At 36.2% G+C, this 244,175-nt stretch overlaps 1 protein-coding gene and 7 long non-coding RNA genes across 29 annotated transcripts; 7 read left to right on the top strand and 1 right to left on the bottom strand.

The window, feature by feature from the left end:
• Positions 1-20,543: 20,543 nt before the first annotated feature.
• LOC149782298 (uncharacterized) lies at positions 20,544-63,836 on the bottom strand. Of its 2 annotated transcripts, none has more exons than XM_089933685.1 (3): positions 63,650-63,836; positions 36,510-36,596; positions 20,544-24,848 (listed from the first exon to the last, which is right to left on the bottom strand). In XM_089933685.1, the coding sequence occupies exons 2-3, from the start codon at positions 36,525-36,527 to the stop codon at positions 24,453-24,455; spliced, it is 414 nt and encodes a 137-aa protein (XP_089789811.1). In that variant the 5' UTR covers positions 36,528-36,596; positions 63,650-63,836; the 3' UTR covers positions 20,544-24,452. The 2 variants fall into 2 exon arrangements, with proteins under 2 accessions (XP_089789811.1, XP_089789812.1); XM_089933686.1 differs by lacking the exon at positions 63,650-63,836 and adding an exon at positions 63,164-63,408.
• A 2,801-nt stretch (positions 63,837-66,637) lies between these two features.
• LOC149782299 (uncharacterized) lies at positions 66,638-79,015 on the top strand. 3 transcript variants are annotated; one of them, XR_016414301.1, is made up of 5 exons: positions 66,638-66,745; positions 69,107-69,372; positions 70,742-70,901; positions 72,595-72,687; positions 76,713-79,015. It is a non-coding gene; the product is annotated as an uncharacterized LOC149782299 (long non-coding RNA). The 3 variants fall into 3 exon arrangements; XR_016414302.1 differs by lacking the exon at positions 66,638-66,745 and adding an exon at positions 66,748-66,803; XR_016414303.1 differs by lacking the exon at positions 69,107-69,372 and having other exon boundaries at positions 66,654-66,745.
• Positions 79,016-81,778: 2,763 nt separating this feature from the next.
• Positions 81,779-93,696, top strand: LOC149782300 (uncharacterized). Of its 4 annotated transcripts, XR_016414305.1 has the most exons (5): positions 81,854-81,904; positions 84,111-84,376; positions 85,440-85,599; positions 87,292-87,384; positions 91,393-93,696. It is a non-coding gene; the product is annotated as an uncharacterized LOC149782300 (long non-coding RNA). The 4 variants fall into 4 exon arrangements; XR_016414307.1 differs by lacking the exons at positions 81,854-81,904; positions 84,111-84,376 and adding an exon at positions 81,779-81,846; XR_016414306.1 differs by lacking the exon at positions 84,111-84,376 and having other exon boundaries at positions 81,809-81,904.
• A 2,761-nt stretch (positions 93,697-96,457) lies between these two features.
• Positions 96,458-108,666, top strand: LOC149782301 (uncharacterized). Of its 2 annotated transcripts, XR_016414309.1 has the most exons (4): positions 96,458-96,525; positions 100,423-100,582; positions 102,276-102,368; positions 106,363-108,666. It is a non-coding gene; the product is annotated as an uncharacterized LOC149782301 (long non-coding RNA). The 2 variants fall into 2 exon arrangements; XR_016414308.1 differs by lacking the exon at positions 96,458-96,525 and having other exon boundaries at positions 98,391-100,582.
• Positions 108,667-111,423: 2,757 nt separating this feature from the next.
• On the top strand, positions 111,424-123,639 carry LOC149782302 (uncharacterized). Of its 2 annotated transcripts, XR_016414311.1 has the most exons (4): positions 111,424-111,491; positions 115,389-115,548; positions 117,242-117,334; positions 121,336-123,639. It is a non-coding gene; the product is annotated as an uncharacterized LOC149782302 (long non-coding RNA). The 2 variants fall into 2 exon arrangements; XR_016414310.1 differs by lacking the exon at positions 111,424-111,491 and having other exon boundaries at positions 114,260-115,548.
• A 2,782-nt stretch (positions 123,640-126,421) lies between these two features.
• Positions 126,422-138,635, top strand: LOC149782303 (uncharacterized). Of its 7 annotated transcripts, XR_016414313.1 has the most exons (6): positions 126,497-126,547; positions 128,739-129,004; positions 130,373-130,532; positions 132,225-132,273; positions 133,343-133,501; positions 136,332-138,635. It is a non-coding gene; the product is annotated as an uncharacterized LOC149782303 (long non-coding RNA). The 7 variants fall into 7 exon arrangements; XR_016414315.1 differs by lacking the exons at positions 126,497-126,547; positions 128,739-129,004 and adding an exon at positions 126,422-126,489; XR_016414314.1 differs by lacking the exon at positions 128,739-129,004 and having other exon boundaries at positions 126,463-126,547.
• A 2,738-nt stretch (positions 138,636-141,373) lies between these two features.
• Positions 141,374-153,587, top strand: LOC149782304 (uncharacterized). 7 transcript variants are annotated; one of them, XR_016414320.1, is made up of 6 exons: positions 141,449-141,499; positions 143,691-143,956; positions 145,325-145,484; positions 147,177-147,225; positions 148,295-148,453; positions 151,284-153,587. It is a non-coding gene; the product is annotated as an uncharacterized LOC149782304 (long non-coding RNA). The 7 variants fall into 7 exon arrangements; XR_016414322.1 differs by lacking the exons at positions 141,449-141,499; positions 143,691-143,956 and adding an exon at positions 141,374-141,441; XR_016414321.1 differs by lacking the exon at positions 143,691-143,956 and having other exon boundaries at positions 141,415-141,499.
• Positions 153,588-156,320: 2,733 nt separating this feature from the next.
• On the top strand, positions 156,321-163,260 carry LOC149782305 (uncharacterized). Of its 2 annotated transcripts, none has more exons than XR_016414580.1 (3): positions 156,321-156,391; positions 160,284-160,443; positions 162,168-163,260. It is a non-coding gene; the product is annotated as an uncharacterized LOC149782305 (long non-coding RNA). The 2 variants fall into 2 exon arrangements; XR_016414579.1 differs by having other exon boundaries at positions 156,359-156,449.
• The last annotated feature ends 80,915 nt before the right edge of the window (positions 163,261-244,175 follow it).

Genomic DNA, 244,175 nt, shown 5'->3' on the forward strand with positions numbered 1-244,175 from the left:
ATGAGAATTCTTTCATTTTACCAAACATTGCTTGTACTGTCAATCTCTTCGTGACGACAGAATTTATGGTTTCAGAAAACCGAGGATCCAGATCTAATTATTGAATGTCCCGATTGTGCTGAAAGCACATGTATAGTGTTCTGATATTTGCTTTATTCCCTTTAGCTGTGTAAAGTGATATTGTGTTAGACATCTATAGTGTTATGTTAACACAGTATAACTAGCCAAAGAACTTAGCACAGCATATATATATTTAGAAGTTTCAATAACCCAAATTTCCGTGTTAAATACATATGAACTTGAGAGAGGATATGAATATGTTCTATTTCTTTCATCCAGTGAATCATCTCAGATTACCCGTAACAGATCCTTTTTGATGGAATCTGTACGACAATCAAATAACAACTCTGCTCTATAGCTGCCCTGCTTATTAAAGTAAACAAACATGCAGCAGTGTGACTGAAAATCTGCTCACTCGAATAATAAGTTATGGAAAGTTGATCTGTCAGATATAGTCGGTGTCGTATTGTAGAAGGCATATGTTCACTCGTGCAAGATAGACAACTAACTTGCTTAATACTTGTTAATCTATGACAGTTCAATTTCGAGCCTTGTTACCGACGTTCGTATCTTGGATATTTAAATCATTTAAATATTCTAAAGATATCGTTTCCTCGAGATTTTCTATGTCGAATGAAACATAAATTAGGAGGTAGAATGATGATGATGATTTAATGTTAAGACGGGAATTATGCACGATTCTTATTTGTTTTAAAATAACTTCTTGTCAAGCCTACACTATGGCAGTACTACATTGCCGTCTTCCCCTTATTGTGCTGAAAGAGAACTATTGGTGAATAATGATCTAACAAAACTGAATAAATGGTCCAGGTAAGAACCTTTAAGATTAATCCAGAGACAAACATTGGCTATAATTTGTACTAAAATATAAAGTAGCAAATACTCCCTAACTTGTTTTGAAAATACTGTTCTGAAGGATATGAATTTGCATCGTCACCCTGGCTTTTTAACAATTTTCATCAAATAACAAATGGATTTGTCATATTGACAACATTAAAAAACTGTAGCGTCTTGACTAGCCAACCTTTGAAAGCTAAAACAAAAACATAGCTAGCAAATTTTTATCTAAACTGTATATTAAATATATCAGTCCTATGACAGAATATGCCTATGTAGTCTGGGATGGATGTTTTTGACAACCTACGTCTTGTAAAGGTACAAGTAGTTAGAGGACTTCTAGAATACACGAGTAGGCAGTCTCTCTGTTTTGAAACATGGTGGGAAAGTCTCCATTCGAGCCAAAAAAGACAAACTTTATTAACTCTCCATAAAATTTAAATGAAGCAAACTCAATACTATCTCAATGAATTAATCCCTCCTTGTATCCGATCAAACAAATTATAACCTTTGACAATCAAATGTTATAGTCACTTGCAATTTCAGGCTACGTTCTACTAAATCATCTTTTGCACCTTGAACAGAGGTCGTGTGGAACAATCTTTAACATGATATACAATGCATGTATTACAGTGCTTTGAACAGGTGTTTATATCAAAATATAGAATCCAGTAAAGTGCCAACATTTAGTCATCAAGCCTTATTATCCATACTAGAATGTGGCATAATGTAAGCTAATTGGAAGTCGATCTATACCTTGCTGACAAATATTTTTGTCCCTGCGTTGGGTTACAAACCGTGCTGGCTTTCGTCATGTTCTGTCACTAGTCAACAACAAAAGCCTCAGTGGAAGTGGTGACAATCTGATGTACAAAATGACCAACACACAGCAGCCATCTTGTAACGAAATTATTTCTCCTGAATGGAAAGTCATACTGGCATAGAATTTTCAACAAAAAATCTTGTTAAGATGTTTATTTAGTCCATCCTAACAATGGTAAAGATCTAATGTCTTAGATGGGCTGCCACAGTGGCCATCTTGAAAATCTTTTAATCACTACCTCTCCTGCATGAATGGTCATATTAGTATGGAGTTTTATTTTTAAAAAATCATTATAATAGTCTGTTGATCCTAAATGAAATGGTGCAGCACTCACATCCTGTATGTGGTTATCTTGAGAACTTTATTTTCGCTTCTCCTTTCATTTTGACATAGGGTTTTCATTAGAAGAGTTCTTATGATGTATATTTGGTCCTAAATGAAAACGACGAAGCCTCAATATAGCCACCATGGTGTTTATCTTAAATACATTGTTGTCTACTCCTGCCAAATGGATGGATATGATACCTAGTTGGCTCTGAATGAAATTGGTGAAAGTTATACATCCAGTATGGCTACCGTTACGGCCATTTTGAAAAACGTGTTGTCACTGCTCCCCCTGAAAATATGATCAATTTCCAATATGATTTCACCGAAAGTCATCCGGTGATGTCTACTTTGTCCTCACTGAAAATGGCACCAATCTGATATCCATTATGTCCACCGAAGCAGCGTGTTTGAAATTCTTATCGCTGAAAAATATCACAGATGACTCCAATACTCAAAAATTAAAAAGAAGAAATGGTCTTAAATTGAATTCCTGGAAATTCATTTTGCCCAGTACAGCATCAGTCTCTTGAAGGGGATCTTCTCTTTATACTTTTATACTAATAAGTTTGCAGTGAGAATATACATATTTACCAACACAAATCTAGTATTAAGTTCAACAACGATATGGCATCAAGCAGTTTTTCAAAAGTTACATTCACGAATGGTGATAGTTTACGGAAAGGTCATTGTTTCATTGCTCATTTTTGTGGGTTTTTTCAGGGAATATGAATCCATAATTCTACCGAACAGCCGCAGGAAACCCTGTGTTATTTTTGCATTTACTGATTGTTGTTGTGGCTGTAACACAACTGAGCGTACCTACAGAAACTCAAATTGTATGGTAAGATTTACTTTGAAAAGAATTCAGTTATACAATTTTTATCCTTGATTTTACCATGATGACTAGAGAACTCTTTTCTGGCAAGTGAAAGAGTTTCGTTTCATTAGACATCGTCTCTCGGGCCGTAACACATTGTTTTAGAGAAAGTGTCAATATAATTCCCTTGTTGATGTAAATTTAAGTGATATTACAGTTTTACTAATCACCCAAAGGCTTTTCATACATAGAATTAATATAATTCTCAGCTCGACGAGTACGTGAATCCTGTAAAATATGATATTCAATTCTTACCATTATAAAAAGATATAACAATAATAACAAATCTTAAGACGTAACAGAATGTATTTTAACCATATGTTTACAAATATGTTCAAAAGCACACAAGAATGGTGCATAAATACACAAGTTGCACTTGTCATTTTGGTTTTATGAACTAATAACTTTTCGTTTAATTTCTCACAAATTGCGATTGTAAATGGCTACTTGTCACAATGGCTTAGTAAAATTTAGCAAGTATATACTTATAATACGGTTAATTCTAGATCAAGATGATATACTCTACAAAGCTGTATTATATGGGAGTATGGTATAATTGAGGTTTGCTGTGTAAAGCTTCCTTGTTAATTTTGCAACGTATTTTATGTTCACTAGAATTTTGTGATATTTTATACTGTGAGAGTCTTTATATTTGATTTGAAGGACTTTGTGCTGCCTCCTTCAATGTAGAAAAATCGAGTGATTTGAGGAGTTACTTTGGTATTGACACGGTCCCTAACCTAATTGTTGTCTGTGCTGGAAGATACCACTATTTCAATCATAGCGTTACCATACAGACCCTCCAAAACGCCACTAATACTCTCCTTTCATTATTTCTATTTCCCAGATTTAATAAATCTCCATTGGGTACTTTGAGTTTCCCATTACAACAAATATAGTATAATGTTCATGCAAATATTTTTCCTCATTCCATATTATTTAGAGGAAAAGAAATTATGTTGGAAATCTTATTTAACCAGGCTTCTCACATTCTCGACGTGATCTCTGTAGTCATAAAACGAATCTTTTCCAAAATTTGGAAACATGAGTTCGTCAGCTTAGCAGTTAAGATGATTTAGGACATCATTGTGAAGAAGAAATATTATTATGCTTCACATTGACTGTTATGGTCCTCTGCTGTATGTCTTTGCATCATTAATATTCATTGGATCAATGAATTTTGAACGACTCAATTGAGGGAACACAATTTCGTAAGAAGAATCCAATCTCTCATCAAATTCGCATCATCTGTCAACATTTGATAGATTTATGACTCCATTTCCACATAAAGTCATGCCTTGCATCAAGCATTTTATTTCACTTTTGACATGCTTTTTAGAGCAAACTGTGCTAGCTTAGTGATGACACATTTTAGCTTTACTAGTCTGGGCCAAAAATATAAAGTGTTGGGCAAGTCAAATGTCATGAGAGTAGCCCCAACTTCTATATTTGGTATAGGTAAAGAGGAAGAACTTAAGATTTGAGACCATTTTGATTTGCATATTTCTTGCTGGGCTTGTATATCAATATTGTTATTTTCACCCCTTGTGTTTGTCACATGAAACCAGTTACTGCATGATCTTTACCTACCGTTGACTTTGTGCAGTAAGTTTTAAATAAATACAGTAAAAGTTATCACTGGTGTTAAGGAACATTTTATAGCTGTTTGCAAAAGTTCTTCACAGAACATAAAATCAGTAACAATTATGTGGTATTTCGTTCCATGCGGCAGCTGATGCCAACTATACTATAATCACATTAGATATTTGAACCCCATTCAGAAGAATGACACATGCTCAGTTTTGGATTGACAACATGTAAATGGTTTGGTACCTATCTGGTTTAAAGTTTTCTCCTTGCGTAGAAACCAATGTTCTTCCCTGCATTCCATTTTGATGAGAATGTCCATGACGGTATTAACATATGGGTATTATACTTTGAAATTACTGATTGTTCTTATCATTGTATTTGAGAAAGTGGGGATTTGCTTCAGTATTATAGACTGATATATCATTTTGAAGGCGAAATAACTACTGTATGAAGATTATGTACATTATACAACTGCTGTTGAAAACTATTGTTACAGTGGACTACAACTTTAAAGAGAGGGCTTGTTGTAGGAAACGTTAAAATTTGATTCCATATCGGATAAAATTAATACTGCCGTAGATTTAGTAGCATTAACACAACATCTATCAATATTATCTTGCACTTACCTATTCCAGGATGTACGTACCCGCTTCCAAACTCGAAATTACCCCCTCCCAATTAGATGGAAAGTTCGAGAACATCACGAACAAAACTAGAAGAGAAAACAAACATTCCTACCATAAGAGTGGGTTTATCAATTTTTTGAGGCCATAAGCATTCCTGAGAACTGGCAAATTGAGCGAGGCAATAGTGACAAGTAACTATTACTGCCATTAAAATGTATTTTTTATAAGGCGGTAAAATTAATTTCAAATATCAAACAGTTATCTGTCACTATTGTAAGAATCTCTCCTCCCCCAGCGCACACTTATTTTTCCAAATTTGTATGTACTTATTGATGTTGATCACAATGGACATTCATGTAGCAAAGAAGTTTTACCATCCGCTAAAAGTGTCAACACATATATACATGTACCAGCTAGTGAATTGTAGAAATTATTTATATATGAAGACATCTCCATTTTCTAACGTGATGACTAGTCAGTTAGTCATTTACGTATTTGTATGTAAAGCAATTGTCAATATTCATCTTGTTTTCTTACTCTGACACGTTCTGCTGATATGTTTTAACGGTCATACATATGTTTATACTGAATATCATATGTGTAACGCTGAGCTTGCAGGTAAAGTCTAACGTCTGCAACTATATTCAGAACCTCGCTAGCCTAGGGTACAATGACTGGTACTGAGTCACTGTCATACCCACACTTCCTATAGCCGAAACATCGGATGATTCCTGGCTGTCACTAATTTCAGTCATTGGTATGGCAGATGTGACAGAGTCACTAGCGAAATTAACACATTGTCAGACACAAGTGGGCTTGCTGATATTCCTACTTTGAGGTTTCATAAAATGTGTAATCATCAGCATTAAACAAATTTCTCGACTCCTATAGTTTCATTAGTTCTTGTGGAAATTTTACGCCTCTCAGCTCTTCTCATTATAGTATGTCTTTGTGTAGATTTGTGAAACCAAAGCTAGTCTGCATTAACACTTTTTGTTTCATTCTTACTGACTTTCATTTAACCGATCGGTCTGTTTACTGGAATATATTCATATCTTATTGATCTAAACCAAGTTAGAAGGCCATTATTGATTTAGCGATTAGTACATGTTTTAATTTTTCGGCTGGACTCATCTCACTAAAAAATGTTACATGTGACTTTTATCTCTAATTTTCATAGGACAGAACAGCTTATGAGAAGGCTTGTTGGCTGTCATCAATCATCCAATATATGTCTATCCGTTAATCTTCCTTAACTACTAGGCAGCTTACCATGAAAACTTTACATACACATTCACCCCAATGTCTAGATAGCCATAAATGAATCTTGTGCTGATCTGACGTCCAATAGTGCTCTACAACAGACATCATGAAAATCTTATTATTGCTAGTCGTCATGAATGTTCGGTCAGCATGGTGTTTACTTCGAAGACATCCTATTTTGTCTAGTTGGTCTTGGATACAAATTTATAGTGATAAGGCATCAAAATATGGCTGACACAGTAGCAAATAAAGACCAAATTGTATTGGTAAATTACAATAAACACATTCATTCCCCAAAATATACCCTTCTAGACAATATTTCACAGTTAATACATTTATCACCCACCACGAATTGTTATCAAGTGGTAGTAAAGGCTAATCCTGACCATGTGAAACAATGAAGTTCTGCTCCTATTTAAGAATAAATATACGTATTCTTCAATGCTTTTCAGAACATCATGATGGATAACTTTCAAGTCTAGGCTCCGGTATGACTCATAATCTGTCTGACGGATTGATCATCAAGGGAAGTGGTTCTGTAGAGAAAGCCGTTTTCAACTACAAGGCGGTTCCATTCGCGGATAAACTTTCTGCACAGACGCATTTTTTCTCTGGAAATCCTCCTCCATATGCCGAAAATCGTTACTCTTGAGGACAATAACTTTTGTTAGTATTTTATCGGTCAACTGTTCCTTGTCTCACTTAATGTTATTAAAATTTTTAGACGAAAACCTAATTGGCCGAACGAGGCGCCAAATCTTCCAAAACACAGTCAATCAAGAATACAGAGACGGTGGCTGAATGGAAAATTGCATCCAGCGTCCTTCGGCAAGTTCACCTGCTTGTCGACCATCCTCATCTCTCGCAGCGACTCATCAAAGTTAGTGATGGTGTCGAACATATGGCTCTTTAGGAGCTTACTCCTCAGTGATGTACTTATCCTCTTCTCTGATGTGGCCTGCTTCGGTCTCAGTTTGGAGAAGTGTTTCCAGTGTGCACCCGAAGGTAGTCATCGATTCCCCTTTGTTTTGGAAAGAGTTGAAAATTATTGTATGATTATGCCTTGAGTTGACATATCTACAAAGGCAGTATCGAAGCGCCTCAGTATAGTTTCAGTGGATGCTTTCTTGCCCAATGCAATGACGGTGTGTCTCGCCCTGCCTCGTTGAGATCGTTGAGAGCCTGGATCTTAATTGTTGGGGGATATTCACGTAGAAGACATTATACCTCGAATCTCCACTTGTAGTATGTATCATCACATTTCTGTATGGGGTCGTCCCCCGAAAAGAATGGGATCTTTGGTACTATGGTTTAAATGAGTGGGGTAGGGGTAGCATTTGCAGCGGATTAAGTACCCTGGGAATTATCAAATAGTGCTGAAGCACCTATGCAAACTTTTTGATTCCAAACGTATGTCACTTAACAATATTTTATGTCACTGACTTTAGTTAAACTGTGTGCTTAAAGTTTGTATAGATCTTTTCATGGAAGAATCATCAAACTAGAATATCGTATGCATCTATATTAGTGCCACACATTGGCTACAAACAAACTTCACCGTGACCTATATTTAAAATTATCCTTGCTTAGAGCATCTTGTGGGGTTTAGCCCGCAACCAAATAATGTTTTAGCATTTTGTATGCATACTCTCGTGCAAAGAGTCTTGAAAGTTGGCGAGATCATGTATCTTAATTAGTACAGTACTCTTATCATAAAAGCAGGTCACTTTGAGCATATTTCATGCTTCGCTAAGATTAGTTTAGGTTTCAAAATTGGTTTATACCAGAATTATACAATTATGTGATTGTATCATCACTATTAGTACCAAACCCTTACAACAAAAGAAAGTCATTGTGACCATCATTTAAAATTGGACTGGATTATTCGTTTGCATTCAGCACATGACCAGACTTGTGTTTTATCTACTGTTTAATACTGCTGTACCTGGATTTAAGACAAAAATAGAGAGGATGAATCAGATTAGTATATCACCTCATCTTAAAAGTGAGTTACTGTGACCCATTTTCCCATTTTACTGACGGGTTAAAATTAAAATGTTTGTTGCTCATACTGTACTTTTTAAGCATCGGTGATTGTATAAATCTCTCATAGTACCACAACCAAACTCTAAAAAGTCAACAAAAATTGTATTTTACATTTTACCATCTAAGGTTGAGATGTTGTATTTAGTTTACGACCATACATATCTTTTACATTATCTACGTATACGGTCCCCTCTAGAATCATGAAACTTGGAGATGCATGTTTAAGATCACTGATGTAAGTGGTAGATCAATATGGGTCATGTTTTATGCTTTACTGACCTGTGATAAAGATTAATTCTATGTTCGTTTCTCAAGCACTGTTCATACTAGAAGCATGCAATTGTCGCTGTTATTCATCCCTGTTATGGACGGAATCACAACCCATAATTGTATGTATGTATTTTCTATTAATGTATAATGTATAAGTTCTATTTTATATTATTATGTTTTGTATTTTGTTTTGTAGGATGTACATTCTTGGTTCCATCTTTTACTATTTTACTACTGTCAATATTTCTTTGATTGTAGGCTGGATGGGCTGAAGTGGGGCGCATTACATATAATTAAGATAAATACTGTTTATGTTATCTTACATTTGAAAAACATAACTTGTCATTCTTGTAACAATAAATGAGATATGTGGTGAATTTGATTTCAAGTAGGATTTGATTTTTCCATTTGCAATGAATATCAATTAAATTAAATCCACATTCAACATAGTATTGTTGTTTGGATATTACACTTTAGTGTGTACCCAAGAAATGTATCCCCACAGAAATGTCAATTTACTCCCAAACGACGCAATTGTTTACCAACAAGATTTACTGTAATTCTGTTTGTAATTGTATCTAGCTATTGTCATTTGGTTATATCACCACATTAGTGATAATTCCTTTCTTCTTTATCAGTTCCTTTTAGAAAAGATTGGCCACACTCTACTAATTTGGTCGGACGGGATATTATCATGTTTAACAAGGTAGGCATCAGGTTATATGCTCTGACGTTGTTTGAAAATGAATTCATATTAACTGCGATCAATGTGAATATTTGTGACAATAGGTTTGTTTAGTCGTTAATTGATTTGTAGGTTCTTTAATAAGAAATGCTTGATTATTTAGCTCTTCCTCAAAGACGCCAGCTATCAAGATTGTGTGGAATTATGACATATCTTCAGTGAAAATATTGCCTTCCAAATCAGGTTGACAAAATTCTCAAAAGTCTTGATTATCCATGATAAAATTTTGAAAACGCATTTTCAGCTGACCTGGCCATTGGCGTATGTGTGCGGTCCTGTACGGCTCTGTGTCCATCATCAGTCATTTATTCATCAACATTTATTTCATACTACTCTGGAGGCTATGCTTATAATTTTCAGTGTTGATCAAACTTGAAGAAAAAAATGTATTATCAGTATCTCGGACAAGTTTGAATAAGAGTAATATATATGCATTGCAATGAAGTGATGTTGCATCTGATTAACAGAGCTCATTTCAGATCTGATTTTAATCCGCTTTTGGTCTACATATATCATCAACCTCCTTTACAAGTTTAATGATGAGTGTGAACCTTACACATTAAAGAAGTGATCTTGCATCAGAATGAATCATGTATGCACTCCTCGCTAATGTCTTGTACATAGGTTATAGTAGTAAAATATCAATTATCTAAGTTTCAGTAGTTTTGTTTTCTAAGCCACCGCAATTGGTAAAATGTACACATCATATACATGTATATGTAATTGCGGGAGGTCGCAGTGAAGAATGTGTTGACCAAATCAGCTTCTTAAAACGTCATCATCATCATCATTATTATTATGATTAGTAGTAGTAGTAGTAGTAGTAGTAGTTATAGTAGTAGTAGTAGTATATCCAATGAAGCTTTTTATTTGCAAGATCTGTTTAAATTAAAAAAAAGTTCAGAACATTTGGAAATAATTTCGAATTGTATGCAATTTAATCGTTTTGTAAATGCCTGCCATAAGGAATATGATTTTGAGGAAAATAAGTCATGTTCTCAGTTATGTACAGTTATTTCACTTTGTGCAATGCTTGTTCTTGTGGCAAGGAAATATTCGTTTTTGGAATCAGTCATTCAGTATTGTCACTGTGCCTGAAGGAAGATAATGAGTTTCAGCAGAATAACTCGAAATGTACGAAATCTACAATTACTGATCATTGTGGATAGTTTGTAATTCAGGTTTGGGAAATTTCAGAGTATGAAGGTCAAAGATCAAGGTCATTGTGACAGAAAAAGAATAGTTTTATTCATAAATAACTCGATTTGTCCAAAGTCGACATTTACTAAACTTTGTGGATGGTTTGCACATAAGGATTGGAAGTACAATATCGATTTCAGGGTAGAAAGGTCAAAGGTCAGATCGCTTTGACTGAAACAAAATATTAAGATTAGTTTTACATCGTATATATGGAACAAGCCTGTGGATTGCATGCAGATGGGGTGAGAAAACAGCTATGGGACTTTGGGTCATGCGGTAGAGGTCACTCTTACTGAAAGAACATAACTGTTTTTATAATACTTTTAGTTCTTGACCACTTGCATTATGAAACTTTTGTGGAGTACATAATCTTAAGGTATTGAAGAGCATTGTTCATTTGTGATCAAGGATAAGAGTCAGTGTGGCTCAAAGGGTTTGTCATAATAACTTTTGTATCAGAGTGAGTTCCTTGATCTAAACGTGTCATTAGTTTGTACTTAGATTAAGGGATCCAGAGGTCAGAGGTCTTGGTCACGGTAATCTAATAAAAATAATGATTAATGCAGACTAAGTTTCTTATATGCATTGACCAAGATTGAGATATGTTGTTCAGTAATCTTCCAAGTCAACCATCAATATGAAAGTGTCTTGTTCTATATGACAGTGCTTTATGCTGTGGTACATTATTTATAGTATTTATGTTGCATAATCAAATGGGATGCAACAATGTAGCCACCTAATAGGAGGGAAGAGGGACTTTGTTCTAGAGAAGTGGTTTACATATTGCAAAATAAGTTCAATTCTTAATTTGTATGTATCTACAATAACGTAAATTTCACTCTTTATGGTTTGCAGCTATACAGTTTTCGTATATTTGGAAATACTCTTGACCACAATGTTATGTTTACTTATACATCGTGTGGAAAGCTTATGAAGATCGGTTCTTGCAGCGGCAACCTCGTCCACCTTCAAGGTTAGTGTTTCTTAAAAATTATTTTCTTCGCATTATAATTCTTGCACCAGGTAATAAAAACATTTTTTGCGTGCAATCCACTTACGATTTATACCTGCCAGTTTCCATAAACAAACATGTCTCTTGATAAAGAAACAAATATATGGGAAGGTGAAAAAGATTATGAACTGTTCAACACATTTTTCTTGAACGTGTCATGAATTAAGATAAGAGCAATTTAACATTGGATAGTTAGCGATTCAGGCTAAATTATACACCAAAAATGTTATTCTAGTATCACTGAGAAAAGTATTTCTTTTACTCAAAATCAGTATAAAGTAAGTAAAAATGTTTGTCAAATGAATGAATAATTACTAGTCATTGCAAACAAAGTTAGCTAAAATAGAATTAAACGTTTGTCAAATGAATAAGTAATTACTAGCCATTGCATGCAAAGTTAGCCAAATTGACTAATGTAATTAGAAGTAGAAGACGATAAGTACTATTTTACTCTGAAATGTTTTCCATAGGAAAAGTATTTCCATTTAGCAATAATTTAAGTAAAAAAAATATTAGTATCAAAATAATTTAACTGAAGACGGATTGGGTAATTTTGAGTAACTAAAGCTATGTAAATTTAAGTAAATGTTATGTTTATGCACAACAAAATTCTGATCTAGTTCACATTTTATTTACAAACATGTATATTTGGCTGAAGTGGCATTGAGTTTCCATTACTGGTCCATGAATTTGGTGCTTACCCCCTCTACCTCCATATCTATGATTGTTAATTCAGACGTACATAGAAAGTCATCCAGTACTCGTCAGACTAGAATGTCGGTTTGCATTGGCATTATTCACTACATGACGTTCCGTTTTAACCTTTGGAATGTTACGATACCACTTTCTATAAAAGGAATTGTCCAATGTCATCATTGCACCATGGCCATTACAAAATAATGGCCAATACTCTTCCTTTAGACACTCCAAGAGGGATGAGATACACGAAGGGCTTCCGGACAACCCTATTCTCACATTCAACACGTGCATGATCCTGTTTTCCTGTTTTCTAATGTGCAAGACTGGTGCAGGATAGCCCTGTTCTGCCTCACAGGTGACATATAACCCTGACTTTCTGACTAGTTTTACCTTCTACTGAGTGCGTTGTGTACATAAACCTCCAAATTTCAGTTACATACTGAACATTCTTTCACAATAATTAAGACAAGCATTAAATGTGAAACAGTTCAGATGCTGTGTATAACCATTACCGTATCAATTTCAACCGTTGTTTTTGAGATATTTTTGAACGTACTTTAAAGAGGACACTTTAAAGATTTCAGCTAAATTCACTTTTTAAGCTCTTCCTTAGGGTAAGCAAACTTTAAAAGATAAAACCCTATTCACAATTTGCCAACTTTATCTCGGCCCTCATTTCAGACATAAAATAATAAAAAAAAAACTGACATTATGATCCAGTGTAAGATAAGAAACTTCCACCCTCGGGATTATATTAACTCTACACAGCCCCGTGTCTAACAAATAATTCTGGTCATCGAGTGGAACTTACCTATTCCACTCCATGTGACAGATTATATCATTCCAACATTTGTCTCCCCAGAGAAACACAAAGAAAGAATGTTCTTTTTCTAGACTTAGGATCAAACACTGTATGACGAAATTATTTACGTAATTGTTGACTCAAACGAATTCACCGAGGAACTGGTGGCAACGGTTCCTTTTCTTTCATTATGGTCCCAAGCCTCCTTCCAACTGTAACACTAAATGTCATAAAGGAAAAAGTTACAACCTCATTTCCACAGAAATGTATCGAAAGCCTTCTCTATAGTCTGGAGAAATGCTTAGGGACAGCAGCACGTTCAGGACTTTGAGGTCGTCCTGGAGCTTACAAAACAATGTTTGCCGGGGACAAGAGTTCGCGAGGCAAAACAAGTCATCTATACCCCTCCATGTTTCATCCTGTAATTGTTATCATCTAGCATGCTTCATTTAGCGGCCTCCTTCAGTCTTTTAAAAGGGGGTTCTTTGTATCCATTTGCGCTTCTCTATTGTTTGACTCGTCTGTGGCCCCAATGATTGTGGTTCAGGGACCTACTTCATCTGTTGGTGGATGAAGTCAGGATATTAATCGAGAGAACGAAGTTTCTTAGCCCACATTTCCTTTGCCTTCAAACTTGAATAGTCTCAAGTAATCGGTCATGACGAGTTTTCGAGCAATGTTGCTAGCTACATCATCCAGGCTAGGAGTGCAAATGCAAATTGTAGAATTTTTTGTGATTGATACAGTAGGCAAATGCATTGCTCCTGGCTATTCCCCCTTGAGCCTAGTTGCAGTATTTTGCTTTCCTTTCTAGGCTTCAGAACGGTCATGTCCACTATTAAAGGATAAAGGGAATAGTCTTTCTGGTCCATACTGGTATTTTGAACATCAGAGACCAGTATATTGCTCGATGATGTCCAGGTCAACCTCTTGCGTTATTGGGGACTGTCAAAATCACCTTATGAACAACCGAGTGAAGTTTCCTTCCAGACACTTTCCCTTTAGAATGTTTTCTTTGGCACCTGTGAGGAGAATGAGCGATCGTCATTCACTGTCTATGGAAATGGCTTGTTTTGGTTCATCAATAATTCCGAATTCTTTCTCTTCTTTACCAACCAGGGTTTCTGAATGAGAATCACTCACTTGCCTTCAGTAGTTATAGAGATTCCAGTCTAGTTTGTATATGTGCATTGGATAACCGAGATAGGCTCTTGTGTTCAGTTAGGGCCTCGAGGTTTCATTTGGCTTCCTCAAAAGGAAGAAGGAAGTGTCAGATGCCTGTCTTCCTATCAATTATGAATTCCTCACTGAAAGGGACATTACTTGCATGAAAATTAAAGTCTATGAGTTAGATCTGTTGGTACATCTTGGATCTATTTTGAATCACAACTCTTTGGGTAATGCTTTTTGCAGTCTCACAATACCTTCGTTTACCGTTAACAATTGGTGGATAAAAGTGATGGTTCTTTTGGAACTGAAAATAACAGCGCACCAAGACCACTTTTACCGTACGTACACTTACTTTATACTAGTGTTGTAAAGACCATATGCCTCAGTCCTAACTAGCGAATTACGCAATGCAATATTATTAGGCTATGTTTTACTTCTATTAAAATGTGAATCGGTTCTAGAGCTACCAGTTTTAATAAGAAGATTGAATAATTGAGGTTCAACAAGGAGTATTAGTCTCGAAAAAGGAAAGTAATGCAAAAGTACCCGGTATATATCCATACTTAAACTAGTTTTACCCCTACAAGAATAAATTGTTCTTGAAAAAGACACATTAACTACAGAATGAAAAGATAACAAACTTCATTAATCAGTAATGATTCACAAATTATTACAACAATATAAATAATTAAGTTTCGAATAGCTTAAACAATGTTTTTGATTTGTTACGTTAGATCCAAGAAATCTTTTGAATAGGGAATTATAAAGGGTTAGCATATCTAGACATAACATATTTTTATTTTTAGAAAATTTAATAAGTGAAGTGTTTTGACTATTTATTTCTTTCTCAGGTCTTCGAACGGAACGTTAATGATGTATGAAGTGAACAGCAGTATTTACAAGGTTCTTGTGCAGGATGCAGACACTGGATTAACTATAGTGGTCCTTTTGTAGATATAAAGTCCAAAGAAAAAAGTATTAACGAGTTCAGTAAAATTGTTTTTCCTTTTGTCATTTATGACATTTTAAATTTTGAGCTAGAGCAATGTGATTGCTATCTCTATTTTGACTTGTCTCTTATTTGTTATGTTATGCAGATTGTATGTCAATATTAGCTCAGTTGTAGATCATCCAGCTCACAATCTATCAGGCGCAGGCAGTTTCCATAGCTGACCAGCCAGACAAGGTCGCCTGCCTCAATAGATTATATTGGGTATAACATGAAAACAAGGTTCTACACCCAAGTACAATATTCTTCTGAGCCTTCTTGCCCAAATGCCAAGAACCTTTTTTGACAACCAGCAGGAACATCGTCCTTCGGGTGAGAAACCAAACCTCCACTGAGACGATAGGAATTAGAGAATCAAATCTGCCAATCCCCACAAATTAACAATGGTATCCTTTGTACTTAAGGAATAATAGCATATATTACACAAATATGCTCGCCGTGATCAAATCCGACTATCGGGTTGGCCTGTCACGAGGTTTTCCTATTATTATCAGTGGATTTGGTCAAAAACTAGGCTAGCTTTACCTTAGAAACCCAATGCTTTCATCTACCCAAGTTTTCCAAGCAAGGCACAAGCATGATAAACGTTTGCTTATATCTAGAAATGTGTCTAACATACAAAAGTGCATTGATGATGGAAACGAAAGGTGGCCTCTTAAAATGTTTAAATAGTAAGTACAGACGTACAACAAAGAACTATGTAGATCATTATAAGAAAGTCAGGAAAGGTCATTTCCTATGAAAATTTATTAGATATAAGGGATTGGTTTCATTTCTGTTGGTATCCATGGTTACAAAGTTATTTTGCAGCAAATATGTCACTCAGTGGTGCAGATGATTATAAAGTATCGGTTGTTTTCTGGAAGCAGGAACAGTCTTTGCAAGAAGAAAGAATGATAGTATGTTCCGAAAGCACGAAAGGTATATAAACATATACCGTCTGCTTGCTAATATACAGTCAGCATACAGCTTGTCAATATAACTTCAATTAAAGAACCCACTAAAATATCGAACTTGACAAATCAGGGTTTCAAAAGTCATCTAAATCTCAAACATTTAAAGTAGAGACATGCAATGTTATATCCTTTACTTTAAAATGTAATATTAATACTTCAAGAGAACTAAAATTCATGTGCCATCATTATGTCTATAGCACAGGAATAATATGAAGGCGTCGTAGACGTATAAAGCAATTTAAGGCATTATTATTATCATTATTATTATTATTAGTAGTAGTAGTAGTAGTATCTTTATTTGGTATCAGGGCTAGAGACCATTTGTCCTTTACACATTTACTTTACATTTGGGTGATTAAAATGCTAAATTATGTATGAAACTAACAAGGAGAGAATTATCGAAACATGAAAATGTGTTATGTGACCTATTTAGTTACTTATGCTTTGTTGTTGGGGAAAGGGTTAATTTTCAAACTGTTCTTAAAATGGGCCACACTAATTCATATCTACTTACAATGGACAGTAGTAATTCAGACAACCATGATCTACTATTTCACAGGTAATCATCATGTCATCTTTCTTTGGAAATGTAATGTAGTTCAGGTTGTTTGGCATACATTGTTTAATTTATAACAGACAAGGGATTCAGTTTTATTTTAATACACTTTAATTGTCAGCCATATTAGTTCAACGTGAGACAGCAAAACAAAAAGGATTATGAAAACAACATGGATTATGTCAACTTTTAATATCTAGCAGGAACTCATTGACCTCTATGGGGTTCGTAACTGCCGTTTCCAAAACAGAACTAATGTCCCAAAGGTATAAGTGTGCATTATTAAGTTTTGAGTTATATCGCCTGTGCTTACAGTTCATCATATTATACTTCTGAATTATTAAAATCTGCGTTTCCCATGTTCACAGTAGGATTGCATAATGCTCTTTTACACCGTACTTCAAATTGGTCTAACTTACATAAAAATACATATATTGACTGCACTGCTGTACGGACGAGAGGTCTAGATAAGAACGAAGATGGCAGAACATTTGAAACGTTGATCTATCATGCATTTTGTGTCCCAAGATCAATTCATGTTGTGAAGGCTTGCATACTAAGAAACAACCACGAACCAACGGCAACATATATAGGAGTGAAATCATTAATAGCTAGCATGCACAAAAGCCTTCTCCACCACATGACCTTACACATAAATCATGTGCGAATGTAATATTTAAGTATGAATATGAACTTTTTCACTCCCCCTTGTGGTGACAAAAAGTGGAAATACTATATCAGATCAATGTACTGCTATAGCTTCTTATCTTTATGCTTATTGATCACAATAAGCTTTGTGAAATACATTATACGGACATTGTTCTCTTTGTATAATAACATATTGCTTACAGAATGTATTTCAAGAGTGCTTTTGTGTGTAACAGTATATATATATATATATATATATATATATATATATATATATATATATATATATATATATATATATATATATATATATATACATAGAGATATATAGATATATTTATATATAAATAAATAAATAAATAAAATATATATATATATATATATATATATATATATATATATATATATATATATATATATATATATATATATATATATATATATATATATATATATATATGAAATAATAGCCAGGATTGAATCGATTTCAGTTTCTGTATCTGATAAGGTAAAACCACTGAAATACTTGACTGACAAAATTTGCAATTGACAATGTTTTCACATATATTTGTATGTCTGCCGTCAGTCAACTGAAGCAACTCGCTCGAGAGCGTGTAATATGAATACTAAGTGGTATCCGAAAAGTTAACATACGTGAGTCATTAGGCCCCATAAATGAATCACAGCCACTTCCCCAGATGAATCCCAGCCCCTTGTTATGGAAACGTTAACAGTGCATCAACTGAAACAATCCGCACGAGCATAAAACATCAATTCCAAAAGGCACGAGAAAGGCCGGCCTAGTAGCGCTGTGTGTTTTTACAGTTGCACTGCGTCTGACCGTGAAAGAGCTTCGTGCAACAGCAATGAGATTAAATATCAAAATTCCTCCACAAGACGGGCGGGCATTGTATGCATAGTTGAGGATGAGCAAAACCAACAACGTATCACAGCCGATTATCGCCGTCGAGTCAGTTGACTTTGCTCATTAACAAAAATATCCAAACTTTAAGCTGCATAAGATCCCTCGTGATCTTCAGGATTACCGGGTGATTATTTCAGCTGAATAGAACCAACACAAATGCGCAGTAAAACCTCTATCAAATATGCGTCCAGGAATTGCATCAGCTATACAGCACGTGTGTCAGACAGTGTTGCCTTCAAGATTTAAGACTCACATTTTTCACAATGTCGATTTCACATTGCCTTGCCCTGTAACCAGAGAGCATTGCACTATCGTTAACGTCAAGGCTATGGTTTCATAGTGATGCCTTTGTCATCTTGAACCATAAATACAAGGAGATCATTAATGGTAAAACTTGTAAAAGTTATGTAAAGGGTCCTAGAGAAATTTGAAAAATACTCTAGAGGAGGTACTTATTGGATGCTTCCCAGATGCCCAGATTTATCCATAGACACTTTTGAACGGCTTGAGTTACTTACCACCACCAAAGTGTGTACAATCACAGTAAGTGACAAACATAAAAAATGATGAAAACCCGGTGTTCTAAAGGGCAACCGCAAAATTATATACAATACCTGGCAGATCGTAATTTGGTAACAATGAATTTCCTGTACAGGTATTTGACAATACTTTAAAAAGTTTGAACAACTCAGCCTTGCTATTTAACGTGTTCGTCTGGAACAAAGGTATTTATGCGAAACGAGTATTTACCAAGAACAGCTATCGTTGCTGAGCGCCCTGGTTGGCTCAGAGGCAAAGCATCGTTAGGGGTGGATAAAAAATATTTTCAGATTTTCGGACCGACAATATGAGTATAAGGGGACAATATTCCTTATCGACGCTGCATGTGTGTATTTTGCACGTATGGGCTGCTTGACATCCACACCATTTACAATGGTGGAAACGGTGAAAATCTTCTGCGGACAATAATACCAGAACCGGGAAAAACATTTTGAAATTTAATGCGGTGTAACGTAAAATGGAAGTTCCGTAAGTTCCAGCTATGTTCAGTTAAACACAAATCAGACTGTTGAACAAGTCCCGTGAAATGTGACGGCGCGACTGAGCAAGCAATGTTGTGTCGTAGCCATGACTCGTTTAAGATGTCTATAAAAATGCCCGAATTTACCGCGAGTTGGATCCGACAACAGCGCTCCTTGCCCACATAGATGATCATGAATAAGGATGATATTCATCAGCTTTCAGTAGCCTATCTTTGTTGGATCTGCTACGAACCTTTCAGCGTCCCGTCAGAGATTTACAGTAGGGTTTCAGTCGTCACCAAGAAACAAAAACTGTTGATTTTTTCCAAAGTCAATGAATCTCCTACTATTGACGTGCATTATCTGAATGATCAAGAGAAACGAGAATATTGTTCCTAGGTCACACAAAAACAGGCGTGATCTATGTAACACGGCGACATGCGCACATGTTTAAATTACTCAAAGACAACTGCAGAATTATGATATTTCGTGGCTTTGATGTTCACGGCCTCGCAATTATTCATTGGACTTGGCGTGACACCGACTACTTGTGGGATGAGGATGGAAATGTGTTCGCGGCGGTAACCTAGGACCAGTATTGTTTCTCCGCTACTGATTGGACCGGAACTTCAGTCGCGAAGAAAATATTGCGTAGGCCTGGATGATGAAATCGGCTAGCGATGCCATAGCAGAGGCTGCTGACTGACGTCGCAAAGCCACGCTCGATCAACTGAGTAAATGGATGCAGGCCAAAGTAAAGGTATTAAAGATATCTTACAGTCGCAACATTACGCACAGGAAGACATGACAGAGGGCTTCGAACAAGCATTTGCAGCGCTGATCAAACCAATAAAAGAAAGACCTCATAGGCTGCGGAATAAGTAAACAGAGTCCCAATTACAGCTGTCTGAACAAGGGAACAGAAAGACATGCTGATCCGATCAGGCATGCGCCAGAACAATTAGCGCAAATTAAAAATAAAAGGTCAGAGGACATGCAGGAGAATGGTGAAGAGGGACTTGCGAATGGTCTACAACAAGAACCAACTGAGTACCAAAAAAAGGTTTGATTTTTTTTATTAAATCAAGATTTTTTTAGCAATTGACATTTTTCAGTTGTAAGTTGTTTAATTGAAATATGAATTGCAGTGAAAAATATTTTATTTTAATGCAATTAAAACTCATTTATGTAATTTGAATTTTAAACTTAAATGTACCTCTTCAGGCTCAGCTAAGCTGATCTCTTTTTTGCCTGCTTGTACTTACAATATGCTATGGAAATTCACATAAATCGGATTCATGAATTTTATACTGGCATTATCTAGATCTCAGAGCTGACGGGAACAGATTTAAATTGATTTTATGCAAAGAATTTTTAGTCTTCCACCACAATACAAAGGCAAGTGTCATTTTAAAGATACTTTGAGTATTCTGCAATTCATTAAGCACACACTTAGTGTATTCTTTTTTCAACTTTCTCTTGGAGAGAGATTTTCTACACCTTTTGTACAGTAGTATTATATCTGTAAAGGAAAGTTACCAGATATTTGGAATCAAATATTCAATGTTATATAAATGTTTTAACAACACATATGGATGTGCTGTTTTTACTATTATCCAGTTTTTATGACCAGATCCTTGGTGATATTTGATTATACACGTGTAAGTTATTTGAAAGTTTGCGAGAGTATTTCGTGTCGTGAGTCATCGTTTGGTTATGATGTTGCTACACTTCATCCATTTGTCTATCCGTCTATACATTCCATTTTCATATTTGCTCAAAAAACGAAATGTAATGTACAGATTGAGCTTTAAAATATCTTGATCACGTACAATTATCAACTGTCTTTTTAATTTTTAGTCTGTCAGTATTTGATATGCTTGCCCCTGTTCAACTGAGATTTTGTACCAAATTGTCCTTTTCTGTTCAGCAAGTCCATCCATGCAACCTTCTATCATGCTCCTGTTAGCAAAACTGGTGTACATGTTTTATTTATTACCATGAATTTATTAAATATTCTGGTCATCGCCGGAAGATATGCATACAGCCAAATCACTTTACTTCTGCCATATCTGCTAGAGTAATTTCGATTTTTGTCTGGCAACTGAATTTATTATTGGAGGGAATCTTGTGGAGTCAAAGGTGAAGCTCACAGTGACTAAAGATGAAAATTTGTTTCCACATAATAACATTAATTCCAGATGCAGGAAGTTATGGTTGTTCAGTTGGTAGACCATCATACACGTAATTCAAGTTTTACTGGTTTAATACTCGGCAAGGCCGACTATGGTTATCTGTCTTTAGTGTTTTTGGGAAAGGCTTTTAGCCCCAAATTTATCTTCATCATATAGTTAAAAACTAACTGCAAGTACAATTAAAAACTAGCCAACCATGAAATATCACATACCTGGACCAGTTGATGCATTTATTTTATTTTCTCTATGTGTATCCATCTTTGGGTCATGTGAGGCATCCCTGTATTTATTTGCTTACTGCTTTTGAGGGAATTTCTACACTGATGAATAGGTATTCTAGTTTATTTCCAACCACCACCCCACACCTAGTTTAGTTTTATGCATGTAGTTTCAAGATCCCTTAAAATGGTATTATGATATTTGGTGTGTGGTTTATGGTTATATAGCACATATTATTTCATACCATCGGGTTCTATATTGGCATGTGATTTGATTACCGGTTGTTTTGCAAGTGATCTACATGGTCATATTTGTTCATATACACACTATATATAGGTCAAATTGCATTTACGCACCTCATGCACACACAACTTGGCAGAGGTAGCTGCTTTTAAAGCACCTTTTGAGGCTGTGCAGAAATAAATGGGGAAAATGAGAGTCCCGGCTGAAAAATCCATTCCCATGGAGAAAGAACAAAAAGACACAAAAAATGGTTGAGGAGTTTTTGCTTATAGTCCGAGACAGAAAAGTACACAAAATTTATAGGAGACCTGCTAAAGAGTAAGACGCTACAATTGACAAATGTATTGAAGATATACAGCAGCATTTGAACTACATTGATGGATATGAGGCTGGGATAGAATTCATCTATGATTATTTGTTGACACAAGCCACAGTTGAAGTCAGGATTCGACCTACAAGTGAGAAAAATACTTCTGCAAGGATATTGCGAGGTTTGTACGACATGTTTCGTGATGCAGATACTATAGCACATTTACAACGGTCTTTTTATCAACTGGGTGAGAAATTCAACATTCTCTGCAGATAGTTTATCTTGTTCTGATGACAGTGGTTGACAGAGTCACGACGAATAATCGAAAATACAGACCTAATGCTTAAAGAAAACTTTATTCATGGAGTGAAGGATTTTCAGTTTCGCAGAGACATGAGGCGATATACCTTGGAACATCCAAGTTTAACGTTTTTGAGTTCAGAGAGATTATGCTACGATGAACAGAAGATGAAAAAATGGAGCTGAATCTCGCTATTCGCTGCAATAAACATATGTTATGAATGGCCCAGTCGCCTGGAAAGAATCTACCTTTCAAGAGGATATTCTCCAAATGCTCACGAGTCAGCAAGAACTACTGCATATGCAACAACAACTTGATACTTTGTCAAAAGTTTTAAGTGAAGACTATAAAAATAAAAAATAAATCAGTAAAAGTGAACAGGAACGGATAAGAAAGGTTCTTAATTTTGGCTGTGGCGGAAGCAGTCACAAGATTAAGGAATGTGCTTCCAAGCAAAGCAAACCTCCACGGATAGGGTACATTAGAGACAAAAATCTCTTGAAATCTATGCCACTGAAGCAGAAGCCCATGAATCATGAAGGGAATTCGTTACATGGATACCTCCTGCAGCGTGAAGTCAAGCATCAGGAGAAACATACGAAGAATCACCTTATCAGCGGCATAAACGCATATAAAAAGCTATCGGAAAATGTCGGGAGATATAAATAATGGTAGAAGCCCAAGCTATTGTGTATTTGATAGATACTGAATCTCAAGTCTCAGAAGTGGCTCTGAGTTTCTTCAGAAAGCTTTGAAGAAAGAAACCTAAATTAATAAACGTAACAAAGTGGATGAGAATCACAGCAGCAAGCAGTCCGGAAATTCCTTTTATGATACATCTAAAGGGAGCTACAAGTCTTTGACCAATAACTTCCAGGGACAGTTGTGTTCAGTTTTAATACTTTTCTGGAATTTTATACATCGAATATTCATTATTTATGAAGATAAACATGGTAGAAAGGTACATATAAAATATATAGGTATGGCATATATCTTGTTGTTATGAATGATTTTCAGTAAGAATGTTTTCCACTCATGTTTGGAAAGAACTGTCACTGTAGCGTTATCAATTTCTTCAGGCTATTGGGCGGAGCACATGGAGTCGCTACCGCATAATGCCAACTACTTTACGTATATTTATTTATAACCGTCAGAATAGAAGTAGAATTGAAGCTGAGAAATATTTTGACTCGCCTTGTTTCTTTATGGTTTCGACCTGCTACATTAGGTAGAAAATCATAATAATATACAATATTAAGGTTACTTCATTTTTATGAGAAAGTGTGAACTTTTTCCTGAGCAATACTACACTCTTAAAGTCGTGCAATATCGATCGTTTCCATACAAATGCAGTGAAGTATAAAAATAGCTCGTTTTGTTTGGAAATATGAATATTTTTAAGGTCGTATTATGATATATAATCGTTTATTAAAATAAAATGTCATATATGAACTGTTGATGCATGTTTGATAACCATCAATGTTCGCTCCGTGACAAAATGTTCAGCTCCCTGACAAAAACTTACTTCTTCTTCTGCTCTTCCTCCGTCTATTAATAAACTCAAACTATCAATAATGGCGATGAAATTTATTTTTCATATGCAACAGTACATTGATGTTCTTTTCTTTTCTTCCAGTTCACTTTCATTATAGCATATTTTCATCCATAGTCTGCTATCTATTCTTATAATATACAACATTTCATTCACACACTGCATTACCTCCTCTCTCATTGTATCTTGGCCATTTGTTTTGTTTATTGCTAATGCACTGAATAAAATCATGTTCCACACAGGATGGATTTGCAACTTCCACGTATGATATGGTATACTTTTGCAATATTCTGTCATCGTCAGGCAGATATCTGAAATGATCGTCAATCGCTTGAGTTCCCCTAAAATTAAGATGTGTCATAAGTCGCTCCCTTATGTTTTCGTTAGATTTGCCAATATATATTGCTTCATTGCCATGGAAGATGGCATATATACCTCCAGTCCCTGGTGGGGGTAGATTTATTATGTTCAGCTCTCCGGCGTCATTTCTACGGAATACATCTCTTCTTTGTTCAAATAGATCGTTACAAAGGTTGCGACGGCACTGGAATGAAAGATAATATTTTCAAAGCTTTAAAGGTGCAGCCTGTTAAATTATATATGCATTCATTCTTCCTTCGTTTTATTATACTACGCTGTATTTATTCTTTTTTTTCTACTGGTTCTCATGGTAGGTTGTATTTTATATGGTATGCTTTTTCAAATGTGTTCTTTTGTAGAATTATTGCACGAGACAAAGTCAAGTTTATCATTTACACAACTATTAATGAACATGATGGCTTGCTCAATTGTTTCACACACGATAGCTTTGGACTTTCTCTCAAAAGCGCTAGAATTGTACCTAGTAAGAAAATGGTGACTTGTAATGATGCTGTTTTTATTGCTCTCCTTATGACAGTGGGTACATTATTTTATAATAATGTTTAGTTGGCTTTTGCTTTTACCTTTCATATGATGTTAAATTACGAATCTAGTGTTCACAATGTATTGTAAATGCTTATAGTCTTTATATTATCGGAGACATTAAGCTGAATCCAAGCCAAATGTCATTATCTCTTTAGATGTGTGTTTTCCGTAGGACTTTCAAGACTGGACAATTCTACATCATTTTTGTCGAGTTAATCTCATTATCTTCTACAGAACCTTCACAAAGTTCAAAACACTCGGATCATCCTTAGAATACGAAGAACTGGGAACACCCCCCCCCCTGCTCGGCAGCATTCACTGGCTATCCATTTGATTCAGAATCCAACACAAAATCTGTTGATCATGCTACATTTCGTTGACTGGCACCAGTCCAATATACCTATCGGACCTCACCAATATGTGCACTCCATCAAGCAATTTGCGCTCATCTTCCAATACTCGTATTCTCATTGTTCCCACTGTTAAAATGTAATCATAAGGACAGGGCCCAGCTATGTGGAATGAACTGGCCATTGATCTTCAATAAACTGATCTCATTCAAACGTTTTGTAATTTCATGGTGTTTCTCTTTGTAATCTTGTTGTTGTATATATGTTTTGTGTGTTATCTAAGCGCTAAGAGCTTTCAAAAAATAGGAGTTTTACTATGTCCACATTATTATTATTATTATTATTATTATTATTATTATTATTATTATTATTATTATTATTGCACTGTTATTGCCGAGTGGAATGAAAGACTCAAAATCTTTATCACACTACGTATGGATGAAGGATCTTGGTCGGCGACTTAACCGGCACAACAAATACAAGGGCAAAATATTTCCGTGCAGACGTTCTATGCATGTCTTTAACCCTCTAGAACTGCTCATCGGTCACGACTTTTACTTCGGCCGTATTAGTGAACAACCACAGTACACAATCATGCCAGAGCATAGACAAAACAATGTCAAATTTACAGCATTGCAAGAACAAAATCCATGCGGATTATTTTATTTTGTGGTTCAATGTGATAGTAAAACAGAGCCGCCAGTCCTTTATTGTGTTCAGAGTGCGATTGCACTAAACACAGTGGAGGTATTCCTCAGATCGATCGGAGTCACATAATAGATTTGACAGCTGCTAGAATCTTCAGTAGGCGCAATTTTGACGGATGATACTATTCGCAAGTTTTTCCGCAGCTACTCACTGCCTGATTTGTGTAAAAACGCTTACTGAAGTAAAAGTCCTGGTTCCAACATTTTTGATTACAGTCAACTATCACATTACTGGCCCGTACAGAGGTACCGCACACAATGCGTGTCATTTATAGTTGAGAAATTACTCCAACAAAACCATAATTCCTGTGGCGCTTACATTGGCCCCTTGATCATATAAGCTGCAGCCATGGCATGCCGACTGACCAGTTAGGGTGATCCACAACAAGATGACGTTTCGGCTAGGACAAATGAATTCGTCCCGGGACAAGTTAGAGAGCAATTTAACGGCGGAGAATTTCAAAATCACTCGTCCATACTGTCCCACCAACACAGACCTGATCACGACAACATGGTTTTATCCATACAAGTACATGAACGACTAGAGCACATTTTCCGAAACTAGGCTGCCATCATTCAGAGTGTTTTATTCATCCTTATTATGTGAAGATAATTTTTCCGCCGACTACGAACATGCAAAGAAAGTTTGGTTACACAATTTGCATGGTCACGAAGCACAATAATATGGTGTTTGGTTAACAACGGAACCACAGATCTGAGAAATTCTTTGCCAGGATTTACTTGCAACAGTCGTGGCCATGTGATCGGGTCGCTTCCATAAAAGCACTCGAGTGAATCTGCGACACTGGCCGGATATATGGACGTTAAAAGCTCAGCTTCTTTGTATCGGCTGGCCACATTGTCTGTGCTGAGCGCGTATTTGTAGGTGCATAACTTGTGTGGAAGAAACAACAAATCAGCTGCACGAACCTCGTTAGGTATCTGCACATTAAACAACCCCGTAAAACCTTTCTTGGTACTAGCAAATAAATTTACCACAGCGCTTTTATCGCCGACTATGTTCGAGCAATTCCATTAGTGACCTTGGTCGCAGTGGATAGCTGTCCCACTTAAGCTTCACCTCTCCAATAAACATGTGGGCTGTAGTATATTTTGGACAGTGTGCGCTCTTTGGATCCATTGTTTATACTGGTTTAATTTTGTCTGCATCCAAGTGGACACGAACAAGTGCAATCTTGGTTTTCATGCCTCCTTTGACGACCGATGGTGAGATTCGTTATCCCAATGTTGGATTAATCGCATTCAAGACATGAAAGAGATCCACGTCGGCAGGTTGACGTCGCCGGGCCTTGGTTGGTTGTGAATATCGAGTCGTAGATCCAGGTCCACCGTAACTGTAGCCAGGGATGTGCTTCTCACCTGGATATTTACTCCATAGTGTCCCTGGTAACTTTATTAATGAAACCGCTATATCACCGCTGCTTGCAACTTTTTAAAACTGGACCATAGGCGTGAGACGCGTTTGTATCTCCGATGTACGTGAAATTATTTGCTGCACATCGAGCACAATTCCCAAAAACCGCTGCTAGTCCATTACGTGTTTGAACTCGAGTCGGATGTCTGGTGCATGTTTTGGCGCATCTCACGCAATATGAAGCCAGTATCGTATTATAACGACAGAGAAATATTCAATGGCGTAACGCAAAAGAATATTTGCAGATGACTTTGCAAAACTCAAAGATTTTCTGTTATCGATTTCTCCACATTAAACCGTTCAAAGATGGTAACGGAACCGTGTTTCCAAACTCACTTCGTGAACTGACCATTGGCCCTGCCGAATCCATCAAAACTCAACTGTTGTCGAATATGGTTTAATACTGGTTAACCTGGAATAAGTTATAAATGATCGCACCATCAGCCGATGATCAACCGTGTGCTCAAAGATTTTGCAAAGCGCTGAGAAGACGTAACAACACCAAGACGATTTTGTTGTTCTCCATAGATTACTTTTCTACAATCGACGACGCAAATGCTATAGACGATTTGGACGCCATCAACACAATACAGCGGTGTGCCACGATGTTATGCTCAACAAACAATTCAATCGTCGCAAATATTTTCACCAGGCCGGCATAAAAAAATCCCTCAGAACCCTGATATAGCGCACTGAACCAATCGCTAATCAAGTGCTCATGCGAGTCTTGGATAGTGTCAAAAGTGGTTCAATTAGAACAACTGGACTCGGAGGCGGCTCGGGCGATTCGAGATAAGCTATGTAGATTTTTAACACGAGCACCAGCGACTGATCCAGTTACATTGCCATCGACTGAAACAATGCCTACAGTAGTGATTAAAGTCGTTAATGAGGCCTCTCAACAGCGATTGTCAGATTCAGTGATTGTAAATCTGACAATGTGGGAGTAGCTTTGCATGGTATTAAAGAAAATCAATAAGCTATGATTTTACAATGGCCCAGTTCAAAAAGTATTTAACATGGGAGCGCCCGTCTTAGTGGATAGAAACAAGAGAGATTTTCAGTATTACTAACATCCGGCCGAAAATCCACAATATGAGTTTTTCCTCCTGTGTGAGGCGTTTTCGGAAGTTATGAAAACTGGTGCGCGCGAACAATGCTAATTACGACGCCAATGCCCAAGTAGGACTTTTTAACTATAGCATCATGGCGTTGTTTAACAGTGCAAGTTACTCCATCGATAGAAAGAAAATCGAATCAGTTCTGGACAACGTTGACGTGGCTACGACGATTCTCTGATGCGCTAGATACAACGATGATTACAAGAGAACATATGGTTCATCCATGATGTGTGTCAAGTATGTAGCTAATCGCTCAGATCATAGAACAAATATAATCAAACGGCCTCGAAATAGTGCAGCTAATGCAAACGCAGATATAGAAAATTTCGCATTTACTAACCCACAATTAAATTTGGATTTGCACAGCATCGAGCACAACTTCGTGAAGCCTTCTTACGATGTTCATGTGCCATTCCCCTCAGTCACATCCTTGGGTTTTGCAGAGATGTTCGCAAGGTCGTATCTAGAGCAAAACAAACAGTCATCTTATTTCTTACAAATATCTCCATTTGGCGTGATGCAGATGCTCCTGCCGATAAAGTTGCATTAGCTTTATTAACTTTGTCGATGCCCGTGTTCTCCTCCTGAGCACGCATGTAATCGTTTATGCACTCGGAAACCACATTAACGCTGTTGATTCTCCCACATACCACAGATGCACACAAACCCAATTGTGTGGCAGTTTTCTTGGTAAATAAGTGTTCAGCATGGTCTATCTGCGCCAAAACACGTATGTATTCTTGGCGTTTCAACCTGCGGTGCGAGATAATGACCAGGAAAGTAATAATATCGTATTTTACAACTTAGAAGTGACTGAAGTCTCGTTATAGTTAAACTAGCATTAGGAACCTTTGGAAGAAATTCGGCTTGACTACACACAAGCCAATCATACTTTCCGTGCATATCTCAATCTGTGGTCGTACATGGACCGGCATCAAAATGTTGACACGTGCCTGCACATTTCTCAACAAGATTTTTGCGCATTGTACACAATTTATTACTTTCCACTGGAACATCAGGAGCTTTTCTGGCAGTCAGTAGTCGACGTGTATTTTCATGCGCGTGTCGGTAACGCTGGCGGTTCTAATTACAAATTCTATGCTGTGATACCTTCCAGCAAGACGCTGTTGTTGGAGAGTGGTGATGGCCAAAAGAGGGAAATCCATGCACCTATGAAAAATTTATAATTGATTGTGTTACAGACTTGAATAATAACGTTATATCACTAAGTAAAGGTCGGTCTCACTGAAAGTCAACTAAAAAAATATTATAAACCTAATCAAAAACAATTTTGGGGTCACACTAAAACTGTTGGTAGCACAATATACTGGAAATGTCCCAGTGAGTTTGACCCAAACGCAGCTTGCACAACTTAATGCGGACAAACACAAATACACTTCAGTAACATTAAATTTGATCAAGTCAGAGGTGTCAAAAATGCAAAAGTCCGGTTGGACAGTTCCATTCCATGCGGCCATTCCAACGTTGCTGGTTTCAGCAGCTGCAGCGGTTGCAAAAGCTGCGGCGTTATTAGCTGTCGAAACTGCATCACAAACGACACTGAAAAAAGCGGTTGGAGGCCGCACACAAAGGAAGGGTCTCTCGATTACCAGGGACTAGTCGTCTAATACCTTCAGGCAGAGGTCTTCGGTTACTCTGTCGTAAAAGACCACGCCGTTGATTGAATCGAAGAAGCCATTGACCAATCTTAGTTTACTCGCGATGGTAAACGGATTAAACAAATTCGTGGTGTGTTTACGAGAGATGAACTTGTGTCGATGGTACCAAACACACGTGAAGCTAGCATCGTCAATCTGAATTTATCAACATACCCTGGTCCTCACTGGGTCGCATATGTGGTAACACCTCAGCATGGTTTATATTTTTGCTCATCAGGCGCATATCCACCAATTGATTTTGTTACTTATTTACAAATACACTGGTGGACGAGAATGACAGAATCGTCTGTCGCTGTTTCATTCGACAATGCCACACGGTTAGATGGTACCATGTGCGGTTATTTTATCGTCGAGGTGCTGCGTGCACTGCAGCACTCACCGACCCCGCATGCACTTGCTGATTTCTCATTAAAGTATGTGTGATAGTATTATACAACAATGAATTTATTAAGTCGTGTTGTCGTTAGTGTCGATCCAGGTAAGCTCTTGATTTCTGAAAATCAATATGGCAAACTGAATATGTCTAACGTAGACATTCACTATGTCATTGTCAAGCTGAAAGGCAATTTTATGGTTTAGAATCTAGTTGAGTTCACTGACAAAGATGGAATCAAAGACAGCGGCGTGTTGCTTTGCTCATATCAAAAAGCATGTTGATACCAAAGTTGCAACAAAACAATATGAGCAACTTGAGTTTTAAAAAAAAAAACACCACGTGGATCAGCCCATTGACGATATGGCCGAACTACCACGCTTAGCAACCGTTTTGGAGCTCAATAATTTATTGGATATTTGTCGAAGAAGAGAACCCATTTAAAACGGAAACTTTAGCAAATGGCCGACTTGTTTTCCGTGCTGAAACAAATGGTTTTAATAGACCTAAACCTCACATTTTAAAGGTGTGCCAATCCGGTAGACCTATTTATCATTACCGGAAGTAAAACTGCGTTTTCGAATGTGAATCTCGATATCCTGGACATGGTTTAATTTGTTACGAGGCCTGACAGTGAATTAATAAGTCGGTATCAGTAGTTGTCGGAGTTGAAATTGAGTTTGAAGTACTCAACGTTTATCCAGACGGATAGTGAACTCTTATCCAGACGGATGGTTAACCGTCTTTGGTGTTTGTGTTCAAGATTAGATTTTATCATTATTATGTAAGTAATAATATCTAATTCTGGTGATAAAGTTGCGGAATTAACCACAGCGAGGTGCTGAACCAGCGGACAGCGACTGTTAACAAATTTGCTCATATAATTTTCTTAAGGTCGAAGTAGAAATTGGTATCTGGAATCACCCTGATGAGTACAACCAACCCGAGGCCAGACTGAAATAATCGTTCGTGAACGCCCAAGCGATACCTGTAGCCACAGATGCAAAACCTCTTTATGATTGTTTCTATAATGGCGAATGATCATTCACCGATATATCCACCCCAGTTAAGTTCACGATCTAATATTTTAAACCAACACTGACACAACTTAGAAAAGAAAGGTTTCGACTTTTACTCAACAAGGATGCACCTGTTCGGACAACCATTATGGGGCAAAGTTGATTGTTAGTTGTCAAAGTAACTGACGTAATCAGTGTGTTTTTGTATGACAGGTGTGCCAAACAATCAGAACGAGCAATCGCCGGAAATTTAAGTATTCCCGAGGCGGGGGGTATAACTGTATCACAATTAAACCAGTTAAAAAGGGTAATAGGCTAGAAGTGTGCGTGCATATTACGCCTGCGCGTGATGATGAGACTCAACAAGGTCTGGCTGTCGTGCAATTAAAATACTCGATTGTATTATTGATAGAAGAACTAAATTTTGACGGTATTTTGCAATAAACCCCACGTGACAGATTACACTACTCATGTTGCGACAAAACTGCCTATGCATGCAACCTAACCCGACCAATGGGAAGTTACTGAATCCTTCTAGAAACGCAGAAACTCCACCATCAAACAAAAAATTAAGCCAAAGGCGCTTTATAAGTCTTATCATTAAAATTATTATTATCAATTGTCAAAACATACGTAAGCATCTATTTGTATATCCTATGCAATTATATGATTTTAACAGATTCAGGTCACGTAGGCTAAACTAACTAAATGTATTCAGTCATTACAACCATGAATAACAATTATAAAATTTAGATAAAATGATGTACCAGGAGTTACAAAAAGATAGAGATGCATAACAATGTTATTTATAACAGGTTTAGTAATAGACCCTATAGTCGACAACTTTGATTGTTCTATAAATGAATTTTTGACCCTCGTGTGGTTCTATTATTGTGTTTTAGTATTTTGTATAATATTGTCTACTTGAAACATTATTCATTCTGGCTATAACATCTGAAGGGGAATCATCTGTATTATTGTATTCATTTCTTTTCGTGTGGACTTATTCAAATTATTATTTACTGAAATTCCAAAGTGCTCAATAATATTCTTGGACAGAAAGATTTATATGGAGTTATATCGAATTCAGAGGAGAACAACTTAAATTATATTATAGTCTACAATAAAGTATTGCTGACACATCGCCACACTTCAGGCCACTAGCACATTTCCACATTCGAGTCTACAGGCACATCAATAGCTTCAGCGTTGGAACTTATTTGGAACGCCAAAGGAATATAATTAGAACTTATCCATTGGGACTGGTGGTAGAATGTTTTGGACTATTTGGGTTTAAATCGAATTACTATAAGCTCTGATAACATTTTAACTTGTTTTAGGTATATAAATTATTTTTTAATTTGACAAAACTTGATGGTTTTCACACTTTATGCAATTAATGTAAGACCATAGAGTCATAACAGAAAATTAAAGGCTCGTCCTATGATTCGATTTTTTCCTAAAATATTTCAGAGTCTTTCTGTTTGAAATTTAAATTCATCTTATTTCAAAATTTTCTAACTCTCATGTATTTTAAGTTTATATGTTTGAGAAATCTATAGTGAAACCAAAAAGCTTTCAAAAGGTCACATAAGTGGAGACCCTTAGTTTGAATCCTACCCGGGGGGGGGGATAGAGTCTTTGACACTGCAATCACAGCTAAAAACAAGAAAAAGATGGAATTAGATTTAGGACAGGTTCAGTTTCAGATACAAATGATGCAAATGCAAAGGGAGAGGAACGAGTGTGTAACATTATACATGTGTAACTGACAATCAGAACCCTCTGTGCATGAGTCATAGTTCCACTGGTACTATCTACAGGCGTCTGTCTCTTTGATACTACTCAGTGTTAAGACCTCACAGTAGTCGTTTGTATATAATAAAGTATTGATAGTTAGAACACGGCCTCTCATCTTATGTTTCAACGCAATAACACAACATGGTGTCAGAAGTGCAGATGTGATCATAATTGGATTAGCACATGGATCGTAAATGGATATTTTAAAACAATAACTTTACAAACCACGGAATATTTTGCGCTAATTCAAAACCTTAAACACGTTGAAAATTCGGCATACGAACTTAATAACTTCGACATGGATCTTTCCGGCGTGCCAAACCCTACCATGGACTGGGACAATTCCAACCTCACCAAAGCATGGGCTAAATTCCAACAACACTGTGGATCAATATTTAACGGACCGATGAGTAGAAGAAGTGATGTGGTCAAAGGCAACTACGTTCTATTTTCGATAGGCGACTAAGGCAGATATATTTTCAACACATGGACTCTGACGGATGAAGATAAAAAGGACCCATCAACGCTCTTTACACAATTCAAACATCACATGCAACCAAAATTAAATCTGGTCTTTGCCAGATTCAAGTTTAACAATGATATTCGAGGCTCCAGGACAATAGATCAATATGTGACTTCTTTGAAACTCTTGGCTAAGGACTGTCTCTTCAAAGACGAAGAGTACATGATTCATAATATTTTTCGGGGTATCGTCATCAATGATACAAGAAAAACGTATCAGCGAAGGTGAAAAGTTGACCTTGGAAAGGGCTATTAACATCAGTCAAAGCCATGAATATGCCCAGGAGCAGCTCCAGACCATGTCTGCATTAGCCAGACCGGAAGTTGATGCGACAATTCAACGACAGGCCAAGACAAAAGAACTACAGCTGAAGAAGAAATGGACCACGTTTTCCAGACGAAGCTTTAACGCGACCTGTAGATACAAATCACATTCAAACCACGACAAGTGCCCCGCAATAGGAAAGACGTGCAATAAGTGTCATAAACTCAATCACTTTGAGAAAGTCTGTAGATTACAAACGGTCAGTGTGATTACCAATGAACGTCAAAAATGAGGATTTATATATTAAGAATGTAAAAAGGGATATAATTGCCAATGGCCAGGCATATGCGGTGATAGAGATAGGACCTGGTTTCTATTGATTTTAAATTGGATACTGGCTCTCAAGTTAACATCACACCCTCGCATATATTCAAAACGCTAGGCATAAAGTATCCCCTTCAACCTACATTAAACACATTATCCGCATATGACGGCAAATTATTGAATACAATGGGTACAGTCAATCTCACATGTAAACGCACTGAACGTACACATGAACTCGAGTTATACATTGTTAAAACAAAAGCACCACCTGTACATCGTTTACATTCTTGTATGGAGTTAGGCTTAGTTTAATTTACATACACTGTTCAGACACATATGTGAAATGTACAATGTAACAATAGGACGCCCCTCACTAAGGCAGTTGTTCTCAAGGAATATGACGAAGTCTTCAATGTAGTGTAGTGCACCCTCCGCGGCGAGTACCTGTCGCACTTCAAGACAGACTCAAAACAGAACTTGATTGCATGGAAAATGAAATATCATTATCCCGGTTACATCACCTACAGCATAGGTAAATTATATGCGTGTAAAAAAGTAAACTAAGGGTATGTCTCCACCCACAAGATCTAAATAGAGCAATTTTGCGTCCCCATTACCATATACGCACATTAGACGATATCCTACCCCAATTATCGGGTGACTCTTCTTACCTCACAACTTTCAACAGCCCTTACGGCCGTGGCCGTTTCCTGCGTCTCCCATTTGGTTTGAAATCATCTCAAGATGAATTCCAGAAAGAGGAGATGGAGATATACAATACAAGTTGAAAGTAACTATTCTGTCTTCAGAAATAAAATAGTGGCTAAAACAAGACTAGTGTCAATCAATGTGTTCTTAGCTGGCGGCAGGAATGATCTATTCTGCATACTAGAATTAGAAATATTTGTCGTGATTTACATAATAATCGTCTGATAGATAATCCATGAGATGCTTTTAGTGATGATGTAGAAAATTCGTGCCATTACATATTTACTTGCAAGTATTATACAGAACAGAGGCTGAAAATTAGTTCAAAATCTAAAACACTTTTTTATACCACAGACTTAAAGTAATTGTTTTACAGATCATTAGATTTTATAGCTATTTGATTTGTTCCAAATATATTAATGATACAAAAAGGAGTATTTAAAATTTAATTTCTCTGCTTAATTATTGCTACTTGTGTAAAGGAAGACACAACGTTCTTAAATCTGAGTTATTGTATTCAGTTTGGTTTGTGAATCCTTGTCCAGTTTCCAGTTCTGCCATGATCCTTAATTTATTCATCTCTCTCTCTCTCTCTCTCTCTCTCTCTCTCTCTCTCTCTCTCTCTCTCTCTCTCTCTCTCTTCTATCGTTTTCCTTTAATCGTGTAAGCTTACCTCGATGAATAATATCGTAGTGCCACTATTCATGCAAATTTCTTATGGATTATAGGGGAAATATTATTCTAAGTTGGAACAACTTGTAGCCTTACCCCATCTGTTAATATTTAGGGCAATGAAACGAGAACAAAGAGAGTCATATGGTCAAAGTGCATGTTGTAATTACCGGAAAGGGCGAATAATTCATGAATAGATATTGCCTTTTCTTCAAATATTTGGTATAAGACACCCTGTAAATCACAAGAAAACTGTGTCAAATCCCTGAACTTTAAACACTTGATGTGCATGTGCCATATTGAAGTCGATACTCAGAAACTTACTTGCTGTGCTTGTGCCATATTGAACTCGATACTCAGAAACAAACGTGCTGTCTACTACACTTCTGCAACACCCTCGGTTAGTGGAATCTATAAAATACCAAAACCTTACTGTCAAAGATATTGTATTTCTTCATGTATGAGTGAAAAGGCTCGAACTTGACAAAATAAGGTTGTGTGATTCAAGGACAGTTTCAAGTATTCACGGAATATTTGATAAACGTTGTCATCAACCATATGGAACGGACTGGTGCTCACGGCAGCCCGTCCTGTTCATCTGGAAACGATAGTTCATCATAATGTAAATACCAGAAGACACCCTTGCATAAATCAAGCTTCTTTTTAAATCATGCAAAAATGATGTGATCAAACAAAAGAAAGAAATAAAACAAGACATGCAACATGTCCAACTAGTGCTTCTTAAAAGATGCATTTATTTTAAACAGGAGAAATATCACACCTCCCCGCCCAGATGATAGGATGCAAATTGTTATTTTTATTGCACTCCGCAAGTCACTTTGCTAAGAAAATGACACTATCAAACAGTGCGTTAGCAGAAATACAAATTTATCTGATTTAAAGGTTTTTATATATTCTTAAATTTTACAAAGTTTGGAAATTAACAATAATTTTCATTCACTTTTGCAACACCCTCTGTTAGTGGAATCTACAAAATACCAGAACCTTACTGTCAAAGATATTACATTTTTTCATTTATGAGTGAAAAGGTTTGAACCTGACAAAATAAGGTTGTGTGATTCAAGGACAGTTTCAAGTATTCACGTAGTATTTGATAAACGTGGTCATCAACCACATGAAACGGACTGGTGCTCGATTAAAATGAAAATATTCTTTTTATGAATATAGGTCAAACCTCCCACTTTCAGTTCCCACAAAATGAAATACCCACCAATCATTTTCCATGTTAGAAAAACAGATAGTTTAAAGCTATAGCGGCTGATCAAAGAGTTACTTGGCTTGGATTCTATTCATTTTATAAATGATATAAACGTAATAAATTCAGAAACTGTACAGCGACATTCATTATAAATCATTTGTGGAAAATAATTTTCAATATGCATGATCTCATATTAGGCAATGTAAATTAAGACCAACACGTTTAAGACATTATACAAATGGAAGAAGAAACAGCTTTATTTATGCCTTTTAGAACAGGTCCTACTAGTTGCAGGAAACACACTCATGGGCGCCCGCACATAATTGGATCCCTCCAATCATGCTTTAGCCTACATTCCTAAAACTTAACAGCTGTCTACGACATATTTTCTCACCACCCACCACCAACCACAATACTTCTGAAGAGACTTGAGGATACAATTATCCCGAAAAAGGGATAAGCACGCAGATTGTATTACGTTTTGCAAGTGTTATACAAGTACAGACGCAAACAAACAAAACCAATCAGGACAAACGTAATCAATCAATTTGCCGATTCATTGTTTTTATAGTGAAGTGGGGTGGGGATGCCATTATTGATGATTGCAAATGTTAAAGGTCACGATATACTTGGGTTAGGCGCACCATTTAAAACCACGTTTATATTTACCTAAATCTTTAACTGATTGAAGAAGGACAGGTCGGTGGTCAGAGTGAATAATGGCCAATAACTTATTTGTCAAAAATAATCGGGGTGGTAATAATATAGTTATTGTAGAAACTTTAACACATATACGGGCACAATAACTACTTTGTCTTTCATCCTAGTTAAAAGGATTTACTCGATTTATTGATCATGCGTGTGTGTGTGTGTGTGTGTGTGTGTGTGTGTGTGTGTGTGTGTGTGTGTGTGAATCTTGTAATAAATTTATTGTTAGGTCAATAGTTATAAATAAATTACAACGACGAAAACAAAAGAAAATAAAAGTTATATAGTAATTACATTATTATTTTACGGGGTGGATTGGCGAAATGCCATTTTTTGTGTAAGAAAAGAACAGGGAGGGAACCATTTTCACGAAATGGTTCAACATACCTTTTAACCGTAAGCGTCCAAAAGTCAATTTTACGCATCCACTTAAATAAGTATCGTACAAAATGCAACGTAATGATGTTATTAAGAAATACTGACACGTGTCTCTATATCCAAATGCAGCTTTTCCACTACCTTTTAATGCTCTTTGTCAAATATTATAACATTGGTGGTCGCAGCTTCGACAGATTCCACTTGCTTATCAAACAAGCAGATTCTATATTGCATTATTAACATAATCAATCAATATTCTTTCCCTAATGGTATGTCGTGTAATCTGTAGGAACGTTCAATAATAATTTTATCATATATTTTTTAATGTTCATTTAAAGATAAAAACACACCATGAATGCGAACAAGATCTTACGTCTAACATTCGGGAAACACGACATTTATTAAGTTCCTCATTTCCGATAATTACAACGATTTCATAAGAACGGTAAACATATGATTATTATTACAATTTTAGCACACAATGCTTTCATTTGGAAAACAATACAAGAAATATGAGTAAAGAAAATTTAACAAAATGACACTGACACATACTGAATATTTATTAATATCTTCTTTCAAATTATAATGTAGGATATATTCTAGATATTGCAATATGCTACAATTATTCATAACCATTCCACTTGATATAGATTATACACATTACATCTAGATATCCGTTACATATGAGGATGATGTGTAGTTTATTTGCTCTCGATCATATATTGCTCGATGACTCGGACATAGTGAGTGTTAGGTTAATTAATTTCGCCTTTTCAAACATCACACATGGAAATATAGTTTAATAATGTGAACGTGATGGTATCTTCGGGCTAAGGATACTATTTACCAGAAACGCTTTGATATCGGTGACTACATTTGTGAGATAAAAACCAAGAAAATAAATCGGACTGTATTACAAATGTATAAGCTTGCATATTAACGCAATTTCCACTTGACTTTTACTGCCTGTAAATCAGTTACCTGTTTTGGGCAGCAAGCGCCCGGGTTTCTTATATACGCTCGAAATCGTCGGCGGTTTCCATTTCAGCTAACACCATTTCAAACTCAGCTATTCTGTTTTATCTGCTATGACCACCAAGTACAGCTTGGCAATTGTGCTGATACTAAATCGTGCTTCCATGAGAACTTCTGAATAGAGAGTTATTCGCGAATGTTGCCGTAACTAAATTATTTTATCAGCGCCACCAGTTACTCTCGTTATAGCCCAGACAGCAAATCAAACGGGTGTCCCTATGATGGGTGCTGTAATCACAACTACACCAACCAACGCCAAGGCAAATGGAGCTTGTAACGATGATTCCTCAAATAGCACATACAATCACACACATACGCATTTGTATTTCGCAAGTAAAACGCTTTTATCTATGATATCGTCTCACTGCTGTTGCTTCACTTCGATTATTTTTTCACGACGGTACATTTGAGTGTCCATCATAGTTATTTTATTAATAATGTAATCAAGAAGCATAATTGTACGACCGGCAGAACTTATCCAGCTGTACCGCAGCCAGGTGTAACACGCACAGGTACTTCCAACGATTTATTTTTCCTTTACTTGCACAGGTGCCATATAGTTATAGATAATGTGTTTCTGGAGAATGCTTATACCTCCTTCAACTAGTTACACAATTCGAGGTTTACCTAGAAACAAATTTGCCTTGTAGATTCAACCGTCCCCCTTGTGAACTGTTGCTTTGTTGAAATTCGGTCTGGGGTTTTCTTACACCGGTCGTGTTATTGTTGGATCGATATAATTGACGAGAAATGTTATCTCTGTGTCTTATTTCAATGTTGTAGAAACAATATTTTGTGTTAAACCTGTTATCTATTTTATGGGTGATTTGGCTAATGCAATGATTCCGAGCTGACCTCGAATTGGAATTTTCACACCAGGAAGTGGTCCCAACGATTTATTTCTAGTTGGCCCTTGATAAGCCTATATTTGACTATATACGAGGGTCATTTAGTGCCATAATTCTGAACATGTTATTCGTCGACAAGAGGTACACAATCATTCACAATCGTTAGCATTACCTGTCAACTGATCAACACCCCGTCGATATCTTCCGCAACATCTACATCATATTAAAGTATAAGTAATGATAAATCTTCATCATAAACACAAAATACATTTAAACACCCGTATAGGTAGATGTGGAATGCTTAAAACTGAATTTCGCCTCTGGAGACCAACGATATTGATATCGTATATATGAAAGGTTTTTAGAAGACCGGTATCGGGTTCGTTACCCATTTTACTCGTGTACCTGACTGATTCTGTATCAATACTTCAATCGACTCCACTCACTTCAATGACCGGATACAATAAATAAATACGATCCGGACTAGCCAGATGTTAAGCTGTGAGGTTTATATTTATCAATGCCATTCACATCGGTAATAAAAGTAGGCCATTTGTCATTATGCTCTCAGTTTGTCATCCCATTCAATGGTCAGTAGTCATATTATTGTGCAAATGAAGTTACTAAAAAGTCTAGCTGTGATAGCACCTGGGTGACCTTTGCATCCAAGTATACTTTCATAAAACTAACCGACAAACCAGAGTTTCTTATTCCTTGCTTCTCAGTGATTTCAGCCAGGCTTTCGCTATGGGTCATTGCGACTTTAAAACAATTACATCTCCACGCGAATGTCTAATGAGTGCCCGTTCTGATCGACGTGGGTGAAACGAACGTTCGTCAGGCGGTAATTACTGCATGGAAGGTACACGGGCATTGCGGGAGTAATATATATCTGATCACGCATAGTCACGTTCAGGATAAATCCGAACAATACGTCAACCTGCGACATTTGCGTTGTCGGTGCAGAGGCGAAGTAACAATGGCTGATGAAGTTACAGGTTAAATTAACTTCAATCAGGGTAATGACAATAATAATTGCTGGCACGATATTGTGCCTGGAACCGTCGGGTTCTACAAGCATAATTCGTTTCTCCACGGGAATCTTATTAACATCTTCAGGCCAACTAAGAACTGTTCTCAACGATGACTGTCCAATTTTAACCGCTTACGGTGGAGATTCAATTGAACTGTCTGAGCTGAGTTTGAAGTCGTATACAGCTGTGTAGAATTTAGAGTCTTTTCCGGTCTACAATGTGATCTTCTGACGGATCTCACTGAACAAATTTCAAAGTCAAATTGCATTGTAGGTTCCTTCTCGACCGCTCTTTGCTGAGTACACAAGTGAGTTATTCACTTCAAGACCCCCAAAAGCACGCTATCGTACATTAGGCCAAATATGATAAACACACAAAGAGACTAGTGCTACTTCGATTGTACATGATTTTCGGCAGTTTTCGGCGTCATAAAAACCAATTAGAATTATGGCTTTGTTGATGAGATCGTGATTATTAAGCTGACGTTACCGGAAGTACTTGCAACTCCTCGCTGCGTCACAGCATTTATTTCGTAACGAATTGATAGCGCCTCACACATTTCATTGGTGCACGCGCGTTCGTTATAAATAGCATCGATGTCTTCAAGGAGTTCTTGCGTTAACCAGCGAAACGAACCCGGATCCATTATATCGTCTGTGATAATCTGCAAACGTATCGATACGGTCTCATTTATGACCACTGGCACATTATTATTGGCGCGAACTGATCCCATGAGTGTTTACATGCAGTCCACGAGTCCAGTGACCTTTTTCTGGTCTACACATACGCATTTCACCCGTGTGTGTCTTTGTCGTCAACGATGTGGTTCTGCCTCCAAAATCATTTCCAACAGGTTGTTGCTACGGTTGGGTTATATATTATTGTTCAGGGTCCCAGGTGATATGTTCTATATATGTGTGTTTCGCTTATTACCGGTGAGCTTGGTTTTCCCCATTAAACTCCTTAAATACCACTTGAGGCTATTTAACGTCCACTATTGCATTCTTTGTTTTAGCAGGTACTTTCAGAAGGAATTCTTTCCAATTGGCGGGTCTGTAAAGAGTGACTCGCATAGGATTTTCAAGGATCGACTGGCGAGCATCTTCGATAAAGAAAAAACCGGTGTTTCAATGGTGGTCCTGGCTTTCGAAAAGTTATAATTGCCCCCGTGACTCTTTCGTCCAGAACATGGGTACTTGTTGCAACCATACCAACAACTTACACACGGATTTCATAGATGTACCCTCTGGTTGTATCTAGGCCTTCTTGGAATTTTTCAATCACGCCTGACAAGCGTTCGTTACTCTCTGAAGTTGCCTAATGGCTTTCTTGATAGCCTTCGCGTTTGGGAATTGTAATCGGTTCCTCATTTTTTTCCATCATCTCGGAGGTAGTTTTCGTGACTTTCATCACATGTGCCGCAGGCTCCGCGGTCGTGGCTGAAACTTCTTTAGTTGGTCTGATCGATGGCCAGAGCTAGAAAAAGACTTTGGATCGTGGGGGTATTTAAGATATGTGTACCTTTATATGTCCTCAAATACACGCTGAAAGCAATCCTTAAACTGTCCATTATATGTGAATATTTATTATAGCTATATTAGTCTAAGTATTAGAAAGTCTAGACCTATATATGGTTTATTTAAACACGTGTGCACGTGCCCCCTGTGCCCTCCTTTTAGTCTGGTCCTGTCAGTGGGGCTATTATTCAACGCCTGCTATGAATTAGTCCCGTGTGATTTGTTGAAACAGAAGGTAATTTTTGAGACGTTCGAGAACATCAGTGTAATACCGGAGAAGTTCCAAATCGATCCTTGTCAGCTTAGATGTGTCGGTCAGCATAATTTGCTATGACATCACTGCCATGAAGAGGACTTTTCTTAGGTTTCATCATTTTCCCCACACCACTTAAGTCAATCATATACCAAAATTCATCACGCGAATGGTAAACACCAAACCAGGTCCAATGAATATTTGCAAGGCCTTACGCGTCAATCGTACGAAATATTATCAACATGTTGCAGAAATCCTGGATCACTTTAGGCACGTGTGCGTATCGTTGTGTCATATAAATCACGTATGTGTGTATTTTTGTGCTGGCTTTCCGAACATACTCTCGCGGTGTATTCTAGCTGATCACTCATCACATCGCCGTATACCACAAGATTATTCTCGCCCAGGTCAGGGTCTGCAACAGCGGAGGTTTCATCAGTATTGGAAAATATCTCAATGGTTGACGATGAACACGTCTTTCACTACGCATGTGCTTTCGTGAAATCCTAAAGAAACTCATAGCACTTTTGATCGTCCGCTTATGGCACAATCACATTCAACCGATCCAATGTTAACCATCCTATGATCAGATTCAGCAACAGCTGCATTTTCCTGAACTGGGCGGGCCAATGATTAACGTGTGAACCAGACTTGGAAACATGTTACCGTGCTTAGGGGGACGAACCTTCACCGGCGCAAAGTTAATGATGGTGATATAGCGCTGAATCTTAATTGACACGGCTTCGGTCAGTCGCAGCAGCGTTGACTAATGAAACCACACGTATGACTGGGTTGAAACACACTTACTCGATTCGGCAAAAGGCTGTCGCGGCCCACCAGCTTTAGACTTACTCGGAAACAATTTTGTTTGGTATATGTGTTCTTTGTATGAGCTCCAAGGCGAACAACGACAACCACTCAGCTGGTGAGGTCCGTCGCGACATTTCCTATTTCTGACCGAATCGATTTTTGGGGGACAACCAACGCGCTAGCATCTCGCACTTGAATCTTAAGTTCGAGCAGAAAAGTCTCCAAGTGTGACTTTTGTGCGAGAGGAATTGCGAATGCATAATTACCGATCATATGTATTGTGAGAACCGCGTGTACCCGTACGCGTAAATCGTGACACCATCAGGGAAAATCTATCGCTTGGTGTCTAGCGGGCGGATAATTTACCATGGTGCAATGGTATACACCCATGCCATGTTTCTGTGACCGAATAAGATTCGCCACATGTGCTAATTAAAGACTTTACTGAAGACACTCCACATACATGTTGTGCTTGAGATCTTTTCCGGTGAAATCATTTTGACAGTTCTAAACACAGTGGAATATATTTTGGGTAGTATTTCCACATATGATCAGCGGTGTAAAAGTTTGTTCGAAGCCCAGTGCGAGGTTTTCCCGTGAGGATTTCCGCAACTGAAACTTATTTTTGAAACGTTCGTGAAACATCTGTATGATTATCTCAGGCCTAGAAGGTGATATTAACGACAGGATTATGCGTTTAAAACATCAACCGTTCTTCATGCATATCAGTGTTACAACGTGGATCCCACATCATGAGCTGAATTCCAACAACACTGTGAATTAATATTTAACGGACCGACGAGTAGAAGAAGTGATTGCGTCAAAGGCAACTACATTCTACTTTGGGTAGGCGACAAAGGTAGAGATATTTTCAACATATGGATTCTGACGGATGAAGATAAAAAGGACCCATCAACGCTCTTTAAAAAATTCAAACATCACGTACAACCAAAATTAAATCCGGTCTTTGCCAGATTCAAGTTTAACAATGAAATTCAAGGCTCCAGGACAGTAGACCAATATGTGACTTCACTGAAACTCTAGACCAAGGAGTGTCTCTTCAAAGGCGAAGACGACGTGATTCAGAATTGTTTTCGGGGTATCGTCATCAAGGATACAAGAAAGACGTATCAGCGCAGGTGAAAAGTTGACCTTGGAAAGGCTATTAACATCAGTTAAAGCAATTAATATGTCCAGGAGCAGCTCCAGACCATGTCTGCATTATTAGCCAGACCAGAAGTGGATGCGACAATTCAACGACAGGCCAAGACAAAGGAACTACAGCCGAAGAAGAATTGGTCCACGTCTTCCAGATGGCACGTAAACGCGACCGGTGGACACTGCGGATACAAATCACATCCAAGCCAGGACAAGTGCCCCGCAAAAGGAAACACTGGGACAAAGTTTCATAAAGTCAATCACTTTGAGAAAGTCTATAGATCAAAAACGGTCAGTGTGATTACCAATGAACATCAAAAGGCGGATTTATATATTGAGAGTGTAGAAAGGGATATAACTGCCAATGACCAGGCGTATGCGGTGATATAGGTAGGACCTAATTTAGTTTCTATTGATTTTAAATTGGATACTGGCTCTCAAGTTAACATCATTCCCTCGCATATATTCAAATAGCTAGGCATAAACCATCCCCTTCAACCTACACATTATCCGCATATAACGGCAAATTATTAATTAAAATGTGTACAGTCGATCTCACATGTAAACGCACTGAACGTACACATGAACTCGAGTTCTACATTGTTAAAACTAAAGCACCACCTGTACTAGGTTTACAATCTTGTATGGAATTAGGCTTAGTTAAATTTACATACTCTGTTCAGACACAGATGTCAAATTTACAATGTAACAAGAGTAGACTCCTCACTAAGGCAGTTGTTCTCAAGGAATATACCGAAGTCTTCAACGGCATGTATTTTCCCAGGGGAATGTACCATACACATCGACCCGAAGGCTATACCTGTGGTGCACCCTCCGCGGCGAGTACATGTCGCACTTCAAGACAGACTCAGAACTGAACTTGATTGCATGAAAATGAAAATATCATTGCCCGGGTTATATCACCTACAGCATGGGTACATTCTATGGTTGTCGTACAAAAGCAGTCGGGTAAACTAAGGGCATGTCTCGACCCACAAGATCTTAATAGAGCAATTTTGCGTCACCATTACCCTAAGCGCACATTAGACGATATCCTACCCCAATTATCAGGTGCAAAATACTTCACCAAATTGGATGCACGGTCAGGATATTGGGCAATAAAACTGTCACGTGACACTTCATACCTCACAACTTTCAACACCCCTTACGGCCGTTACTGTTTCTTGCGTTTCCCATCAGGATCAATTCCAAAGGCAGATCGATGAGAGTTTTGAAGGTTTAAGTGGTGTCGTTTCGATTTTCGATGATATACTAGTTTTCAGACGCACACGCGACGAACATGATACAAATTTGAGAATGGTTCTCAAAATTTCCCTCGAGAAAGGAATCCGGCTAAATAAGGAAAAAGTAGACGTAGGCGTCACAGACGTCAAGTACTTCTGGCACATCCTATTTTTACCCTAACAAGCCACTGACTTTGCAAGTTGATGCATCGAAGTTACGGCTCGGTCTCTCCCTAATGCAAGATAATAAGCACGTGTATTATGCATCAAAATCCTTGACTACAACTTAAATTAATTATGATCAGAGAGAGAAGAAATGTTCGCTATACTGTTCGGATGGAAACGGTTTCATGAATATGTATACACGAGAAAGGTACACGTTCAAACTGACCACCTTCCACTTGTCTCTATAATGAAAAAGCCCCTCAATTCAGCCCCACCGCGACTACAACGCATGCTTTAGCAGCTGCAGCGTTATGACCTAGAGGTAAAACATTACCAAGGTAAGAACATACCCATAGCAGACAAATTCTCCCGTAAGTTCTTATCTGATACATACTCCACCTTATCCGAAGGTATATGTATGCATGTGCATATGGTATTATCAGCATTACCTGTATCTGATCGTAAGAAAGAAGACATTCAATCTCTCACTGAACAAGACCCCCAGCTGGTCATACTGAAACAGGTCATAATATAAATATAGATAATTGACTATTGGAATTATAGAGATACAGTCTCAGTTGTAGATGGGTTAATCGTGGAAGTTCAACAAATAGTCATACCGCAAAACCTCAGGCAGAAAATGCTAGAAATTGTACTTCCAGGACATTTCGGTATAGAGAAGTATCTGAAAAGAGCCAGAGATGTCTTGTTTTGGCCAAGAATCTCAGTTGACATTTCTGATTTAGTGTCAAAATGCTCTATATGCTTGGAGCGCAGAAGTTCTAACCAAAAGGAACCTCTCATCCCCCATGACGTCCCTGAATACTCGTGGCAAAAAGTCGACACAGGCTTATTTACATGGGATAATAAATAGTACATTGTTGTAGTAGAATATTTCAGTCGCTACATTGAAGTTAATTCACTCGCAAGCCCAAAAATTTGCACTGTTATCAATCACATGAAAAGCATATTCGCGCGCCTCGGAATACCGGAAGTCGTTGTCAGCAAGAATCAAACATGATATTGTTCCCGAGAGTTCGCAAGCATTGCGAAAGAATGGGACTTTAAACATGTTACATCGAGTCCAACATACCCTCAGTCGAACGGCCTAGCTGAGAAAACAGTTCAAACTGTAAAGAGAATTCTCTCAAAAGCAAAAGCCGATGGCAGCGAACCGCTTATAGGCATATTAGAGTATCGAGCCACTGCTCTTGATATCGGGTTCTCACCAGAACAATTTGACGGGGAGACAACTCAGATCAATTCGCCCAACAACAAGCGAAAAATTCATTCCCAAAACACCCATCACCGCTAAGGTCAAAAAGAAAATTAAACTTCGCAAGAAGAAAACAAAGAATTATTATGATAAAAGTGCAAACCACTCAAACCACTTAAGGAAGGGGAACCAGAGTTCAATTCAAAGGTCAAAACTGGGAACCTGCCGTTATAATACGAAAACACACCGAAAGGTCATACTCATTTTGTACCAAAGATGGTACCATTTATCGTCGCAATAGACGTCAGCTCATGAAAACGAATGGAACACACCTCCTGCAATGTAATATAAATGCGCCTTTCTCTCAGATTGAAAACACGCTATGTACAGCTGTATCACATCCTGCAAATGCCAGTAAATCAATTTCACAATCAATGGAATCTCAATGTTTCAGTCAAAGTACGCCTGACACTGACGCAACAATACCACAAGATTGTCAGCAAACCAAATACTACACACGTTCTGGAAGGATAGTAAAGCCAAATATAATAGAGTCAGATTTTATCAGTTCCTAAAACATGTACATATCCTGGATAAGAAACAGTTGTGAAAGCCTGTACTCACAGATAAAAGGGACTATGCTAATAGAACAATCGTTAGTGTAGCACAATGTATGGTTTTGTTGATAAACACAGATGGTGATTCAATATAAGGACCTGCAGTGTACATTAAACAACAATCAAACAAGCAACAGGATCTTTAAAAATGTACAATGCATTCTCATTCCGTCTCAGAGATTTATTCGTTGATCATTGTAATCATTGCTATCAAAGACGCGCTTGATTTTGATATATTAGTTATAATGGCTCACGATTCATTTAGACAGTTTATTAAAACCTTTTCTTTGTAAGAAGAGAGATGTAAATATTATACATATGTAACTGACCAACCAGAACCCTCTGTGCATGAGTATAGTTCTACTGGTACTATCTACAGGCGTCTGCCTCTTTGATACCACTCAGTGTTAAGACCTCACATTAGTCGTTTGTATATATAAAAGTTATTGATAGTTAGAACATGGCTTCTCATCTTATGTTTTAACGCAATAACACAACAGGAGCTAACCAAGTCTGGTCTGTTCCTTTGTCTGCTTGGTTATTGGAAGATAAAGTAGCCGTTGATAAGTTACCGAATGCGACAAAGGTTAGCAATATGGTTTGGTTGACCAAACAAACATTATGGATGATTTACATACCCGCTTCAAGGAAAATTTCCCGTGGATGCTTTGCTATGAGAATACCCAGGAGTTCAACAGGCTGACATCTTGGGTTTTTTTGTTGGTTTTTTTGTTTGTTTGTTTTTTGTCTTGGGCCTGTAAATATTCATCACCATCTAGCCACCCTCGAAAGATTCAACCACAAACTTGCAGAGCGATTATTCGGGCATCACTTCGCAAAAGAACTGTTGATTGTTAATGAGTCAAGAACATGAGTGACGCGACTTTTCCTGGTCATAGCCACATTGAACAATAAGAATGAAAATAGACTTGCGATGGGTATAAGACCCGCTCAATGCAATTCGTCGGAAAACCGTTACGACCATACCTGGTACTTTGCCGCGACAGCTACCTGAATTGGACTTGGGCGAGGATAATCTGGATTGGAACCGGTACACCCAGGGAAAACTAGAATGCATCTACAATATCGGCCAATAATATTGATCTGGGGCAAACAACGCGCTACTATCTAGCTCCAGCGGATATAAACTCTTTGTCACTACCAATCAGAGCGTTTGCGCAAAAGGAATTGCAAATTATCCCAGAAGACACGAAATTAGCACAGAGGTCAATTGTTGCCTGATCGTGTTGTGCCCTTACGCGTAAGTAATAAATCCATCAGGGAAATCTATTGCTTGATGTCAAGCGGGCAGAAGCTGGCATCTGTACACACCCATGCGATGTTTCGGCGCGACCGAATCGGATTTCATGTGTGCATGAATTCACGTCGATGCTGAAGACACTCACTGTACATGTCGTACCCGAGGTCCTTTGCTCAGCTGCGTATGAGACTCTTTTGGGTTTCTTGATGTTTTATTGGCAGTCTTTGTCGAGTAAATGTTCTGGCGCAGTCCCACGATTAACTTATTGGGTATGCCAGCGCATTCGTCTTTCAATTTCCCCACGACTTTCTTCTTAATATTGCTGAACGGAGGATGGACCTATGGGGGCTCGCTGGTGTCATACTAACTCACAGGCGATATCTAGCCCATGTCTAGCTAGAGACCATAAGTGGTAATGTGCATCAACAGCGAGTCCGTGTCCGTGTCCATACTGCAGATTTATGTTGGCATAATGAAACCCGTACATAAGAAGTTTTGCAAGATTCAGCACTGACTCGCCACCTGATGTTTAAATAAATGTAATAGATGATGGTTTCACACTACAACATTCTGGAATATTGCAAAGATTATGGCAAGGTATGACTAAGTTTATTACAGAAACTTATGAACTATCGTTTGTACATGTACATATTTGATGGTCAAGACTACCACTGACCGAGAGGTTAAAGGCGCTCGACTATACAGATCATTCATAAAATCTCACCTCTGTTACTTTTTGTTACTCTTGGTTGGGTTCAACGCCATTTAGCAGCGAATGATAGACTATACATGGTGGCCATTATGGCTAGTATAGGAGGAAGCAGGGAAACACCTTGCAAGTACCACCGACAAACGGGAAGTTTCTGTTAAGTTTTCTCACATACCCACATTGAAGCCAAGACTCGAATACATGTAGACACAGGTGAGATGGCAGTGATCGGTAACATCTCACCTCTGCGTGGATCCGAGTCTCGACTCGATAAGCATGTGTATGTGAGAAAGCTTACACATAACTTATCATGCGCTGCAAGAAATGGCATTAAATCTCACAAAACCAACAAAGACTGCTACGCCGCTAGTTGTATTTATTACAATTAAGCGGATTGTCTAGCTATGTACTGATCGGAAAAATGGAGGTCACAAATTGTATTGTATGTTCTACTTCACAACGTTACAGAGAGTATTGAACAATGCATGTAAAGCTATTAAATAAAAAAATACTTATAACTGTCAAAAAATTGGAGTTCACATGGAAATTTCCTATATTTATTTAAGTCACAACAATGTAAACTACTGCAGTGGAAACAAATAGCTTTTAAACGAATGTAAGCTGGATATAATACTGATATGTGTTCCATGAGCTAATAAAAGCCATTGGGCGATGCATGATAATGTACTTGCGAACCTTCTCCAGAATATTACCTTTATTTTTTATGAAAGGTGTGATGCTCGTCCAGTCTTAATTTCAATATAAGTATAGTTCTGAGGTTTTAGCTCAGCTAATCAGAGGTAAAATTCTTTTGATTTTAGAGAAAACATTTTTAATTCTTCGTTGTATCTATTTATTTTACTTAGGAAACTGGAGGCATTTATATTTCATTTATGCTCATAAAGACTTCGTGAACAAAATTTGGGATGTGTAATTTCATACGAGAAATGGTTCTGAATCGTCCTATCCCAGACATCCAATTGAGGTCAATGGTCTATTTTTGCGCAAATGAAATCAGCAGAGCAACTATGGTCGCTATTTTAAACAGTTCTCTGACATGTCAAGACACGATTTAATCAAAGTTGCAGAGACAAATACGTCCGATCTACCAAGGAATACATTATTAGGACAGACGTTCTGTTGATATACCACATATATCCATGCTTACCTCTATCTGTTTTGATTTCTTGTTTTACCTCAGAAACCAAACAGTTCAATATTTGTTGACCCTGGGTTAGTTGTTTAAAATCATGCCAGATACATGATATTGACAGACATAAAAATTCCAATAACCAGTTTACACACATACACATAAACACGAGTGATTGGATTTCTAGCATTTAAATACTGTAGACAGAAACAATTATTGGTAGTTATAAATACTGTAGATGTGGAGGTTGCTGGTTGGTGTAAATGCTATGGATGAGGATGTTAGTGATGGATTTAAATACTTTGTATCAGGTTAGTGGTTTGTGTAAATACTGCAGATGATTGCTGCTAAAGATGCTGCATATATCCTAATTGACCACACATGCAGATAAAACGACATTCATGTGAAATTATTTCTTTAAAGTAGCTTTCGTTGCAATTACAAATTTCCTGTCTATTAAATGACCCTAAAATGAATTAAATGTCGTTCAAGGGCTATTGATAATACACACTTCAGTACGGGTGGGGAATGGTACTCTAATTGGGAAGAAAAGGCCGCAAATTATTGTAACAGCTGTGCCCCATTTCCTTCTGGTAAGTACCTTATAAGACTTCCAAGTGAGTGTATGAAAAAATAATTTATAATGAATAAAAAATCCGTACCTTTTTTAGATTGATTCAATTCCGTCAGTAGGCACTAAAAAATAAATGCCAAGGAAGCTTCGAATAATCCATTTAGTGCAATGTAAAAGTTTCACTTTGATAAATTAAACTTAAGCTGTTTTTCTGCTCATACTGTTTGCAAATGATGAACAGACTTGAAAGTAGTCATAATAAATGTACTGTGCATAATAAATTGCCTGCATTGGTCAAAAGCATCATTTAATCTTGAACACAATGACACAAATGTCCCTGCATTTTAGTAACAATAAGAATTAGACAGTTTACATTCAAACATTATGATGATATTTTAATGAGCAGTCTATAATATTTTCATATTTTCTTTCCATGTGTCCTTTTGCACATGTGTGTACATATGTATGTATGCAACTGCCAGACTCTGTATCGTTTATATGATAATGTGAGGTTAAATCTTATGAATCACTATTGGTAACGTTATTTGCCACACTTAACTAATAAACAGTCCATTTAAATATCTAATAACGTTGTGGTATACTTGTAACGGGTTTACTACCAAATGTATAACACTGGCAAGTGCAATCTGATGTTTTCCCTTTCTTACGAGAAGAAACTTTGTGGAAACTAATCCAAAACCCCACCCCATCATCAATATTTGTGATGAATGTAATGGTACAGGACATTAACAGACACTGAAAAAGTGAAGGAAAATAAAAATAGGCTTGATTGTGAAGAGGTGTAGTATATTTACTCTTGTGAAAGAAATGCACGCAGCATGTATAAAAACCAAGATGTATCAGGACTGTTGACTGTGAGCCATCGATCATCATAAAGATACAAAATACAATGCGCAAGAACATTGTGCACTGTCTTCAGTTCTATCTTGAGGTGACTGGACCTAAAGCCACACAATGTAAATAATTGTGATAAACAGATAGAACCAATGTACACAGCTATCGTTGCCAATAATATAAAGTTAGGTGTGTTACACGCCGATTTCACATATTTGTGCTTACACATTTCCAAGTGAGGGTATATTGGTGACCCATTCATGGTCTGTGTATTTATGCTGTTCCTCTCGTTTCGTTCCACCTAAATGACCACACTATGACGGCATATGGTCTGTTGAAAGTAGTTATATCAATACTAGTTAATCAGGTGGTAGGAGTGGTAACTAATATCCTTTGCATATATCATGCAGAGGCCATTAGTTACCACGCCTACTACATGATTTCTGCATAATTCATTATTAGGCACATTTAATGCAAATGCCATAACGTCATGTGATAGATAAACATAAATAACATGTTCATTTCTACTGCATTTGTAACCGCTCCGATGGCCTAAGTGGTTAGAGCGTCCGCCTCGGATGAAGGATGTCGCGAGTTCGAACCCCAGCAGAGTCACATCAAAAACTTATAAAACTGGTTCCAACAGCTGCCTCGGTAAGAGGTTAGTGCTAGGACTGGTCGGCCTGGTGTCAGGATAATGTGATTGTGTGGGACATGATGCTACATAGCTGCGGCAAGAAGCCCAAGTCCTAGACATCACTATAAACTGCCATACTGCATACATCGTAGCTCTATGACTGAAAAATGTTTTAAAGCTACGCTAAAAATCCAAATCGCAATCGCTCTACTGCATTTGTTGCCATGTTAGTAATTGTATTGGTGGCCCATGATACCTGTCGTTATTTGTGTTATAATAGGCGTTACAGTTATATATTCCATAATAACTTGTTTATATTTTGATAACAACATTACATGACGGTTACAATTCTATCCTCTGCTCCTTAAGAAAAGCTGACTGAGTTGAGATATCAATAACGTGCTTTACTGACACCACCCGCAGTATACACCCCTTTCTTCTAAATCAAATTGTATGTGGCTAGCAGCACAAAACCTTGTCCCTACAATAATGTTCCACCTTCTGGTTTCTTGATACATACGATTCCCTCATTGCTTGAATATGTAGTTTACTGGGTCGACCACAGCGGTATTAAATCTCCTCCAAAGTCATTATAATTGATAAGGCTGTACGATGACAATATGTTGGTTTGGTGCTTAACGGCAAAACAACGCAGGTATTTTATTTTGTGCCGAGGCAATTGTAGTAAAGTGCCTTGCCAAAGGACACCTGGGCGATGATTAAAAAATAACTTAAGAAATTTTAATAATGTCACACACACAAAACAATACTGTTACACGTATGAGGTCTCTCTACAGAGCAAATCAAACACCTGCGTGAGTTTGGCTGGAAGTGTCTTGCTTTCCCCAATTTCAAATCAACTCAATACAGCAGTTGTAAACTGGAACCTTCACAACGCGCAAAGACTACACGTAGTTTTTCCGTAATCATCAATGACCACAAATATCACAACTATAACTTTGCAATTGCATAGCTTCTCCTTGTTAGAACTGCTTTGCCTAACGTTAGTACTTCACATCATAAAATACGAAACACAACTCAAACACACATTGCAGCGAACTATTTCCCGATTCTATCCCCGAGGCAGACAAACCACAGCTCTAAGCCGCATTTTATGTCTGCAACACACTGCTTTCAAGACCAAAATATAAACATCTCAGAATAAAGTAATGACCCTATCCCAATTAGTTCATGATGCAAACTATTAGTCCCATTCGTGAATATTTCACACTGAAAGGTATAGTCATCAACACACCCAAATTAAGACAAGAACTAGTTGGCATATGCCCATTAGTGCTAGCTTGATCCCATCTGAAGCTACGAAACTAATCCATGTCATCATAAAGTCTCATGAATATCTTCCATTACGACGTTTCTCCCTTGATATAGGCTAATTATTTGGGCCGATAAATAACTCCCGAACATCGACTTCCCACTATCAAACAAATAATCGCTAAAATCTAACAAAGCTAGAAATGAAGACGTAAATACAAATAGCACATACCCTATTTTTACAACATTACCAGTATGTTTATAACAAAAGCAAAACAACGTCACCAAAGGACCACTACAATATGCATTAGTAATTGTAGAAATAATTGAAAAAGTCTTTCACTACATGCGGCCTATTCGACACATAGTAGAATCTATTGTACAATAGCACATTGATTTGTATATTATACCAGTGATGCTCACCGTTGCTGGCCATGGTTCAGCAAAGTTGTCATACTTCTAAGTAAATTCAATATATAATCCATTGTCACATAAGGTGTATTTGAGATAGCTAATTTTAAGTATTTTGATAGCAAGCAGTATAGTGGGGCACCCTAGGGACGATGGGACATACCATTAAAAACAGGGGCCCGGCACTCTGGGGACATTGGGAAATTTATCATTGTGGGCCATTCTAGGGACAATGGGAATTTTACATAGGTAATTTTAACACGGGTGGGTCTATAGAGGGACAGAAAGTATTGGGCCTGTCATGGGACAATGGGAAAATACATTACAGGTAAGGTAATGTCACATAACTGAAGATGGGTAACAATGTAGCAAGGGGCTGACCTCAATTGGGACTAAAGAGCGGGGGAAAAACCTATAACGTTTGGGCGGGACAGAGACAGAGATAACACATACAACAGACAATTTACAAACACACACAGATATACAACTGACTAAACAAATATTTTCAGGCAAGAAAGCAAGTCTTTTCGAGGCATATTAGTGGCCCTGAAAAGGGCCTTTGGGATCTTCTTCTTCTATTTTCTCCAGTTCTTCCACCATCTCCTCACTTTCTCAATAATTCACTTCTTCTTCTTTTCAGTCTCTGGAATCCAGTCAGTATGTCCCATTGACCTAAATTTCTCCTGCAACTTCATCCAGTTGTTATTCATTATGTCAAACTCCTCTTTTTTCTTTATGTTTTCTTTGTCCTTTCCTTCTTTAGCCCACCTGTCTTTTGTTTTCTTCACTTCTTCTTCCAGCACTTTTCTCATTTTTTTCTCCTTTCTTTAGTTGGTCCACTCCCCACTTCACAAAGGAATAGTCCCTCCAATTTCCATTATGTCTTCTAAAAAAACATCTGACTTTCATCACATTATCAATGGCTTCCTTCAAGGTTCCAGCTCTGACATACGTAGGTGTAATGAATCTCTTACCTTTTCTACTTCCTCCTCTATCATACATTTTGCAAGGTCCATGGCTACTTTCAGGCGGGTTACTTGGCTTGTCACAAAGTCCTTGGTAACTGGATACCTCTATTCATGTTCTAGCCTTTCCACCACATATGAGGCATCTACCATCCAGTACCAACTGTCCCTCAATTGGTTGAACAACTCTATTATCGTCTTCGTTTATTCAATGTTGAATGGCGCGAACCACGAACGCTTTGACTTTATATTTGTCAAGCACGGACGTAAAGGAAAACAACCCTTACACTCACTTCACATATTCCATACTATACATCCAGGAAGGAGAAAAAACAAACCCTTACTATACTATCCACAAACCACAAATATACTATCAACACAATGGTAAGGAGCAAAAACTAAATACACTATCCACACGGGAAGGATAAAAAACAAAACAAATATACTATCAACACACGGGTAGTAGATAAACTAACCACCATATCTACTATCCACACAAACGTACTCGAACGCATAAAACCACACACTCTACTATCCACACTGAAGGAAGGGGAAAAAAATAAAACCAAAATATACTATCCACACATGGGAAGAAGAAAAAAAACAAACCACAAATATAATATCCACACACGGGAAGGAGAAAAACAAACCGCAGTATCTACCATCCACACATTCTACTATCCACACAGAAGGAAGGGACAAAAACACACTCTACTATCCACACAAATGTACGCAAGCTCATACAAACACACACACACACACTATCACATCAGTTAATGAGTAAGTGTTTATAATCACACTACTCCACATTCATACAAATTGGCAACTTGTATAGTCTTTTTTCTAGAGAATTGGGTATCCCTGAAGAGAGCTGTTTTTAGAACTCCAGATGCACCTGGCTAATGGTGATATCTCCCAGGCTAGGCACCACAGATACAACGACGACTCCAATCGTTCTCCCAATTCACTGTTGTGGTCGGGAGCGCAAAGGGGGTTGATGTCGTCTTCCAAAGGTGGCAATCCAGACGAATCAAAATACTCCACACAGCCATATTTAGGAAAGTAGACGGATACCCAGTGGGTTCCAGGAAGATGACTGTCATCCGTGTTGATGACATAAGCTTGATGGTCTTGAAGTTTGCGATGAGGCAGTTCTTCTTGAGCAAACACGACAGGATTCCAAGAAGCAGTGTACGAACTGTGGTTCAAAAGGTAATAATGTTCCCATGTATCAATTTTTTGTGTTGTTTTTTGAATTTTTCTTGTTGTTTTTCTTCACAGGTAATAATAAGTGATCAATTCAATTCTGACTTTCTGCTTTAAAATGTCAAACAAGTAAACATTTCTTCGTTTTGTCTCCGCACTCTGAGGCAAGAGAGCTTTGATGTGATGGATCTCTAGATCCATCAATAGAGGAGAGGAATGATTTTTCTTCTTGACTCAGCATCAGACATTTATCGTGATGACTTTGACTGGGATGATCGTTTTGACACCCAAGCAATCTTTCTTCATCAATTCCGTATCGTTCACTCGAAGTCAGGGGAGTGTCTCCGCGCAAAATGTTATTGTTTGTGTGGTGACTGGCGTTGGGTACAAGTCTCCCGTTGTTCCCGTTGGAGGAGTATTTCAGGGAAGGATTGGGAAGAAGGTAACCGATGCAACCGCTCAATGAAATGGTCCACAATTGTTTGTCTCCTTGTTGTAAACTCAAATTGGCAACGGCTGCACCGATGACACAATACACAATAAAGATATGGCAGAAAAAGACGATTTGCGTTTTAGACACACATTCTCCACACCACACCCACAAGGGTTGCTTTTGTAGGTCTTGCAGAGAAGAACTAGGTGAAGGAGAGGTCACTGCAGTGGCAGTGGTAGCTGAGATTGTGTGGAAAGGCATGATGGTCACTTCTTTTTATAGTAGATGACATGCGAAGCGTCGATCCAAGAATCAAAACTGGGAGGATATCCTTTCCAACGCACTTTGACTTCTTTGACACGGAGTTTCTCCACTTTACCAGTTCTTCGTTCAGAATGCTTCAATGCCGTTCACTTCGTCTTCGTTTTTGGTTACTCGTTGTAACCCGAGCAAGTAAAACGTTTCTTTCAACAATTCCTCGTTCATGTTTTCCAATTTATAGACGGCAGGATGACGACCACGTACTCGTTCAGTAACAGAAACAATTCAGTGGTCCAGTTGGGTAAGTAACCTTTGTCAAAAGTGCGTTTGGTTTTGTCAATGCGCACCCAATCTCATGTTGCCAACATTCCACTTTTCTGGGGGACAGTCACTGTCGGGGACGTACAAAACAGGCGGTCGAAAACAAACACTTCGTTGTCGTGAGTCACTTCTTGGGAGACACGTCCGATGCTTCGATGGTAAGATTGGTTGTACGCTTAGACCAAGTGAGGTAAGACGTCGATGTACTTGAGAATGTTGATGCGTAAAATATTTCCTCATGTGTTCTTTCAAGTTGCATTGAAAACTTTCTACGATGCTGGCTTTGGCTTCGGGATTCTCGTAGGTGAAAAAAATAAATCTCACGTTTCCTTAATTCTTTTTGGAAAGCCTTTGTCGGTTTGCCATCGAAGATGGTGACGACCACTTTGTTTGAAAACCAGTTAGAGGGCTTGCACTAATTCACTGCTCGATTTGGAAGTCGATTTGGAAGTCAATGGCACGATCCAGGCAAATTTAGAAAAGACGTCGATGACACAAAACAAATATTTGTAGCCACGATTGTATGTGGCCAAATGAGTGATATATCTAAATCGACTTGCCATTGATGATCGATGCCCTCCAATCGGGTGCGACTTCTGAAAATGTTTGTCAAATGGGTTTGTGTAAAGTGTACCTGGCTTGTTTTTGTAATTATCGTTGCTTTACTTGGCCAGTTGTTTCATGATAAAGTTCAGCTAATTTATATTTTGATACGTCTCCGCATTGTTCTCGAGCTATATTTTGCACGTCATTGTTGTCGAGCAATAATATAAAACCTGTATTTCGCCTGGTAAATCAATCTACGTTATAAAATCCTTGTACTATGTACATTGCATTACATTTGCTGTTTCTTGACAAAAAAAAATATGATTTTATCTCTCATTTCCGAATTCCTCAACGGAATATCATCCAATACAATTATTTTATGTTCGTCTGAATCAAGTTCATCAACTCCAGTAAGATATTCGGGTTGTCATATGATAAAAATATTTTCACCGACGCCAAGTTCATTTTTTAGTTTTTCGTTATACGCACCAAGCAATTTCTCTTTCTTTTCTTCCTGTGGATTTATTGTGTAAATGTAATCCTTGTCGAGTTGAAAATGTCTTTCAGTAGCAGGATCATAAGCAACTTAGTTTTACCCGATTCACTTCGTCCTACTATCGGATAATATAAATCTGGCAGGTTGTGGTTATTTTGATGTTTTAATAATCGCATCGTGTCAAAGTTAGTTATGCTCATTTTATTTAAAACTGTATCTTTATAAAACTAAATTTTATCAAGCGGCCAACGTTAAATTTTATCGCACAGTAAGAATAAGATTCAGCTATTACACAAAATCTGGTATGTCGATCGGAAGCTCAACAGAATATAAAACAGCAGCTACAACTGGCGCAGATTTAACAAATCATTTCAAGCGATCTGGAGTTACAGTGAATGTAACTTATATATGTCAGGTCAGCGAGTGCTAGACCTAAAACCGACTTACCCACCAGTAAATGTTAATAATACCCAAGCTAATAGAGATGCACAACTTAAGAGAGTTGACGATAGTAAATTATCTTTGACAGGTGGAAAAATGACTGGCTCGTTAAACATGGGCAATAATGGAATTATAAACTAAGAGCCATCATATCCTCCCGCTAATGCAAATAATACTCAAGCGGTTAGCTATTCTCCGCTCAAGAATGTAGACAGTAATAAGTTGTCCTTAATAGGTGGAACTATAACTGGTAATATAAATATGTCAATAAAAAATTATAAATTTAGGAACAGCATATCCACCGCCAAATCAAAACCCAAGTCAAGCTGTAAATATAAATCAGTTTAGTACCGTATCAAGATTGAAAATAAGTAAATCCGACGATACAACCATGGAAACCTAACATTTACCGGTGAATATAAAATAACAGGTCTTCCATCAAACTTTCCTTCATCTGCAACAGATTTCGTATCTTATGATCAGCTTAATGTAAAACTTACAGAATAACTACCACTTGTTGTTGGAACTATGACTGGATCGAAAAACATGGGCGGTAAACTAATAATCGGTACTCAATTAACATAGCAGACGACAATATTGTGGCAAGTGTAAAGTTCGTCAAGGACAACTTCGTGATAAAATCTGGCGATACGATGAATGGAAAATTGATTTAGGCTCGTCAGCAAAAACAACAACATGTATACCTGTCAATGGTTCTGACATAGCAAATAAACTATGCGTTGATACAGGTATTTATGCTACAAGTACAGCTGCAAATCTGCTTATCTTGAAAAGACAGGAGGTACAATGACTATTGCGTTTAACAGCGCAATATCTGAAGGGTCGTGGTGGACCGGAGAAACGTCTGATTTTTGGATAAAAATTCAATGTCCAGAAGCCGTAGCAATTTGGAAGTTTTAACTCTGTGGCCAATTAGATGTTAATGTCGGACAAATTTATAATTGGCGATTAGAGGGATCAGCTGATAATTCAACGTGGACTACAATGTATACTGCAACAGGTGTTTATGTTAGTACCTTTCAGGAATATACTGCAGTAACTGTCAACAAATATTCGTATTTCCGGATTAATGTTGTCAACACTGAGAGTCATTATCCTGGACTGACTATGTTTTAGATATATACACTCGACGGTTTAATGTGACTGCTATAGATAAAGATCACAACGACAGATCCACCATCAGTCAGAGTCGCCAAAGAATTGTATAACTTTATATTTAATTCTAAAGCGAAAATCGAAATTGTTGATGTTGATCAGGTAGATCCAATAGGTGCTGCTGAAGCAAATGCCGCAAATGAAATCGAAACAATGAAAACATTGACTTTGGACTCACCAAACCTAAACGAAACGAGAACAACTTTGTTCGAGGAATGGGCCTCAACTGAAAAACACTGTGAGAGACTTTGATATAATCAGTAAATACTGTCCTTCTAGTGATAGTGAGGAATCATCGATTAAAAATCGAGAAGTTAATGTAAAATATGATGCTTGAGCTAATCAAAGAAAATTCGATGTTGATCGACATATCTACTCTTATTAAAGTAAAAGCATATGGTGATTAAAAAATACCAGAACAAGATCGAATCAAGAAAGTTCATGACGAACTTGACAAACTAGCTGAAACAAGAACAGTTAAGTTACAAAAAATCGCAAACTAACAGACGTGTTTGCCACACGTCGTATATTTCGTGAATTTGGTATGGATTATCCTGATAAAAAGAAGTTACTTAAGCTAACGAGTGAAAGCACCGATCTTAATACACTAGAAACATCACATGTCACAATAATACACTCTCTGCTAAACAAAAAAAAAGTTATATCATATCGAGCAAATTGATCTAGTATTAACAATAATTTCAGATATAGAGTCAAGATTAGAAAGATTAGAAGATGAAAGATTTGTTTGAGAGTCACAGACAAATTAGTAGAAATGTTAAGTTGTGCTTCTACGAACATGATGAACAAATCTTTCTGATGGCATCTATCGATAAATGGATAATAGGAGAGGAAGTCTAAAGTTTTAGCCTGACGTTTTAGTACGAAACTTCTAGTCTGACATTTTATTATAAACAGTAGTAGTAAGATAAAACGCGTGTTTCTGGATCGAACGCCCTATTTTTCACAGAAAGTATTTATTTTTTTCTTGGGAATGGTACTTCCATGACATTTTTCCCAAAAGTGAAAGCCAGGTGCCGCAAAAAAAAATCGTGTTGTGTTGGAATATGGTTTCTAATACGTTTTGACAGATGGGGAGAGGAGGTCAAAAAAAGGAAAACTAAACAAAAATTAAATACGTTCTGTGAAAAATAGGGCGTTTGAGCCAGAAACCGCCTAATTATCTACTACTGATGATTCTTGCTTAGACTTCATGCAACAAGCTAACTGCAATGCAATAGGTCAATACTATATCATTGCCGAGATCTATTGCGCTTAAAATCAATATTAAATTGCCTATATTTTGAAATTTATAAATACATTCTCCGCAACAACAAAAATTCATATTGACCATGAATATCTGAATGACAGTTTACGAAGTTCGTAATTTGGAACTTTTCACTTCTTACGCACTATTCGTGCAATTTGGCTATACCACACCCACCCTCCCTGTTTAGTCTATTCATATTATTAATAGCCTTGAAATGACCCAGGTATGGATGTAATTTTGTTTACAACCAAGCTCGTAATATACTTTCAATTATGTGCAAGTGAGTCAGTGCAAGTCTACACTTTGAAGGATCTATGTGTGAATAATTCTACAACTACTCATTCAGTTACTTCGGTGTTAAAGATTGTAAATATCCAAATTGTTAACTTCAGAATTATTTGCACATTCAGTCATCTTGATGCAGTGTATCCCCTAGGTGTGCAAGACTTAGAGTCAAAAGTCTCCTTGGTCTCAAAAGTGGGGGTCAGACTGATTAAAAAACAAACTTTGGTATCAAAACTGAGGGTCAAATTAAAAATTTGGGGGTCTCTGAAGCGCAAATTAGGGTAAAGGGAAACACTGTTGATGTTAGTAAAAGTACGACTCTCTAATGAGTCAGTCCATTAACAATCTATATATTGATTCAATAGACGTTCTCGTAATTGTGAACATAAGTTATATTTATTTTTGTAGGGCTATAACAAACAAACAGAATTTTACAATCGTGTACATAGCAGAGTAATATTTACACAGTGTATATAACTTTCTTTAAATGTAAGATTCCCAACTTACTTATTGTATTGTTTCCAACACAAGTATTTTCCTTAGGCAGCGTCCTGATGTTATGTGCATGAACAGAAACATACAACGCAGATATTAACAGCTGATGTTCTCGCTTGGCTCGATCATTTGGGCTGCATTTCATATTTAATCGGCCAATCGATAAGTACTCCAATTATAGTAACAAGGAGTGGAGTATTCTGATGTCACTGCTAATAAGCATACTGTGTTACTTGATGGACGACCCCAATGTTAGGTCTTGTTATTAAATAGATGACTGAATTAATTGTTTACCTTTACGCATAGTGCAAAAAATGCCCGGTCAATAGAGAAGTGTTAGTTACTCAAATATATGTATGTTTTACCTTTACACAACAAGTTGTTCTCAACCTTTTTTTTTTGCTGACTGGCGGCGGAGACATATGATATTATGCACTAATTGTGCTGAAGCGTCCGCAGGTGTATCTGCTATTAATTAATACATTTATTTAGACTAACCTTTCTATCCAGACGGTAAGTATAATCCCTCTTCTAGTGATCCACTGCGTTAAATCCTTTAGAACGCTCACTTTTTTAGTATAAATCCCTGTCAGAACAGAACGCCTGTGTATTCATCGGCTGTTGGCCTCAGATTTCAATTACCCACGCATCCTTGTAAAGTAGCATCACCACATGGTAAGAGTAACGCGAGGAAACCGTCTAGCGGGTATCACGGTACCAATTGTTTTTCCATATACCTTAATGCTAATGTTTTGTGAAATAAATATACTTTCTGTCCTACCTGAGCATGCATGTCACACACTGTCATATAGAGCAATGCTAGATTGTCAATTTGACAATGACATAACCAGGTACTCCGTTGCATTTAAGAGAGATAACTCTACTGGAACTAGACAGGGGTAAGAGTATTCTAGTGACAACAAGCACATTTTCAGCCATGTGTAACATATTTTTAAAAAATCATAAAAAATACAAAATATAATCTATATAGAAATGAGCCAAACAGAAAGTACAACTCTTACATAATGCACCAATCACAGCTAGTGTTGTTCTTTAATTCTGAATACAATGTTCCCTACACCTTAAGCTCCGCCCACCTGGACTTGCGCAATTGGTACCGTTATACCTATAGCAAACATTAATTTTTCCAATAATCTGTGAAATAGTTCGGGACTGTATAAGTAACAAATACACTTAGTCTCACTTGTGAAAAACAATTTGATTAGGTATGTCTTATATGAATGTGTATAGAAATGTCATTGAGCTGTTTTGAACTCTTGAATTCATACTTTTGCTTCACTACCAAAATCATCTTTTGAAATAAAATGAATTCTTTCAACTATGAGTTGTATCTTATTCATATCAACACTTACTGAACTTCACATGGGTGATATGGGTTAAATCACATTATGTCATATTATGTAATAACTAGGTCAAAGGTCAATGTACCAAATAGTATATACCTGTCCTACTTCAAAATGTACAATTCACCTAAAAGAAAGGAATTTATATTTGTTTGGTAGGTGCAGAACTTAACATCAGAGACAGGTGGACATGACCCAATCTTATCATAAAGTATAAACCAAACAGAACATACCTTATCAGTTTTTTTAAACTTGTAAACTTTACTGTGAGAAATTATGAAATTGCTTCTACTTCCATCTGCATCAAGATTGAGGGCTAATATAATACTTCACAAATCTTCTCTTTATTTTCATAACCAGTCACTGAAAATGTGAGATTTCATTTCCTTGAAATGTTATGACTGGTGTAAGGGAGATAACTGAATGATGCACATAAGATGTGGTAACCTCTAATACATTATCCATGTAATATAGATGAGTTCATGAACAACCTGTATTAACTTCATTGCAATTAAATTATCTCAAAATACATTACTGATAAAGTGAGAACCTAACATTTAGACTTCTATATTTGGTGGAGACCTCAAGAGTCATGTAATTTTAATTTCTAAGATGACGCAGCTCTTTCATATCACATAGTTCATATTTTCTACAATGCCGGCATGTAGAGTGCAGCCTTCCATAACCATGCAGATATGATCTCATGCCAATTTGGATTCTTGCGATGGGATGCAAAGTTTCAAGAACAGTGTGGATTTGAATGGAATGAATGAGCACTGTGTGACTAAAATGGTTATCATTCTGTAATGTTGGACCAAGCATTCGGAATGGGGATCCAAATCAGGGCTGTAGAGACATCGTTATTCATTGGGGATGCCCAAAGAGCATTCTGAGCTATTGGCAAGAGATTGGGAGATGTGCCGGAGATGGGATAAAAGGTTGTGATTGCCTCCTACCTTACAGGACAAGCATGATGAAGACGACAACAGACGCAAACATGATAGAAGTTGCCAAAAATCGGCAAGTCTGTTTAAGAAGAAAAATTCTTGAGGCATTGTGGATCCCCGAAATGGATAAACTTCCCGCTGGCCTAAAAGAATGTTCTGCGGGAAGTTGTAGTATATGTCTTTGCGGCGAATGTAATTGTTTTGTAAATTGTAGTAAAACTTGTCAATGCAGTGGGAAGACGAAAATATTGTTTTTGATGAAAATATAACATTATCCTTATGTTATAAGTTATGGTGTAAAATTATAACAGACGTATGTATGTATGTATGTATGTATGTATGTATGTATGTATGTATGTATTCATAAATACCAATGTAAATTTTATTAATAAAGTTCATCATACTAATCATGTTATAAGTAATGTTAAGTATTAACATGTATGTATGTATGTATGTATGTATGTATGTATGTATGTATGTATGTATGTATGTATGTATTCATAAATACCATTGCAAATGTTATTAATAATGTTCATCATAATAATCATGTTATAAGTAATGTTAAGTATTATCATGTATGTATGTGTGTGTGTGTTCATAGATACCATTGCAAATATTATTAATACTGTTCATCATAATAATCATGTTCTTTTTATAAGTAATGTAAAGTTTTAATATGTATATATGTATGTAGGTCAACTTTCCGTTTATACCATTGTAAATGTTATTAAATATGATTGAAAATACTACCACTAGCAATAATAATAAATTAATATTACTATCTATTCCTATTATTATCATTATTACTATTGTGTAGCATATTTTCACATCTGAATACAGTTTGTGGTCTTCTTACAATTTATTTATCATTCACTCTATCTCACATTTCTGACACGACGTTTCTCTCTCTCTCTCTCTCTCTCTCTCTCTCTCTCTCTCTCTCTCTCTCTCTCTCTCCTAAATTTCTGCCGTAATGGCACAGGTCTCACCCAAGCATTAGTCAGTTTCTAGCGATACATGCCTCGCTAGACTTTCCTCGCGTTACTCTTGCCATGTGGTGATGCTACTTTACACGCATGCATGGGTAATTGAAAGGTGAGGTCGACAGCCGATGTATCACTTGGGATATTGTACCAATCCTACCAGTCATTAAATATTCATTTATGCAAATATGCAAATGACTTTGTTGAAACGATGGTTTTCATTGGACATTGTGGTTTTCAGAAAATAACAATAACGTGGAGACTGTGCTGCTAGAAATTTAGTATTATGTTATCAGACCGGTAATGTATATACTTTAACCGTTACTAATAATTCATTGTACGTTTCATTTCAGAGCTGGTAATTGCATTTTATTTTGTTTACTATTACAATTTTTTAAGTACTATTTGAAATTAGACCGCCATTGGTGGCGTTATCAATTTTCGTGGATTGGTTGAATTGCAAGGTTATTTCGCTAGTAGTTCTAGTTTTATTATTATTATTATTATTATTATTATTGATGATGATGATGATGATGATGATGATGATGATGATGATGATTATTATTATTATTGTTATTATTATAACCGTATCTATGAATTCTTTGTACGTTTATATTTTTCAATAGACATGTTTTCAAATTAGAATTCAAATTAAACGAAACAGTACGTCTCATACCCATTTATGACCGTTATCAGTTTTCGTGGTTTAGTAATAAGATCGCATTATTGTATCTGCACGGCAGGACTCGTAGTAGTATGTATACTGACAGCGTTACTAAGAAATAAGTTACATTTTATTTGGGTACTGGCAATTACATTTCTTTCCGATTAAAACACTTCTAAGTTTATTACCGTTATTAATTTTCGAGGACTGGTAAAAAAAAATAATTGAAAAACCCACAGGGGCTCGGATCGTTGTTTACAATGGACCTGTCATACATGTGCTATATTGTAGTTATTATATAGTACATTAGTCCGAGTTTCCTCTGACCCTTGCCTCCCCATTTTTGGTATTTGGACAACATAAATATCGTATAATAGTACATGTATGACAGGTCAGTTGTAAGTAACGATACGAGCCACTGTGGAAAAACCAATATGATATGGCCTAGCTTCCGACGATACTGGTTCTGTGGTATCTCGATATTTGAACTTTTCGATATTTATTTCATCTATTGCACCACATATTGTGTACTTATATATACCACATGACCATAGGTTACTAGTTCTAAATCACCAGTTTATTTTGGGAAAATGTCAGGATTGCTGACGCGTACACTATTTGATACGTAAACCCATGAATACTACTGTTTCAAAATAATATCCTTAACCTATGGTCTCAGATAGAATCAATATCTTCTTAAAATTTCTATCACTTTAACAAAATGTTTTGCCTGTTTGTTATCTGATAATGTTATACAAGAGTTAGACCATATGATTACTGTGATGGTCAAGGACTAGGAAATTGAATCTATGGTAGCAAATAAGAATCAAAATGTGAAGCATGTTATGTCGTTTTTTTGTGGCTTTCTCATTTAACAGGCATTGACTTGAAAGCTGCATTGTACACGATTTATTACTTTTCATTGGAACACCGGTTGTTGTTCAAACAGTCTTAGGTTGATATGTACTTTCACCCTCATATTGATTGTTCATTCTCAGCAACAATCACAGAGCAACTCCAGTCATCGTGGGTGGTTATTTACAAATGCATTTCTTTAATTCTTTCTTATAAGTTTATGTTGCTGTAGGGCACAGGTGGCATAATGAGTGCCATAGAAGTAGCATCCATTTTTCAAGTTGATTACACTTTGTGCAACACAATGATACATTAAATTTCCAACATTAATACAAGTATATGCCATTATCAGATTATTGTTTTGTTGCTGGTCTTACTGCAATATCAGAGTAACTCCCCTTTCACAACTAGGACTGTACATAACGTCTGTTTATTGTTTGTTTCCCACAGCCATCTGATTTATAGTGGAAAATAAATTCATTTTAATACAAACAACAACAGACTTAAATTATATCTTGAGGGTCATTGTTTTTATTAACTTATTTGCTGATTGCAGACTTTATGACCTGAACTATCAAAGCACTCATGTATAGTAGATAACAGAAAATCAAAACAAAAGGAAAGAAATAATTAGAATTTTGAATCAGTTTAAATCAAAAACTGAATTGAATGAGTCTCATAAATTTTGTGATATAACTACACAAGTTTTAAGACCATTTTTGGTCTGCTTAAATGATAAATATACATTATACACCTTCATCACTTAAAGGTATGTTACCTTAGTAGTTGTAAAGACTTTGCTGTGTCTATATACTGGTCCATATCTTCCCATATCCTATGCGTACCAAAATCCATCCAAAAATCTCCTAAAACAAACATTTTACAACCTTGATGGTAATCATATTGATATTTTACAGTCAGCTGATCATTAACATCAGAAGTCTGTTCAACAGATGCATTAAGTTGAATGATAACTTTGTCAGTGCATATCCATATCTGGTAACAATAACAACCAGTACTGTTCGAGTTTTACGAATAACATGTCCATATAAATGTACATTTGCCTGTATATTATAGTATGTGATTTAGATTTTTAACATAGCTTTAAAACAATTTAAGTCATATCACTATAATGTTTGCAGTGGCAGCTTATAGTGATTTCTAGCACTGGTTTATCATTCCCCGGACATGCAGCATCATCTTCGACCCAGTCACATTATCCTGACACCAGGCTGACCAGTCCTAACAATAACCTCTTGATACTGAGCACCAAGCAAGGCAGCTGTTATTACCATTTTTTGAAGTCTTTGGTATGACTCAGTTGTGGTTTGAATCCACGACCTTCCACATCCGAGGCGGACGCTCTAACCACTAGGCCACCGGGGCGGTCACCTGCATATTATATAATGTATGTACTGGTAAATTTTGTGATAGTGACATGATTAGTTCATTCTGTCACTTTATTTTTTCTGTGACATTAATAGGTCAAGCATAAAGTATGTATTCATTGAGTGGAGATGGGAGGTGTTGACAAAATTCAAAAAGCATTAGCCTGTGTATGTGGCAGGGTAACTGCTAAGCATGTTCTGCAGCGACAGGGGTCAATATTCCTTGATAACTGTGATGTTTATGAAGACTAGTCAAGTCAGAAACATGACTAGCAGATGAGTTGGATGCAAAGTGGCTGATATGCCATGTACGGCAGAGTCAATATCTGCTTAAAATTATGAAGTGTGATATGTTGTAGTTTTATTGCACATGGTGCACTTTGCAGAAGACATTTTTTCCTCTTCAATTTCTGGCATAACCAGTTATTTTATATCATGATGCCGACAGATTATGCATTCCAGACCCTGGTGCCTCATGCGAATTTGTGAAGCCATACCTTGCCAGACTGGGACAGTATTGTACTTGGATAGACACATTGATTGCCTTTTTGACACCTATTGTCCTTCACTTTTATAAAAGTGAGATTCAGAAGCGTGTCTTAAATTAATTACTCATCCTAAGCCATCATGAAATGTCACATGATTGCACACACCTTACAAAAATTGTCACCTGAGAAAAGAACTGTTATGGTTCATGATTTTGATGATATCGAAGCTGATGATAAAATTTTGAGGTCCAGTCATTCCAAATGATGATAAGGCTGATAATATTCCAATTTTCCAAAGTTGATATAAAAAATTTAGTCACTGTCTGATATTTGACTATTGAAGTTAAGGTCAACTAAATATTAGCTGCTGTCACTTGTTTAAAACTATTATTAGAGATAAATATTTACATTTGCTGTAGAAAAGCATTGGTTACGATTTCTGTAAAATTCAACCTTTGTATCACTATTATAGTTAATGTTAATACTTTCCTACTTTCATTTTCAAAGTTTGTTTTACATGGTATTAATTTAAACCACTGCTTATTTTTAATGACTACTAATAACTTCATCTTTTAAAATTCAATTATCCCATCTGTTCTTGGAAAGGGGGTGGTAACTCAGCAATGTACTTACACAAGGGTGGATACAAAATGTATGATTTGCAATGACTAATTGGAAAGGGGGTAAAAAATCACCAATTGTTTGCATACGTGCTTTATGGACAACCCTTAACATCATTATCAGAATATTATTATTGCCAGCGTAACTGTTCATGGATAAAGTTGTTGGATCGATGAAATATTTTAACAGCTGACTATAATGTCGTTATAGTTCATTTGTGCTTGAAATATAATTCTTCATTGTAACTTTTTTCTCTTTTTTTTGTTAACTTTGTTTGCAGATTAGTGTAAATTTCGGCTGATTTTGGTAATTATATGGACTTTTACGAATGGGCCTTGTCACCTGATAGTCGAAAAGATGTTCACATGACCATTCCTCTGATAAAGGTGTGTAGATGAGTTAGCGGCTAAGGACAAGCTGAGAAATGTGATGCTACAAAGGTATATTTTCCATTTGATATATCATAGATGATTCGTATAAGCATCCATACTAGAAGTATGGGTGTGACTGACTATCCCATATTCTGCATGAGACATAAAACGTTATCTAAAGTTGTCTGCCACATCTCATAACATATATGCTATACATTAATGTGTGAAAGGGAAATATTATTTATTTTGTAATAGAGTGGAAACATTTTAAGTTGTCATGAAAAATGGTACATTTTCCGTTCCTTAAGCTATGGATCGGCATTTTGAATTATGTATTATTTTTAACATTAACATGAAAAATGTGCAATATTTTTGTGATTCCTTCAATACACTGAATGGTTTCACCTTCTGTGAGCAGCAATTAATATTTTTTCTAGATTAAACACATTAATTCCATTATGTTTTAGATATTTCACTTTGAATTGTTCGCATGTAAATATAAGTTATTGCACACGTATTGTATTATTATGTGCAGTATTAATTTTAATCTTTATTGGGTGGGATATTCGTAGTGATGATTTAGTATCATTTAATACTCAGCTTTACATGATGGGTAAGCTGATGAGTTTGAATGTTTATAAACCGCTATTGCTTTTAACTACTGCTGTTCTAGTATATTGATAGTCTCTGTATCACAAGTAGAGCAAACTTTTCTCTAAAGTTCGGAGTGAAAGCAACTTCACATTGTAGGTAATAAGTACAGAGAGAGAGAGAGAGTTCACAGGCACTGGCCAAACTGAAAAACAACTTTGTATGATGTATCCCAAAATATTAACATCTAACAAATAATCTACAATTGCCAGTCAAGAAAATATATCATGTGTTAATTCTACCAGAGACAAAGAACTCTTTCGTCCTATGTCCAGAAAGCTTAGAAATAGATAATATTGGAACAAGTCCCAGATGAAATCAAAGCACAAAGTATTGTGATAAAACTTCATGTAGCAACACAGCTTTGATTCAAAAAGATGTTTTATCCCTGACTGTGCACAGCTTCTAACTTAGACAACTGTACTAAAGCGACACTGTTACAAAGAGTAACTAAAATGCCTTCCAGTCAGTAAACAAACCGCATTGGTGGCCTAGTGGTTAGAGCGTCCGCCTCGGATGCGGGAGGTCGTGTGTTCGATCCCCAGCCGAGTCATACCAAAGATTTACAAAACTGGTACTAACAGCTGCCTCGCTTGGCGCTCAGCATTAGGAGGTTAATGTTAGGACTGGTATGCCTGGTGTCAGGATAATGTGACTGGGTGGGACATCATGTTACATGTCTGTGTCATGATGCCCCAGTGCTAGACATCACTTTAAACTGCAACACTGCAGACATTGTAGCGATATGACTAAAAAATTGTTAAAGCTACGTTAGAAATCCAAGTCACACACACACACACCAGTCAATAAACAAGCAATATGATTACACTCTTGAGCCAGCAGGAGGGGGGTATACGTTAAGAAAGGTAGGGACTAAATTCTGAGTACTGACTTAATGTTAACTCAGATGTAAATATTAATCACCTAGATTTTCTGATAGTTACAAATAGACTTGGTACCCCTTTATGCAATTAAATGTGACCTCTGCTTTCTGTTGGCGAAATAAATTATGTAAGATGGGTATGTTTTGATTCCTTTTTGTTTCCATCAGCGGTATACAAGGTGTTCAGACATCTAATGCAAAATGTTTCTTTTTATTTCATTTGTACAGTGATCCAATAAAGGCAGTGGGCAATTCCAGAAGGATTACATCAGCAAAGGTAAAGGGAAATGCTGCGTTACCAGATTACATTAGATTTTTTGGGTAAGTTAATCAGAATGACAAATGTTGTTGACGTTGTTGTTGTAGGGTTTAACGCCATTTTTCAGCACATGATAGGCTATACATGGCGACCAGTATTAATGGTGGAGGAAGAACCCGGAAAATCCCCGGAAAGAACCACCGACCCTCGAGAAGCTACTGGCAAACTTTCTCACATACCCACATTGGCCGAATCTGAGACTTGAACCCACGCAGACAGAGGTGAGATGGCAGTGATCTGTAACAGAGAGTGCTTTAGAAACGCTCGGCCACTCAGGGGCCCCCCGACGAAATGTTGATTTGGATGTTAAGATTTTTGTTTCTTGAGCACGTACACACTTTCACTGCAATCATTCCGGTTCAGTTGTATGGATAATACTCCAATTTCATGTATTTGAATGCAGTTAAAGGAAGTTTTGATCTGAATTTAGATTGTGCAAGTTGGAGGCATCATTTGTCTCAATAGCATGATTTAGTTTACTTTTTTAACATCAATTTTTATAGTTTAAGCTGCTGAAATAAATTAGTTCAGTTTATCAGTGTTCAACGTTGCTTCATTTCAAGGTATATATTTATGAGATACTTTTTTCTCTGTATTATATAATCAGATAATTAAACTAACATATGAACAATCTACTACATTTCGCAGCATTTTAGAGAGAAAATTGTGGTGGTTCTAATAAATGGATGATCTATTTTGAACTTATACATTATTGTTAGTGCAGAGGCTTCATTGTCTATCATTATTACTATACATTAGTGCTACTTGCCTATTAATAATAACTGTATATATTGGACACAAATTTTTTCATGTACTAGAACTTATGGTGAAACTTTTTTTACACCTAGGTCATATGTTCCAAGACTTAAAAAAATGAAGTAAATTTGTGTTTAATTTGTACCCCCATGTTGCATTAAAATTGATAAACATAACACTTATTTGATAATAAAATGAACGAAATTAACATTGTATTGTTATCAATTAACATTGTATTATTATCATTTATTCCTCTCTTTTTTCCATCATGAGCATTAAAGAAAATGTATCCACACACTCCAAATATGCAGCAGAGACATGAATAATTGCTTGAAGGCATGTGCCATTCACCCATGAGACAGTGTTATGTGCAAAATAACCAAGATTGTATTATATCCAGTTCCTGCCTCGCTTGGCGCTCAGCATTAAGAGGTTAGTGTTAGGACTGGTCGGCCTGGTGTCAGAATAATGTGACTGGGTGGGACATCATGCTACATGTCTGCGGCATGATGCCCCAGTGTTAGACATCACTATAAACTGCCACATTGCAGACATTGTAGCGATATGACTGAAAACTTGTTTTAAAAAATTCAAATCAAATCATAATTTTGCCAGCAGAATATTGAAGACAAAGGTGATTTTTTTGTTGCAAAGCAAGCTGACCTTGGAAGCCAACTTTGGATACTTTTAAGCCGATTATTTTTTAAAGGATATCAATATAAAGGTTATTTTTTTCAAACCAAGCCGATTTTGGATTCTTTTAAGTGTTCTGATTTATATATATATATATATATATATATATATATATATATATATATATATATATATATATATATATATATATATATATATATATATATATATATATATATATATATATATATATATGCATACATACACACACACACACACACACAGAGTCGGCCCACATAAGGAAACTACTTTGCTTCTATTTGACCAGTTTTCACAGAAATTTTGGACATAAATTGAAATAATGAAACAATTTTTAAAGTGACATAATATAGTACTTCATGCATGGACATCGATGATCCAGGGTCACCTAGATGATTTGGAGACAATAAAATCATTTGATGAATTCATGAAGCCCAGAAGAGTAGATGATTTTGCAGACAATATGATCATTAACATGGATAAAATTCCAGTGTGGTCTGATCTCATTCCTGGATGGACTGTCAATAAAATGGTGGCTGAAAGTGTGAGAATTAGCATGACTGGTGCAGATCTTAAATAAAAATGACTTTAGTCCATGCAGTTTCCGCTAAATTAGATGTGTTGTCTCCAACAATACATTTTCACTGTATGACAAAACTAAAAAGATATTCATGCATTGAAGGAATGGATCATATATGTGCAGGAGAAGGGTTGGGTTGTTGAGATGATGCTGCAATGGATTAAACAAAAGTACAGTTTTATAATTTATTAAATAAAACTTTAAGTTGGAGTGCATTTTCTGACATGTAATTTTCAAATGATTTAAAACGTGCCTACAACTTAAGACTGGAAAAGAAACAATGTGTCCCAGAACATACAGTGCACAAAAATGTACATTCAGAATTAATTTATGGTGTCTCAACATGTATGGTAAATATGGTAGATATAAGTATTTATGAATAACAAACTGTTGATTGAGTTGCATAGCTAAATGTAAGTGAAACTTCCATAATGCTTCCATGCTCTTATGTACAAATATTAATACTATTGTCACTGTATGAATTGTTTGCTAGTCATTTAAAGAGTGATATATTTATTTCATGATGTTTATATTATTATTTGGCAGCATAAAATTGATTTTTCAACAAACATTGATGCAGTTCACTAAGCTCTATAACTGTTAGAGATTTCACCAAAATGTTTCCAAAAGTGAAGAAAAAAGTTGCTGCAATTATGCTACAGCAAAAAATGTTTTTCCTTTTCTTGATGAGATCCACACCTAAATATATTAACATAACAATTCCTAATAGTAACACTTCCACTTCAATGTTAATTGCCATAACCTTTTTAAATATATTATGATATTTTTAAAAGGAAAGCTATTCTAGAATGATATGGAAAAAATCTTTTAAATTGATTCATTCCTTCATAGAAATTCAGAAAAAAAAAGAAATTCATTTTCTGTTTGCTAAATAAAATAATTCTTACTTCGTTCTCATTATTTTCACCTGTCCAGTCCTCCTTTCTGGGAAATACATATAAAATCTATGCTATGGTTTTAACCAAGACATGTAAATCGCAGTCAAGGGGTTACATGGGGGAGTACAAACCCCAACGTATATTATTTATCTCACCCAATATTTTCCTTTAAAGCAAAAAGAACTCTTCACTAGTCTTGTTGTTGTTGTTGTTGTAGGGTTTAACGCCATTTTTCAGCACACGATAGGCTATACATGGTGGCCAGTATTAATGGTGGAGGAAGATCCAGGGAAAACCCGTAGAAAGAACCACCGACCCACGAGAAGCTACTGACAAGCTTTCTCACATACCCACATTGGCTGAATCCGAGACTCGAACCCACGCAGACAGAGGTGAGATGGCAGTGATCCGTAATGGAGAACGCTTTAGACCACTGGCCACTCTTCACTAGTGTAATATAGTTCATGTGCAAATGTTTACATGTGGCTCATTAATGCAAATATGTTAATGAAGGCTGTGGTGTGACCACTGCATCCCAATTACACAGGTTATTAGCATGAGCAAAGAAAAATAACATAAAACGTCACATAGTAATTTGACAGGTATTATCACATTTAATATATGGATGTTATATGAAATTGACAATAAATAAGTAATATTTATTACAAGAAACTTTCATTTTCATCAGTTTCAATTTTGAAAAGTTATATTGTAAATAATGAAACGATACTGGCTACTCAGCTCTACTGTAGTTATACTTAGTACAAGCTGTAACGAAGAGTAATATCTTGCTTTAGATTATTCATTGGTAATTAGAGATCTGTGTCACTATCGTATTTAACTTTCCTTTTCTTTATAGGAGGTGAAACTGTTTGTGACATACTTATGTTGTCCATAGTATTAATTGTAAAATTACCCCTACGTATAAAAGACCCTCCAAATATGGACCCTAGTGGATAAACATGTGCTAAAACTTTCAAGTTCACGAATTCTTTGAAAATGTATTTATCTGTCTTGGAACTATTGCAAGTAATACAGTGAAAGTTGCTTATGGATTAATGATTCCTTCTAGCTGCTAAGTGCATTATTTGTCATTAAATATTGTAGGTTTATCTTTCAGATCCAGTGATGAATGTCATTCTCATGATTGAGAAGAACAAGGTTATGCTTCACTGAAATCCATGTACCTGCTACAGATTGCAGATTTACACAGAGAATGCAACTTCTGCCTCGTCTGTCAGAGCACAAGCAAAATTCATCAGTCTCCAACAGCACAAATTATCAAGAATCACCAATTATTAGTAAACATGTTATTTGTATTGCTAACTCAGTATACAGTAATACTGAAAGGGATGTACATTTCTGACCACACTTTCTGCTGTTTCCATGATTTTACTCTTAAAAAGCAGTACTGGTTTACTCATGTCAAAATTTTGCTCTGTTGCAAGAGCAATTAATAGAGCTCCACTTTTCATTATTGTTTACCTTTCTTGTTTAGCAAAGGCATCTGCTCCAACTGTATTATACATGATTGTGTTATTGAGTAATGGTTAAGATGTTGCTTATTATTTCAGCTTGGTTTGAAAACATAAAAGAAATGTAAAAAGCATATTACAGATTACTTCTGATTGCTGATTAAACTTAAATGATGGCAGCCAGATTAATTGCTATTCCATTAAATCATACATGGGACCCAGGAAGGCACTTTCAAAGTGGGATACTCACCCATTGATGCAGCATAGAATTTTCTTATCATTTAAATATGAAATCTGTAAAATCAATGTACATATATTTTTTAAAACTGCCTTCCCTGGGTACTATGTATGTTCAAATGGAACAGCCCTAAACGCAAAGCTTAAAAATATGGAACATGTAGTAAATAAGCTAAAATTGAATGAATCTTGGTGGGGGAGCTCCACTATTTAAATAATTAGATTATCATGTGTGCATGCTTTATATTTTGTACTTGTGTCAGTAATTGGAAAAAGCACTAAATATGTATATATGTTCATAAATATATGAAACATGAACTGGCATCAAACCATGGGCAATAATTGTTGTCCAAAGAGTATTCACATAAAATATTTTGGTGGCTATCTGGGTAGAAAGTAGTTGCCTATGGGCACGAAACGGTGGGTAGTGGATGTGTTCCTCCTGTCAAGTAACAATGTGAACAATATGTACATGCATGATAGAATGTTGCCTTTGCAACAGTAAACCACTTTTGGATACCATAAATTTCATTTATTGATTTTCTAGAAAAACGACATCCAAATGACCAATGTTTTGTGGTGAAAATTTAGTCTGATGAATTTCCCAGAAAAATTGTTCTTTTGGTAACAAAAATCCATTGTATATAAAACATGTACACTGTTGTTTCATAATTTACTTACCTAGTTTAACATGTTTTGAAATGTATATATTTTCTGTATTCAGTCCAAACATTGTCATTGAAAGTTTCTAATTGTGACTGCAAGTCATTTGCAATTGCAAATTATACAGTTATATAATGTAAGAGTACAGTATACATGTTAAGTGTTTCACCTGAACTTTTTAAATAATGGTACAATGTACCACTGCAAACAAAATATGTGGCTGCAGATGAAAATTACTGAAGTACATTCCCTGTAAGTGTAAATTTTCTTTTCAGTAAGGATACAGTATTTGGCTTTTAATTGCTTTATAGACTTTAAATCTCTACACAGTAATGTAGTGAGAGTTACACTGAGTGTTTGCAAATGAATACTTGAGGAATTAAGCTTTAAAAAATGTATACCCAATAAATGCAGAAGCTGTACTCCAATTTTACCATTAGAAATATTTAGAATTGGTTTTTGTCACAGCCACAATTATTTGGCTTCCCTGGACACTGAAAGGCTTTTCCCCAGCCTACAAATGCCTACCATGTCTGTCCTTTAGGTCTACAACAGTGATTTAAATGAATGACAAGTTGTACTGCATTCTTCATAATTTGCTACCATTTTATTCAGTATATGCTTTAATAATGTTTTCAGATAGGTAAGATGCTGTACATAAAAGATGTCCTGCTTTTCAAAATCTTTTACCAGTCTCCCACCTCCATTGACCCCATTGTGTCCCAAATGTTTTTCAGGAATTTACACACCTGGACAGCTTCTGACGAGTGTATAAGTTATATTGTGATTTGTAAACACCATTAATTTCGTTGTACCTATATTTAAAATTTAAATACTAAGAAGTTGCATTTTTGGTGCTTGAGTTTTTGCATTTAAATAAAGACTTGTTTCACATGTTAAGAGGCCTTGTAATAAGTATTAAGGAAAGAAATGAAAAAATGACTTTGTCTTTTTCATTGCATGATTTCAAATTCATTTTGTATTCAGATGTTGTGGTCTTTAACGTTTCTGTGTGAAATAAACAAAATTAATAAAACATTTAACATCATACAGTATTTCTTTTATTACTTGCATGTACATAAGACCATACTGTTAGGCCACACATTGTCATAATTCTAAGGATCCACAATTCATTTCTTCAAATAGGGAAATAATTGAATCAAAAGAAATTATTTTATTTGACTTCTGTTTCCGTCCTAGATTGTATATCTACTGTCTTCTCACAATTACCTTATCACAATTATCAAATGTATTTTTATCATTAAAATTAAAATCAGTATTAGTCCCTATATATAAAGTGCACAGGCCAAGACATAAAATTAATAATGGGAAATGATAAGGCAAAATATTTATTTTCCTTTCGTTAAATTATTTTCCATTTCAGGAGGTGTATGTATGTGTGTGTGTGTGTGCATATATATATATATATATATATATATATATATATATATATATATATATATATATATATATATATATATATATATATATATATATATATATATATATATATATATTACAAGACTACCATTTTCTCAGACTGCCCTGGTGGTCTGGTAGCCCAGTGTCAGGGTAATGTGACCAAGAGGGATATCATGCCACATGTCTGCATCATGATGCCCCAGTGCTTGATACCACTATAAAAAGGCCCCTGGTGGCTGATTGCTGTAACACATCACAACCGCTGGGTTTATACACACTCATTAATATTGCCAACACGTAAGGCCCATAAAGCTAAACAAACCCGAATAACTCACAGAAACCTATGTAACTGTCATTATATTCCATCGCTATTCAATTCATACATTTGTATCATAGGAATTATGGTACATAAAGGGTTCTGAATTAATTGGAGTGAGATCCTCAGCTGATTTATTTACCTTCTCGCATATCATTCTACCATTATTGTTTCTATTCCCCACCCCACCCCAACCAGCACTTCATAGACAGAATAATTTTTTGCATTATGTTTGTTTGGTAGTTGGCATGCATGACTAAAAAAAATTCCCATGCTAAATTCACAGAGAGTAATTGCATTTGGTTTTTTCCTCTCCAGTTCAGTACAGTTACAAATATAGAAATGGCTAAAAGAACAGCACACTCCTTTCCCAACCCCACCCCTGAGTTGAAACTACGAAACCGTAACTGGCTACTTCTCACAAGTGCGGGTCCTGTATTGAGCAAAATACGTTGTCTATTTCAGCAGCTTCAAACAATGTATATATGCTGACTTACTTTCATGGTGAGAACAGGAGAATCACTGAAACATGAAGGCAATCTACATGCTAACAGACTTAAGATTGAGAAAATATTTGTTGACTAAGTGAATGACAATGACATTAATATCAGTCAAGTAGAACAAGCAATTGTGGTTATTTGTTAACTGAAAGAGGCTTAAAGATTTATTCAACAAACTAAATGTTTCATAGAATTAATGACATGTTTGTGTGATGTAACACATTTAATGGACCAAATTTGCCATAAACGTCCACATCATTCAGGGAAGACAGATTCTTAAATATTTCTTACAGCATCTGCGTAAAACATTAATATTTAACTGGGACACATGCGGCCAAAGTTCAGTCCCATCAGTGTTTGCATTGACTTAAAGAAGAAGGCTTACATCTTTCCTTCAAAACACGTAATACACTAAATGGTGAGCTACCATTGTTCTAATAATGACATTAGTGGTTAAGCAGAGAAGAGGTTTTGAAAGGATGCATAAATCATCTTCCAATAATAAAAATCTCTTTTAATCTAAATATAAATTTAACATAAACAAGATGCCAATTAGTTCTTTTAAGAGCTTGTTAAACACCAAAAATGACATTGTACACAAAATATGATAACAGTGTAACATGTAAAGGACACATACAATGCAAAACCCTGGAAAGAACCACTAACCCAAGAAAAAACTACTGCAAGCTTTCTCTCATACCCACATTGGCTGAATCCGAGATTCAAACCTACACAGACAGAGGTAACTAGCATGCACATGTACTACTACTACTAATGATAATAATTGAAATCCAAGTATTTTTTTAGTCTGGATAAATGTATCAATGGAAAATACCACATACTGTGACAAAAATGCATTAAAAAAAGAATACAGGTGAAAAATAGCACAAGTCGATTCACTGCAGAAAAGGTAAGTTTTCTGAGCTTTCTTGAATTGTGTTGCAGGTACATTATGATTAAGTTGAAGAGGCAGACTATTCCATAAATTTGGGCCCTGGTAATCATAAGGATGCTTTCCAATGTATTTTTTCTAACATTGGGAATAATGATGATATGAATACAGGAGATGAGTGCAAGTGTCTGGAAAGTGTGTATACACGATGAACTCAACAATGTACTTAGGGTTTGACATATAGAAAATGTTGTAACAGAGAAGTCATTTTTATTTAATCCTTGATATAACCAGAAGGCTGTGAAGTATGCCGCGCATAGAAGATAAGTACTCACTGATAGGTTTTCATTGACAAAATAAAGAGTATTTTGCACCTTTTTTGATATTTTTTTAAAAAACAACTATGTACTGGGGTAAAAGCAGAGAGACTTGAATCGAAATAATCAAGTAGAGAATTTATAGTGTAAAAATGCATATTGAGGAGATGAATCCAGTGATATAAGCTGATGAAAATCAGTTGAGTCATTTGTGAGAAAACTGTGTTCTTGTGACAGGGTTAGGGTTACGGTTTTCCGGTAGTAACACTTGGGATAATGGAGACATCCTACCAGTCATTAAATATTCATTTATGCAAATATGCAAATGACTTTGTTGAAACGATGGTTTTCATTGGACATTGTGGTTTTTAGAAAATAGCATTGACGTGGAGACTTGTAATGCTAGCAATTTAGTATTATGTTATCAGACCGGTAGTGTATATACTTTAACCGTTACTAATAATTCATTGTACGTTTCATTTCAGAGCTGGTAATTGCATTTTATTTTGTTTACTATTACAATTTTTTAGGTACTATTTGAAATTAGACCGCCATTGGTGGCGTCATCAATTTTCGTGGATTTGTTGAATTGCAAGGTTATTTCGCTAGTAGTTTTAGTTTTATTATTATTATTATTATTATTATTATTATTATTATGACCGTATCTATGAATTCTTTGTACGTTTATATTTTTCAATAGACACGTTTTTAAATTAGAACTGAAATTAAACGAAACAGTACGCCTCATACCCATTTATGACCGTTATCGGTTTTCGTGGTTTAGTAATAAGATCGCATTATTTTATCTGCACGGCAGGACTCGTGGTAGTATGTATACTGACAGCGTTACTAAGAAATAAGTTACATTTTATTTGGGTACTGGCAATTACATTTCTTTCCGATTAAGACACTTCTAAGTTTATTACCGTTATTAAAAAATCATTGAAAAACCCACAGGGGCTCGGATCGTTGTTTACAATGGTCCTGTCATACATGTGCTATATTGTAGCTATTATATAGTACATTAGTCCGAGTTTCCTCTGACCCTTGCCTCCCCATTTTTGATATTTGGACAATATAAATATCGTATAATAGTACATGTATGACAGGTCAGTTGTAAGTAACGATACGAGCCACTGTGGAGAAAACAATATGATGTGGCCTAGCTTCCGATGATACTGGTTCTGTGGTATCTCGATATTTGAACTTTTCGATATTTATTTCATCTATTGCACCACATATTGTGTACTTATATATACCACATGACCATAGGTTACTAGTTCTAAATCACCAGTTTATTTTGGGAAAATGTCAAGATTGCTGACGCGTACACTATTTGATAAGTAAACCCATGAATACTGCTGTTTCAAAATAATATCCTTAACCTGTGTTCTCAGATAGAATCAATATCTTCTTAAAATTTCTATCACTTTAACAAAATGTTTTGCCTATTTGTTGTCTGATAATGTTATACAAGAGTTAGACCATATGATTACTGTGATGGTCAAGAACTAGGAAATCGAAGCTATGGTAGCAAATAAGAATCAAAATGTGACGCATGTTAATGTCGTTTTTTGGTGGCTTTCGCATTTAACAGGCATTGACTTGAAAGCTGCATTGTACACGATTTATTACTTTTCATTGGAACACCGGTTGTTGTTCAAACAGTCTTAGGTTGATATGTACTTTCACCCTCATATTGATTGTTCATTCTCAGCAACAATCACAGAGCAACTCCAGTCATCGTGGGTGGTTATTTACAAATGCATTTCTTTAATTCTTTCTTATAAGTTTATGTTGCTGTAGGGCACAGGTGGCATAATGAGTGCCATAGAAGTAGCATCCATTTTTCAAGTTGATTACACTTTGTGCAACACAATGATACATTAAATTTCCAACATTAATACAGATTATTGTTGTGTTGCTGGTCTTACTGCAATATCAGAGTAACTCCCCTTTCACAACTAGGACTGTACATAACGTCTGTTTATCGTTTGTTTCCCACAGCCATCTGATTTATAGTGGAAAATAAATTCATTTTAATACAAACAACAACAGACTTAAATTATATCTTGAGGGTCTTGTTTTTATTAACTTATTTTGCTGATTGCAGACTTTATGACCTGAAATATCAAAGCATTCATGTATAGTAGATAACAAAATCGAAACAAAAGGAAAGAAATAATTCGAATTTTGAATCAGTTTAAATCAAAAACTGAATTGAATGAGTCTCATAAATTTTGCGACATAACTACACAAGTTTTAAGACATTTTTGGTCTGCTTAAATGATAAATATACATTATGCAGGTTCATCACTCAGATGTATGTTACCTTAGTAGTTGTAAAGACTTTTGCTGTGTCTATATACTGGTCCATATCTTCCCATATCCTATGCGTACCAAAATCCATCCAAAAATCTCCTAAAACAAACATTTTACAACCTTGATGGTAATCATATTGATATTTTACAGTCAGCTGATCATTAACATCAGAAGTCTGTTCAACAGATGCATTAAGTTGAATGATAACTTTGTCAGTGCATATCCATATCTGGTAACAATAACAACCAGTACTGTTCGAGTTTTACGAATAACATGTCCATATAAATGTACATTTGCCTGTATATTATAGTATGTGATTTAGATTTTTAACATAGCTTTAAAACAATTAAGTCATATCACTATAATGTCTGCAGTGGCAGCTTATAGTGATTTCTAGCACTGGTTTATCATTCCCCGGACATGCAGCATCATCTTCGACCCAGTCACATTATCCTGACACCAGGCTGACCAGTCCTAACAATAACCTCTTGATACTGAGCACCAAGCAAGGCAGCTGTTATTACCATTTTTTGAAGTCTTTGGTATGACTCAGTTGTGGTTTGAATCCACGACCTTCCACATCCGAGGCGGACGCTCTAACCACTAGGCCACCGGGGCGGTCACCTGTATATTATATAATGTATGTACTGGTAAATTTTGTGATAGTGACATGATTAGTTCATTCTGTCACTTTATTTTTTCTGTGACACTAATAGGTCGAGCATAAAGTATGTATTCATTGAGTGGAGGTGGGAGGTGTTGAAAAAAATTCAAAAAGCATTAGCCTGTGTATGTGGCAGGGTAACTGCTAAGTATGTCCTGCAGCGATAGGGTCAATATTCTTTGATAACTGTGATGTTTATGAAGACTAGTCAAGTCAGAAACATGACTAGCAGATGAGTTGGATGCAAAGTGGCTGATATGCCATGTCAGTCAGAGTCTATATCTGCTTAAAATTATGAAGTGTGATATGTTGTAGTTTTATTGCACATGGTGCACTTTGCAGAAGACATTTTTTCCTCTTCATTTTCTGGCATAACCAGTTATTTTATATCATGATGCCGACATATTATGCATTCCAGACCCTGGTGCCTCATGCGAATTTGTGAAGCCATACCTTGCCAGACTGGGACAGTATTGTACTTGGATAGACACATTGATTGCCTTTTTGACACCTATTGTCCTTCACTTTTATAAAAGTGAGATTCAGAAGCGTGTCTTAAATTAATTACTCATTCTAAGCCATCATGAAATGTCACATGATTGCACACACCTTACAAAAATACTTTCCTACTTTCATTTTCAAAGTTTGTTTTACATGGTATTAATTTAAACCACTGCTTATTTTTAATGACTACTAATAACTTCATCTTTTAAAATTCAATTATCCCATCTGTTCTTGGAAAGGGGGTGGTAACTCAGCAATGTACTTACACAAGGGTGGATACAAAATGTATGATTTGCAATGACTAATTGGAAAGGGGGTAAAAAATCACCAATTGTTTGCATACGTGCTTTATGGACAACCCTTAACATCATTATCAGAATATTATTATTGCCAGCGTAACTGTTCATGGGTAAAGTTGTTGGATCGATGAAATGTTTTAACAGCTGACCATAATGTCGTTATAGTTCATTTGTGCTTGAAATATAATTCTTCATTGTAACTTTTTTCTCTTTTTTTTTGTTAACTTTGTTTGCAGATTAGTGTATATTTCGGCTGATTTTGGTAATTATATGGACTTTTACAAATGGGCCTTGTCACCTGATAGTCGAAAAGATGTTCACATGACCATTCCTCTGATAAAGGTGTGTAGATGAGTCAGCGGCTAAGGACAAGCTGAGAAATGTGATGCTACAAAGGTATATTTTCCATTTGATATATCATAGATGATTCGTATAAGCATCCATACTAGAAGTATGGGTGTGACTGACTATCCCATATTCTGCATGAGACATAAAACGCTATCTAAAGTTGTCTGCCACATCTCATAACATATATGCTATACATTAATGTGTGAAAGGGAAATATTATTTATTTTGTAATAGAGTGGAAACATTTTAAGTTGTCATAAAAAATGGTACATTTTCCGTTCCTTAAGCTATGGATCGGCATTTTGAATTATGTATTATTTTTAACATTAACATGAAAAATGGGCAATATTTTTGTGATTCCTTCAATACACTGAATGGTTTCACCTTCTGTGAGCAGCAATTAATATTTTTTCTAGATTAAACACATTAATTCCATTATGTTTTAGATATTTCACTTTGAATTGTTCGCATGTAAATATAAGTTATTGCACACGTATTGTATTGTTATGTGCAGTATTAATTTTAATCTTTATTGGGTGGGATATTCGTAGTGATGATTTAGTATCATTTAATACTCAGCTTTACATGATGGGTAAGCTGATGAGTTTGAATGTTTATAAACCGCTATTGCTTTTAACTACTGCTGTTCTAGTATATTGATAGTCTCTGTATCACAAGTAGAGCAAACCTTTCCCTAAAGTTCGGAGTGAAAGCAACTTCACATTGTAGGTAATAAGTACAGAGAGAGAGAGAGAGTTCACAGGCACTGGCCAAACTGAAAAACAACTTTGTATGATGTATCCCAAAATATTAACATCTAACAAATAATCTACAATTGCCAGTCAAGAAAATATATCATGTGTTAATTCTACCAGAGACAAAGAACTCTTTCGTCCTATGTCCAGAAAGCTTAGAAATAGATAATATTGGAACAAGTCCCAGATGAAATCAAAGCACAAAGTATTGTGATAAAACTTCATGTAGCAACACAGCTTTGATTCAAAAAGATGTTTTATCCCTGACTGTGCACAGCTTCTAACTTAGACAACTGTACTAAAGCGACACTGTTACAAAGAGTAACTAAAATGCCTTCCAGTCAGTAAACAAACCGCATTGGTGGCCTAGTGGTTAGAGCGTCCGCCTCGGATGCGGGAGGTCGTGTGTTCGATCCCCAGCCGAGTCATACCAAAGATTTACAAAACTGGTACTAACAGCTGCCTCGCTTGGCGCTCAGCATTAGGAGGTTAATGTTAGGACTGGTATGCTGGTGTCAGGATAATGTGACTGGGTGGGACATCATGTTACATGTCTGTGTCATGATGCCCCAGTGCTAGACATCACTTTAAACTGCAACACTGCAGACATTGTAGCGATATGACTAAAAAATTGTTAAAGCTACGTTAGAAATCCAAGTCACACACACACACACCAGTCAATAAACAAGCAATATGATTACACTCTTGAGCCAGCAGGAGGGGGGTATACGTTAAGAAAGGTAGGGACTAAATTCTGAGTACTGACTTAATGTTAACTCAGATGTAAATATTAATCACCTAGATTTTCTGATAGTTACAAATAGACTTGGTACCCCTTTATGCAATTAAATGTGACCTCTGCTTTCTGTTGGCGAAATAAATTATGTAAGATGGGTATGTTTTGATTCCTTTTTGTTTCCATCAGCGGTATACAAGGTGTTCAGACATCTAATGCAAAATGTTTCTTTTTATTTCATTTGTACAGTGATCCAATAAAGGCAGTGGGCAATTCCAGAAGGATTACATCAGCAAAGGTAAAGGGAAATGCTGCGTTACCAGATTACATTAGATTTTTTGGGTAAGTTAATCAGAATGACAAATGTTGTTGACGTTGTTGTTGTAGGGTTTAACGCCATTTTTCAGCACATGATAGGCTATACATGGCGGCCAGTATTAATGGTGGAGGAAGAACCCGGAAAATCCCCGGAAAGAACCACCGACCCTCGAGAAGCTACTGGCAAACTTTCTCACATACCCACATTGGCCGAATCTGAGACTTGAACCCACGCAGACAGAGGTGAGATGGCAGTGATCTGTAACAGAGAGTGCTTTAGAAACGCTCGGCCACTCAGGGGCCCCCCGACGAAATGTTGATTTGGATGTTAAGATTTTTGTTTCTTGAGCACGTACACACTTTCACTGCAATCATTCCGGTTCAGTTGTATGGATAATACTCCAATTTCATGTATTTGAATGCAGTTAAAGGAAGTTTTGATCTGAATTTAGATTGTGCAAGTTGGAGGCATCATTTGTCTCAATAGCATGATTTAGTTTACTTTTTTAACATCAATTTTTATAGTTTAAGCTGCTGAAATAAATTAGTTCAGTTTATCAGTGTTCAACGTTGCTTCATTTCAAGGTATATATTTATGAGATACTTTTTTCTCTGTATTATATAATCAGATAATTAAACTAACATATGAACAATCTACTACATTTCGCAGCATTTTAGAGAGAAAATTGTGGTGGTTCTAATAAATGGATGATCTATTTTGAACATATACATTATTGTTAGTGCAGAGGCTTCATTGTCTATCATTATTACTATACATTAGTGCTACTTGCCTATTAATAATAACTGTATATATTGGACACAAATTTTTTCATGTACTAGAACTTATGGTGAAACTTTTTTTACACCTAGGTCATATGTTCCAAGACTTAAAAAAATGAAATAAATTTGTGTTTAATTTGTACCCCCATGTTGCATTAAAATTGATAAACATAACACTTATTTGATAATAAAATGAACGAAATTAACATTGTATTGTTATCAATTAACATTGTATTATTATCACTTATTCCTCTCTTTTTTCCATCATGAGCATTAAAGAAAATGTATCCACACACTCCAAATATGCAGCAGAGACATGAATAATTGCTTGAAGGCATGTGCCATTCACCCATGAGACAGTGTTATGTGCAAAATAACCAAGATTGTATTATATCCAGTTCCTGCCTCGCTTGGCGCTCAGCATTAAGAGGTTAGTGTTAGGACTGGTCGGCCTGGTGTCAGAATAATGTGACTGGGTGGGACATCATGCTACATGTCTGCGGCATGATGCCCCAGTGTTAGACATCACTATAAACTGCCACATTGCAGACATTGTAGCGATATGACTGAAAACTTGTTTTAAAAAATTCAAATCAAATCATAATTTTGCCAGCAGAATATTGAAGACAAAGGTGATTTTTTTGTTGCAAAGCAAGCTGACCTTGGAAGCCAACTTTGGATACTTTTAAGCCGATTATTTTTTAAAGGATATCAATATAAAGGTTATTTTTTTCAAACCAAGCCGATTTTGGATTCTTTTAAGTGTTCTGATATATATATATATATATATATATATATATATATATATATATATATATATATATATATATATATATATATATATATATATATATATATATATATGCATCCATACACACACACACACACACACACACACAGAGTCGGCCCACATAAGGAAACTACTTTGCTTCTATTTGACCAGTTTTCACAGAAATTTTGGACATAAATTGAAATAATGAAACAATTCTTAAAGTGACATAATATAGTACTTCATGCATGGACATCGATGATCCAGGGTCACCTAGATGATTTGGAGAAAATAAAATCATTTGATGAATTCATGAAGCCCAGAAGAGTAGATGATTTTGCAGACAATATGATCATTAACATGGATAAAATTCCAGTGTGGTCTGATCTCATTCCTGGATGGACTGTCAATAAAATGGTGGCTGAAAGTGTGAGAATTAGCATGACTGGTGAAGATCTTAAATAAAATGACTTTAGTCCATGCAGTTTCCGCTAAATTAGATGTGTTGTCTCCAACAATACATTTTCACTGTATGACAAAACTAAAAAGATATTCATGCATTGAAGGAATGGATCATATATGTGCAGGAGAAGGGTTGGGTTGTTGAGATGATGCTGCAATGGATTAAACAAAAGTACAGTTTTATAATTTATTAAATAAAACTTTAAGTTGGAGTGCATTTTCCGACATGTAATTTTCAAATGATTTAAAACGTGCCTACAACTTAAGACTGGAAAAGAAACAATGTGTCCCAGAACATACAGTGCACAAAAATGTACATTCAGAATTAATTTATGGTGTCTCAACATGTATGGTAAATATGGTAGATATAAGTATTTATGAATAACAAACTGTTGATTGAGTTGCATAGCTAAATGTAAGTGAAACTTCCATAATGCTTCCATGCTCTTATGTACAAATATTAATACTATTGTCACTGTATGAATTGTTTGCTAGTCATTTAAAGAGTGATATATTTATTTCATGATGTTTATATTATTATTTGGCAGCATAAAATTGATTTTTCAACAAACATTGATGCAGTTCACTAAGCTCTATAACTGTTAGAGATTTCACCAAAATGTTTCCAAAAGTGAAGAAAAAAGTTGCTGCAATTATGCTACAGCAAAAAATGTTTTTCCTTTTCTTGATGAGATCCACACCTAAATATATTAACATAACAATTCCTAATAGTAACACTTCCACTTCAATGTTAATTGCCATAACCTTTTTAAATATATTATGATATTTTTAAAAGGAAAGCTATTCTAGAATGATATGGAAAAAATCTTTTAAATTGATTCATTCCTTCATAGAAATTCAGAAAAAAAAAGAAATTCATTTTCTGTTTGCTAAATAAAATAATTCTTACTTCGTTCTCATTATTTTCACCTGTCCAGTCCTCCTTTCTGGGAAATACATATAAAATCTATGCTATGGTTTTAACCAAGACATGTAAATCGCAGTCAAGGGGTTACATGGGGGAGTACAAACCCCAACGTATATTATTTATCTCACCCAATATTTTCCTTTAAAGCAAAAAGAACTCTTCACTAGTCTTGTTGTTGTTGTTGTTGTAGGGTTTAACGCCATTTTTCAGCACACGATAGGCTATACATGGTGGCCAGTATTAATGGTGGAGGAAGATCCAGGGAAAACCCGTAGAAAGAACCACCGACCCACGAGAAGCTACTGACAAGCTTTCTCACATACCCACATTGGCTGAATCCGAGACTCGAACCCACGCAGACAGAGGTGAGATGGCAGTGATCCGTAATGGAGAACGCTTTAGACCACTGGCCACTCTTCACTAGTGTAATATAGTTCATGTGCAAATGTTTACATGTGGCTCATTAATGCAAATATGTTAATGAAGGCTGTGGTGTGACCACTGCATCCCAATTACACAGGTTATTAGCATGAGCAAAGAAAAATAACATAAAACGTCACATAGTAATTTGACAGGTATTATCACATTTAATATATGGATGTTATATGAAATTGACAATAAATAAGTAATATTTATTACAAGAAACTTTCATTTTCATCAGTTTCAATTTTGAAAAGTTATATTGTAAATAATGAAACGATACTGGCTACTCAGCTCTACTGTAGTTATACTTAGTACAAGCTGTAACGAAGAGTAATATCTTGCTTTAGATTATTCATTGGTAATTAGAGATCTGTGTCACTATCGTATTTAACTTTCCTTTTCTTTATAGGAGGTGAAACTGTTTGTGACATACTTATGTTGTCCATAGTATTAATTGTAAAATTACCCCTACGTATAAAAGACCCTCCAAATATGGACCCTAGTGGATAAACATGTGCTAAAACTTTCAAGTTCACGAATTCTTTGAAAATGTATTTATCTGTCTTGGAACTATTGCAAGTAATACAGTGAAAGTTGCTTATGGATTAATGATTCCTTCTAGCTGCTAAGTGCATTATTTGTCATTAAATATTGTAGGTTTATCTTTCAGATCCAGTGATGAATGTCATTCTCATGATTGAGAAGAACAAGGTTATGCTTCACTGAAATCCATGTACCTGCTACAGATTGCAGATTTACACAGAGAATGCAACTTCTGCCTCGTCTGTCAGAGCACAAGCAAAATTCATCAGTCTCCAACAGCACAAATTATCAAGAATCACCAATTATTAGTAAACATGTTATTTGTATTGCTAACTCAGTATACAGTAATACTGAAAGGGATGTACATTTCTGACCACACTTTCTGCTGTTTCCATGATTTTACTCTTAAAAAGCAGTACTGGTTTACTCATGTCAAAATTTTGCTCTGTTGCAAGAGCAATTAATAGAGCTCCACTTTTCATTATTGTTTACCTTTCTTGTTTAGCAAAGGCATCTGCTCCAACTGTATTATACATGATTGTGTTATTGAGTAATGGTTAAGATGTTGCTTATTATTTCAGCTTGGTTTGAAAACATAAAAGAAATGTAAAAAGCATATTACAGATTACTTCTGATTGCTGATTAAACTTAAATGATGGCAGCCAGATTAATTGCTATTCCATTAAATCATACATGGGACCCAGGAAGGCACTTTCAAAGTGGGATACTCACCCATTGATGCAGCATAGAATTTTCTTATCATTTAAATATGAAATCTGTAAAATCAATGTACATATATTTTTTAAAACTGCCTTCCCTGGGTACTATGTATGTTCAAATGGAACAGCCCTAAACGCAAAGCTTAAAAATATGGAACATGTAGTAAATAAGCTAAAATTGAATGAATCTTGGTGGGGGAGCTCCACTATTTAAATAATTAGATTATCATGTGTGCATGCTTTATATTTTGTACTTGTGTCAGTAATTGGAAAAAGCACTAAATATGTATATATGTTCATAAATATATGAAACATGAACTGGCATCAAACCATGGGCAATAATTGTTGTCCAAAGAGTATTCACATAAAATATTTTGGTGGCTATCTGGGTAGAAAGTAGTTGCCTATGGGCACGAAACGGTGGGTAGTGGATGTGTTCCTCCTGTCAAGTAACAATGTGAACAATATGTACATGCATGATAGAATGTTGCCTTTGCAACAGTAAACCACTTTTGGATACCATAAATTTCATTTATTGATTTTCTAGAAAAACGACATCCAAATGACCAATGTTTTGTGGTGAAAATTTAGTCTGATGAATTTCCCAGAAAAATTGTTCTTTTGGTAACAAAAATCCATTGTGTATAAAACATGTACACTGTTGTTTCATAATTTACTTACCTAGTTTAACATGTTTTGAAATGTATATATTTTCTGTATTCAGTCCAAACATTGTCATTGAAAGTTTCTAATTGTGACTGCAAGTCATTTGCAATTGCAAATTGTACAGTTATATAATGTAAGAGTACAGTATACATGTTAAGTGTTTCACCTGAACTTTTTAAATAATGGTACAATGTACCACTGCAAACAAAATATGTGGCTGCAGATGAAAATTACTGAAGTACATTCCTTGTAAGTGTAAATTTTCTTTTCAGTAAGGATACAGTATTTGGCTTTTAATTGCTTTATAGACTTTAAATCTCTACACAGTAATGTAGTAAGAGTTACACTGAGTGTTTGCAAATGAATACTTGAGGAATTAAGCTTTAAAAAATGTATACCCAATAAATGCAGAAGCTGTACTCCAATTTTACCATTAGAAATATTTAGAATTGGTTTTTGTCACAGCCACAATTATTTGGCTTCCCTGGACACTGAAAGGCTTTTCCCCAGCCTACAAATGCCTACCATGTCTGTCCTTTAGGTCTACAACAGTGATTTAAATGAATGACAAGTTGTACTGCATTCTTCATAATTTGCTACCATTTTATTCAGTATATGCTTTAATAATGTTTTCAGATAGGTAAGATGCTGTACATAAAAGATGTCCTGCTTTTCAAAATCTTTTTACCAGTCTCCCACCTCCATTGACCCCATTGTGTCCCAAATGTTTTTCAGGAATTTACACACCTGGACAGCTTCTGACGAGTGTATAAGTTATATTGTGATTTGTAAACACCATTAATTTCGTTGTAACTATAATTAAAATTTAAATACTAAGAAGTTGCATTTTTGGTGCTTGAGTTTTTGCATTTAAATAAAGACTTGTTTCACATGTTAAGAGGCCTTGTAATAAGTATTAAGGAAAGAAATGAAAAAATGACTTTGTCTTTTTCATTGCATGATTTCAAATTCATTTTGTATTCAGATGTTGTGGTCTTTAACGTTTCTGTGTGAAATAAACAAAATTAATAAAACATTTAACATCATACAGTATTTCTTTTATTACTTGCATGTACATAAGACCATACTGTTAGGCCACACATTGTCATAATTCTAAGCATCCACAATTCATTTCTTCAAATAGGGAAATAATTGAATCAAAAGAAATTATTTTATTTGACTTCTGTTTCCGTCCTAGATTGTATATCTACTGTCTTCTCACAATTACCTTATCACAATTATCAAATGTATTTTTATCATTAAAATTAAAATCAGTATTAGTCCCTATATATAAAGTGCACAGGCCAAGACATAAAATTAATAATGGGAAATGATAAGGCAAAATATTTATTTTCCTTTCGTTAAATTATTTTCCATTTCAGGAGGTGTATGTATGTGTGTGTGTGTGTGCATATATATATATATATATATATATATATATATATATATATATATATATATATATATATATATATATATATATATATATATATATATATATATATATATATATTACAAGACTACTATTTTCTCAGACTGCCCTGGTGGTCTGGTAGCCCAGTGTCAGGGTAATGTGACCAAGAGGGATATCATGCCACATGTCTGCATCATGATGCCCCAGTGCTTGATACCACTATAAAAAGGCCCCTGGTGGCTGATTGCTGTAACACATCACAACCGCTGGGTTTATACACACTCATTAATATTGCCAACACGTAAGGCCCATAAAGCTAAACAAACCCGAATAACTCACAGAAACCTATGTAACTGTCATTATATTCCATCGCTATTCAATTCATACATTTGTATCATAGGAATTATGGTACATAAAGGGTTCTGAATTAATTGGAGTGAGATCCTCAGCTGATTTATTTACCTTCTCGCATATCATTCTACCATTATTGTTTCTATTCCCCACCCCACCCCAACCAGCACTTCATAGACAGAATAATTTTTTGCATTATGTTTGTTTGGTAGTTGGCATGCACGACTAAAAAAAATTCCCATGCTAAATTCACAGAGAGTAATTGCATTTGGTTTTTTCCTCTCCAGTTCAGTACAGTTACAAATATAGAAATGGCTAAAAGAACAGCACACTCCTTTCCCAACCCCACCCCTGAGTTGAAACTACGAAACCGTAACTGGCTACTTCTCACAAGTGCGGGTCCTGTATTGAGCAAAATACGTTGTCTATTTCAGCAGCTTCAAACAATGTATATATGCTGACTTACTTTCATGGTGAGAACAGGAGAATCACTGAAACATGAAGGCAATCTACATGCTAACAGACTTAAGATTGAGAAAATATTTGTTGACTAAGTGAATGACAATGACATTAATATCAGTCAAGTAGAACAAGCAATTGTGGTTATTTGTTAACTGAAAGAGGCTTAAAGATTTATTCAACAAACTAAATGTTTCATAGAATTAATGACATGTTTGTGTGATGTAACACATTTAATGGACCAAATTTGCCATAAACGTCCACATCATTCAGGGAAGACAGATTCTTAAATATTTCTTACAGCATCTGCGTAAAACATTAATATTTAACTGGGACACATGCGGCCAAAGTTCAGTCCCATCAGTGTTTGCATTGACTTAAAGAAGAAGGCTTACATCTTTCCTTCAAAACACGTAATACACTAAATGGTGAGCTACCATTGTTCTAATAATGACATTAGTGGTTAAGCAGAGAAGAGGTTTTGAAAGGATGCATAAATCATCTTCCAATAATAAAAATCTCTTTTAATCTAAATATAAATTTAACATAAACAAGATGCCAATTAGTTCTTTTAAGAGCTTGTTAAACACCAAAAATGACATTGTACACAAAATATGATAACAGTGTAACATGTAAAGGACACATACAATGCAAAACCCTGGAAAGAGCCACTAACCCAAGAAAAAACTACTGCAAGCTTTCTCTCATACCCACATTGGCTGAATCCGAGATTCAAACCTACACAGACAGAGGTAACTAGTATGCACATGTACTACTACTACTAATAATAATAATTGAAATCCAAGTATTTTTTTAGTCTGGATAAATGTATCAATGGAAAATACCACATACTGTGACAAAAATGCATTAAAAAAAGAATACAGGTGAAAAATAGCACAAGTCGATTCACTGCAGAAAAGGTAAGTTTTCTGAGCTTTCTTGAATTGTGTTGCAGGTACATTATGATTAAGTTGAAGAGGCAGACTATTCCATAAATTTGGGCCCTGGTAATCATAAGGATGCTTTCCAATGTATTTTTTCTAACATTGGGAATAATGATGATATGAATACAGGAGATGAGTGCAAGTGTCTGGAAAGTGTGTATACACGATGAACTCAACAATGTACTTAGGGTTTGACATATAGAAAATGTTGTAACAGAGAAGTCATTTTTATTTAATCCTTGATATAACCAGAAGGCTGTGAAGTATGCCGCGCATAGAAGATAAGTACTCACTGATAGGTTTTCATTGACAAAATAAAGAGTATTTTGCACCTTTTTTGATATTTTTTTAAAAAACAACTATGTACTGGGGTAAAAGCAGAGAGACTTGAATCGAAATAATCAAGTAGAGAATTTATAGTGTAAAAATGCATATTGAGGAGATGAATCCAGTGATATAAGCTGATGAAAATCAGTTGAGTCATTTGTGAGAAAACTGTGTTCTTGTGACAGGGTTAGGGTTACGGTTTTCCGGTAGTAACACTTGGGATAATGGAGACATCCTACCAGTCATTAAATATTCATTTATGCAAATATGCAAATGACTTTGTTGAAACGATGGTTTTCATTGGACATTGTGGTTTTTAGAAAATAGCATTGACGTGGAGACTTGTAATGCTAGCAATTTAGTATTATGTTATCAGACCGGTAGTGTATATACTTTAACCGTTACTAATAATTCATTGTACGTTTCATTTCAGAGCTGGTAATTGCATTTTATTTTGTTTACTATTACAATTTTTTAGGTACTATTTGAAATTAGACCGCCATTGGTGGCGTCATCAATTTTCGTGGATTTGTTGAATTGCAAGGTTATTTCGCTAGTAGTTTTAGTTTTATTATTATTATTATTATTATTATTATTATTATGACCGTATCTATGAATTCTTTGTACGTTTATATTTTTCAATAGACACGTTTTTAAATTAGAACTGAAATTAAACGAAACAGTACGCCTCATACCCATTTATGACCGTTATCGGTTTTCGTGGTTTAGTAATAAGATCGCATTATTTTATCTGCACGGCAGGACTCGTGGTAGTATGTATACTGACAGCGTTACTAAGAAATAAGTTACATTTTATTTGGGTACTGGCAATTACATTTCTTTCCGATTAAGACACTTCTAAGTTTATTACCGTTATTAAAAAATCATTGAAAAACCCACAGGGGCTCGGATCGTTGTTTACAATGGTCCTGTCATACATGTGCTATATTGTAGCTATTATATAGTACATTAGTCCGAGTTTCCTCTGACCCTTGCCTCCCCATTTTTGATATTTGGACAATATAAATATCGTATAATAGTACATGTATGACAGGTCAGTTGTAAGTAACGATACGAGCCCCTGTGGAGAAAACAATATGATGTGGCCTAGCTTCCGATGATACTGGTTCTGTGGTATCTCGATATTTGAACTTTTCGATATTTATTTCATCTATTGCACCACATATTGTGTACTTATATATACCACATGACCATAGGTTACTAGTTCTAAATCACCAGTTTATTTTGGGAAAATGTCAAGATTGCTGACGCGTACACTATTTGATAAGTAAACCCATGAATACTGCTGTTTCAAAATAATATCCTTAACCTGTGTTCTCAGATAGAATCAATATCTTCTTAAAATTTCTATCACTTTAACAAAATGTTTTGCCTATTTGTTGTCTGATAATGTTATACAAGAGTTAGACCATATGATTACTGTGATGGTCAAGAACTAGGAAATCGAAGCTATGGTAGCAAATAAGAATCAAAATGTGACGCATGTTAATGTCGTTTTTTGGTGGCTTTCGCATTTAACAGGCATTGACTTGAAAGCTGCATTGTACACGATTTATTACTTTTCATTGGAACACCGGTTGTTGTTCAAACAGTCTTAGGTTGATATGTACTTTCACCCTCATATTGATTGTTCATTCTCAGCAACAATCACAGAGCAACTCCAGTCATCGTGGGTGGTTATTTACAAATGCATTTCTTTAATTCTTTCTTATAAGTTTATGTTGCTGTAGGGCACAGGTGGCATAATGAGTGCCATAGAAGTAGCATCCATTTTTCAAGTTGATTACACTTTGTGCAACACAATGATACATTAAATTTCCAACATTAATACAGATTATTGTTGTGTTGCTGGTCTTACTGCAATATCAGAGTAACTCCCCTTTCACAACTAGGACTGTACATAACGTCTGTTTATCGTTTGTTTCCCACAGCCATCTGATTTATAGTGGAAAATAAATTCATTTTAATACAAACAACAACAGACTTAAATTATATCTTGAGGGTCATTGTTTTTATTAACTTATTTGCTGATTGCAGACTTTATGACCTGAAATATCAAAGCATTCATGTATAGTAGATAACAAAATCGAAACAAAAGGAAAGAAATAATTCGAATTTTGAATCAGTTTAAATCAAAAACTGAATTGAATGAGTCTCATAAATTTTGCGACATAACTACACAAGTTTTAAGACATTTTTGGTCTGCTTAAATGATAAATATACATTATGCAGGTTCATCACTCAGATGTATGTTACCTTAGTAGTTGTAAAGACTTTGCTGTGTCTATATACTGGTCCATATCTTCCCATATCCTATGCGTACCAAAATCCATCCAAAAATCTCCTAAAACAAACATTTTACAACCTTGATGGTAATCATATTGATATTTTACAGTCAGCTGATCATTAACATCAGAAGTCTGTTCAACAGATGCATTAAGTTGAATGATAACTTTGTCAGTGCATATCCATATCTGGTAACAATAACAACCAGTACTGTTCGAGTTTTACGAATAACATGTCCATATAAATGTACATTTGCCTGTATATTATAGTATGTGATTTAGATTTTTAACATAGCTTTAAAACAATTTAAGTCATATCACTATAATGTCTGCAGTGGCAGCTTATAGTGATTTCTAGCACTGGTTTATCATTCCCCGGACATGCAGCATCATCTTCGACCCAGTCACATTATCCTGACACCAGGCTGACCAGTCCTAACAATAACCTCTTGATACTGAGCACCAAGCAAGGCAGCTGTTATTACCATTTTTTGAAGTCTTTGGTATGACTCAGTTGTGGTTTGAATCCACGACCTTCCACATCCGAGGCGGACGCTCTAACCACTAGGCCACCGGGGCGGTCACCTGTATATTATATAATGTATGTACTGGTAAATTTTGTGATAGTGACATGATTAGTTCATTCTGTCACTTTATTTTTTCTGTGACACTAATAGGTCGAGCATAAAGTATGTATTCATTGAGTGGAGGTGGGAGGTGTTGAAAAAAATTCAAAAAGCATTAGCCTGTGTATGTGGCAGGGTAACTGCTAAGTATGTCCTGCAGCGATAGGGTCAATATTCTTTGATAACTGTGATGTTTATGAAGACTAGTCAAGTCAGAAACATGACTAGCAGATGAGTTGGATGCAAAGTGGCTGATATGCCATGTCAGTCAGAGTCTATATCTGCTTAAAATTATGAAGTGTGATATGTTGTAGTTTTATTGCACATGGTGCACTTTGCAGAAGACATTTTTTCCTCTTCATTTTCTGGCATAACCAGTTATTTTATATCATGATGCCGACATATTATGCATTCCAGACCCTGGTGCCTCATGCGAATTTGTGAAGCCATACCTTGCCAGACTGGGACAGTATTGTACTTGGATAGACACATTGATTGCCTTTTTGACACCTATTGTCCTTCACTTTTATAAAAGTGAGATTCAGAAGCGTGTCTTAAATTAATTACTCATCCTAAGCCATCATGAAATGTCACATGATTGCACACACCTTACAAAAATTGTCACCTGAGAAAAGAACTGTTATGGTTCATGATTTTGATGATATCGAAGCTGATGATAAAATTTTGAGGTCCAGTCATTCCAAATGATGATAAGGCTGATAATATTCCAATTTTCCAAAGTTGATATAAAAAATTTAGTCACTGTCTGATATTTGACTATTGAAGTTAAGGTCAACTAAATATTAGCTGCTGTCACTTGTTTAAAACTATTATTAGAGATAAATATTTACATTTGCTGTAGAAAAGCATTGGTTACGATTTCTGTAAAATTCAACCTTTGTATCACTATTATAGTTAATGTTAATACTTTCCTACTTTCATTTTCAAAGTTTGTTTTACATGGTATTAATTTAAACCACTGCTTATTTTTAATGACTACTAATAACTTCATCTTTTAAAATTCAATTGTCCCATCTATTCTTGGAAAGGGTGTGGTGACTCAGCAATGTATTTACACAAGGGTGGATACAAAATGTATGATTTGCAATGACTAATGGGAAAGGGGGTAAAAAATCACCAATTGTTTGCATACGTGCTTTATGGACAACCCTTAACATCATTATCAGAATATTATTATTGCCAGCGTAACTGTTCATGGGTAAAGTTGTTGGATCGATGAAATGTTTTAACAGCTGACCATAATGTCGTTATAGTTCATTTGTGCTTGAAATATAATTCTTCATTGTAACTTTTTTCTCTTTTTTTTTGTTAACTTTGTTTGCAGATTAGTGTATATTTCGGCTGATTTTGGTAATTATATGGACTTTTACAAATGGGCCTTGTCACCTGATAGTCGAAAAGATATTCACATGACCATTCCTCTGATAAAGGTGTGTAGATGAGTCAGCGGCTAAGGACAAGCTGAGAAATGTGATGCTACAAAGGTATATTTTCCATTTGATATATCATAGATGATTCGTATAAGCATCCATACTAGAAGTATGGGTGTGACTGACTATCCCATATTCTGCATGAGACATAAAACGCTATCTAAAGTTGTCTGCCACATCTCATAACATATATGCTATACATTAATGTGTGAAAGGGAAATATTATTTATTTTGTAATAGAGTGGAAACATTTTAAGTTGTCATAAAAAATGGTACATTTTCCGTTCCTTAAGCTATGGATCGGCATTTTGAATTATGTATTATTTTTAACATTAACATGAAAAATGGGCAATATTTTTGTGATTCCTTCAATACACTGAATGGTTTCACCTTCTGTGAGCAGCAATTAATATTTTTTCTAGATTAAACACATTAATTCCATTATGTTTTAGATATTTCACTTTGAATTGTTCGCATGTAAATATAAGTTATTGCACACGTATTGTATTATTATGTGCAGTATTAATTTTAATCTTTATTGGGTGGGATATTCGTAGTGATGATTTAGTATCATTTAATACTCAGCTTTACATGATGGGTAAGCTGATGAGTTTGAATGTTTATAAACCGCTATTGCTTTTAACTACTGCTGTTCTAGTATATTGATAGTCTCTGTATCACAAGTAGAGCAAACCTTTCCCTAAAGTTCGGAGTGAAAGCAACTTCACATTGTAGGTAATAAGTACAGAGAGAGAGAGAGAGTTCACAGGCACTGGCCAAACTGAAAAACAACTTTGTATGATGTATCCCAAAATATTAACATCTAACAAATAATCTACAATTGCCAGTCAAGAAAATATATCATGTGTTAATTCTACCAGAGACAAAGAACTCTTTCGTCCTATGTCCAGAAAGCTTAGAAATAGATAATATTGGAACAAGTCCCAGATGAAATCAAAGCACAAAGTATTGTGATAAAACTTCATGTAGCAACACAGCTTTGATTCAAAAAGATGTTTTATCCCTGACTGTGCACAGCTTCTAACTTAGACAACTGTACTAAAGCGACACTGTTACAAAGAGTAACTAAAATGCCTTCCAGTCAGTAAACAAACCGCATTGGTGGCCTAGTGGTTAGAGCGTCCGCCTCGGATGCGGGAGGTCGTGTGTTCGATCCCCAGCCGAGTCATACCAAAGATTTACAAAACTGGTACTAACAGCTGCCTCGCTTGGCGCTCAGCATTAGGAGGTTAATGTTAGGACTGGTATGCCTGGTGTCAGGATAATGTGACTGGGTGGGACATCATGTTACATGTCTGTGTCATGATGCCCCAGTGCTAGACATCACTTTAAACTGCAACACTGCAGACATTGTAGCGATATGACTAAAAAATTGTTAAAGCTACGTTAGAAATCCAAGTCACACACACACACACCAGTCAATAAACAAGCAATATGATTACACTCTTGAGCCAGCAGGAGGGGGGTATACGTTAAGAAAGGTAGGGACTAAATTCTGAGTACTGACTTAATGTTAACTCAGATGTAAATATTAATCACCTAGATTTTCTGATAGTTACAAATAGACTTGGTACCCCTTTATGCAATTAAATGTGACCTCTGCTTTCTGTTGGCGAAATAAATTATGTAAGATGGGTATGTTTTGATTCCTTTTTGTTTCCATCAGCGGTATACAAGGTGTTCAGACATCTAATGCAAAATGTTTCTTTTTATTTCATTTGTACAGTGATCCAATAAAGGCAGTGGGCAATTCCAGAAGGATTACATCAGCAAAGGTAAAGGGAAATGCTGCGTTACCAGATTACATTAGATTTTTTGGGTAAGTTAATCAGAATGACAAATGTTGTTGACGTTGTTGTTGTAGGGTTTAACGCCATTTTTCAGCACATGATAGGCTATACATGGCGGCCAGTATTAATGGTGGAGGAAGAACCCGGAAAATCCCCGGAAAGAACCACCGACCCTCGAGAAGCTACTGGCAAACTTTCTCACATACCCACATTGGCCGAATCTGAGACTTGAACCCACGCAGACAGAGGTGAGATGGCAGTGATCTGTAACAGAGAGTGCTTTAGAAACGCTCGGCCACTCAGGGGCCCCCCGACGAAATGTTGATTTGGATGTTAAGATTTTTGTTTCTTGAGCACGTACACACTTTCACTGCAATCATTCCGGTTCAGTTGTATGGATAATACTCCAATTTCATGTATTTGAATGCAGTTAAAGGAAGTTTTGATCTGAATTTAGATTGTGCAAGTTGGAGGCATCATTTGTCTCAATAGCATGATTTAGTTTACTTTTTTAACATCAATTTTTATAGTTTAAGCTGCTGAAATAAATTAGTTCAGTTTATCAGTGTTCAACGTTGCTTCATTTCAAGGTATATATTTATGAGATACTTTTTTCTCTGTATTATATAATCAGATAATTAAACTAACATATGAACAATCTACTACATTTCGCAGCATTTTAGAGAGAAAATTGTGGTGGTTCTAATAAATGGATGATCTATTTTGAACATATACATTATTGTTAGTGCAGAGGCTTCATTGTCTATCATTATTACTATACATTAGTGCTACTTGCCTATTAATAATAACTGTATATATTGGACACAAATTTTTTCATGTACTAGAACTTATGGTGAAACTTTTTTTACACCTAGGTCATATGTTCCAAGACTTAAAAAAATGAAATAAATTTGTGTTTAATTTGTACCCCCATGTTGCATTAAAATTGATAAACATAACACTTATTTGATAATAAAATGAACGAAATTAACATTGTATTGTTATCAATTAACATTGTATTATTATCACTTATTCCTCTCTTTTTTCCATCATGAGCATTAAAGAAAATGTATCCACACACTCCAAATATGCAGCAGAGACATGAATAATTGCTTGAAGGCATGTGCCATTCACCCATGAGACAGTGTTATGTGCAAAATAACCAAGATTGTATTATATCCAGTTCCTGCCTCGCTTGGCGCTCAGCATTAAGAGGTTAGTGTTAGGACTGGTCGGCCTGGTGTCAGAATAATGTGACTGGGTGGGACATCATGCTACATGTCTGCGGCATGATGCCCCAGTGTTAGACATCACTATAAACTGCCACATTGCAGACATTGTAGCGATATGACTGAAAACTTGTTTTAAAAAATTCAAATCAAATCATAATTTTGCCAGCAGAATATTGAAGACAAAGGTGATTTTTTTGTTGCAAAGCAAGCTGACCTTGGAAGCCAACTTTGGATACTTTTAAGCCGATTATTTTTTAAAGGATATCAATATAAAGGTTATTTTTTTCAAACCAAGCCGATTTTGGATTCTTTTAAGTGTTCTGATATATATATATATATATATATATATATATATATATATATATATATATATATATATATATATATATATATATATATATATGCATCCATACACACACACACACACACACACACACAGAGTCGGCCCACATAAGGAAACTACTTTGCTTCTATTTGACCAGTTTTCACAGAAATTTTGGACATAAATTGAAATAATGAAACAATTCTTAAAGTGACATAATATAGTACTTCATGCATGGACATCGATGATCCAGGGTCACCTAGATGATTTGGAGAAAATAAAATCATTTGATGAATTCATGAAGCCCAGAAGAGTAGATGATTTTGCAGACAATATGATCATTAACATGGATAAAATTCCAGTGTGGTCTGATCTCATTCCTGGATGGACTGTCAATAAAATGGTGGCTGAAAGTGTGAGAATTAGCATGACTGGTGAAGATCTTAAATAAAATGACTTTAGTCCATGCAGTTTCCGCTAAATTAGATGTGTTGTCTCCAACAATACATTTTCACTGTATGACAAAACTAAAAAGATATTCATGCATTGAAGGAATGGATCATATATGTGCAGGAGAAGGGTTGGGTTGTTGAGATGATGCTGCAATGGATTAAACAAAAGTACAGTTTTATAATTTATTAAATAAAACTTTAAGTTGGAGTGCATTTTCCGACATGTAATTTTCAAATGATTTAAAACGTGCCTACAACTTAAGACTGGAAAAGAAACAATGTGTCCCAGAACATACAGTGCACAAAAATGTACATTCAGAATTAATTTATGGTGTCTCAACATGTATGGTAAATATGGTAGATATAAGTATTTATGAATAACAAACTGTTGATTGAGTTGCATAGCTAAATGTAAGTGAAACTTCCATAATGCTTCCATGCTCTTATGTACAAATATTAATACTATTGTCACTGTATGAATTGTTTGCTAGTCATTTAAAGAGTGATATATTTATTTCATGATGTTTATATTATTATTTGGCAGCATAAAATTGATTTTTCAACAAACATTGATGCAGTTCACTAAGCTCTATAACTGTTAGAGATTTCACCAAAATGTTTCCAAAAGTGAAGAAAAAAGTTGCTGCAATTATGCTACAGCAAAAAATGTTTTTCCTTTTCTTGATGAGATCCACACCTAAATATATTAACATAACAATTCCTAATAGTAACACTTCCACTTCAATGTTAATTGCCATAACCTTTTTAAATATATTATGATATTTTTAAAAGGAAAGCTATTCTAGAATGATATGGAAAAAATCTTTTAAATTGATTCATTCCTTCATAGAAATTCAGAAAAAAAAAGAAATTCATTTTCTGTTTGCTAAATAAAATAATTCTTACTTCGTTCTCATTATTTTCACCTGTCCAGTCCTCCTTTCTGGGAAATACATATAAAATCTATGCTATGGTTTTAACCAAGACATGTAAATCGCAGTCAAGGGGTTACATGGGGGAGTACAAACCCCAACGTATATTATTTATCTCACCCAATATTTTCCTTTAAAGCAAAAAGAACTCTTCACTAGTCTTGTTGTTGTTGTTGTTGTAGGGTTTAACGCCATTTTTCAGCACACGATAGGCTATACATGGTGGCCAGTATTAATGGTGGAGGAAGATCCAGGGAAAACCCGTAGAAAGAACCACCGACCCACGAGAAGCTACTGACAAGCTTTCTCACATACCCACATTGGCTGAATCCGAGACTCGAACCCACGCAGACAGAGGTGAGATGGCAGTGATCCGTAATGGAGAACGCTTTAGACCACTGGCCACTCTTCACTAGTGTAATATAGTTCATGTGCAAATGTTTACATGTGGCTCATTAATGCAAATATGTTAATGAAGGCTGTGGTGTGACCACTGCATCCCAATTACACAGGTTATTAGCATGAGCAAAGAAAAATAACATAAAACGTCACATAGTAATTTGACAGGTATTATCACATTTAATATATGGATGTTATATGAAATTGACAATAAATAAGTAATATTTATTACAAGAAACTTTCATTTTCATCAGTTTCAATTTTGAAAAGTTATATTGTAAATAATGAAACGATACTGGCTACTCAGCTCTACTGTAGTTATACTTAGTACAAGCTGTAACGAAGAGTAATATCTTGCTTTAGATTATTCATTGGTAATTAGAGATCTGTGTCACTATCGTATTTAACTTTCCTTTTCTTTATAGGAGGTGAAACTGTTTGTGACATACTTATGTTGTCCATAGTATTAATTGTAAAATTACCCCTACGTATAAAAGACCCTCCAAATATGGACCCTAGTGGATAAACATGTGCTAAAACTTTCAAGTTCACGAATTCTTTGAAAATGTATTTATCTGTCTTGGAACTATTGCAAGTAATACAGTGAAAGTTGCTTATGGATTAATGATTCCTTCTAGCTGCTAAGTGCATTATTTGTCATTAAATATTGTAGGTTTATCTTTCAGATCCAGTGATGAATGTCATTCTCATGATTGAGAAGAACAAGGTTATGCTTCACTGAAATCCATGTACCTGCTACAGATTGCAGATTTACACAGAGAATGCAACTTCTGCCTCGTCTGTCAGAGCACAAGCAAAATTCATCAGTCTCCAACAGCACAAATTATCAAGAATCACCAATTATTAGTAAACATGTTATTTGTCTTGCTAACTCAGTATACAGTAATACTGAAAGGGATGTACATTTCTGACCACACTTTCTGCTGTTTCCATGATTTTACTCTTAAAAAGCAGTACTGGTTTACTCATGTCAAAATTTTGCTCTGTTGCAAGAGCAATTAATAGAGCTCCACTTTTCATTATTGTTTACCTTTCTTGTTTAGCAAAGGCATCTGCTCCAACTGTATTATACATGATTGTGTTATTGAGTAATGGTTAAGATGTTGCTTATTATTTCAGCTTGGTTTGAAAACATAAAAGAAATGTAAAAAGCATATTACAGATTACTTCTGATTGCTGATTAAACTTAAATGATGGCAGCCAGATTAATTGCTATTCCATTAAATCATACATGGGACCCAGGAAGGCACTTTCAAAGTGGGATACTCACCCATTGATGCAGCATAGAATTTTCTTATCATTTAAATATGAAATCTGTAAAATCAATGTACATATATTTTTTAAAACTGCCTTCCCTGGGTACTATGTATGTTCAAATGGAACAGCCCTAAACGCAAAGCTTAAAAATATGGAACATGTAGTAAATAAGCTAAAATTGAATGAATCTTGGTGGGGGAGCTCCACTATTTAAATAATTAGATTATCATGTGTGCATGCTTTATATTTTGTACTTGTGTCAGTAATTGGAAAAAGCACTAAATATGTATATATGTTCATAAATATATGAAACATGAACTGGCATCAAACCATGGGCAATAATTGTTGTCCAAAGAGTATTCACATAAAATATTTTGGTGGCTATCTGGGTAGAAAGTAGTTGCCTATGGGCACGAAACGGTGGGTAGTGGATGTGTTCCTCCTGTCAAGTAACAATGTGAACAATATGTACATGCATGATAGAATGTTGCCTTTGCAACAGTAAACCACTTTTGGATACCATAAATTTCATTTATTGATTTTCTAGAAAAACGACATCCAAATGACCAATGTTTTGTGGTGAAAATTTAGTCTGATGAATTTCCCAGAAAAATTGTTCTTTTGGTAACAAAAATCCATTGTGTATAAAACATGTACACTGTTGTTTCATAATTTACTTACCTAGTTTAACATGTTTTGAAATGTATATATTTTCTGTATTCAGTCCAAACATTGTCATTGAAAGTTTCTAATTGTGACTGCAAGTCATTTGCAATTGCAAATTGTACAGTTATATAATGTAAGAGTACAGTATACATGTTAAGTGTTTCACCTGAACTTTTTAAATAATGGTACAATGTACCACTGCAAACAAAATATGTGGCTGCAGATGAAAATTACTGAAGTACATTCCTTGTAAGTGTAAATTTTCTTTTCAGTAAGGATACAGTATTTGGCTTTTAATTGCTTTATAGACTTTAAATCTCTACACAGTAATGTAGTAAGAGTTACACTGAGTGTTTGCAAATGAATACTTGAGGAATTAAGCTTTAAAAAATGTATACCCAATAAATGCAGAAGCTGTACTCCAATTTTACCATTAGAAATATTTAGAATTGGTTTTTGTCACAGCCACAATTATTTGGCTTCCCTGGACACTGAAAGGCTTTTCCCCAGCCTACAAATGCCTACCATGTCTGTCCTTTAGGTCTACAACAGTGATTTAAATGAATGACAAGTTGTACTGCATTCTTCATAATTTGCTACCATTTTATTCAGTATATGCTTTAATAATGTTTTCAGATAGGTAAGATGCTGTACATAAAAGATGTCCTGCTTTTCAAAATCTTTTTACCAGTCTCCCACCTCCATTGACCCCATTGTGTCCCAAATGTTTTTCAGGAATTTACACACCTGGACAGCTTCTGACGAGTGTATAAGTTATATTGTGATTTGTAAACACCATTAATTTCGTTGTAACTATAATTAAAATTTAAATACTAAGAAGTTGCATTTTTGGTGCTTGAGTTTTTGCATTTAAATAAAGACTTGTTTCACATGTTAAGAGGCCTTGTAATAAGTATTAAGGAAAGAAATGAAAAAATGACTTTGTCTTTTTCATTGCATGATTTCAAATTCATTTTGTATTCAGATGTTGTGGTCTTTAACGTTTCTGTGTGAAATAAACAAAATTAATAAAACATTTAACATCATACAGTATTTCTTTTATTACTTGCATGTACATAAGACCATACTGTTAGGCCACACATTGTCATAATTCTAAGCATCCACAATTCATTTCTTCAAATAGGGAAATAATTGAATCAAAAGAAATTATTTTATTTGACTTCTGTTTCCGTCCTAGATTGTATATCTACTGTCTTCTCACAATTACCTTATCACAATTATCAAATGTATTTTTATCATTAAAATTAAAATCAGTATTAGTCCCTATATATAAAGTGCACAGGCCAAGACATAAAATTAATAATGGGAAACAAGACATAAAATTAATAATGGGAAATGATAAGGCAAAATATTTATTTTCCTTTCGTTAAATTATTTTCCATTTCAGGAGGTGTATGTATGTGTGTGTGTGTGTGTGCATATATATATATATATATATATATATATATATATATATATATATATATATATATATATATATATATATATTACAAGACTACTATTTTCTCAGACTGCCCTGGTGGTCTGGTAGCCCAGTGTCAGGGTAATGTGACCAAGAGGGATATCATGCCACATGTCTGCATCATGATGCCCCAGTGCTTGATACCACTATAAAAAGGCCCCTGGTGGCTGATTGCTGTAACACATCACAACCGCTGGGTTTATACACACTCATTAATATTGCCAACACGTAAGGCCCATAAAGCTAAACAAACCCGAATAACTCACAGAAACCTATGTAACTGTCATTATATTCCATCGCTATTCAATTCATACATTTGTATCATAGGAATTATGGTACATAAAGGGTTCTGAATTAATTGGAGTGAGATCCTCAGCTGATTTATTTACCTTCTCGCATATCATTCTACCATTATTGTTTCTATTCCCCACCCCACCCCAACCAGCACTTCATAGACAGAATAATTTTTTGCATTATGTTTGTTTGGTAGTTGGCATGCACGACTAAAAAAAATTCCCATGCTAAATTCACAGAGAGTAATTGCATTTGGTTTTTTCCTCTCCAGTTCAGTACAGTTACAAATATAGAAATGGCTAAAAGAACAGCACACTCCTTTCCCAACCCCACCCCTGAGTTGAAACTACGAAACCGTAACTGGCTACTTCTCACAAGTGCGGGTCCTGTATTGAGCAAAATACGTTGTCTATTTCAGCAGCTTCAAACAATGTATATATGCTGACTTACTTTCATGGTGAGAACAGGAGAATCACTGAAACATGAAGGCAATCTACATGCTAACAGACTTAAGATTGAGAAAATATTTGTTGACTAAGTGAATGACAATGACATTAATATCAGTCAAGTAGAACAAGCAATTGTGGTTATTTGTTAACTGAAAGAGGCTTAAAGATTTATTCAACAAACTAAATGTTTCATAGAATTAATGACATGTTTGTGTGATGTAACACATTTAATGGACCAAATTTGCCATAAACGTCCACATCATTCAGGGAAGACAGATTCTTAAATATTTCTTACAGCATCTGCGTAAAACATTAATATTTAACTGGGACACATGCGGCCAAAGTTCAGTCCCATCAGTGTTTGCATTGACTTAAAGAAGAAGGCTTACATCTTTCCTTCAAAACACGTAATACACTAAATGGTGAGCTACCATTGTTCTAATAATGACATTAGTGGTTAAGCAGAGAAGAGGTTTTGAAAGGATGCATAAATCATCTTCCAATAATAAAAATCTCTTTTAATCTAAATATAAATTTAACATAAACAAGATGCCAATTAGTTCTTTTAAGAGCTTGTTAAACACCAAAAATGACATTGTACACAAAATATGATAACAGTGTAACATGTAAAGGACACATACAATGCAAAACCCTGGAAAGAACCACTAACCCAAGAAAAAACTACTGCAAGCTTTCTCTCATACCCACATTGGCTGAATCCGAGATTCAAACCTACACAGACAGAGGTAACTAGTATGCACATGTACTACTACTACTAATAATAATAATTGAAATCCAAGTATTTTTTTAGTCTGGATAAATGTATCAATGGAAAATACCACATACTGTGACAAAAATGCATTAAAAAAAGAATACAGGTGAAAAATAGCACAAGTCGATTCACTGCAGAAAAGGTAAGTTTTCTGAGCTTTCTTGAATTGTGTTGCAGGTACATTATGATTAAGTTGAAGAGGCAGACTATTCCATAAATTTGGGCCCTGGTAATCATAAGGATGCTTTCCAATGTATTTTTTCTAACATTGGGAATAATGATGATATGAATACAGGAGATGAGTGCAAGTGTCTGGAAAGTGTGTATACACGATGAACTCAACAATGTACTTAGGGTTTGACATATAGAAAATGTTGTAACAGAGAAGTCATTTTTATTTAATCCTTGATATAACCAGAAGGCTGTGAAGTATGCCGCGCATAGAAGATAAGTACTCACTGATAGGTTTTCATTGACAAAATAAAGAGTATTTTGCACCTTTTTTGATATTTTTTTAAAAAACAACTATGTACTGGGGTAAAAGCAGAGAGACTTGAATCGAAATAATCAAGTAGAGAATTTATAGTGTAAAAATGCATATTGAGGAGATGAATCCAGTGATATACGCTGATGAAAATCAGTTGAGTCATTTGTGAGAAAACTGTGTTCTTGTGACAGGGTTAGGGTTACGGTTTTCCGGTAGTAACACTTGGGATAATGGAGACATCCTACCAGTCATTAAATATTCATTTATGCAAATATGCAAATGACTTTGTTGAAACGATGGTTTTCATTGGACATTGTGGTTTTTAGAAAATAGCATTGACGTGGAGACTTGTAATGCTAGCAATTTAGTATTATGTTATCAGACCGGTAGTGTATATACTTTAACCGTTACTAATAATTCATTGTACGTTTCATTTCAGAGCTGGTAATTGCATTTTATTTTGTTTACTATTACAATTTTTTAGGTACTATTTGAAATTAGACCGCCATTGGTGGCGTCATCAATTTTCGTGGATTTGTTGAATTGCAAGGTTATTTCGCTAGTAGTTTTAGTTTTATTATTATTATTATTATTATTATTATTATTATGACCGTATCTATGAATTCTTTGTACGTTTATATTTTTCAATAGACACGTTTTTAAATTAGAACTGAAATTAAACGAAACAGTACGCCTCATACCCATTTATGACCGTTATCGGTTTTCGTGGTTTAGTAATAAGATCGCATTATTTTATCTGCACGGCAGGACTCGTGGTAGTATGTATACTGACAGCGTTACTAAGAAATAAGTTACATTTTATTTGGGTACTGGCAATTACATTTCTTTCCGATTAAGACACTTCTAAGTTTATTACCGTTATTAAAAAATCATTGAAAAACCCACAGGGGCTCGGATCGTTGTTTACAATGGTCCTGTCATACATGTGCTATATTGTAGCTATTATATAGTACATTAGTCCGAGTTTCCTCTGACCCTTGCCTCCCCATTTTTGATATTTGGACAATATAAATATCGTATAATAGTACATGTATGACAGGTCAGTTGTAAGTAACGATACGAGCCCCTGTGGAGAAAACAATATGATGTGGCCTAGCTTCCGATGATACTGGTTCTGTGGTATCTCGATATTTGAACTTTTCGATATTTATTTCATCTATTGCACCACATATTGTGTACTTATATATACCACATGACCATAGGTTACTAGTTCTAAATCACCAGTTTATTTTGGGAAAATGTCAAGATTGCTGACGCGTACACTATTTGATAAGTAAACCCATGAATACTGCTGTTTCAAAATAATATCCTTAACCTGTGTTCTCAGATAGAATCAATATCTTCTTAAAATTTCTATCACTTTAACAAAATGTTTTGCCTATTTGTTGTCTGATAATGTTATACAAGAGTTAGACCATATGATTACTGTGATGGTCAAGAACTAGGAAATCGAAGCTATGGTAGCAAATAAGAATCAAAATGTGACGCATGTTAATGTCGTTTTTTGGTGGCTTTCGCATTTAACAGGCATTGACTTGAAAGCTGCATTGTACACGATTTATTACTTTTCATTGGAACACCGGTTGTTGTTCAAACAGTCTTAGGTTGATATGTACTTTCACCCTCATATTGATTGTTCATTCTCAGCAACAATCACAGAGCAACTCCAGTCATCGTGGGTGGTTATTTACAAATGCATTTCTTTAATTCTTTCTTATAAGTTTATGTTGCTGTAGGGCACAGGTGGCATAATGAGTGCCATAGAAGTAGCATCCATTTTTCAAGTTGATTACACTTTGTGCAACACAATGATACATTAAATTTCCAACATTAATACAGATTATTGTTGTGTTGCTGGTCTTACTGCAATATCAGAGTAACTCCCCTTTCACAACTAGGACTGTACATAACGTCTGTTTATCGTTTGTTTCCCACAGCCATCTGATTTATAGTGGAAAATAAATTCATTTTAATACAAACAACAACAGACTTAAATTATATCTTGAGGGTCATTGTTTTTATTAACTTATTTGCTGATTGCAGACTTTATGACCTGAAATATCAAAGCATTCATGTATAGTAGATAACAAAATCGAAACAAAAGGAAAGAAATAATTCGAATTTTGAATCAGTTTAAATCAAAAACTGAATTGAATGAGTCTCATAAATTTTGCGACATAACTACACAAGTTTTAAGACATTTTTGGTCTGCTTAAATGATAAATATACATTATGCAGGTTCATCACTCAGATGTATGTTACCTTAGTAGTTGTAAAGACTTTGCTGTGTCTATATACTGGTCCATATCTTCCCATATCCTATGCGTACCAAAATCCATCCAAAAATCTCCTAAAACAAACATTTTACAACCTTGATGGTAATCATATTGATATTTTACAGTCAGCTGATCATTAACATCAGAAGTCTGTTCAACAGATGCATTAAGTTGAATGATAACTTTGTCAGTGCATATCCATATCTGGTAACAATAACAACCAGTACTGTTCGAGTTTTACGAATAACATGTCCATATAAATGTACATTTGCCTGTATATTATAGTATGTGATTTAGATTTTTAACATAGCTTTAAAACAATTTAAGTCATATCACTATAATGTCTGCAGTGGCAGCTTATAGTGATTTCTAGCACTGGTTTATCATTCCCCGGACATGCAGCATCATCTTCGACCCAGTCACATTATCCTGACACCAGGCTGACCAGTCCTAACAATAACCTCTTGATACTGAGCACCAAGCAAGGCAGCTGTTATTACCATTTTTTGAAGTCTTTGGTATGACTCAGTTGTGGTTTGAATCCACGACCTTCCACATCCGAGGCGGACGCTCTAACCACTAGGCCACCGGGGCGGTCACCTGTATATTATATAATGTATGTACTGGTAAATTTTGTGATAGTGACATGATTAGTTCATTCTGTCACTTTATTTTTTCTGTGACACTAATAGGTCGAGCATAAATTATGTATTCATTGAGTGGAGGTGGGAGGTGTTGAAAAAAATTCAAAAAGCATTAGCCTGTGTATGTGGCAGGGTAACTGCTAAGTATGTCCTGCAGCGATAGGGTCAATATTCTTTGATAACTGTGATGTTTATGAAGACTAGTCAAGTCAGAAACATGACTAGCAGATGAGTTGGATGCAAAGTGGCTGATATGCCATGTCAGTCAGAGTCTATATCTGCTTAAAATTATGAAGTGTGATATGTTGTAGTTTTATTGCACATGGTGCACTTTGCAGAAGACATTTTTTCCTCTTCATTTTCTGGCATAACCAGTTATTTTATATCATGATGCCGACATATTATGCATTCCAGACCCTGGTGCCTCATGCGAATTTGTGAAGCCATACCTTGCCAGACTGGGACAGTATTGTACTTGGATAGACACATTGATTGCCTTTTTGACACCTATTGTCCTTCACTTTTATAAAAGTGAGATTCAGAAGCGTGTCTTAAATTAATTACTCATCCTAAGCCATCATGAAATGTCACATGATTGCACACACCTTACAAAAATTGTCACCTGAGAAAAGAACTGTTATGGTTCATGATTTTGATGATATCGAAGCTGATGATAAAATTTTGAGGTCCAGTCATTCCAAATGATGATAAGGCTGATAATATTCCAATTTTCCAAAGTTGATATAAAAAATTTAGTCACTGTCTGATATTTGACTATTGAAGTTAAGGTCAACTAAATATTAGCTGCTGTCACTTGTTTAAAACTATTATTAGAGATAAATATTTACATTTGCTGTAGAAAAGCATTGGTTACGATTTCTGTAAAATTCAACCTTTGTATCACTATTATAGTTAATGTTAATACTTTCCTACTTTCATTTTCAAAGTTTGTTTTACATGGTATTAATTTAAACCACTGCTTATTTTTAATGACTACTAATAACTTCATCTTTTAAAATTCAATTGTCCCATCTATTCTTGGAAAGGGTGTGGTGACTCAGCAATGTATTTACACAAGGGTGGATACAAAATGTATGATTTGCAATGACTAATGGGAAAGGGGGTAAAAAATCACCAATTGTTTGCATACGTGCTTTATGGACAACCCTTAACATCATTATCAGAATATTATTATTGCCAGCGTAACTGTTCATGGGTAAAGTTGTTGGATCGATGAAATGTTTTAACAGCTGACCATAATGTCGTTATAGTTCATTTGTGCTTGAAATATAATTCTTCATTGTAACTTTTTTCTCTTTTTTTTTGTTAACTTTGTTTGCAGATTAGTGTATATTTCGGCTGATTTTGGTAATTATATGGACTTTTACAAATGGGCCTTGTCACCTGATAGTCGAAAAGATATTCACATGACCATTCCTCTGATAAAGGTGTGTAGATGAGTCAGCGGCTAAGGACAAGCTGAGAAATGTGATGCTACAAAGGTATATTTTCCATTTGATATATCATAGATGATTCGTATAAGCATCCATACTAGAAGTATGGGTGTGACTGACTATCCCATATTCTGCATGAGACATAAAACGCTATCTAAAGTTGTCTGCCACATCTCATAACATATATGCTATACATTAATGTGTGAAAGGGAAATATTATTTATTTTGTAATAGAGTGGAAACATTTTAAGTTGTCATAAAAAATGGTACATTTTCCGTTCCTTAAGCTATGGATCGGCATTTTGAATTATGTATTATTTTTAACATTAACATGAAAAATGGGCAATATTTTTGTGATTCCTTCAATACACTGAATGGTTTCACCTTCTGTGAGCAGCAATTAATATTTTTTCTAGATTAAACACATTAATTCCATTATGTTTTAGATATTTCACTTTGAATTGTTCGCATGTAAATATAAGTTATTGCACACGTATTGTATTATTATGTGCAGTATTAATTTTAATCTTTATTGGGTGGGATATTCGTAGTGATGATTTAGTATCATTTAATACTCAGCTTTACATGATGGGTAAGCTGATGAGTTTGAATGTTTATAAACCGCTATTGCTTTTAACTACTGCTGTTCTAGTATATTGATAGTCTCTGTATCACAAGTAGAGCAAACCTTTCCCTAAAGTTCGGAGTGAAAGCAACTTCACATTGTAGGTAATAAGTACAGAGAGAGAGAGAGAGTTCACAGGCACTGGCCAAACTGAAAAACAACTTTGTATGATGTATCCCAAAATATTAACATCTAACAAATAATCTACAATTGCCAGTCAAGAAAATATATCATGTGTTAATTCTACCAGAGACAAAGAACTCTTTCGTCCTATGTCCAGAAAGCTTAGAAATAGATAATATTGGAACAAGTCCCAGATGAAATCAAAGCACAAAGTATTGTGATAAAACTTCATGTAGCAACACAGCTTTGATTCAAAAAGATGTTTTATCCCTGACTGTGCACAGCTTCTAACTTAGACAACTGTACTAAAGCGACACTGTTACAAAGAGTAACTAAAATGCCTTCCAGTCAGTAAACAAACCGCATTGGTGGCCTAGTGGTTAGAGCGTCCGCCTCGGATGCGGGAGGTCGTGTGTTCGATCCCCAGCCGAGTCATACCAAAGATTTACAAAACTGGTACTAACAGCTGCCTCGCTTGGCGCTCAGCATTAGGAGGTTAATGTTAGGACTGGTATGCCTGGTGTCAGGATAATGTGACTGGGTGGGACATCATGTTACATGTCTGTGTCATGATGCCCCAGTGCTAGACATCACTTTAAACTGCAACACTGCAGACATTGTAGCGATATGACTAAAAAATTGTTAAAGCTACGTTAGAAATCCAAGTCACACACACACACACCAGTCAATAAACAAGCAATATGATTACACTCTTGAGCCAGCAGGAGGGGGGTATACGTTAAGAAAGGTAGGGACTAAATTCTGAGTACTGACTTAATGTTAACTCAGATGTAAATATTAATCACCTAGATTTTCTGATAGTTACAAATAGACTTGGTACCCCTTTATGCAATTAAATGTGACCTCTGCTTTCTGTTGGCGAAATAAATTATGTAAGATGGGTATGTTTTGATTCCTTTTTGTTTCCATCAGCGGTATACAAGGTGTTCAGACATCTAATGCAAAATGTTTCTTTTTATTTCATTTGTACAGTGATCCAATAAAGGCAGTGGGCAATTCCAGAAGGATTACATCAGCAAAGGTAAAGGGAAATGCTGCGTTACCAGATTACATTAGATTTTTTGGGTAAGTTAATCAGAATGACAAATGTTGTTGACGTTGTTGTTGTAGGGTTTAACGCCATTTTTCAGCACATGATAGGCTATACATGGCGGCCAGTATTAATGGTGGAGGAAGAACCCGGAAAATCCCCGGAAAGAACCACCGACCCTCGAGAAGCTACTGGCAAACTTTCTCACATACCCACATTGGCCGAATCTGAGACTTGAACCCACGCAGACAGAGGTGAGATGGCAGTGATCTGTAACAGAGAGTGCTTTAGAAACGCTCGGCCACTCAGGGGCCCCCCGACGAAATGTTGATTTGGATGTTAAGATTTTTGTTTCTTGAGCACGTACACACTTTCACTGCAATCATTCCGGTTCAGTTGTATGGATAATACTCCAATTTCATGTATTTGAATGCAGTTAAAGGAAGTTTTGATCTGAATTTAGATTGTGCAAGTTGGAGGCATCATTTGTCTCAATAGCATGATTTAGTTTACTTTTTTAACATCAATTTTTATAGTTTAAGCTGCTGAAATAAATTAGTTCAGTTTATCAGTGTTCAACGTTGCTTCATTTCAAGGTATATATTTATGAGATACTTTTTTCTCTGTATTATATAATCAGATAATTAAACTAACATATGAACAATCTACTACATTTCGCAGCATTTTAGAGAGAAAATTGTGGTGGTTCTAATAAATGGATGATCTATTTTGAACTTATACATTATTGTTAGTGCAGAGGCTTCATTGTCTATCATTATTACTATACATTAGTGCTACTTGCCTATTAATAATAACTGTATATATTGGACACAAATTTTTTCATGTACTAGAACTTATGGTGAAACTTTTTTTACACCTAGGTCATATGTTCCAAGACTTAAAAAAATGAAATAAATTTGTGTTTAATTTGTACCCCCATGTTGCATTAAAATTGATAAACATAACACTTATTTGATAATAAAATGAACGAAATTAACATTGTATTGTTATCAATTAACATTGTATTATTATCACTTATTCCTCTCTTTTTTCCATCATGAGCATTAAAGAAAATGTATCCACACACTCCAAATATGCAGCAGAGACATGAATAATTGCTTGAAGGCATGTGCCATTCACCCATGAGACAGTGTTATGTGCAAAATAACCAAGATTGTATTATATCCAGTTCCTGCCTCGCTTGGCGCTCAGCATTAAGAGGTTAGTGTTAGGACTGGTCGGCCTGGTGTCAGAATAATGTGACTGGGTGGGACATCATGCTACATGTCTGCGGCATGATGCCCCAGTGTTAGACATCACTATAAACTGCCACATTGCAGACATTGTAGCGATATGACTGAAAACTTGTTTTAAAAAATTCAAATCAAATCATAATTTTGCCAGCAGAATATTGAAGACAAAGGTGATTTTTTTGTTGCAAAGCAAGCTGACCTTGGAAACCAACTTTGGATACTTTTAAGCCGATTATTTTTTAAAGGATATCAATATAAAGGTTATTTTTTTCAAACCAAGCCGATTTTGGATTCTTTTAAGTGTTCTGATATATATATATATATATATATATATATATATATATATATATATATATATATATATATATATATATATATATATATATATATATATGCATCCATACACACACACACACACACACACACACACAGAGTCGGCCCACATAAGGAAACTACTTTGCTTCTATTTGACCAGTTTTCACAGAAATTTTGGACATAAATTGAAATAATGAAACAATTCTTAAAGTGACATAATATAGTACTTCATGCATGGACATCGATGATCCAGGGTCACCTAGATGATTTGGAGAAAATAAAATCATTTGATGAATTCATGAAGCCCAGAAGAGTAGATGATTTTGCAGACAATATGATCATTAACATGGATAAAATTCCAGTGTGGTCTGATCTCATTCCTGGATGGACTGTCAATAAAATGGTGGCTGAAAGTGTGAGAATTAGCATGACTGGTGAAGATCTTAAATAAAATGACTTTAGTCCATGCAGTTTCCGCTAAATTAGATGTGTTGTCTCCAACAATACATTTTCACTGTATGACAAAACTAAAAAGATATTCATGCATTGAAGGAATGGATCATATATGTGCAGGAGAAGGGTTGGGTTGTTGAGATGATGCTGCAATGGATTAAACAAAAGTACAGTTTTATAATTTATTAAATAAAACTTTAAGTTGGAGTGCATTTTCCGACATGTAATTTTCAAATGATTTAAAACGTGCCTACAACTTAAGACTGGAAAAGAAACAATGTGTCCCAGAACATACAGTGCACAAAAATGTACATTCAGAATTAATTTATGGTGTCTCAACATGTATGGTAAATATGGTAGATATAAGTATTTATGAATAACAAACTGTTGATTGAGTTGCATAGCTAAATGTAAGTGAAACTTCCATAATGCTTCCATGCTCTTATGTACAAATATTAATACTATTGTCACTGTATGAATTGTTTGCTAGTCATTTAAAGAGTGATATATTTATTTCATGATGTTTATATTATTATTTGGCAGCATAAAATTGATTTTTCAACAAACATTGATGCAGTTCACTAAGCTCTATAACTGTTAGAGATTTCACCAAAATGTTTCCAAAAGTGAAGAAAAAAGTTGCTGCAATTATGCTACAGCAAAAAATGTTTTTCCTTTTCTTGATGAGATCCACACCTAAATATATTAACATAACAATTCCTAATAGTAACACTTCCACTTCAATGTTAATTGCCATAACCTTTTTAAATATATTATGATATTTTTAAAAGGAAAGCTATTCTAGAATGATATGGAAAAAATCTTTTAAATTGATTCATTCCTTCATAGAAATTCAGAAAAAAAAGAAATTCATTTTCTGTTTGCTAAATAAAATAATTCTTACTTCGTTCTCATTATTTTCACCTGTCCAGTCCTCCTTTCTGGGAAATACATATAAAATCTATGCTATGGTTTTAACCAAGACATGTAAATCGCAGTCAAGGGGTTACATGGGGGAGTACAAACCCCAACGTATATTATTTATCTCACCCAATATTTTCCTTTAAAGCAAAAAGAACTCTTCACTAGTCTTGTTGTTGTTGTTGTTGTAGGGTTTAACGCCATTTTTCAGCACACGATAGGCTATACATGGTGGCCAGTATTAATGGTGGAGGAAGATCCAGGGAAAACCCGTAGAAAGAACCACCGACCCACGAGAAGCTACTGACAAGCTTTCTCACATACCCACATTGGCTGAATCCGAGACTCGAACCCACGCAGACAGAGGTGAGATGGCAGTGATCCGTAATGGAGAACGCTTTAGACCACTGGCCACTCTTCACTAGTGTAATATAGTTCATGTGCAAATGTTTACATGTGGCTCATTAATGCAAATATGTTAATGAAGGCTGTGGTGTGACCACTGCATCCCAATTACACAGGTTATTAGCATGAGCAAAGAAAAATAACATAAAACGTCACATAGTAATTTGACAGGTATTATCACATTTAATATATGGATGTTATATGAAATTGACAATAAATAAGTAATATTTATTACAAGAAACTTTCATTTTCATCAGTTTCAGTTTTGAAAAGTTATATTGTAAATAATGAAACGATACTGGCTACTCAGCTCTACTGTAGTTATACTTAGTACAAGCTGTAACGAAGAGTAATATCTTGCTTTAGATTATTCATTGGTAATTAGAGATCTGTGTCACTATCGTATTTAACTTTCCTTTTCTTTATAGGAGGTGAAACTGTTTGTGACATACTTATGTTGTCCATAGTATTAATTGTAAAATTACCCCTACGTATAAAAGACCCTCCAAATATGGACCCTAGTGGATAAACATGTGCTAAAACTTTCAAGTTCACGAATTCTTTGAAAATGTATTTATCTGTCTTGGAACTATTGCAAGTAATACAGTGAAAGTTGCTTATGGATTAATGATTCCTTCTAGCTGCTAAGTGCATTATTTGTCATTAAATATTGTAGGTTTATCTTTCAGATCCAGTGATGAATGTCATTCTCATGATTGAGAAGAACAAGGTTATGCTTCACTGAAATCCATGTACCTGCTACAGATTGCAGATTTACACAGAGAATGCAACTTCTGCCTCGTCTGTCAGAGCACAAGCAAAATTCATCAGTCTCCAACAGCACAAATTATCAAGAATCACCAATTATTAGTAAACATGTTATTTGTCTTGCTAACTCAGTATACAGTAATACTGAAAGGGATGTACATTTCTGACCACACTTTCTGCTGTTTCCATGATTTTACTCTTAAAAAGCAGTACTGGTTTACTCATGTCAAAATTTTGCTCTGTTGCAAGAGCAATTAATAGAGCTCCACTTTTCATTATTGTTTACCTTTCTTGTTTAGCAAAGGCATCTGCTCCAACTGTATTATACATGATTGTGTTATTGAGTAATGGTTAAGATGTTGCTTATTATTTCAGCTTGGTTTGAAAACATAAAAGAAATGTAAAAAGCATATTACAGATTACTTCTGATTGCTGATTAAACTTAAATGATGGCAGCCAGATTAATTGCTATTCCATTAAATCATACATGGGACCCAGGAAGGCACTTTCAAAGTGGGATACTCACCCATTGATGCAGCATAGAATTTTCTTATCATTTAAATATGAAATCTGTAAAATCAATGTACATATATTTTTTAAAACTGCCTTCCCTGGGTACTATGTATGTTCAAATGGAACAGCCCTAAACGCAAAGCTTAAAAATATGGAACATGTAGTAAATAAGCTAAAATTGAATGAATCTTGGTGGGGGAGCTCCACTATTTAAATAATTAGATTATCATGTGTGCATGCTTTATATTTTGTACTTGTGTCAGTAATTGGAAAAAGCACTAAATATGTATATATGTTCATAAATATATGAAACATGAACTGGCATCAAACCATGGGCAATAATTGTTGTCCAAAGAGTATTCACATAAAATATTTTGGTGGCTATCTGGGTAGAAAGTAGTTGCCTATGGGCACGAAACGGTGGGTAGTGGATGTGTTCCTCCTGTCAAGTAACAATGTGAACAATATGTACATGCATGATAGAATGTTGCCTTTGCAACAGTAAACCACTTTTGGATACCATAAATTTCATTTATTGATTTTCTAGAAAAACGACATCCAAATGACCAATGTTTTGTGGTGAAAATTTAGTCTGATGAATTTCCCAGAAAAATTGTTCTTTTGGTAACAAAAATCCATTGTGTATAAAACATGTACACTGTTGTTTCATAATTTACTTACCTAGTTTAACATGTTTTGAAATGTATATATTTTCTGTATTCAGTCCAAACATTGTCATTGAAAGTTTCTAATTGTGACTGCAAGTCATTTGCAATTGCAAATTGTACAGTTATATAATGTAAGAGTACAGTATACATGTTAAGTGTTTCACCTGAACTTTTTAAATAATGGTACAATGTACCTCTGCAAACAAAATATGTGGCTGCAGATGAAAATTACTGAAGTACATTCCTTGTAAGTGTAAATTTTCTTTTCAGTAAGGATACAGTATTTGGCTTTTAATTGCTTTATAGACTTTAAATCTCTACACAGTAATGTAGTGAGAGTTACACTGAGTGTTTGCAAATGAATACTTGAGGAATTAAGCTTTAAAAAATGTATACCCAATAAATGCAGAAGCTGTACTCCAATTTTACCATTAGAAATATTTAGAATTGGTTTTTGTCACAGCCACAATTATTTGGCTTCCCTGGACACTGAAAGGCTTTTCCCCAGCCTACAAATGTCTGCCATGTCTGTCCTTTAGGTCTACAACAGTGATTTAAATGAATGACAAGTTGTACTGCATTCTTCATAATTTGCTACCATTTTATTCAGTATATGCTTTAATAATGTTTTCAGATAGGTAAGATGCTGTACATAAAAGATGTCCTGCTTTTCAAAATCTTTTTACCAGTCTCCCACCTCCATTGACCCCATTGTGTCCCAAATGTTTTTCAGGAATTTACACACCTGGACAGCTTCTGACGAGTGTATAAGTTATATTGTGATTTGTAAACACCATTAATTTCGTTGTAACTATAATTAAAATTTAAATACTAAGAAGTTGCATTTTTGGTGCTTGAGTTTTTGCATTTAAATAAAGACTTGTTTCACATGTTAAGAGGCCTTGTAATAAGTATTAAGGAAAGAAATGAAAAAATGACTTTGTCTTTTTCATTGCATGATTTCAAATTCATTTTGTATTCAGATGTTGTGGTCTTTAACGTTTCTGTGTGAAATAAACAAAATTAATAAAACATTTAACATCATACAGTATTTCTTTTATTACTTGCATGTACATAAGACCATACTGTTAGGCCACACATTGTCATAATTCTAAGCATCCACAATTCATTTCTTCAAATAGGGAAATAATTGAATCAAAAGAAATTATTTTATTTGACTTCTGTTTCCGTCCTAGATTGTATATCTACTGTCTTCTCACAATTACCTTATCACAATTATCAAATGTATTTTTATCATTAAAATTAAAATCAGTATTAGTCCCTATATATAAAGTGCACAGGCCAAGACATAAAATTAATAATGGGAAATGATAAGGCAAAATATTTATTTTCCTTTCGTTAAATTATTTTCCATTTCAGGAGGTGTATGTATGTGTGTGTGTGTGTGTGTGTGTACATATATATATATATATATATATATATATATATATATATATATATATATATATATATATATATATATATATATATATATATATATATATGTATATATATATATATATATATATATATTACAAGACTACTATTTTCTCAGACTGCCCTGGTGGTCTGGTAGCCCAGTGTCAGGGTAATGTGACCAAGAGGGATATCATGCCACATGTCTGCATCATGATGCCCCAGTGCTTGATACCACTATAAAAAGGCCCCTGGTGGCTGATTGCTGTAACACATCACAACCGCTGGGTTTATACACACTCATTAATATTGCCAACACGTAAGGCCCATAAAGCTAAACAAACCCGAATAACTCACAGAAACCTATGTAACTGTCATTATATTCCATCGCTATTCAATTCATACATTTGTATCATAGGAATTATGGTACATAAAGGGTTCTGAATTAATTGGAGTGAGATCCTCAGCTGATTTATTTACCTTCTCGCATATCATTCTACCATTATTGTTTCTATTCCCCACCCCACCCCAACCAGCACTTCATAGACAGAATAATTTTTTGCATTATGTTTGTTTGGTAGTTGGCATGCACGACTAAAAAAATTCCCATGCTAAATTCACAGAGAGTAATTGCATTTGGTTTTTTCCTCTCCAGTTCAGTACAGTTACAAATATAGAAATGGCTAAAAGAACAGCACACTCCTTTCCCAACCCCACCCCTGAGTTGAAACTACGAAACCGTAACTGGCTACTTCTCACAAGTGCGGGTCCTGTATTGAGCAAAATACGTTGTCTATTTCAGCAGCTTCAAACAATGTATATATGCTGACTTACTTTCATGGTGAGAACAGGAGAATGACTGAAACATGAAGGCAATCTACATGCTAACAGACTTAAGATTGAGAAAATATTTGTTGACTAAGTGAATGACAATGACATTAATATCAGTCAAGTAGAACAAGCAATTGTGGTTATTTGTTAACTGAAAGAGGCTTAAAGATTTATTCAACAAACTAAATGTTTCATAGAATTAATGACATGTTTGTGTGATGTAACACATTTAATGGACCAAATTTGCCATAAACGTCCACATCATTCAGGGAAGACAGATTCTTAAATATTTCTTACAGCATCTGCGTAAAACATTAATATTTAACTGGGACACATGCGGCCAAAGTTCAGTCCCATCAGTGTTTGCATTGACTTAAAGAAGAAGGCTTACATCTTTCCTTCAAAACACGTAATACACTAAATGGTGAGCTACCATTGTTCTAATAATGACATTAGTGGTTAAGCAGAGAAGAGGTTTTGAAAGGATGCATAAATCATCTTCCAATAATAAAAATCTCTTTTAATCTAAATATAAATTTAACATAAACAAGATGCCAATTAGTTCTTTTAAGAGCTTGTTAAACATCAAAAATGACATTGTACACAAAATATGATAACAGTGTAACATGTAAAGGACACATACAATGCAAAACCCTGGAAAGAACCACTAACCCAAGAAAAAACTACTGCAAGCTTTCTCTCATACCCACATTGGCTGAATCCGAGATTCAAACCTACACAGACAGAGGTAACTAGTATGCACATGTACTACTACTACTAATAATAATAATTGAAATCCAAGTATTTTTTTAGTCTGGATAAATGTATCAATGGAAAATACCACATACTGTGACAAAAATGCATTAAAAAAAGAATACAGGTGAAAAATAGCACAAGTCGATTCACTGCAGAAAAGGTAAGTTTTCTGAGCTTTCTTGAATTGTGTTGCAGGTACATTATGATTAAGTTGAAGAGGCAGACTATTCCATAAATTTGGGCCCTGGTAATCATAAGGATGCTTTCCAATGTATTTTTTCTAACATTGGGAATAATGATGATATGAATACAGGAGATGAGTGCAAGTGTCTGGAAAGTGTGTATACACGATGAACTCAACAATGTACTTAGGGTTTGACATATAGAAAATGTTGTAACAGAGAAGTCATTTTTATTTAATCCTTGATATAACCAGAAGGCTGTGAAGTATGCCGCGCATAGAAGATAAGTACTCACTGATAGGTTTTCACTGACAAAATAAAGATTATTTTGCACCTTTTTTGATATTTTTTTAAAAAACAACTATGTACTGGGGTAAAAGCAGAGAGACTTGAATCGAAATAATCAAGTAGAGAATTTATAGTGTAAAAATGCATATTGAGGAGATGAATCCAGTGATATACGCTGATGAAAATCAGTTGAGTCATTTGTGAGAAAACTGTGTTCTTGTGACAGGGTTAGGGTTACGGTTTTCCGGTAGTAACACTTGGGATAATGGAGACATCCTACCAGTCATTAAATATTCATTTATGCAAATATGCAAATGACTTTGTTGAAACGATGGTTTTCATTGGACATTGTGGTTTTTAGAAAATAGCATTGACGTGGAGACTTGTAATGCTAGCAATTTAGTATTATGTTATCAGACCGGTAGTGTATATACTTTAACCGTTACTAATAATTCATTGTACGTTTCATTTCAGAGCTGGTAATTGCATTTTATTTTGTTTACTATTACAATTTTTTAGGTACTATTTGAAATTAGACCGCCATTGGTGGCGTCATCAATTTTCGTGGATTTGTTGAATTGCAAGGTTATTTCGCTAGTAGTTTTAGTTTTATTATTATTATTATTATTATTATTATGACCGTATCTATGAATTCTTTGTACGTTTATATTTTTCAATAGACACGTTTTTAAATTAGAACTGAAATTAAACGAAACAGTACGCCTCATACCCATTTATGACCGTTATCGGTTTTCGTGGTTTAGTAATAAGATCGCAATATTTTATCTGCACGGCAGGACTCGTGGTAGTATGTATACTGACAGCGTTACTAAGAAATAAGTTACATTTTATTTGGGTACTGGCAATTACATTTCTTTCCGATTAAAACACTTCTAAGTTTATTACCGTTATTAAAAAATCATTGAAAAACCCACAGGGGCTCGGATCGTTGTTTACAATGGTCCTGTCATACATGTGCTATATTGTAGCTATTATATAGTACATTAGTCCGAGTTTCCTCTGACCCTTGCCTCCCCATTTTTGATATTTGGACAACATAAATATCGTATAATAGTACATGTATGACAGGTCAGTTGTAAGTAACGATACGAGCCCCTGTGGAGAAAACAATATGATGTGGCCTAGCTTCCGATGATACTGGTTCTGTGGTATCTCGATATTTGAACTTTTCGGTATTTATTTCATCTATTGCACCACATATTGTGTACTTATATATACCACATGACCATAGGTTACCAGTTCTAAATCACCAGTTTATTTTGGGAAAATGTAAAGATTGCTGACGCGTACACTATTTGATAAGTAAACCCATGAATACTGCTGTTTCAAAATAATATCCTTAACCTGTGTTCTCAGATAGAATCAATATCTTCTTAAAATTTCTATCACTTTAACAAAATGTTTTGCCTATTTGTTGTCTGATAATGTTATACAAGAGTTAGACCATATGATTACTGTGATGGTCAAGAACTAGGAAATCGAAGCTATGGTAGCAAATAAGAATCAAAATGTGACGCATGTTAATGTCGTTTTTTGGTGGCTTTCGCATTTAACAGGCATTGACTTGAAAGCTGCATTGTACACGATTTATTACTTTTCATTGGAACACCGGTTGTTGTTCAAACAGTCTTAGGTTGATATGTACTTTCACCCTCATATTGATTGTTCATTCTCAGCAACAATCACAGAGCAACTCCAGTCATCGTGGGTGGTTATTTACAAATGCATTTCTTTAATTCTTTCTTATAAGTTTATGTTGCTGTAGGGCACAGGTGGCATAATGAGTGCCATAGAAGTAGCATCCATTTTTCAAGTTGATTACACTTTGTGCAACACAATGATACATTAAATTTCCAACATTAATACAGATTATTGTTGTGTTGCTGGTCTTACTGCAATATCAGAGTAACTCCCCTTTCACAACTAGGACTGTACATAACGTCTGTTTATCGTTTGTTTCCCACAGCCATCTGATTTATAGTGGAAAATAAATTCATTTTAATACAAACAACAACAGACTTAAATTATATCTTGAGGGTCATTGTTTTTATTAACTTATTTGCTGATTGCAGACTTTATGACCTGAAATATCAAAGCACTCATGTATAGTAGATAACAAAATCGAAACAAAAGGAAAGAAATAATTCGAATTTTGAATCAGTTTAAATCAAAAACTGAATTGAATGAGTCTCATAAATTTTGTGACATAACTACACAAGTTTTAAGACATTTTTGGTCTGCTTAAATGATAAATATACATTACGCAGCTTCATCACTCAGATGTATGTTACCTTAGTAGTTGTAAAGACTTTGCTGTGTCTATATACTGGTCCATATCTTCCCATATCCTATGCGTACCAAAATCCATCCAAAAATCTCCTAAAACAAACATTTTACAACCTTGATGGTAATCATATTGATATTTTACAGTCAGCTGATCATTAACATCAGAAGTCTGTTCAACATTAAGTTGAATGATAACTTTGTCAGTGCATATCCATATCTGGTAACAATAACAACCAGTACTGTTCGAGTTTTACGAATAACATGTCCATATAAATGTACATTTGCCTGTATATTATAGTATGTGATTTAGATTTTTAACATAGCTTTAAAACAATTTAAGTCATATCACTATAATGTCTGCAGTGGCAGCTTATAGTGATTTCTAGCACTGGTTTATCATTCCCCGGACATGCAGCATCATCTTCGACCCAGTCACATTATCCTGACACCAGGCTGACCAGTCCTAACAATAACCTCTTGATACTGAGCACCAAGCAAGGCAGCTGTTATTACCATTTTTTGAAGTCTTTGGTATGACTCAGTTGTGGTTTGAATCCACGACCTTCCACATCCGAGGCGGACGCTCTAACCACTAGGCCACCGGGGCGGTCACCTGTATATTATATAATGTATGTACTGGTAATTTTTGTGATAGTGACATGATTAGTTCATTCTGTCACTTTATTTTTTCTGTGACACTAATAGGTCGAGCATAAAGTATGTATTCATTGAGTGGAGGTGGGGGGTGTTGAAAAAAATTCAAAAAGCATTAGCCTGTGTATGTGGCAGGGTAACTGCTAAGTATGTCCTGCAGCGATAGGGTCAATATTCTTTGATAACTGTGATGTTTATGAAGACTAGTCAAGTCAGAAACATAACTAGCAGATGAGTTGGATGCAAAGTGGCTGATATGCCATGTCAGTCAGAGTCTATATCTGCTTAAAATTATGAAGTGTGATATGTTGTAGTTTTATTGCACATGGTGCACTTTGCAGAAGACATTTTTTCCTCTTCATTTTCTGGCATAACCAGTTATTTTATATCATGATGCCGACAGATTATGCATTCCAGACCCTGGTGCCTCATGCGAATTTGTGAAGCCATACCTTGCCAGACTGGGACAGTATTGTACTTGGATAGACACATTGATTGCCTTTTTGACACCTATTGTCCTTCACTTTTATAAAAGTGAGATTCAGAAGCGTGTCTTAAATTAATTACTCATCCTAAGCCATCATGAAATGTCACATGATTGCACACACCTTACAAAATTGTCACCTGAGAAAAGAACTGTTATGGTTCATGATTTTGATGATATCGAAGCTGATGATAAAATTTTGAGGTCCAGTCATTCCAAATGATGATAAGGCTGATAATATTCCAATTTTCCAAAGTTGATATAAAAAATTTAGTCACTGTCTGATATTTGACTATTGAAGTTAAGGTCAACTAAATATTAGCTGCTGTCACTTGTTTAAAACTATTATTAGAGATAAATATTTACATTTGCTGTAGAAAAGCATTGGTTACGATTTCTGTAAAATTCAACCTTTGTATCACTATTATAGTTAATGTTAATACTTTCCTACTTTCATTTTCAAAGTTTGTTTTACATGGTATTAATTTAAACCACTGCTTATTTTTAATGACTACTAATAACTTCATCTTTTAAAATTCAATTGTCCCATCTATTCTTGGAAAGGGTGTGGTGACTCAGCAATGTATTTACACAAGGGTGGATACAAAATGTATGATTTGCAATGACTAATGGGAAAGGGGGTAAAAAATCACCAATTGTTTGCATACGTGCTTTATGGACAACCCTTAACATCATTATCAGAATATTATTATTGCCAGCGTAACTGTTCATGGGTAAAGTTGCTGGATCGATGAAATGTTTTAACAGCTGACCATAATGTCGTTATAGTTCATTTGTGCTTGAAATATAATTCTTCATTGTAACTTTTTTCTCTTTTTTTTGTTAACTTTGTTTGCAGATTAGTGTATATTTCGGCTGATTTTGGTAATTATATGGACTTTTACAAATGGGCCTTGTCACCTGATAGTCGAAAAGATGTTCACATGACCATTCCTCTGATAAAGGTGTGTAGATGAGTCAGCGGCTAAGGACAAGCTGAGAAATGTGATGCTACAAAGGTATATTTTCCATTTGATATATCATAGATGATTCGTATAAGCATCCATACTAGAAGTATGGGTGTGACTGACTATCCCATATTCTGCATGAGACATAAAACGCTATCTAAAGTTGTCTGCCACATCTCATAACATATATGCTATACATTAATGTGTGAAAGGGAAATATTATTTATTTTGTAATAGAGTGGAAACATTTTAAGTTGTCATAAAAAATGGTACATTTTCCGTTCCTTAAGCTATGGATCGGCATTTTGAATTATGTATTATTTTTAACATTAACATGAAAAATGGGCAATATTTTTGTGATTCCTTCAATACACTGAATGGTTTCACCTTCTGTGAGCAGCAATTAATATTTTTTCTAGATTAAACACATTAATTCCATTATGTCTTAGATATTTCACTTTGAATTGTTCGCATGTAAATATAAGTTATTGCACACGTATTGTATTATTATGTGCAGTATTAATTTTAATCTTTATTGGGTGGGATATTCGTAGTGATGATTTAGTATCATTTAATACTCAGCTTTACATGATGGGTAAGCTGATGAGTTTGAATGTTTATAAACCGCTATTGCTTTTAACTACTGCTGTTCTAGTATATTGATAGTCTCTGTATCACAAGTAGAGCAAACTTTTCCCTAAAGTTCGGAGTGAAAGCAACTTCACATTGTAGGTAATAAGTACAGAGAGAGAGAGAGTTCACAGGCACTGGCCAAACTGAAAAACAACTTTGTATGATGCATCCCAAAATATTAACATCTAACAAATAATCTTACAATTGCCAGTCAAGAAAATATATCATGTGTTAATTCTACCAGAGACAAAGAACTCTTTCGTCCTATGTCCAGAAAGCTTAGAAACAGATAATATTGTAACAAGTCCCAGATGAAATCAAAGCACAAAGTATTGTGATAAAACTTCATGTAGCAACACAGCTTTGATTCAAAAAGATGTTTTATCCCTGACTGTGCACAGCTTCTAACTTAGACAACTGTACTAAAGCGACACTGTTACAAAGAGTAACTAAAATGCCTTCCAGTCAGTAAACAAACCGCATTGGTGGCCTAGTGGTTAGAGCGTCCGCCTCGGATGCGGGAGGTCGTGTGTTCGATCCCCAGCCGAGTCATACCAAAGACTTACAAAAATGGTACTAACAGCTGCCTCGCTTGGCGCTCAGCATTAGGAGGTTAATGTTAGGACTGGTATGCCTGGTGTCAGGATAATGTGACTGGGTGGGACATCATGTTACATGTCTGTGTCATGATGCCCCAGTGCTAGACATCACTTTAAACTGCAACACTGCAGACATTGTAGCGATATGACTGAAAAATTGTTAAAGCTACGTTAGAAATCCAAGTCACACACACACACACCAGTCAATAAACAAGCAATATGATTACACTCTTGAGCCAGCAGGAGGGGGGTATACGTTAAGAAAGGTAGGGACTAAATTCTGAGTACTGACTTAATGTTAACTCAGATGTAAATATTAATCACCTAGATTTTCTGATAGTTACAAATAGACTTGGTACCCCTTTATGCAATTAAATGTGACCTCTGCTTTCTGTTGGCGAAATAAATTATGTAAGATGGGTATGTTTTGATTCCTTTTTGTTTCCATCAGCGGTATACAAGGTGTTCAGACATCTAATGCAAAATGTTTCTTTTTATTTCATTTGTGCAGTGATCCAATAAAGGCAGTGGGCAATTCCAGAAGGATTACATCAGCAAAGGTAAAGGGAAATGCTGCGTTACCAGATTGCATTAGATTTTTTGGGTAAGTTAATCAGAATGACAAATGTTGTTGACGTTGTTGTTGTAGGGTTTAACGCCATTTTTCAGCACATGATAGGCTATACATGGACGCCAGTATTAATGGTGGAGGAAGAACCCGGAAAATCCCCGGAAAGAACCACCGACCCTCGAGAAGCTACTGGCAAACTTTCTCACATACCCACATTGGCCGAATCTGAGACTTGAACCCACGCAGACAGAAGTGAGATGGCAGTGATCTGTAACAGAGAGTGCTTTAGAAACGCTCGGCCACTCAGGGGCCCCCCGACGAATGTTGATTTGGATGTTAAGATTTTTGTTTCTTGAGCACGTACACACTTTCACTGCAATCATTCCGGTTCAGTTGTATGGATAATACTCCAATTTCATGTATTTGAATGCAGTTAAAGGAAGTTTTGATCTGAATTTAGATTGTGCAAGTTGGAGGCATCATTTGTCTCAATAGCATGATTTAGTTTACTTTTTTAACATCAATTTTTATAGTTTAAGCTGCTGAAATAAATTAGTTCAGTTTATCAGTGTTCAACGTTGCTTCATTTCAAGGTATATATTTATGAGATACTTTTTTCTCTGTATTATATAATCAGATAATTAAACTAACATATGAACAATCTACTACATTTCGCAGCATTTTAGAGAGAAAATTGTGGTGGTTCTAATAAATGGATGATCTATTTTGAACATATACATTATTGTTAGTGCAGAGGCTTCATTGTCTATCATTATTACTATACATTAGTGCTACTTGCCTATTAATAATAACTGTATATATTGGACACAAATTTTTTCATGTACTAGAACTTATGGTGAAACTTCTTTTACACCTAGGTCATATGTTCCAAGACTTAAAAAATGAAATAAATTTGTGTTTAATTTGTACCCCCATGTTGCATTAAAATTGATAAACATAACACTTATTTGATAATAAAATGAACGAAATTAACATTGTATTGTTATCAATTAACATTGTATTATTATCACTTATTCCTCTCTTTTTTCCATCATGAGCATTAAAGAAAATGTATCCACACACTCCAAATATGCAGCAGAGACATGAATAATTGCTTGAAGGCATGTGCCATTCACCCATGAGACAGTGTTATGTGCAAAATAACCAAGATTGTATTATATCCAGTTCCTGCCTCGCTTGGCGCTCAGCATTAAGAGGTTAGTGTTAGGACTGGTCGGCCTGGTGTCAGAATAATGTGACTGGGTGGGACATCATGCTACATGTCTGCGGCATGATGCCCCAGTGTTAGACATCACTATAAACTGCCACATTGCAGACATTGTAGCGATATGACTGAAAACTTGTTTTAAAAAATTCAAATCAAATCATAATTTTGCCAGCAGAATATTGAAGACAAAGGTGATTTTTTTGTTGCAAAGCAAGCTGACCTTGGAAGCCAACTTTGGATACTTTTAAGCCGATTATTTTTTAAAGGATATCAATATAAAGGTTATTTTTTTCAAACCAAGCCGATTTTGGATTCTTTTAAGTGTTCTGATTTATATATATATATATATATATATATATATATATATATATATATATATATATATATATATATATATATATATATATATATATATATATATATATATATGCATACATACACACACACACACACACACACACACAGAGTCGGCCCACATAAGGAAACTACTTTGCTTCTATTTGACCAGTTTTCACAGGAATTTTGGACATAAATTGAAATAATGAAACAATTTTTAAAGTGACACAATATAGTACTTCATGCATGGACATCGATGATCCAGGGTCACCTAGATGATTTGGAGACAATAAAATCATTTGATGAATTCATGAAGCCCAGAAGAGTAGATGATTTTGCAGACAATATGATCATTAACATGGATAAAATTCCAGTGTGGTCTGATCTCATTCCTGGATGGACTGTCAATAAAATGGTGGCTGAAAGTGTGAGAATTAGCATGACTGGTGCAGATCTTAAATAAAATGACTTTAGTCCATGCAGTTTCCGCTAAATTAGATGTGTTGTCTCCAACAATACATTTTCACTGTATGACAAAACTAAAATGATATTCATGCATTGAAGGAATGGATCATATATGTGCAGGAGAAGGGTTGGGTTGTTGAGATGATGCTGCAATGGATTAAACAAAAGTACAGTTTTATAATTTATTAAATAAAACTTTAAGTTGGAGTGCATTTTCCGACATGTAATTTTCAAATGATTTAAAACGTGCCTACAACTTAAGACTGGAAAAGAAACAATGTGTCCCAGAACATACAGTGCACAAAAATGTACATTCAGAATTAATTTATGGTGTCTCAACATGTATGGTAAATATGGTAGATATAAGTATTTATGAATAACAAACTGTTGATTGAGTTGCATAGCTAAATGTAAGTGAAACTTCCATAATGCTTCCATGCTCTTATGTACAAATATTAATACTATTGTCACTGTATGAATTGTTTGCTAGTCATTTAAAGAGTGATATATTTATTTCATGATGTTTATATTATTATTTGGCAGCATAAAATTGATTTTTCAACAAACATTGATGCAGTTCACTAAGCTCTATAACTGTTAGAGATTTCACCAAAATGTTTCCAAAAGTGAAGAAAAAAGTTGCTGCAATTATGCTACAGCAAAAAATGTTTTTCCTTTTCTTGATGAGATCCACACCTAAATATATTAACATAACAATTCCTAATAGTAACACTTCCACTTCAATGTTAATTGCCATAACCTTTTTAAATATATTATGATATTTTTAAAAGGAAAGCTATTCTGGAATGATATAGAAAAAATCTTTTAAATTGATTCATTCCTTCATAGAAATTCAGAAAAAAAAGAAATTCATTTTCTGTTTGCTAAATAAAATAATTCTTACTTCGTTCTCATTATTTTCACCTGTCCAGTCCTCCTTTCTGGGAAATACATATAAAATCTATGTTATGGTTTTAACCAAGACATGTAAATCGCAGTCAAGGGGTTACATGGGGGAGTCCAAACCCCAACGTATATTATTTATCTCACCCAATATTTTCCTTTAAAGCAAAAAGAACTCTTCACTAGTCTTGTTGTTGTTGTTGTTGTTGTAGGGTTTAACGCCATTTTTCAGCACACGATAGGCTATACATGGTGGCCAGTATTAATGGTGGAGGAAGATCCAGGGAAAACCCGTAGAAAGAACCACCGACCCACGAGAAGCTACTGACAAGCTTTCTCACATACCCACATTGGCTGAATCCGAGACTCGAACCCACGCAGACAGAGGTGAGATGGCAGTGATCCGTAATGGAGAACGCTTTAGACCACTGGCCACTCTTCACTAGTGTAATATAGTTCATGCGCAAATGTTTACATGTGACTCATTAATGCAAATATGTTAATGAAGGCTGTGGTGTGACCATTGCATCCCAATTACACAGGTTATTAGCATGAGCAAAGAAAAATAACATAAAACGTCACATAGTAATCTGACAGGTATTATCACATTTAATATATGGATGTTATATGAAATTGACAATAAATAGGTAATATTTATTACAAGAAACTTTCATTTTCATCAGTTTCAATTTTGAAAAGTTATATTGTAAATAATGAAACGATACTGGCTACTCAGCTCTACTGTAGTTATACTTAGTACAAGCTGTAACGAAGAGCAATATCTTGCTTTAGATTATTCATTGGTAATTAGAGATCTGTGTCACTATCGTATTTAACTTTCCTTTTCTTTATAGGAGGTGAAACTGTTTGTGACATACTTATGTTGTCCATAGTATTAATTGTAAAATTATCCCTACGTATAAAAGACCCTCCAAATACGGACCCTAGTGGATAAACATGTGCTAAAACTTTCAAGTTCACGAATTCTTTGAAAATGTATTCTTCTGTCTTGGAAATATTGCAAGTAATACAGTGAAAGTTGCTTATGGATTAATGATTCCTTCTGGCTGCTAAGTGCATTATTTGTCATTAAATATTGTAGGTTTATCTTTCAGATCCAGTGATGAATGTCATTCTCATGATTGAGAAGAACAAGGTTATGCTTCACTGAAATCCATGTACCTGCTACAGATTGCAGATTTACACAGAGAATGCAACTTCTGCCTCGTCTGTCAGAGCACAAGCAAAATTCATCAGTCTCCAACAGCACAAATTATCAAGAATCACCAATTATTAGTAAACATGTTATTTGTATTGCTAACTCAGTATACAGTAATACTGAAAGGGATGTACATTTCTGACCACACTTTCTGCTGTTTCCATGATTTTACTCTTAAAAAGCAGTACTGGTTTACTCATGTCAAAATTTTGCTCTGTTGCAAGAGCAATTAATAGAGCTCCACTTTTCATTATTGTTTACCTTTCTTGTTTAGCAAAGGCATCTGCTCCAACTGTATTATACATGATTGTGTTATTGAGTAATGGTTAAGATGTTGCTTATTATTTCAGCTTAGTTTGAAAACATAAAAGAAATGTAAAAAGCATATTACAGATTACTTCTGATTGCTGATTAAACTTAAATGATGGCAGCCAGATTAATTGCTATTCCATTAAATCATACATGGGACCCAGGAAGGCACTTTCAAAGTGGGATACTCACCCATTGATGCAGCATAGAATTTTCTTATCATTTAAATATGAAATCTGTAAAATCAATGTACATATATTTTTTAAAACTGCCTTCCCTGGGTACTATGTATGTTCAAATGGAACAGCCCTAAACGCAAAGCTTAAAAATATGGAACATGTAGTAAATAAGCTAAAATTGAATGAATCTTGGTGGGGGAGCTCCACTATTTAAATAATTAGATTATCATGTGTGCATGCTTTATATTTTGTACTTGTGTCAGTAATTGGAAAAAGCACTAAATATGTATATATGTTCATAAATATATGAAACATGAACTGGCATCAAACCATGGGCAATAATTGTTGTCCAAAGAGTATTCACATAAAATATTTTGGTGGCTATCTGGGTAGAAAGTAGTTGCCTATGGGCACGAAACGGTGGGTAGTGGATGTGTTCCTCCCGTCAAGTAACAATGTGAACAATATGTACATGCATGATAGAATGTTGCCTTTGCAACAGTAAACCACTTTTGGATACCATAAATTTCATTTATTGATTTTCTAGAAAAACGACATTCAAATGACCAATGTTTTGTGGTGAAAATTTAGTCTGATGAATTTCCCAGAAAAATTGTTCTTTTGGTAACAAAAATCCATTGTGTATAAAACATGTACACTGTTGTTTCATAATTTACTTACCTAGTTTAACATGTTTTGAAATGTATATATTTTCTGTATTCAGTCCAAACATTGTCATTGAAAGTTTCTAATTGTGACTGCAAGTCATTTGCAATTGCAAATTGTACAGTTATATAATGTAAGAGTACAGTATACATGTTAAGTGTTTCACCTGAACTTTTTAAATAATGGTACAATGTACCTCTGCAAACAAAATATGTGGCTGCAGATGAAAATTACTGAAGTACATTCCTTGTAAGTGTAAATTTTCTTTTCAGTAAGGATACAGTATTTGGCTTTTAATTGCTTTATAGACTTTAAATCTCTACACAGTAATGTAGTGAGAGTTACACTGAGTGTTTGCAAATGAATACTTGAGGAATTAAGCTTTAAAAAATGTATACCCAATAAATGCAGAAGCTGTACTCCAATTTTACCATTAGAAATATTTAGAATTGGTTTTTGTCACAGCCACAATTATTTGGCTTCCCTGGACACTGAAAGGCTTTTCCCCAGCCTACAAATGTCTACCATGTCTGTCCTTTAGGTCTACAACAGTGATTTAAATGAATGACAAGTTGTACTGCATTCTTCATAATTTGCTACCATTTTATTCAGTATATGCTTTAATAATGTTTTCAGATAGGTAAGATGCTGTACATAAAAGATGTCCTGCTTTTCAAAATCTTTTTACCAGTCTCCCACCTCCATTGACCCCATTGTGTCCCAAATGTTTTTCAGGAATTTACACACCTGGACAGCTTCTGACGAGTGTATAAGTTATATTGTGATTTGTAAACACCATTAATTTCGTTGTAACTATAATTAAAATTTAAATACTAAGAAGTTGCATTTTTGGTGCTTGAGTTTTTGCATTTAAATAAAGACTTGTTTCACATGTTAAGAGGCCTTGTAATAAGTATTAAGGAAAGAAATGAAAAAATGACTTTGTCTTTTTCATTGCATGATTTCAAATTCATTTTGTATTCAGATGTTGTGGTCTTTAACGTTTCTGTGTGAAATAAACAAAATTAATAAAACATTTAACATCATACAGTATTTCTTTTATTACTTGCATGTACATAAGACCATACTGTTAGGCCACACATTGTCATAATTCTAAGCATCCACAATTCATTTCTTCAAATAGGGAAATAATTGAATCAAAAGAAATTATTTTATTTGACTTCTGTTTCCGTCCTAGATTGTATATCTACTGTCTTCTCACAATTACCTTATCACAATTATCAAATGTATTTTTATCATTAAAATTAAAATCAGTATTAGTCCCTATATATAAAGTGCACAGGCCAAGACATAAAATTAATAATGGGAAATGATAAGGCAAAATATTTATTTTCCTTTCGTTAAATTATTTTCCATTTCAGGAGGTGTATGTATGTGTGTGTGTGTGTGTGCATATATATATATATATATATATATATATATATATATATATATATATATATATATATATATATATATATATATATATATTACAAGACTACTATTTTCTCAGACTGCCCTGGTGGTCTGGTAGCCCAGTGTCAGGGTAAAATGACCAAGAGGGATATCATGCCACATGTCTGCATCATGATGCCCCAGTGCTTGACACCACTATAAAAAGGCCCCTGGTGGCTGATTGCTGTAACACATCACAACCGCTGGGTTTATACACACTCATTAATATTGCCAACACGTAAGGCCCATAAAGCTAAACAAACCCGAATAACTCACAGAAACCTATGTAACTGTCATTATATTCCATCGCTATTCAATTCATACATTTGTATCATAGGAATTATGGTACATAAAGGGTTCTGAATTAATTGGAGTGAGATCCTCAGCTGATTTATTTACCTTCTCGCATATCATTCTACCATTATTGTTTCTATTCCCCACCCCACCCCAACCAGCACTTCATAGACAGAATAATTTCTTGCATTATGTTTGTTTGGTAGTTGGCATGCATGACTAAAAAAATTCCCATGCTAAATTCACAGAGAGTAATTGCATTTGGTTTTTTCCTCTCCAGTTCAGTACAGTTACAAATATAGAAATGGCTAAAAGAACAGCACACTCCTTTCCCAACCCCACCCCTGAGTTGAAACTACGAAACCGTAACTGGCTACTTCTCACAAGTGCGGGTCCTGTATTGAGCAAAATACGTTGTCTATTTCAGCAGCTTCAAACAATGTATATATGCTGACTTACTTTCATGGTGAGAACAGGAGAATGACTGAAACATGAAGGCAATCTACATGCTAACAGACTTAAGATTGAGAAAATATTTGTTGACTAAGTGAATGACAATGACATTAATATCAGTCAAGTAGAACAAGCAATTGTGGTTATTTGTTAACTGAAAGAGGCTTAAAGATTTATTCAACAAACTAAATGTTTCATAGAATTAATGACATGTTTGTGTGATGTAACACATTTAATGGACCAAATTTGCCATAAACGTCCACATCATTCAGGGAAGACAGATTCTTAAATATTTCTTACAGCATCTGCGTAAAACATTAATATTTAACTGGGACACATGCGGCCAAAGTTCAGTCCCATCAGTGTTTGCATTGACTTAAAGAAGAAGGCTTACATCTTTCCTTCAAAACACGTAATACACTAAATGGTGAGCTACCATTGTTCTAATAATGACATTAGTGGTTAAGCAGAGAAGAGGTTTTGAAAGGATGCATAAATCATCTTCCAATAATAAAAATCTCTTTTAATCTAAATATAAATTTAACATAAACAAGATGCCAATTAGTTCTTTTAAGAGCTTGTTAAACATCAAAAATGACATTGTACACAAAATATGATAACAGTGTAACATGTAAAGGACACATACAATGCAAAACCCTGGAAAGAACCACTAACCCAAGAAAAAACTACTGCAAGCTTTCTCTCATACCCACATTGGCTGAATCCGAGATTCAAACCTACACAGACAGAGGTAACTAGTATGCACATGTACTACTACTACTAATAATAATAATTGAAATCCAAGTATTTTTTTAGTCTGGATAAATGTATCAATGGAAAATACCACATACTGTGACAAAAATGCATTAAAAAAAGAATACAGGTGAAAAATAGCACAAGTCGATTCACTGCAGAAAAGGTAAGTTTTCTGAGCTTTCTTGAATTGTGTTGCAGGTACATTATGATTAAGTTGAAGAGGCAGACTATTCCATAAATTTGGGCCCTGGTAATCATAAGGATGCTTTCCAATGTATTTTTTCTAACATTGGGAATAATGATGATATGAATACAGGAGATGAGTGCAAGTGTCTGGAAAGTGTGTATACACGATGAACTCAACAATGTACTTAGGGTTTGACATATAGAAAATGTTGTAACAGAGAAGTCATTTTTATTTAATCCTTGATATAACCAGAAGGCTGTGAAGTATGCCGCGCATAGAAGATAAGTACTCACTGATAGGTTTTCACTGACAAAATAAAGATTATTTTGCACCTTTTTTGATATTTTTTTAAAAAACAACTATGTACTGGGGTAAAAGCAGAGAGACTTGAATCGAAATAATCAAGTAGAGAATTTATAGTGTAAAAATGCATATTGAGGAGATGAATCCAGTGATATACGCTGATGAAAATCAGTTGAGTCATTTGTGAGAAAACTGTGTTCTTGTGACAGGGTTAGGGTTACGGTTTTCCGGTAGTAACACTTGGGATAATGGAGACATCCTACCAGTCATTAAATATTCATTTATGCAAATATGCAAATGACTTTGTTGAAACGATGGTTTTCATTGGACATTGTGGTTTTTAGAAAATAGCATTGACGTGGAGACTTGTAATGCTAGCAATTTAGTATTATGTTATCAGACCGGTAGTGTATATACTTTAACCGTTACTAATAATTCATTGTACGTTTCATTTCAGAGCTGGTAATTGCATTTTATTTTGTTTACTATTACAATTTTTTAGGTACTATTTGAAATTAGACCGCCATTGGTGGCGTCATCAATTTTCGTGGATTTGTTGAATTGCAAGGTTATTTCGCTAGTAGTTTTAGTTTTATTATTATTATTATTATTATTATTATGACCGTATCTATGAATTCTTTGTACGTTTATATTTTTCAATAGACACGTTTTTAAATTAGAACTGAAATTAAACGAAACAGTACGCCTCATACCCATTTATGACCGTTATCGGTTTTCGTGGTTTAGTAATAAGATCGCAATATTTTATCTGCACGGCAGGACTCGTGGTAGTATGTATACTGACAGCGTTACTAAGAAATAAGTTACATTTTATTTGGGTACTGGCAATTACATTTCTTTCCGATTAAAACACTTCTAAGTTTATTACCGTTATTAAAAAATCATTGAAAAACCCACAGGGGCTCGGATCGTTGTTTACAATGGTCCTGTCATACATGTGCTATATTGTAGCTATTATATAGTACATTAGTCCGAGTTTCCTCTGACCCTTGCCTCCCCATTTTTGATATTTGGACAACATAAATATCGTATAATAGTACATGTATGACAGGTCAGTTGTAAGTAACGATACGAGCCCCTGTGGAGAAAACAATATGATGTGGCCTAGCTTCCGATGATACTGGTTCTGTGGTATCTCGATATTTGAACTTTTCGGTATTTATTTCATCTATTGCACCACATATTGTGTACTTATATATACCACATGACCATAGGTTACCAGTTCTAAATCACCAGTTTATTTTGGGAAAATGTAAAGATTGCTGACGCGTACACTATTTGATAAGTAAACCCATGAATACTGCTGTTTCAAAATAATATCCTTAACCTGTGTTCTCAGATAGAATCAATATCTTCTTAAAATTTCTATCACTTTAACAAAATGTTTTGCCTATTTGTTGTCTGATAATGTTATACAAGAGTTAGACCATATGATTACTGTGATGGTCAAGAACTAGGAAATCGAAGCTATGGTAGCAAATAAGAATCAAAATGTGACGCATGTTAATGTCGTTTTTTGGTGGCTTTCGCATTTAACAGGCATTGACTTGAAAGCTGCATTGTACACGATTTATTACTTTTCATTGGAACACCGGTTGTTGTTCAAACAGTCTTAGGTTGATATGTACTTTCACCCTCATATTGATTGTTCATTCTCAGCAACAATCACAGATCAACTCCAGTCATCGTGGGTGGTTATTTACAAATGCATTTCTTTAATTCTTTCTTATAAGTTTATGTTGCTGTAGGGCACAGGTGGCATAATGAGTGCCATAGAAGTAGCATCCATTTTTCAAGTTGATTACACTTTGTGCAACACAATGATACATTAAATTTCCAACATTAATACAGATTATTGTTGTGTTGCTGGTCTTACTGCAATATCAGAGTAACTCCCCTTTCACAACTAGGACTGTACATAACGTCTGTTTATCGTTTGTTTCCCACAGCCATCTGATTTATAGTGGAAAATAAATTCATTTTAATACAAACAACAACAGACTTAAATTATATCTTGAGGGTCATTGTTTTTATTAACTTATTTGCTGATTGCAGACTTTATGACCTGAAATATCAAAGCACTCATGTATAGTAGATAACAAAATCGAAACAAAAGGAAAGAAATAATTCGAATTTTGAATCAGTTTAAATCAAAAACTGAATTGAATGAGTCTCATAAATTTTGTGACATAACTACACAAGTTTTAAGACATTTTTGGTCTGCTTAAATGATAAATATACATTACGCAGCTTCATCACTCAGATGTATGTTACCTTAGTAGTTGTAAAGACTTTGCTGTGTCTATATACTGGTCCATATCTTCCCATATCCTATGCGTACCAAAATCCATCCAAAAATCTCCTAAAACAAACATTTTACAACCTTGATGGTAATCATATTGATATTTTACAGTCAGCTGATCATTAACATCAGAAGTCTGTTCAACATTAAGTTGAATGATAACTTTGTCAGTGCATATCCATATCTGGTAACAATAACAACCAGTACTGTTCGAGTTTTACGAATAACATGTCCATATAAATGTACATTTGCCTGTATATTATAGTATGTGATTTAGATTTTTAACATAGCTTTAAAACAATTTAAGTCATATCACTATAATGTCTGCAGTGGCAGCTTATAGTGATTTCTAGCACTGGTTTATCATTCCCCGGACATGCAGCATCATCTTCGACCCAGTCACATTATCCTGACACCAGGCTGACCAGTCCTAACAATAACCTCTTGATACTGAGCACCAAGCAAGGCAGCTGTTATTACCATTTTTTGAAGTCTTTGGTATGACTCAGTTGTGGTTTGAATCCACGACCTTCCACATCCGAGGCGGACGCTCTAACCACTAGGCCACCGGGGCGGTCACCTGTATATTATATAATGTATGTACTGGTAATTTTTGTGATAGTGACATGATTAGTTCATTCTGTCACTTTATTTTTTCTGTGACACTAATAGGTCGAGCATAAAGTATGTATTCATTGAGTGGAGGTGGGGGGTGTTGAAAAAAATTCAAAAAGCATTAGCCTGTGTATGTGGCAGGGTAACTGCTAAGTATGTCCTGCAGCGATAGGGTCAATATTCTTTGATAACTGTGATGTTTATGAAGACTAGTCAAGTCAGAAACATAACTAGCAGATGAGTTGGATGCAAAGTGGCTGATATGCCATGTCAGTCAGAGTCTATATCTGCTTAAAATTATGAAGTGTGATATGTTGTAGTTTTATTGCACATGGTGCACTTTGCAGAAGACATTTTTTCCTCTTCATTTTCTGGCATAACCAGTTATTTTATATCATGATGCCGACAGATTATGCATTCCAGACCCTGGTGCCTCATGCGAATTTGTGAAGCCATACCTTGCCAGACTGGGACAGTATTGTACTTGGATAGACACATTGATTGCCTTTTTGACACCTATTGTCCTTCACTTTTATAAAAGTGAGATTCAGAAGCGTGTCTTAAATTAATTACTCATCCTAAGCCATCATGAAATGTCACATGATTGCACACACCTTACAAAATTGTCACCTGAGAAAAGAACTGTTATGGTTCATGATTTTGATGATATCGAAGCTGATGATAAAATTTTGAGGTCCAGTCATTCCAAATGATGATAAGGCTGATAATATTCCAATTTTCCAAAGTTGATATAAAAAATTTAGTCACTGTCTGATATTTGACTATTGAAGTTAAGGTCAACTAAATATTAGCTGCTGTCACTTGTTTAAAACTATTATTAGAGATAAATATTTACATTTGCTGTAGAAAAGCATTGGTTACGATTTCTGTAAAATTCAACCTTTGTATCACTATTATAGTTAATGTTAATACTTTCCTACTTTCATTTTCAAAGTTTGTTTTACATGGTATTAATTTAAACCACTGCTTATTTTTAATGACTACTAATAACTTCATCTTTTAAAATTCAATTGTCCCATCTATTCTTGGAAAGGGTGTGGTGACTCAGCAATGTATTTACACAAGGGTGGATACAAAATGTATGATTTGCAATGACTAATGGGAAAGGGGGTAAAAAATCACCAATTGTTTGCATACGTGCTTTATGGACAACCCTTAACATCATTATCAGAATATTATTATTGCCAGCGTAACTGTTCATGGGTAAAGTTGCTGGATCGATGAAATGTTTTAACAGCTGACCATAATGTCGTTATAGTTCATTTGTGCTTGAAATATAATTCTTCATTGTAACTTTTTTCTCTTTTTTTTGTTAACTTTGTTTGCAGATTAGTGTATATTTCGGCTGATTTTGGTAATTATATGGACTTTTACAAATGGGCCTTGTCACCTGATAGTCGAAAAGATGTTCACATGACCATTCCTCTGATAAAGGTGTGTAGATGAGTCAGCGGCTAAGGACAAGCTGAGAAATGTGATGCTACAAAGGTATATTTTCCATTTGATATATCATAGATGATTCGTATAAGCATCCATACTAGAAGTATGGGTGTGACTGACTATCCCATATTCTGCATGAGACATAAAACGCTATCTAAAGTTGTCTGCCACATCTCATAACATATATGCTATACATTAATGTGTGAAAGGGAAATATTATTTATTTTGTAATAGAGTGGAAACATTTTAAGTTGTCATAAAAAATGGTACATTTTCCGTTCCTTAAGCTATGGATCGGCATTTTGAATTATGTATTATTTTTAACATTAACATGAAAAATGGGCAATATTTTTGTGATTCCTTCAATACACTGAATGGTTTCACCTTCTGTGAGCAGCAATTAATATTTTTTCTAGATTAAACACATTAATTCCATTATGTCTTAGATATTTCACTTTGAATTGTTCGCATGTAAATATAAGTTATTGCACACGTATTGTATTATTATGTGCAGTATTAATTTTAATCTTTATTGGGTGGGATATTCGTAGTGATGATTTAGTATCATTTAATACTCAGCTTTACATGATGGGTAAGCTGATGAGTTTGAATGTTTATAAACCGCTATTGCTTTTAACTACTGCTGTTCTAGTATATTGATAGTCTCTGTATCACAAGTAGAGCAAACTTTTCCCTAAAGTTCGGAGTGAAAGCAACTTCACATTGTAGGTAATAAGTACAGAGAGAGAGAGAGTTCACAGGCACTGGCCAAACTGAAAAACAACTTTGTATGATGCATCCCAAAATATTAACATCTAACAAATAATCTTACAATTGCCAGTCAAGAAAATATATCATGTGTTAATTCTACCAGAGACAAAGAACTCTTTCGTCCTATGTCCAGAAAGCTTAGAAACAGATAATATTGTAACAAGTCCCAGATGAAATCAAAGCACAAAGTATTGTGATAAAACTTCATGTAGCAACACAGCTTTGATTCAAAAAGATGTTTTATCCCTGACTGTGCACAGCTTCTAACTTAGACAACTGTACTAAAGCGACACTGTTACAAAGAGTAACTAAAATGCCTTCCAGTCAGTAAACAAACCGCATTGGTGGCCTAGTGGTTAGAGCGTCCGCCTCGGATGCGGGAGGTCGTGTGTTCGATCCCCAGCCGAGTCATACCAAAGACTTACAAAAATGGTACTAACAGCTGCCTCGCTTGGCGCTCAGCATTAGGAGGTTAATGTTAGGACTGGTATGCCTGGTGTCAGGATAATGTGACTGGGTGGGACATCATGTTACATGTCTGTGTCATGATGCCCCAGTGCTAGACATCACTTTAAACTGCAACACTGCAGACATTGTAGCGATATGACTGAAAAATTGTTAAAGCTACGTTAGAAATCCAAGTCACACACACACACACCAGTCAATAAACAAGCAATATGATTACACTCTTGAGCCAGCAGGAGGGGGGTATACGTTAAGAAAGGTAGGGACTAAATTCTGAGTACTGACTTAATGTTAACTCAGATGTAAATATTAATCACCTAGATTTTCTGATAGTTACAAATAGACTTGGTACCCCTTTATGCAATTAAATGTGACCTCTGCTTTCTGTTGGCGAAATAAATTATGTAAGATGGGTATGTTTTGATTCCTTTTTGTTTCCATCAGCGGTATACAAGGTGTTCAGACATCTAATGCAAAATGTTTCTTTTTATTTCATTTGTGCAGTGATCCAATAAAGGCAGTGGGCAATTCCAGAAGGATTACATCAGCAAAGGTAAAGGGAAATGCTGCGTTACCAGATTGCATTAGATTTTTTGGGTAAGTTAATCAGAATGACAAATGTTGTTGACGTTGTTGTTGTAGGGTTTAACGCCATTTTTCAGCACATGATAGGCTATACATGGACGCCAGTATTAATGGTGGAGGAAGAACCCGGAAAATCCCCGGAAAGAACCACCGACCCTCGAGAAGCTACTGGCAAACTTTCTCACATACCCACATTGGCCGAATCTGAGACTTGAACCCACGCAGACAGAAGTGAGATGGCAGTGATCTGTAACAGAGAGTGCTTTAGAAACGCTCGGCCACTCAGGGGCCCCCCGACGAATGTTGATTTGGATGTTAAGATTTTTGTTTCTTGAGCACGTACACACTTTCACTGCAATCATTCCGGTTCAGTTGTATGGATAATACTCCAATTTCATGTATTTGAATGCAGTTAAAGGAAGTTTTGATCTGAATTTAGATTGTGCAAGTTGGAGGCATCATTTGTCTCAATAGCATGATTTAGTTTACTTTTTTAACATCAATTTTTATAGTTTAAGCTGCTGAAATAAATTAGTTCAGTTTATCAGTGTTCAACGTTGCTTCATTTCAAGGTATATATTTATGAGATACTTTTTTCTCTGTATTATATAATCAGATAATTAAACTAACATATGAACAATCTACTACATTTCGCAGCATTTTAGAGAGAAAATTGTGGTGGTTCTAATAAATGGATGATCTATTTTGAACATATACATTATTGTTAGTGCAGAGGCTTCATTGTCTATCATTATTACTATACATTAGTGCTACTTGCCTATTAATAATAACTGTATATATTGGACACAAATTTTTTCATGTACTAGAACTTATGGTGAAACTTCTTTTACACCTAGGTCATATGTTCCAAGACTTAAAAAATGAAATAAATTTGTGTTTAATTTGTACCCCCATGTTGCATTAAAATTGATAAACATAACACTTATTTGATAATAAAATGAACGAAATTAACATTGTATTGTTATCAATTAACATTGTATTATTATCACTTATTCCTCTCTTTTTTCCATCATGAGCATTAAAGAAAATGTATCCACACACTCCAAATATGCAGCAGAGACATGAATAATTGCTTGAAGGCATGTGCCATTCACCCATGAGACAGTGTTATGTGCAAAATAACCAAGATTGTATTATATCCAGTTCCTGCCTCGCTTGGCGCTCAGCATTAAGAGGTTAGTGTTAGGACTGGTCGGCCTGGTGTCAGAATAATGTGACTGGGTGGGACATCATGCTACATGTCTGCGGCATGATGCCCCAGTGTTAGACATCACTATAAACTGCCACATTGCAGACATTGTAGCGATATGACTGAAAACTTGTTTTAAAAAATTCAAATCAAATCATAATTTTGCCAGCAGAATATTGAAGACAAAGGTGATTTTTTTGTTGCAAAGCAAGCTGACCTTGGAAGCCAACTTTGGATACTTTTAAGCCGATTATTTTTTAAAGGATATCAATATAAAGGTTATTTTTTTCAAACCAAGCCGATTTTGGATTCTTTTAAGTGTTCTGATTTATATATATATATATATATATATATATATATATATATATATATATATATATATATATATATATATATATATATATATATATATATATATATATATATGCATACATACACACACACACACACACACACACACAGAGTCGGCCCACATAAGGAAACTACTTTGCTTCTATTTGACCAGTTTTCACAGGAATTTTGGACATAAATTGAAATAATGAAACAATTTTTAAAGTGACACAATATAGTACTTCATGCATGGACATCGATGATCCAGGGTCACCTAGATGATTTGGAGACAATAAAATCATTTGATGAATTCATGAAGCCCAGAAGAGTAGATGATTTTGCAGACAATATGATCATTAACATGGATAAAATTCCAGTGTGGTCTGATCTCATTCCTGGATGGACTGTCAATAAAATGGTGGCTGAAAGTGTGAGAATTAGCATGACTGGTGCAGATCTTAAATAAAATGACTTTAGTCCATGCAGTTTCCGCTAAATTAGATGTGTTGTCTCCAACAATACATTTTCACTGTATGACAAAACTAAAATGATATTCATGCATTGAAGGAATGGATCATATATGTGCAGGAGAAGGGTTGGGTTGTTGAGATGATGCTGCAATGGATTAAACAAAAGTACAGTTTTATAATTTATTAAATAAAACTTTAAGTTGGAGTGCATTTTCCGACATGTAATTTTCAAATGATTTAAAACGTGCCTACAACTTAAGACTGGAAAAGAAACAATGTGTCCCAGAACATACAGTGCACAAAAATGTACATTCAGAATTAATTTATGGTGTCTCAACATGTATGGTAAATATGGTAGATATAAGTATTTATGAATAACAAACTGTTGATTGAGTTGCATAGCTAAATGTAAGTGAAACTTCCATAATGCTTCCATGCTCTTATGTACAAATATTAATACTATTGTCACTGTATGAATTGTTTGCTAGTCATTTAAAGAGTGATATATTTATTTCATGATGTTTATATTATTATTTGGCAGCATAAAATTGATTTTTCAACAAACATTGATGCAGTTCACTAAGCTCTATAACTGTTAGAGATTTCACCAAAATGTTTCCAAAAGTGAAGAAAAAAGTTGCTGCAATTATGCTACAGCAAAAAATGTTTTTCCTTTTCTTGATGAGATCCACACCTAAATATATTAACATAACAATTCCTAATAGTAACACTTCCACTTCAATGTTAATTGCCATAACCTTTTTAAATATATTATGATATTTTTAAAAGGAAAGCTATTCTGGAATGATATAGAAAAAATCTTTTAAATTGATTCATTCCTTCATAGAAATTCAGAAAAAAAAGAAATTCATTTTCTGTTTGCTAAATAAAATAATTCTTACTTCGTTCTCATTATTTTCACCTGTCCAGTCCTCCTTTCTGGGAAATACATATAAAATCTATGTTATGGTTTTAACCAAGACATGTAAATCGCAGTCAAGGGGTTACATGGGGGAGTCCAAACCCCAACGTATATTATTTATCTCACCCAATATTTTCCTTTAAAGCAAAAAGAACTCTTCACTAGTCTTGTTGTTGTTGTTGTTGTTGTAGGGTTTAACGCCATTTTTCAGCACACGATAGGCTATACATGGTGGCCAGTATTAATGGTGGAGGAAGATCCAGGGAAAACCCGTAGAAAGAACCACCGACCCACGAGAAGCTACTGACAAGCTTTCTCACATACCCACATTGGCTGAATCCGAGACTCGAACCCACGCAGACAGAGGTGAGATGGCAGTGATCCGTAATGGAGAACGCTTTAGACCACTGGCCACTCTTCACTAGTGTAATATAGTTCATGCGCAAATGTTTACATGTGACTCATTAATGCAAATATGTTAATGAAGGCTGTGGTGTGACCATTGCATCCCAATTACACAGGTTATTAGCATGAGCAAAGAAAAATAACATAAAACGTCACATAGTAATCTGACAGGTATTATCACATTTAATATATGGATGTTATATGAAATTGACAATAAATAGGTAATATTTATTACAAGAAACTTTCATTTTCATCAGTTTCAATTTTGAAAAGTTATATTGTAAATAATGAAACGATACTGGCTACTCAGCTCTACTGTAGTTATACTTAGTACAAGCTGTAACGAAGAGCAATATCTTGCTTTAGATTATTCATTGGTAATTAGAGATCTGTGTCACTATCGTATTTAACTTTCCTTTTCTTTATAGGAGGTGAAACTGTTTGTGACATACTTATGTTGTCCATAGTATTAATTGTAAAATTATCCCTACGTATAAAAGACCCTCCAAATACGGACCCTAGTGGATAAACATGTGCTAAAACTTTCAAGTTCACGAATTCTTTGAAAATGTATTCTTCTGTCTTGGAAATATTGCAAGTAATACAGTGAAAGTTGCTTATGGATTAATGATTCCTTCTGGCTGCTAAGTGCATTATTTGTCATTAAATATTGTAGGTTTATCTTTCAGATCCAGTGATGAATGTCATTCTCATGATTGAGAAGAACAAGGTTATGCTTCACTGAAATCCATGTACCTGCTACAGATTGCAGATTTACACAGAGAATGCAACTTCTGCCTCGTCTGTCAGAGCACAAGCAAAATTCATCAGTCTCCAACAGCACAAATTATCAAGAATCACCAATTATTAGTAAACATGTTATTTGTATTGCTAACTCAGTATACAGTAATACTGAAAGGGATGTACATTTCTGACCACACTTTCTGCTGTTTCCATGATTTTACTCTTAAAAAGCAGTACTGGTTTACTCATGTCAAAATTTTGCTCTGTTGCAAGAGCAATTAATAGAGCTCCACTTTTCATTATTGTTTACCTTTCTTGTTTAGCAAAGGCATCTGCTCCAACTGTATTATACATGATTGTGTTATTGAGTAATGGTTAAGATGTTGCTTATTATTTCAGCTTAGTTTGAAAACATAAAAGAAATGTAAAAAGCATATTACAGATTACTTCTGATTGCTGATTAAACTTAAATGATGGCAGCCAGATTAATTGCTATTCCATTAAATCATACATGGGACCCAGGAAGGCACTTTCAAAGTGGGATACTCACCCATTGATGCAGCATAGAATTTTCTTATCATTTAAATATGAAATCTGTAAAATCAATGTACATATATTTTTTAAAACTGCCTTCCCTGGGTACTATGTATGTTCAAATGGAACAGCCCTAAACGCAAAGCTTAAAAATATGGAACATGTAGTAAATAAGCTAAAATTGAATGAATCTTGGTGGGGGAGCTCCACTATTTAAATAATTAGATTATCATGTGTGCATGCTTTATATTTTGTACTTGTGTCAGTAATTGGAAAAAGCACTAAATATGTATATATGTTCATAAATATATGAAACATGAACTGGCATCAAACCATGGGCAATAATTGTTGTCCAAAGAGTATTCACATAAAATATTTTGGTGGCTATCTGGGTAGAAAGTAGTTGCCTATGGGCACGAAACGGTGGGTAGTGGATGTGTTCCTCCCGTCAAGTAACAATGTGAACAATATGTACATGCATGATAGAATGTTGCCTTTGCAACAGTAAACCACTTTTGGATACCATAAATTTCATTTATTGATTTTCTAGAAAAACGACATTCAAATGACCAATGTTTTGTGGTGAAAATTTAGTCTGATGAATTTCCCAGAAAAATTGTTCTTTTGGTAACAAAAATCCATTGTGTATAAAACATGTACACTGTTGTTTCATAATTTACTTACCTAGTTTAACATGTTTTGAAATGTATATATTTTCTGTATTCAGTCCAAACATTGTCATTGAAAGTTTCTAATTGTGACTGCAAGTCATTTGCAATTGCAAATTGTACAGTTATATAATGTAAGAGTACAGTATACATGTTAAGTGTTTCACCTGAACTTTTTAAATAATGGTACAATGTACCTCTGCAAACAAAATATGTGGCTGCAGATGAAAATTACTGAAGTACATTCCTTGTAAGTGTAAATTTTCTTTTCAGTAAGGATACAGTATTTGGCTTTTAATTGCTTTATAGACTTTAAATCTCTACACAGTAATGTAGTGAGAGTTACACTGAGTGTTTGCAAATGAATACTTGAGGAATTAAGCTTTAAAAAATGTATACCCAATAAATGCAGAAGCTGTACTCCAATTTTACCATTAGAAATATTTAGAATTGGTTTTTGTCACAGCCACAATTATTTGGCTTCCCTGGACACTGAAAGGCTTTTCCCCAGCCTACAAATGTCTACCATGTCTGTCCTTTAGGTCTACAACAGTGATTTAAATGAATGACAAGTTGTACTGCATTCTTCATAATTTGCTACCATTTTATTCAGTATATGCTTTAATAATGTTTTCAGATAGGTAAGATGCTGTACATAAAAGATGTCCTGCTTTTCAAAATCTTTTTACCAGTCTCCCACCTCCATTGACCCCATTGTGTCCCAAATGTTTTTCAGGAATTTACACACCTGGACAGCTTCTGACGAGTGTATAAGTTATATTGTGATTTGTAAACACCATTAATTTCGTTGTAACTATAATTAAAATTTAAATACTAAGAAGTTGCATTTTTGGTGCTTGAGTTTTTGCATTTAAATAAAGACTTGTTTCACATGTTAAGAGGCCTTGTAATAAGTATTAAGGAAAGAAATGAAAAAATGACTTTGTCTTTTTCATTGCATGATTTCAAATTCATTTTGTATTCAGATGTTGTGGTCTTTAACGTTTCTGTGTGAAATAAACAAAATTAATAAAACATTTAACATCATACAGTATTTCTTTTATTACTTGCATGTACATAAGACCATACTGTTAGGCCACACATTGTCATAATTCTAAGCATCCACAATTCATTTCTTCAAATAGGGAAATAATTGAATCAAAAGAAATTATTTTATTTGACTTCTGTTTCCGTCCTAGATTGTATATCTACTGTCTTCTCACAATTACCTTATCACAATTATCAAATGTATTTTTATCATTAAAATTAAAATCAGTATTAGTCCCTATATATAAAGTGCACAGGCCAAGACATAAAATTAATAATGGGAAATGATAAGGCAAAATATTTATTTTCCTTTCGTTAAATTATTTTCCATTTCAGGAGGTGTATGTATGTGTGTGTGTGTGTGTGCATATATATATATATATATATATATATATATATATATATATATATATATATATATATATATATATATATATATATATATTACAAGACTACTATTTTCTCAGACTGCCCTGGTGGTCTGGTAGCCCAGTGTCAGGGTAAAATGACCAAGAGGGATATCATGCCACATGTCTGCATCATGATGCCCCAGTGCTTGACACCACTATAAAAAGGCCCCTGGTGGCTGATTGCTGTAACACATCACAACCGCTGGGTTTATACACACTCATTAATATTGCCAACACGTAAGGCCCATAAAGCTAAACAAACCCGAATAACTCACAGAAACCTATGTAACTGTCATTATATTCCATCGCTATTCAATTCATACATTTGTATCATAGGAATTATGGTACATAAAGGGTTCTGAATTAATTGGAGTGAGATCCTCAGCTGATTTATTTACCTTCTCGCATATCATTCTACCATTATTGTTTCTATTCCCCACCCCACCCCAACCAGCACTTCATAGACAGAATAATTTCTTGCATTATGTTTGTTTGGTAGTTGGCATGCATGACTAAAAAAATTCCCATGCTAAATTCACAGAGAGTAATTGCATTTGGTTTTTTCCTCTCCAGTTCAGTACAGTTACAAATATAGAAATGGCTAAAAGAACAGCACACTCCTTTCCCAACCCCACCCCTGAGTTGAAACTACGAAACCGTAACTGGCTACTTCTCACAAGTGCGGGTCCTGTATTGAGCAAAATACGTTGTCTATTTCAGCAGCTTCAAACAATGTATATATGCTGACTTACTTTCATGGTGAGAACAGGAGAATGACTGAAACATGAAGGCAATCTACATGCTAACAGACTTAAGATTGAGAAAATATTTGTTGACTAAGTGAATGACAATGACATTAATATCAGTCAAGTAGAACAAGCAATTGTGGTTATTTGTTAACTGAAAGAGGCTTGAGGATTTATTCAACAAACTAAATGTTTCATAGAATTAATGCCATGTTTGTGTGATGTAACACATCTAATGACCAAATTTGCCATAAACGTCCACATCATTCAGGGAAGACAGATTCTTAAATATTTCTTATAGCATCTGCGTAAAACATTAATATTTAACTGGGACACATGCGGCCAAAGTTCAGTCCCATCAGTGTTTGCATTGACTTAAAGAAGAAGGCTTACATCTTTCCTTCAAAACACGTAATGCACTAAATGGTGAGCTACCATTGTTCTAATAATGACATTAGTGGTTAAACAGAGAAGAGGTTTTGAAAGGATGCATAAATCATCTTCCAATAATAAAAATCTCTTTTAATCTAAATATAAATTTAACATAAACAAGATGCCAATTAGTTCTTTTAAGAGCTTGTTAAACACCAAAAATGACATTGTACACAAAATATGATAACAGTGTAACATGTAAAGGACACATACAATGCAAAACCCTGGAAAGAGCCACTAACCCAAGAAAAAACTACTGCAAGCTTTCTCTCATACCCACATTGGCTGAATCCGAGATTCAAACCTACACAGACAGAGGTAACTAGTATGCACATGTACTACTACTACTAATAATAATAATTGAAATCCAAGTATTTTTTTAGTCTGGATAAATGTATCAATGGAAAATACCACATACTGTGACAAAAATGCATTAAAAAAAGAATACAGGTGAAAAATAGCACAAGTCGATTCACTGCAGAAAAGGTAAGTTTTCTGAGCTTTCTTGAATTGTGTTGCAGGTACATTATGATTAAGTTGAAGAGGCAGACTATTCCATAAATTTGGGCCCTGGTAATCATAAGGATGCTTTCCAATGTATTTTTTCTAACATTGGGAATAATGATGATATGAATACAGGAGATGAGTGCAAGTGTCTGGAAAGTGTGTATACACGATGAACTCAACAATGTACTTAGGGTTTGACATATAGAAAATGTTGTAACAGAGAAGTCATTTTTATTTAATCCTTGATATAACCAGAAGGCTGTGAAGTATGCCGCGCATAGAAGATAAGTACTCACTGATAGGTTTTCATTGACAAAATAAAGAGTATTTTGCACCTTTTTGATATTTTTTTAAAAAACAACTATGTACTGGGGTAAAAGCAGAGAGACTTGAATCGAAATAATCAAGTAGAGAATTTATAATGTAAAAATGCATATTGAGGAGATGAATCCAGTGATATATGCTGATGAAAATCAGTTGAGTCATTTGTGAGAAAACTGTGTTCTTGTGACAGGGTTAGGGTTACGGTTTTCCGGTAGTAACACTTGGGATAATGGAGACATCCTACCAGTCATTAAATATTCATTTATGCAAATATGCAAATGACTTTGTTGAAACGATGGTTTTCATTGGACATTGTGGTTTTTAGAAAATAGCATTGACGTGGAGACTTGTAATGCTAGCAATTTAGTATTATGTTATCAGACCGGTAGTGTATATACTTTAACCGTTACTAATAATTCATTGTACGTTTCATTTCAGAGCTGGTAATTGCATTTTATTTTGTTTACTATTGCAATTTTTTAAGTACTATTTGAAATTACACCGCCATTGGTGGCGTTATCAATTTTCGTGGATTGGTTGAATTGCAAGGTTATTTCGCTAGTAGTTTTAGTTTTATTATTATTATTATTATTATTATTATGACCGTATCTATGAATTCTTTGTACGTTTATATTTTTCAATAGACACGTTTTTAAATTAGAACTGAAATTAAACGAAACAGTACGCCTCATACCCATTTATGACCGTTATCGGTTTTCGTGGTTTAGTAATAAGATCGCAATATTTTATCTGCACGGCAGGACTCGTGGTAGTATGTATACTGACAGCGTTACTAAGAAATAAGTTACATTTTATTTGGGTACTGGCAATTACATTTCTTTCCGATTAAAACACTTCTAAGTTTATTACCGTTATTAAAAAATCATTGAAAAACCCACAGGGGCTCGGATCGTTGTTTACAATGGTCCTGTCATACATGTGCTATATTGTAGCTATTATATAGTACATTAGTCCGAGTTTCCTCTGACCCTTGCCTCCCCATTTTTGATATTTGGACAATATAAATATCGTATAATAGTACATGTATGACAGGTCAGTTGTAAGTAACGATACGAGCCCCTGTGGAGAAAACAATATGATGTGGCCTAGCTTCCGATGATACTGGTTCTGTGGTATCTCGATATTTGAACTTTTCGGTATTTATTTCATCTATTGCACCACATATTGTGTACTTATATATACCACATGACCATAGGTTACCAGTTCTAAATCACCAGTTTATTTTGGGAAAATGTCAAGATTGCTGACGCGTACACTATTTGATAAGTAAACCCATGAATACTGCTGTTTCAAAATAATATCCTTAACCTGTGTTCTCAGATAGAATCAATATCTTCTTAAAATTTCTATCACTTTAACAAAATGTTTTGCCTATTTGTTGTCTGATAATGTTATACAAGAGTTAGACCATATGATTACTGTGATGGTCAAGAACTAGGAAATCGAAGCTATGGTAGCAAATAAGAATCAAAATGTGACGCATGTTAATGTCGTTTTTTGGTGGCTTTCGCATTTAACAGGCATTGACTTGAAAGCTGCATTGTACACGATTTATTACTTTTCATTGGAACACCGGTTGTTGTTCAAACAGTCTTAGGTTGATATGTACTTTCACCCTCATATTGATTGTTCATTCTCAGCAACAATCACAGATCAACTCCAGTCATCGTGGGTGGTTATTTACAAATGCATTTCTTTAATTCTTTCTTATAAGTTTATGTTGCTGTAGGGCACAGGTGGCATAATGAGTGCCATAGAAGTAGCATCCATTTTTCAAGTTGATTACACTTTGTGCAACACAATGATACATTAAATTTCCAACATTAATACAGATTATTGTTGTGTTGCTGGTCTTACTGCAATATCAGAGTAACTCCCCTTTCACAACTAGGACTGTACATAACGTCTGTTTATCGTTTGTTTCCCACAGCCATCTGATTTATAGTGGAAAATAAATTCATTTTAATACAAACAACAACAGACTTAAATTATATCTTGAGGGTCATTGTTTTTATTAACTTATTTGCTGATTGCAGACTTTATGACCTGAAATATCAAAGCACTCATGTATAGTAGATAACAAAATCGAAACAAAAGGAAAGAAATAATTCGAATTTTGAATCAGTTTAATCAGAAACTGAATTGAATGAGTCTCATAAATTTTGTGACATAACTACACAAGTTTTAAGACATTTTTGGTCTGCTTAAATGATAAATATACATTACGCAGCTTCATCACTCAGATGTATGTTACCTTAGTAGTTGCAAAGACTTTGCTGGGTCTATATACTTGTCCATATCTTCCCATATCCTATGCGTACCAAAATCCATCCAAAAATCTCCTAAAACAAACATTTTACAACCTTGATGGTAATCATATTGATATTTTACAGTCAGCTGATCATTAACATCAGAAGTCTGTTCAACAGATGCATTAAGTTGAATGATAACTTTGTCAGTGCATATCCATATCTGGTAACAATAACAACCAGTACTGTTCGAGTTTTACGAATAACATGTCCATATAAATGTACATTTGCCTGTATATTATAGTATGTGATTTAGATTTTTAACATAGCTTTAAAACAATTTAAGTCATATCACTATAATGTCTGCAGTGGCAGCTTATAGTGATTTCTAGCACTGGTTTATCATTCCCCGGACATGCAGCATCATCTTCGACCCAGTCACATTATCCTGACACCAGGCTGACCAGTCCTAACAATAACCTCTTGATACTGAGCACCAAGCAAGGCAGCTGTTATTACCATTTTTTTGAAGTCTTTGGTATGACTCAGTTGTGGTTTGAATCCACGACCTTCCACATCCGAGGCGGACGCTCTAACCACTAGGCCACCGGGGCGGTCACCTGCATATTATATAATGTATGTACTGGTAAATTTTGTGATAGTGACATGATTAGTTCATTCTGTCACTTTATTTTTTCTGTGACACTAATAGGTCAAGCATAAAGTATGTATTCATTGAGTGGAGGTGGGAGGTGTTGAAAAAATTCAAAAAGCATTAGCCTGTGTATGTGGCAGGGTAACTGCTAAGCATGTTCTGCAGCGACAGGGGTCAATATTCTTTGATAACTGTGATGTTTATGAAGACTAGTCAAGTCAGAAACATAACTAGCAGATGAGTTGGATGCAAAGTGGCTGATATGCCATATACGGCAGAGTCAATATCTGCTTAAAATTATGAAGTGTGATATGTTGTAGTTTTATTGCACATGGTGCACTTTGCAGAAGACATTTTTTCCTCTTCATTTTCTGGCATAACCAGTTATTTTATATCATGATGCCGACAGATTATGCATTCCAGACCCTGGTGCCTCATGCGAATTTGTGAAGCCATACCTTGCCAGACTGGGACAGTATTGTACTTGGATAGACACATTGATTGCCTTTTTGACACCTATTGTCCTTCACTTTTATAAAAGTGAGATTCAGAAGCGTGTCTTAAATTAATTACTCATCCTAAGCCATCATGAAATGTCACATGATCGCACACACCTTACAAAAATTGTCACCTGAGAAAAGAACTGTTATGGTTCATGATTTTGATGATATCGAAGCTGATGATAAAATTTTGAGGTCCAGTCATTCCAAATGATGATAAGGCTGATAATATTCCAATTTTCCAAAGTTGATATAAAAAATTTAGTCACTGTCTGATATTTGACTATTGAAGTTAAGGTCAACTAAATATTAGCTGCTGTCACTTGTTTAAAACTACTATTAGAGATAAATATTTACATTTGCTGTAGAAAAGCATTGGTTACGATTTCTGTAAAATTCAACCTTTGTATCACTATTATAGTTAATGTTAATACTTTCCTACTTTCATTTTCAAAGTTTGTTTTACATGGTATTAATTTAAACCACTGCTTATTTTTAATGACTACTAATAACTTCATCTTTTAAAATTCAATTATCCCATCTGTTCTTGGAAAGGGGGTGGTAACTCAGCAATGTACTTACACAAGGGTGGATACAAAATGTATGATTTGCAATGACTAATTGGAAAGGGGGTAAAAAATCACCAATTGTTTGCATACGTGCTTTATGGACAACCCTTAACATCATTATCAGAATATTATTATTGCCAGCGTAACTGTTCATGGATAAAGTTGTTGGATCGATGAAATGTTTTAACAGCTGACTATAATGTCGTTATAGTTCATTTGTGCTTGAAATATAATTCTTCATTGTAACTTTTTTCTCTTTTTTTTTTGTTAACTTTGTTTGCAGATTAGTGTAAATTTCGGCTGATTTTGGTAATTATATGGACTTTTACAAATGGGCCTTGTCACCTGATAGTCGAAAAGATGTTCACATGACCATTCCTCTGATAAAGGTGTGTAGATGAGTCAGCGGCTAAGGACAAGCTGAGAAATGTGATGCTACAAAGGTATATTTTCCATTTGATATATCATAGATGATTCGTATAAGCATCCATACTAGAAGTATGGGTGTGACTGACTATCCCATATTCTGCATGAGACATAAAACGCTATCTAAAGTTGTCTGCCACATCTCATAACATATATGCTATACATTAATGTGTGAAAGGGAAATATTATTTATTTTGTAATAGAGTGGAAACATTTTAAGTTGTCATAAAAAATGGTACATTTTCCGTTCCTTAAGCTATGGATCGGCATTTTGAATTATGTATTATTTTTAACATTAACATGAAAAATGGGCAATATTTTTGTGATTCCTTCAATACACTGAATGGTTTCACCTTCTGTGAGCAGCAATTAATATTTTTTCTAGATTAAACACATTAATTCCATTATGTTTTAGATATTTCACTTTGAATTGTTCGCATGTAAATATAAGTTATTGCACACGTATTGTATTATTATGTGCAGTATTAATTTTAATCTTTATTGGGTGGGATATTCGTAGTGATGATTTAGTATCATTTAATACTCAGCTTTACATGATGGGTAAGCTGATGAGTTTGAATGTTTATAAACCGCTATTGCTTTTAACTACTGCTGTTCTAGTATATTGATAGTCTCTGTATCACAAGTAGAGCAAACTTTTCCCTAAAGTTCGGAGTGAAAGCAACTTCACATTGTAGGTAATAAGTACAGAGAGAGAGAGAGAGAGAGAGAGAGAGAGAGAGAGAGAGAGAGAGTTCACAGGCAGTGGCCAAACTGAAAAACAACTTTGTATGATGTATCCCAAAATATTAACATCTAACAAATAATCTTACAATTGCCAGTCAAGAAAATATATCATGTGTTAATTCTACCAGAGACAAAGAACTCTTTCGTCCTATGTCCAGAAAGCTTAGAAATAGATAATATTGTAACAAGTCCCAGATGAAATCAAAGCACAATGTATTGTGATAAAACTTCATGTAGCAACACAGCTTTGATTCAAAAAGATGTTTTATCATTGACTGTGCACAGCTTCTAACTTAGACAACTGTACTAAAGCGACACTGTTAAAAAGAGTAACTAAAATGCCTTCCAGTCAGTAAACAAACCGCATTGGTGGCCTAGTGGTTAGAGCGTCCGCCTCGGATGCGGGAGGTCGTGTGTTCGATCCCCAGCCGAGTCATACCAAAGACTTACAAAAATGGTACTAACAGCTGCCTCGCTTGGCGCTCAGCATTAGGAGGTTAATGTTAGGACTGGTATGCCTGGTGTCAGGATAATGTGACTGGGTGGGACATCATGTTACATGTCTGTGTCATGATGCCCCAGTGCTAGACATCACTTTAAACTGCAACACTGCAGACATTGTAGCGATATGACTGAAAAATTGTTAAAGCTACGTTAAAAATCCAAGTCACACACACACACACCAGTCAATAAACAAGCAATATGATTACACTCTTGAGCCAGCAGGAGGGGGGTATACGTTAAGAAAGGTAGGGACTAAATTCTGAGTACTGACTTAATGTTAACTCAGATGTAAATATTAATCACCTAGATTTTCTGATAGTTACAAATAGACTTGGTACCCCTTTATGCAATTAAATGTGACCTCTGCTTTCTGTTGGCGAAATAAATTATGTAAGATGGGTATGTTTTGATTCCTTTTTGTTTCCATCAGCGGTATACAAGGTGTTCAGACATCTAATGCAAAATGTTTCTTTTTCTTTCATTTGTTCAGTGATCCAATAAAGGCAGTGGGCAATTCCAGAAGGATTACATCAGCAAAGGTAAAGGGAAATGCTGCGTTACCAGATTACATTAGATTTTTTGGGTAAGTTAATCAGAATGACAAATGTTGTTGACGTTGTTGTTGTAGGGTTTAACGCCATTTTTCAGCACATGATAAGCTATACATGGCGGCCAGTACTAATGGTGGAGGAAGAACCCGGAAAATCCCCGGAAAGAACCACCGACCCTCGAGAAGCTACTGGCAAACTTTCTTACATACCCACATTGGCCGAATCTGAGACTTGAACCCACGCAGACAGACGTGAGATGGCAGTGATCAGTAACATTGAGTGCTTTAGAAACACTCGGCCACTCAGGGGCCCCCCGACGAATGTTGATTTGGATGTTAAGATTTTTGTTTCTTGAGCACGTACACACTTTCACTGCAATCATTCCGGTTCAGTTGTATGGATAATACTCCAATTTCATGTATTTGAATGCAGTTAAAGCAAGTTTTGATCTGAATGTAGATTATGCAAGTTGGAGGCATCATTTGTCTCAATAGCATGACTTAGTTTACTTTTTTAACATCAATTTTTATAGTTTAAGCTGCTGAAAAAAATTAGTTCAATTTATCAGTGTTCAATGTTGCTTCATTTCAAGGTATATATTTATGAGATACTTTTTTCTTTGTATTATATAATCAGATAATTAAACTAACATATGAACAATCTACTACATTTCGCAGCATTTTAGAGAGAAAATTGTGGTGGTTCTAATAAATGGATGATCTATTTTGAACATATACATTATTGTTAGTGCAGAGGCTTCATTGTCTATCATTATTACTATACATTAGTGCTACTTGCCTATTAATAATAACTGTATATATTGGACACAAATTTTTTCATGTACTAGAACTTATGGTGAAACTTTTTTTATACCTAGGTCATATGTTCCAAGACTTATAAAATGAAATTAATTTGTATTTAATTTGTACCCCCATGTTGCATTAAAATTGATGAACAAAACATTTATTTGACAATAAAATGAAAAAAATTAACATTGTATTGTTATCAATTAACATTGTATTATTATCACTTATTCCTCTCTTTTTTCCATCATGAGCATTAAAGAAAATGTATCCACACACTCCAAATATGCAGCAGAGACATGAATGATTGCTTGAAGGTATGTGCCATTCACCCATGACACAGTGTTATGTGCAAAATAACCAAGATTGTATCATATCCAGTTCCTGCCTCGCTTGGCGCTCAGCATTAAGAGGTTAGTGTTAGGACTGGTCGGCCTGGTGTCAGAATAATGTGACTGGGTGGGACATCATGCTACATGTCTGCGGCATGATGCCCCAGTGCTAGACATCACTATAAACTGCCACATTGCAGACATCGTAGCGATATGACTGAAAAATTGTTTAAAAAATTCAAATAAAATCAAATTTTTGCCAGCAGAATATTGAATACAAAGGGGATTTTTTGTTGCAAAGCAAGCTGACCTTGGAAGCCAACTTTGGATACTTTTAAGATGATTATTTTTTAAAGGATATCAATATAAAGGTTATTTTTTGCAAAGCAAGCCGACTTTGGATTCTTTTAAGTGTTCTGATTATAAATACATACATACATACATACACACACACACACACAGACACACACACACACACACACAGTCGACCCACATAAGGAAACTACTTTGCTTCTATTTGACCAGTTTTCACACCAATTTTGGAAATAAATTGAAATAATGAAACAGTTTTTAAAGTGACACAATATAGTACTTCATGCATGGACATCGATGATCCAGGGTCACCTAGATGATTTGGAGAAAATAAAATCTTTTGATGAATTCATGAAGCCCAGAAGAATAGATGATTTTGCAGACAATATGATCATTAACATGGATGAAATTCCAGTGTGGTCTGATCTCATTCCTGGATGGACTGTCAATAAAATGGTGGTTGAAAGCGTGAGAATTAGCATGACTGGTGCAGATCTTAAATAAAATGACTTTAGTCCATGCAGTTTCCGCTGAAGGAGATTTGTTGCCGCCAACAATACATTTTCACTGTATGACAAAACTAAAAAGATATTCATGCATTGAAGGAATGGATCATATATGTACAGGAGAAGGGTTGGGTTGTTGAGATGATGCTGCAATGGATTAAACAAAAGTACAGTTTTATAATTTATTAAATAAAACTTTAAGTTGGAGTGCATTTTCCGACATGTAATTTTCAAATGATTTAAAACGTGCCTACAACTTAAGACTGGAAAAGAAACAATGTGTCCCAGAACATACAGTGCCCAAAAATGTACATTCAGAACTAATTTATGGTGTCTCAACATGTACGGTAAATATGGTAGATATAAGTATTTATGAATAACAAACTGTTGATTGAGTTGTATAGCTAAATGTAAGTGAAACTGCCATAATTCTTCCATGCTCTTACGTACAAATATTAATACTATTTTCACTGTATGAATTGTTTGCTAGTCATTTAAAGAGTGATATATTTATTTCATGATGTTTATATTATTATTTGGCAGCATAAAATTGATTTTTCATCAAACACTGATGCAGTTCACTAAGCTCTATAACTGTTAGAGATTTCACCAAAATGTTTCCAAAAGTGAAAAAAAACAGTTGCTGCAATTATACTGCAGCAAAAAATGTTTTTCCTTTTCTTGATGAGATCCACACCTAAATATATTAACATAACAATTCCTAATAATAACATTTCATCTTAAATGTTAAATGTACATAATCTTCTCCATTTCCCTTATATGAGGAACATGTCTGCACAGGTAATGGTTCGAAAGGAAGTCTTCCTTCGTGAATTTCACAGGACACTCAGAACAGCTGAATACCTACAATGAAAGAGCAGTTTCAACAGTTATAATGTTACTGCAAAAGGAAAAGGACATAAATGATAACCAAGATGCATTATTTTAAATAACAGTTTATTATTTACTATATTTCTAGAATAGTGATTGAAAAATTGATCAGATCTAAAGATAAGAGTTTACCTTTACTGGTCAACTGTAAAAGCAGTAGTCACAAAACAATATAGGGTATGGAAATACAGATCAAACTTTGTATTTTCTACGTGCCTTTGCAGGGACAATTCTCTGAAATAATCTTTCATTTTCGGCTACTGATTCGTAAAGGCAGCATGAATGTGTTGATCCTTAAAAAAAATTGTATGATTTCAAGCAATGATGGCAACCGGTAACTAATATGGTCAGATGTAAAAGTTTAATACATCCAAATAATTTTTTTATTAACTACCATTCTAATTACCACATTATCCTTAATTTCATTTTCAGAACAGACATTACTTTCACAGTAGTTGCAACAATAAACTATAATACCCCAATTATAATCAAGTCTTTTCTTAAATTATTGGTTCAAAAAATAACTTTCTGACTGATACAATCATACACTGACACTGAACAATTCCCTTGTATATGTTATGAATAGTTGTTTGTGATATTACAGGAATAAACACCAATATTCACTATTATCTCATATTGATCTAATCAGCATAAAAAGGTATACATCAGTGCACACATTTAAAAAGATATCTTCCTTACAAAAAAAAAAACCGAGCAGAATGAAATTACTCAAAGTATCAGCAAACCTGATACAAAAGAAAAAGACACCTGTTAAAAAGAGACCATATAAACGTGTCTCTGGTGGAATTATAAATGTCAAAATAAACATGTATTTCAAGAAAGAAAAAAACAATTGAAAACTAAGAAAATGCTAACAATATGATAAGGATACACCCATGGGCTGTAATGGGTGGAATTTGGAGAATATTTATGTTGATCTATAAATGAAATTAATTTTTAATAAATTTGCATACAAATGTACTTTCCATTATTATAAACATTTTGCAAATATATATGCAGTTTATGAACAAACTATAATATACACTGATATTACTGGCACTTTCAGTTTTCTCCTAGCAGAAATGAATAAACCATTATCAATGTATGTTGGTATCTATATTCAGTATATAATCAATAAGCCTTAACGGTTCTCAATGACTTAGTAATCATGTTGTAACAAAGCAGCTTCACAGCCATTAGTAAATTACTATCAGCCAACATTGGCATAATTTTTCATTATTTTCCTACTCAAGTAAAATCACAGGGTGGAATTGAGGTTTTAATACCAATGTTGACACTTAAATGGTCGTATATGGCTGACAGTCTTAATGATGTGGAAGTAAAATGGATACATCGAGGAAGCAGACCTGCCAACCCTAACAAGGTGTCAGTATCATAGTTGATTTTTTCATTAAGTTAGGTCAGTTTTCATTAAGATGTAATAAAAAATAATGTTCTGCTATTGTCAATCAGGAAAATATGCATTTTAAAAGTCCAGAAGTGTTATTCAAGGCTGGTGTACCAATGGAAAATATCGTGTTTAATAAAGGTAAAACTAACTCACAGAAAAATAAGAAAATCATAAGTTTAACTATACCATTAAATATGGATCATTGAAGTTAGGCCATAGATAGAACTATCAGTGAACCAAAAACATGTATCTGTTAATTTCAAGGCACATTTCTAATGACAATTATTGTAATATCTCACCAATGGCACTGGACATAAAAATGCAGATCAGTAGTCATTTTTGGCCAAGGGCCAGATTGCATTTTCTAAGACCACTTGAGGCCACAAACACATTTCTTTAATATTATTACTGTTCACAGGCCAGATTTCTGTGTTGTTTTAATTTGTCCTGAAGGCCGGACAGAACAAGTTTATGGGCCACATTCGGCCAACTGGCCAGGGGTTGTGCACCCATGGTCTACAGTAATGTCTAACACATGCCAAAGACATATTATTTTAGTGCACAACTATTAGGCATTAGATAGCTATAGTAAAGAATGTTACTGCACAGATAAAGCTAGAGCATAATAATTTTGATCTATGAACAATAGATGTGTCAATGAATTCCACAATTTCTGGGTGGGTGTAGATATGACATGATCATATAAATCATGTTTCATGTGAATAATTCCATGAAATCTTTGTGAAAACCCAGACATCATTCAAAAGTCGGAGCCTGGACAAGCCTGTGGTAGGCCTAACCTAACCTATGACTATCAACCATAAAGTGGAACATGGTTATCATAATTATAAAACATTATCAATATACGTAAACAAATTATCTGTACTTTGGTCAGTCCAATTACTCTTAAGTACATAATAAGTACATTAATAATTTTACTCATCTCTTTAAAAAGACAAACATGGGTTTGGACTTTTTAAAAAACAAGTAGGGACACAATATTATGATTTAACATGGACCTATTGCCGTAATGGAGATGCCATTCAAAGAAAAATTTAAAATGAAATAATTGCCAAAGAACTTTAAAGGATATAGACTGATATGACTATGTGACCTTATTCATGTTAAAAGCAAGTTTTAAGTAAAAACTATAATTTATCACCTTATCCTTGTAATCCATCGACTTAAGTTTCTCTCTGGATGGAAACTGCCTTACTACATCTGCATAAGACATACTGGTGGCACAGGTCCGAGGATAAAAAATTTCAGCGCTATTTATCTGCACCATATCCACACAAACAACAAATGACTCCAATACTGTTTTCAATACATATGCACCATTTCTTTTTACATGGAGTCCATCAAGTGCCAAATGCATACTTCGATCAAACAATGGGTTATAGTCAACACAATGGCACTTATCACATTCTCGGCTTAAAAATGCCATCATTTAGTGCAGCACATCCTCTTTGTAAGTCTGGTAAAACAGTCGAGTTTCAATGCAAAGATTTAAAGTTAATGGTGGTTCGAGGCAGAATTCCAAACATCGACCAACATCGTGGGATTCGTTTCCAGCAGCTGATGAATAAAGTCTCTCTAACAACTGAAAGAAATGCACCAAACGAATTAATTAAACTAAAATGTGACTAATAAATCTGTGAAAATGTCAGAAAATCACCATGGTAACTGCTGGTATTTGGAAATATAAACAAAATGATCCAAACATAGAAACATCTGCTACCAGGGTTAATTTGTTCAACTCCCAAGCTCTTAGCAAAAATAACTATCCCATTTTTACATCATATGTCAAGATTTAGGAACAATGCACACTTAAATTTTGTTGTAGCAATGTAAAAATCATTTGCAATGGTACACATTTTCTCATAAAGTCATGTATATATTACCTAATTAATGTTACCCTCCTCGTGATGTTAAGCCTGTTTATTTGTGGTATTTGGTGGGTTGTTAGTTAATAAACGTAGCTTGTTGGAAGCCGATAATACCAAATTTGATTAAAAGGACGACAAGAATCTTGAATGAAATAAAGCTATTGAAACACTTTCTTCTATATTTGTATGTTTTATATTTGCATGTTTTATTCATTTTGTTAAAGAAAAATACTTCAACTTAATCCAATTACGTCGTTCCCGCCATAAATAACATTCCAGGCAAATGAAATGTAGGCCAACATAACTTGAAAACAGGTCCACATGATTGTGGGAGAATTTGAATTTATTAGAAAAAGAGCATCAGAGTAAGAACAATCTCGCTAAAATATTATGACTTTAATTTGTAGAAAAGTGTTGATATGGGCTGTAAAAATGAGATATTTCTGAAATCTGACTTCTCATTATGATGTTAGGTGACACCAAAACATGCTATACAAGCAGCATTAATTCGACAGTAAGACCTCGACCCCAAAACATAACAATTAGGGTCCATGTCTTACACTGTAGGACGACTAGAGAATATGGATGCTAAACATGCAAAAAATATTCGTGAAAATTATGATGGTCTTATTCTAATTAGAGAGATTATTTGGAATTCGTCACTAGCCAGTTCTACTCTGTAAGATCAATATAATAAATTAAATATACAATACAAATTTATAATAGTTCTGCTGCAAATATTGGGCACATATAATTACAAATGTTTCTAAAGTAAAACTGACAATTAAAAATACCTTGTAAATATGTTCACATCATTTCCAACATCAGTATTTTGGGCACAGACAATGTCTGACACTTCGGATTTAAAATTGGTGATATCTACAACCAATTTTGCACCAGGAATACACAACAGGAATAAGTTGGGACGATTCAGAATACAATAGAGTTGCTTCAACTTTGAATCACATGCAATGAAAATGATTGACACTCTGGCAAGTATGCAGCAGCTATGTAAAATATACAATGAATATGAAATGAATATCAACTATTTAAAAGAAGTTGTTGTTGTTGTTGTGGGGTTTAACGCCATATTTCAGCACATAATAGGCTATGCATGGCGGCCAGTATTAATAGTGCAGGAAAAAAACGGAAAAATCACTGGAAGAACCACCAACCCATGAGAAGATACTGGCAAGCTTTCTCACATACACACGTTAGCTTAATCCTAGTCTCAAAGCCACGCAGACAGATGTGAGATGGCAGTGATCAGTAACAAAAAGCACTTTAGACCACTCAGCCCCTTTAAAAGACGTAACTGTCTTTCTAAAAAGAAAATAGCAATGACATAAACATGAAATTATACGACCTTTTCACCATATATCAAGTGTAATTGTTGTTGTGGGGTTTAATGCCATATTTCAGCACACGATAGGCTATGCATGACGGCCAATATTAACGGTGGAGGAAGAAACCGGAAAAATCCCTGGAAGAACCACCCACCCATGAGAAGCTACTGGCAAGCTTTCTCACATACCCACGTTAGCCGAATCCTAGTCTCAAAGCCACGCAAACAGAGGTGAGATGACAGTGATAAGTAACAAAGAGCACTTTAGACCACTCGGCCCCTTTAATAGAAGTAACTGTCTTTTTAAAAAGAAAATAGCAATGACATAAACATGAAATTATATGAATTTTTCACCCTATATCAAGTGTAATCAAAATGAAGTTAATCATAAACACTTCAGAAAACAAACTACTATCTTGGGGTAGAAACGCGTGAACACTTATCAAATGAATATAACTAATAAAATACTTTCTAGTATATTTTTCACTCTAGCAGTTCTAATAATACCTTAACTATAGTCTGATAATACAAACCTGTTTGTTTGTACCCCCCGACCGATTTAAATAATGGGAAACCTTTAATGTGATTAAAAAAATGCAAGGAACTTAGTCAGTTCATTCATTGATTTATTGTTTCTAACCTGACTCTGAGTAGAGTGGAAATAACTTCGCCATCATATGCGCGTCTCATGCTGAATAGAAGTTTTCAGTGTAATAGACGGACATGCTCGGATCCATCCATTTCCAGTTTCTGGACAAGTCTATTTTCAGCAAAGGGGTGTATCACGACTACACATGTACATACATAAGTCGTCTGCTTCCGATATTTACAGTGTCAAATCAAGCAAAGGAAACTAATGACAACTACAAATTTGCTTTTCATGTGGATTTAACAAGCAGTTTAATTTCTATGTTCAAATCTGCAGAGGGATATAATTCCAAATTCTCAACGTTATGTAACTTACGCAATTATTCAGCAGTTACCGAACAGGATGAACTACGTCATTATGTTGTCTGATGGAAATAAACTGGCCTATAGTTTATGCAATATGGCGCCGTGTTAGTATGGGAAGTCCGTTAAGCATGAAATGGTGCAGGAGATGCCAGCATTAGGGCCATTCTGGTCACAGTCAAGTTAGAAATTATAAATCAATGATTCAATTGACTCAGTTCTATACATTTTTTATCACATTAAACGTTGTAGTTTTTGAAATCGGTAGGGGGGTACAAACAAACAGGGATGTAGAGTCAGACTATAGTAGTATGTGAATAAGCAAGCTAAACTTCTTACGAAGCAATCAAACGATAAGACATATAAATGAACAAAAAACTTAGCAATGTAAGTACAATATCAAATAAATTCAACCAATATTCACAAAAAGAGAAAATAAAGTCAAATTGATAAAAGAATGAATTGGTCTAGCAGTTGGTAACGTGACTATGGTCAATACAAACTAGTTAAATTTGCGCACCAACATAAACTGTCAAATAAATGAAAGCGTCAGCAGTTATAATTACCTGTATGTCTGATAATTTTTAAATATATAATCGAAGAAAATTGTAGCTAAGATGAAGCAATTAATAATTGTTATTGCTCAAATCTGAAAGGTATCCACACGAATTTTGGTTCAAGCAGAAGCAGGAAGTAGAATTCGTGGTTTATGGGATTGTTTCTGAGAGAATGTATTGTACAACCAATCAAAGCCATTGTTTTAGCGGGTACATTTGCATATCTGAATATATGAATATTTAATGACTAGTAGGATTTCTCCATTATCCCCCCTCTATACATAGGTGTTCTGTTCTGACAGGGATTTGTACTAAAAAAGTGAGTGTTCTAAATGATTTAACGAAGTGGATCAATAGAATAGGGATTATGCTTACCGTCTGGATACAAAGGTTAGTCTAAATAAATTATTAATTAATAGCGCGCGGTCCGATCATCCGCAGATTGACCTACAGACGCTTCAGCACAATTAGTGCATAATACCGTATGTCTCCGCCGGCAGTCAAACAAAAAAAAAAGGTGGAGAACAACTTGTTGGTCTAGTTTTACCTTATACTTGCACAGGATCATGTCGCTTTCAGAGCACCTTTCGTGAGATGATCTCAATCTAGAAGTTATTTTGAGGGAGTATGCTGATAATGTGCCTAAAGAAGGCAGCAATGACGATGAGGATACGTTTGTTGCTGAAAAAGTATCCTCAGAGGATGAAATGCCAGCCAACACGAAAAAAAACTGTAGAAATCAAAACATTGGGCCAGAGTAATAGGAATGTTTGAAAACAATTTCTCTATTCAGTGGTCTTATTATAAAAAGAAAGATTTGACAAACATAAGAAATGAGGTTATCTAAATCAAACAAATTAAAAACATCGGTTAATCATCATTCTTTTTTAAATAACTTATATGATAAGAAAACAGGTATACATTTAGTTTGGTGTCAAAAAAAGAATGGTTCGTTTTTAACAGCACGATTCGCACATCATTGTCTGTCATGCCGAGAAAATGGAATTAATGAACTATTTTTTTGTTGATCAGCTCAAATTGGGACAGATCAATTTCAAAGAAAGCAGTACCGTAATTTCTGAAAATGATCGTAATGTACTATTTTATATAAGTTGTTTCAGTTGCCGAGACCGGCCACCTCCATAATCGAAGAGAGCGGAGAAAGCTAAAACCTAAATCAAAATTAGAAGCAATTTCTCTGTTATACTGTTACTGTTTCTAATGATAAGTTCTTTCTAGTGATTTCCCAAATAGGATTATACGTCATATTCTATCATTTGCGAATTATGAATCTTTAAATGCTATATATATATATATATATATATATATATATATATATATATATATATATATATATATATATATATATATATATATATATATATATATATCCATCAAACCAATTTACTTAGTAAGTCAGTCAGCCAGTTCTTGTATAACTCCTGCTGCAAAATATCGTTATCCGTTGAATGCATATATCTGACTCCATTTCCATGCCAATACAGTCCCTTTCTTTGTGGGCGGCTAAAATACCAGGTGTATATTGTCACTCACACCAGCACCAGCAAGAACATATATCTGGAATTCCTCGTGAGTGTTATGACAATACAAAGATTAGCTGGTCAACTTGTTATGCAGATTATCAATAACCTTAATTGTTTCATACTTGTTTGGAAGACCCAATCAAAACATATGGTGCCAAGACACTTCTAAATCGTGTTCACAAAAGACAAAATATCTTATTCCTTAGATGTTGTGATCGACCACTTCACACAGATACCAAACTGGTAAAATTCGATGGCTTGAATAAGGTAAGAGTTAGTATTAAATACAAAAGTTTTAAAGTCGAGACTCTGCACTTATTAATGAATTTCTTATAGATTTGTTAGCACATGTAATGGCTTTTCAGAGGTGGCTCTATTGTTCTGAGTTGATAGCATGCCAGTCGCTGATGGCTGGCTTTGAATTTGCATTAACAGTTGCATCCATACATTTTATTATTGCAACAAGTGGTGTATAGTTAACTGCCTCAAGTACTAGTACAGTATATGAATTTTCTGAAAGCTTTTAAACATCATTATCAACTTCTGTCAGTAATATTGGTTCTTGATCACTTTTGCTATGAATTAGCTCGTTTCGTGTCAGCAGCAGGGAAGTTGTACAGACCTTCCGTTCCAGACCAAATAAAGCTTCCTACGAGAACATTCTCCGTAGAAGCCTCGGATTTCACTTTTACGGCGTTCTACGGAGATTAATTTTCGTGCATTTCAGGCCGGATGCATCGGTTGGTCGCGCCGGTGTGTTAGTAAAATATAGCGTTCAGGACAGGAAAAAAGAAATTTGGGGATAGTATTTTTGTGTTATGTTTTTTGTTGTCTTAGGGGCTGCTTTTCCCAATTTTACGTCGCATTAAAATAATATACTTGAAAATAATATGAGTCAGAAAACCAGCACAGTTGGAGAGCCTCATTCTGCCAGATTAGCGCGAGAACAATTAGCATCACTAAAGAAACTTATCCCGGCAAAACAATTATTTAAGAAAAATGTTCGTGATTACGAAGATACGCAATACGGAATTACCGAGATATCGTCGAAATGGCTAAAGCCAGTCACCGAAACCGTCGAGAGAGTCGCATATGGTGAGAAAAAAGACGATAAGGAACTCAGGAAGCGCGGAATTGTTCCCATGGTAAAAGATATTGAGGAACACACTCGAGTAGTTCCAGGTCAACTTGAGCAAATTCATCAAGGACAAGCACAAGAACGAGTACGAGCACAAAAGCTAGAAAAATTGAGGAAATCACAAATACGAGCACAAGTACGAGCACAAACACAAAAGCTACAAGAACAATTGCAGCAAGCACAAAAACAAACACAAACAGAATCGAAGCGGGAGCAGCTTCTGGAAGAATTAAGGGATATACAAGAGCAACAAGCGCAAGGGGAAGAACAACTAAAGGAAGAAAAAGAGGAAAAAGAAGAAGAAGAAATTCAAGAAGGATTAACGGAAACTTTTACCGCTAAGGGTTTAATCAGGATAACAGACGAACTTAGTAAAAGAACCACCCTTAAGGAACTTGGAGATTTTGCGGAAGATTCTTTCTCCCAAAGAGGAATAAATTATTTAACGGATAAAGGATTAGGTAAAAATAAATCTCGAGATTTATGGTATAAAACAGTATATCGGACCAAGTACGGATTAAAAAATATAGGGGGGGGAGATTCAAATTTTCCTGTTTTTCAAACGCTAGCACGCAGCATAAAGGAAGAAAAAAAAGGAAAATCTTCGGTAACGCAACCGCAACCTTTCGAAGGATCTTATCCTTTCCATGATTTTACCGATTACGCGATTAGATATTTTAAAATAGGAGATAATTTGATCGATATTGCCAGATCTGGCTTCGATAAAAGGGAAAAATTTTTATTTGATAGAAGCATCAATAAATATACCAAAGATGAGTGGCCTTCCGCGGTATATTTTGCCACAATGAAAAAAGAGGTCGATTTTAATGACCCGGGTTACCAAAAATTTCTGGAAAAAATAAAACAAAAAGAAGAAGAAGAGGAAGATGTGTCGTCGGTGTGGTTTAGTGAGCCATCAACACCATCAGAACCAAAGACAGGAGAAGGATATACCGTTTGCCCTGACAGCGTCGTCAACGATGTATCTCGCCTTGAAATATTAATCGGAGGAAAACGAGCCGGAAATAACTCTCGTGAAATAATCAACGAGGCCTCAGATATTTGTCAGCGATTATTCCGCGGTGGCGTCATCGACTCCTACATTTACAAGGAACTCGTTGATGAACTCATCGATTAAAACAACACAATTGAAATAACATGATTGTTCACAAACATCAGCGCAGACCTAGACAGGTCCGCATAGTTAACTCTCGATTGCCTGTATACAAATATATTCACGGCAATGGACTTGGCGACATCGTTAAAAGCCTCGTCACGCGAGTAGTCCCTAAAATCGGACCCGCAGCTAAACAAATTGCATCAAAGGCAATAGGAAAGATAGGCGAGACTGTCGTTTCTGGTATTGGTAATTTGGCAACTAAAGGCTTCGACTTTGTCAGAGGTAGAATATCAAATTTAACGCGTAAAAAAAACCAGCCCGTCAAATTACCTAGCACCAGCGAAATGCCCCCCGAAATCAGTAAAGCTATAAACGACGCAGCAAATAAAAAAATAAATGACCTAGCGCAGGAAGTTGCTAACACAAATCTAGCACAGGAAGTCGCGAACACAAGTTTTATTTCGGGTAGCGGTCTTCGTTTTAGATGAAATTCTTATTAATAAATGTTCGCACAAGTGTCAAACGAAGTGTTCGACATGGACGAGCCTGTAGGTAGAGACACATCCGTGCGTGATTTCCAGTATTTCTCGTATGACGCAGTTGAACCAAATACTGGAAATCGCTTGGAAATTCAAGTTCACGATACAACAAGATATTTTCTTCCATCTGAGGCGTATATCGAAGTTGTTTGGGAAGTTGTTAAAACGGATGGTACCAATTATGGAGCAGATTTTAGAGTCGGATTTGTTAACAACGGTATTATGGCATTATTCAAGAGCGCCACTTATATGATTGATGGAAGAGAAATTGAGTCAATTACTAATGATGTTGACTTAGCAACGACGATAATAGGCCTAGCTAGATACTCGGATGATTTTACTAGATCAGCTGGCCCTAGTATGATGTTTGCCAAGGATAATTTGGATCGTCCCGAAAGCAGACCATTCGATGCCAGACGACCGAAAAAACACACTGCTGCTGATGATGATGCCGATACCGAATCTGTGATTATTAAATCTTATACTGATTATAATCTCGGATTTTTCACGCGAAGGTCTATACTAACACCAGGTAACAGAAGATTCTCTTGTGCTATCCCGTTATCCCATATATTCGGATTTTGCAGACATTTCAGGAAAATTATCTACGGAGCAAAACACACCGTTACGTTTGTCAGAAAGGAAAATAGCAACGATGCTATCTGGCGAGAAGGTGCTGTCGATTACGCTACTGGCGTGATAGGTCCCAATGATGCCGTGAATAATAACGGCATAGTAAGATTACTTAAATTTACTTTGTGGATGCCAGCGATAACTCCATCAATAATCGAGGAAGAAAAATTATTATCATTCATGAACCAAGGTGGTAAATCTATCATGTCATGGCTGACAACAACAACAGATTCCATAAACACCAATATTAACGGTGATTTTACATGGCGTATTGCATCGCAGCAAGATACCTCTGCGCCTAGGCATATCTTTATCGCTTTTTTGCGTACTAGTAGATATCATCAATTATACAGTCACATGATATTTGATCACATTGGAGCAACAAACGTATCGTTGAGAATAAACGGGCAACAAGAGCCATCCGAGGAAATATCGATTGATTTTGAAAATTATTCGACGGCTCGTGCGTATCATCGCTTGCTAAGTTTCATGGGTCGCGATCAAAATATCGATACGGGATTGCAAATATCGCAGCTAGATTTTAATAAATTTTATCCTATCTATTACTTTTCCCTGGAGCATCTTGATCTGGTAAAGCAATCTGTCGTTGATATCCATTTCAAAGCCAGAATTAACACAGGTGGAATTAATCACAAAGTGATCGCGGTTATTCTCAGCGATAGAACAATGATCTTGGAAGGCATCAGTGGTAGAATGAGAATCATCGACGCTCCTGTCGAGAAAATGTAACAAAACCTAGATTTCTAAATTTAGATTAAGCGATTATTAATATGCCATACGAATACGTCAGCGTAACTCTGACCCCGGGTCAGATGAAAAAGCTTCAGTCAGCGATATCAAAGCGATGCGGTACGAAATTAACCCTGAAAAACGATCAAATTCAGGGCGGTTCTAACAAGCTGTCGCTAACTAAGAATCAACGTGAACGTTTCGCCAAAGCCAAATCAGCGAATTCTGGTGTTCATGTGAATCTTAGTATAGGTGCCATCAGAGATATGGTCAAAACGGGCGCAATTTTCCCTTTCCTAGCCGCTATTCCTGGATTATTATCCGGGGCTCTTCCGGCAATTGCAAAAGCGATAGGATTAGGTGCGGCCGGAGCTGTAGGCAACAAACTAGTACACAAAGTAATGGGAGGGCGATACGGTAAAAAAAAGGGAAGCGGCCTTTATCTAAGACGCCCCCCGTACGGATCCGGCCTAAGATTAGCACGGCCTATTCAAATTTAGATTTATTCAACGAAGCAAAAAATAAAAAAATAAAATTTTTCAGAGGCGTATTTATGCGGGATCAACTACCAGAAAAACCAAACCCCACCGAGACAGGAATAATAAATCTCGATTCAAATACCGGTCCTGGCACACACTGGGTCGCCTACGCGATTAATCCTCGCGAAGTTGTTTATTTTGACTCGTACGGATTAGCTCCACCAAAAGAATTCGTCAATTACGTGTCAAAGTTAAATATTCCAATTTGGTATTCGACACTTCCGACGCAGACGTTAATGGATCCACCGATATGCGGCCCAGAATCAATTAACGTCCTCGACGCAATTTCAAAATCATCCGGTCCGTATCATAGAATCGTATTTGAATATGCCATAGATAAATATCATGGTTGATATTTACGGTAGATTTATCTACAGGAAGAAGGAAGCAGAAGTGACTGACGTCGATCTATCAAAGTTCACCACAAGGGATGATATTAATAATCTTCTGTCGCTGTCAGAAGTAGATCCTGGCGAAGTTGCTGTTTTTCAGAGCCGCGAAGGGAGATTACAAACAAGCAACGTCAAAATAACTGATATAATCAAGCGAGACGAATATAACGATCGCATTAATCAATTTACTAGCCTGTCAGATTCGGTATCAAAATCCATCGCTGATATCGCCGATATTATAGCGAAGTTACCCCTGAAGGCTAATATCGCTGATGTGGAAAAAAAGGATAACGAATTATCAGCAATGTTGCTTCTGAAGGCTGATAAAGCATCACACGACGAACTTCAGGACAGATTGACAAAGAGACTTAGCAGGCTAAATAACGATCTTAAAAAACTCGACGATAATTTAGCTAAATTTAGTAAAAAAATCGAGGAAGATATAAAAACATTCGGCGATACTTCCTCCGCCGCAAACGAACTAGCAAAGAAAAAAACCGATCAAGCATCGCATGACGATCTTAGCGATAAAGTGAGAAAAATCAACGAGGATATTACCAAAATAAATACTGTAATGAGTCAGAAAAGCGATCAAGCATCGCACGACGATCTCAGCGAGAAAACAAAAAAAATCAACGAGGATATTACTAAAATCAACGATGAAATTTCCAAGATATACCAAATCACAAATAAAAAAGTCGATAAGACATTACACGGCGATCTCAGCGAAAGTGTGAGAAAAATCAACGAGGATATTACCAAAATCAACGATGAAATTTCCAAGACGCGTGATTTGGCGCCTCAAAAGGTTGATGTATCGTCGTATGACGGAGAAATTCGAGATTTAAGTGCGAAACTTCGCGACGCAACTACAAAAATTAGCGATATTAACACAAAAATATCGTCAATGAATCTTCCAAAATTGGCGCGTTTTCACGTGCCAGATCAGGTGGTAACAAAAAATCTTCCTTGCCATGTACCATTTGTGTTTAGGACACGGAATTTTATTTGGACACCCGTGTTTGATAGTTTTATTTTTGAAGTGCCAATTACTGGTATATATCGAATATATGTAATCTCCGAGATAAAATTCAATATAATAATAGAACGTGGCGGTAAAATCCATGAATTTTACCCTGGATTTTTTATTATTTCGCTAAGTGAAGATAGCGACCAAATATTTATTCTGGAACCACCAGATAGATCCGTCACAGAACCAGTGAATTATTTTGTAATTTTCGAATTTTTATCGACATTGCATAATATTGGTCAATTCGAATCAACTACAATTGTTGAGATAGGTAATGTCCAACCGGTTGGATAATTGTTGAGATAATTAACTAATAAATGACCGCATCGGATTACCGTTACAATCAGGCGCGTTCATGGCAGGATTCGCTAAAAAAACTCCTCGACGAGTATCAGGTAAAAATAAAGAAATACCAGCGTAGATTAATTGCCATCGATGTCGCCGTGTACGCGGTAAGTGCAATAATCGCCGGTGCGGGAATAATCTTATCCGCGGTAACAACAATCGCACCAATCGTAGCAACGATAATAATATCATCGACAACGACAATCGCTGGTGTTCTCAATATCATCGCGAAAAAAATATCCTCGTGCACGAATGAGAAATTGTCTCTATACACGAGTAAATTATCCCAGGTCAACGAGGCGTATTCGAAATTATCGTCGCTGCTTTCTGAGAGTCTCAACGACGGCGTTATATCCGATCTAGAATTTTCTGTGATGGTAAATATCTACTCCGAGATTGAACAAATGAATATCAATAATGTCCGAACTAACTCAAATCGTGACAAACACGACACCACCGATAACGACACTGATATCGGCAAGCTCAACCAGGCCAGAATTTAGTATCGATTTTCCAATACCAATTAGCGTCAAGGAAATTGCGCTGTCACAGTTACGCGTCTATAATAGCTGGCCCAATGTTAGATCGAAATCATTTGGTAGATTATCATCGAATAATTCGCTTGTTTTTGCCAATAAAAACCGCCCCGATGGAACTCCCGATTGGATCGTCGTTGGCATACCAACAGGCAGTTACGAAATTGAGCAACTAGATAAGGAACTTACCAGTAGAATATCAAATATAACCGGCGATGCTACTCCAGGAATAAAAATATCCTCGCACGATCCAACGTTGTCGTCGATAATCGAGGTAAAATCGCCATATATCGTTGATATTTACCAGTCATCGATTAGGACAGTTCTAGGTTGGCCCGAAATCGCACCTCTGGCAAAACCAGAAAAATCTGATTTTATTATTCCAGGTTGGCACGAAGAAGCTCCTCCAGAGCTACCGGAGCCAAAAAAATCAGATTTTACCACCGACGAAGGATGGTACGGAGATATCAAACACAAGCCTCTGATCCACAGCGCCATCAACCTCATGAATAACCACAAATTTAACCTGGTGGTGTTCGCTTTTACTTTTAGGGACGAAAGAATTCTCTCGTGGTTGCCTCTTCCTAAAATTCCCCCCGGTGTGAAAATCTTCGACGCTACCAACATTAACAGGATAATAGCCCCCATAGACGGTATCTTGGTAAGAAGAACCCTCGACGAATTTATTCAAGAACATAAATTACAATTAAATTTATTGCGGGAATCCTTTCATGAATGCATCTTAAATAAATCAGCTTCATGTAGCGAAATTATCGAACGCGTGAAGATTTTAAATCAACTCGCGAATGATGTTATATATTATCACGGTATGTTCATTCGGGCGATAATCGACGATATATCAATTGCCGATTATGTTCTTCCTATTAGCAAATTCGAGTTGATCAGAAATTCAGGAGAAAAACAAAAATTCATGAAAGTATTCGGATTAACCGAGGAAACGCTACCAAATTTCAAATTTCCCGATTATGATGTTGATGAAATGAGAAAATCCGTCACTGATACCATCGATGATTTATTTCCGAAATTACATGCCGCGTGGACTAAAAAAATACAATCAGAATCGATTCTCAAACACAATAATGATCCTGCCGGGCAAGGGCGGCATATCTCGCCAGGTATCGTTAACATAACGGAAGTTATCGCGATTTATCTTCACGCGGATGTCGTCGAAGGTAGCTACAACGTGGATTCGTCTGTGTCAGAGCAGGCACAGCAGGGATTTATCTTATATTCGTTTTCACCTAGCGCATCTCCTGGTTTTTTGATAATAAAAGAGCCAGTAAATCCGTTTTACCTGCGATGTCACAATCGATTATTATCGAAGATAAATTTCAAACTGACGGATCAAAATGGACATTTGCTTGATATACGCGGAGAAACACTGAGTATCAATTTGCTGGTAAGATCGTGAAAATCGAAGATTTTTGATCTTTCCGCCAAAGAAAAATGGCCAAAAAAAATAATAAAACCCAAGGAAATTTTCAAAATTAGTAGATTTTTTTAATTTTGATGGGGTAAATACCCGTCAAATTGTGCAATTTATATAATTTCGTAAATCTGCTGGGGTAAATACCCGTCAAATTGAGTAATTTATATAATTTTATGTTTTTGATGGGGTAAATACCCGTCAAAATTAAGAAAATTGCACAATTTCAATAAATAAATTATTTCGGTAAATAATAAAAAAAATTAATAAAAATCAGAGAAATTAAGAAATTTGTGTAATTTTATGTTTTTGATGGGGTAAATACCCGTCAAATCGAGTAATTTATATAATTTCGTGAATCTGCTGGGGTAAATACCCGTCAAATTGAGTAATTTATATAATTTAGCAAATCTGCTGGGGTAAATGGTAGTCAGAAATAAGAAAATTGTGCAATTTCAGTAAAATATTAAAAAAAATAATAAAAATCAGAAATTTTTGGTTTTTTTTGTGATAAAATCTTCAGAATCTTTGACGCTAATTTTGAGAATCTTAAGAATCTTTGACGCTAATTCAAGAATCTTCGATTCTGCTTTCATCGACCAGCTTTTTCAACTGCCTGACGCGCGAGCTTGTAATTTTTCTTGACTCATACTCGTCGGACAAACTCGATCTAACTTTTTCTACCAGCGTCGATAATTTAACGAAATTCTCGATTTGATCATCGCTGACTGTCGCAAGTGATTGATACATCGCAATTTGGATTTTCTTTATGAATTTATATTCTGACGGTAGCGTGTACCTGTACTCGAGCTTTCCCTGGACAATCGTCTCAAATTCGGACCGGATTTTACCTGTGTCCAAATCTGAGGATAAATTTATATTTTTCTTTTTTAAATCCTCGATAGCTTCGATGATATTATTTACGTTTTCTTCGTTCATTATATAAATTTTGTAATATTCAATTAATTTTCTTCGGATATTATCTGAATATAAGAAAATTTGATCCAAACGTCGAATTTGTAGGAAAATGCTGCGTTTTGAATTTTTTCTGCCACACATTGCACGGAATTCGGATGAATACCGAAGTATCTTGCAGCGGCGTTTATCGATTTAAACATAAGTTCCTTGTTTGTTTCTAGATTTATCGATTTTACCGCCTTAGCTGATCGATATCCGAAGCCGTTACCTTTAGAGTTTTCACTCTGAGTTACCGCTCGAAGATTAAATAATTTATTATTAGCTTTATTTCCGTCGATGTGGTCGATAACAAGGTCGACTTTTATTGGTCCGTGAAAACATTCAAATACAAACCTGTGACTGAGATAATTCATGTATCTTCGTTTTTTGTTTTTGTTGACGGTAAATCTGAGATAGCCAAATTTATTAAAATTACCAACTTGATACTTCGTTTTGGTATTTCTGACAATACCATCGGACGACGCTTCGTATCCCTTGATCGTTGGATGAGATTTAAACTCGCATGTAATTGTTGATTCTGGAATCGCTGATTTTGGATTCATATATGATAATCTATTTGTCTAAATCGTTATTTGCCTTGAATCGATTAATATAATCTTCTTCGCAAGTTATCACCGACGAGGATCTTTTTTCGTAATATCGCCGCAACTCTCGATAATTTTTTCCTCCGCAGACCAAACACAACCGAGTTTTTCCTCGCGTGCCAACTTGACAAACTAAGCAACGTTGTGGTCCTTTACTGCCACGCCGAATCGCATGTATGTGAGCGCCGCAATAATCGCCTCTGCAGGATTTGTCACAGAATTTTGTTGAGCCGATTAGTATCCACTTACATTGATTCATTATAATTTAAACATTTGTCTAAAATATAATCATGGACGCATTTGATCTTGATGAGGCAGAATATATTATACCTGAGGTTGATCGAGCCAAGAAAGAGTTCTTCGACGATGGAGCGATTCACACTTGGTCGACTTGGAAAACGAACTCTGTTGATGCCACGATGAACCTGGAACGAGCTAAGAAAATAATCGAGCATATAAAAACCAAGCGCCACGAAGAGCGATTTATCTTTGGAATAAAATTTATCGCACAAATTCCCGACGATACTTGGATTATTCGCGATAAACGAGATCCAGTGCGTGGCGGTAAGAAAAATGTTGTTCTCGATAAGAATTCTAAGCCCGGATTGTTACTTGGAATCGATGGTCCTTATTATGCTAGGGCATATCCATCTAGTGCAGTTGTTTATGGAATTTATCGGCTAAATAATAATCCGGATGTGAAAAATCTACCTGCGATGAAAGAATCGCCAATGATAAATTGCGTGGCCGAGCGCGTCGTGGAACATATGAAAAACGCTCGACGTGGATCTGGTCTGACCCAGTTGAGGTTGAATAAAATTAACGCGTGGGCAAAGACCGTCGCTGATGGTGCATCTGTGGATGACGTAGCTGCGTTGAGCAAAAAACTGAAATTTCCTATCACAGTGAAAACGTTATCGGGAGAAATATTATACTCATCACCGTATAAATCCCGAGGAGCGCCAATCGAGATTGTCGATCACAATTCACATGCGTGGTTGCAGTCGGTGATGATATTTCCGCGGGATCGTATTGTCAAATTTTATCCCGTGGAAAATTCTACGGAATTTTCTGCGAAAGATAATTCCGATGCCATGTTTAGATTTATCAAAAAATTAAGCGCATCTGATCCGATATCGATATGGTTATTCTCGAGCGAAGAAAAATACGATCAATTTATTTTGCCATGCGGTGATATTTACCGGGGGGAAATATTACACGAGTCGATGAGAAAACTTGCGGTAAAATATTCGTCGAATCCCGATCAGTTGCTAACGAATTGCTTTACAGTTCCGTCTGTGGCCGCTCACGCCGCTAGAGAGAGAAACTCGTGGAAACCTACGAGGAACGAATTTCTAACTGATATTCAACTTAGTTGTATCGAATACGGCCATGGTGGATTGTGGAATACCAAGTACTATTTCGAAAATATGATCTCCGTTGACATGAGCGCGTGTTATCCTGGAAGTTTCCTTGGATATGGCGATTGTGCAGATTATTTTGCTAAATTCGGCCATCCTACCAGCGAGATGACAAGGGTAGCAATTAACGGACCGTTACCTGATTTTGCCATGACCGGATTCGCTTGTGTAACGTCGTTCGAGTTTGCTGAAAATTTACATAAAATCTGCTATATTTGGTTTGGCAGGCATTTCTCTCAACGCCGTTGGGTCCCTACGGTGTTATTGAGATATATGCTGGATTCGTCGATGTTAGTATCGTTGACAGTGAGCGAGGCGATTATATCGTATAGGAAACAGACCGATGTGTGGCTACCGACAGATTGTGACAACGCGAAAGATATAGGAAGAAAAATAATTGGCAAATTTACTCAGGGTGGATCCGTTGATCACAAACATCGACACGCTAGGTTGTTTATCAACGATGCGGAAATGGATTTTATGATCGCCGATACGGTATCACGAGGAATATTCTGCAACAGAGAGAATATGATCATTGACGGAGCAAAGTTAGGTACCGTGATTAGCTACCTTGACGGAGAATCGGCGCAATATACGCATTTGCGGTCGTCGATGCTCGCTTATGTTAGTATAAATTTGCTGTCGATGATAAATAAATTTTCTGATATCGCGGTAAGAGTCGCGACGGATTCATTTTATATCGATAAAAAATACCAATGTAGGCTGGAAAATTTAATCACCGATGGAAGTTCATGGGGAACCTGGAGGATAAAAAACGAAGATATTCTAGATTATTGCGAAGACGCCGATGTTGAAGATCGCGATGAATTTCATCGAGGTAGATTTGAAAAATCTTCGATTTTGGAAATATTGGCAGCCGCATCTGCATTTGACCCAATTTCACGCAGTAAATTCGTTTACCTAAATGGACCTGGTGGCAGCGGTAAAACAACGCGAGCAATAAACTTATTTGCAAATTCTGACATGATTGTATTGACTCCGACTCACAGGTTAACGCGAGAAATAAAGCAACGCGGCGTTAATTCTTGCACGTATCACAGTTATTTCAAATACAGCGGTGGATCATGGGATTCGGCACGCATGGGAAACAAATATATCAACAAGATCATTATATTTGATGAAATTTGCACGGTGAATTTAGATATTTTAAAATCGTTTCTAGCTTGGTTGGAAGGGAAAAATACCGCCGTGATAATGTGCGGGGATCACGGCCAGCCTGATCCTATCGATGGTGAATCGCCTCACGAATGGCTCAGAAACTTCGTTGATTATTATGAGGAAATCGACGCTGATTATAGATCGACTGATATTTTACTAACCGAATTCAAAAAATTGATTCGATTACAACCGAATAAGATTCAGTGTGATGTCATGAGGAAAATAATCGACGAGACTCCGATGAGCGATTTTCTAAATTTGTGGCGTCCCGATCATTTGATCGTTGCTAGTAGGAAAGTTGTTCGTGATATTATCCAGGAAATGTTATTTAAGCTGCATTGTGAGAAATTTCCAACGCTGCAGGTACCGTTATGCTATAGGCCCGCCAATACTAGAAAACAAAATATTAATATTATTTTACCATGCGGAAAGGAAAAGATTTTGGTCTTGAATGATATTATCTTTGTTGATATTAATCTTGTCAATGACGCGATAAATGCAGAAAAATCACCGTGGAAACTAGGGTACGCAACAACGATACACTCGTCGCAGGGATTGACCGTAGATGGTCAGGTTTGGATCGTCGATGATAGAATTTCCTGGTCAAATCTAGTGTATTTAGCCGTGTCGAGAGTAAGAAAATTATCTCAGCTAGGACGAATTCGAGTAAATCACATCAGTGACGCTGGCGGTAGTTGAGTATCTTCGGGGACTATTTGTAATTCTTCCTTGGTAAATCCGCGTTGAGGCGCCAATGAATCTAGGATATAAATAGCTGGTCTTCCCGACGATCTTGTTACGGCTGATATTTTATGTGTTGTAACACTCCAGGTTGGGTCGGTCGCTCTTTTTCTGCCTCCTTCAGCCTCGCCTTCTTTATACAAATATCTGACTGTGACGCTACCTAGTACAGGCTGAATTGTGGAATCTCGCTTTAGGGGTATATTCGATTTTGTAATTGCAATTGCGGGTTTCATCGCTATCGTTCGAGTTACTTCGTTATTTAGCGCGTTAATCACATGAGGCAATCTTGATACCCAATCGTGAGATCGATTATTCTGAATAAATTCACGCGCGTACTGATATCCGAATAATCGTTCCGCGAGCGTTTTATTGAATCTTTCGACGATAGCTTGATTGTGATGAACACCTACAATACCGCGACGGATTTTAACATTATTTTTATTCATTAACGAAGTAACCGCGCCAAGAAATTCTCGACCTGGATCAACCTGGAGAAGATTCGGCCATGTCAACGGGGATCGTGAATAAATTTCGCTAAGCGCCTTAGCGATCTCCGTTGCTGTTTTATTCGATAATGGCTCGGCTTCTTTATACCTGCTAGCGATATCAACGACTGTCAGGACATATTTATATGTGACTCCGTCGACGGTATCGTAAGGAAGAAACATAAGATCAGCCTGATGGACCTCATTAGGGACACTGACGGTGAAACTCGCGTACGGTATTTTTTTAGGCGGAGGAAGATATATTTGCCAAATTGCCTGTTTTGATAGCCACTATTCAGCGACGGATTGTTTTACTTTAGCGGCTTTAGCGAGTTTGGCAATTGCTGATTTTCCTCGCCAAAATCCTCGCGGAGAATAATATATTTGCTCCATATTTATTTACCAGCACCGAATACTAATTTGCCTTTCATCGCGCCTTTTATCAACCAGGATGCCAATTTCTCTTTGAAACTTTTGTCAGGAATCGCGTTTAGTGCGTGAATTAGCTTGATATCAGCGAGATGTCTTTGCTGTAAATCTCCGCTGCGATATGCGAGGTCGTGGTAGTAACAAGCTTTATCGATTGCATTTACCGGATCTTCACCCTGAAATGGTTGGTCATTATCGTCGAGTCTGATATCGAGCCTCGTTCCGGGTCCACAATAATTATATCCAGGTAGATGCTTTTCTCCGGGATATTTTGCCCAGGGCGTTCCAGGTAGATTTGTCAAGGAGGCGGCAATGTCTCCTCCGGTTCTTCTAGTTTTTTTTTTACAAATCTGAACTTGCGCGTCTTACAAACTTCACATTCTCCTGAGATCGCATTCCTGTTGTTGCGTGTGACGATTTCGGTTGGATTTATCGTAGCTGTGTGTGTGCGACACTTAACACAATATAGATCCATGTATTCTAGTAACATGAATGTAATTGATTTTTCAGCCACGAAACGACGCGAGCAAGTGAAACATCATGCGGTATTACCGAATTCGATTAGAATGATAATAATTGGTCCATCTGGATCTGGTAAGACACAATTGTTATTGAATTTGATCATGCGATGGCTGAAATGGGATAAATTGTACTTGGTTGCACCATCCGTTGACGATCAACGTTGTTATTAAGTGCTAAAAGAATTTAGCGACAATACCGACGAAGGCACAATCGAATTCATCACAGATATCAATGAAGCTCCAACCGTGGAGAATTTGGACGGTGATATTAATAATCTTGTTGTTTTCGATGACGTTATGCTGGACAAGCAAACCAACCCGGCTAGGATATTCTCGCGTGGCAGACACAAGAACACCGATGTTATTTACGTAACACAGAGATATACGCAGATTCCCAAGGTGATTAGAGATAATTGTAATATCTTGTCGGTGTTCAATGGCGTGGACACGCACACGTTGAGAAATATTCATCAGACCTGGTGCAACGGCGACATGGACATAAACAAATTCAAAAATTTCTTCAGCCGCGCTCAGGCGACACCGCACGGTTTTATCACGATCAATCTTCATGATCCACGCAGTCGGTATCGAATTGGTCTTGATCAAATTTATTCATGAAAAAGCAGCCCCCAATGACAACAAAAAAATTAACACAAAAATCTTTCTCCGTAATTTATTTTTCCTGTCCTGGACGCTATAATTTACTAACACACCGGCGCGACCAACCGATGCATCCGGCCTGAAATGCACGAAAATTAATCTCCGTAGAAGGCCGTAAAAGTGAAATCCGAGGCTTCTACGGAGAATGTTCTCGTAGGAAGCTTTATTTGGTCTGGAACGGAAGGTCTGTACAACTTCCCTGCTGCTTCGTGTCTCCTCGACTGACTTTGGATTTTAAATTAATAGTGTTGTGGTAGTAATATTTTCTAGTCCCTCCAAAATTTTGATCGTTTGTAGGAGACATCTAAAAGAAGTGTATATGTTTATCACTAAATATACTTCCTGAGTAATCCTATTATGAAAGAATATCAATCTCATAATTAATTGGAATTGAAAGAAATGTTCATAGCTTTCATATACTGGATAGGCCGCAACACACCAACCTCTTGCATACAAATCCTATGACACGAAAGTCCAACCCATTTATATATTCATAAAAATGTCATATATCGTAATCAAGCGGTTTGCGCGTATTCCAGGTTACACGATTGTTTGTAAAAAAAATATCAAGGTTCAGAATGTGAAAAAAGCCTAAAAATAGTTCTAAGAAAGATCTTGTAAGCCGGAAAGTTTAATCAAGTCAGCTATATCTGAATATATCTGAATATGAGAAATGCGTATTAAAATTCAACTATCTGACGCAAGTGGGATTAGCTTAATGATGCTAAAAATGTTTCTGTGAAAAAGATCAAATAAGTGAAACAAGATATGTAAAAGAATTGATATAATAACCATAAGATCTAATGAAGTCAGCTGCATATACATCCGTAATATGTAATTCAAATGTTACGACTTTGTCGAGAGTAGTTATTTCCACAAACTCTAAATGAAGCTTCACATACATGAAAAAATGAAGATTCCCTTCTGAAAGCAGTGTGGAAAATTCAGAATAGAAGCTGAGTCCATATACAGTCTGAACTATGTTTGTAAAATACAATTCTCTTAACACCTATACATCTTCATACCTTTACCCTAACTACCTCCGCGATAAACCGTCGGGTCTCATAAATGTTCTTTTGGCCAGTTTTTAATTTTAATTGCAGACAGATATGCAAGAGTTTCATATCAAATTGCCCAACACCTGTCTTGCCAAATTTAAAAGAATTCCATATTAAATTTTACAGTAATTAAACTTGCATTCAGCAGACAAACTCTTTTCAATTCCTGGAGTTAAGAGGAACATCACAACACTTGAACTATCATACAAATCACTGCCATTGAAAATACGTAAGAGATCAACCAATGAACTTTCCGGGGAGGAGGATTTCCTATACAAGAGGGGTGTTTTGCAACTTAAATATGTTTATTTATGTCTAGGTCATGATCATTGGAAATTACCTACTCTACCTAACATAGTCCAGGTTAAATATTTTAGTTTAGTAGTAGGTTTCTAATAATAACTAACATTTTTACTTTGTAAACAACAGGATTATTCTAGAAGGTTTTTCCATTAGGTAGTAGATTTTTTAAAAGAAAATGCTAATTGTGACCTGAGCTCAAGAAGAGAACTATATAATCCTATAACTGAGAGGATTTGTCATTCTTGCTTTAAGTTCTAGCACAATCAAATTGTATTTATATGATATGTTCAGGATTATCTCGGGCTGGAATATATTTTCTTCATGTTTTTTTAATTCAAGTGATTACTTTGTCTGGAAATGCAAAGGTGCCCTGATTAAAGTCTTGGATAGAGACATTCACTGGAAATTATAGTTAATTAATATCTAGAATTATAATACTGTGATTCAAAAAAAAAAGACTTTAATTTCGACTTCTAAATTGTATTCAGGACTTTAAATAACAAGGACTTTAATATGTAATACTATGATTATTTTGGGATTTAGTTCGTTATACCTTAAATTCTTCTTCTTCATTATCAATTTGTATTCTAGGTAAATAAATTATTTGTTGAATTTTACAAAGAGCTTGTTAGTTTTCACTCTTTTCGGTTACCTTAAAAAAAAAGATAGACTCTTAACAATATGAAGTAAAGAAATTTAAAGACGTTTGCCATGATGGATTATTAAGACAGCGCACAGAAAAAATTGAGGTGTAACTAGAATGATCACAAACTAGGATGACAAATCCGAATATCAGTTCACGCAATCACAATCATGGACTGCTTTTTTCTCAGACCAGGCTGAGAATCTCTGTGCTATATGTCTCTAATAAAACCAACCGCTCATTACAGAGAATGTCTGAAGTACTTAGCAACAACCTAAGTTATGTATAGATTTTCACGAGCCAAGTACATTTTATTGTGCTTGAATTTTGTCCGTGGCATGCTTCAAAAAAGTGATCAAGTTTTTTCCTTGGATTTGAGTTCAAAACCTGTGTTTTTCCCTACGATATATATATATATATATATATATATATATATATATATATATATATATATATATATATATATATATATATATATATATATATATATATATATATATATATATATACATATATATATATATATATATATATATATATATATATATATATATATATATATATATATATATATATATATATATATACATATATATATATATATATATATATATATATATATATATATATATATATACATATATACATATATATATATATATATATATATATATATATATATATATATATATATATATATATATACATATATATATATATATATATATATATATATATATATATATATATATATACATATATATATACATATATATATATATATATATATATATATATATATATATATATATATATATATATATATATATATATATATATGCCCAGTTTATCTATGTTGTGGTGTTCCACAGGGGTCTGTTCTTGTACATGTTCTCTTCATTCTATACACTCAGCCGCTCTCAAGTGCCATAGATCATCATTCAGTGTCTCACCAATTGTACGCTGATGACACTCAAATATACCAATCTAGCAACCCAACTGAAGTTGATGCTACCATCCAAGGTGTAGAGAGATGCATATCTGATGTGAAATCATGGATGACATGTAACAAGCTGCAGATGAATGATGATAAACCTGAGGCCATTCTGATCACAACACAAAGACTTTCTCATTCACATCCTTTACCTCAAACAATAAACATCAGGAACACTAACATTAAATTCACACAATCAGTACGAAACCTAGGTGTTACTCTGGACAGTACTCTCACATTGCACCACCATGTCATGAACATATGCAAGGCTGCATATCTTGAGCTGAGACACATCAACTCCATTCGCAAATATCTTTCAGCTGATGCCACTAAAAGACTTGTGTTAATTAGTACTTTCAAGACTTGACTATTGTAATTCAATTATGTCTGGTTCATCTCAATATCTACTCCAAAAACTTTATTAAGTTCAGACCACTTCTGCTTGAATCATACTTAGAGTACCACGATCAGAGCACACCTCCCCACTGCTCTGTACTCTACACTGGCTATCCATTTGATCCAGAATCAAACACAAAATATGTTCTCTGTGCTTCGTTTCACTGTCGGACTCTAGTCCAACATACCTATCCTACCTCACCCATGTGTACACACCAGCAAGATACTTATGCTCCTCTATTGACAGTTGTATACTCATTATTCCCACAAATGAAAACAAAGTCATATGGACAGCGTTCTTTTGCATACCAGGGCCCAGCAACGTGGAATGAATTGCCCACTGAACTTAGACACAAAGACACAGTGATCACATTCAAGAGTGCTCTCAAAACTCACTTATTTCGACTGCAAGAACAAACTTAAAGACATAATAATGTTTCTTACCTTAAATATTCTTAACATGCTTTTTTATGTTTTCTAATTTCATGGTGTTTGTTTTTGTAATCATATCATTATTTCTTTTTTTTTATCTTATAGGTGTTGTCTAATGTTGTAAAGCGCTTAGAGCTTCTAAGGATTAGGTGCTATACAAAGTCTTCATTATTATTAATATTATATATATATATATATATATATATATATATATATATATATATATATATATATATATATATATATATATATATATATATATATATGACCAGGTTAGCAATTATTCATTCCTGCTTTATGATGAGTATATGGAATTACATATAATTCTCTTCATATATAATTGGGGAGAAATCATTTATTGCTTTATTCAACGAGCTACAATGTATGTATTGATGTTTGGACTAAATATGTACTTGGAAGTACTGAGAACTCAAATACATTCTGGATTATATCATGGTGGTGCATCAGGACATTACTGCCTGTTGAAAATCATTAGGAACACTCTCTATTTTTCGACTTGCTATATGACTTTTAGGATTGTTTGGAATTTAATTCACAATACTTTAATACCTTAATTGTCTTTTAAACATTTACTTTTTATTATATTACAAAATATGAGCTGATTTTACTAAACATGTTGGTTTCGCTTATTTTATGTTACATACATTAATATCCTGGTAACACAAAATGGCGGCTCGTCCAGGATCTGCAATTTTTAATTTTCAATGTCCCTGGTAAATCATTTAATTTCACACGCTTAAGAAATAAATCTGACGCGACACAACAAACATTCACAATGCCGTCTAATGTCAAGAACATAGTTTAGAATCCAACCTAAAAGGGGTCAGGGTCTATGAAAAGGGGCAAGATGCCTTAGCTTATCAGATACTATACTATTTCTGAAGTTAAAGTTCCTTTTTCAAAGAAAGAAATAAAGAATATTTTGGATCAGCGTTTGGTAGGAAAGAAACTTTGGATGATAGTGCTCTGGTTTCGATTAGTAAATTTGTCTCTGATTTTGATAAGAATTTAAAGGAATTACAGTTTTTAAAAAAACCGATGAAATTGGAATTAAAAGAAATTTCAACTTCAGAAAAAAATTAGGGATGTGCAAATTCAGAAAGAGGAAAAGAAGAAGCAAATGCAAACAAAGAAGAGAGAAATATAAAGACGGAGACAAAAGGAGAAAGAAATACAGAGAGAGTAAATGGGGAGGCATAGAAAAAGGAAGAGGGAAATACAAATGCAAATGCAAATGCAGAGGGAAGAAAGGGAAATGCAACATAGATTAAAAACACTGAAACTGGCAGTCTGAAATCGCACCCTATTTATGTACAAGTTCAGGCTATGATGTTAAATACAATAATGGTTGGTACCCGCTTTCCAAAAAGAATGAAGTACATAAATACTTTCGTCACTTTGAGCAAATTATTGAAAATTGGAAAAGGCCATGATAGTCAAAGATCGTGAAATCTATATTCTACTGTCGGTACAAAAATTGCTGATTATGATTTGGATAAGGAATGTATTTTTGATGATTTTGAGTTAGCACTAGAGGGATATCGAAAAACGCTTATAATTTTTAGAAAAGAAATAAGGCAAACTCATGTGGAATTTCCAAAGGAGAAAGAACAACTATTTGATAGGTGTAATCGGCGAAGAAGGTTGATAAAGATTATGATACTGTTTAAAGAGTTCACGAATTGCATCCATATTGATCTCAATACCTATCTTGATGAGCAAAAGGTAAAAAAGCTGCTCAAACAGTTTGATGATTAATCTTCTACTTCCACAATTTCCTTTGTCAATACGCCTTTCTCTCATCTGTGTTTTGGTATAAAACAAAAAACAATTTTAAAAAATCTTCTGAGTCTCATACGAGTGCTTCCAAATCTCAGTCTTGCACAACTTTCAAAACTCAAACTTCTGATAAGACTTATCAGAAATCCATATCTCTACCTAGGTGTACTTATTGTGAAAATAAATTGGGCGTCATTTATGATTCCCGCTCGTTAAAAAATAAGCAACAGAAGAAAGATATCTATTCCAAATGCTCTTATTTGAGAAATGTCAAGGTCAAGGTTTCGTATTGAAAACAATACATTAGTTAGGTGAAAAACAAAAAGAAGAGTTTTCAGCCTAGCCTGGCGATAAAGTCCTCGATCCCGTGCCCATACCTAAAAATCCTCTTCTGGCTATATTTTGTTGTCCTTACTCAATTGAAAAGAAAGTAAATGGCTTAAGTTATATTATTAAAATTTCTTGGAGTCGAAAACATAAACAAACTTTGTCATATAAATATGTTTAATGAATATTTTGTTAGACATGACATTTCACCTACACTTTAGGAAGTAAACAATGGAATGCAATCAAACTGAGGTGACCTTAGTTTTACAAATCGGAATTCCCAAATATTAAACAATCTGGATCAGAAACTTTCGTATCTTTAGCCACATGTAAAGAGTCAACTAAGATAGCTGTTTTATATATAAGATTTAGGTTCATCATGGTCCAACCCGAACAAATAAAATCAATCATGATGTTGAGACTGCGGACTCTACACCTCTGAAATTGCTACCTTAGAAAGGAAACTCATTTTGTATTGGAGATTGGTTTCATAGAACTCATTTAAAGTAATTCAAGTACAATGTGTATTCTTGTACCTAAACCATATAATAAATTCCGTGTGATTATTGACTATAGAAATGTCAAAATTATCAAAAAATGCCAAGAACCAGTGACTGAATTGACAAAATTTAAAACGCAAAATGTCTCCAATTTTGAGCTTGGATTCTTGCAATTTTGACTCACTGAAAGAGCAGAACAAAATTCAGCATTTGCATACATTGATAGACGTTATCAATATAAAGTGATAACTTTTAGTTTGAAAAAATTCCAGCTTTCAATAACTTGTTCTAGATAATCGTGATGCATACATCAATGATGTCATATTCTCCAACCTAATATGTAAATAATCATTTGGGAATCGTTCGGAAATTCTTTGATGGCCTTAGAGATGCAAATTGGACAATTAATATAATTACGAGAGAGTTTTGCCATGCTTGTGTTAAATGGTTAAGTATGTAGACGTTAATGGCAAGGTTATCGTGAATTCCCACTACGTGTTAGTAAAAGCAACTGATGCGATATTTTGGTATGCCTGGATACTGGATATTATCGGATAGAAATTTGTTGAATAAGAAATCAAACTTTCATTTGCATGGATAATGTCAGGACTCCGATGACAAATTTAAGTCCATACTTAAAAGTGCACTAGTTCCGTCAGCTCCAGTCTTCAGTCAATTATTTAAAATGTCTTTTGTAGGGGTTGGTGGATTATTGGTTCCAGAAGACGATAGTTGTTTTGATCATCCAGTGTGGTATTTTTCTGAACATCAAACATGCACCAGAGAAATTATTCAACAGTCGGTAAGGAATGTCTGTCTTTGTTTCGCTTAGAAGCGTATATTAATTCAGTTTCTTCTCTGATTATTGTATTCAGTGACCATAATACTCTTTAAAAACCAAAAGTCAGAGATTGTAGAGATGACGTTTGATGCTTTATGACTGCAATATTGACATTACAACCATCATTGTAAACGAAAGAATGATTGCAGATGCGATATAACGTCTATAAAAGTATTATGTTGCTTTAAGTTTAGTTTTTGTATATATAAGACATCTTCCTAGGTAATTTTAATTTTATGGTATCATAGGTATGTTTGACTAACATGTAAAAGAAACCTTTATTGTATAAAACCTTCTTTTTCTTTATGACGATAAGTATTACCTATTTTTTATTTATACCGTATATAAATCGGTGTATACAACATTTGGTAGTCAGTTATTATTATTTGTTCTATGATCAGTCTATGGAATCACTTATATTTGTGGTCAGATATAATTTGAAAGGAATTATTTATTTAAATTAGTCATGTAAATTACAAAGTGCTTATTGACGTTTGCACTAAAACGCTATTGTGGGATTATTTAGAACTCATCCAAGGCTATTATGGGCATTTTATACTTTTGAACGAGAGATAGGGTATCTAGGGGTGATTGGGATTTAATTCACAATACCATTAGTGTCTTTTGAATTGTCACTTTGTATTAGAGGCAAATAAATTATTTGCTGATTTAGCTAAACTTGCTGGTTTCGCTTTTTGCGAAAATGTTTAAGACTACGATGTCGTAACACCTTGCCCGTACGCTTCAGGTGCGTTGTATAAGTATATTGCATGGACTTTTCTAGTAAATTGAAATGTCTGCTATAAAGCTACTACTACTACTACTACTACGACACATACTTATGAGGCTGCAATAATAACAGCTACTGTTCATAAATGCTGTCAGATCATTCTCAACACTATTTATTCTTTTCATGATTTCTGCCTGGAGACCATAATGATGCATCAGATTTTTGTATACACTGATTATTAAAGTCATCACTCCAAGCCAGTGCATAGACTCTGAACTGCCTAGAGTTCATTACGAGACAGGATAACTGTTTGGGGCCCAATTTGAGACAGCATATCAGGTTTCAAACTGATTTTTCTATGTATGCTTCAAAGTCAATTCATAGACCCGATCTTCATGGGGTTCATCGGGCAACATATCTGTGTCTGCAATTATCATTCTATTCATTATTGCAAGCCAATGCATTGACCGCTCTTCCTGGGGCGCATTCTAAGACAGCAGACCTGTATCTATAACGACGATTCTGTTTATGTCTCCAAGCCATTGTATATACCATGATCCGCTTGACAACCATCAAGCTAATTTGAAACAGCAGATATGTGTATACACTCTCATTCTATTAATGACTCCAGGTCATTTAATATACCCAGATCTGCCTGGAGCCAGTTCAAATATTGTTACGGTAAAAGTAATACAGTTCATGTAAGCGTTCAACATCGATTATTTCATTAATGGGTCCTGTTTTAGAATTTTATTCTGCTTACCTTTAAATGACAGTTATTCACTCTATTTGGATCCTCATACATCCATATTGATTTGGAATGTCACATTTGACACACAACGAGAAGCACCCATGGTAAAATCAAATGAACAGTGAAATTTCTGAGCGAGATCAACCTACAAGTGTGATCCAGTACAATCCGGATTGAAATTCGCTCCGTGATGTGACGACAAAAGCTACGGATGTTGATAACAAAAATCGTACTATCATATATCGTGACGCTTAGGCTCGACGCGCTCTTTTCTTGACTCAATTTTGTACCTGGCCACCATTGCAAATGAACATATTGATATATATGTCTGGAAGCTTCTTAATGACAGTTAAGGTGCAGAGTATTCAATAATAAGGATTTAATTAACTTAATTTAAACAAAATTAGCACTATATTTTAAAACAATTTATATTTAATTTAAGATGAGTAAATGTCCATACAAGGCTTTTATGACTTATTCTATAGTAGTAGAATTCATCAGCTTTTTTGCAAAACCTAAACTAAACACTGTCTAGGGGCCTGATACATATAAACAGACATCTGGTCTATTATTCTCACCTCATTGTTGCAGGATGTGGATATGTGGTATGGGATTAGGTTTGGTCCAGCAGTTTATATCTAGCATTTATTTTCATAGTCATTAGGTTAAAAGGCTGTAATAATTAACATCAATAAGAGTTATTTAAGTCATAGAAACAGTTGGTTTTGTATCCGACTACAATTCAATGCACAATTGTTGACATGGATATGTACATATATTAAAATACAGTAAATGTTTCTTCTATGTGATTAGATCAGCTAACAGCTGAAGTGAAACCTAATCTTTATAATCACCGGTCATAGCAGGGGGCTTATAAAGGTATGTACCTGTATATCTGACTGTATGTACATCGATTTATCCGCCATTTACTGTTACAAAAGCTGTAAATACCTGGCATATCGAGGAAAGAAAAACAAACTTTTAGATTTCAGCCTAAAGAGGTGAAATGTGGCGAATACCAAAACTGAAAACAAGATATAGTTATCACACAATAATTTGCATTGTAAAACAAATGCATAAACCAAACTTTGTAAATAGTTACACTTGAGATAAAACATCTATTAATTTTAGGGTCAGAAATCACATTTCAAGGTCACCTTGATTCTAGAAAAAGAATTTCTTCATAACATCTCGAGTTCTGTATCACTTTCTTCCAGCAAACTATATGAACGTAAGACGAAAGTGAATACAAGACACCAATTAATATATAGGTCAGTAGGTCCAGGGCAGCTGGATTTGAAAGAAGTAAAAACAACATTCACTGTTCATCTGTATTATTATAGCTTAGCAGAAACTATTGAAACAAATGATTCATACGTAAACGTCAGTAGTACTGGCATTTGTTTTTTGTCCATTTCAATATCATTATAGTTTTAGTTATCTAATGAATCTGTGAGTTTGATCTTCAAAGGTACGTGAATAGAATATGTATATATCTCTTTTCTCCATATGTTTACATCTGTAGCAATACATAACTTTATATCTAGCAGATTGTTGATTCATAGCCAATGTGTGAGTCGCTTGTATTTATAATAATGTTAATGTTTATTATAAAGTGTACAGGCCCATTGTAGTGAATCCTGTATCATTCCTTGAGTGTGCATTACTGTAACTAATTTAATTTTTACCATCAACATAACAATCTGCAGATGAGGACGCGCAGGTTCACTTATAGTACTCAAGCAGATTAATTTCAATTTTAATTGATTAAAGAGGATTAAGTAACTTTTAACAACATCAGAATTGTCATTCAGGATTTGCATTCTTTATATATATACAGATCTGTTTTCAATGTCGAAATTAACTACCCGTAAAATACAATCAACATATCAATAGCTTTTACACTGAGCATTTGATCAGATATTAGCTCATTTTCAAATTATCTGAAAATATGCACTTCAATTGCATGACTAACTGATGCAAAACATGTATTTTGCACTACTCCAAGATGCAATGTGCTCACTTTTTCAAGTACCCAAAGGATTAAACGGCCAGTCTCTAGGTACAACCATCAGGGCAGTCCTGGCCTGGAAATCAAACAGATGAGTTTGGGCTCCAGTTGTGACAAATGATCTTACATTTAAAAGGTTGCTTTTAATAGACTTACTCTGGAAGCTCAACTGCACACTAAGGCTTTGTGATGTCCAGGTCTGTTCAGAGCAGAGAGATCATTGTACGGATAAATGCAGTATTGCCATCTGGAACTACGAATGGTCAGGAACGTTAACACTCTTACCTTGAATTGTTATTTTCTCGATTAGAAAGATCAGAGACATATTTCAGCATTTTTTAAGCAATAAGTAGCAGGAAACAATATTTCCAGCTTATTTTCAATTGAAGTTGATGTTGTCCAGCACTCAGAACCATACAACAATACAGTGTCAACGTTAGCGTTGAAAATGTCTAGTGTGGTCACCTTGTTCGGGTCTTTGACCACCAGATAGTTTAAAGAAAGGCAAATACCTTGCCGATTCGTATGTTTACCTCCCATCTACAGTCACCATCACACGACACCTTGATGCCTAAATATGTGAATTCTTCCACTTCTTGCAATGAGTTGTTGTTCGCTATAATATTCCAGTTAGTCTTAGAGTTGACGTTTGTCTTATCTATGTTATTGTCATATGTTTAATGTCTTGATGCTGGCTGGATCGAAGACTAATATCATCTACGTATTCCAGGTCATCTAGCATCTATGCAAAAATCCATTTTGTGGCACGTTTTTCATTCATTATCACTTCTTTCATCAGCCACTCAATTGTAAGGATGAACAGGAAAGGTAGCAAAATTCAGCTTTGCTCCCCTCCAGTCTCCACCTTCAATCATTCGGTTAGGTAGCTGTTGTATACACCTATGCATAGGAAATCCTGTTATAGTGCCCTGAAGATGTTGACCATTTTGTGTGGAATACAATAATGCCGTCAAATCTTCCACCGTGATGCACGGTGTAAACTGTCGAAAGCTTTGTCAAAGTTAACAAAAGCAACATACAAATATTTGTTCCATTCACTGCATTGTCATTGTTCACGAATCTGTCTCAGTGCAAAGATATGTTCTATGCATGACTTGGAAGTCGGGCTTGGTCTTTGCATTTGTGATCTTTGACGACGGCTTTGATTCAATTTAATCTGATGCGGAAGAAAACTTTGCTGGTGAGGGAGACCCGTCCCCAATTGTTGCAGTTTCAAAGGCAACTTTCTTTAGGACCTTAGCTATTCTGCCTGTTTTCCATTTATCGCGTATATATTCACTTTCCAAATCATCTGGAGAATCTGACATGGTATCTTTGGCTTTCCTCTCCCGCTTTATCATTTGTTCACAAACTCCGTCTTCTCCAGGTGCTTTGCCATTGTTCAAACTTCTGATTTTTTTCTTCACCTCTTGTTCTATGATGTCATCTAAGGCAAATAGAAAGTCTACCTTAGCTTCCTAGATATATGCGATGGTTTTGGGGTCCGTTCTGCAGAGTACGGTTTGAAAATACTGTTTCCAACGATCAAATTTATCTTTTCCATCTGAGATGGGTGTGGCTTCTGTATCTTTTACTTGGGGGGGGGGGGGTTCCTGAAATTGTCCATTGAGTCTTATTGAGACCTAGTACACCGTTTTCATATCTTTGAGAGATGCTGTATTTTCAGTTTCAGTTGTATTCTTTCCACAACGTTTGTCTTATCTCTTCTCGCTGGCTTTTTGACTTCTATATTCCTTCTTGTGTATTATTTTGTTATCGTTTCTTTCAGCCTGTGAGGTTTTGTTACCAGTAGGTGATTCTTGATCGCTCTTCGTTTCTCCATTTTTATTCCTGTATTTCTGAGATATGTTCTGATTTCATGCGATACTGAAGCTAAGCAACACTTTTCAGGCATCGTCCATTATGGGCACTGTTTCATAATGAAGAGTGCTTAATCCGTTCTGAGGGCTATATTGAACCTGATCTTGGCGTCTTGTGGTTTAGAGACATCGAGACACATTTTTGGACATCTCCAATCCTATTTTTCTTTAGGGTAAATGCCACCTTTGCCAAGAGATTATAGTCGCTGCCGACAGTTTAGCGTTTCGCCAACCACATATCCTGATATCTTCTCCATTTGACAATGACGATGATTAGGTCAATCTGACTCCGTGTATTCCCATATGTGGATCTTCAAGTCAGTTTTGTAATGTCTTTGTGTGCTCAACACAGAAGGCGCAGAGCATCTCTCCAGTGTCATTCATACTTACCATTCCATATTTTTCCATGGCCTTGTCTCTGTCATCATTTTCTTCGCCTAACTTGGCACTGAAGTCTCAAATACGCAGGACACCACGCCTTGGGATGTTTTGTAGAGCGGTCTGAAGGCTGTCATATTAGTTCTTTCAGCCTCTTCTTTAGGACTCACGGTACTAATTCCACTCCAATGGTAAACATATGGAAACACTATCATATTCAAAATTCAATAACTTAAAATTTATGGGTGCTGATAATGACACCTATAATTTTTCGTGCACATCTAACCTTGGTGCAAGCTTATGTGTGGAGAACACCATATGACCCGCGGCAATTTGTTTGCATACATGTGCATGAAACACGTGTTATTGATTCTGCACCAAATGAATCAGGTGCTACTTTCAGTATTGAGTACTCCTGAGTCAAGCCTGTCAAAATGCTAAAATTGCATCAGTAGAAATTTGTCAATATTTTTTTTACATTACATATAGGATAAGCTCTCAAAAGATATTTTTCCTAAAATTTTAATTTTCATTATTAACCAATTATGGACCACCAAACCTGTAAATACTCTATTATTTCTTCACCCATTTCTAGACTGGTTCACAGTTCTTCCGTATAATTAGTACCGTGTGTCCTATAACCAGATTTAATTTTTTTTGAAAAAGTTGTATTTTACTCCTTGATATTAGAGCATAATTGTAAGAAAGAATTGGCCATGCTTGTGCATGGATAATAGTGCAATAGCATTTTATGTGATACCAATATCTGTAGTTAAATTGCATCCGCATTACATGTTGCTGTGTTGTATTGTACTTATTAATGGCTTATTCTTGTTATTAAAATAATTGTTTTCTGCCTTTGTATCTTCATGTTATCTTTCTATGGCATGCATGCTACACAAAAGAAACACAAGCATGCTGACATCAGCAAGTCTGATATCACAGGGTATCAAATTACATGACGCATTGTATTTTCATCTCTCACTGGCTATAAGACAAGTTTTAAATGTTTTAAATTTCAAAATTGCATTTCTTTTCTTGCTGACTCTCACAGAAATAACATACAGTGCATCCCTATTCACATCAATCAAACAAAACAAATAAGTGTGCCACATGACAGGTCAAAATGATACGAGGCCATTGCCCTTTTGTGACTAAAACAAATACACACACCCATGAAGCATCAAGAGATGCTGATATTCCAAACTTATTTAAACTATCATCACATGTGATTCATGACCCCCAAATGTTAATAAAAAGGTATAAAAGCCAAGGAAGAGTTCCATAAGCTGTATTATACTGAATAATTAAATAACATAGTGCTACTATTTAGTATAAAACTATGGGGAAGGGTGAATAAGCAAAGAATAGACAGAGTAATTTCTTCAAGCCTGGTAATGTTCCCCACAACAAAGGGGGGGGGGGTAATGTGTATCAACCCAAATAACACATCAACATGAGGTATGTTACATAAGGACATCAAGAGACAAATTTGAAAAAGCTATCCAAAGTTCCTATAATGCTGACATTGATGTTGGAGACAGAAAGTGTATGCACAAACTGTTATGACTCAAGCTGTTAAGTATGCTGGAGGTGGAGAAATGTGTGAAATACTTTGCTATGCCAAGACAAGTTCATGTCTATGCAATATGCAGACACTGATAAAAATTGTCACTGAATACACTACTTGTTAAATTTAAGTAATAGAATTGAATTGCATATTGAAGTTGTCTAATACATAAGCATATACCTACATTTACTCAAAGCTCATAAAAAGTTAAGAAAAAGTCTAAAAATCATTACTGTGGCTGTTTTCCACTATAAGCAGTGTTAAATTACTTACTTTTTAATATAAAGCTGAAAAAATGCATACATTATTGAACAAAAGAGAAACAAAGCAAACATTGCAATCACTCAATTACAGTCAAAGGGGAGGTAATACACCTTGATATGGCAAACCAAATAGCAAGCTCTAATTTACAGCTAAATGATTCCTTACTATTACTTGATGGTAAGAACAGAGCAATGCAGGTTTTATAAATAGCTTTTGTTTCAAATATGAAACCATATTTCTGACATGAAGCTTGTTTTCATTTATTCACAACAACATATATGGTGAACAAAACACATATCGCTTAGTGCACGCAGTAATCAAATGCTGAGATTTGGAATAATGTATTCTGAGACCACAAGTTGCAACACCCTGAGTAATGAAGGTTTTCTATCATGGGACTTGGTACATGAAGAAAAAAGAGATCTGGTTTGGTGGGAGAGAGCAGTATGTTCACCATGCAGTTATACATCAAGAATGTTTCAACTGCATGAAGGGAGGTTGGGGAAGAAAAACTGCCTGTGTAAAGAATGCAATACAGATAAGACTTTTGCAGAGTTATATTTGGAATGAAGGGTTGAAAACTATTATTTTAAGTGAAAATATCCCTCCCTGCTCCCTCAACAAAAGGAATGCAGAAAAGTTCCAATACTGTTTACCCAAAAATGTAATGTACCAATATGAGAAACATGCTGAACATAGAATAGGTGTCAAGGAGTTTAATTCTAGGATAAGAAATAAGACCGGTATAATTGATATTCAATGTGACTCGACATATAATAATTCAATTTACAGGTTGAGGCAATGCAGCATTTGCAGTTTTGTGCACAGTCCTTATTTTTACAATGTTCTCTGCTTTGATCTGCTGAGTGTGTCTCTAAAGTTAAATGATCAGTACTGATACATAAGTGATTGTGACATAAGTGGCTTACATATAAAATCTCCCCCACCCCCACCCCCTTTTTGGGAATTGTTGCATGTGTTAAATGGTATTTAACCATATAGGCCAATCTATGGGTACCATCATATGAAATTCTGCCATCAGGCCATACTATGCTCTTTTCCTTATGGCCTGAGCTATCTACTTCCACTCTCCAGTGTATAAAACCATCCCCATCTGTCTTTTGTATAGAATTTTTCTCCAAAACCACATTCAAACCATGATAAAAAGACTCCATTATGATTGTCATATGTAAAAACCACCAAATTGATACCCTGTATGCACGTGGTAACCATGGAAACAACAAACTCCTATTATGGTATAGGTCGCATATAGGACTCACGGTACTAATTCCACTCCAATGGTAAACATATGGAAACACTATCATATTCAAAATTCAATAACTTAAAATTTATGGGTGCTGATAATGACACCTATAATTTTTCGTGCACATCTAACCTTGGTGCAAGCTTATGTGTGGAGAACACCATATGACCCGCGGCAATTTGTTTGCATACATGTGCATGAAACACGTGTTATTGATTCTGCACCAAATGAATCAGGTGCTACTTTCAGTATTGAGTACTCCTGAGTCAAGCCTGTCAAAATGCTAAAATTGCATCAGTAGAAATTTGTCAATATTTTTTTTACATTACATATAGGATAAGCTCTCAAAAGATATTTTTCCTAAAATTTTAATTTTCATTATTAACCAATTATGGACCACCAAACCTGTAAATACTCTATTATTTCTTCACCCATTTCTAGACTGGTTCACAGTTCTTCCGTATAATTAGTACCGTGTGTCCTATAATAACTCGTGTCGGGCATATCCGACCACAATAGAGAGCTAGGTGTATTTGTAGTTAAATCTTACAACATTCTCTCTTTTATTGGTTTCCATTGTAGAAGAGCGTTAGCGTTCTCTTTCTTGACAATAAGTGCCACTCCGCTTTGATGATACTCGCTCTTCTCTTCCTGGCCTGACAATGATGCGTCAAGTAGATAAAGGTCACATTGGTCTCAGTATGTCCGTTGGAGACCTTATTCTAACTTAAGTCCACATATGTCATGCATCCATTTGCCTGATCAACTTCAGTTCTATCACCATGTTTCAGTTTCATTTTCCTTCAGTTGATTTCTGTAGCAAGTGGAGTGTTATTTTATGCGGTTGTTAGCCCTAAGTCTAAAGTTCTAAATGTACTTAGCTAGTTACTGGGTCTTTGGTTTTGTGGGTATAGTAATTATATTTTGTTCCTAAGTCCTGCTGAGTCTATAAATTTATTTGTATTTTTATATGCTGATTGCTTGTTTTTATTAGAGTCCATAAGTAACGCTGGGTATGTATGTGGTGATCCAATCTCTTTTTGGTTTTTGATAAATATTTTCCGAGCGGATTGATAATTTGGGCATATATTGAATACGTGGTGTAGATCTTCGGTGGTGTGGCAGTTAAAGCAGTTAATGGTTGCTGGTTATGGTCCTATAAACCTTCCAAAACTGCTTGCTAGTTTAATTTTTCCAGTTATTATCCTATTTATGGTTTTCTGTTCTAAATAGTTACCTTTAGGTAGCTGTATGTTCCTTTCTACGGTTTTTTGGGTTTCATTGTGCTTTTTACCTTTTGTGGAGGAGTTCCGAAAATCTTGCCATTTTTATTCTATATATGTTTGATCTCCTAGATTGGTTTTTGCAACTTTGTCTGCTGTTTCGTTGCCGGAGATTCCATTGTGCGACAGTATCCACATGAGCTCGACTAACTGATGTGCTGTGGTGATATCGTCGATTAAATGGCATGCCGTTTCGAGGAATTGTTCCCTAGAGTATGTATTGCGATTTTGGATCGATTTGATAACGCTTAGAGAATCGCTTATTATGACTGATTTAGGTATTTGGTTGTCTTTGATCCATTGTAGTGATTCATGTATAGCCCAGAATTCAGTGGTGTAAATGGAGCAATAGTCAGGTAATCTGGATCCCGTTTGTATATTAAATTCAGGGATGACTATTGCTGCTGCTGTTCTTCGTGGGTTGTTTGATTTTGATCCATCGGTATATATTTTAACATATTCCGGGTATTTTTGGTTGATTTCTTTTACCAGTACAGGTTTTAGTAAGTTTTCTTGTGCTTCTTTATTGCCTAATTTGGTAGCTTCAATAATAATCCTTGGTGGTTTTTGTAACCATGGTGATTTTTTCTGGTCTGTATTGTTTGTTACCTGTTTTTTTTAGTAGAGGTATCTTTTCTCTTAGTTCAAGAATTACTTTGCCACTTGGTGTGGTGGGTATGATTTTGGGTTTGAAGACAACTTTGTACTTGTTTATAGCTATTTTGGTGGGATGGTTGTCTGGGTGGGTATTTAATGGAGTATCAGAGGAGCAGTTCTTGCCTACGTAATTTTATGGGTAGTTCTCGTGTTAGTGTTTGTAGTTCTTCTAATGATGTTGAGGGGAGTGTTCCTGTGCATAATAGTAAGTCTTTTCTCTGGATAGTGTCAAGTTTTGTAGTACAGGTTGCTTAGCCGAGTTATATGCTTGGCAACCGTAATCCAGTTTTGATCTAATTAGGGATTTATATATCGCGAGGAGGGTTTCCTGGTTGGGTTCCCTGTCAGTCCCTGTGATGTTCCTGAGTAAATTGAGATCTTTGTTACAATTCTGGGTACATTAATTTATTTTGTATATAGAAGTTTGGATAGACTAGGTTGTTATTTCGTTTGGGGGTGAATATGATTGCCACAGTTTTTTCATGAGATATTTTGAAACCCCATTTGTCCACCCATCTCCCTATATTATCTAGGCTCTGCTGGATTTCTTTAACTACTGTTTTATTGGCAGGATTTCCATTCCTCCATATGCCACTATCATCTGCAAATTGTGACAAGGTTATATTTGTGGAGGCTGCATTGAGGTCAAGGTCGTTTACCATTAGATTAAATAGTAAGGGAATTATTACACTGCCTTGCAGTGTTCCATTTTCAAGTGAAAATTCTTCCGCATGGGTGTTGCCTATTCTTGTGGTAATTTTCCGGCCTGTGAGGAAATCGCCAATCCAGTTGAACAAGCGTCCAGTTATTCCAAATTGGTTTAATTTGGCCATTAGTCCATTGGTTCATACTAGGTCGAACGATTTTTTCTAAGTCTAGAAAAACCGATATGAGGTTGCGATCTGTTTTCCTATGTGCGTTAAAAGCGAGTTTGATGTCTGTTTCCAATCTGAGAAGTTGGTCAGTGCTGTACCGTTTGTTCCGAAAGCCACATTGATTTATGGGGAGTAGGTTATTGGTTTCTATGTGGTGTTTTCACCTATTTGCGATTATTGTCTCCATTATTTTGCAAATTTTGTTTATAAGGGAGATGGTTTGGTACGAATTTATGTTGAATTTATCGTTTTACCAGACGATGTTTCGTTTTTGGATTGTAGGGCTATCTCCCATTCATGTACTTGATGTCGCTATTTAGGTGAGATTCTTTTAATTTTTAATTTTCGGGGCTGAGGTAGTCGCTTTCCCTTTCATGGCTTTTATCTTGTCCCATATTTGTTTTGAGTTTGATTTTAGACTCATTTTAGAGCAAAAGGTTTGCCATAGATTAATTTTAGCAGTTTTTATAGTTTGTTTTAGTGCTTTTTCTTTATCTTTATATTGCTGGAAGTAGATAGAAGTTTTGGTGCGTTTACATTTATTTAAGGCTCTTTTTTGTCTTTATGTGCTATAGTGCACTGTTTAGTCCACCATAGTACAGGGTTTTTATTTTGGATGTTAGTTGTCTTTGGGATGCATCGGTTATCTGCCTCTATAATTGTGTCTTTTATGTTATCATAATACATGTCAATATTTGGGTGTTCTAAGTTATCTGGATTTACTCTAGGTAGCAATAATTGGAATTGGTCCCAGTCTGCCTGTTGGTACCTCCATTTAGGTGGAGTTTCGTTTGGAATGTGTTGAGTTTTTGTTTGAATATTGATTGTGATGGGAAAATGGTTACTTCCTAACGTATCTTCTTGATCCATCCACCAATTTGTGATTTGAGCCAATTTTGGGTAGTGATGGTTAGGTCTATGGCTGAGAGAGTGCCATCCTCAGGGTTTAATCAGGTGTTCGACCCGTCATTTAAGATGACCAGATTGTTCTCAGGTATCCATTTATCAACCATTTTCCCTCTTTGATCTTTCTTTTTACCTCCCAATAATGCACTGTGTGCGTTGAAGTCGCCACAGATAATTAGATTGTTGTTGTTGTTATTAGTGATTGCCCTTAGTGATATTAGGTTGGTAGGGCAGAAGGTACCCCCTGGGTCGTATGCATTTATTATTTGAATGTTTGTGATTCCTATGTTTATCATTAATAACATTATTTCGATGCTATTATTGATGTTTAGGTTGGGGGTACTTCTGTTATGTCATAGTAGATTAGCGTAACTATCAAAATAATTGCTAGTCCACCCCATTTCTGCCCCTTGGATCTGTTTTTAAAGATTCCCTGGGTATAGCCTTGTAGTTTGGGCAGGCGTTTGTGTTCTTGTGTTATGAGGGTTTCCTGTAGGCAGATTACGTCTGGTTTTACGGCCAAATTATTCAGTTTGTTCTTGAGTTCGGATAGTTTTTAAAGATTCCTCTGCAGTTCCATTGCCAGATGGTGATTTTATTATTTTTTGTACTATCCATTTTTGACGTTGTCTTTATCTGTTAGTCTTGTGGTCCAATCAGCTAGTATGGTGAAAATGGTTTTGAGGGTTCTCATTATGCTATTGAAATCTTGTATTAGGGTTCCTGTTGTTAGGTTCATTACTTCCTGTATTAATTCTGTGTTGGGGTGTGTGTTATGTTTTGGGATGTTTGGGGTGACAGTTTTGTTTGTATTTGGAGTGTTATCAGGGTGGTTTTGGTTTGTTACAATGTGGGTTGTAGTTTCTGGTTCTTTTGTTTCCTGAATCGATGGTATGTTTTATGGTGCAATGTTTTCCCTTCTGATTCTGTGTGGAGAGTTTTGGTGCTCATTGATCATTTCAGAGGTAGATTTTGGTGTGTTGGGGCTGTTTTTACAGATAATGTTTTTGGCAGAATGGTAGGTGAGGTGTTTTTCGTTCATTAAGTCCACTGTTTGTTTCTCTTTTATTGCAAATCTGCATTCTGCCGATCTAGGATAATGATTTTCTTTACAGTTAGCACATTTTTGTTTAGTTGTGTGGCATACTCCTTTGCGTGGACCTACGCAGTACTTACATCTTGGTTTGAATCTACATCTGAGGGCATAGTGTCACCAGTGCAGGCATTTGGTGCAAAATCTTGGCCTATTTATATAGTTTTCCAGCTTATGGTACACTCCTGACTGTCCTAGTTTTATTATTGAGGGTATTGGCAAAGTAGCCTCTATAACTGCTTTGTTTGTTTCTTGTCCCTTGTGATTTTTGAGACGAAAGACTTTGATGGTATGTGTTTCATTTGCTGTGAGTTTATATAGTAGGAGTTCATTGCTTATGTCCTTGTTGTATCCGTTTAGTGCTATTACTTTTTTAAAGATAGTGGTTTTTGTGGGTTCAGCCAGATTAGTTGTGGTTTCACTGTGTTTGGAGTTCGAAGTGACTCGTGTTTTCCTTTGAGTGCTATGGTGTCTCTCTACTTTGATCTTTATTGGGCCTATAGTTTCAATTTGGATGAATTTGTCCACCTGTTGAATTGTTCTGCATTGGACAATCAGGTAGTTACGAATTGGTCTTATCAGTATGAATTGTCCAGTGTGAAATTTGGCCAGTGCTGTCATAATAATATTGGTACTTAGACTAGTAATTATGTTGCACCTGCTGCTTATGTATATGGTGTGTTTGATGGAATGATGATTGTGAATTTTGGGGGTTCTGTTGTTGTTTTATTTCCTGTTTTGAGTTAACCTTACTTGTGGGGGGTGGTTGTTTTGGGGTTTTAGAGGGCCCTTGCCTTTATCTAGGTATGTGTTTTGGGGTTTTTGGTTGTTTGGGGTCTTTGGGTTGCCTTATTAGTGATGCTGTTGGGTAGTTTGGTAGTGCCTAATTAAATGGATTTGTTCCCATAGGTTGGTGGTTCAACTTGGTGTTATTATCCCAGATGGTTCAGGAGTTTGGCTTGAGTGTATAGTTTCTTTCCTAATGTTTTGATTTATTGTTTTTTGCTTGATTTCCTGTTGTTGGTTTGTTTGCATGTTTTATGATTGGTTACTTCATTTTTGGTGAATTTTGGGGTGCTGGTTATGGTTATGTGGTCTAATTGTGGGGAGTTTAAGGTAAGTAGGTTACTGTCAAATTCATGTGTTAGGCATGGAATAGTGGTGTCTATATCTTCATTTGTGTGTGGTTTTCCGCTTCCTTGAAGAGGATTGGTGATAGTATTGGCATTTTATTTATATTGTTCCCTGGAGTGTAGTTTTGTATTTCTAGTAGTTTTTGTTGGTGGGGTTGTGGGTTGTTAGTTATGTCTGCTGGGTTGTGGTTTGTTTGGTCTGTGTTTGTGACGAGAATGTGGGGTTCCAGTGTGATGTTGGTTGCATTGGAATTTGCTGTGGTTGGTACGACTTGCGTTAATCTTGCTTGTTTTACAAGCTTTATTGGCGCTGTTTGGAGTTGTGATACATCCATTATTTTTACTGATTTGGTGATAGGGTTGTTTGGTGGCTTGTGTGTTTACGTGTTTGGATTGAATAGAGCCACTTGTTTGGACCTAGTTTGCATTCTCCTACTTAAATTGCGTCTAGCATTGAATAATGACTTATCTTTTGTTTTTGTCCTAATGCCCAGATGCTCCTCAGCTCCAAGTCTCTCCTTTGTTCCTTTGTTTTCTGTTACGTGTTCCTATCGTTCCATTGTTTGAGAGTTCCTTTGTTCTGTGCACTTCCATTGTTTCACGGCTTGGCGGGTTGCTAATCGTTTCCTCTTCTTAGAATTTTTTTTTAATTTTATTTTCTTTCTTCTCTTTGCTCTTGTTTTCCTGTTCTTTTCTTCTATGTTAACTGGTGATGGTGGTGGCCGCACTCAGTAGAACTTTTAAAATTATACACCAAGTCGGTTTTACACAGTAAACAAATCAAGCAAATTGAGAGATATTTTTCAAACTTGACGTTAACAGAGGAGCTAACTTAGCAGAAATGGTGCAGAATATCTTACTTCAACTTCTGTTACCTGACTCTCTCTCTCTCTCTCTCTCTCTCTCTCTCTCTCTCGGCTGCACATTCTTTGTTGATTGAACAAGTACTAAACCTTTTCTCCTAAAACATGCATGGAAAACATGCACTAAACTGACTACTAATTAGCTAGTACATTTTTGTGTGGATTCCGTAGGTCCAACTTTTACGACTCTGGGTCTTAAATTAGGCGATAGAGAGACGTGAAGCCAGCAATGTTAACAAAATCAACACACACTTTATTTATGTAACTTATTATGGAAAATGTTTAAGAGACACTTGCAGTATTGTGAAATAAATCCAAACTCATCCTAAATGTATTAAACCAAATCCCAAAGTATAGAATGTTCAAAATGTTCTAATGATTTTAAATGTCCTGATGTACCACAATGATGCAATTTAAAATGTGTTTCAATTGGTTTAACCGCTCTGGTTGCGTATTGATTAGCGAGTCCGCCTCGGATTCGGTGGGTCGTGGGTTCGATCCCCAGCCGAGTCATACTATAGACTTACACAAATGGTAAAAAAGCTGCCTCGCTAGGCGCTCCGTATTAAGAGGTTAGCGTTATGACTGGTCTGCCTGGTGTCAGGATAATGTGACTGGATGGGACATCATGCTACATGTCTGAATGATGTGCCAGTGCTAGACATCACCATAAACTGCCACACTGCAGACATCGTAGCCCTATGACTGAAAAACATTATTTAAAAGCTACGTTAAATATCCAAATCACACACATACACACTTTCAATGAGTTCACACTAATCAATAGGTAGTTTATATTGAAAGTCAATGAGCGCTTAATAATTTCAATGCATAATTGAAATAAACTTTCCTATCGAAATATATCTGAACACATCTATAAAAAAAATGGATTCCAGAGACTGGTTGAACTTAAGAATTAAATATGTATTGATGAAGTTTCTATTTAGTCACATTATCACAAGACCTAGACATGAGTCATTCCAAGAGAAAACTCCAATCAAATCGTTAATAAGTCTGTTAATAGAATGCTGGTTCTGAACTAAAATATTACGACATTTTCATTACAACGCACAAACATCGACAAATGTTAGTCATGTAAACATTATGTTTACAAATGACCAAGCTCTGAAAGTGCAATCTAAAATAATGTACAAAGGTTTCGCACACAACGCAAATATGCAAAACACTACAAAATGTTAATATAAAGACAGCGAACTATTATCTATCTACTAAGGTAAAAGCATCTCCTCACAATAAGAGGCATAGACATACATTCTTTATTATAAAGTACAGAATATTATACCTTCGAAAGTTTATGAAATTACATTAATATGGACAGGGATACAATATCTTGTGGTGGATTTCTATAATAGTAAATGGAGGAAAAAGTATTAAAACGGCAAAGGATTCTCAGATAGAAAGACAATCCTGCAAAATCGAAGACAGTCTGATTAGAAATGACAGAAAAATGTCATATCAACTGGTGAAAGATCTCATTAGCTATAAACTAGGGAAAACTTCCACCATCCAAGACAAATCAGGAAAATACCTCACAGAAGATCAAGAGATCCTCACCCGATTGACAGAATACTGCTCAACATTGTACAATCATAAGACCCAAGGAGATCTAGCAGTACGACATTGCCCTCAGGCAGAAGAAATTGACGACAACCCCATTCTTCGTGAAGAAGTAGAAACTGCAGTTAGGTCACTAAAGAAAGGAAAAGTCAGCTGACGTTGGCAACATAACAGCAGAGCTCATTCAAGCAGGAGGAGAACAGACAGTCACAGTCCTGACAACAAGATATGGTAGACAGGATAATGTCCCACCAAATGGACTCAATCCCCAAGAAAGGAAACCTACAGCTATGACAATACTACAGAAAAATCAGTCAGATCATTCACCCGAGTAAAGTCGTGCTGAAGATACTTCTCAACAGACTAAACACTCAAGCAGAGAAAATTATTGCTGAAGAGCAGGCGGGCTTCCAAGCGGGAAGGAGCAACACAGAACAAACCTTCAGTTTCAGGTTTCTTTGTGACAAATACCTTCAGCATCAGCAGAATTTATACCATGTCTTTATAGATTTCAAAAAGGCCTTTGATAATGTTGGGCATCCGGCCTTATGGGAAACTATGAGGAAGCATAACATCCGCTTAAACCTTGTGCAGGTAGTTGAACACCTCTTTGACAAATCCAACTGTGCTGTCCTCATTAATGGCAACAGAGAATATTGGTTTCCAACAACGGTTGGAGTCAGACAGGGATGTATACTGTCACATACAATCTTCAAGATCTTCCTGGAAAGGATCATGGAGGATGCCTTGCATGACCACAAGGGCAATGTCAGCATCGGAGGAAGAACAATCACCATTCTTCGCTTCGCAGATGATATTGATGGTTTAGCAGGAGAATAAAAAGAACTGACTGACTTGGTTGAACGCCTCGGTTCAACTTCCACAGCATACGGCTTGGAGATTAGCGCCGAAAAAAATGATGACAAACAACACCAACGGATTAGTGCAGAAATAGATGTCAGTGGGCAGAAGCTGAAAAGAGTCACAAGCTTCAAATACTTGGGATCAGTTATCAAAGATGAGGGCTCCACACCAGAACTATCTTTGCATGATTGCCCAGACAACAGCGGCAATAACAAGGTTAATGTCAATATGGAAAGACACCAATGTTGCTTTTGGTTCCCAAATCAGGCTGATGCACTCAGTTGTCATATCCATCTTTATGTATGCTTGTGAAACATGGACGCTCACATCAGATCTACGAAGTAGGATTCAAACCGTCGAAATGAGATGCTACCGCAAGATCTGGGGCATCTCATACATTGACCATGTAACCAACGAAGAAGTCCACAACAGGATCCAAGGAGCCATCGGATCCTATGAAGACCTCTTGACTACTGTAAAAAAGCATAAACGGAAGTGGTTCGGTCATGTGTCAAGATCATCTGGGCTGGCAAAAACAATCTTGCAAGGCATGATGCGAGGGTGCAGAGGAAGAGGCAGACAGAAAAAGAGGTGGGAAGACAACATGAAGGAGTGGACAGGCATGGGATTTGGAGATTTCCAAAGAGCAGTAGAGAACAGAGAAAGATGAAGAGAATTGGCTGTAAAGTCAACTGTGGTGCCCCAACGACCTCTTGGGTTAAGTGGTTGATGACGATGATGATGATAATGATGATGCTGATGATGATGATGATGATGATGATGAAATGGAGTAGCAATTTCCTGCGAACCCAAAAATTAAAACTGTTTACAGAAAACATTATTATTAATATCGAGACCCTGGCTGTCGAATATATAGACCAGTTCAAATAAAATCTTTACCGTGTAACTCATCGCCGATATTTACAAAGAACTTACTCGAAATTGCTTAGTTAACGGTTCGGTTGGGGGATGCTTGCTTTATGTGTCAAATGAATTAATTTCGAGGTAATACTATTATTACCTCTCTTCTAATCCTACCGGAATGCGAGTTGCAAATGTCGTTTGCATACTAAGAATCAAAGATTGCTACATTTTCGAAGAAAGAAATTCATTTGCAATCCATAAGTCTCATGCTGGCGTTGTGATCTTAAGACTGCTTTAAACATTGCTTATTCGCAGGGAATCATCGTACGGTGTATGATGTGTAATACAACTTTATGAGACATAATTAGACATGTTATATTCATGGATGTAACTCCCTAACGTCTTTAAATGTGAGATTCAAAGTGGTACGTCAAAGTTTGCAACATCTATTATGAAACTAAACTATGTCATCGGAATATCTCATAAATAGTGCACTCTTTTACGATTTCCCCTAGAAACTGGCTGAGAAATATTTTTCCAACACCGACTTTCCATAGTAAAAAAACTTGTCCTAAAATCTAATAAATCTATCAAATGGAGACGCAAATACAAATGGCGCGTACCCTAGATTTATTACAAATAAATACCTGATGGTGTTTGTTCTATAATGAAATACAATTTCGTAACTGTTAAGGTATCTTGAAATAATATATTATTCTATGGATCAACAGATTTGTCAAACATTGGGGGAAAAATGAAAACATAGAAACATAGAAACACTCAGTTTTGAAACATAGGAAGTACTATAAACCTTGATTGTTAAAAATATGTAGTTTTTCGCTTTTTAGGGGTTTTGTGTTGCTGGTAGTCGACAATGCATGTTAAAGATCACTGAACAGGGAACTTAAGGTTTTGATCAGTGGAACGTTTTTTAAACATCGGTTTTTATTTATTGTTTCATAATAGCCGTTGAGACTACGCGATGTACATGGCTGAAATTTACGTTAAGACTCTTTTATAAGATTAGTATGCTTTCTAAAAGTACATTATTAATCACCTTGTCTAGTTTGGGAGGGGGCTAATGACGAGCTGTTGTCTCTCAGATTACATTGTTTTGTATTACTGATTGCTTTTGTACCGGGAACATTCTAAAGATGCTTTGCATCGCTGATTGCTATTGTGCAGAGAATATTGTAAAGGCGATTTGTAAAGACTGTGCAAGGAACACGAAGGAATTTTAAAAGTTTTTTTTATCCTCAGGTCGCACTCTGTGTATTGGTATCTCATATTAGATTTAAAGGGAACAACCTATTTCTGAAAATCTGTAATTAGACAGCTCAGATCTCTTAACAAGTTTTCCACAGGGCAATGGATGAAATAATTTTGGACGTAGGTATCTCCAGCCATGGAGGAAAGATACATTCCAAAATTAGGACACAAGCACAGAGGGTGTAAACGATGAAATTGCTACAATTCATGTTTTTTAGACTGTTCTGGACCAAACTTATTCCTAGCAGCAAGATTTGAACATTCTTTCAAAACGAGGACTTCCTCGTTTGGATGTATTATCAGTAAATTCGTGTGTAATAAGAATCAGACTTCATCAATCGTTTCTCATATATGCTTTGTGTATCTGTGGTATACTCTTATAAGAAGAACGTAAAATTCAAAAGCAAAGCGCAGTTTTAATTTCTTTTCTCAAAGAATTCCTCCTTGTGGGATTATATGCTATCCCTACCTTACTATGTACAAAAGTATTGGATTGCTTTGGTGCTTTAAGGCAATGCAACGCAGCAAAACTCTAACCACTCTAACTTTTAATAAGTGCATGCATCATTTAGATCAAAGCATACAAAGAGCATGTGATGAACCTATGTGTCCTGGTCGATGAATATTAAGTGTGATCAAAGTTGGTAATAAAACCTACCTAGTACCTCTTTTCTTAGAATTCGTTATCATGCAAGTCAAGTGTCCATTTCTATGTAAATTTGCTCGACAAATCTGTCTCAATAACAGAATTGCGTGTTCTACCATATAGAAAGGGAGCTAACTCTTCTAGTATGTAGTGTATGTGATGTGGGCTTTATAAGATAAATAACTTTTTTACTGCGAAAAGTAATTTCAACCTTACAAATTACTCCAAAACAATTGATAAATACGTTTTCTTATTGTTATATGCAGTTTGCTTGAATTTAGGTTTAAAGAAGATTATATATATATATATATATATATATATATATATATATATATATATATATATATATAGTAGTATATCTCCTCGCTCCAGGCATCTGGACAAAAGTGATGACTCTGATTATGTCGAGGAATTTATGACGATAAAGGAAGCCTACGAGTTGAGTGGGTAAAAATTAATTCAGTTAAGTCAGACTATGGCACTTTTGGCTTGGGTTCCATGGGCATAATGTATGCATATATACTATTTCCATGCATCTTAAGAAAGGAGGTGAAAAGAACGTTTTGAAGCGGACGGTATTGGTAGGAAGGTCTATGAGATAACTGGATAAAAAAGGATTCAGATAAAAAATTTCCTTGTCAACTAAACTCAACAAACGTGATGTAATCTGGATCTACAGTGATTGCTTCAAAGCTTTTCATGCAAGAAAAGTGAACTTGTATTGTAGAAATAAATAAGTCGACAACATGAGTGTCAAAGATGATGATGTTATTTGTTTGAATTTCTTGACTAGCTAGGGGCAGATAAAGGGGATTAGCAGGCCCTGATTTTCAAAATTTTCCCTACCATTTGCCTAGTTTAAAAAAAATGGACCCAATTTCCGACCAGGCAGGACGAACTTTGTTCCATATTTGGAAAGAATTTTGCCTATCCTGCATTCCAACCATATACCTTTTATAGTGATCAATAAATGTGTAATTACTCTTTCCTTGAAGTCAATGTTTCTTTTTGTCATTTTGTTTTTAACTTTCGAATGTTGGAAGCATAGTAAATCAGAAGTCGCTTTGGTTATTGTGTAAATATATGTCCCAGAATCCACACACAATAATTCTCAACCCAAATCTTACATCATCATACAAACAGCTTAATGTTATTGTCATGTTTACATGTAAACGTTGGTCAAAATTTGCATCTCCCAACAATGGATGTTCCAAGTCACAGCTTACATCACCATATAAAACTGATCGCACAGTGAAGTGCTGATTTTATGTTTATACATAAACATCGTCAAAACTTGCCTCTCCCACCAAAAAGACAATTGTTCAAAGCCACAGCTTGTATTACCATACAAGAAATATTATACATTATAATGTTATTTTTATGTTTTCATATGAGCATGATCCAAACTCACCACTATTTACAAGACGAGAGACTCCACAGTGTTTGGTTTATCTAGCTACCAAGAACAAATCTTCAATCCGTCTCCTGCACAGGGTCATTTAATCTACACTATCATTTCAACCTGTGATGCTTTTGAATCTGTCGACATGATAAGCAAAAGTGCCAATATACCATTTCGTTCTCACTATCCTTTATATCTTGAAAAATAAACATTTTGTCACCTAATTTCAGCCCTTGTGATTCGAAAGACATATTCTTACCACATCTTCTGTAAGTAGTGAATATAATCTATGATATTTACATATTCGGTTAGCAGTTATCTTTACTACCTGGCGTTACCTCGCTAACAATGTGTGACTTTCGATGTCAGTTTGATATTTCACTGACATAGTCATATGACCAGTGATGGTGGAATCCAATAGAATGCGATATATTAGTTATTTATATGATTTGTATTGCTAAAGATGTTCGTGTCCGGTATGTCTGGTATGCAATATATACAGCCTATTCTATCAGAATTTTTCTGTATAAATGACAAACATGTTGGCAATGAGGTTGTCTGCTGCTGGGGTCTTTTAAACAAGCATATAACATATGATAGCAATTGGAAACTTTCTATATCCAACCATTTTAGTCTATTATTGCATATTTAAGGCTTGAGCGCACGTTTAAAAGTTTTTTTGTGTTTTTCATAGATAGCAGATTTGAATTTCCGGAGTTTTGGGGTGGTTTTGAAGACTGTCATGTAAGGGTCATCTTATTTGGCCTCAAATAGAAGCCAGCCACCCTCTTTTTTGCTCCTGCGTTATACTGCCAGGATTATATTGCCTTTGCTTATGTCAGTAGTGAAGGGGGTCACTTTAGCGACAATGGGAATTAGCATTAAAAACCACCCTGGGTCACTTTGGCGACAATGGGAAATTTAACATTACGAAAACCCCTGGGTCACTTTAGCGACAATGGGAAATTAACATGGGAATATATTTTGGGTCTGTTGAGCGACAAGGGAAATTAACATGGGGAATAAATCGTGGGTCTGTTGAGCGACAAGGGAAATTTAACATGGGAGAAAAAAAGCAATTCTAGGGACAAGGGAATTTAACATGGGATTTTTTTTTTTTAAAAATAAAAAAAAAATAAAAAAGGGGTAGGCATATGAAAGCCGATCTCTTTTAGAGAAATGTGGGTGGCCCTGAAAAGGGCCTTTGGGTTTCTTCTTCTTTTAATTTCTTCTATTCCTCCACCAGCTTCTTATTTTCTGTCCTACACTCTTTCTCTTCTTTTCTTTCTTTTCTTCCTTCTTTTTCTCTTCTTTCTTCTTCTCCTCCTCTTCTTTCTTCCTCTTCTCATTTTCTTCTTCCTTTTCAATTTTTTCGTTCCATACTCTCATCCTTATCCTTTCCTCTTCATCCTCCTTCTCCTCCTTTATTTCTTTCATCAGATCACTGATCATTTCCTTTACTTTTCTTAAATTATTGATCTCCATCTTCACTCGATGGGGACTATAAGAATAGTGATCCTCGTTTAACCTAACTAACATTTGCTCCATCATACCCAAATTGTCCAGGACGTCTTGCAATGTTTTCATTTTATCAAGTTGGTTTGAAGCCATCTTCTTTTTTATTCTTTGTAGAATGGTTTGAACGACAAATTCTGTGGGTTCTTATAGTGAAAGCGCGGACGTGATGGAAAACATCCCCTAAAACATAAAATTGATATTACCTCGATTATCATTTAAAACGTCAAAAAACTATCTCTGAATTTGCTTGACTTGTTTACAGTTTAAAACCGGCTTGGTGTATAATTTTAAAATTTCTACTGAGTGCGGCCACCACCAACACCAATTAATATAGAAAAAAGGAACAGGACAACTTGTGCAAAGAAATAATGCTAAGAAGAGGAAACGATTAGCAACCCGGCAAGCCGTGAACAAAGGAAGTGCACAGATCTAAGGAACTCTCACAAAGGAACGATAGGAACACGCAGTAAGATAGTAATATATCAGACAAAGGAAATCCAGCCAAGCAGCCCGCCACGCAGCCATTTTGGATCATACCACCTCGTATAAAAGCTAAGTACTTTAGTACAAGGTAGGAAAATTACTAAGCCTGCGGGCAATTAAAACTCTATGCTGTTTACATCTCACTATAATATATTTTACCTTACTTGTACTAAATTCCGTATCTACTCAATTTGCCGCCTATTCTCTTAAACAGTCTCTAAGAAACATACTAGAACCGACTGGATTGAACCCACACATGATACAAGCACCAAATATCATTGTGTGATTTTCAATCATAGAGAATAAATTCGACAAATTACACAACTAACCACTACCTTTTTCTTATAATAACAACTCTAGCTGTTAGCACTGTTCCCGAAAACAGGCACTAGGAAACACACTGATACCACGCCTGGTCAGAATCTCACAAATTACAAGCACAAGCTAACCGCTGTGAGATTTTCCGATTCACGGAACGTAACAGAATCTCATCTCTCATTGTTTCTTCATAACCACAACCACTATTAACAACAATAAGTAACCTAAACCTTATTCAAAACCAAAGTAGGAATGTCTCAATCAATCACAAACAAACTTAACTTTAACACTAGAAAACAAATTCTGAGAAACAATAGGCTTGAAAAGGAAATGAAATCACATAAACCTCCCACCCCTATGACACCAAACCCGCAAATAATCACGGGGAAATTGGATCTCAGTGAAAACTCCAAGCACCTTGAACTTTGCGAGAAGAAACTCAACTTCTCATCCACTCCTGAAAGGAAAGATTTAACAACACCGCATCTAACCACCCCTGAGAGAAATGAACTAATTCAAATATCAGCAGCCGACTTAAGTATCAACTCAACTGTAAGTTTCAAAAACTTACTAGATCCATCGGCAAACAAGGACCTGGATGATACAATACCTATAGAAACACCAATATCGCCACTCCAAAAACAAGACCAGCCACCCACCCCCAAATACATGGTCATTGCACAATCCCAGGAAAAAAAACATATAGCCATGATAATAAGAAACCCACCGAAAATAGGGCCCAACTCACGTAACAAAGGAAAAACTACACCCAAAATGGGGCCCATGGTAACGATAACTCCACCCATTCATATCAGTAACAACAAACCGAAATATCATAACAGTCAGACCCCTGGACCATCAAAACCCTTAACTGAAGAACAATTACTCAGCAGCCGAAACAAAACACAAGCTAACCCAACCATTAAATCAAAACCTAACAGTCAGACCCCTGGACCATCAAAACCCTTAACTGAAGAACAATTACTCAGCAGCCGAAACAAAACACAAGCTAACCCAACCACTAAATCAAAACCTAACGTGTGGGATGGCAAGGGTAAAGGGAAGGGACCCATGTTTACCAAGAACAAACCTGCCCCCCAAAATAATTCAAACTCACACCCCCCCCCCCCAAAGAACCAAAGAAACAGGCCAAATTTTCATACCACCCCATAGAACACACACTTTATATCAGTAGCAACTCCAATAAACTGATAAACTTAACTGTTAATAGTCTCACACAGGCCCTAATTAGGGTTCATCAAGGACAATTCAAAATATTTAAGCCAAACACAAGATACATAATAGTACACTGCAGCACTCGCAGTCAAATGGCCAAATTCCTAGAAATTGAAATTATTAACAACATTAGGGTTAACGTCGAAAGACACAAACAAATAGGGACAAAGAACATAATAACCAAAACACACAATAGCAACCAGACCCTCATGGCAATAAACAATAACACACGAACAAATGACTTAGCCACATACTCCCGCACGAACACCCCCACATTTAAAGCAGTTCTAAAACTCACAGGACAAAATAAAGGGATAAACAATGAAACCCTCACTGCCAAACTCAAAGACAGTGGTACCCCCATAAATAGGGCGTATAAACTCAAAAATCATTTAGGACAGGAAACCAATACAGCGATACTAGAATCAAATTCTCCACTCTCAACCATGATAAGACTAGATCACTCTGGGGCACGCCACCGCCTTGAGACATACATAAACAAACCCAGGTTCTGCAGCAACTGCCAACACTGGGGACATTTCTCTAACAGATGTAGATATACCCAACTATGCCACAAATGTGGGGGAAACCACAAAGATGTATGTTGTAGAACCACACCCAAATGTACCAACTGCAGGGGCCCCCACCTACCTAAATCCCACGAATGCCCCAACACTATCAAGGAATATCAAACCATATATATCATGAACAACAAGCAAATCCCGTATCATGCGGCGAAAAAACTAACCCCCAGTAATAAAAATTACCACATCATGACCCCAAACAAACCAGCAACTGAAGCAACCACAGCCCAAACACCCAACCTACCAAGGTCAAACAAGGTCAAACAAGATCAAACAAGATTAAATAAACAAGATACATTCTTAATCAAATCCCACAAAGACTCACAACTCCACCCCGAAGAATCAGATAACACTAACACCAAAAACAAATCACTGTCAAACCCGACAATAGAAAAGTTACTCACAGAGATCAAAGCCGAACTTATCAACAACCACCACTACATCGTGGATAAAATAACACAGATAATAAGCATAATAAGCAAAATCGAATCAAATTTGAAGTCAACATAATAACCCTCAACACAAAACAATCAATAAATGACCACCCCAATAATGGATTATACAACAAACCGGAACATTATAATATGGCAATGGAATGCTAGAGGCTTAATAAGTAATATCAGTGAACTCAAAGCCAAATTACAAAGCTTAGAACACAAACCAGATATTATATGCATTCAAGAAACAAAAATAACAAGTAGAACCAAACAAATACCCAAACTCCCAGGATATGCCCCAGGTCACTTCAAAAATCGAACCACGGGACAAGGAGGTGGGGGTTTAGCCATCTATATAGCAGATAACATCCCGAATGTAACAACAATAACCATAACACCAACCCCAGGTAGCAACGAAGCATTCGAAATTCAGTCCCTCATAATTCATACAGGCAAGGGTCAAATACAAATATTCAATATTTATGACCCAGGGGGAACATCAGGCACAGCTAACTTAATTACTTACAAACAAATAAATGATCACAAACGAGTAAATCAGATCGTCATCTGTGGAGATTTCAATGCCCATAACGAGCTATGGGGGGGGCGGTGTGACGGACAAAAGAGGCAAATTGATTGAAGAATGGACCGCAGAATCTAACTTAGCCATTTTAAATGACGGTACAAAAACACGCCTTAACCCAGAAAACGGTCTCATGTCCGCCATCGACCTCACCATTTGCTCGCCATCAATAACCCAGGTGGCGGACTGGAGAGTGGATCAAACTGACCCCTTGGGCAGTGACCACTTTCCAGTAATAGTCACCCTGCAGATGACGGTCCAATACAACTCGCTAAAAAGAACCCCTAGATGGATATATTCAAAAGCAGATTGGACCTCATTTAATGAAACACTAAGCAAAATAGACACCAAAAATATAGAAAATGATAATATTAATAAATATTACGAAGACCTGATTGATACCATACTAAAGGCAGCCACCACTAACATACCCAAAACCAGTGGTAACCCACATAAACAAGGAGTCCCATGGTGGAATGATGAATGCAAACAAGCCATCACTGATAAGAAAAAAGCCCTCAATAAATTCAAACGCACTAAAAACTCTATTGATTTCACTATATATAAACAAAAGGAGAAAAACCTTAAAAACATAATTAAACAGGCAAAGGAATCAACTTGGCATAATTACTGCACGAATATCAATATCACAACTAGTACCAAACAAGTCTGGGATAAGATTAGATCAATTAGAGGAAAGACAACTAACACCACTCCAAAAATAGCTGGAGCCATTACTAATAAAGAAAAGGCTGACCGACTAGCTCAGCATTTCTCAGATATGAGTAGCAACACCAACCACACCCCAGCATTTCAATTACATAGGGACAAAGTAGAAAGAACCCATAGTAATCTCTTTAAAGACCTCGGTCCCAAAGTCTCGAACCTAAATAAAGACATTACAACTTACGAATGGGACCTAGCATTGAAAACCAAAAACGAAACTAGCCCAGGGGAAGATCAAATAGGATACACAATATACAAAAATATCCCAAATAACATTAAACAAACAATTATTAAATTACTAAACCAAATATGGACCTCAGGCAAACTACCCGATAAATGGAAACACGCAATAGTAATTCCAATACCCAAGCAAGGAAAAGACCCTAACGATATTAGCTCCTACAGACCCATTTCCCTAACAAACAACATTTGTAAGATCATGGAAACCATAGTCACCAACCGACTCAAACACCACCTAGAGAGCAATAATTTAATCTCCGATAATCAATGCGGATTTAGAAACAAAAGATCAACCACGGATCAACTAATACGATTAGAAACCGCAATTAAATTGGCGTTCAACTCCAAACGCAAAGCTGATAGGAATTTAATTGCAGTATTTATTGACCTCGAAAAGGCATTCGACCTTGTATGGACCAAAGGCTTATTAGCCAAACTCAACCACTACGCCATCACAGGTCGAATGTTTAAATTCATTGAAAACTTCTCGCTGACCGTAAAATATCAACCAGAGTCGGCGACACCTACTCTGAACCACACACACTTGAAAACGGTACACCACAAGGGAGCGTACTCAGCCCAACCCTTTTCAACATTATGATTAATGACTTGGACACCAACTTAACATCAAAACTAATTGAACTCTCACAATTTGCTGATGATAGTGGATTATGGAGAGCAGGAAACCCCTCCAACCACAAAGTAATCAGCGATATTCAAACAAGTTTAAACAAAATAGGGAAATGGGCTGATAAATGGGGTTTCAAAATATCCCATGAAAAAACCATAGCAGTATTATTCACCACCAAACGTAAATTACAAAATCAGTTTCCCAAACTCACCATCCAAAATCAAGAAATTAAATTCGTAAATGTAGCACGATTTTTAGGAATGCATTATGACTCCAAGCTAAACTGGGGACACCACATAAACGAACTAGTCAAAAGGTGCAATAAAGACCTTAACCTCCTTACAACCCTTAAAGGAACCACCTGGGGATCCAATCAAGAAACCTTACTAGCTTTATATAAATCGTTAATTAGATCTAAACTAGATTACGGATGCCAAATTTACAACTCGGCACCGCAAAATAACCTCAAAAAACTAGATAGCATACAAAGAAAGGCCCTAATTATTTGCACTGGTGCACTACCATCCACATCACTAGTGGAACTTCAAATCTTAACTGGAGAACTGCCGCTCCACCTTAGAAGACAAGAACTCACCCTCAGATATGCAGCCAGGCTAACAACACACCCCGACACACACCCCACCCGGCTAGCTATAAATAAATGCAACATACCTTTTAGAACTAAATTATCACAAAACATGCCAGCAGGGAAATTAGTCCATCAATTAGTTGAACAACTTCCTATAGACAAACTCCAAGCAGAAATTGCAAATCACTATGACAAAGAACCATGGATAAATATCAACCCCACAGTTAACACCCTCATTACGAAATATGGCAATAAAAACGAACAGGAACTCAAACTAAACACAATCTGTACAGAAGAAATCAACTCAAAATATTGCAACTACATTAAGATTTACACTGATGGATCCAAAATTACAGAACCACCCAGAACAGCAGCAGCTTACGTAATCCCCGAACTTAACATTAAAGTAGGACGAAGACTACCTAACCTCTGCTCTATATACACACCTGAATTCTGGGCCATACTTGAAGCACTCAAATGGATCAAAGAGAACAAAATACCCCAAGCGGTAATAATAAGTGACTCGCTAAGCGTCATGAACTCAATACTTAATAACAACACCAAATCAAGAGAAAACTATCTTAGGCAAACCAATTTATTGTTAAAAATACTGAACAATAATAACTTACAAGTAGAATTTATGTGGATACCATCCCATATTAACATACCAGGTAACGATATGGCAGATATAACAGCTAAACAAAAACTAAACGAAACCACTCACATCAACCTAGATTATAGCATATGCGAACTCAATAGCATATCTAAAACCCTCATTGATAATAAATGGCAGGAATTATGGAACACAAGCACTCAAGGCAGGAAACTAAAAACCATCATTAAAGAAGTATGTAGAAATAGGAAACCACCCAAAACAAAAGGCAGTGAACAAAAATTCATAAATAGAATACTCACGGGCAAAACCAAGCTGGCTAACAGCTTCGGACAGTACATAGGACCACAACCACATAACCCTAACTGCTACCACTGCAGGGTCCCAGAAGACATAGAGCATATTTTTAACAACTGCCATACACTTGAAAAAGAAAGGGCTAAGTTTAAAGTTAAACAGCATAAAATTGGATCCCCTACAACATACCCAGAATTCTTGATGAACACAAACCCCAATATTAATCTAACATTCAAAAATATCATAAGTTTTATACACGAATCCAATCTACTCAAAAAAATCTAAGAAAGTAAATCAAAGACCAGTTAAAAATATAACAAATCACTGTTTGGGAATTATGACGGCCGGCTCGGTCTCGTGGGTTCACAGACTGACACAGCCGTTCATAGCCCGAATAATAAAAACCAGTTAAGGACGAATATTACAAAATCACTGTTTGGGAATTATGACGGCCTGCTAGGTCTCGTAGGTTCACAAACTGACACAGCCGTTCATACCCCGAATAATAAAAACCAATTAAGGCCACAAAAAATTAAAATAGGAAAATAGGAATTAATTAAAACAGGACTCCATAATAACATACAAACAACCATAAAACAAGTTTTCATTCCAAACCAATAAGATAGGGAATCAAAATAAATAAGGAATTCATGAATAAAAAAAAAAGAAAACGAAAAAAAAAAAAAGAAAAAATAAAAAAAAAAATACTCCTAACCGTCTCCTTGTCTCTTAAACAACATTTGGCTGAACTTTTAAATCAAGCTTCCACAGCTATTTCTACTAACATACTCAGCCAAATCCAGGCAATGTTGGCAGACGACACTGAAGAATTTGAAAATTCCACGCTGGCAGCGGCCCTGGAAGTATCATCATCCAGCGGCGATGAAGCTGATGAACCTGCACCACCTAAACAGAGTGGAAAAAAGGAAGGCTCTGTCTACCAGAATATCGGACTGGGAAAGGCAATTGATGATATCAAAAAAGCGGGCCACTTCGTCAATGCCACAAGACCGGGTGTCCGAATGTGACGTCATCGCTGCCGACCAATCGTGGCGGGAGTCACATACTGCTTGGTTTGACACCTGGGGCATTTCAATCCAACTAAGAAACACGAGTGTGTGGTGTGACTATTCCCACTCATGTCTATTAGCCTTTCAGTCAGGTTGTTAAGGACTAGTTAGTCCTACACCTGAGTGGCTAAATTAAAAAGTACTCTTTGAGTACATAAAAGCCTGGGGGATGAGGCTCCTTTTCCTTCCCCCAGGAGTAATTAAAAATCACGCAGTGCGTGAATAAAAAAGTGGTACATGTTCAAAAGAACGAAAACCACTATAATCCAACTAACTAACTAACTAATTTAAAACGCGCGGACGTGAAGGAAAACATCCCCTACCTTTCTCATTTCATACGATCTACTATTCACATACGTGTAGCAGCAATAAACAAACCCCAAATATACTATCCATACAAACGTACGTGAGCGTTTACAAACAAACACACACACACACACACACACACACAAGGAAAAAAGAGTCAGTGTTTATATTCACACTACTCTACCTACACACATTGGCAAATCGATTACTATTTCTTTTCTAAAGGTTTGGTATTCCTGAAAAGGGCTATTTTTTTTAACTCCATGGCACCTGGTTAATGATGGCACCTTCCAGGCCTAGCACCACACACACATCTTCTTCCCCAGTCTCTTTTCACTCTTTTTTGGAGGAGAGCAGAGGCGGGATAAGTGGCTTCAGAATCCCAATTTTCTGTCTCTGGGATTCTGAAATTTTCCTCTTGTGCTTGTGGTACATCCATTCCTCTCTCCTTTTCCTCCTCTTCTTTTTTTCTTCTCTCCTCCTCTTCTTTGTTTCTTCTCTCCTCCTCTTTCATCCTTCCCTCTTCTACAATGGCTTCCGCGGCCAGTTCATTTAGTATGTGCCTGGCATATTCCAGGTGCACATGAAGTTCCAACAGTTTTTCTAACCTTCTGCTCATTCTCAAGTGTTGATCAATCAACAAGGGTAGCTAGAATGCCGAACGATTTTTAATTTATACTGAAAGCGCGGACGTGATGGAAAACATCCCCCTAAAACAAAATTGATCTTACCTAGATCATAACCAAACAAATGCGCGGACCTAAAAGAAACACTCACTCACTTTTTATACTATCTATCACTATTCTAAAAAAATTTTTTTAAACAAATAGTATACTATCCACATATGCAAAGCAATCCAATCAAACCCCAAATCTACTCTCCCCACACGTTAAACAGCAAAAAAAAATCATCATAATCTACTATCCACTCAAACGTACGTGAGCACTTACAAACACACAATCATATACACAAACACATACACTCACACTATAAAAAAGAGTCAGTGTTTATATTCACACTACTTTACCTATACACATTGGCAAATGGATTACTATTTCTTTTCTAGAGTATTGGGTAGCCCTGAAAAGGGCTGGGGTTTTTTTGTTTGCTATGGCAATCTTTTAGTTTCTAAGAATGCGATGTCCTCTGACGATAGACTTTCTGACGATAGGTCTGCTTCTTCGGAAAGAGAAGAAGAACTCTTTGGTGTCGATACGACAATCGACAAAGCCTCTGTCAGGTTCAGGTTGCTGCTGCTGCTGTTGCTGTTGTTGCTGCTGTTGCTGCTCTCTCTGCTGTTTCTGAAGTCTGTACTTCTCTGTCCATTCTTCTTTCTCCCTGTTCACTTCTTCTCTGAAGAGCTCTTCTATCAGGTCTTCAGTGACTTTTAGCATTCTCACATTCTCTATCTCTTCTGGCTTCGGTATCAGACTGTGTCTGACCCTGTGCAAATTCACGTAGGCTTCGTTTAGCTTAGCTAGTTTTTAGCACATCTTCGTAGGAGGATGAGTCGACAATGGATGGTTAGACTGAAGGCTACCCCGGCTTTAAATTCAAAGCGCGGACGTGAAGGAAAACATCCCTCCACGGTTTTCGAGCCGGAACGTTCAATGAGTGCCATGAGAGGGATAGTAAGAAGTCAAAGAGCATGAATCAAGATTTCTATAGTCAAACAAACCACAAAGGCATTTTTTTCAAAACACAACATTTTTTATTCAAAATCACTTAACACTAACAAACAACTCTAACATTTTTAACAATAATCCAACAATATAACATCAAACATTTTGTTTCAAATGACAAACATTTTTTTCCAGCTAACACATTATTTTGGACAGGGCTGGCAATGTTGTGAATGAAATTGTGATTTCCACTGTTGGAAGTCATTAGGCCATTGATGGACACTACGTTTCCTAGCTTGAGACAAAAGATAAGCATAATAGTCACAAAACCATTGATCTCCTTTCACATCGTTTCTAGAAGAAGAACGAGGATCAAAATGAGTCACTAAATGTTCTAAGGAATAACCCAGACTGCGATGATGCAGAAAATACACACAGTACTGTCCACACACCAAGGAATCTGTACCTTGTAATTTCACATTATTGAATCGGGTGGTCTGAGCATTTCTTCTCATAAAGTCAATGATATCGTCTTCCAAAGGGGGCAATCCATACGAATCAAAATATTCCACACATCCTTCTTGAGGAAAGTAGACGGCTACCCAGTGGGTTCCTGGGAGATGACTGTCGTCCGTGTTGATGACATAAGCTAGATGGTCTTGAGGTTTGCGATGAGGGAGTTCATCTTTAGCACATACGACAGGATTCCAAGAAGCCGTGTACGAACTGTGGTTCAAAAGGTAATAAAGTTCCCAGGTATCCATGTTTTGTGTGTTTTTTTTTTCTTCACAGGTAATAATAAGTCATCAATTCGATCCTGACTTTTTGCTTGAAAATGTCTGACAAATAACCGTTTCTTCGCTTTGTCTCCCCACTCTGATTCAGGAGAGCTTCGATACGATGGATCTCTTGACTGGTTAATGGTGGACAAGAATGTTCACGCAAGTCTTTATACCACTGATGCAACACGACTTCGTCCGAGATGAGACTCCAAACTTCGTCCAGATACTCCTTCAATTTTTCTTCTTGACTCAGCATTAGGCATTTATCGTGTTGAATTTGACTGGGACGATCGTTTTGACATCCATAGCAATCTTTCTTGATCAATTCCGTCATTTTTTCGACCACGTGTTTGGCAAAACAGGAGACTAAATGGGCTTCTTGTTCTGGCCATCTTGACTTCATCATGATAACTTCTTCGTCTTTGTCTCGAGATTCTTCTTCCCCGGTCTCCTCACATTCCATCTTCAAAGTTTCTCCACTAGGTAAAGAGGGATAAGTCTTCCATGGCTTTTAATAGTCTAGAATGAATTCTCTCAAACTGTTGATTTCTATGGTATTGTCAAATTCTGCATACAGGAGGACGTTCTTTGTGTGATCTGGAGGTGGATTTGCAAACTGAAGTTCCACACGAATCTGACCCGATTTTATAGGGTGGAAATGTCCCTCGTCGCTGCCTTGGTCTCGAGTGAAATCAAAACCCCACAAAGCGTAGCCTCCTGCATAATCGTCGTACGAAATACCGTGACTGGTGTTGGTTCCTAACTGTCCTGTGGCTTCGTACAGGGACAAGTACGATCTCAAATAATTCTTCGCGACACCAAAGTTGGGCTCAAAGGGTCGGGTACACAAGGTCTTGCCGTCGCGACTGACTTCGATCTTGGACACATTGTAATGTTGAAACTCAAAAGGATTTTGATCGTGGGTTCTGTTGAAGGCTGAATTCCTGACGATACCAACAATCAAACGTTTGGGTAACTGTCCTTGGAACAGATGATCTTCGATCATAGATCGCTGTCCAGCGGGAATGGTGAACGTTTTCAATTCTAGGCGTCGTATCGGATACTTAGCGGTCGTTCTGCTCAACGTCTGACTGACGTCGTTTCCCACTTTAGGTAACACTTCCACACGACACACGTAAAGTCGGGCTTCTTGAATGACAGTTTTGTATTCATTGGCATGGGCCATCAAATGGAAAGCGGCAATGACGGATATCCACCCCGTTCAGCAAATACTTTTCTTGTAACCACATGTCCAAATGCAAACGATCCATCAGTTCTAAACTTCGCCCTTGCAAATTTCTTACGACGGTCGTTAAACCCCACATTGTGAGGATTGTCATCTTCTGTCAGGACTGTGTCGATAAACATACCGTGTCAGGATTCCATACCACGCAAGCATCCAGATGAGTATTCTTGGCTTCTTTTCCGTACGTCAAGAGATTTTCCAGGTAGGCACGATATGGGTAAGTATCCATGCTGCTGCTGACCAGTTTGTTATTCAAGTACAAGTTCACTTCGCTGAACAAGGAATGCATGAAATTGTTGACAGGAACTACTCTAGCATCACCTCCTGGATTGGTGTTCTCCGTTTTGATCACTTTCCCTTTCAAATACAGGTAACTGCTATTCAAATCGATGTAATCTTCGGGTTGTCCTTTGATTTCAAACTCGATGGGAGCGGAATCCGTCAAAGAGAAGACGGGATGAAATTCCACCCACTGGGATTCTTGCATGGTCATCATGGGGGGGGGCATGGCAAACAGATCCAGTTCCGACTTGGAACAGGCGCAAGACTCTCGGTGCATCATTTTTTCTCTTTCACAATAATCGAAAACGTCTAAGTCTCGAACGGTTCTTCTTTTCTTTGCCCTTCTAGCTTTAGACGTATGAAGTCTGGTGAAAAGGTGTTTTCTTCGTCGTCTCTTTCTGCCTTGTCCTTGCTGAATGCTTGACTCGGTAGCGTGCAGGGCATTTATAGGTGTGTCTCGTCGGCCCAAAAGGTCTTTGCCCGTTTGCAGCAAGACATTTTTGCCAGCCTTCATGAAGGCTTCTTTAGGATTTTGTTTGTCGATGATGACATTTTGGAGAAATTCTTTGCCTTGTGGCAGTGCCGCATCTTTCAAGGCGTGCAATCCGCGTGTCACCATCGATTTCAACACCGGGGCCACCGAACGAAAGGCCGATTTTAACATATCTCCTAAACCGTGTCCTCGCTGTCGAGCAACCCCTCGGTACACTGGATACATGACTTACGAATCGTGAGAGAACCGCTTTCGAAAATGGAGTTTCACCGTGACTTTTCCTTTGGTGAATGGAATATTTTGTCCCAGATCTCCTTTTATAGCAATGTTGACCGTGTCCAAATACGACTTGCTGACAGGCAAATAGTGAGGATGTACAAATTGGTAAGTGTTTCCACCTTCCTCGTCAGTGACCGTGGCAGAATCCACTTTGAAAGGAATGACACGCAGTAACGGCGCAGAGTTGTGTCCCACCACGTTATACTCCACCACATCGGAGTACACAAACATCAAATTCAGTCCTTGGTTCAGTTCTACCGGGGCACGAAATAACTTGCTAAAAGACTCGTTGTCGTAAATGATTGGTAATTCATTTTTCTTGAGCATGGCCTTTCTCATGTCCATGTCTCCGCTCAACATGTCAAACAATTCAGGACAAAATAAAATGGACACGATTTTACCCCCGTCAAATTTCATCAAGAAGCGACGAGCTGCTTTGTGGTATTCCATGGTGACACTTTTTTGACACTTTCCAAAGCTTTCAGAAACACGACATTAAACCTGGAGGTTATGGTGCTCACCAAATGTTGACCACTAAAATAATAGCCTGGGGGAACGAACAAGTGATAGGTGGTGTACTTTTGATTTTTTCTGCCAGGGGTTTTCTTGTCATATTTGCTATAGGTATCCAAGTACTGTTGCAATTGTTCGTCATGAACTTCCACGTCAAAAGAATTTTGCTTGGGAAGGACATTGAGGACTTGGGTCGGGTGAATGATTTCTACTAAAGCCACTTCCCAATGGGCTCGTTATCTAATGGGATGGTCTGAGGTAATTTGGCCGTGTAACAGCACAACGTGTTCTTCGGAAACACCTCCATGGAACTGTCACTGGGTAAGGTTAAGTAAAATTGGTTTTGGTGACTCATAACTCCAGAGTTCTGTGGCTGTCCGAGGGGTTACTGGACGTCAGAGGCGTGTCTCCGCCCAAAATAGGGTTGTTGTTGTTATTGGAGTGGTGACTGACACTGGCACTGGACACAAGGTTCCCCTGGTTCCCGTTGGAAGAGAATTTCAGGGAGGGATTGGGAAGCTGGTAACCGATGCAACTGCTCAATAAAATGGTCCACAATTGTTTGTCTCCTTGTTGCAAACTTAAATTGGCGATGGCTGCCCTGATCACACAATACACCACCAAGATTTGGCAGAAAAAGACGATTTGCGTTTTAGGCACACGTTCTCCACACCACACCCACAAGGGTTGTTTCTGTAAATCTTGCAGAGAAGAACTGGGTGAAGGAGTGGTCGACGTAGCTGCGTCTGTGTGAAAGGGCATGATGGTCACTTCTTTTTATAGTCGATGACTTGCGAAGCGTCGATCCAAGAATCAAAACTGGGTGGATATCCTTTCCAACGTACTTTCACTTCTTTGACACGTCGTTTACCCACTTTACGGATTCTCCGTTCGAGAATGCTTTCGATGTCGTACACGTCGTCTTCCTTTTTGGTGACACGTTGTAACTCGGGTAAGTAAAACGTTCCTTTGAGCACTTCTCCGTTCATGTCTTCCAATTTATAGACGGCAGGATGACGGCCATGCACTCGTTAAGTGACACGAAACAATTCGGTCGTCCAGTTAGGTAAGTAACCTTTGTCGAAAGTGCATTTGGTTTTGCCAATGCGTACCCAATCTCCTACGGTCAACACTTCACTTTCCTTGGGGACAGCCCTCGTCGGGGACGTACCAAACAGGCGCTCAAACACCAGCACTTCGTTTTCTGGAGTCACTTCTTGCGGGGCACGTCCGATGCTTCGATGGTAAGATTGGTTGTACGCTTGCACCAGGTGCGGTAAGATGTCGATGTACTTCAGAGTGTGGTGATGCGTAAAATATTTCCACATACGTTCTTTCAAAGTGCGTTGAAAACGTTCCACGATGCTGGCTTTGGTTTCGGGATTCTCGGTGGTAAAAAAAATGAAAGTCACGTTTCTTTAATTCTTTTTGGAAAGCTTGGTTCAGAAATTCGGTGCCTTTGTCCGTTTGCCATCGAAGAGGGTGACGACCGTTTTGTTTCAACACTCGTTGCAGGGCTCGCACTAACTCGCTGCTCGATTTGGAAGTCAAGGGCACGACCCAGGCAAATTTGGAAAAGACGTCGATGACACAAAACAAATATTTGTAGCCACGATTGTAGCTGGCCAAATGAGAGACATCGGCTAAATCGGCTTGCCATTGATGATCGATGCCTTCCACTTGGGTGCGACTTCTGGAAAACTTGCGTCGAATGGGTTTGTGTAAAGTGTAGGTAGCTTGTTCTTGTAACCATCGTTGCACTTGAGGTAAACGGAGACTTCTCAGTCGCATTTTGGCAGCACGATACAATTTTTGAACTCCTGCGTAACTTGCAGGATGCCAGGGATCGTAGTAAATGCTGGCTAACACTTTTTCCATTTTGTGTTTGTGTGTTAATAAGGCACCCACTCTTGGAAGATGCTACTCTTTTTCTCTTGGGGTACTTTCTTGGATTGCAATGCTTTGCGTGTGCGACCAGCAATAGGTGTCGCAGAGGAGAATGTCGGAACAGGGGATATCGGTTCTTGTTTCACTTCTGTCTTCACTTCTGTCTTCATTTTCTTTTTCTCTTGTGATGAAGAAGGGGTGGTCATCATCTTTGTAATCCATCCAATTCTGGAGGTAGGTGGTGTTGTTAACTTGCGTACTTTTTCTGGTGGAGTTTGGAAACCTTCTTCTTCTTCTTCTTTTTCTGTCTTGGTCACTGGTAGTGGTGGTAGTACTGGTGATGGTGCTGGAATTTTCATCAAGGTCTTAAAATATTTCAGAGTGGGTAGAGCTGTTTCGTCTAAAGCGTTCTAGTGAAAGAGTTGCAGTCGTTGCAAGAGTTGACCGTACTTTTGCGATTTTTCTGTTTCGGACAAATCTTGGCGATCCATCAAGGACTGCAATTCGTGTTGTAACAGGGACATCTCGCTCAAATTGGGATTGGGAGGTAAATGCGGGGTGTGATGTTCTTGACAACGATGGTATTCCATCCATCGTTTGCAAGGCACTAAAGCTAGTTTTCGTCCTTCCATGGGGTTGTCAAAGGTCGATTCTGAGATCTTGGGACTTCAGAGGGCCTTTTTATCTTGCTCCCACCAGTCCTCCCAACATGATTCCCAAGACTCCTTTCAACAAGAGGCGTAACAAGAGGGGTAAAATGCCTCCACGTTGGACCAACATCTTCTTCTTTTGACGAAGGGGGATTTTCTTTTGAACCATTTGGTGAAGAACGTGACGATGTTTACCTAAGCATTGTTTCTGGTGTTTGGACAAAGGGATCGTACCTTTCAAGACGTTCAAACAACATTCGCACACGGTATCGATGACCTCTTTGGAGGCTGTTTGAATGAGTTTTTTTCGTAGGGGCGGAGAAGCTTTGGACAGGACAGACAACATGTCCCCATGTTTGACTAAACGTGGGGGCAGTCCTTTCCTTTTCTTTCCTTGGGGTTGTTTAGAAGAGGGATGTTTTCTGGAGGGTGACATCTTCAGGAGCACCAAAAACACTGATACCCCTACTTGGTCACAGACCTTTTTTATACTGGAACGCGTCGCCACTGATTGTCTTTACGTCGTATCAACTTCAGGACAGGCATGACACATCGTGCAGGGGGTACGCAACGGACTAAATCGAGCCAGTTCTTGCTTGGACAAATCCAGTAAACTTTGTAACATGTCCGATCTCTCTTGGACTTTGATTTTGGGAGAAGGTACTTTGTGAGCAGCAGCCACTGCCACTAAATTGGAGGGTCCTGCCACTGGGGAAGTTCTTGTGGTCATCAACGGAGAAGTTCTTGGTGTGATCAACGTCTCCAAGTACTCTTCAGTTCTTGGTGTCATCAACGCAGAAGTGAATGAACCTGAGGATACCGGAGACGCGGTCACCGCCTTTGCAGGTCGTGGTTTGCGAGTGTAAGGTTGCGTCCTGGCCGAAGTGCCTCTCTTGCGACTAGTTTACTTCTGTGGACTTTTCTTTTTCTGGGGACTTTTTCTCTGTTTCTTTTTCTGGGGGCTTCTTTTCTTTTTCTGGGGTGGTGTCTGGTAAGAGGAGGGTCCCGCCACTGGAGAAGTTCTTGTGGACCTGGTCTTTTTCTTCTTCTTGGAGCTTCGTTTGACTTTTTTCTTGGGGAGAACTTTGGGGGCATTAGGATCCCATCTTAAGAGAGAGCGAATGATGACCCCTCCTAGAGTACCACTCCCTCCAGGTTTCAAAATGATTTGTTTTTTGGTTTGAGTGTCGATGCGGGGATCGGCCAGTTGGGTCAAAGCGACTCTGTTTCGATCAAAATAGCGTTTGGTTTGATGAGGAATCTCAATGATCCCTTGGAGTAATTGACGTGCCGTCACCGTGAACCATCGTAAGACTTCTTTGAGACTAGCTTCTAAGACACGAGCTCGTGTTTGTGGATTTATTTCTCGACTGATGCCATACAAGGCACGAATCAATTTGACGGGAAGATGCGGCTGAAGGGACGTCATGTTGACGTTGTGTGAGACAGACGAAAAGGGTCTGAGGTTTTTATAGATTTTTTTTTGTGAAGTGAAATTAAGTCAAGGACGGAGACGTGTACAGGACAGGCCCTCCGTCTTGGCACCAGTGGTGAAACAAGTGGGTACGAAATCGCAAATCATCGGGGGTCGTAGGTTTCAAATCGACGAGTAAATAGGCGTGTGGAGTTTGAGTGGCATCGTCTTACGAATGAGTCAGCCAAGGCGTTCCTAACTGTTTGGCTAAGACTTGCACTTGCGATTTATCTCGAGGGCTTTTAAACAAGACCACGTAATGCGCATTGAGACTGATGGTACGATGGGCTTTACTTTGTTGAAAGAAATTTTGAGTAATGTAAACGACACTGGCATTACGATGATGCCCTTTGCGCGTGAACCACAGTTTAATTTCTTCTTCGTCTTCTCCTAACATGTCGTCAAAAATGACCAAATGGGTTTGACGGGAGTCAGAGACGATGCCGTCGTCTTCTTTAGGAATGCCTTCCACAAACACGATGGAATCGCCTTGACTTTCTTGCAAGAGGCTGTACGCCAATTGCCACTCTTTGTAACACCACACGATGCGCTGAGGTGGTCGATCGATCAAATGATGTTTATGTTCGATCAGGCGTTTGACGAATTCGGTTTTGCCTGAACCGCTAGGTCCAGCAATGAGCATGTTAAAGGGATAGCGAAGATACAAAGCCTCCCAACTGGCATGATCTAAGTGTTCGTCGATGACTTTGACAGTAGAGGAAGAGGGAGCAGAGACAGCAGAGGTAGGCATAGTGTTAGGAATGTCACTTGTGACACGAAAACAGACAAGACAAGAGTTTATATACTTTTTTCAGGACACGTTTATTAAATGTTTTAAACATGAATACGAAAGACAAAAATATATAAAAGCCAAAGACTTAAGTACAACGATAAAAGGCACATGATAACCATCAACGTGGAATAAACACAAGTGTCTGTACAACATGTTTTGGGTAATGTTCTGACCAGTTCTATAGGGGGTAAGGTCACACAAGTTTCCTCCCGAAAGGGTCTTTCAGGCATGTCCACGACAGTCCTGTCCTGGGTGACGGGTTCTTCTGGCATTGTCACTAGCACAGGTTGAAAAGTAACCTTTTTCCTTGAACAACTCTCGTGCATACTGGGCCACTTCTTGGGTCCAAGCCTCAAAACCCCCTTTTTTCCAGTCACGGACATCTGTCCAAGGGGGGTGTAAGTCACAAGCTACACACACATCGTCATACACGTCTTCGGTAGCTAAAAGTTGACGAATCGTTTTTTCCCGTAGAGGTCGAGAAGTATCCAGATGAAAACGCAAGGCTGTGAGCAAAAGGAGTCTTTCGTGACCATTTAAGGCCATTGGAGTGGTAAGTACTGTTCGTAAAGAGTCCACAAGGAATCGGCTGGTAAACGAAATCCCAGAAAACAAGTCACTAAGACACACAGCACTTGTCGATCCAAATTGAATGGATACAGTTCTTGTAATAATCGATGGTAATGATCTTCGGTTTGAATATGGTCATTGAGTTCCTTCCACGGAATCTGTTCAATTACATGTGACATAAGCCGTGGCATGGATTCCTGATTTTATAGTCTCTTTGTTTCGGAAGCAATAAAGGTACTTTCTAACTAGACATCTTCGTTCTCCAGTAGGGAATCTAAATCTTGCATACTGTAACCGAAACGTCAGAGTTTGTCTAGATGTTTCGTCTTCCGCTAAGCAGATTCCACGTAAAATGTGTTGGTAATCCTTTAACTCGTCTTCCTCAATACGTTGCACTAGGTGAATCACGAAGTAACCAAAATTACGAACGTTTAGTTCATTCACTAACTGAAAGTGTTCAACAAGGTCTGACCACTGAAACAATTTCTAACGAATCAGTCCTATTATACCATTCAGGTACCAGTGGTTAAAAATCTGGTGACGTAACGGATGCAACTGTTCTTTACGTTTGACTTGTATTTTGACCAGCTCTCGGTAAATGCGTTCTCTCAACTCCACAGGCAAAGCACGAATGTTCTCTTGTAAAGTATCCATGAATAGGTCATACTAAATCCTCTTTTGTCTGACACAAAAAATGTACCGTTTGCACAGACATGGTTTTACTTCAGTGTCGAATTTAAATCGTTTAGTTACTAATTTACACATTACAATTCGTTCAGAAGTTTCCTCTTTCACTAAGTTGACATTGTGTACAAGATGTTGGTAATTCGTTAACTCTTCCTCTGGAATTCGATGCAGTAAGTTTACAATGTAGTAGATAGAATCATCAATAGCAAACCAATCCTTTTTAAAACTAGGGGATCGTTGATCAATGTCTGTCCAATGGAACACTTTCAACTGAATCAGTCCTTGTATAGCATTCAGGTACCAGTGGTTCAAACACCGGTGACGTAACGGATGCAATTGTTCTTTACGTTTCACTTGTATTTTGACCAGCTGTCGGTAAATCCTTTCTCTCAACTCCACAGGCAAAGTGCGAATGTTCTCTTGTAAAGTATCCATAAACAGATTATGGTAAGTTACTTCAATGTCTCGGTCCCACTAAGGGTAAGTAATGACAATTCGGTGACCATCGAGCATGTTCTAAGTAGGCCGAATCTTGCGGTTCCCAGTGGTGAAGCGACACACCTCAACTGAAGCACTTGACTTTATCTCCTTTGCCCAAGTAGAACAATCCGGCTCTGGCTAATTCTTCGGGGGTCGGTCCTCCCAGATACTTAGGCCATTTTCCTTTGAACGATTGAAGTCGATTTTCAAAGTCGCAGTATTCCGACAAACGCACAGGAAACGAATATTCGTCTTTCACAGCTTCGTTTCGATGAGGGTTGGGTGACATGGACAGGGCTGGATGACATCCGTAGGGAGGTAGACGTGAAGGTGAACATCCAGCTTTAAAACGAAACCCAATAAAATGTCCAAGAGGACGAGCGGCATCACTTTCGCATCCCTCAGGTTTGACACGCACAGCATCACTTTCCATGATAGGGGTAGTGAGAACAAAGTTCCCATGATGCTTTACGGCATCGCTAAGGTCACAACGTACAGCATCGTTCCCATCGCAAGGCTCACAATCGCATTCCACTTCAGAAGCCCCACACTTGAATTGTGCCTTTCTAAACTTGTTTTGTGTTTCTCTGAAAGTATTCATCTTGTTCGCTTGGTCTTGATAGTCACAGTGAACTATCGATCTTGCCTAGGGTTCCTTTTTATATACAGACCAATACCGACGTGTCCATACGGTAAGGTGAAATGATTGGGAAGTCGCACTCGCTTCTGGTACACGATTTGATAGACTTTTTCCAAGGGTCGACTGACGATGTGGTGAGTTGGTAAACGTACAATCTTGTTGGGTTGATAGGTGGTCACTTTAAAGTGTTCATCCTCTCCAGATTGCAAGGCTTCTTTCAATACCCCAAAGTTGACCACACGACTGGTACGATACTTCAGAGTCAATCCTTTCACTTTACACTTCGTGTGCACTTCTCCTTGTGGGTCCCTGTATTCGTAGCCGTAATGTTTTGGACCGCCACTGACGAAACTTAGAATCTTGTCGTCGGGATGCTCGTCTGTCCAGGCTCCTAAACGGTCTCCTTCGATGTCAGGGTGCTGTTGACTCGGGTGATGGATGTAAATACAACTGTCCGTGTCAAAGTACAGGACGCGTTCCCCTAACAGTTCTAAAGCTTCGTACAATTTTAAGCGAGCATGAGCTGTCACGTAAGCCGCAATGATGACATTTCCAAAAGGGTCATCTTGTACAAAGTCCAGATCTTCTTCGTAATTGACCAAGATCAAATCCTCGCGAACGACGTCCACGTGTTTCATGAATTTGGTTTTGTCGTGAATCATCTGAAAGTAGCGGGAAGGTTCTGTCAAATACTCCGTCTTGGGTAAACACGGACGTTGTGCCATTTTACCCCACAAGCAATATAACATCACTTTGGCAAACGATCACCTGCCTTCGTTTTTCTCGATATGATCTAAAGTAATGCCTTCTTGTACCCAGTATTTCTCTTTGAATGTCTTTTCGTCTTCGGGAGTGTGACACCAGGAAGGATGGCCACTGGCTTCTTGCTTCAGTTTCAAAAAGGCATCCACGTAGTCGGCGAAAATGCCTTTCTGCGTGGGGTCACCCTTGTGGTATTGTTGTGTCTTGGGAAAGTGACAAATTTCGTACACTTCTAACAGTTGATATCCCATGTCCAGAGCTTTGAACAATTCTACGCTGACCCACGTCCCCGTCAAGGCGCGTTCTTCCTGGGTGTGCTGGCAAGGTTGATCTTGGTTGCACGTTTCGTCACAAGTACGGCACAAAGGAAACATCAGTTTACCTTGACAATGGTGAGGTAACACAGGATGGTACAAGTCCGTGGGAGGCAAAACTTTGCACTTGATCAAGCCTTCGTATTGTCGAATGTTTTTCAGGTCGATGTGTTCCGTGAACAATTGTGGGTGTCGTGCAGGAAAGCGACAATATTTGCACACGTAGGGATACAGCGAACACACGTCCAAGTATTTGATTTCTTCTCCTATCTCTTCGTCGGCTTTGTACAGCAAACAGGTGGCATTGTTCCTTCCTCCGTACAAACTATCCCTCGGGTTCACGGGGTCCATGAACTGGTAACTTTCCACGAGGCGTTTAAACTCGGGATCGGTTTTCAAACGGTGATCGTATTCGTGTTCCCACATTTCCACCACTTGGTATCCTTCCTGTTCTAACTTTAGGCGTCGCTGACAAGTGGCCTGGTACAGGTCTTCCATGGTTCGTTGTAAAAACTGATTTTTAGTGTCACGATCAGGGTAGCACACTTGACATCCGTGAAATAACCAACCGTTAAACTCGTACACGGTCTTGGGGTTTTCTAAGTCCCAGCCATCGACCGAATGCGTTCCGATGGTCTTTTCGCCCCCTCCGTTGCGAGCATGCTGAATCCACTTGTCTTCCTTGTCGCACAAGTAATGTAACCAGCGTAGGGCTTTGACCGAGTATTGACGTTTGACATAGTTGGTCGTTTGAGGACTGATGACAGCTACGGTGTTTTCAGGCATGAATCGTTGCCTGTACACTAAGGAACACGCTTTGGCAATGGTGCAAGCTTCTTTCAAAGGATCGACCCCTCCGTGTTCCATGACCAGTTCTCGAAATTTTCCACAGCAATCTCGTAAAATGTCCACGTCGGAACGACAATACTTTAACATTTCTTCCTGAAAGTCGAAAGGGCCGGAGGCGTGAGCCTGGTACCAAGCGTAGAAAGCTTCTCGTTGTTGGGTACGCATGTTGTCAGGGTCGTAATAGTGAGCCTCAGGTAAATGGGGTAGAACGGCGTGTTGATTGGCTTCCGTATTGAAAAAGTGTGGAAAGTACCCTTTAGTCATTTCTGTCATTCCAAACGTTTTAGGCATTCGGCTCAAAGGCATGGCCAAGTAACTCATCGAATCTTTAAACTGTACTTGTCCCACTTGCATGAAAATGATTTTGGCTCCGTTCAAAGTGACTTTAGGACGATCGGTGCCTTGTTCCGTATAGTATCTCAAAAGAAACTGTCCATCGTATTCGGAGAAATTGTGAGCCATCACCGTGGCATGACGATGACAATCTCCGTAACGTTCGATGTCCTCTTGGCTCCACGTCTTGTCGATGGGGTCTAAGACCCATTGGGCAAAATCGGCTAGCGTGTTCGGTCCTCGAAAGATTTTTTCACGTCCTCCAGGAATCTTGCTGCAGTGAGGGCAATGACTGAAGATAGGTTCCTGAATGCACTTCTCGCACGCTCGATGAGCCACGCAGAAATTAGGAACGTGAATGCCAGTCTCTTGCATGCATTCGAAATCGAAAAAGATGAAATTGCCTTTCTTCTTGTGACCGTCCTCTTTCTCTGGTGGGGGTTGGTATTTTTGCACGTAGCATTGGTGTTCCAAGTCCACGATGTGGTGACAAATGTGACATTTTTTCTTTCCTGAACATACGTGTGCCTTGGCCTTATTGGTACGTATGCCTTGTCCACATGTAGGGCACAATCTCAGCAGTTGACAAGCACATTTCTGCTGTGAACCTTGCGTCTTCAAATGTTGTTGGTAACAGGTAGGGCTGACAAACGTGAGCAGACAAGTTGAACAATGCACTGGTCCTTCGCTCAGACAGGGTGGAGAGGCCAATCATCCTGAGCATTTCAATCCACAATGCTTGTTTTGCTCTCGATTGTTATAACCATGGTCACATTTCTCACAGTAATAAACATATCCCAGGAATCCGGTGATACTGGTAATGGTATCGAAATGGTCATCGTGATAATAGACATGAATGTATTTTCCATCCTTAAAGTCTTTCCCTCGAAACAAGAGAGGCCCGCGCATTTCTTGAGGGTGCACTTTCAAGGTGTAGCGTGGAACTAGGACATCTTGCAATGTTTGCATTTCAGGAATGCCACAGGGTGTGTCTGTGGACAGGCCGGCTTGTTGCAACAGGAGTTCTGCTTCACTTCGTTGTTTGGCTCAGTCGGATCGTTGAATAGTTTTCCAGGCTCTTTTCCATTCTACCGTGTCATTCTTGTTAGCATAAGTTCGTCCCACCACGATGGCCCTGGATAAACACATCTGGTCTTGAGGGTTGCGAATTCGGACGAGACTCTTTTTGGTGCTGCGAAGGTCGTTCACCAATAAGACTTTTTTGCGGCCAGTCCCTTGAGGAGGAGAGACGTGGGTCATGTCCAGTGTGGCTTTTCCAACAGTGATGTCAAACTGGTCATTGGATTGTTGTACGTGTTGAATCTTGTCCATGACTTTGGAAGCAGTCAATTCTGCAGGGCTGCTAAACTCGATCCAAACAGGGGATTTCAAACCGTCGTGTTGTATGGAAAGTCTCAAGCGATCGTCTTCTTTGGGTTGACATTGTCGCTTGAGTGTGGTGAGCAAAGAATCCCACACCCCGGTGATGAACCCTTCTGCTTTCTCTAACGGTACTTCAGCCTTGAAATCTTTAAACTTCACCGTGTATTTGTAAGTCGTGGTTCTAAATTTTCTAGAGGAGCGCTTTTCCGTCTCTCGAATGGAATAGTACTTTTCAGGGTTGACTGAGGGTGGTGAACTTTGTTTAGAGGGTTCGGATTCTGGTTCACTCATGTTATCTTCAAAATCACTGGCATGAATTTGTGCCAAGACTTCAGCCCTGGTACGAGGCGATAGATCACGTTTCTGCCTCTTACTTTCTTCTTCTTTCTTCTCAAATGAATTGGATCGTTTCATCTTGAGTGCAAAACGTCAAATGACTCAAGCTTAAACACCATAGACTAATTTATAGTCATGGCAGACCAGCGTATATAAAAGGGTGTGTGTCTTGTCCTTTCACTATTCATTTCACTCTCAAACTGAGCACAACGATGGAAGAGACTAGCCAAATCGAACGTTTCATCAGAGCTTTGCGAGGGGTCATTAGAAAATTTTCTTCAGACCAGCCTTCGGACTACTCTCCTTCTTTTCGAGATAAAAGTGGAGATACTTGCTATATCTGTCAAAAGAAAGG

The sequence above is a fragment of the Sinohyriopsis cumingii genome, chromosome 15 (genome assembly GCF_028554795.1).
Source record: "Sinohyriopsis cumingii isolate HCF-2022 chromosome 15, ASM2855479v2, whole genome shotgun sequence".
Lineage (NCBI taxonomy): Eukaryota > Metazoa > Mollusca > Bivalvia > Unionida > Unionidae > Sinohyriopsis > Sinohyriopsis cumingii.